This window comes from Gasterosteus aculeatus, chromosome 10, assembly GCF_964276395.1.
Source record: "Gasterosteus aculeatus chromosome 10, fGasAcu3.hap1.1, whole genome shotgun sequence".
Classification (NCBI taxonomy): Eukaryota; Metazoa; Chordata; class Actinopteri; order Perciformes; family Gasterosteidae; genus Gasterosteus; species Gasterosteus aculeatus.
Window position 1 is genome coordinate 10,427,837 of NC_135697.1, and position 234,243 is coordinate 10,662,079.

Here is a 234,243-nt window from a genome sequence, read left to right on the forward strand (position 1 = left end):
TCCATTAAAATACAGAACAACCCCAAAGAAAATACGGAACGGCACCTTTTTTATTCTTTTGCTTTTGCTTATGGTCTTTCTTTTATCCCCCCCCACCTCCTTTGCCCGCCCTACAGCCCATAGCTCTTGAAGTGAAATGCCAGTATTAAACGGGGCAGCTTCTCTTTGTAACATCAATAAAACGCCACCGCAATCTGCTCCCGGACCGCAGTGCTTCAAAGTGTGATGGCGATCGAACTCGATGTAACGGTCAAAGTGACGGGTGTGATGGATTGCCTGTGCCGAGGAGATCCTCCTGTCGTGTATTTTCACTCCGTAGCCACGCGAACGGAAACAAACGGCTGCCTTGGAGGGCGCTTTGTTGTCTGGTGTGCTTTGGGAAGTGGTTGGCAGTAATGTTGAGATAGAAACCAGCGAGCACTGTTAGTTAGCTGTGAAGCTTCGGCGCGTAGATCACCGGGATTGTGTCTCGTCTAGTGATCTAGTTTAGCTCGTAGAGGAAAGAATAAACCGTAGATGCAGTCTGCTGCACTACCAACGGCCCCCCGCCCCCATCCCCAAAGCCTCCTCCCCCCCCCCCACCCCCCACCCACCCAGAAGCAAAGGTGGTGTCACAAATAAAGCAGAGCGGACATTTAAAATCTACGGGAACGGTACTCCTTTTTTGATTGGTCTATCGAGGCTTCATCATTACCATGTTTTCTGTGTCACAGGCTTTTATTGGTGGGGGGGAGGAGGGGGGGAGAATTAATTGAAGTTTTCAAATTGTCTACACTTGAGCGCAGGTCGTCGGTTGTGTTTGTGTGTCGGTCGCTGGCTGGCTAACCTCTGCTGTGTGTCTGTATGTAGACGAGGCTTGAACCCATCATAGAGGATGCGGGTGACCACGAGCTGAAAAAGTCCAGCAAGCGGACACTTCCCGCTGACTGTGGCGACTCCTTGGCCAAGAGAGGCAGTGTAAGCACCCTGCTCCCCTCTCCTCCCCATCACTCCATCCACAGTCCGCAACCCCTCCACCCACCCCCCCTCTCCTGTAGACACCTGGCTGCAGCCTGAAGCTTGTAGACCCTCAGCTGCTGCAAAGGAGGCCATTATATTTTTTCAATGCCATGTATTTGACATTCGGTGGGATGGAGACGGGGCAAAGCTAAATTCCCAAATCCCAGCTTGACTTTTTAAGCCTTTTTCTGTCGGGGAGTGGGCCTGCAATGTTTATTAGCCCAGTGAGTGTGATTAATTGTGTATTTATATATCTGTGCGTCCCCGCAGTGCTCGCCGTGGCCAGACGCCTACGTCAGCCCCAACCAGGCAGCTACTCCCTCCTTTGCCTCCACCCCCCTGTCCACCTACACAACATCCTCCATACCGGACAGGTGTGTGTTCATTTGTTTGTGTGTGAGTGAGTTGATTTTGATTTTGCTTAACTCAATTACAATGTTTTGGTTTCTAGTGAGTCGTCCTCACCCAATCACCAGGCAGACCCTGTCAGCCTCGGCAACTCGGAGGTCAGCCTCCACGCTTCTCTCCTGTATGACTTGGTGGAAAGGGTAAATAATTTAATGTTTTTTCGGGGGTTTTTTTTAGACCGGTGGTAGATTATTGAATCGCTCGTGACCAAGTGAATCCTTAGATCAGACGGCGGCTCAGACGTATCGCTAGTTCAGCCCTAGTTGCGTCAAACATTGAAAAACTGTTCAGTGTGCACGATTCCACCACGAGAATGCACTCGCACCCCGGCGTGAAAGTGTGTTGACACCAAGTGCGTCGCTTGTCCCTCTCTGCAGCAGCTGAGCCCCACGGCCACCATACAGGACGCACAGAAGTGGCTGCTGAAGAATCGCTTCAACTCCTACGCGCGGCTGTTCTCTCACTTCTCAGGTAGACACAAATGACCACACACCTGTTGTACTCACTAAAACACGGATGTGGCGTCGTGACCGCTACAGTAGTGATTTCTCCGTCTTGTTGCCCAGGTTCTGATTTGTTGAAACTAACCCGGGATGACCTGGTCCAGATTTGTGGGCCGGCAGATGGGATCAGACTCTTCAATGCACTTAAATCCAGGTGTGTGTGTGTGTGTGTGTGTGCGCCTCTCTTTGTGGGTGTACACACCTGTACAGGCATAAACGCCAACGTGTGTTTTGCATTCATCCTTACGTTTGTGTGCAGGTCAGTGCGTCCCAGGTTGACGGTGTACGTCTGTCAGGAGTCCCCCCAGGAGAGTCCCCTGCTGGAGAGACACGCCACCAGTGAAAACGGAGAACACAGCATTCCCTCTAGTTTACACGGTAAACCAGCGCAGTGTAACCCTGGTGTGAGTCCACGGAGGAGTGCGTGCGTGAAAATATTAACGCCTCTTTCGCCCCGGCTTTTGCGCAGTGTATCATGCTCTGTACCTGGAGGACCTCACAGCTGCAGAACTGATCCGCAAGATGGCGTGTGTGTGCAACCTTCCACTGGGGACGATCAACCAGGTGTACAGGCAGGGTCCGACGGGCATACACATCATGCTCAGTGACCAGGTACTCCCCTCCTATACGAAACCTGGATTATCACAGTCTAGTCCAGTGTATTGGGACGGATGTTTCGATTAAAAAAACGATGAACTCCGGGAGGCATTCAAAACGCTCCTTTTTTAAGCAGGAAAACCCATCACCATGGATCCCTAAAGAGCCTTTGATTTTTTTAGCTATTGAGATTATTGGTGATTAATAATTAACCATCTGCAAAACTGTGAATATTGTCTTAATCCTCCTTTACATGCTGCAATCCAATGAATGGAAGTTGTTTAGCATCTCTGTCTCTCCAATATTGATTTGGCAAAGTCTTCGTATCAGTTCAGGGACAATAGTAAAAGGCAAGACTGTGTCTGCGGCTCATTCACTCTGTGATTATGAGACCACAAACAACTCCTCTGTCCCTTATTTGCATGGGATTTACATCTGTGCCGTACCGCATCGCTCGTTTTCGGTTACATCTGATGAAAAGCACATTTCACGTTTTGTTTTGTTGTTTCTAGATGGTTTACAACTTGCCCGACGAGAGCTGTTTTTTGATCAGCACTGTCAAAGGTGAGCTCATAACGCCCCCCGCAGAGTGTCCTACCATCCGATTTGGCTCGGCAGAGTGTAACGTTCCTCCTCTTTCCCATCCAGATGAACTGGGCGAAGGACTCCATCTGATCCTGAAGTAGCGCGGAGGACAGATGGCATCACTAATACTCCACCCTCCCCTTTGGAGCAGAAGCCTCCCTCTGTCCCTCTCTCCGCCTGCCTCGACTCGTTCCTCTTGCTTCCTCTCGCTCTCCCAACGATCGCTCCACGGGAAGCAGTCAGACTGCGCTAAAGCCATGTAAATGTTAGAATCTGACATGGGTGTGTCCACTGTTTCATATTGAAAACACTATAATGGAGGAGTTTAGTTATAAGGGGAGAGGCAGGGGGAGGGCGTGTGATGTCAGGGGCAAGATGTATGTATGTGTTTTGATTTTATTATTTGTCCTTTGTATGGTTTCCACGGGGATAAGGCGTGAGAAGGACAGAAAGCAGAGTTTCCTTATCGCTCGTTTTCCGCTCAACCAGCACGAGGCCAGTATTTTGATAACCTGTACTGCTGCACAGCATGCGATCTCGACGTACTAACCCGCTTCAGCGAGAACCCCGCAATTTACTCTGCTTGTGTAACGTTGTGGGTCAGCTTAATGAACCATTTGTTAATAAGCTGAGCCTGGTGACCCCCGGAAAAACATCCAGGCTAAATCTAGGGAAGTGGCGCCGTTGGTGTGTTTTGACACCAACATTAATTTCTTTGTTTTCCTTCGACAGACGGACTGATTACAGTAACTATTGTCACATAGTTGTGTTATTTTAGAATTCCTGCCCTGTCTCTCGGTCTGTTGTCGTGACACTCGGCTCAAACCCCTTCGCGTTCGTCCTGTTCGGCTTTTACCGTTTATTTTCATTTTTTAGTTGCCGCTTTGTTTGAGGATCGGCTGTTTCTATGGCTCTGGTTGAACTCGTTGCTGGTGCCATTTCGTCTTTTTAGCCTGATCTCTTACTCACAAACACAGTGCACGTGCACCTCACCTTTGGCTCCTGTGCTGACTTTGAAACACTGGTTTAGAGGAGTGCGGTTTACTCCTTCTGGTACTTTCGCGATAAACGCGAAGAAACGGAGGAACAAAACCGTTGTAGAAAACTGACATGCAGAGCATTAACGCCTACCCAAAATACCTATAATGTGGACCAAACAGGTTTTGGATGGATAGTCTTTTATTTATTTTCTTTTGAGGAAAAGCCTCATTGGTTCTACACATCTTGGTCTTCTAGAATCATTAATAGAACTGATCCGATGCAAAGTGTAACCCTCTCTTGTGCGCCGCACCACCCGTCATACGGTGGTAGCCTGGTTTTTAAGAGTCTTGTCCCGTAGACTAGAAAATTCATGGCAGCTCCATCTTCATAAAACCTGTTTTTTAAACGTAACTGAACACAGGAAGTGCAGCTCACGTGTTCTCGGGTGCCGTTTGGAAAGGGACAGGAAATCTCACACAGGTCCCCGTTGGTTTATTTGACCCCCTTTTTTTTAAAGTTCGATACACAATGTCTGGCAGTGTTTCAAGTGCATACAGTTTGCACGCTTCTAAGTGTCAGAATGTGTGTGCATGTGTATCAAACCTTTAGTTCTTGCAAAGAAAACTTAACTATGTCAGTAGTTGGTATGATGAAACTGTTTAGCTTGCTGTTTAGTAAAGAGCATGTGGAAGATGGGGGGGGAAAGGAGGGATAAATTTGGTTCACTATAACACTTCTTGTTTTTCCTTGTTAGAGACCAAGTCTGCACTGAGAAATCACAAAACTCAAGCTCAGTGTGTGGTCAGTAGTCCTACAGCCGCACCCTTTTCTTACCCGCCTATAAGGAAAACAAAAAAAAAAAAGCATCCGTGTTCTGTCTCCCCGTGCGCCAGAGCCAGGACTGTAGCTCTTGTGGTTTTTACAAGGACCGTGTGCCACAGCACATTAAGTGTGTTCAGTAACGGAACGGATGTGACACCAAGTCAGGCTAACTCTGGTGAGCAGTTTTAGTCCCCTGAAAGCCTGACCAACCATCTCGTCTGTCCGTGTGACCGAGTGTGTGTGTGTTTGAGAGAGATTGTGTGCAGGAGAGGTGACCACTGTTCATGTACAGCATAATGTCAATGATGATGCTTCTCATGTGCACAGTATCGTATGCTGGAGATGTACACAATGTGCTGGGAATAAATGATTTCATAACTTTCTCTGGTGTCCTGCTCTGCTTTTTAGTAGTGTTGCATAGTTTTTAGTTGACTGAGAGAAAAGAGATTGCTGTCCAAGCTCTTATGGGATATGTATTTAGTTCTGGACCAACATGAAATGTAAATAATTGTTATGGTCCTGTCTTCCACCAGTTGAAATTTGAAAACTTCACACCTTTTCAATGCACACAAAATAAGCTTGTTTCTTTCAAGTTGTGTCTACGCTCTGTTAGTGTTGTGGGATATCAAGATGCTCATTTAACCGTTTAGTGATTAGACCGCTGTGCTGACATATAAAGGCCAATTTAAAATGTAGTTTCATCTGGAAGACCAGACACAGTTTACATGACTATAAAGAGACAACCAATGGGGTGTTCTAAGGGGAGGTGTGGGCTGGACTGGGCTGCATTCAAATGACCACCAATAACCAGTGCTTGCTCCTGTGTCATAATGATGCTGGTAAATCAGCATCCAAATATGCCCCACCTGTGCCTATCAGGGGGATTGATTATCTCACTAAAGAAAAAATACTCGACTACATGTGTCACATCAAATTTGAGCAATACAATGGGGGAAAGATGGGAGCAAAAAAAGAGTTGCATATATTTTTGTTTAAAGTTGGGCGTTTACATTAGATCATCCAAATTCTCAATGCCAATGTCTTTTAAACTGATTGCCCTGCTTTTTAGACAACTGATAACGTCATCTGGATTATTTCCACAGACTTTGAAAGCTCTATCAAACCCATACAGCGACATACAACAGCCTCCACTGGCAAAATCTTAATTTTGAAAGAAAATCTTTTTAGGCAGTTATGAATCTAAACCTATTTTTGTCTTAATTCATAACAGCGTTCATTGGCAATGCAGGAAAGTTATATTCAGATTTCAACCCCTGTTGTGGTATTGCATGACATCACAGATGACAGAGTGAACCGTGGCCTTTTGTTGTATTATAAAGGAAATATAGGGCGGCGGCTAATATTGTTCGTTGAGCACAAAGCAGCTGCCAAAGATCTCTCCCAAAATAGATTTTTAGGATCCAGAATCATGTTCACCCCCCACCGGTAATTGTATCAAAGGCTAATATACATTTGCATCCTACAGTGGACTGTAAACAGCCGGTAGAGGACACCTGGGGCATGTGTTGCTTTTTTGTACGGCCTTTTTACTTTCCCATCATTACATTAATTGTATTTTGGGCTGATAGGGTGTTGCTCCATCCCACAAAGTTGGAAGCACTCTGGGACTAGAATTCCCTGGTTCACCATGTAGCTTGATCGTAGTAATAAGGGAATATGTTCTGTTATGGCACAGTATAAACCAACATTATGAGACTTTACGGTTGGGTTATTTAATACTAAAGTTTATACATTTATAGGAATAGTTCACATTTAAAATGAGGCAGTATTAAATGAATGAGCATACAAACACACTCAGTATTAAATATGTTGGTGTTGCTTTAGGCTCGAGGGAAAAATAGTTAACCACTTCACCCACTGTTTTCCTGTTTTATCGCTTTAAAACCGAATTCTAATGAATTAAATATTTTTTTCGACAGTCATTGCAGACACAGGTGGTACTTACTAATTCAACTGTAGTTGAATGACCCACAATAAAGATGATCAAGATATGCTGGCATGTCTTTGTAGTAAGCACATTTAAAATGATTAAACAATCAACAACAATTAAGTGAATATTGTATTGCTGTATCATGTATTTCGTTTATACTCCAAGAAACATACAAAACTCCCGGTCTTGCCCCGCGCTGATTCTGCGCAGTGCGCCGGTCCCGTCCCTATGACGTAATTGGACGTAGCCTGTCAGAAACCAGGAAGTGGGGTCGCTCGCTCTTGTTTGTGTTCGCTGGTCGGTTATCGCCCGTTTTTCCGATTTAATACATCGTTTTCGCGGGGCCGAAATGGCGACGTTTATTTCAGTGCCGTTGAAAAAGTCCTCCGAGGTGGAGCTGGTGAAGCCGCTTTCTAAATTCATAACCGCTACGTACCCAGCGGGCGAGGAGCAGGGGGAGTACATCCGTGCCGTGGAGGAGTTGAACAAGCTCCGTAAGAACGCGCTGGGAAGGCCGCTGGACAAACACGAGAGCTCCCTGGAGATCGTGCTCAGGTAGAAAGTCCCGCTTTAATAACGTGCCTGAGTTGGTGACCGTATTATATCGATAGTCAGAGCAAGATTCTTACCTGTTGCGGTGAGTTAGCACAGTCATTGCCGCACCCTGACGTGTTAGCTTTTAGTTGCTAACCTGGGAGCTAAATATAGTCAAGCTAATCTGCTATGGATCTTTTCCCACCATAATACTAATGTGACCAATGTGATATTCACGCCAGGTTTCCGACACGGTCTTGTCATGTTGGCGTCTTCGACTGACCGGTCAGACACCTATAAAATGAAATTAGCCCTGTTGGCGTTAAGTTTTGCCTTTATAATTGACTTTAACTAAAGTGACTTCAGAAAGTCAAACTCTCCTTGTTTTAACCTGACATTACCTTTATTCCTTAATAATACAATTTCACCGTTCAACATGAACTTCATGAGAATCAAACATAAGAAAAAAAACTCGAAACATAACAACTAATTTAACATTTTTTTTAGGTTAAAACCAAACCAACACAAAAGCGCACATGAAACCGTACCATCAGTACAGCCTTCATCATTCAACATAATAATCACACAACCATCTTCACCTGTCAGTTCTTATGTGGATGACAGGTCTTCAGCTGGCTCACATTGTTCCCGAGGTTGATGTAGCAAAGGTGAGAGCTTCTAATATTAACTTGGAAATTCACCAGAAGATTCCCCAGCCAACAAATCCATTCATACACTGGCGGATTGAAACTCATTTGATGCATTTATAGTAGCTATGTATCCACACAGCCAGATCTCCTGTCACTTCTCATAATTCGATTTACATATAGAACAGCGGAGGCCTTCGGTCCACTGGTAACCACGCGATGGCTGGGGAAGAGAAGTACAGCTTTTCATATCAGTAAACAAGGAAGAATATAATAAAGCATAACAACTGTGTCGTTGAGACGCAGAAGCAACATAAAACATGGAAACATGAGATACAGTAGAGGCCTGTTAATGGAATTGTTTTTAAAAGGCTGTACATTTATACATGTGTACATACATAGGATATATATATGTTTGTAAATGGCAAAAAAAGAGTCACATTGCCAACTACTTCGCAGAGGGGAACTGGACCCATGTAGGTTTTGTGTCTGTTAATCAGTTACTCTGTCTCCCATTCTTCGTTTACCATGCATGGGTGTTGTTGACGATTGTCTTGCTCTTATTCAATCACCGGATTTTTAGACCTAAATTATTATGCACCAATCCAGAATCCCGCTGAGGGACTAATCCCACTAAATTAACCTGCTTCTTATACTTGATATCATGTATGGAAATGAATTAACTGCTGCGCTGTGACTGCATTCAAAAGTGACATACAGATGGAAACTGTGACTCATTAGTTATTAATGCTGAGGGGTTGCCCAGATTACGCCAGCCAGGTATGCGCTTTCTTCTCATGTTACACTTGCATTATGATGATCTCTATACACATCTACGTTATGGGAAAAGATATAACTAATGGCACATCTATTGAACGTTTGTATTTAGAGACAAGTTGTTGAAAAAAAATCCCTGATTAATGTCTAAAGAAAATGTCTGATCAGTGCCGCTTGAAAGGGAAGATTTCTCAAAGGATGTGATGGCATTTAGACCCACTAACTGGAAACTGTATGGTCAGTAAATAAATGATGCATGATGGATGCGCGACATTGGCCAACTAGCAGCAGGATTGACGCTAGCATGTCTGTCCATTGCTGCATTGCCACATCTTGTCTTTCTGCACGCCGTCTGTCAGCCACTTGCCAGGTAGCCGGGCGACGGCGCTATCCTTTTCAAAGCTGCCCTGACACACAGCTATTTAGTTGCCATGGTAACGATTGTTCTGTGCAGGCTTTTTTTTTTTTTTCTTTACTCAACCAGTAGGACCACCTCGTCTTAGATTTCGCATGTGTGTATCTGAATGAGAAACACTAGAATGACAAACTATATGGTTTTGTTTCCATATAGAAAGCCAAATGTTGCATTCCAACCTTTGCCGTCACTGAAAGTCAGAGTGGATGAACTGGTAACAGGGGATTCCCTAACTGGCCCTTCTGCATGTTGTCATCTCTATTAACAGACTATTTACATTTCACTGACACCGACACACAGGGTGTGTGTTATTGTGTGCGTCTGCGTGCACAGTGCAGTGCATTTGTCTCTCCAGATATTTTCTTCTGACTCATTGTCAAATGTCTCTGAAATGGCAAAGCTTGCTCAGACCTCAGTGCTGCGGTTATGTCATAATAATTACTACACTTTAAACTTGTTTCCCAGTTGTGATTTATTGTTCATATTTACTGTTAATGTCCTTTTTTTCCCCCAAAACTTGACTAACCAAACGTGAAGTCCAATGATAATTATAAAAAAGGCGTCTCTGCAGAAACCAATCAGAGCAGGAATCTTTGGGTATAGATCGTGTACAAGAACCTGGTTTCAATTCTCCCATGTCTTTCTCTCTCCAGATACTACGACCAACTGTGTGCAGTCGAGCCCAAGTTTCCCTTCTCTGAAAACCAGGTAAGTGATCGAACAGCACACCTGGGCTACACTTAGCCCCCGTACGGAAGAACTTGAACACAACGCGTCTCTGTTTCCACAGCTCTGCTTAACCTTCACCTGGAAGGACGCCTTCGATAAAGGATCTCTGTTTGGTGGCTCAGTCAAGCTCGGTACGTGCAACCCCGATTGCCTTGGTGGACATGTGGTGGAGAAATTCTTACAGCGCTGCATCTTAAAAATAGTTAGCGCCAATGTAGGACTTTGCCTTCAATGGTACATGTCTTTCATTCTATCTCTCATAGTCTCTATGTTACAATCCTTCGCTTTGTGTGTCTGTCTCCGTCTCTCGCGACCACAGAAAACCAATAACAATCAACGCTTTCTCAAATAAATAGATTTTTGGCGTAATCTTTTGTTTGTCCTCTTTAGTGAATTGTGGGACAACGGGATTTTCTCTGTGTAATCTGGGCAAGAAAGATATAGAAGTATTGGCCAAAGAAAATGCCAACCCCGCACAAAAAGCAAGCAGTCAATAACAGACACTGTACTCAAGGGATGAAATATGACCCCCCCCCCCCCCCCATGTCACCACTTTTTAGCTCTTAGCTGGGAACACAACCAAAAATGTCTTTAATTGGAAACCGGCCAGTACCCCATCGACGCACTTTTATTCTGAAGGATGCATTTATTTAACATGCAGTTGAAGGTGACGACAAAGAGGCCCTTTCATGAAGAATTCGTGTCTGTATTCGTGTGTTGCAGCTTTGGCCAGTTTGGGCTACGAGAAGACTTGTGTGTTGTTCAATGCAGCCGCATTGGCCAGTCAGATCGCCGCCGAGCAGAACCTGGATAACGATGAGGGACTGAAGAATGCAGCCAAATTCTATCAGGTGGGCAGACGCACACAGATATGTAACTGGGGGAAAACTGATCTGTGAACTGTGACTGTTGCCCTGGTTTGTTATGGCTACGCAGATAAACTCTGGTTCTGATGGTAAGTGGAAGCAACATTAAGAGTCCTAGTAATTCATATTTGTCTCAGACCGAGACATGACTGAACATCGTGTCACTTGACTTGTACTCTACACTCCCACAGAGGTTTTTCTCCACTGCTTCAACAAAGGCTGTCTAGACCTTTTGAGCCTTTTCTGCTATTTATCGTTTATGTCTGACTGGAACCAATCCAGATTTTGTGGCTGGATATTCTAAACCTTTGAACAGTCAAGTTTAATAAATACATTACGGTATAATACATTAGCATTCATTTTAGGTAAAATATCTGTAATCTATTCATTAGTTTGGTAAATTATTTCAAGTGCCTTTGACAGCCCAGAGATTTCTCCAAATATTTCGTTGAACATGCAAATTCATTCCTCTTGTGTAAATTTAGGCATATTTTACCCATCAAAACAAGCTTCGTCCTTGTAACCCAGGGCCTGAGCATGCGAGAGGTTTTCCAGTTTCATCTGCTTTTTCCACAAACACAGTCAGTCTTGGCAGTAGTGCCTCACCTTTCTCTGCCTCCCTCCAACTCCAGCTGGCCAGCGGGGCGTTCGGTCACATCAAGGACACCGTGCTGACGGCGCTCAACAGGGAGCCCACCATGGACATCTCTCCCGAGACGGTGGGAACCCTGAAGCTCATCATGCTGGCCCAGGCCCAGGAGGTCTTCTTCCTCAAAGCCACCTCAGGTACCAAAGGACGGACCCCGCAAGGGTCCGAATGCGCACACTCAAAGGCTTTTCCAGCCTTCCCAGTGAATCGTCGCACTTTATCGTTTCTTATAGAAACTGGTACCACTAATCTGACTCTTTGTATTGATAGTATCTTTATTAATGCACGTTTTGCACATATTTCTTAAGGTTTATTTCAAACAATGGCAGAAGGCAGTTTTAATCCAGCACCGCCTCTGTCCCAGTTCTGTCTACGGAGTATGTTTTTAAGTACAGTTTTGGAGTTCCATCACAAATTAAATGACCTACATGTCTTGTTGTGTTTTATGTTGAGCAGTTTTCAAACTTCTAATTGAAAGAAATTTCATCAGGGCTCTATAGAAACTTCAGAAAGTCCTGAATGTTTGATCAAATATCAGCCAGCAGACCAGATGTTGTAATTTGTTTGACGTGCACCATTAAAAGTGACGTGTTCACCCCACAGACAGGATGAAAGACGCTGTCATCGCCAAGCTGGCCAATCAGGCAGCCGATTTCTACGGCGAAGCCTGCAAGCAGTGCCAGTACAAAGACAACCTTCCCAAGGTATGTGAGGGTCACCTAGGATCCAGCCGTGTGGTCAGTGTGCTGGAGAGACACAGAGAGTTTGGATTCTGGTTGGTTTGGCGTGTGTTTATTGTCTGATTGTGCTTTTTGTTTTGAATGTGTGTGTTTCTGATAAATACTATTGAGGACTGTCTAAATTGCAACTTCTCTCCGTTCTCATTGGTCCATTTCCATCCTTTTATTTATTTTTTTACTCTCGATTGGTTGGTTACTACTAATCCGCAGTTTTCATTCTGATGGTGGTTTCTTACGATCTTATCCAGGGCACAACTGGCACACACATAAACCCCCACTACCTCAAGTTCCCTCGACAGATTTACCAGTATAAGGTTAATCAGATTTAAGTGGAAGGCAGGAAATAAATAATTGGCACACACACTTATTACAGAATGAACCCATTTATAACAACAAGTCCAAAAACGTCTAAAAAAAAAAAGTAAGTTGAGGTAAGTTAAGTTTTCTTAAAAACAAAAGAACTGCGGCGTTGCTCACATTGGACGTCTATCCATTTTTGGAAGAATATAAAGCAGCCTCTGTGTTTTCAAGAGGACAAAATCCAATCCACCCAAGCACTGTCAAAGTGTCGAAGACACACACATGGCTGTGGAACGTTTTATGAAGGTGTAGCAGCTTTTGATGAAAGATGAAACACTCATGGCCTGTTTCTGTTTTCTCTCTTGTTGTCTTCCTTTCTTTCTGCATCCCTCGTGGTGTCGGTGTCGACGTTGGTTGTATGCGTGTGTCTGTATGTGCATGTGCGCTCGTACTGCATTTGCATACGTTGGCTGCTTTGGCCTGTTTGTGGTTGGCTTTCGTGACGCCATTTGTGACTTTACCCCTTTGCTGTGCGTCTGCCATGTTGTGGTTTGCATTGCCGTTGTGCGTGTATCTGTTTGCGTGTTGCTCTGTGGTTGCCTCTCCCTGGTCAGTATTTTTATTTTCAGGAAGTGCTGTCGGTGCTGGCGGCCAAGCACACCATCATGCAAGCCAACGCTGAGCTGCACCAGAGCGTCGTGTCCAAGCAGAAGAAGCACTTCGGGGAGGAGATCGCTCGCCTGCAGGTGCGCAGCCTTCACATAGATTCCTAATTCTTTTAATGCAACCGTCCAAAACTGGAGTTTCAACATCGGAAAACCCCGAAACTTATCAATGTCCGTCCCTCTAGCGCTCCGCGGAGCTGGTGAAGACAGTGGCGTCCGGTTACGACGAGTACGTGAGCGTCAAGGATCTGAGCGAGAAGATCAACCGAGCCCTCACCGCGGCCAAAAAAGACAACGACTTCATCTACCACGACCGCGTGCCTGAGGTCAAGGATCTGGAACAAATCGGCAAGGCAGCGCTCGTCAAGGCCACCACCATCACGCCTCCACTCAGCCAGAAATTCGCAGGTGAGATAGACGAGACATTTGACGCGGTTTGGAGAATAACCGGTAAAACCGGTCTTTATGCTTAGCTAAGGTAGCAGCTGCATTTTCAACGGCCAGATTCAAGTAGTTTTTTTATCCCCATCTTACTCGGAATGACATAAATGATTGTGTATCCCAACATATTAAACCTTGTATCTTTTAATGTTGGATCTCTGATCATTTGTCAACAACTATTCAGCTTTGTCAGAGCTCATCAACTTTTACATAATAAAGGGCGTTGCTGAGAATTCTGAAGCAAATTCTCATACAAATACATTACGTGTCTGACGGCAGCATTGTACGCCATTGTTAATCGCTGCACCTCTTTGTTTCAGCTTGAGCTCATCTAAAATGTATGTAATGTGATCCTGATCTTATTGCATTGGGACGGGAGGTCTCCAGGCTATAACGCTCACGCCGTCGTTTCCTATTTCTCAATCGGTTGTTTATATTGTTCGTATCTCTCCAGACTTGTTTGAGAAGATGGTGCCCATGGTGGTGCAGCAGTCCATGAGCATTTACTCCCAGAGGAAGGCTGAGACTGTAAACAGACTGGTGGGAACAATGAGGGAGGCGACCAATCTCTGCAACGGGTACGCTCTCCCGTGTCTCTGTGGACATATGTTAACATGCGAGTGCACGTCAGGGACGATGCAGGGGAAATTGTCTTCCTGTAGACACGAGTGCATGGGTCTCCATGCATGGCTGTAATTATCAAATAACTGCATAACATAACGGTATATGCGCCACCTTAATAGCAGCACTTGTATCAGTGTTCGATGGCACATGCTCACCAGTTTGAGCTTTTTTTTCGAAAAAGAGTAACGTGCACGAGTTGATGTCTGCAGGAAGACTTTAATACAGATTCTTTGAAACCTCCCATCAGGGTGTTGGCGTCCCTCAACCTGCCGGCCGCTCTGGAGGACCTGTCAGGAGATTCTATCCCACAATCCATTGCTGAGAAGGCCCGGGCCGTCGTGCAGCTGGGTGGACTGCAGAGCATTGAGCAGCTGATCAGAGACCTGCCTGAGCTCCTGACCCGCAACCGAGAGATCCTGGATGAGGTCAGACACGTAAACACACTGAATTATAGATAAAGATGTATCACTTTGCAGATCCTATAACTGTAACCACCCATTTAACAACACACACACCCCCTGACCACACCGTTATTATTTAGGTTTTGGGCCATGTCTTAAGTATTTATTTAAGCATATTTGCTTGTGGTTTTATATATATATATATATATATATATATAAATGTGTGTATTATACTTTTCAGTGCGGGATTTTACTGACTTATCAATGAATCATGTTGTCTATAATATTTCAATAAATACAAAAACACACAACTTTAGAGCGTAGAAATGTCTTCTTAAATTGTTCATCATTTGTTGACCATTTCCTGTGTTTGTTCAGTAGTCTTTCAATCACGTGATTGATGAATTATTCACAGCAGTGATTAACAAAGTCTACGTTTTGGCCAGCACATCTATACTTCATGGTAATGTCCCTTTGTCAAAACAACAGACAACTTTTTGGGGGGAGAATTAAGACATTATGGGTTTAGACTTTATAACTCTGCCAACACACTTGGAAGCAGTTTGTGTGTTTTGTGTTTTTACTCCCGTCTGTTTATCCGTTTGTCAGCAAGATGTCTTCAAAAATAATAAAGTGTTTGGCTGAAGCTGGTGGACAGACCGTCCTTGGCCCAGAGATCAGTGGATTACATTTCACTGGCAATACTAATTTGGGATTTGTGCCTTTGGGGACAAATTGGATTTCTTTCTCCAGCATTCATGTTCTCTCCTGGTAGTGGTGGTAGGAAAGCTATTGAACAGCATTACATTCATATGCCTCTTTGTCAGGAAAGCAAAGCCATGTGACAAACAAGCTGTTACTAAAGCTGTAGTTCTGAAAGTTTACTTTTCAAGGCCCTACTTATGATCGTGTGTTGCGTTCGTCTTCAGTCTCTGAAGATGCTGGACGACGAAGAGACGACGGACAACGAGCTGAGAACCAAGTTCAACCAGCGTTGGAACAGAACCCCCTCTGGAGACCTCTACAAGTCCCTGCGCACAGGTACACACACACACACACACACACACACACACACACAGAAGTTTGTCTCCGTGTCCTCCACTCTTCAATCGCAGTACACTCCTCCTCTTTCCACCCGCCGTCTTCTCACCTCTAACCGTACCTTTCCTCCGTCCCTTCCTACCAGAGGGAGCTAAATATGGCGGCGTCCTGGACCAGGCCGTTCAAGCGGACCAGGTGGTGAGGGACCGCTACACCACCCACTGTGACATGATCGCCCTGCTGTGTAAACCGGAGAACGAGCTCAACGCCGCCATCCCCTCCGCCAACCCGACCAAGACCCTGCAGGGCAGCGAGGTCTGTCAGCCCGCTCTGATGTCTTGATGTTTGTTTGCTTAAGTCAGGTGACGTCGAGCTTTTTGGCGGCGTGGTTCGTTCTAGAGCTTAGGAAGTTCATGTTTAGTCCCTTTTTAACGTGCGCATAGAAACACCCGCTTGCATTAATGGCCCTGTCCCTCCTCCCCACAGTAGCTCCATTTTTCATGTTATTTGCTGACTCTGCATTGTGTGCCACTGGGGAACTCCTAAATATCTAAGCAAGCAGATCTGGGAAAGTGCAAAGTGCTAGAAGCTACACTATATTCAGGCCACAGTGGTGAGACCACAGTCCCATTTCAGTCGTCACAAGGACGAGAGGTCAGGCGTCACCGAACGGACCTCCAGGTGTCCGAGCCACAACTTCAGTGTCCCCGTCTTCTCCCAGGTGGTGAACGTGCTGCGCTCCCAGCTCGCCCAGCTGGACGCGATGAAGAAGGAAAGGGAGACGGTGGAGGAAGAGGTCAAGGCCGTGACCTTCGACATGTCTACCAGCTTTCTGACGGCGCTCTCCCAGGATGGAGCCATCAATGAGGAGCAGCTGTCACTCTCCAAGCTCGACCAGTTGTACGGCGCCTACAACCAGCGGGTACAGGCCACCCTGCGCACGCAGGAGGAGCTGCTGGGACAAGTCCAGGTAAACATTTACACACACACACACACACACACACACACACACACACACACACAGTCTCTGAAGATTTGTAATGGGGGGGAAATAAGTGATGGTCCTCTGTTCTTAAATATACGTTAGTTCCATAAGGTCTGTGATCCCCTTCCAGACGTCCCACCAGGAGTTCAGCAGTCTGAAGCAGTCCAACACAGAAGCCAACCAGAGGGAGGAGGTCCTGAAGAAGCTGGCTTCAGCCCACGACAGCTACGTCGAGATCAGCAACAACCTGCGCGAAGGCACCAAGGTACTCGCTCAGCACGGCGGACCAGTGCCTCTGCGGAAACGTTCATTTTTTTTTCTTTTTTTCGAGCTGGTTTGCAAGCCGGGTGATTTATGTTCATGTCCTCTTCTGTTCCCCCTCCACAGTTCTACAACGACTTGACGGAAATCTTGCTCAAGTTCCAGAACAAATGCAGCGACATTGTTTTTGCTCGCAAAACCGAGCGGGATGAACTACTTAAGTGTGTACTTGTCTCTTTTTTTTGTGTATTTGATTGATGTGTGTGGCAGTTATATCAGCCAGCTGGGAGTCACGGTTGGCCATTCGGGTTTTGTATATACTTGTTTTCTAGTCTGATTTGAGATGCTAGCCTGAATATGGAACGAAACATTGTAGCGTAAAAACGTTTTGTGACCCTGGATTTCTTTTCTCAGGGACCTGCAGCAGAGCATCGCCCGGGAGCCCAGCGCTCCATCCTTCAACGTTCCTGCCTATCAGAGCACCCCTGCTGCTCCTGCCGGGGTCCCAACCCCCGCACCCAGGACCGTCTTTGTAAGCAGCAACTCACACCAACAAGCACAGAGCCCACTGCTTGTACCGTCGATGGTTGAATATTGATCCGTTCTTTCTGTTTGCTGGACCCAGCAACCTCAACAGCCCCAGGCCAAGACCCAGCCCCCAGCCAGGCCTCCTCCCCCGAGCGTCACCCCTCAAGCGGCCTCCACCCCACCCGTCAATGCGCCAATAACCGGCCCTCCCAACAGCAACCCACCACCTGTGGCCCCGCCAACCCAGGCCCAGGGCCCGCCTTACCCCAGCTACCAGGGCTATCCAGGGTGAGTTTACCATCACAGCATCCTGATTTCTGAGAACAAATCGACCCTTCTAACTATGTTAATGTCAGGGGGACGAGCAAATCAACATTGTTTTGCTTTAATGGGGAGTTGTGTGTTGTAACTATGGCAACCAGTTGATTTTGTTTTATTTAAGCAAACAAGATACACTGTTAATTAGTGAACTTGATAGATTGCTGGTAGGTAGATTTTTCTTTTTTTTTTCGCCATTGATCTTTTTTTTCTTTCTTACTAAGCGTATCTGCCAGAACGTTACACTATTTGAATAATGAATACTATCTTGCTGAGCATCGCTCTGACGTGTTTTTCTTTCTCTGTTGTGGTTCCCATGCAGGTACTTCCAGATGCCTGGCTACAATCCCTATGCCTACGGACAGTACAACATGCCCAACATGCCCAACATGCCCAACATGCCCAGCATGCCCAACATGCCCAGCATGCCCAACATGCCCAGCATGCCAAACATGCCCAATATGCCCAACATGCCCTACATACCCTATCAGCAGACTCCAGGACAGGGAGGCTACCCAGCAGCCCCTCCTCCCGGACAGCCGTACCATGGTTACCCCCAGCAACCCCCTCAGCAGCAGCCCTACTATCCTCAGCAATAAATCCCCTCTCCATCCTCTCACTCCTTATCTCACCAGTTAACACCAAATAAAAAATAACCCTCAGCAATAACACTTGATGTCCGTTCGCTCCTGTCATGTTTCATTTTTTCAATAACAGCAGCTATAGAAAACCTAGTGAGTCGACCTCAGAGCTGCTTTGCACTTCTCTAAAAACCCTTAATTGGCCACTTTCTCATTATGACCCCACCTCTTTTTTCTATCTATAACTCATGTTTTCTGGATTCCAACTGCACTTTTCCTAAACACCTTAACATTTATTGATGCACTAACCCCCTTTTTTTCCCGTAGACTTATTTTATTTACTTTTTTTTCGAATGTTTTTTTCTTTATTGTTTAATTTAAATCCTGACTGGTTTCCATTGTCTGCTGTACAACACGCATGGAGTCGCACAGCATCCTAGGATGGCTCTTCGGTTCCTGGTTTTGGTGCGTGTGTGTTGCGTGGGCGGATGGGGGGGGGGTCATTGCTAGTCATGCCACATCATCACTCCCTCAGCCCCCCACCCCACCCACTCAATCAACCCCCAGTAATTCTATATCAACTATATTCCTATTTTTGTAATGAATACTGATGCCTCGCTGATGTATAAACCTATAAAAACGAATGGCCTGTAGGTTTTCTAATGTAGACGACTGTTGAGAGCACTGCTCTTTTTTTCTTCTTCTTTCGCTCTTTTCGCTCTCACCCAGGGAATGTTGATATATTTCTGTGTTACAATCAGACGCTATAGACATGGGAGAAATGGCTCTATGATATAAATATATGTATAAATAAGAATCTGTACGTGGTTAACTGAAACACTCTGTGCTGCACTCATGCTCTTTGTGTTTATTTTTATTCCTCAGCTCTAATGGGATTAAAAACATCAACCGCCAGCTATGATTTGTCAATCTTTACATGCCGGATGTCTTGAATGCGCGTTTTTATGAAACTGGAGATCTGTAAGGCCGCCAGGAGAGGGCAGTCCTGCCGCTCACAGAGAGCTGAGCAGCTGAGCGTCGTTCACCTGCCATTGTCTCTCCTTTCACCCAATTGAGGAGTGAGTTGTGCCATCCGACGAATGGGACGCCTTTTGACCTCCCGAGCATTGGGATCAGATCCCATTTAGATGACATGCAAATTACGTTGCACTAAGGTTGTGATCTCATCCAATCATATTTCCCCGCAGGTGATTTCTCCTCAGATTTCATCCGGAGATATTTATTCAGTGTTGGGAGATGCTAATGCTCACATAGCTCCTCTGTGTGTGAGGTTTTGTGTGTGTGTGTGTGTGTGGCAGGAAGGCAGATGGCAGCACAGTGTGATGTCTGGAAGGATGCATGGAGATGTTGGCAGAGAGCTGCTGGTCCCCTGCCTGCATCCATCACTCCACCTCTCACCATTTTCCCCTCTATTCTTTCCGTCTAATCTTTCTTCTCGGGCTCCTATCTTCTCACAACCCCCCCCCCCCCCCCCCCCCCGCCATATTTCACTTCACTTTCCCCCAGCGCTTTGGTTTCCTTCCTATCCGACTCTTCATGATATGTTCCTTTGCTCTTAAGCCTTTTCCTGCATACCACCTGTTTTTGTTTTACATCCTCAGCTGCCTTCTCCTCAATTTGTTCTCTTTCTCTCTGCTCGCGTGTCGTTGCTTACCGATACTCTGTCCTCGTCGTCCAAGCCACAAATTGTTTGCAGTGACTTGTCTTCACTGGTCAGTATCTCTTGACTCATAAACGTCTCATAACATCACGTCGTGTGTGTGTGAGAGAGAGAGCGTGAGAATGACTCACAAGGAAGGAAACTTACTTTTAATCAGATCTAAGAGTCCACATCTCCTACCGGAGGTGACAACAACGATATCTACACAGCATGCCGTTGCTGACAAAGCCAATTGCAGCTCTGGATGTGTTTATCAAAAGTGTCTCTGCTCTCAGGCGCTTAATTTTAACGAGACGCTCTCCGCGAGAGGAGTGTCACATTTTAATTGGTCTGAAACCGAATAAAGGCAGCGAACAGAGCACTACGGTGACAGGTATTAATTACCTTCTGCCTAATGGCTCCCAAACTCGGCGCACGCTATTCTTACTCCCCCACTCTTCCCGCTCGTCGCCGGTCTCTCCTCCTCGCCGTGTGTTATCGCAATAGAGCCGAATGGAGGTTTTCTTTGGCCGAGAGGTCGATAATTACACAGACGTACTCTTGTTGGAGAAGCATATTATGAAACGCCTCGTGAGGTTCGTCAATAGCGCAGGTGCTACTTCTACGTGTGCCAGGCGCCAACTGGAAAGGTTGGGAAGCAAGTTGGCTCAATTGATTTAAACATGGGTTATGTTGTAAATATCTTTTGCAACAGCGGTTCCTAAACCTTTTCTGTCGAGCCGCTCTTATGATACAAGAACATGAAGGCCGTCTTTGTTTTTAATTATTTTAATTATAATAATATATAATTAAACTTTACTGAAAAAGGTAAATTGACTGCGTTTAACATTGGATTCTCTATTTAAGTGAGAATAATGAAATTGTGTTTGGTATTTAGTGTATGGAGACTCAGAAGCTGGCAAATCCATACCAAGACTACAGATCTTTTGTACGAAACAGAATTCAAACAATCCACTTTGAGAATGTTGATTGTTAGAGATTGTAAATGGACTGAAATGAATTCATTCTAAACCTAGAAACGGGTATTGTCAAAGATGGGGCACTTTATTTCATCTGTCCGAGCTGATCGGGTAGACAAAGAAATTGTCATCACTGCTCTGATACACCAGTTTGAAACGGTGATCACTTCATCGTTCTCTGGTGCGGCGGTGTGCTCATGCTCAGGCTCCCTCGCTGCGTATCACCGTCCTCAAAGTGCACCGTGAAGTTAACAGATGTTTGAATCTTAAAAAAAAAAAAAAAAACTAGGAATGACATGGCGTTAAAATCTCATCATCTCATTTATGGTGTTAATTTGATCAGTCTATCGGTTTACAAGTTGCCAGTATCCGTGCATGTGTGTCGGCTGATGATTTTTTGCAGCAACAGAGCGTCTCGCTGGCCCTGTTATGCGAGTTTTTCTATTTTTTTTTTCTTCATAGAAGCGAGATGCCTGAAATAGCTCTGATTGACAGGTATAGAGACTCAGTTACTATAACAACTACCTCCTGGCTCTCATGAGCACTTCTCTCTCCCCCCCCCCCCCCTTTTCTCTTTTCATTTTCCTTTACCAGCGCTCCTTTTTTTACCCTCATCTCCCTCTCACCCGCTCACTATGTGCATGTGTGGGAGTAGAGGGAAGAGATTATGAAAAAGAACTCCACTGCAATATTCCTTCACACAGGGGTGTTTGTGTTACAGGATACGGTCCTGGCACTAGCTATTGGATCTAACCTGTGTGGGTGAGGGTGGGCGAGAGTGGGAAGATGAAACAAGCTTATACAACACGGCCAAATAAGCCTTTTATATTCTTTTTGTGTTTCCTTTTTGGTGCTTGTTCCTCTGTCAGGTTGAGCTGCTCTGCTTGTATAATCAACTCGGTCCAGACCGCGTTGTGTGTGTGTTTGCGTGTGCGTGCGCGTGGGTGTCTTTGCATGCGTGTACGCACTTGTGTCAGCATGCTGCACAGAGTTGCCACCCGATATGATGAGTGAATTTCAAGCACGATAGAATCTAGTGGGACTGACACCAGATAGCACAGAATGGCAGAGAGAAAGTGTGTGACTTTGTTTGTGTGTGTGTGTGCGCACGCGGGCTGCTGGGAAGACGAACGTCATTGCTGCCACCTGCTTTAGTGGGACGAAGGCCAGACGCACGCACACGCACGCAGACCCCTGCACATGCAGACATGCGAACAGAGGTCAAAGCAATCTCTTAACATAGCATTAATGACATGATTTACTTAACCTTCGTCATGCTGAAATCATCTCAGGCCTCCGTCTCCTTTCATCAGGGTGCACTTCTTCTCCTCCCCCCTTGTCCCTGCCTCCACTTTCATCTCCCCGTCTCCGAGTCATCAAGCAGGGTGAGAGGTCTGAGGGAAAACAAGCTGCCAGAGTTGGACATGCCATAACAATGCCGCACCTGTCAGGGTGTGTGTTTGCGTGTGTGTACCTGTGTGAGTCCATGTGCATGCAGCTGTCTCGGAGCGTCTGTCATTAGGAGAAAGGAAGGAACATTGCCAAGTCTTACTGTAGATACAACGACACAGAGACCATCCATCCATATATATATATATATATATATATATATATATATATATATATACACACACACACACATGTGTTTTGCTGGAAGTTGCTCTGCCGCTTTATTGATTGGTTGTCTCGCTCCGTGGCAGGAAATGGGACGACGGGTCTCAACACCTGTGTGACCCAGACGCAGGGAGCTCCTCTAATGATCTGAGCTCGGTTGTCTGGGTCTCGGGCTGAGTGTCTGTTTCTGATCAAACAATGAGAGCACGTGTTGTGGTCATTGCTCCATTCTGCTTGTTGCAGAAATTGTCCATTTAAGAAATTGAGCTGTATGTCAGATTGCGTCCCAAAACACTTCCTGCAAACTGACCACTTGGTCCTGCAAATTGACCACTGCACCTCTTATCTGTGTTTTGGGGGGGTAGAATAGTAGTGATGCTGTCGCCTTGCCGGCGATTTGAGGGCATTTCTTTACAGTTTCGCACAGAGAGAGCTGATAATTCAGAATTAATTAGGCTACGATACACAGGGGAAAGCACAGCCCATAATACGACATTTAAAACAGGATGGGATCTGGTATCCAAGCGCAGGGTATCCATAGAGACCGTTGCTATGGCGTAGAGAAATCTCGCCTCATTAGGAACAAATATAAATAGCCTTGCGACTCAGCTTATGGTCACGATGCCCACGGCTGAGCGAACAGGCTCAGAGGCGTCCAGGTCAACAATACAGAACGACAGTAAGGATGCAGAGAAATGGGGAGTGATAAATGTAGGAAATGACTGGAGATCATTTGTAGGACGGAAGAAATAAAGGTTTGGACGGAAGACTGGAAAGAATTGAGATCGCAGGGAAGAAGGAGGGTGAATGTTTGGGAAAGGGAGGAGAAGAAGATGGATGAGGGAGATATTCAATGTTGTCTGATTGAATTCCCTGAAAATGTCAACCTGTTTGTTTTAATGCTTGAATTGAATGTGAATCGGGAGCCTTATGACCCCAACTGTTGTTGTAACACGTCGAATTGTATGCAGTGTTCTCCACAATTAAATCAGATCAGCATCCAGGCAACATAAAAGAAAGCTGAAGATAAAATCCCAAAAACGGAAGTGTGTGTGGGGGGGCATGATAATGACGAGGTATAATGAGATGGTGCGAATGACTTGAGGAATACGGGCTGCTTTCTTTTTATTCGCCTCTCCAAGAACCGACTTTTGCACGACCGGCATTTTCTTTTCCCCAGCGACGTACATAATGAGCGAGGAGGGGACGGCAGGATTCGTGGGAGGAAAGATGGGAGGTTGTGGGGGAAGGAGGAGAGGAGGAGGAGGGAGGTTTGTGAGAGCGGTTGACAGCCAGGCGGAGAGGAGACAGATGGGAGCGAAGAGAAAACTTGAGATATCCACCAGTGATTGCATCAACAGGTCTGAGCCCCTCCAGGTATGCTGCAGTGCATTGTGGGTTACCACAGTGTTGACTCACCCCATGTTGACGTCCCGAGGCGTCCTGCATGGACCCCACCTGTCTCACTTCCGGTGTTTTACTTTCTCTTTCACTTTGGGTTAATAGTCAGTAATCATGACCATTAGACCACCACAGCAACTCTCTCTTCTCTCCTTTCCTCCTTAATTGCCTTTAACAAACTGAACTGTAGCCCCTGTTTAAAATATGAGCTTATATTTACTCGGATAACACAGTCAGAGACCCATTTGCGGATTGAGCGCCCTCACATCGATGGCCCGCGCGTGGCCTTTGCAAATTTTCCTGGCAAAACTGGTCAATTAAAGCCGAAAGAGCCAAGAGAGACTCCGTCTTCTCAATGCAAATACACCTTTTTAAAAGCTCTCTGCGTCCTTCTGTTCTTCAAAGCTAAATGGCGCTTTTTTCTTTTCTCCCCCCTCCTTTCTTCTTCTTCTTCGTTTGTTGTGAACAGTGTGTTTTCAACTCGGGAACAAAGGTGTCTGCGACTGAAAGACGGAAACCCGCGGCGGCCGATGGAGCCGGTTTGTGTGGGCTGTCTAATTGATTCCTCTCTCTGCCTCTCTGCGCTTCTCCGCTCTGCAAAACCTGTCAAACTCGCAATCGGCGCAAAAAAAAAAAAGACAACATGCATAGAAGCTCTGGATGAGCGAGAGGGAAGAACAAAAAAAACAAACGAGTGGAGATGGAAAGACAGCGTTTTGGAAGAAAGAAAAGGAGAGAGTTTTTTATTTTTTACGCCCACCTCCTAAAGAGATGAGGAGACAGGCAGAGGAGGGGGGAGAGTGTGTGGAGGAAGCAGTGTGCGAGCGCCAGAGCTCATCAGCCTGTCAAACATCCGTTATAGACCACAAACCCACACAGCCATCGCTCTGCTGAGGTCTATCACTTAACAGGTGCACTTCTTTGACCTTCACAGACACTTCTCTTCTTCACTCTACTCTATATACATGTGTGAGTGTGAGTGTGTGTGTGTGTGTAGGTGGCCACACACATGCACAGTTTTAGCCTCGTCCTGCAGAGCACCAACCCGTCCTGGATGATGATTCCCATGCAGTGAGTCACTGTCATTGATCAGAAAATAAACAGTCAGGAGGATTCTTCATAGCGATGCTTCCTTCACTCCTCGAGTCCACACTGTTTAGCTCGGCCCTCCCGGCCCGTCCCACGTCTGAACCCGTTTTGTTCTGTGCTCGTAAGTTTTGTAATTCTGACGGCTGACGCACTGCATCCAAATTCATCATCCACTTTCCGGGGGGGGGGGGGTGTTACATCATCACCTAATGTACCTCCAAATACGGGTACAGTTTAGACCTCAGGAGCCCAGCAAATCAGGTTATTTGTTTCTATTGTAGCTCTAATTAGGAAACTCAATCCTCATAAAGTGTGTGAATTTAATCCTGCTCAATGTGTTCCTGGACCCTACGTTGTGATCGCTGCTGTATTTCAATTTTAGCAGTTTTAAATTCATTTAGGAGAAAAGGTTTCATTTATGATGCAAAACGGCAGTGACATCTGCGCAGATCCAACCAATAAGAGCGGCGATGTCTGTGTTACTAATGTAAACACTGTTGTGATGCAGAGTTGTGACTCGGGGAAGATTATGCACTATTTTCGGATCCTTTTTAGAGGATATTTCTCAAACGGTGTGGCGTATGAATGAGCTTCTGTAGGAATATTACTGATAGTGATAGTACTCTGAAATCCATTAGATGTAAATTGCCCTGATTTTGTATTACTTATTGAATCATTATAGAGTAATAGGTTTTCTCACATAAGCACTAATGATGCTTTATCATAGGGATGCAAATTTCCTTTCATAAATAATATATAATGAAATATCTTTTACATAATAATAATGTGATTATGTTAGATTGAGCATGTAGTCTTCGGACACAGTGGGCTTCATGCAGGAAGTGAAAGATGGAAAAGCTTCTGTTGTCTTTTGTTCATAACCACGTTTTGTTCTCACACGTATTTCTGAGATTCACCAATGGACCAACTTTCAGAGAACACTCAATATGATGACCAAAACCTTTTTACAGTCCACAAAATGTACAACACGAGGAAACAAGTGTTACATTTGAGGAACATAAAAATGCATAAATATCCTAAAATATCATTTAGATGATTACAGACTAAATGTAATGATTAGATTATTAAATGTGTGGGTGAAGGAAGCCCTAATGGTCCGGTGATACTTATTGTGAGCTCCTGAATGGCCTGGATCCTGCCTTGAGATGCTCTTTGATTGTCCTGTAATGACATTACTGTCACTCTGGAACACATGTTTACCTTCTTTAGGTTCCTTCGCCTGAACCACATCCTCACGACTGCTGAAGTTCTTCTCCTTCGTTCTCCTTTGCCTTGTTGGGGACATCGCTCCATGTTCTTGTAGGTGTGATGACTATTTTCGCAAAGCACCACATTGGCCGATGTATATATATAGTGGTTTGGGGGTGTCTGCTATGCCACTAATAAAAGACCCGTCCACACGCCTAAATTCATGATCTGGTTGGATTTATCATTCACATAGTTGGTTAAGGATGTTTGGTGTGTCCGGAGTGGACTTTGCTTCTATTCTCTCATGAACATTCAGTGGACTGTTGGTACATGAGGCCGAATAAATACCTGTACAACAAAATGCAGGTTGGCATCTAATAACACTATATTCAAACGGCACCGTACTAATGATACGAGATGATATTTCAATGATGTAACTATAACATGTAAATGGACAGAAATGGGTAAATAGTATTAACTGCAATAGGAGTCTAAGTGATACAACAGTGTAAAAAGCAAGATGTGTGTAAGTTGTACAGTGAGGTTGAATACAGCCATGTAAATGTTGTTTAAATATAAACATATAACTTAAAAGACGTGTAAATGAAGATGGAAATGTGGATATCTGTATTAGAACCACATCGTAAGATTCGGACAGTGTGCAGCACTTGAATTAAGAGGCCTCCTCTGGTAGTCTGTTGCAACGCATCATGAAGACCATTATTCTTATCCCGAGCCACAGTTCACATGAAAACAAAATCAGGAAAATTATGTATTCTTAATTAGAATTAATGTAGCCTAAAAGAAAGACTGCGCTGCTGCGTCTCACTCAGGTTACCAAGCAAAGGAGGAGGTCTATTTATCTGTTTCTTGTCTGTGGCTGTCTAGTCACCCGGCCACATGCTCCATCATGGTTTAAATATTCATAGGCCAACCTCTGAATATGCATGAGGCTCACATTAATATTTATGAGCTTCACTTGTTGAAGGTGTCACTCGATCTTTTGTACACACTTGCAGACACAGACATTTGCACACGCTGATCAAAGGCGATAGCCGTGTCCACGCGGGCAGATTCATAAGCGGTGGCGCCGGGTTCTTCGGAGCTGTGATGTCATGGTAATTAATAATAATAACACAACATAATTTTAATTCACGTGGGCTCCTCTTATCAATCAAGCAACGTACATACAACTAGTGACTAAGTGGTGACTAATTGGAGTTTATTACGACGTTAGAAGTCCGTACAGGCCGCTACCGGAACAAAAGATTGATCCTCTTCCTGTTCAAGTTATAGCAATAATAAATAATCATAATGTATTTTGTTCACGACGCACTCTTCATCAATCTCAAAGTGCCACAGAGCCAGCAAAAAACAAGTTAAAACATACGTTAAGCATACTTAAAACAAAGTAAAAACTATTAAAAACACACTAAACAACAGTGCCCTCATTATTCCAAAGCTGTTACAATGTACAATTAACATGGACTTCCCTGAGTCAAAGCCTGACATGTCTAGTGCCCGTGTACGTTTATTTAAGTCCACACAGCAGTTTAACACTGGCAGTGTAGTGTTAAGAATAATGCGTTGGTAGAAAAGGATTCGATAGCATGTGGATTTAATTCCTGCGTGTGCCAGAAGAGACCCTGAGTTCACCCTTCCTGGCCTGGACGAGGGACGCTCCACTCCCAGTTCCAGTAAGACATCGCTTACTCTCAGTGAGGCTCTGGGACGGATGTAAATGCATGACAAACACACACACGCACACACACCCCTACACGCACACAAACAGAGTCAGCTGTGCTCTTTCTAATGAGTTGTCTTTATGTAACAAGCCACAACAGTAGCGGTATTACTGTGCATTCGCAACGGGAAGTGAGCTGAGCGCCACAGAGTCTCTGTCCTTTGAACACACATGCCAACCATAGTGCTAGAAACCAGCAGACAGCAGGTGTGTGTGTGTGTGTGTGTGTGTGTGTGTGTGTGTGTGTGTGTGCGCCATTCTGCAGGACAGATTTGAGATTATATCCACACCAGTTGTCTGTGGATGATTCCAAATTAATTTAGCTGCATTTGTTCCTTTTAAGTAAATGGATGATCATCCGAACACGACAAACGTGTGTGTGTGTGTGTGTGTGTGCGCGTGTTTGTGTGTACACAGCACGTCTGCTTGCTTTTGGATGACGCACATCCTGAGGCATGCTCAGTCGTCTCTGTAGTTTGTATAATATTGAGTGTCTTATCTTCACCACATGTGGCTAAAGTACATGTGTGCAGCAGCATCACCAAACCAGAACAGATGTAATACTGTGTTATTTACTTTTTGTTTTGATTTCAATAAAGTAAATTGAAATAAACTACTAGGTAAAATCAAAGTAGTACTAATTTAAAAATCACAATAAATGCAGTCATATGGGCCCAGGAGCAATGAACAATACATTTGATAAAACTCTTATATATATATACTATATACTTAGTATATTTACCTTTAATAATGATTAAGCAATATGAGAGAATATTTTAGTTCCAAGAGTTGAAATCAGCGGTGATATTCCCAGAAATATTTAAAGAGCCTCTGGTTCAAGCTATTAACTACTTCAGAAAGTACAGAGCTGTAATTTCCTATCTTGGGACGAGAGGTGAAGCTGTGGAGTCGGTCCGCCTCATCCAGGCTGCATTCATCACAAATCGGAGAGATCTCGAGCGCAATTTTGTCTTTGAATAATGGAGTCTGAATGACTTTGAAATGAATGAGACGAAGAATTAATGGAACTGGAAGGAATCGGCTCCGGACTCGATGCTCCGATCTCCCCATAGATCAGTGATTTCAGTTTATCCTGCCATTAGGTCTTCTCACGTAGAAAAGCACCGCCTTTACGCGGCCTGTTTATGAGGCGGGAAGATCGGTGTAATCGAGGCTGCAGCTATCACTTCGCTTTAACACATGGCCTCGGTATTTTTATTAATGGAATGGAACTGGCTGTGATGCGGATATAAAGTTTTGTGACGTTCAACCAGATGCCGTCCACGGAAAGAGATATCTTATGACTTGTGTCTGCTGTGGTGAAACCAAAGATAGAAGACTCGGTGGCTTCAGCCTCAGACGGGCCCCATGGTGTTACACATGTTGTTTCTCCAGCAGAATTCTGGTCACATTTAGATGTACGATCTTAAATCCTGACTTGTTTATTCACCCGTTAGCAACACTGATGAAATGTATGTAAATATCCTACAGCAGACTATGCATTAATACAGCTTTGAAGTACTGGAATTCCAGTACCAGTAAAATAAATGCAAATTCCATAGTTAAAACCTCTGGTTGAATATACATTTTTACAATTAGATGTACGTAATGCGTTCCAATGCATTTTGAGATTCATTGAGGTATGGACAGGCAGGTGATAAAATGACCAGTCAGTTTGGCATCACGCCTGCACACAGCGTGGTAAAATCTCCTCCTCCACTGCAGCCTTTAAGGAAGGCGTACAAATGGAAGCTATACTTACACAGCACAGAACGTCTATGCGATTGATGTACATATGTGCTACATCCTAACATGAGCCGAGAGATTCGATGTTTTTGACTCTGCATCTTCATACGTCATACTTCATTTGACAAATCCTGCATTAAAAATAGCCCTTAGGTAAAAATACATTCATTATTAGAAAAATACACTTAAAGCATCGAACAGAAATCAATAATAGCACACTGGATGCTTTTAATCTTAAGCTTTTAAACTTTGAATGATCTCACAGGCCTACTGTTGGTGGTCTAATCTCACACCCTGCAGCTTCTGCGTGGCTAATTGTAACGAGTTATGGACTGAAAAACCATCAAATAAATGATGGGGAAGTGAAATGTAGCCTGCGTTGTGAATGGCACCAATGTAACAGAGCAGGAAGTAGACCCAAGTTACATGCGAGTTTACCGGCGGAAGCCCACGGTCACAATGCGCGTACCGACTCAGACCTCTGAGACCGTATTTGGCGTCGTGTCCCCTCCGCTGCTGCATTCGGTTTATTGCAGTAATGTTTCGGTGGTAAAAAAAAGGAAATTGAATTGAGTTGAAGTGGAACAGAAACCGAGAGGGAGAGACGGGGACAGCGCGCGAGATGAGTGGGCCGTTGGAGGCTTTTGCTCTCGTGCATTCCTCGGGCGCGCGCGCACCCGCGCGCGTGTGTGTGTGAACGTGTGGGCGCGCGGCTCCGGGTTCAGAGTGTTGGTCCTCCTCCTCCTCCTCCTCCTCCTCCTCCTCCTCCTCCACCTTCCCTACTCCTCCTCCCTCTCCTCCGACAGAGACCGGCAAAAGGCAAAGGAGGCGCAACGTGCGTCGCAGTCTGAAGATACCGGCAGTCGGTCGGTCGGCTCCACCGGAGGAAGACGTCACTTTACGGTAAGCTAACGGACGTCTGCGCGACCAACGGCCGATCCGCCGGGTGACGCTTTCTGCCCGTCGCTTTTCTTCTACTTTTGCGAAATGAAACCCGTATCCAGGTGAAGAGCGACGGCGATAAACGACCGAGACAAATATTTATAATTTAGCCGAAACTGTTGCTACGGTGACGGTTTCCAGGTGAAGAACGACGAGCGACGGCGATAAACGAACGAGAAAAATATTTATAATTTAGCCGAAACTGTTGCTACGGTGAGTCGCGTTTCCCCTCCGGATCCGTGATGTTAGCGACACCGCTGAATGAATAATAAACGGCCATGACTTTATATAACTAACGTCAATTAACTATATATTACCTATATGTCTTTTTAGCTGACCGAGTGTACCGTCACTTAAATGTTTAGTTCTAACCAGCTGTCCGTATTGCGACTCGTGTTTGGTGGTGCGATCGAGAGTTTTTAAGGCGATCCACACACACACACACACACACACACGCACACACACACACACACACACACACACACACACACACACACACACACACACACACACACACACACACACACACAGCCTTTTCACCCAGTGCTTGTGTCGGATTTAAAGTCCCTTCGTGTCCGGTAGCTCTTGAGTTCACGTCGCGTGTCCTTGTCCCCCCCCCCACGCCGCGCCGCGCCGCGCCGTCCTCCCCTCGCGCAGCTGACAGCGCGGTGAAGTCCTGGAGCAGGAGGTCCACTCTCTGGCGCGGGGGTGTAAAAATAGCCCGGTGTGTGCCAGCTTAGCCCGGGTCACTGTAATGCGACACACACAAACACGCACGGCTCCCCTTCGCTTCTCGGCATGGGTCAGAGGGAAAGTCCCGTCCCGGGGGCCCCTCGGTCGTGTTGTCCCGTGTACGTGGGGCCGAACGGACGCCGCGGAAGTCGTGTGTCAACGCGACACCTGTTTGGTCGTCGCCGCCTCGCCGCCTCCTCCGCGTGCGTTCGACGCCGTCGGTTGAAGGCTGAAGCTCCCGCGGGCCCCTTTTAACACCCTGAAAGTACACACCTGGCTCCGTGGTGTTGTGTGTGTACACACGCACACACACATGCCGCTTCTTTCCCCGCATCTTTGAGGTTTGCGTTCACAGCTGTCGCGCCCTCAAGTCCCCTCCGGTGATAAAGCAGCCCAGGTGCAGATGCCTTCAAAAGAAGATGTAACCTACATTTGTTCTTCTGAGTAACCTACTTTATTTCCTTCTCCGCTGTTCGGGGCTAAATAGCGGAGGCCCTTTTATTTAAATTCTCGGCCGTGCGCTGAAAGAAGATAAATCAATCAATCAAATATTTCATTAGCAAGTTAAAAAAAAAAGTAGTTTTAAAAATTTAAAATATTTATATGAATACGTGTATATATATTTAAAGAATTGTTGTGAAAACTACAGAACTAATAGGAAAAGGCAAACCTGTGCAGATTATGAAGTAGAATGCTTTGAGTTTGCCTCGAAGTTTTCCCATCATTATTTTAAACCAAAGAGACAGACTCTCTGAATAATTTTCTAATGACTCTGAGCTATGGGAGAAAACATAAAAAAACCTTCTAAATTCAGCTTCAACCTCGGAGACAAAACACAATCAGATCTGTGGCCCCAGGGTGCAAAGATTTTCTGTTTTTCCTTATGGTTTTCAAGTAGTGGTAGGGTGAAAAATCAGAGCAGAACGTCCTTAGGCATAAAAAAAAATTATGCTTCCAATGGCAGGATAATAAAGCACACATGGTACAATAGTAGGCAGTTAATGGGATTGAGTGCCGCTGATAATTACAGTGCTTGTAATCCAAGATAGATTTTTCATTGTTCTTAATTACAAACAGAAATAAATTGGGCACTTCATGTAACTAGGTTGAGCTGACAATGGCCATCTAAAGCAGCTTTGGGATATTTTCCCTCTGCCCTGCCTGTGTGTCAGTGTAGATGAGCCAGGCAGCTTTTGGCTGCAGAAAAAAGGTGTCCTGGTGAGTCGGTGGCTCTGAGGCTGCGGGCTTCGGGTGGAGCAGCAGATGGATGATGATGTAGCGGTATACTGGCGCTCCCTGCCTCCCGCCGCCATCCGTCACGCGCTAATGATCGTGTCACACCTTCTCCCCGGGCGGGCGGCCGCTTCTGCAGCGCTCAGCTCAAAAACCGGGGGCTCCGCTCAAACCCCCCCACCACCCCTGTCCACGGCCGTCGGCTGAAAAGCCTGGGGAGACAGACTGTGCCGCAAGCCTCTCCATCACTAATTCTTCTCTTTCCTCTTCCTCCATCGTCGTCGCTCACCCCCTCTTCACCTCTGGAGTCCCCGCAGACTAGTTCCTCGTCTCTCCTCATCCTCTGCTTCCCTCGCCTCCCATTCGTCTTGTTTGCTCCGTAGTGCATTTGCTCCACATCGTTCTCTTCCCTCTCTGTCCTGCTTACTCCACGTTCCCGCTCTCAGGCGTTGCTCTCGACTCACAGCTGTAGTGCGGCTCAATACCAGCTGGCTTTGTCTTATTTTATACACACGTCGTTCTTTGGTTGTTCTGATTAAAGGAGATGTGCCGTCAGTGTTTTCCTTGCCTCTCCCTTCCGTGTTGTCTGAGGTCAGGGTCGGTTTACACATTGTTTTGGCTAAAGGACAGCGCAGCAGGATCTCTGCCACAGCGCATATGGGAGTCTCCCAGGTTATTATGTCCTATGGATTGTTTATATATCTTTAGCTGTCAAATGCGCGTAAATAAAAAATAAAAAAAGATTTCAAACTTAATATACTGTTACGTTATCTTACTTATGTGGAGTATATCTTAAACCAACTGCACCATTATTGGAGTCAAGAATCACATATCAACGTGAGCATATTTTCATTATTAAACACTCAAAGAGATTTCAGGCGCCTCTGTGCCAAACTAAGGATATTTCTGCTGGGTAGAATCACTGCTGTTATGTATTGTGTTTCATTACTGCAGCGTGGAAAGTAAACACCACATTGGTCGCACATGGACTGACAGATCTTTTTTTTTAAGTGCTATTATCTCCTGCCGGGTGTTAAATAACTTTATTATGGGACTCGGTATCCTCTGAGGTTGTTATTCTGTCCCAGGTGTTACAGGAATAAGTGTCCCCCTGAGCGCTTAGTTACAGCGGTATGTGTCCCCACTGAATGCCTTTGGTCCTTTGGAGAAGATGGTGGAATGCCACTTCCTCTCTATGTGTGTATGTGTGTATGTGTGTGTGTGTGTGTGTGTGTGTGTGTGTGTGTGTGTGTGTGTCTGTCCGTCTCTGTGGTCTCGGGCGATATTCTCCCCACTATAGGATCAGAGACTCAGCTTGGCATTGTGGGAATATCATTGCTGGTGGATCGCATGATCCTCTCCACAGCTGCTGCTTCTAAGAAAAGCTGGAGGACACACTTGTGTGCACACACATGTAAATACACAAGCCAACACCAAGTCTGAGCAGTACTGTGTGTGTTACCGGCACACATTTACAGTAAAGAAATTAAAGCAGCAATTAACTGTTGAGCCAGGAGATTATTCTGGAAGACTAGATGGAGGTTAACACACGCGCACACAGACACACAAGCACACACGCAAGCTTAGCTACTTGATGTCATTCCCAGGAGCTCGGCTTCGGCAGCTGTTTGATACGAGTGTGTGAGTGTTTGTGTGAAACAGTGTTGCAGCGTTTCTGTTGTACAATGACCGCTCACACTGTTTTGTCTCCTGTGCTTTTCGATCTCTTCAGGCTATTTTTGCATTGACCAGTAAAGAGGCGGCTGAGAGAGAAACAGCAGAGAAGGCAAGCACGGGCGGAGAGGATAATTGCATTTCTGACTGCCCTGTGGGAACATGGGATATATGACCTCATCATTCACCTGTGAGGCTCTCCAGTAAACAACTCCAAGTAGGTGGGAAAAGCACACACACACACACATTAACTCATGCAAATGCCCTAAAAGGTATTTTTAAAAAGCAGTTACATACAAAATTGTAGAAGTTCTGTTTGTAGACCCCCACAGCATCACATGTTTGTGTTTTGCGTGGTTTAGGAGGATGACTGAAGCCGCCGTAGAAAGTACCGATGTCCTCCTAAATTCCTGTGACGTGACACCGTGTGATGTCATCAGCTGCTCCACCCCTCCGCCATGTCCGTCCCCAAATCCCCCCAATGGGACGGAGGTCCAGTGTTACCATGCCTGTAAAAAGCTTGAGCAACAGGTGGGCGATAAAAATAAAGTGTACAACATTAATGAAAAACCACAATATATCCTCACTCCCTCCCTCACCCCTCTGACCTCTTAACATTCCCACTTTATAACAAATTGCGTCCTCACTTGCAGAAAAACTGTGACCAGGTGCAACCAATGAAAAAAGTCAAGGTAAGCTAAAACAATTCTGCCTCGTATTAATCATTCTTACATCTTTTCCATTGTACTGTGGATCTGTAAAACTGCTTGCTTGTGTTTGCATTTTAGGCAAAAGGAAAGTTAGTGCGGAGTATGGCTGTCTGCGAGGAGTCCTCACCTTTTGAAGAAAAACAGGTAACACACACAAACCCACAAACAAACATACCCAGATCCTCATCCACCTCGTAATCATCTACATCACCGCCTCACTCAAATGTTGTAATTAGTCTTCCATTTTTTAATATTCTTTCCATTAAGGCATCTCCAGACACAAACATTGCATCTAGCTGCCATGACAACGAGATAACTTCCTGTAACGAGGAAGAACAGGAGAACAGCACGGATCCAAAGAAAAATTCACTGTCCAAAGGTGTGTATTTGTGTGTGTGTGTGTGTGTGTGTGTGTGTGTGTGATTGATATCTCATAAAAGAGAGATGAGAGAAAGCAAATACAATGTAATAAAATTGAATTCAGTTCTTCAATTTGGATTTCTCCTGGGTGTTTTCAATATTGCAATGTGTTTTTGTTTTTTATTTTCGTTGACTTATAATACGTCCTGCTTGCCTGTGTCGCTCTCAGAGTCCAGCGTAGAGTACACCGACTCCACCGGCATAGACCTGCACCGGTTTATCGTCGACACTCTCAACAGCAACCCCAGAGACCGCATGATGCTGCTTAAACTGGAGCAGGACATGATGGACTTCATCACCAGCAATAGGTGTGTGTGTATGCGCGTGTGGGTGAGGAGGGGCGGGGGGGTGTTTGTAGGTGGGTGTGAAGGAGAGTACATAACCTTGGGTCCTCATTGAGCGTTCTACCTGTTTAAACAGGCTGAAATCAAACCCGTAGGCCTGCTGAATCCTATTAAAGACTGAATGTGGTTTTATGCTGATGTAAAATGTGTTTCTAGCTTATATATTATAATTCTGTCCATACAGCTCATTTTGTGTACTGATCAATATATTGAGGCAGTTATGTTGGTGTGGGTGTGTTTGAGCCACTGGGGATTAAATTGAACATGGGCCAAAAAATGCGACCAGTCTCAATCTACCTCCTTCTATTGCCTTCTTTGCAATCCTTCTCCTTCTCTCTCTTTCTCTCTCTCTCCTTCCCCCTTTTCCTTTGTTCCTGCCTCATTCTTTCTTTGGCTTCTTCTGTTTCTCCTTTTTCCTTCCCAATTTTTTTTACATTCTGCAATCCTTCCCGCACCTCAGTCCCTTCAAGAAGTTCCCTCACATGTCGTCCTACCATCGTATGATGGTCCATCGAGTGGCGGCCTACTTTGGCATGGATCACAACGTAGACCAGACGGGCAAGTCTGTCATCATCAACAGGACCAGCAGCACCCGGATGTAAGCTGGCAAATTGCTCCGCGGGCATGTATATCCTCCTCTTTTAGCGTTTACAATGAAGTAATGGCGGCTGTTCTTCTTGGGGGGGTTTTCAGACCGGAGCAGCGTTTTCTGGACCAGGTGCATAAGGACAAGAAAGAAGAGATCCACCGGTGGAAAATGATCCTGAAGAGAGACAACAGCTCAGACGAACAGGTCTGTCCTATTCTATAGCTCCTCTATAGCTGACGGTCTCCGTGGAATATCCTTTATAATTGACATTGATCGTTTTCTATCAGCGTTTTTGACCTGCTCTCCCTTTTTCTCCCCACAGAGCCGACTTCACCCTTTACGGGAGAAGCAAAGCAAGTCAATGGAGGAGAGAGAGGAGGAGTACCAACGAGCACGAGACAGAATCTTCAACCAAGAGGTGAGACAGGGAGAGGGAGAAAGGCAGACAGGCAGATATGACATGGAGACATATAAGAGACTCACTCATTTCTGCGCTGTACTCTTACAGCCTGTCTGCTCCCAGGAGAGCGCCCATGCAGAAACCAGGTAACCTTGCCTACAGTACATTCTCTCCAAGTGCCGTTTCAGCTTTTTATATTTAGATGAGGACATTAATATATGTCTGCGTGTGTGTGTTCTGTGTGCAGGGCTGTGGAGGAGCACAATCCATCTGCTGAGACCCAGAGGAAAAGGCAGCTCTTCAGGTAGAGCCCAGTCTGCACAGATGCGTACTCATTTATCATCTTAATCCGGTCAGCTCAGCTGCAACAGGGCTTTTCAGAATCTGCAGCGGAAACAAAATGAAGACCTATATTTTCTTTTTTTTTAAGATGTTAAGATTTGATTTTTGGAAAACTCGCACACACTGAAGATAACTGAAGGGATGTTTTCACAGACTTTTACATGTCAGTCATTGTGAGTGGCATGCCAGCACGTGGGGAAAACACTTGTGTCCCCCACCCACATAAAGGTTCTGCCATAATAAGGTTGTAGGATAATTCTGGATGTGTCTCGCAGAGGGAGCCGTGACAGCTCAGGCTCCAGCTGGACAGGGAGCAGCAGGCAAAGTAGCACTGAGACTGACTGTCGCTGTAGCAACGACCCCCGACCTTGGAGCAGCACGGACTCTGATTCCTCCTACCAATGGACAGGTCCCGCAGCGAAACCCCGCCAAGCTGTCAACCATGGCTGGGACGCACGTGGTTCAGGTGCTTCTTTATTTTAATTTGCAGAGACTTTTCGTCTCTTCTCTGTCGCACCTCAAAGGTGTAAATTCAGTCGATCGAGGCAGAGACACTTCACTCCCCTCTATCTTTGTGCGAGTAAACTTATTAGCAGGTTTCATCAGCACACCACACTTGGGAATGACGCCGTGTATAAATGATGTCTGTTCCTTATCTAGCATCATCTAATTAACAAAAAGCAAGTTCTTCTGGTGTGAAAATCTCAATCCACGAGCCTTCACACCAGAGCTGTAAATCTTCACGCAACACCTCCGTTCTTATTTGCATATTCACGAAGAAGAATACATAATTACTAAGGTGCTGTTGACAGTATGTCTGAAGTCTATTTTCATACACATTAAAAACTTGTTTCCTGCATCCCTTAAAATTGATAGAACGATTAATAAGAAGCAACAACAATAAGACAAAATGCCCTGTAGACGTAGGGAGGGAAGGAGGACGCGGTGGCTGGTGTGCTCCACAGTAATCATCTGGCTTTGGCAACGGCAGTAATGTTCCCATGATTTTTAACTGTCCTCCTGTCAGCTTCTAGCACATGTGGGGGTAGAATGTTTAGTTTCTTTTAATCGGATTACGACGTTGAAATCTTTGTTTTGTACCGTTATAATAAAACTATTCCCCTGCTCGTCCTCTTTGTTTACTAATCCTTAATTCTCTGTTATTCTCTCTCTCTCTCTCTCTCTCTCTCTCTCTCTCTCTCTCTCTCTCTCTCTCTCTCTCTCTCTCTCAGGCGCCATCTCACTTTTCAGACTGCCCCCCACTTGCCCCCTCTCCGCCTCTCCGCCCATCATAGAGGAGCCGGCTCCTAACTCCACCTACATCATGGTAAACGGGATCCCGCCGGGAAGCATACTAGTGAACCCACATACTGGTACGTAACACAAACACACACACGCACTCCCAAGATTACATACACAACTCATACACACTCGTCACACCTTTTGCCCTCTGACCTTTTAGGGCAGCCTTTCCTGAACCCTGACGGCACGCCTGCTGTGTACAACCCTCCTGACAGTCAGCAGCAAATCAGGAGCCAGACTCAGCTGCAAGGATCTCTGCCTCAGCACCAACCACAGCAGGTAGCGCACACACATACACTCATTTTGACATGTCACACACGACCAGACCGATGCCTATGGCTTGTGTCCTTATCTTTGTCCCCATGTGTGTGTCTCTCACAGGTGGTGCAGTACTCATCTGTCTCTTACACGGCTCCACAGATGCTGCCTGTCGCTCCATCACAGCCGTACACGACAGTATGTATCGCTGCACAACCGACACCTTCGGCACACACATGCGTGGTTACGTTGTGTGTGTGTGCAATGACCCCCTTTCTCTTGACCGACAGATTGAAGATCTCTCCTCGCAGTTCGCTCATGTAAGCTGTCAGTCGGCTGGTGAAGCCCCGCCCATCTACCCGCCCAGTCAGGGTTACATCTATGCAGCTCCTCCTCCTCCCAACCCCCCCAGCTACTGCCAGCCCTCACCCGCAGTACGGATACACATGCACTTTATATATTTTATCTTATGGTCATTTAAGATGCATCAAATATACTGTGTAAAAAAAAAATATATATATACATATATATTCTGCATCGAGCTTAAATTCTGGTTGGAAATTAATTTTTGACTAAAACTAGTATTTTTGATATCGTTTTTCTATAGTTGCCTGTGTATTATTACGGTCAGTACCCTACCTCAGCTCAGCACCCATGTAGGCCCGTCTCACCGAGCCAGCACATCCACAGCCAAGCAGCACAACCACCAGGTATTTCCCACCTCTGTTAGTTGAGTGTGTGTGTGTGTGTGTGTGTGTGTGTGTGTGTGTGTGTGTGTGTGTGTGTGTGTGTGTGTGTGTGAGTAGCGGACAGAGGTAGGCCGTGGCAGTAGAGGAGGGGGCCGTTACACTGTCAGAGATGTAGTCTGAGGGTCTCACAGTGAACCGGTCTCTTTTCCTGCTGCTTCTATTCGACCGTGACAAAAGACTCAAAGGAGGTGTTTTGAATTTAAAGCATGCTAATGAGTGAAAGTATTTGAACCCAGCTGGAGACAATCTGTTGACAGCTTCCAGACGTCGGTGTCCGTTAACTAAATAACTAAAATGACTGTCTATAATTAGACTTGACTCATAGCGGGCAACATTGGAGATGCAGATGATCACTGCAAGAATAATGGACATTAATTGTTTGTATTACCCAAATTGTGTTTTTTGCTGTTATTAATTAATGTTGCCAAAAATTACATTAAATAATAAACTGAACAATTTAAATGTAGCTGAGAAAATCTACTATTACTATTGTATATCTCAAATATGATTCTTTTCTTGAAGTTTTTTTAATGTTGAATAAAAATAGACATTTCTTTAACTGAATGATTTGTTAATTCTGTATTCAGTCTTCCTCACAATTTCTTCTAAAACAACTTCCTTCCTCTACAAACTTTTTAATAATCAAATTGCAGGGATGAAATATGTTGTGAGTAAACTCTTGTGTAACTGTTGCGTTTTTGTGTTTGCAGCAGGTTACGCTGTGGGGGTGCAGCAGTCCTCCCACCCCCAGGCCCAGGCAGCGCTGGGCACCTACTCACCGATGGCCTCTAATCAGCGTAGCATAGTTCAGGTAAACACAGAACCCAAAGGTCCAATAACTCGACACCCTAAAGATGCTTTCTGTAGCAAATTCCTCACTCCGACTTTACTTTCTCTTTGGTCTGCAGGGAGGTGTTTCGGTGTCCTATCCCCAAAGTAAAGTTGTGACCGGGGTGGGTGGGGAGGCGGGTTACTGCTGTGTGATGCCCCCACCCTCCTCCCACCACGGCAGCTGCCACCCTTCCAGCTGCACCAACCTCAGTGCCCAGGCCTGGAGCGCGCAGTACTGACGATGCCTCGACGGTTAGAGAGATGAGATCCAAGTTCCTGCGTGAGCTCACGCGCATAACATCACACACACTTTTTACATAAACACCTTTTTTTTTTTTCACCCCTCCTCATCTACACCCGCCTTCCTTCTGATGATGCCCGAAGGGTATGCCGTTCACCCTCATTACAAGCATGTGTGCACACACACACACACACACACACACACACACACACAACATACACCCGCTCACAGACAGAAATGTACCACTGTACCAAAGCTTAATAGTATTTATCTGCGCTGCTGTATTGAATGCATAATTTATATACACAAATGGAGTTTTATATTGATATTAAATTATATATTGTGTTCCGAGGAAATGCACTGTGTGAATAGAATAAAGTACTGTGTCTGGATTGACGATGTCACATTTTTATATAATCCTGGCTGTTGGTTTCCGATGATGTTGATGATGCTCAGGCGTGGCGAGAAACACACACCACCAAAGAAGATTTAAGGAGGACTTTCTGTTTCGCAAAAGTATCACATGATAATCAAAATGACGTGCACGCTGCTGGAAAGCAGAGACACGGGTTGTTAACCTACCACTCATTAATGAGAGATGAATGTCATTAAATGCCTTAATGTCGGAATAACTAACAAGCAAATGAAAAATGTTGCATGAACGTGGTTGATCATTAAGGGCCTTCAGTGTCAGCTTCTCTGGATATTATTGGGAGACTAAGAGGCTCACCCGGTGGGAGTTCTCATGCACTCGAACAAACCAATAAAAGCACTGATGGGATTCTCACCAAGGCTTTAGCACCCCCTCCGCTGGAGGACTCATAACCTCATGGCCGGTTACTTAACCACTTGCTGGTTTGCTCGTCAGTAGGCACAGATGGAGGGATGCAACTAAAAATGGTGCATTCCAGCTTCATCTGCGGAATATTCCTCTAATAACGGCTTTGCAGATTTAGCAAGAAATTACGTTTGAAACTGGTAAGAATTTGGAAATGTTTGCAATAAAAAACTGAATTGGTTATTAAAAGTAATGTCATGTTATTTCTACCCGTGGTATGGACTTGTGATCTGGGCCTTTTCTCCCGGCATCACGTGTACATGTCGCAGCAGGGACAGCACAGGTGTTGCTGATAACGTTAACAATGGCTGTGCTGCACCGGCGTGTCCCAGTTAACCATGAGGTTCGACCGCCGACACCTCGATAACGGAAGCAGCGAAATGAAACTCAGCTGGGGTTCGTTTTGTCATTTTCACCTGTGCTTTTTCCTTCTGGGCCTCTGAAAACGCCATTGATTCACATCCAACTAAATAGCATTGCATTATATAAAAGGCTCAATCTTTGAACTCCTCCAGCATAGATCTTTTACACGACTCCAGAACACAAACTAGCAGTAGCTGATAAGTCAATGTGTGTCATTGTATAGAGGCTGTGTAACTCATTTTGTACAGATTGATTCATATTCCCCGCAACAAATTCACTGGAACGCACTATCCATCATCCGCACGAGGCTTTAAAACTAAATGTAGGTTTCATACCCGTGGCATTGAGTGCAATATTCACAGAAACAAAGCCGGCTCTATTTTAGGTTTATCGTCTAAATTCAGACACATAAAGAAGCGGCGCTGCAGGTTTCATGATCTTTAATAAAAGGCACATGTACAGCCATAGTGAGATGAGTGAGTCCACTGGCATAGAGACGAAGCATTAAAACACAGAAATACAGGAAGTAGAGGTCAGGAGGAGAGAGATGTATCCGCTTAACAGTAGAATCTACTTAAGTTATATCTTCTCGTTGTCGTTCAAATGAACACTTATGTCATCGTGGTGAGGTAAAAAAAAAAAAAAAAACGGAAAACATCCCCCCTGTCTCAAACACACAGACACACACACACCATCCATCACCACCCAAACTCTGATATCCAGAGACGTCTCCAGAGGGCCGTCGAGCTCAGAACAGACGAAGAAGTCCAGATGGTCCCAAGACACTTCGGGTTGTCGACTCGTCCTTCGAGTCCATCCATCTAGTGCACACATCTCACACTGCTGATGGCATCCTTATTTCATATATTTCACAAATGCATCCGAGCAGTACCGCTGGACTGGGAAACCCTGGTTTTCTGTAGGTCAGTTAGTTTGTGGTCATTTAATTTTTTTACATTGATTTCTGATATTTTTAACATTTTGATTCTATTTAAAAGAAAAGGATTCTGCAGTCTTACTCTCATGTTAGCGATAAAATACATGTTTAGGGATACAACTACTGTAGCAAGACTCGATCTTTGGAATCGATAAACAGGTATTTTTAAATATGAATATTATTTTACAAATACATATAAAAAAATCCCGTCTCACTGCAGATCCGTTCGATTTTTCTTTTAAAGCCTTGTCACACACACACACAGCGGGACATTTTCTTTCAGAAGAAACGTTTCAGTGCTCTCTGCTGGGCAAACTGTACCACTGACAGTTTCTGAATAATCTCCAACATATTTCTGTATTTCTGTACTTTCTGTACTGTATTGTTAGTTATTGACCCACATATACACAGATACTGATATAGATGCACTAAGTTGACCTGGCTAATTTATGAATCCAGCTTTAATGACTGAGAACGTCGTGCTCTATACTGAAATAATAACGGTGCAGGGTCTCTAGTCATGCAGGACCCAGCTGTTTTGAGTGAAATCATTAAATGCCCAAAAAGCAGCTGACGCAAAGTGAACCTGGGTTTTTTTGGGGGGGGGGGGGGGGGGGGGGGGGTGACATTCTGCTGCTAATCCAGCCGTGACTTTAAAAGATTGTTTTGTTTCTGACTGTTTACACACTCACACAGGCAGCCAGTCACCCGTTAAAACACAAAATAAAATAAAAAGTTCACAGGTACTTAAATATTAAGGGTTAAGAGAAATAAAAATGGTATTAGTGTTGCAGGTTAAATATAACCTCTGCTGGAGGAAGAAGTCGAAGAACTAAAATATGCATGCAGCCAGGCCATCTCTCCTCTTGTTGAAAGGTAAAAGGGGGTCGCCGGGGTAACGCTTTCTTTCCTCTGTTTGGGCAAAGCTTCGAGACACAAACTGAACACTTTTGTTTGAACAGAAAGAGAATGTTGATCTGAATCAGGCATAAAGTGGGCAGAGGTAAGGGGCAAACACACACACACACGCACACGCTTTACATCCGCTCACATGTCCAAAGATCAGCTTACTCCGTTTTCACATTATCGCATCTTTGGGGCATTTCAACATGAGATTGGGACGCACTCCAGAGTCAGTCACAACTCTCTCTCTCGCGCTCTCTCTCACACACACACACATTTACCCAACACGTGCACCCGGAACATCCTGCTTAGTTTGGTGTGTGTGCTACCTTTGGCTGCCGGTGTCAGGGGGTGAAAGGTCAGACTCGACCCGGCCTCAAGAGAGCCTGCGCAGGTACACACCAACCGTCCCAGAACCACATTCCTTTACCTCAAACCGGCTTTGCAGGTTCAACTTCACCCCTCAACCCCGTAGCAATGCCCACCCATCTCCATAGCAACTCACAGCTCCCCGGGCAAGGGGTCTCACAAGGAGGTAAGTGTAATTAGTGGTGTGTGTGTGTGTGTGTGTTCTTTAGGCGTGTGTACCCTCCGTGAATGTGTGCGTGAGTATATTTGTGTATTTGAGTGAGTGTGTGTGCGTGTGTGTGTGTGTGTGTGTGTACGGGTTAAGAGGTATCAGTGGTTCAGTGGTGTCTCTCTTTAATCTGAAATCCCTCCACTCTCTCAGCCCCTCGCCCTCCATCACCCTTCTTCTTCCTTGTCCATTCCATCTTCCTCCTCCTCCTCGTTCCCTCTTTATTTTTGGACTTGGAAGATGAACAGGCGCAGGTTGATGTTTTTGGCGGCCAGCAGTTTGTTGCACTCCACCGAATCGGAGATGGGCAGCGGCACGTAGTCGGTCTCGTTGGCGTCGTTGCAGAAAGAGTGGTGGTGGATGACCGGCTTGATCCGCACGTCGTCGTACGGCCCCTTCAGCAGCAGGAAGGAGCACTCCAGGGCCGAGTTTACCTGCAGAAACACACCCAACGGCTGCTGACTACAGGTGCACAAAATATGCTGTTATTGATTGTTTTACATGTTTGATGGGAATCCCAAAGGAAGAAAGTGGTTAGTGGTCTATTGGGAGCCGATGCTGATGTAATAATCACGCTGCACAGCCATTGAAAATGTTTCATCATCAGTAACCAAAATAATCTTACCCTGAAAACTCAAGATATGTCTGTGACATGAATAAGACACCAATACCGGCGTTTGGACAGACATACACAAGAGCAGTATGTGGAACTTCAGTGATTGGTCAACTTGGTGTAGATGGATGTGTAAAAAAATCACGGGCCGCTTGGATTTCAGCCAAAAACTAGCTCCTCAATTCTTAGTTAACTGGTCATAATTGGTCTGTAACAACATCCATTGCTGAAAGCCACTACAGCCTAACCAACACGGACAGGCAGTGTGTGTGTACCTTGCTTTTAAGGATGAGCTGGAAGGAGAGCGTGCGCTTGCAGGACAGGTTGGGGTTGCGCTCCGAGTCGTTAACACGGGCCTTCAGCACCCACGTCTGGTTGAGGACGGTGAAGCGCGGGGTTTCGTAGTACAGACGGGTGATGAAGTCATCGGTGCGGTACGGCCTGAACTGCACCTCTGGATGCACGAATAAGTGGAGGCCAGGATTTGAAACGGGGAAATGGCTGTTACTTGTCAGGGATCCACTGGAATGTTATGCTCAAGTTAAAGTAACCCAGGGGTTCCCAAACTTATTCTGCTAGGGCCGCCCTTTGAGGATACAGCAACATTGTAAGACACCCCGCCCCCTGCACGCTTTACACAATAACTATTTGTCTGATTTGTCCCTTTTTTTGTTTTGCATGTACCTGTAAACCCGATCTTTTCGTAGCAGAGCAGGCTGAAGATGCTGTTATAGAGCTGCATGTCTCTGCGGTGGTTCTGGTCCATCTCTCCCAGTATTCCCATCAGCTCTGTACCAGTCTTAGTGGGATGGGAGCACTCACTCTCATGTGCTGGCAGCTCGTGGAACGGCCCCTGCCATGGGCAGCCAATTCTCTTGTACTTACACTGTGTCACCCTGGCAACATAATGGTGAGTGTGAGTTAAAAAGACCACAAAGGAAAGAAATGGTTTTAAATAAATGGGATCTTTACAGAGGCGCTTTTTGATGAGTACATGTACTCTACTGCAGTGAGCGTAGGGTACTAATAATATGAATAGGTCCTTTTTAACCTAGGCTGATTAATACCATACTAATGTTACACATGCATTTTAATGAATACCTGATCCTTTCTCAACAATTGAAGTAAGGTTAGAATAATTTGAAAGGTACTTGTTAGCCTCTGCAGTGAACCGAGGATTAATTACACCACTCTCACTTTATGTTCATCGCAAAGCTTTGTCTTTTATGTATAGTACATAATATACATTCCATCTTTATGTAAGAGGCCGTCCGATCCGCAGAGACTCGCGGTCCCACTGAACCGAAAGATTGGTGACTGACTTGGTCGTTGTCATGGTGACATTCACACAGGCAAAGCTGTCCTAAGCAGGGTCACTTGTTGCTATGGCAACAACCCCATAGAATCTCTGTGAGAAGAATTTGATTTTGAAATTAGGGTCTATACTGGATTGAGGGTATAGAGAACACCCTCAGTGTCATGGAATATCCTCACAAAGATGAGAATATGTATGTGTGGGGGGGGGAGTGCAGCGTATACCTGTCTTGGCACTCCTCTTTCTGGTGTCTCTCTAAGCTGGAGCGGGGGAACTGTTTTAGGCAGAAGGTGCATTCTGTCGGCAGCTCACTGACAGCTTTCTCCACCGCCAGGTTCCTGCAGCAGAGGTTCTTGCTGATCTCACACCTACACATACGCATCGGGCCACATGTCACACGTCAACGTTGTGGTGACACTTGTGCTATTTGAAGAATGTTCACTCAAGTTTGTGAACAATGCAAATTATGCTTATCTGAATTGTTGTGGTGCTTTCAACTCACTTAAGTACAGTATGTGAAAACATTCCAATCAACACTCCCTGTACCAATATATCAGTAAGTGATGTTATGTTGTACATAACAAAAGGTGGCATCTTAGTCAGCCCTGCAATTTTATCCTGCTTTTTCAAATCTTACTGATCCTGCCTTAGCTTAAAATCAATGTGGGTTTTGATGCTCGAAATGTTGTTAACCAGCATCACTTAGCCGCTTACTCAGAAATAGCAGAAAACAAAACAATATATTTTCCCCCATTTTGTTGCATCAGTGTAAGTAGGAAAATGTGTCTGACGTATAAAGTGCATTCAGTGTCTCAGGTCTCAGACAATCATCGACTAAAGTAACCGAGTAGTTAGTTTGTATGCCTGTGTGCACGCGTCAGTAAGTGCGGATGTCACAGGGAACTTGGTGTACCTGCAGTTGGGACACGTGGCCTGTTCCTCTTTGAGACGAGAATCCGCCAGGAGATGGATGAAACAGCCAGCACACATCAGGTGTCCATTTGTACACTGTCGTGGGAGAAAACAAAGTGCATGAGGAAAGTTATTATTGTGAATACTAACTGGAAGGGAACAAGTCGGAAAGCACTGGAAAAATGGAATGAACGTTTCTCCCGTCAAATTCAATGACAAAAATGTGAACATATCTATGGTACTTGGGACCATAGATACTATGGGACAAATGGTTTGCTTAAAAGCAGTACATTTAGTGTTTAAATTAGATCATTGCGGAAAATACTATAGAATACCGATATTTATATAATTGGTAAGTTATATTCAAACCAAAACAGAATTTAGACTTGTTTGGCAAAGTTATAAAAAAATGGATTGGCGAAAACCTCTCAAAAATAGAAAAAAGTGTTATACATAAAGTATACATAAACGTGAGAGTTCTCTCATTGTACATGAATAAGTTCTGTGATACATATCGACTAACAGGCATGGTGTTATTTGCTTGTCGTGCTTCTCGCAATGTTTTTTAATCTACATATCTGGTAATATTGTGTATGGAAAGAATGTACTAGTGCTTACACAGTATTTTTGATAAATGTCAAATGTTTAAAACCGACTGAACAATTATTAATTGCAAATATGTTCACTTGACATTGAAGTGAGCGACTCGAGGGACGGATGAAGGTGAAGGGCGAAAGATTACTCAAATGTAGGTTCTGGTTGAGTTTGCCTGTTGGAGTCGGGGATGTGGCTTTTGCTTAAGGTTATTTGAGGATATTTCACAGGACAATATTAGAAACTTGAGAGGCCCATCCGGCCACTCGGCCTGGGCGTGTCCGCTCTGTCTCATGGCAGCTCGCAGACACTTGGGGCCTAAAAATAAATGGAGCTGGCCATCATATTCAACAGGTTGGCTCTAGGGTTCAGCGGTTGGGAAATGTGGGGAGTTTCTAGTAGGATGTCCAGCTGCTGCTGCTGTCGTTGTTGTTGTTGTTGTTGGTGTTGGTGGGGGGGTTTAGGGTTGGTGGGGGAGGGGGGGGGGTTGTGATTGGCACCACGTTTACCTGGTATACAGACGCCTTGGGTAAGTCTAGGCACACGGTGCAGCACAGCACTGAGTACAGTCTCTCCTCCAGCTTTCCTGACTCTCCCTCGGGCACCCTCGCCCTCTTCTTGGGTGGTGGCTCGTCCGGGTCCGGCTCGGGCCCTTCTCGCCGGATTCCGACCTCCTCCTGCATGGCCGCGACCCCGGCGATAGCCTCCACCGCTGCCCCCACGGCCCCGGCCCCCATGCCGGCCGAGGAGGAGCCAGGGGCGGCCACACCGCCCACGTCTCTCTCTTCCAGTGAAGACATGGCGACCACCGTCTAGAAATCTGTGAGATGTACCCGCCGCGAGCAGCCCGAACCGGAGTATTAGCAGGTTAGCTCGGGGGCTAGCATACGAGCTGTCAAGCTAACGGTCAGCTGACAGCTAGCTAGCGTTAGCTAGGCTAACGCTACAGCAGCAGGCTGTCACAACTGATGCAGGCTTACGGTAACTTACGAACTACACCAACTTAACAAGCAAACGATTGCGTAATAACGAAAAAAAAACGTTATTATGACTTAATTAAACGTTTAACTAGTTGTTGTTGTTGACTCACAGTGAGGCTAGCGGACTACGCGGCTAGCTACGTTGACAAAAACACAGCGGTCCTCTCCCTCTGCCGAGGCAGAACAAAAACAACTCAGGCGTCTCTCAGCTGTTGTTGTGCTCTCGACGCCGTTATTCGCAATGACAGCAGATCGCGACGATGCCCGGCGGCGGCCCAGCTCGGCTGCTCATCTAACCTCCCTGCTCCGGTACCGGGCGACCGTCCGCGGGACCCGCGGGAGCTGTCGGTGATTAAAGTCCACGGCTGGAGACAGTTCTGCTGGGACTCGTCTCTCTGGCTACACAGCCATCTTTGTTTTGTTTTTTTGTTTTTTTTGTTGTTGTTTTTTTTTCCTGTCCGTCTCCCCCGACTTTACCCTGCACGGACTCCGGGTCAGATGCGTTATTACCCGGGCAGGTTCCCTTTCGCGGCTGATGACATAAGTAGCGTCAGCGTTTTTTTTAAAGTAGGTCTTTTGCGTGTGTCTGCGAGGGCCTCTGTGGTCCAGCGGCTACTTCAGTACAGCCGGTGTACTGGCTGACAGCGGAATGTTTTATTGTGGCAGATGACTTGGGGTATTTAAAGAGTTTTTAAAGGCGCATGCGCAGTCCGCACCTGCGGGTCACTGTGCGTCTCGGGCATTGAAAGGTGACCAAAACCTGATATGCGACATTTTTAAACTCAGCAGAGGACACGTCATTTAGCTTATGTTTTTGCACCACACGCAACAACATATCAATAACACCGTCACTAATCTGTGACATCTAAAAGTTTTGACAAAACTTCATAAACAAAACCCCTTTGTCAGCAATCCGTCAAAGCGGCTCAACCTGTTGTAAGAGGCCCTGTAATTACGCGTGTTATGGTTGCATGAATAATTCTGTGAGAAAAGGGTGATCGAATAAAGCCCATCTTTGAAGTGAAATGAACTTGAATTTGTGCGAACAAATTGTCAACCACTGGCCGCTGATCCTTGGTCAAATACATTTCTAAGCATATTAAGGGGGGGGGCAGGACTGGGGGCAGTTGTGTACACATGGGGGGCTGATTGTGTGTCCCCTGGATTAGGTGGGGCGGAATGTTTGAGTCAGCTGTCTGCAATTGGGAGGGACACGACTAACCACTCCCATTGGACCGATAGATGGGCCTTATTTGGACCGTGTGGAATGGCACGAGAGCCATACCACTCTCAGCTATGCAAACACTCAGCCAGTAACTGTACGTGGGCAAACACTGTACTCTGAATGCTGGAGGAGTCTCACTATAGCCTCTGGATCCGACGACACTTTTAATTTGTCCAAATATTGCCACTGATTGTAAATTCACTGATTTATAATCATCCCAAATTTTCCCCGCCAGGATTGTTAAATCCAATCTAAAATTTCTTTCCAAACAAAACCAATACAAAATACTTACAGCAGCATATTTTTAGAAAAATGGCATTCAAGAGATGAAAGTACTTGGAAGATATTTTTAGTTTATGAAGTTATAGTAAACAACCTTCTTAGCACAGCCTTCTAGGAATTGACTTAAAGGGGAAGCGGTACAAACAAGGAGGATGTTTTGGCTGGACACAAGCAATCCAATATCGTTACCAGATATCAAAATTAAACATGGCCTGCTGGAACCCCCCCACCCCAAAAAACACTTCAGTAATGTGGTACAAAATTTTTTTTTTATGTTTACCCCACAACATTATAAACAATAACAGTAACAGCAAATATGTTTACATCCAAATTAAGACCTACTTACTCTATTGAATTAATTTCAACGTAGTGCTTCTCATCCTATTAATCTATATATTATATCTAGATATATCTATATCTAGATATTCTAGTATTTGCTAAAACACTGACAGCGATAACCCTGTTCTAATCACGCGGTTAAACCGGAGATTGACAGCGGGGTGCAGACTGGGCGGGTGGCTGGGTGGCGGCGGTGCAAAAGTTGGGCTCCCGTTGTTGGGTTGGATGGTTTGCGGCGTCGGCTGTGACGGGGTCGAGAAGGGCAGACGTGAGGTTTTGCTGATGGAGCGGGTGAGATAAAGAAGCTGCTTGGTTGGAGGACGGGTGGTGTTGCGTGGAGCGGCCCACCGTGATTCTGATTCGGCGGAGGGTTTTGAAAATGGAGGCGATTGTCCGTTTTGTTTTGATTGCGTCTTAATGTGGGATTGAAGCTCGCTTTGGGTTTAGGGGGCAGCGGGCTGATCGAGTTTGACACTGAGGCTGGCTGTGATCCTAGCAGGCGGGTCTGTGGGCCCTGGTTCTTTTATTTCTGGCCTTCTAGATTCCCTGCTGGGTGAGCCAGAGTCTTTTGAGGTGCACTCTAATTTCTGTTGACCCGGTTCGGCCTCTGAAGCTGTGTCCACTTTGAGCTGTGGAGATATGATGTTCACTGCGCTTGTCTCTATTGCAGGTTGCCATGGCGGACTGTCTTCATCTCGTCTTCTTCCTGTGCTTGTCTCAGGCTCTGTCTCATCGTGCCTGCTGAACTCTCTCTGTGTGACCTCTACCTCGCTGCTGGTTCCCCCTGGTGTTCCTTGTGGCCCTCTTTTGGCCGCATTGGTCTGAGCAGGTCTCTGGACCAGTCCGGGCTTGTCTGGTTCTGCTCCAGTGTCTGCTTTGTCCCTCCAAGTTTTTTCTGCGAGCGCCCTCTGCCTGCAAATTGAAGCCTTCACCCAGGGATGAGTCATGGTTTGCTCTGCTGTCAGCCTCACCGCGGGATCCGGCTCAAGCAGAGCTCTGACGAGGCCTGTGGCGTCTGCAGACATACACAGCAACAAGGCACGGGTTCTTAACTTGTGTGTGTGTGTGTGTGTGTGTGTGTGTGTGTGTGTGTGTATGTATAGGCATTTGTGGGAACACACGTTATGTTTCTGTACTTTTCACCTTCTGAGACGGCGTCCCAGTAGGGGGACAAGAAGTGGAGTTGACCCTGTTTTATTAGCTGGAACAACTCCTCCTGGTCCCGATCCTGACTGCGAAATGGGGCAAATCCACACAGCAGGATGTAGAGAATAATACCCAGAGCCCAAACATCCACCGCAACACCGTAACCTGTTGGGTCAAACCACAAGTATTGTCCAAATAGGAAAAACACACATTTATTGAAATACAGATTTAATAGTAGAACATAATGTAAAGCATTGATTAATGCAACAAACGGTACTAACCTGTCTCACGGAGAATCTCCGGGGCCACATACGTGGGTGTGCCACATATGGTCAAGACTGGTTCAGTCACAACCATGGCGAGACCAAAGTCCCCCAGCTTCAGCCTACTGATGCTGGGAGCCACGTGTTCTATCTGAGAGAGAAGACGAAAAGCAAGACAGACAGAAATAGAGTCAAGCATGGAGGCGTTGGGACTATATTTTAAAATTCAAACGTCTCCAAGGGCAACCACATCAGGCTATATGTATTTTTCTGGCTTCATTTTTTTTGTGCCAAATCTAATGACTAGATATTAATTCGGACACTCACCAGCAGGTTTTCCGGTTTGAGGTCTCGGTGGACGATGCTTTTGCAGTGCATGTAGTTCAGAGCTTCGCTTACATCTGACACCATCAGTCCCGACTCTGCCTCAGGAAACGTCCCCCTCTCACTGATGGCCTCAAACAGATCCCCCCCGCCCACCAGTTCCATCACCAGGTATGAGTGAGTGTGCGTGTGGTGGTGCGAAAACAGCCGCACTATGCGTGGGTGACAGAGGCTACCCAGAAGGCTCAGCTCGTTCTGCATCATGTGCTCCCGACCGATCAGCTTGGAGCGTTCGACAATCTTCACGGCGAGGGTCTGTCCGTCGTCGCGGCGGCGACACTTCCGCACTACCGCAAAGTTGCCGTCTCCGACCACGTGTCCTATTTCATAGAAATGCTCGATTTCCGCCAGGGTGACATCACTTCCGTTTGAAGGAAGGTTAAAGGTGGTCCTCTGCCGAATGTCCTTGTGTGCTTCACCCACTTTTGGAAGTGGGTTTGAAATAAATTGGGCCACACTCTTCTCCTCGTGTCTACTGATTGGCCGAGGAAGGGGGGGGCTGATGCGGCCCTCGAATTCTTGTACTTCTGGTTCTGTGTCTGGTTCTTTTTGCTTCCTGGACACAGGAGGAAGTGCGGCCCTCCCTGACAGTGGATTGAGCCACTCCGGTACCTGACGCTTAACTCTTCTTGCTAAGCAGTCTTCACACAGTGTAGGAGGGGCTACGTCTCCTTCTCTAAGACTTTCCCCGTATTTAAATGGGTCAACGTCAAAATCATGGCGCCCTCTGGCCCCGCCCCTCACACGCAGTCTCTGCAGGTGGTTGGGCAGGTGAGCAGGTTTTCTATAGGAATTCTTTTTATGACACTTTGGTACATCCGAGTTGTTATGTTCGGACTGGTGCGTGTGCACACAGTGAGGCGGCTGTGTATTTGTGGCCGGGTGAGTCTCTTGGTCCGTGTGTGTCTTGTTGCTCTCCGTCCCCTCACTGTACCCACTGTCAGCCTTCGCCGCTTTATCTGCCGCCGGACGGAGTCTCTTCTCCCAGGCCTGCAGTGCGTCAGCCCGGTAATGAGATTGTTCCGGGAACAGCTCCTCCAGGGCCTCCTGCACATCGCTCAGCTCCGGACGAACCTTCCCCAAGGCCAGAAAGGCCACCTCGCCGCGAAAGAAATCACACACGCCTTTAACCTACGAAAAGATGGAGAGGAAGGGACCATTTAAGACAAGCCAGGGGCCCACATCCATATCTTATTTTTCACAAGGCCCTTGGTTAGACTCAGCAGATGGGTGTCAACTGAAAATCTGTGCATACGGTGTGCAGACAAAGACCAACAACCAAGAACGACGATGCCCTGGGGCCACACAACTCCGGGTGTGCGGTGTGTCAACTTGTTAGAGCTGTTTTGCATAAAAAGTGTTATAAAAAGATGTGGGCTGTTCTAGTGTCCCAGTACCTTTCAGCACACCAGGTAGAACCAGTTACAGGAGTAGTTAATAGTGACAATCGGCGTGTTTTTGCCTCTTGGGGTAGGGGGGCCGTGGCTGAGCCTCACCTCTCGTGCGTGGGTCGTGTACAAGCGTGTGACTCTGGCTCTGTGCCAGCGAGGAAAGCCCAGCGCCTCAGAGATATCCAGCAGCAGTTGCTCGAAGGACACCACACCTCTGCGGTTCAACAGGACCGTCACCTTGACAGCAGAGGGAGGGACAATATTACAGTTTATTATGAAATCCTTTTCCATGTTGATTACTCTCTATACTGATTTTAAAGTGCTACTGAAAATGATAAATATGGAGTTGACCTTGCGTAGTGCACTTTGACTTTGAGGGCGGATGATGGTGACCAGATGCGGCCTCTCTGCGCTCTCTTCTGCATGCCGCGTATGGAAGAGAGGGAGCTGAGGAGGAGGAGGAGGAGGTAAGTGGGATCTCTGGACCAGTCGCATCGGGTGGGGGTGAAGGGGCCGGGGCTGAGGTGGTCCGCCAGCGCGCTTTAACAACAGGACTGGAGGAGCTGAAGCAGCAACAAAAGGAGAAAGAACGGCAAACACAGGATGCAAGGGTTTGATTATTTAAAGTCTAACACTGATGACATCGAGTTGTTTCTTTCAGCCGTGACTACAAAAGGAAACTCATGAGTAACACAACACCAGAGTCAGTGTGTGAGTGTGTGTGAAAACAAATCCGGCCGATCAGATTTGAGTGTTTTCCATCACATGGAGTGAAAGGGCCATTTGAGATTCTTCAAGCACCTTGCCCCACTCGCTGAATAATTTAGGCTTCCTTAGGACATGCAAACCCAACACAAAAAACACCACACACACACACACACACACACACACTACTTAACAAAAGCTTGCTTGACCTGGTTAGAGCTCAACTGAATCTGCATGATTAATGAGCCTTTGGAGACACACAGCATCTTTGACGTTTCACTTTTTTTTGGCACTGTGGGAGAGAAAGACACTTTCCATCGAGTCAGTCCATAGAGGGGGGGGCGTCTGTGTCCCGATGCACAACAACTGACAGACTCTTTGACCTCTTTACATGATGACCAGCGCCTTTCTTTTAAATGAGACACCACTGCCCCCCAGAGACTGAGCATCAGTCCACACAGATAAATCCATGGCCATAAGCTTGAACGTCTCCTTCTCACCTCGTTATATTTATAAAAAGTCACGTAACAACATTTAACTTCGCAACATTTTTCGTCACAATCTTTGAGAAAGAAAGTTAGAATGCATTGGTTAACGCACAAACAATGTGGTCGTTACGGAGTGTTGTGTGTCACGAAAAGTCTTGACTTTAACAATCGGTAAAGTTTTTTTTATCCTTCAAATCAGGCCATCGACTCACCTGCCATTCTCCATTTAGTGTCGCGCGCCGCTTCGCCTCCATATCGAGTCCTCTGCGAGGACGTCATGACTCTCCCAAACAACAAAACAACACGGGAGCTAACAACATTCCAGGGTTTTCGCTTTTATTTGTCCATAAGGCGCTGCTTTCATTTCTTCGGCTGTTATCTTTCACTCAAGGTAACAGGATGCGCCGCGCAGTGACCGGACCTGCTGTAGCCACGGTGGTTACCATGGATACACATCAAGTTAAACAGCTGGAGACGCGGAGATACCGGAAGCAGAGCAAATTGACCGAAATAAGGTATTTTTAATAACTAAATATTGGTTTATGGTGGCTATATCAAAATAGCATATTAGTTTAAAGATAAAAAACGTAGTTGTAATTCATTCTAAAACACCATTGAAGTGAAGTACTTGATCAATCAAAGTTAATTCAAGAGGTTTTATTTTGAAGGTTTTGACCGGAACTCCTTTTTTTGTACTATGATAAGACCAATGATCCACTGTATCACCGACCACGATCAGTTGCAGCCGAAACGTTTTGTAAATTAATTTAACTATTTAATTATGCAGATGTTGTGCTTATGGGCTGGCTCAAACAAACCTACACGTGTCAGGTATATACAAATGATGTCAATTAATGTAATTTAATTAACTACATGTTTAATTGCTTTAAAAAAATAACTAAAACCTTTTCATTTAGATCTAAAACTACATTAAAAAAAGCCACAATGATGGCAAGGCTAAGGAGATGGGCATGTATTACAACCTTTGGGTCAGGACCCCCCTGCTGATATTTTAATATCACATTCTGGCAACCATTGACAAAGGCACACAAGTATCATTCTTTAATTATATGGGGTCCCAAGAGTTTGGTAAGACCCTAGCGTTAAAGGCTTTTGCTGGCCACTCAACCCTTTTTCCACTCCTACTCTTTTATCCCTGTAACTAGATAACAGTGACACATCTAAAGTATCTAGAAGCAGAAATTTCCCAAATTCTGGAAAAAAATAAACTGTAAAAGCCCACAATTCAGCCTGTGTTCATTTGCATGACGTGAATTCCTCACAGCCTCCAAAATCATAGAAACAACAAAGGACCCAGCTTCTCAAAGTCATGGTGTAAAATCACACAGACAGAGGGGGTAAAGGAGCGGCCAGTCATAGGCTCAGTAACCATAGTTTCACTGATGGAATCCAATACTCAACATCACTCACACACACACACACACACACACACACACACACACACACACACACATGCACACACAGTATCCGGTTGATCTTTCAATGCACTGCTCCCCATGGCTCTGTCTCTAAGTAACAGCTATTATTGGATCAGGGGAAAACAAGTCTTATTTCGGCTTCTCATCCTGGACTGTGCTGTCTATGAGGTGCCTCAAAAGTGCTTTAAAGTGTTCATTCTTAATCTTTTATGTATATATTGCTTATAATTTTAGGTATTGTGATTGTGAATGTTTTTAAGTGTGTTCTCTGGCAGTTTCTACACCTTTGTTTAAGAGTAGAAGCAAATGAAAAACAGTTATAAAGAAGGGTGATGACATAGCTCTAACTTGGTAGTCATGGAAGCACTGATTCTTTTTTTGGTTGGAATCCTGTAAAAACAATATTTTATAAGTGGAGTTCATTTTACGGTTACATTATCTTACCCAGAAATGCCAAGTCAGAAAGGGCCCTGTTAGACTGGAGGCAGCGTGCTCACGATGCGCTGCTGGAACCCGACCAGCAGAGGAGGCAAGTGTAGCGGCAGGAGAAAGGGATTCCCTGGAAGAACTGCTTACCCATGAATACAAGTCAATTCATCGTTTCATCACATTTGGTTTCTATTAAATTATGTTGTAAAATCCCTTAGTGGCCTGCAGATACAGATTTGATCCTGAAAACCTTATGTGCACCAGAGAAAATCCCAAAAAGTGGGAAGGAAATCAGACAGGCCAACCAATGTGTCGTCCCTGAATGACGCTATTCATCTGTTTTTTTACTTGGTTTCACCAGAAGCCTTACAGAACAAGTCATGGAATGTAAAATCGTATGTCCTGCAGAGGCTTCACAAAACACATGCACATAAACGCCGCACTGCAGTTATTCGGTGTGTGCGTGCCAACAAGCAACCGCTGTCACAATAAACGGTACCACTTGTCATGAGGTTTAAGGGTGTATAAGCTGTAAATGCCCCTAGTTAGCAAGCCGCTCCATTCATGTAATTCCCTTTCTGACTTGTCTCTCAAGCTCCCGTTTGGATAAGGGAGTGATATTTTCCGCAGCCAAGAGAAACATGGGAGTGTTTGCGGAACGGGTAATTGAACAGATAAGTGTGTGTTACAAAAGGGAGTGACATGTCCAGATGATTATCTGGTTATAATATTCCCGCCTTCACAGAAATGCAAAGGAAAGCTGTAAGCGCTACCAACGGTCCTCGCTTCATGGCGCTCCGACCCCTTCCTTTGGCTGCTCGAGGATTCAACCCAGCTCTCCTCCCGCAGCTTTCTGCTGACGTCAGCTCGATGTATGTTTTGCCTCGAAGACGCCGAGTTTCTGTCACAGACGCCTGCTCGGATAAAGGAGTGCGTGTGTAGGCCAAACACTAAAATGGCGCAAGTCAACCATTTCACCAGCAGTTCAGCCACTTACAGACAGATAGTGTTTCATAAGATCGATGAGAAAAGTGGAACTCAAGAAGGTTGCGCAAAGACGGGACAATGACGCCGCTAAGGTGACAAACGTGACCATCACTCGGCCAATGCGTTGTGCTTGCGCGGCATTAGAGTCCGTGGTTATTTCCAGCTGAGATGAAGCTTTCACCATGCGCGTGTTACAAGCCTTCAGTAAGCAGGGGGTCACTTAAAATCAAATTGCGGCGACTAAAAATCCAACTCGATGCCAGTTACGACCACTGAGGCCTCACAGGAGCAATTTCTTGCAGGGTTGCGTAACACGCACATGTGTTTGAACTCTGCCACAGTGGTGGAATGTATTTAAGGCCGGAGCTAAAACATTTCGACCTTTATTCCCACTCCTGTCTCACACCTGTCCATGTCAAATGTCCGACACATGCATGCCACAGATTTGTCACACACACACACACACACACACACACGCAACGACACATGTGTCAGTTTAGACACGGCAATAGACCAGAGAGAAGGGTGGCAACTGGAGGCATAAGGGCAGTGGGACGGGGTGCGTGAAGCTGTGGGAGCTGATGAAACAGTACTCGCCATTGACTCATTTTGCCCTCAAAGCACGTGTGTGTGTGTGTGTGTCTGCTTGTTGGGACAGGGTTTTGGTTTTGTGTGCTTGCTATTACACAACTTTCAGATCATCAGACTATGTGCAGATGTAGGGATCTCATCAGAAACATGGACGACGAGGGCACATTTGTACTTCAATCGATGCTGCTGCGTGTGTGTGTGTGTGTGTGTGTGTGTGTGTGTGTGTGTGTGTGTGTGTGTGTGTGTGTGTGTGTGTGTGTGTGTGTGTGTGTGTGTGTGTGTGTGTGTGTGTGTGAGAGAGAGAGAGAGAGTGCAAAATAGCCACTGTAGTAATGGACCAACCTTCCAACACCCTTATCTTGACTCTCATGATTATGGCCCACTCTGCCATCACGTGACAGTGTGACTGTGTTTACCCAACACACACACACACACACACACACACACACACACACACACACACACACACACTTTACTGGTCACTCTGCACTCTGGCGGGCAAGACGGAGGTCAGTAAAAGGCAAACAAGAACAAAAGCAGGTGGTAAACTCGAGGAACAGGAGTCCCAAAGTAGTGAAGCTCGTAGAAGGCGCAGTAGAGGACTTTCATGATGTTCTTTTCAACCTTAACAGGAATCAATCCCCCCCCATGACCTGAGGCTCAATCTGTCTTTCTGTCGCTCACAGTGGGGGCTTGTTCATCAACCCCTCTATTAACCCTGGGTGACCTCATGGTGGACATGTTGCCCTCACTGACCCCCCCCCTCTCTTATGCTTGTTTAAAAATGACCATTTTGTTGTTGGCACGGCAATAAAAAATACAGCGTTGTGCAACACGTATAACACAGAATGCACTTAGAACGCAGGGAACCACTGCATTCCAGTTCTGCTGTAGAACCCCACTATCGTACCATAGTCAGCTGCACATTTCCCCAAACGCACTATTGGCATTAAGCGAAAACAAGGAGATCCCACAATGACTCCCTCTTTGTCTCCATCCCCCCCGCGACTCCCTCACCACCACCCCCCCCCCCCCCCCCTCCGGGCTCGCGTCCACAGCGTGCTGACGTCACGAACAGCCGGTATAAATCCAGCCAGTAGGATCGCAGCACTGCTCGCGGTGCTGTCTCGCTCTCCTCCCCCTCTCCTCTCACTCTCCGCCCGCCTCCCTCTCGCCGCTCGCGCTCTCACAACCTCACTCGTCAACATGGCTGCAGATAAGGTCAACGCTTTCGTGGGCAAATGGGAACTCAAAGAGAGCGTGAAATTTGATGATTACATGAAAAAACTGGGTAAGCTTTTTTTTCTTTCTTCCTGTGGGTGAAAGTGTGTATGTGTGTGTGTGTGTGTGCGTGCTTGCGTGTGCGCATGCGCCGCACAGAGAAGAGGATGAAGAGCTGCATGTGAGCACATGTGGCCGGGTAGGAGGGAGGGGGGGGGGCATTGAGGGTTTGTGTTTAACCTGTTTAAACAGGTGCTAATGCTTTGCTGTGGGAAAAGTAAAGAAGATGAGGGGAGACAATGGAGGGTTGAAAAGGGAGAAAGCAAGATGGAGAACAGAGTGATTGGAGGGAGGAAAAAAAGAGGATGGGAGCCAGAGGGGGAGGAAAGAGGGAGAGAGAGGGTGTACCGCATGGCCTCAGTGCTGGAAATGAGGGAGGGGTGATTTTTTTTCTAGTGGGGAAAATCCTCCACTTTGAGAAACTCTGAATGGCGACAAGCTGGCGTTCACACACTGGAGCATAATGTGGGTGACCTTCGCAGAAGGCTGTCCATTGTCCAGAGGCCATGGGGGAGGAGTGCAAAGAAGGTCCCCAAGCAGAGGAGCTAACAGGGAGAGAATGTATGGGCTTCAAAGTATCTCACATGCACACATAGCTTAGTGTGTGTGTGTGTGATGGGGGCAGGTGCTCAGACTTTTACAACCATGAAGAATGACCCCTAGAGTGTGAGAGCCGACCGCGCTGTCTGCGCTGGTCACCAGAGAGACCCTCCAACTTCTAACCCCGGCCCCCTTGATCGATGAGGCACAGACACACAAAGGGACGTTTTGTCGTAGTGATTGTGGTGAAGCAGCTGATTCAACTCTTACATATGAGCCGAATCCTCAGCACCCCCCCCCCCCCCCCACCTCTCCCTAAAAAAACAGATTTCCTTTGATACGGGTGTGTCCCTGTTTCTCAAACCTATTCACACACACACACACACACGTCCAGACAGGCAGGTCAGCGGGACGATGTAGTGTTTGAGCAACATGCCGAACATCTGGGCAGCAGACAAGTAGAGATTAGAACCAAAGGACGCGTGCAGGGCTACTTTTTATTTACAAAATATATCCCCTAAATATTCTCACTCTGCATGTATTAAGTATAATCAAATTATAAGACAATATCAAGTATTAATTTTAGCAAATATACATTTATTGATACATTTATTTTTGACTTTTTGATGAAGAGACTAAAAATGATTGGATGAATTGCCAAAAATTGGCTACAAACATTTGTTTTTCCCAATACAAAGGTTTTGTACATTTTATCTCTCGCCACTAGTAGTTTGTTTGGTTTGATCTCATTGGTTGAGCTTGATCTTGTTTTTAATATAAATATATATATATGTATATATACATATATATTTTATGCATGAAGGCAGTAATAACCTTTTTTTTTTCTACAGGTGTGGGCTTTGCGACGCGTCAGATGGGAAACCTGACCAAGCCCACCACCATCATCTCAGTGGAGGGCGACGTGGTGACGGTGAAGACCCAAAGCTCCCTCAAGAACACGGAGCTCTCCTTCAAGCTGGATGAGGAGTTCGACGAGACCACCGCCGACGAAAGGAAAGTCAAGGTGAGACGCCAAGAACATCTACCTTCATGGCTTTGACCGGGAATAGGGGGAAGAATGGGTCATAGAGGTCAGAGGTCAGAGGGGAAGAAAACATATACTGGTCAGAATTTACAACCGTGAAATGAGGCCTAATGTTCGGCAACCACACAGTATTATAACTCGCAACGCCTGCAGTTTTTCAACTATTTGTCTAGAGCAGATTTTCTGATTTGAGGTTCTGGGAAGAATATTATTTGTAGCTTATTCGGATTCAAATGACTTCTTCATAAGAACTCGAAAGACACAAAACCGGCAGAGAAACCAGCAGGAATTACTTTAAGAAGACACTTTGCTGTTATGAGAGTGAATGTACCAATGTAAATGTTAGATTATGTAGCTTATGTAAGCTATTAGCTCATTATTACAGGCCCATAACTAATGGAAAATATACATTGAAATTAAAAAGTGTATTTGAATATATTTGGTGTTATAACAAACATGGCGTAAATGTAATATGTATTTTATGTACATTTTATAGTGACTATCCCATTGTAATGATGCTGTAGCAGCCCTGACCCTTCGAGGGAACCATATCACAGCAACACATGCTAATAACGTGAAGCACAGCCAAAAACAACACACACATACAAATACAAGAACCCTTCCTTCACGATTCCTCTGTTTGTCCGCAGTCCTTCGTGAAAGTGAGCGACGATGGGAAGTTGGTGCACGTGCAGAAGTGGGACGGCAAAGAGACCAGTCTGGTCCGGTCCGTCGAAGGCAACGCCCTCACGCTGGTCAGCGCGCTCACCGCACCCGTGTGCACTGTGCGATACGTGCGTTGTTCCTATTGTGCATTAACGGCCCTTTTCTCTCTCTTTCTCTCCACCGCAGACACTTACAATGGACGATGTTGTCTCCACACGTCACTACGTGAAAGCGGAGTGAAACCCGCCCGCTGCCCCCCAAAACCTCCTTTAACACCACCTGAACTGAGCCCAGCTGACCTCTCAGCTGCCCTCTACGTCCTTCACACTGTACGCTCAGTATTAACTTTACGGCTGACTGGGAGCTGCCCTTTGTTTTTCTCGTTGTGCTGTTTGCGCTTCTGCAAGAGATACTGAATAAATTCCAATGATTTGTTGTTGTTTATTTTTTTTCTCTTTAAGAATCCAGCCCAGCATTGTTCTGTTTTTTTTAATGCGTTGTGCACGGTATCTACGATAAAACCTGGTACAGCGTTTGGATTTGAAAACTTCCCTGACTGAGGCCTGAAAAAAATGAAATAAAAATTTCTGCAATCTTGATCCAATTGGTAAGACAATATAAAATGATTGGGGGTCTCGAGGTTTGGAGTTTTACAACTCGGCGGTTTAAGTTTACTAAACTGGGATTAGCACACATCTGAGGAAACGTCCCGTTATGATCAATTATTCAATAATAGAATCAATAAAGTAATGTAACTTAGGCAGAGATCAGTAGATAATAATGTAACGTTCCAGTCAGGGATCTTTCAAAGTTATGAGCCGCTGTCTCAGTGGGGAGGAACTGAAAGTATTCCCGTCCGACGTCTGCCTCAAGAGAAATAAAGAGTTCAGTATTCACAGTGCAACTAGAAGTATGTCCGAAGAATTTCACCAGAGTTTCCATCCCAACTGCTTTTGGAGGGACTCGGTTAATTATAGCCCCCCAACATGTTGTGTGTGTGTGTGTGTGCGCATGCACACCTTGAAGTGTGCATCTTGTCCTGGCATGGTGTGGGGAAAGTTTAATCAAGCTGGTAGGTGTGCGGGTAATGTTGTATTTTGTACTGGTACATTTAGTGTTTGCGTGTGCTTTCTAAATTCGGATCATTCCCTTCCCTAGTGGATTGATGTCATCATGTGTTCGCGACTGACTGCCAACTGGAGCCAAGGTGAAAGGGATGGAATATGCACAATGTCTTAAACTCTTGTCTCAAACTCCGTGGTCACAGGAAAGGAAATCTGTGCACATTGTATAAAACAAGATTTGAGTACAGCCTTCTTTATTTTAAATATATATGTACACATATTTGTGTTTAGGAAGAAAGACAAACTGAAAGTGAGCTGATGACATTTAAAATATATATATATTTATGGAATAATCTTGTTATAAGAAAGGTAACGCGAGACGTCTGCAAATCGTCAATTTGCTGCGTGCAGTAACGCGTCGCATCCACCAGGTGGAGACACAGATCGGCTGATTGCGTCATAATCTTATTTACAGACACGTGGAACTTTTGATCGCCACAAACAAAGGTAAGACATTATTTATGGTTATCGCAAGCTGCTGGTTCGTGGAGTGACTAAAAAGCTGTGCGGGTCCGTTGAGTCTCAGTTGTCGTGTTGACATGTGGTTTATATAGCTAGCATTAGCATGAAGTAGCAACATAGCATATCATTAAGATACATGCACCGATCAGCCATGTGCATGTCAGTGCTGTTAGGAGAGAGGAGGAATATGTGTCTCGATGTTCTTATTGGACGGTTAATAAATGAAAACATTCAGGGGATGAGGAAGTGGGGCATTAAAATCACCAACAATACATTAAATACAATTTAAAGTTGTGATTTAATAAGCCAGATTAACAATTAACTACAATGTCTTTAATTTCCAACTGATATAATGTAAAATAAGATTTTACAAGATAAATGAGTTAATCCCTCATGGAAGCAGAACTGTGTCAGAACTCAGGGACATCATGAGGAAAAGAACGTTCCAGCCCTCCCAAAATCAAACATTGTGACAGAAGCTGGACAAATATGTAGAAACATGGAATTCTCAACTGTTTGTGTCAACTGATTGTTCCAGTTATATTGAAATGATGTTCAATGTTCTTGAGAGTAACTAATGTGCTGTTGTACCTGCCAACAGATTTGCACCGAGACACATCACTGCAGCTGGAAAACATCTCTGCACAATCCTACATGTCGGAGCTTCGGGGTCAGAACAGGTCAAAAGAGGCAGATTCCTCAACATTCCTTTGTGTTCTCTTACTTGACGAGGGGAAAACCATTTGAAAAGATCTGAAAAACGCTACTCTTTGACCTCATGGGACATAAAGGTGTTGTGTAAATACCTCAGCTTAGTTCTATTCTGGCACACGTTACTGTTATCTAACTGCAGGGCTGGACCAAACCCAAACACACACACACGTATCTTTTGTGTTCTCAAATAATAATAAAAAACATTCCTTTAATGGATTTAACAGCTGACAGGCAGGAAGGAAGGTTGTGTGTAATGCACAGTCACCGGGCGGCAAAGATACACAAACTCACATGTTGATCTACACACACACGAACAATAAGAAGCATCCGACCTCAGGATGTCATCGCCACCCACGCTTCCTATCGGGCTCACTTGTGCTGCACTTACACGTCCTGTTTGTCCCGACTACTTCCTGTGAGTGTGTGTGTAGCTTTTTTTAATGTGGGTTGTTGGAAGATTCAGGTTCGTCATCTTCTTAATGAAACCTGATAGCTGTAAACAATATCTGGATTCCCGGAGCGGTTCCACTTGCTTCCATAAGGGTGACATATATGTGACCTACCTCTGAGCGGGAGACACTCTTTGCTCTCGACATATTTTGACAGGAGGCCTGAGTGTGCTTCCAGCGACATGAAGAAAACAGGTGGTGAGAACTTCCCTTCACTCAAATCAATTAAGTTTTTTTTTTTTCTAAACAAGCTATTGTTGGGAAAGTTTAAGTAAAGGATTCACAGCGGGAAGTCTGTCCCTCCGTCTGTTGCTACCCACTTCCTCTTTATTCGCGTCGGTCGTGTGACTGGCGACGTGGGTTTCAGTTGAGTGTCTGTCTCAGCTGTGTTTGTGCGATTTGTGTTTCTTGTGTTTCTTTTTCTTTTTGTCCTCTTTGTCGTGAGTGTGCTCGCGGCGCCTCTTCTTGGTTTTGCACTCGCCGCCGTCGCTGCTGCTGCTGCTGCCGCTCTCCGACTCCTTTCTCTCCCTCTTCTTCTTGGTTTTCTTCTCCTGGAACAGAACGTACCAGACGGACATTTATTTTGTGAAACTGAAAAAGGGACGTGACAATGCAGGAACACAACGTAGGAGGCAGAGATTTTATACCTGAAAACACAATGCTTTCCACAGTTCTCACAGAGCCGCGTTCATTCTCACAATGTGAGCAACCGCACGTGTGCATTTCCATTAACAGACATGTGGTTTCAGACGACTCATGAAACCAGACTGACAAAAAAGGAAGCAATAGCCACTCGAAACAGTAACTGTAACATAGTGACCTTCTTCTTCTTCTTCTTTTTGCCTGACTCCAGCTGTGGTGCAACCGAGGACGGCTGCCGAGGCAGCGGGAGCTGCTGCTGCCGCCGCCGCGGCTCTTCGTCGTCCTCGTCGGGTAACAGAGCGTACTGCAAGCCCGGAGCGGAGAAACAGTCCTTTGTAAAGTGACCTGAAAGGGGGCAGAGGGACTTTGAGCTAATTTCCCTGGAGACATTTGCTGGAAACAGTTACACACTCTGTGTATTTTTGTCTTTCGAGGTGAAACGTTTTGTCGTCGTACCCTTGCAACCGCACTTTGAGCACGTGGTGTTGAGGACGGCCTCCAGTGTGATCCTGTTGCCTGTGTGGTCTCGGAATTGTCTGCGTCGCCTTGCGTCCTGCCTGCAAATCACACGCAGGGAATAAATCACACGCACGCGGACAAACAGAGTGCACAACAACATTAATCCATATGTACTCACTCTCCCATGACGTTGTTTGGGTCCAAGTCCTGTCCAGTTCCCTGATTGACAGCTTTCATTGAAAAGGACAACTTCACCTTGTCATCTCGCATCTGAGTGACAGGAAAAAGAGCTGCAGTCATGCTGCTTACTTCACTGACACAGCTTGTTGCGTGTATGTGTGTGTGTTGTTGTTACCTCTCTCCCAATGACTTTAATCCACACCTTTTCCCCCATATCCACAATTTCTGAGGCGTTTTCAACGCGCGAGGCTGACATTTCACTCACATGCACCAGACCTGTACGTGTAGAGTAGAGGAAAAAACGTTTACTTATACACACAACAAGATATACGATGCTGAGCAGAGTGCTTTAAAAAGGTTTGGGATATGGACAATTAGAAATTGCTTGGATAAAAAAAACACGCTGTTTTTCCCAGAATTCCCATCACAGTTCCAACTTCCCCAAAAAAATGCTTTCATCTAAAACCCTGTCCTTCAAACGTGAAATGTCGAAAAAAACATAGATAACTTTCTTGGAATATAAATAACATGGCTCAAATCCTGATTTCAACCCTTGTAAACTTTGCTTAGCTCGCCCCCTAGTGGTGAAAATGAGCAGCTGTTGTTCAGTTTGACATGCAGGTCAAGGACAAATGTGCAACAACAAATCAATATCCAAAAAGTATCACAGGTGTTAATATAGATAATATAGTTGACGCCCCCACTGTTACATTTCCTAATAACGATTAGGAATAGCCTACCTCAAACAATTACTGAAAACCTTTACTAGAAAGTCACAAAACTCGGGTGATTGTACTGACTTTTAAAAAAATAGGTCAACATACTTCAAATATAAACCTGCACTGTACATTTGGTTATGTTGTGTCAGATTCACTGATTGTAGGTTGCTGGCTGCTTTACAAAATTGATAATCAAACATCTTCTTGCAAACGGAGAAGGAATTCTGTTGTAATGTGAAAATCCTGCTGTAGTTGTATTGTGTGGAGCAGATGACAGGCGGTTTCTCCTCAACCTTGCTGACGCAGCACTGTGATACCCTGATACAGACACCATGCACTATGGTTCCTGCATCATTGGCACTCAGTCTGCATTTGCTTTTGGCTCAGGTCAAAGTCCCACATCTGACGCAGTGGTTCTAACCGGCAGCGGATGCAGATTTCGACTAAGCATCTTTCTGCCGCTGTATACGTTTTATTATACTTTACGTCTGTGTTACTGTAGTTTATTGTTCTTATTTTGTTATCTATCTGCTATTTACCTGTTTGTGCTGTTCTCTGCCTTCTTTTAATAAATGTATTTATATAAGTGTGATTAATTTGCCTTTATGTGTATGTATGCTTGTTTCATCTCTCTGGCTTCTGGAAATGCTTGCAAAAACATTGCACAAAAAACAAATGAACTTTTTTCCAACCTTCCTTCTTGTATCCTGGCAGTCTGACAAAGGCTCCATAGGTCTGCACAGAGACCACCTCTCCCTTGGAAATGCTGTGCATTGGTGGCAGACCATCCAGTCCAGTTGGCTCCTGTGCAATGCCATCACTGTCCGACATGGTCCCAGTGGACCACAGGTATCAATCAGTGGATCTAGAAGAATGACATATTTTATCATTTTAGTATCATAAACAAAGTAGAGAACTTTCTTTTGGGGGGTTTAAAGGTTTTTTTTAAGGCAATGCTGAAGATGAAAAAAAAAGAGTTTGAATTTCCAATTGAAATCTTTGAACAGCTTAGCCTACATGTTTACAGGATAGGATCTTATGCGAAAAATGTTTAACTATGTTTATTTTAATGCATCTGTCTGACTAGTCCATCCGTCTGATTTAACCGTATAACCTGTACTATTAATACATTACATAGCAAGGCCTCGCAGACATTTTCGAAGGGGTCTCAACAACCGGAAGAATAATTAGAATATTTAAAATATTCAAATTGTTTTAATAGCTCCTTGACATTTTTCATTAAAAAATACTTTACAGATTCAAATTATGCACCTTTCCATGTCACTTTTCATTTCTTTCAGGGATGTCATATGCTCGAGTAATATGCGATTCGGAAGATAAAAATATGTGCAACGGAACCTTAGATGAAAACGTTTGCAGGCACTTTACATCTACTGTAACAGAGCGGCATAATTTAAATAGTCACATTTTAGCTAACGTTAGCTAGCTAAGCTAAACTAGCTAACGGAAGACCCAGGCAGTCTTCAGCTAACGTTAGCTAATCTGGTTAGCCAAACCCTCACAAAAGCCAACGGGGAAAATGTTCATTAATTAATCACCCTGGCTGTAGTACATTAAGTATAAATGCGACGCGATCAAATGTTAATATAAAAATACGAGTGTGTGTGCGTTACCTTTCGTATTAGTGAAGCTGTTATAGTTTTACATCCGGTTCAGTTAAGTTGAACAACAAGCTGCCTGCACCAATCAGCGCCGTCGGTGCAGAACTCGACCCATCAGCGCCGTCAGTGCAGACCTCGACCAATCACAAGCCGCATAGCCAGCGGAAGTATATTTATGCTCTTCCTCTTAACTCCGTTGTTCGACGTCCTTCCACGAAAGACATCCATTCATTTTTTTCTTTAAATTTTTCTCTTAAATTCAACTGTGTTCCGGATTCTTGTCGACTAAAGCAGGATGATTGAACCCAAGAAGAGAGCGGCGGACATGGCGGTGGTTCCGGCCGCCGTGAAGCGACCCCGCACGGAGCTGGTGGCCGCGGCTCAGTCGCAACAACTCGTGGCGATGGTACGTAGAGCAACGTTGCTATAACTCTGTGACTCTATAAGCTCTCCTAGCATCTCTTCAACGGTGATCAAAGCACATAAAACCCCACCGGTTACCATAATCCTACCCAATTTGCCCGTAAGTGCGCTACTTAGCTGTTTAAATGGTCTTATGGTGCCGTGTCGCTAGCTTAACGTCATATAACGTTGTACACAAACAACGAAGGAAGTGCTATCATTTGGCTTTTTAACATCCAGTCAGCTAAGAAGAGGCACTATTTAAAGTCATTATTCATTGTTGTAGATGTCTCTCACATTATGTATCACGTCTCTTAACTTTTTTCTTAAAATTCTCTCAAATGTGTTATCAGTCCACTGGCGAACGACTGGAGGAGATACCTTGTTTTGTGTGACACACTAAAGGTGTTGGGAGAAGAACAAGTCGTTATTATAATGTACACTACATTTTATTAGCTAACGTTACCACTAACGTAAGTTCATTCAGTCAAATAGAATACTCTTTAAATAAATCCTTAATTTGTAAAGATTATAACATACATTTTAGTTAAACTTACTTTAGAATTGTTGTGATTTGGAGGCTCTGCCTTCAGCTTTTACATGACACATATGCACAAAGCTCCATGTCTGCAGTTCTTTAAAATGCTGGTTGGCCCCCGTTGACCTCTTATTATCGTGCAGTCCACTGGGATGAACAGCAACCTGGGATGTTTCCTAAATAGTTTTTTGGTTTTTTTTGCCCGAAAGCCACTATGTTTGAGCTTCCATGTGTGTCCCGTAGGGCCCCCCACGGAGCTCCAGCCTGCAGGCTCCCATCATGCTGATGTCGGGCCATGAGGGGGAGGTCTACTGCTGCAAGTTTCACCCCAACGGAGCCACGCTGGCCTCCTCAGGATTTGACCGGCTCATATGTAAGATGTTAACAAGATAATAATGGAGTTCGCACAAACGTTGTCGGCATCTTCCCAGTTACTTTGAATAACTTGTGCCACGTTTCTTTTCTGCAGTGATGTGGAATGTATATGGGGATTGTGACAACTATGCCACTATGAAGGGCCACAGTGGAGCAGTGATGGAGCTCCACTACAACACAGACGGCAGGTATGAAGACAACGTCACAGGGTTACCCTGATACACCCAACCGTATTCAGATATGATGAGCTTTGTTAACCAAATCAATAGCATCACATTGAGACATGCGAGTGAATAGATCAAAGGAAGAATGATTCCTGGTAGGTATGATTTACATTTTTGGGATAGCAATCTGCTTTTGTCTGGTTCATACTTTCTTTAACACCTGCAACGTGATTTGAGTTATTGCGATTCTCTCAATAAGGCCGGCGCATGCTTCTGCGTTTGCGTCGACGCACTCGTTTCAATCCATGGTTCTAAAAGGCTTGCGCGTGTTGCAGAGCAATTCACCGCCAGAACAATAGGTGGAGTAACGTGTTTTTGTTGAAAAAAACATCTTTGTGTGTGGAAGTCGTTGGTTTGTTTATTTATTTAGCATAGACTTTATTGCCCCGTGCATCGCCACTGTTGCTTTTCATCGCGGACACATTTGTCCCGTATTTTCCTCCACAACTTTGTACACTTATCGACCGGCAAACCGACGTTTGCGGCGATCTCCCTCCCTCCATGAATTTACGCATTTCCTCCGCCAAAAGTTCTTAAATCTGATCCGTTCTCTCGTAAACATTCTTCATTTTAATAATGGCGGTATCGGCTATGAAAGCGGAAATGTGAGACTCCGTAAAGGATGTAGTTATCAGACCAATCACAGGCTGGTGCGCTGCAGGAGGCTTGCGTCACTTGTGTCGAAAGCGACGCAAGCCTAGAAAAATGGCTCGACACACGCAAGGACGCAAGGAGGTGTGAAAGGACACGCAAGGGGGTCTTGCGTCTGTGTCGCTCTGAAAACGCATGAACTAGGCTTTAGTAGGAATCCGTAACTTCTGTTGGTTCTGTTGGTATCTTTGGTCCTGCAGGAGTCCAAACCTTTATCATTTTGGTGCCATAGTTTTACCAGTGAGTCCATGGTGGACTACCAGTGGTGTTAAGCTGTTTACCTTTGGTTAACTTATATATTTATTTGACATTACAAAGTTTATCTTTCTGTTAATTGGATGCAACAATTATTTGTAGGGTTAGTACAGGGTTAGTATTGTTTTTTTTAGGGGGGGGGATTTCAATGGAATTTGATATTCATCACTTATGTTAGTCCAAACCAAGCTACCAAGCAAATGGGACTGTTAAATCAAGTTTCTGTAATATATGTAGGGCAACATATTTTTGGTTTCTTCAAATTAACTAGCCGGCTGCGATTACGACCAACAGAAGTGTCAAAAACGTATTTCATGAGTCAATCGTGCAGGCTGAAAAGTGTTTGTGAAGGGTCGACCCACTGTGTTTCCCTCTTGTGTGTTTCAGCATGCTGTTTTCCGCGAGCACGGACAAGACTGTAGGCGTGTGGGACAGTGAAACCGGCGAGAGGATCAAGCGTCTGAAGGGCCACACCTCCTTCGTTAATACCTGCTACCCTGCTCGCCGAGGGCCCCAGCTCGTCTGCACCGGCAGCGATGACGGGACGGTCAAAGTGAGATTTTTAGCTTCAGATTGGTTTAGATACAATGGTCCGTGTAAATGCTGAATTCGAATTTCCGCCCTATTTAGACTCAGACCTATATTGACTCGTAATATTTTTTGACATGTAGATTAATAGTGCCATTGCCACAAAATGGATCTCAAGTAAAGCAGTGGAGTGGCTCCTGTTTATCTTTACATGTGTGTTTTTGGTCACCTTTGCAGCTGTGGGACATTCGTAAGAAAGGCGCAATCCACACTTTCCAGAACACCTACCAGGTGCTCGCCGCCACATTCAATGACACCAGTGATCAGATCCTCTCTGGAGGCATCGACAACGACATCAAGGTACTTGGCTCCAGCACACTGAGAACCAGCGAATTACACTCAGAAAAATTAACGTCCTGCATAATAAGTTCATTTCACAGACTGCGTAAAAGTCTTAAGACATCAATGCATATGGATGTAAGCAAAATTGGGAAAAGCCATATAAGATAATATCTATAATCTGTCTCAGTGGAGAAGTTCTGGAAATGCATTTGGTTGTAGAGACTGCAGCACATTTCCAAAAATGCATGGCGCAAGAATTGACAACGCTTTTACTTTTGATAAAAGACATTAACCTCAGTGATAACAGCCGGCATAAAGGATTATTGTTTTGGATGAAATTGGTGTAGACGGCCCTGTTTGAAGGCAAGAATAGCTTCTGTTCTGTTACCTTCAACTCCCGCAGCGGGCCGCAGTGTGATTTTTAGAGGTATTGTTTTTCATTCTGTTCATATGTTGTCAGAAGATGGACACTGTCGACAGCTGTATTTTTTGGGGTTGTGTAGGTGTGGGACTTGAGGCAGAACAAGCTGATCTATAACATGCACGGTCACGGTGACTCAGTGACCGGACTCAGCCTGAGCTCTGAGGGATCGTACCTTCTCTCAAACTCCATGGACAACACAGGTAGGATGTTTGTGTGTGTGTGTGTGTGTGTGTGTGTGTTTACAGCATAAGAAATACCCGTTCCTTTCTCATTGCACTGAAGCTTCCCCTGCTTAATCCTTCTGTTGTCTGTAGTGCGTATCTGGGATGTCCGGCCATTTGCACCCAAGGAGCGGTGCGTGAAGATTTTCCAGGGCAACGTTCACAACTTTGAGAAGGTAACACAAATAACTCTCTGACCCAGAGTGTGATCTACTTGAATTTACACGGCCGATACGTCTCCCAACTATAAATACCATCAAGGATGAGGGATTATACATTCTTTCAGCTCGCTTGTTCGTCGGATGTGTCGTGTCGCTAATTCGGTTTCTAACGTCTGTTCCCGTCTTTCAGAACCTGCTGAGGTGCTCCTGGTCTACTGACGGCAGTAAGATCGCTGCCGGCTCCGCTGACAGGTGAGAGACAAGCCCACGCACACATCGGCCTCGGTGATGTACGCTATTGTCTTTGATGGCTTCTTGTTTTAAGAAGACTAATGTATACATGGATTTGGAAATTGTGCACAGAAATATGAAAAATTGGACTATGGTCTAAAAAATACAATATATGCATATATAAGAGGTTGTGCCTCTACTGCTCTTCAAAATAAGACGTAAATATGTATTAAACCCACCCAATTTGTTTCCACACTTGTAATAGTTTATAATAACTACAATATTACAAAGGTTTATCTACTAGATAAGCATCTGAAGTTGGAAGATGGATGTAATGTGTAGTCCTTTTAGTCTCTTATGTCCCCACTGTCTCGCATCAAGAGTCATTCCAGCCGTCTGCTTCTGTGTGTTCATAGATTCGTGTACATCTGGGACACCACATCACGTAGAATCCTCTACAAGCTGCCGGGCCACGCCGGCTCGGTTAATGAGGTGGCCTTTCACCCAGAGGAGCCTATAGGTGAGTCACACTGCTGCTTCCGTCTCCGGTTACACCCCGTAGTGCTCGCTGGAACGATGGCATCGAGACACTTGAGGCCGTTATCTTGAGTAGAAGGACAAATTATCTGGAGGGATTCTCATTTTCAACAATGTCTAACCATAAACCTTTTTTCCTTGTCCCTCTATGTAGTGCTGTCTGGCGCCAGTGACAAAAGGCTCTACATGGGAGAAATTCAGTAGTGTTAGTGTGTGAGCGTGTGTGTGAAGATGTGTGTGTGTGTGAGTCCTGCCTCAGAAGTGGATGGGTGGTGTTTGTCAGTGGGTGAGGAGTCTCTGTAGTTTCATGAGCTTCAGCTTGTCTCAGAACAACCTCAGGACGTGTGTTTGAAGTTTTATTATCAGTCACAAACCGCTCCGCCAAGACCCTTTTTTTTTTTTTTTTTCTTTTAAAAAAAAATTGGATTTGTTTCTTTATAATAAACTTGAATATTCTTTCAAAACGCATTTGTGAGATTCATTTGTCATTGTGACTCTTTCCGGTGCTTTATGTCCAACTTACTGATGAAGTCACTGAACAAAAGTGAGTATCCCAATGTTCTTCTCACAAGTTAACATATTATTACTGACAAGAAGTGGGCCTTTGATATGAACACTGAGGCAATATGAAAGGAAGGACAAGACACGTCCTCTTGTTTTATGACCACATCTTATTCTGTGCAGAGACATTGACCCTTTTCAGCTGTGTTGTCTCCTCTTTTTAGCTGTATGTACAGTATATTTCTGTTCCTGTACCTCGAGAAGCAAAACGCCACAGTGAAACTTTGTTTACTTTGCCACAACAACTGACTCTTCATGGTGGTACAATTGGGGTAAACAGGAATCAATTGAGCACAAAAGTCTGAGTGGGCAGTAAAATTGCTGATGAGAAGCAGACAAACCATTTTTAGATGACAAGTTGAAAAACGGCAACAATCAAACTCCCCTAATGTGGAGCCTCCTGGCTGGTCGGAGATACAGGACTCTATGGGGAAATTAGGTGGCAATTCTGTACCTTATTTATATTCTTTGTTACAGTTTCTACTATGAACCTAGTGTAGTTAACATGCGTTTAATATATTTTTTTATTATTCATTTATTGTATTTTTTGAAAGATGAGCTTAACTTAAAAGACAAAAATTGCAATCCATTACATTTATTTTTATTTTTAGATTTTATTCATAGTCTTTTTTTTCCAATCTACTAGTACGATTTCTTCCTAGTTTCCTCTGAGGACAAGTCATATTTGCCTTTCAAACCGGAAGTGCTTCACCAAAGATGGATAATAAAAAAAATACAAGTTAAAAAGGAAAAAAGACCCACGGACGCACAAACTCACGAGGGTCTGCAGAATCAGTGCAGCTCCTCCTCGAGGGGGTCGCGGTGACTGAGCGCCCCCCCCCCCTCTCCCCTCCCCCTCGCTCCCTCTCTCTCTCCACCCCCCCTTGGGCTCCTCTTGAGCCCGCCCCGGCACCGATTGTTGACAAAAGACGCTGCGAGAAGGAGCCCGGAGCCCGGTACTGGTGAGCGCACCGTTAACCTGATTCTCCACCGGCCACTGGGAAGAAGACCGGGACGGGGGTGGGTTTAGGGGGGGGAGGAGGAGGGAGTCGGGGACACGAGGACTCTTCCGTCTCTTGAAAAACCGTGAGTCACAACGGGTTGCTTTGTGTCCGGGGCAGATCGCATGGAGCCCACTCGATAGCCGTAGTAACGACCCCCTCCTCTTCCTCCTCCTCCTCCTCCTCCTCCGCGTGTGATCCGGTATCATATGATGCTCGTTTCTGTCTGTGGCCCCGGGGCAGATTAAGACAGCTTTCCGTCTCTCTTTGTGTCTTTGTGTGTCCCCTCTCCGGAAGGTGTGGCCGAGGTGATTCGGTTGTCGGTGGTGGTCGGACCGCAGCAGGCCGGTGTGAAGTGGACCCCCCCCCCCCCCGCTTCCTCTCCCCCCCCCCCCCCACTCACACTTCCCCCCCTCCTCGCTATTGGTATTTACCGACTAAAAACCAACAGCCGGGATGGGTCACTCGCTGTGAGTTTGACGGGGTCGGACCAGCGTTACGGGACGAGGTGGCCGCCTCGGGCAGGTCTATTCGGCCGGGAATGGTGTGAGCTGAGACGGCCAGGCAGTCTGGATCTGACCGGGGACCCGTCGTTCCCCCGGAGCCTCCGCGGCTCCAAGCCGCGTCCCGAGCCTTCCAAGATGGGGAAGTGCGACGGAAGATGCACGCTGCTAGTGATATGTTCACTGCAGTTGGTGAGTGTGTGTTTTTGTGTGGTCTCTCAGTGTGTGTGTGTGTGTGTGTGTTGTGTGCACGGTCCAAACTGGCTCTTCTCACTCAACATGATGATAGAATTAGAGCAGCGGCTTCAGACAGACACACACACAATGTAATCACTTTTAGTCCAGTCTTTCTCCTCAGTCACACTAAAAAAAGCTTTGAGCTGCAGCTGCTTGGAGGGACTACTACAGTACATTACAGGCCAGGGTGTGTGCGAGTGTTTGTGTGTCTTTGAAGGGCAAGGAGGGGGGGGGGGGGGGGTGCTTTGGTGTCCTGTCTGTAGGGAGAGGGATGGGTGATACCCCCCAATCTGGTAAAACCCATGTGAACGTTAAGCACAATGAGGGGACAATGAGGCCCTGTTCACCATCTGGTCTCCATTCTGTAGTTAAAGTTAACTGCTCATTGTGCCTACAAATAGCTTGAGACTATCCCTAAATGTAATAAGTGTGTAATATGAGACGTTATGAGCTATTCCTGTAATGAGGGTGAAGCAGGCATGGACCACAGCCGTGGGAGGGTTGGTTATCCCGGCTATTGTTTGCACGCCTGATGAGTTGTTGTGTGTGTCCCGGGGATTCGGCCCATAGATTCTCATTATTTTGGGGGAGCTTTTAGGGGGTGCTCCTCTTTTACAGTCGCTGGACTGGCTGGTGCTCCAGGCAGTTACCATGGAAACAGCTGCGGCAGACCTATGCATGTATCCCTGCCACTGTCTCTGCGTGTATTTATTGGTGTGTGTGTGGGGGGGGGGGGACCATAATTACTTGTGTGCATTGTGTTACTAACGTGGTATTTGTCCTTGGATGTGTGTTTATGTTTTTGTTTTTTTTACTCTAATGTGTATGACCCCTCTCACCGTCTTCTAGGTGGCAGCCCTTCAGAGGCAGGTGTTTGATTTTCTGGGCTACCAATGGGCTCCCATCCTGGCCAACTTCCTGCACATTATGGCCGTCATCCTCGGCATGTTTGGCACCGTGCAGTTTCGTTTCAGATACCTTATCTTTGTGAGTATATCCCTCGCTCGCTCTGGTGATGCACAGCTCCTGTTTACTTTAAATTGATACGGCGTCGGTGTGCAGTTGCTCTCGTGGAGAAACTGACCTGTTTCCCTGTTTGGCAGTATGCAGTATGGCTGGTCCTTTGGGTGGGTTGGAACTCGTTCATCATCTGTTTCTACCTGGAAGTTGGAAACCTGTCTCAGGTGGGTTCTGCCCCAAGAGTAATTGTTACTACTACAATTGTTTCTTTTGAATACTTTATGTAAATCTTATTCACCTAGTTGTTGAAAACAACCACAAAACACCCATTTTGTGTCGCATAAATGTGTTTTTTTTCTCTGCTTTCTTCTTGCATCGTGTCTCCCGGCATTTTCTCTGTGACCCCTTAACAGGGACCTGATTTAAATCATGTATCATCATGAAATATTTAACGATCTTTGGTTCCAGCTTCTTAAATCATAAGATTAGCAGCCTCTTCTGTTTTATATCAGTGTAGATTAGGCTCTGGTACATTGGGATATTTTTCACTGTACACTGGCATTTTGAGATTTGATTAAAAAAAACATCCACCGTGAGAATAATGGTACGACTGTTTGTGGTTTTAGGACAGAGACTTTCTTATGACGTTCAACACGTCCCTTCATCGTTCGTGGTGGATGGAGCATGGTCCTGGTTGCCTGGTAACGGCAGTGCTCGACTCTCGCATGGCCCCTGACGACCACCATGTCATCACCGTCTCTGGGTGTCTCCTTGACTACCAGTACATAGAGGTGTTAAGTTCGGCCATTCAGGTCCTGTTGGCTGTACGTATCTAACGCAGACACACACACACACACACACACACACAGATTATGATACAACGCTTTGTTTTACACCCACACATAAAGTAAAATGTTCTACATTGTTAAAAATTATTATCTGTATTCTTATTTTGCTGACCCTCAGCCTTGACTGCTCAGCGACACTCATCATTTTCAACATCTCCTCTATTACAGCTTTTTGGCTTTGTATACGCCTGCTACGTGAGTAAAGTCTTCCAGGATGACGAGGACAGCTGTGAGTGCTTTTCTCTTCTCCTGGAATCCCGCTGATCTTATTCCAGCACTTTGTTCAGCGGATCCGGTTTACTTGTGTCATACTGTTGAGAGGGCTTTTTGAGTAAGCGATCCGCATCTTCGTACGTTGGGTCCTGTTAGCTTATTACCTCATTCCTCCCGCCTGAGCAATATGTCGAGCAATATCACCGCAGAGGATTCCCCCCGGGTGATCTGGGGGCTTTATTAGAGGGGTCTGCCAGAAGGTTCCCTCTGTCAGGAGTGTCGTGCTGCTGCTTGTCTGTGGGCTTGGGTGGGCCGTCCCCAAGCATTTCCCCGTCACTTAAAAGGTATAATTAAGTATTTTAGTTAGAATAGGGCGTCATGAGCTTGATTTTCTGTAACCGTAGGTATCACGCTGTGACGTCTTAATTTATACTTTGGCAAGTATCTTTGACTATATTGATAATTATTTCATTCGAGTGAAATATGGTGTATTAAGCAATTGTCATCAACACCAGATATACCAGTTTAGATTCTGCATTAAGTCCCATGATGTCATTCACATTAAATGCAAGAATATAACCCCACAGGAGTAATTCTATTAGGATGTCAGATCTTGCGTCTGAGATGACATAAGTTTGTTCTTCTGAATCGATTGAGAGAGTTTAGGATGATGTATCAGTGACATATAAGCAGCGAGAGAGATGATGTATCAGTTTTCTCATGCAGATCCGTTACAGTGTAATAAAGGCCCACTGTAAGCGTTATGGTACCTCTCATGTCAACAACAAATCTGATCTTGGAAAAAACACTTGGTTTAAAAATAAACAAACATGTATTTAAGGAAAAGGGGCATGATGTCATCCCTTCTCTGTCTTTCTCCTTTTGAAGTTGATTTCATCGGTGGCTTTGACTCGTATGGTTACCAGCCTCCTCAGAAGTCCTCCCATCTGCAACTCCAGCCTCTTTACACGTGAGTAATAAATATAACAATATCCGCTTTTCCTCTACTTGATTTTATTGGTGACCATTTTTATTGTAAGGACTACTCCTGTGATTTAGCAGTTTATTCCAAGAAAGACTTGTAATCCCAGTGTGCAACTCCGATCACCTCATCCTCAATGAACTTTTCTTTAAGACCCCTCATCTCCGGTTTGTAGTGCAAATTCTCAAACACACGCCGAAAAACTCCAATGACACTATCGGGTTAATGTTTTTTCAAGCAGCCTCCGGAGCCACGGACAACATAATGTGTCCCGCATGACGGGTAAACCGGACTCGATGTGTGAAATCAACGGAGGGCCTCTTTCATGCCCAAAGCACACTGTAACAGTGATGTCTGTCTTTGCCAACTCCCCCGATCTCTTCCTCTCTGCAACACAGGGCTGGTTAGCTGTCGGCCAGTGCCATCTTCAGGAATAACCCTGACGGTGCCGCGGCGGAGGGAGAGCGGCGGCTGCCTCGATCACACTCACCCTGCGTGTCACAGTTTACCGGAGACATGGACTTACCCCCACCCAGAGGAGGGGGAGGGGGACCCGTGTGCGTGTGTGCATGTGTGCTTGTGTCTGAGAAAGAGAAAATGAAGCCCTGATTAGAATGTATGCTCAGGGATGAACCAGCATGCCGGGTGGTGTGGTACGATGAAGGAGGAGGAGGGGAGATGCAGAGAACCTGAGCTGGGGACACCTCTGTCGATTCACAGAAGACACATCTTCACTAAACTGCCAGCTCTCAACACTTACTCAAGTGTGTGTGTGCGTCTGTGTGTCTGCAATACCACGATTAGGTGGTGGCCCCCTGGACTCTTACCACTCACCGTCCCTGTGGATATTTCTTTTTGGGTGCTTGTGCGCTCGTGTGTGTGTGTGTGTTTGTTTCGGTGTGTGGGGGGGTGACATAATAAATGGAGGCACGGTTCGTACCTGTTGTCGTTTTAGAATGTGGTGATGTCAAACTAGAGCAGTCTTACGATTCCCATTCCCAGAGCCATCTGTCCTTCTTCCCATGAGGTTAAAACCACTGTTTAAAATCAAGCTTTTTACATTATTTTATCATTCACCAAAACCAACAATGCGTTTATGCGTGGCTGAAAACTTCACCATATTTACCAGCTCGTTTGTCTCAAGCCCAAACCAATTCATGAACCGAAAATCTTTTTAAAAAGCTGTCGCAGAAATGTATGTTTATTTCAGAGAAATGTGGAAAGAATTGGGCACTGTGAATTTGAGCAAAAGTCACTAAAACAGTAGTAAATGTTGCTTTTGTTATTATTTTCCATAAGCTGCACTAGTGCTTAGAGAGGAACGTGTATGTGGGATCATCTCAAAATAAACTACAGGGCCATGCTTCATTGGCGTGAGGGAACACATCAGCCAACAACAGAGTGGCTCATAGATGAGGTTTCTTTATTTTTTACTTTGGACAGTAATTCATTTTACTGAGGAATGTGACTGGCTATGGCTTCACAAACACTAATTGTTAGTAGGATTACCACAATAATTTCACGTGATTTGGTGAAAATAATAAAAATGTAGAATACCACCAGACACCCTTAAAGTGTCTGGTGAAATGTTAAAAAATTAAGTTCAATGTGTTTTGCAGGATATTTTGTTTTCAGGAAATAAAGTTCATCCTACCGGTCCTGTATTGCTGTTCACTATGGATGAAGATGGCTTTGGGATCAGGTGTTAGTGTGTCTGTGGGGGTTGAGGGGGATACTGTGCATGTAAATAACCAGCCAATGATTGTTTTGTTGGTTCCACTTAGAAAAGAAGGGGATGCATTAGGAGGGTGGGGGGTTTAGACATAAAAGGTTTTCTTCTTACCTGTTTCTCTTTCTATCTTCTGACCCATCTACAGCTAACTCTCCATCATCTTTCACAAAAACTACATTCACCTTATAGCAGCTCACGTCGATCAAGGGGACCTGAGAGGAACTCCATGTCATGAACAGTAGTTTTTGTCAATGTAATTGGAGAGGGAGAAGGGAGTTAGGTATGAGGTGAATACCTTTCTGGATGTAAGAAAAAGTTTGAAATAAAAAAAATACACTTTCTACGTTAACTATTATTTCGGTTGCCATCTGTAGACACATTTGCCTCACTGGGCTTTTGTAAGTTTTAATAAAATGAATGCTTTCATTTCTAAATTGCATTACATTATATTAATATCTGTATTATGGAGCATAGAATAACATTTTGGTCAGATTAGTTTGTAAGATTGTATGAAAACATGAATCTGTGGAGTTTGTCATAACAATATGATGAATTGATATAAAAAGACAGCCCAATATTACAAAAAGAATTATACTAAATGGACTTATATTATGTGTGGAGTGCCAAGCGCAAGCTCACTGTAACCTTTCCATCATGATCCCTTTAATGGTATTAAATTGTTACGGTTAACAAAATCATTTCCTAGAATGGTCATCAACCATGAGAAATTAGGACTGCGGGAATCAATGTTACAGAAAAAGGGTTTACTGACTAAAAATCATCATATAATTAGCTATAACTAAATTGTGGCCTAACCCTTACACAAAAAAACACTTGTGGTTGGTGACCTTTCATTTCAGACATAGCAACTGTGGTTGAGACGCAACAAAAGCACGCCCTGTTTATTATTATTAACTTTGACTTCATATGCATACTGTATACGTTATACTTTGGACGTTTTAATCCAATATGACAGAATCACACGCTTTTTAAGGAGCCTGTCCTTAAAAAAACATGTGATTACCTTGAGGCCTGCCACACTCTCGATGCATTACGTCATCCTCACACCGGACTGGGGGGTCGCCAATCAAAAGGTTTTTTTTTGGTTATTTGGGCGACACGCTGCTATTTGCACACCGTCCTCTTACATACCCGAGGAGTAACGGAGCGTGCAGCAGCAGCCGCACACTTGCTGACCGTGTGGCGCAGCACGTTGCCATGGCTGCCACGCACCTCGTTACCGTAGAGACCCCGGTACATTGTGCACGGTCAACCCCCCTTGTATATTGGGTATGCATATAACCCCCGCTATATGCATACCCAATATACAAGTATACAACTTCAATGTATTTCCACAGTGTGTTCTACTGCAAGTACCACCAACGTCATATTAAAATATATAAACATTTATGCATATATTGCCATTTAGTTTATATTGTAGGTTTGCGCAGTTTATTTCGTGGACGTCGACACTACGGCTGTGCAGCGAATGCTATTTTTTTTACTCCATTGACAAATAATGTGAATAAAAACTGCACCCCACAATGAAAATAGACAAACACAACAAAGAGATCGGTCCAGTGTGACCCCCCCCCCCCATTCCCCTCCCCTCCCCTCCCCTCCCGGTTGGCGCAATGAACCGCACGCTCTCTCTCATGCCTTCCCAGCATGCAGCGCTCTCGCCTGCTCCTCCGTTGAGCCGCCATGTTGTTGGAGTGAAAGGCTGGGGTGTCAAAGAGAAACCGGGGCTGAAATCCGCGTCCATCCTCCCTCTCCGCCGGTGAGTATCACGGCTTCCCGGTTTCGGGAGCGCCGCGCCGTCCTTATCGACGCGTCGGTGCGGGTATCGTAACAATGGCGGCACTGAGAGGGGCTAAACGGCAGTCTTATGAGCCGCAGAGGCGGCTACCTCTGTTCGCTGTCTGCCTCCTTCCTCCCGTTGTGTCGGTCTTCCGCTCCAGACGGCTCTCGGGGCCTTTGTTTAGCATCCCCGCCCCGTCACGGGAACCTGTGGGGCCGCAGGCCCGGCTGACAGGTGGACACCCCGGTGTACTCCTCAATAAGAGGGCGTTGACGTCAGGGCACCATCGTCCCCGTTAAAAACATTACGCGGAGCCCGTGTTTGTCCGCCGGCTCGCCCGGTCTGAGCTTGCGTCGGGAGGCCGTGTTATTGTCGGTAGACACCGGCAGGGAACCCCGTCACAATATCTCGCAGACCGCCGTCTGGTGAACGCAGACTCGTGGGCATAAAACAGCCAGTAGACCGGCGGCGACCTCGTTCACCGAGCTTCCGTTTTGTTGTGTCATGTCTGTCGGGAGGGGGGGAACTGTTCGCTCTGCCTTAAGACACCTAACGTTATCTCCTGCTGGCCGCAGGTCGCCTGCTCGTCTTGTCACACCCCTGCCTGCGCCCGGTATGCGGTGGTTTGATCCCCCGGTATTGAATACCGATCGACCCGGAGACACGGCGCCCGTTGTCGTGTCTCCGGGTTCAAACCTGTAGCCGAACCGTGCCGTGTGCGTTTCGCTCCGGGGAATGGCCACAGTGATGTGGATTTCCGGGTGTTTCTCTACCTGATCTGGAGATGAAGCGGAGGAAATGAGCTATTATCTCCTCCGCGTTGCTCAACGAGGAGCGGAGCAGGAAAAAAACCCGCACGCATGTGGACGATCCCGTCGCAAGCTGGTTTGTTTTTGTCCCGTTCAGCCGGTCAGCGTGTATTTTTTGTATTTTTATGGCTGTGATGTGTTGAACGTGGGTTTATACATACTTCAGTGAAAGCTGCCAAACGTGTGAGGATTCACTATGTCAGACAGACACTGTTCATTCTAACAGAGGGATTAGAGCTGGCTGGAGAAGGTCAGGTTGTAAAATACAAATGATAACCCTCTGGGACTCTTAGACCACTCAAGGTTTTTTTGGCCATGACCACAGGCGATTGTGTCCTGTGCACATTGCACGTTTCTCTGGTTTATGAGCGCTCACATGTCACTCTGCCCACCACCCTTTCATCCAGGTTATATGGCAGGTGCCTTCAGATCGCTAGTTTGTCCTAATCATCTTGGCAAATATAGTCGTTATCCTGCGGTGTGCAAATCCACTGCTACTTTTTAATAATTCCCCTTTACACAAAACAATTAGTTTGAAGTTCAACAGGAATATGTTCTTTAATGTACTGCTGTCGCTTACAGGTAATATTTCTGTACTGATTATTCAAGATCGTGGTCATTTTGAGGACGTAGCTTGCGGTGCTGTTGAATATTATTGTGTTTAACTTACAAGTGATTTTTAATTTGAGTCTACTCTTGCTTATATTTGAGACCCCTCTCAGTAAAACACACAACAAAGCACCACTAAATGTTGTTGTATGTATGTTTTCTTGTTGTGGTATGACATATCAGCTATGACAGTGTGAACTTCTACAATGAGGGGTGATCTGCAACCACCTAACACCCAAAGCTGTGCCTTTACAAGTTTTTGTACCAACCACGTTGCTTTGAAAAGAACATCTTGAACCCGAGAAGTGTAACACATTTGTGACTAACGTGCAGATCTCTGGGGCAAATGGCCAAACTATGTTTAATATATACACTCTCCAAAATGGTCAAAGACGTGCCGGGCGGCAGCAGTAAAAGGATTAGCAGTTGATGAATGTGGTGGTTACTTTCTTTTGATCGCAATGGAAACGTTAACCGAGAACGGGTTGTGTGAGTTTTATTTTGGTTGTCAAGTTGGAAGGGACTACGTTTTCCAGCCATCAGCGAGTCAAAATCACTGTTGTCTGACTGGCGTCTGATGGCTTTGAGGAGAGAATACGAAATGTCTTGCGCTGTATAAAACAACAACAAAAAAAACACCGTACGTTTGCAAACTCCTGTTTATTAGATTTAACTTAATTCACTTCAATGCAAATAGCTTCAGAAGACCGTGTTCCATCACTGCTGGAATGAGAAAGAGTGGATAAGTAACAAACTACTGCAGAATTGTTAGTCATTTTTTTCCATTGGGAAATGAGCTATAGACTTTATATATTAATATACGGTGAAACTTTAATCTCTGTGGTCCAGTTAGATATGTTTGGGTGACGCCTCAGAGCGGTAGTGTAAAGTTGACTGCTGGGCAGGTTTTGAGTTGAAACGCCGGCCTGCTCGCTTGGCTTGTGACGGGATCCTGTTCATATCTGTAGCTTCCAGATCTCTCTTCTCTTCCTTCTGATTATTTTCAATTGGGTAGTTTTAATGGTAGAAAGCCACCCATTTTGCACCTAGAATGCCGGATATATTATGCGATTAATTTCTAGTTTAATGTAGCTGCATCATACAAAATTCAGTACATTTAGTATCACATTAGACTATTTATGTTCCCTTTGATAGGTGCCATTTGTGTTCCATTTGTATTGATTCTGCAAAGTGTTTTTGCAGAATCAATATAGTATTTAGTTTTGAAATATTCAGTCTACCATTACTGATGAGCAGGGAGGAAAAACTCTATTTTTTCTACTCTCTAAAAGGCTATTTGACCTTACTATGATGTGCTTACTTGCTTTATTCCTGTTGGACTGATGTATTCATAGTCGTAGAACAGCAGCACTGGACTCTGATCAGAAACCATTTTTGGATTACGCTCCCTACTTGTTTTACTACATATTTTGTCTTTTGTCAGACTGCCACCACAGTTGTTTTTTGTGCGTTTGTAGCACATGCTTCATAGCTCGTCTTTGTTAGTTATTACAGTAGGAGCTGACATAAGGACTTCAAAAAAGTACATGTGTAATTGCTGAAGAGTTACAAAGATTATTCCGATAACATTAATCTAATTAGTGATTCAGCTATCACAACAGGTTTGCGTGCTAAAACCACACTCACATGCCAGTTTATTAGGTACACAAATACAGTTAATAAAACAGCTCTGCAACAGATTTGTTTGCAATTGTTTATTATTTATTTTTTAGTGCAACGCTAACTTTTGGTCGCTGTGTCAAACTGGTCCGAGCTGATCAAAAAATGTTTGTTAGCTCAATGTATGTTGTCTGTGCTTGCCTGACAGATGTGTTTCCCTCTGCACAGGCTGTGGTGGAATGAGCAGTGTGTGTGTGTTGAAGAGTAAAGCAGTGCTCTGGCAGGATTCATTCAGCCCCCACCATAGAAGTACATCCCCCAGCATGCCCGTGGTGCTGAGCAGCGGAGGACATGCCCCTCCAACAGGGCAGACCCCTCAGGCCGTGCCCCCCAGCCAGCAGGTAAAGCCCACCGCCATAATATCTTAACTTATTTTATTCATTAATTGACAAACATATCTTTTATGTTTGGCTGCACAGTCTGTACTTTTGCAGCCATTTAAGTGTCATGTATATTGATGTAGTTATTCGGATTCTCCTTCTCTCAAACCGTCTCACAATCTCTCCGTTCATTAGTTCACATCACTTGGCCGAGCTTCTCAGGCCAAGATCCTTATCGTTGGGAAAGAAAAAGTTTCCATTCAGTTCAAAACTACCAAATCAGTCTGTAGGAGTCGGAAAATGTAGACATCTTACTTTACTAAGTAACTATTAGCAACATTGATTGTCATTTTCTGCTGATCATTAAAACAGATAATTACATAAACATAATAGTAGTGAGTTGTTTTCAGCCCACTAATTGGTGTCAATTCTACGGAAACTGCTTATTATGAGGTAGAAAAAATTATAACAACACAGGATGAAGAGCAGTAATTCAGGTGTAACTGTTCACTTTATTTAAAGCAGATCTAATTTGTTGCAGCTGATTTATTTATTTTTTGATGCTGGTCTCTTATGATGGTAATTTTTGATTTATTAGTGAAAGAACTTTTAAGTAAAGATAATTGCCTAAGAATTTCTAAAATGTTTCTTCTTGAAAAATACGTTTTAAAACATGAATTCTTCGGTCGTGGTGTATTGTGGAGAACGTAACTTAAGAGAGGAAGTCAACCGTCTATCAATGAAAAAATTCTGCATCCTTTGAGTTTTGGAAAGAGGATGTAGCCTAAATAGTTCAAGCAATGGTGCTGTTTTGGCGATTTGCGGTTCAGTCTGGAAACTCCCATAACAAATCTTTCCTCCAACATGTGGTCCGATTGTTTCCACTGGTCCTTTCTTTTCTTCATCATGTCAAGTAGATTGATTATAATAACAAACCAGTTTCGTCCCATGTTCTAAACCTAGAGACTAATGAATTGTGCATTTTTCATTGGAGCACAGAGACTTTGAAATACTCTTGCTGAGAACATTAGATAATCATATTTTAGTTTTACTATACACAAAACATGTAATAGGCATTGCAGTCAGACTATACATGGTGGTATTTTCTATATTATATTTGAATTCATTCATTTGTGTTTTTGTAAATAATCAACACTATAAAAGATGGGTAGATAAATATTTCAAATCCAGCCTATATCTGCAAGTCACCAACTGTCTGCCTGTTACAGTTGTTAGTAATTACAGGATAACGTGTGTCTGTTTCTAAGGGTGTGGCGGGTGCTGGACGCTCCCAGGACGATGCCATGGTGGACTATTTCTTCCAGCGGCAGCACGGTGAACAACCTGGCAAACATCGCTGGCCCACTGGAGACAACATCCATGACAGCCAGGTGTGTGTCTGTGCGTATGCGTGTGTTGTACAAGTTGGGACACTGATGTTGTAAGTGTTTTTGCTGATTATACTGTGTGCTGGTACAAAGTCACAGAGACATTACTACACCGAAAACGTTATGTAACCATGAAATGCAGCCATTTTCACAAAATACTGTGACTTCTGTCAGGTTAAGTGCAGGGTGAGGGTGAAAAAAATCAGTTTCAAGTCTCAAAGACTATATAATTTTGATGTCAATCTTTTAATTACTGGAAAAATGTCTGTTTCAGTGTAATCAACTGTTGTCTCTGAAGGCACTTACGAATGAGCCTGATTTAAACTGGCCTTATGTCTGTGCATTAAAGTTTGAGTCACATGACTGGTACTCTCTGTCAGCAGGTGCGATCCATGGACGAGCTGAACCATGACTTTCAGGCTCTGGCTCTGGAGGGACGCGCCATGGGAGAGGTGAGACGTCCTGTTTAGCATTGCGGGTTGTCTATGGTCTGGAAGGCGATTTCCGAGACCATGTAACCTGATAATGGAGCATTATGGGACGTGTTTCTCGCGGCATTCAAGCACAGGTTTTACATTGAAACTGGCTGGATTATACGGCGTAAAATGAGATTCATGTCAACATGTGGGTGTTTTGTGACTTGGGCACACGGCTGAACAAACGCATTCATGCTGTTGAGCTGGATTAATCCCAGAGTCCAAACTGGAATTACAGGAAATAGGAAATCAGTGGCCTACTTGAAGGCCTTTCCCCAATACGTGGAGTACAATAGTGGGGCATTGTTCTTAAGTAAAAGCTCTGAAAGATGAGAGGCAAGCAGGTTTTTTTTTATTTACACTGGCTGTTGGTGTGAACTCAATCTACACTCTGTAATTCTGATCATGTTGCACCATTGCCGACAAATAGTTTTGGCTCGTTGATCTCTTTATTTCAATTTTTTTTCTCTCGTATTTGGTGAACATTGTTTGGCTGCGATGGACTGAAATAGATCTGTGATGGGATGTAGTAACATCTTGGAAAAATAATCTCCAAATGGCAGATGAATGACCATGCAACAAAGCGTTTCCTGTTGCCAGAAGGTACTGGTCACATGTTCTGAACAGCCAGTCGAAGTTGGGAAGATGCTGACTAATAGAAAGTGAAGCGGGTGATTGAGAGAAACTCAAGTTAACTGCTGCTTAGTTGCTTGAGTCTCTGAGTCCAAACACTTCAAAAACCGATGATAAAAGCCTTTTTAATAACCGGCCCTAACTATTTTTTAATGGTTAATATTAGACACTGGCTTAAATTGTTTTTCAATCAGTGTTCATTTTTATAAATCCAATGTTGGACAAGTTTACTTTTATTCAATTTCACTCAATTGTAAACACGAGGGAAATGGCCAGATGACTGAAGACGAGACAAAAAAATATTTTTTTATTACAGTGAATGCAGCGCTGGAAACTAGACATGAAAGCAAAAGACATTCTGATGGTTATCCTGTTGGTGAGATTTGGTAGCCATTCTGTTCACGTGGCCAGATATACAACCTCGTCGTTTTTTTGCTGCATTTGTTTGTTTGTATTCTGTTGCATGTGCAACCATTTTCACCTTGTTTCCTATGGGTTTGCAGCAGATGCTACCTGGTAAGAAGTTCTGGGAGACGGACGACTCTGGGAAGGACGGACCTAAAGGGATCTTTCTAGACCAGTGGAGGGACAGTGCATGGGGGGCCTCTGGTATGTACCATTCGGTCTTCGGTTGTTAATAGACACAATAGTTTGGTTTCACTAGCACGTCGTGAAACCGACAGAACAATCACTGTGTGGTCTTGAACATTTAGATTCTTCTCAAAATCAAAAGATGATTTAAAAACATCCCTCGTTTTTTCTCACAGATTCATGTTGTGTCATATTAACAAAATGCAGCTAGAAGCAGTTTGCAACCTCAATTGTACTTACGTTTTTAGCTGTAGAGCAAGGCAGGGAATACAAAACTGTGTTTTCATAAAACTAAAAGGCTGCGTTCTTCCTCGTTGCTTATGGTGAATGTCTTACTATTACTTCACGTGAAATGAACTGACTGGCCGATTGTCCAAGGAGACAAAGAAAAACACCTGGGCTCATAAGGTGGTAACATTTTTAGGAAACCTCCAATAAAGGCAATTTAGCTGATCCCAATGCAGCTGTAGGCCAAAGAGTTTATTAATGGGATTATAATTAGACTGACAAAATTGAAACGGGTTTGGTAAAATAAAGCTCCAATACTACATGAATGGAGACGCCTACTGTCGGGTCACGATCCGAAATTACTGTAAAGGAGACCGCTCCTTGCTTTCTAGACCAGCCGGAGCCCAGCGCATTCATATTTATGGTTGATTATGAGGATGTTAGGGGCATACGCAACAGTCAGGCGTTTTCAGAATGTCCAGTCTCACTTGCATAAAATATGCAACAATGCAAAAGGGAAATGGGAAGTTTTGACCAAATTTAAAATATGATCACGTTAATTGTTGTTCTGTGTTGGAAGATATCCGTTTCATGCCTGAAGTTTTCTGCTGTGCATGAATGCTGTCCAACGTCCCTCTTTCTGTCATGTTAGATCACTCCGTGTCTCAGCCAATCATGGTGTCCCGTCGGCCGGGGCAAGGTTTCCATGGCGGTGGGGAAGTCGGGGTGGGCTCGGTGATGTCACCGCGCTCTGAGAGTGGAGGGCTGGGAGTGAGCATGGTGGAGTATGTCCTCTCCTCCTCGCCGGCTGAAAAACTAGATTCCTGCCTCAGAAAAGGACCTTATGTAAGTTCCTCATCACTTTTATTATCCTCAGGTCACTATTTTGATTTGGTTATTGTTCACTGCTTGTCCTCTTTCAGCCTGTGATGGTCAAAAGGGGACATGTCATTCACCTCGTCCATGTCAGTTTGTCCTTCCCCACTCTGTGTGTTTTGCCATCGATCACATATTCTGCGCCTCTATATTTCCGCTTTTCACTGACACTGCTATCTGTCTTTTCTCTCCGTTGCACAGGGACAGCGGGATGGAGAGGTGGAGGAGGAGAAGCGGGAGAAGCCTAAGGCAACATTTGAAGGGGAGAAACTGAAAGAGTTGACCGAGGTTGAAGCTGATGTAATCAACGACGTCATCAACCCCAACGGGCTGCCTGTGCAGAACGGCCTCGACGTCGATGTCAAAGAGTTTGGGTAAGACTCGGCGGGAACGAGACGCACTCGCTTGAAATGCTCCTGGTTTTAAATGTAGACTTTGAGATGTAAACTGAACTCCTCCTCCCACTCTCCTCTCTTTAGTCGCCCCCCAGGCAATATGCCGGTCCCTGGTCCTGAGGGGGACCTGCTTGGAGGTCCCGGGGGCGTAGGGGCTGATGGCATGACACCCATGGGTGGAGGCCCCAAACCTCCCGAAGACTTCTCTGGCGTGGAACAAGGTGGCGTCGCCATGGACCCGATGGAGTCAGTGATGGAGCCGCTGCAGTTTGACTACAACTCCCAGATGCCCATGGACAACGCCCCCACCGTGGGTCTATTTGATTACGCCAACCAGCAGCAGGTGAGAGCAACAGGCGATGACTTGTGTATAAAGATTCGTCATTTGCTCTTCATTAGACCTGGATGTAGGGGAGAAAATCACAGGAAATTACATCCTTTACCTGTAAACGCAGCCTCAGGAACCGGGAAAAGACATCATCGTGTCCATATTGCAATATTTAGTCTCGTACCTCGATGCCAATGTGATCATCTGCATGATATTCAAGGGTTATTCACCTGCCGTTCTTGCCTTTGCAGCTGTTCCAGAGAAACAACGCACTAGCAGTGCAGCAGTTAACGGCTGCCCAGCAGCAGCAGTACGCCTTGGCAGCAGCACAGCAGTCTCACATTGGTAAGCGAGTGCTTGTGTCACGGTCATATGTTAAAGTGCATGCTCACAGTGGGTCACTGCGGGCGGTCACAGGACCGATCAGCTCTCACGAGACGGGAGTTCAGAGACAACCGGATTGGTGAACACTAGTCGGCGTGCAAACGGAAACCGGAACGCTGCCGATACCCAAGTCCTGTCCCGTTGCATATAAATGCGGAATTTGTTAGTGGCGATCCCAATATATGCTAATTAAGGGTTCGGCGTCCTTTTTAATGTTATCAGGTCTCGAAGCTCCCCTCTCATCCTGTGGACTTTAGCCCTCAGACCTTTGCCAGCAGGTGAGTGGGGACTCAGTTGAAAGTTGGCAAAGTTTATCTTAAACTGACACAAATTAAATGAAAGGGGGTTTTGAAAAATATGTCTTATTTTTGTTTCTATTATTCTCACTGATGTAAGACCTTTCAGGCAGGGGTTTAGTAATGGTGGGAATGCAATAGGCCAATACATACACCTTTTATCACTACAGGAGGCTTCAAAACTGAATGGAAAGTGCAACCACATGATTTTATCTGTAACCGTTTATTTACCGGAGATGTCAGACCAAAAGTATAATTATCCAGGAAAAGTATCTGGAAAGTATTCACAAAGCTTCACTTTTTCAACATGATACAGCCTTGTTCCAAAATGGACTACACAACACCCCATAATGACAAAGTGTACATGTACGTAATTATTCACAGCCTTTGCCATGACACTCAAAACTGAGCCCACGTGCATCCTGTTTCCTGAGTGTCCTTGAGATGTTTCTACAACTTGATTGGAGTCCCCCCCTGCTATATGCTGTTGATTGGACGATTTAGAGAGGGACACACCGGTCTATATCACGTCCCACAATTCACTGTGCATGTCAGAGCACAAACCAAGCCATCATGTTCAAGGAATTGTCTGAAGACCTCAGACAGAATTGTATCAAAGCACCGATCTTGCAAAGAGTACAAAAAGTTTCTTCATCGTTGAAGATCTCCGTGAACACAGTGGCCTCCATCATCTGGAAATGGAAGACTTATGGAATCACCAGGACTCTTCCTAGAGTTGGCCGTCGAGCCAAACTGCGCGATCAGGAGAGAAGGACCTTAGTCGGGGAGGTGACTAAGAACCCGATGGTCACTGACAGAGCTTGAGGTAAAGATGACTGCAGCAATGCACAGAGACCTCCTCGATGAAAACCTGCGCCAGAGCGCTCTGGCCTTTAGACTGAGGCGACAATTCATCTTTGGGACAGATCTGTCAATGGGTTGCCCTGACTTGAGCCCGATTGAACATCTCTGAAGCGATCTGAAAATGGCTGTGCACCTACGCTCCCCATCCAACCCGATGGAACTATAGCGGTTCTGCAAAGAAGAATGGGAGAAACTGCCCAGGAACAGGTGTGCCAAGCTTGCTTGCTACTCGGCTATAATTGCTGCCAAAGGTGCTTCAACAAAGTACTGAGCAAAGTCTGTGAATACATATGTACATAATATTTCCGTTCTTTATTTTTAATAAATTTGAAGAAAAAAAGATGGATCAAGCTTTTTTTAATTTTGTTGTTGTTGTGTGTGTAATTTTGAATTGAATCCATTTTGGAATAAGGCTGTGACATAACAAAATGTGGGAAAAGTGAAGCATTGTGAATTCTTTCCAGATGCACTTTCATATTTACAGGAAGTTATTGCGTTGTAAATCCGTGCTGGTGACTCAACCACAGCGACTCATTAGGTGCCGCAGTCTTAACTTTCCATTTTGGACCAAAAAAACAGACATTGCTAAAAAACGCCACGTGGACTCAAATTTTTAGAAATGCTGGGTTAATATTTCTTAGGTCTACTCAAAGATAAACTAACACAAAGAATATTTCCAAATGTAAACCTCAACAGATTAACTTTAATTAGAATCTCAGTAAGATGTTAGCGGTTCTCCTGAGGCGTTTATGATGTGTTAGAACTTAATGCTGTGAGCTTTCTATAAATTCATTTTCTGTCTTCTCAGGTCTGGCGCAAGCATTTGTACCCAATCCTTACATCATCAGTGCTGCTCCACCAGGGACGGACCCCTACGCAGCCGGCTTGGCGGCAGCAGCTACACTCGGTGAGGCCCAGATTCTGAAATGGCCATTTGGCTCCGTAACTCATTGTCCCACAGTAAGGGGACACACAGTCGTCCTGGCTCATGTTATATGTTTTGTTCCAGGTCCGGCAGTGATGCCTCCCCAGTACTACGGCGTGACCCCCTGGGGGGTCTACCCTGCCAACCTTTTCCAGCAGCAGGCTGCTGCAGCCAACAGCTCTGCCAATCAGCAGGCGGCAAACCAGAACCAGCAGAACCAACAGCAGGTCAGATGGCTGGTGCCAAAATGCTGTCATGCTTATTCTCCTTGTCTTCAGTTGTTCTGTCACTTTTTATCTTGTAAAATAAAATTTGTATATTGGCGACTATTCAAATGCCTTTCTTTTCATTAAGGTAATGCGTGCTGGTGGCAACCAACGACCTTTGACCCCCAGCCAAGGTCAACAGAATCAGCAGAATGACCAGCTGGTTGCAGCAGCAGCAGTCAACTCAGCCCTTGCCTTCGGGCAAGGCTTAGCAGCAGGAGTCCCCGGTGGGTATTTTGCTCTGCAAAACTCAACACAAATCCAGTTGTGTTTGCAGATACGACAGATATGAAGATATCCCAATTATGAAACTGTTCAGTCGGCGACAGCCAAACACACCCGTTACTACATGAAGGAAAGAACGTGTTAAACTCTATTTAGGTGCATAATCATTTGTTGCTTTCTCTTTCTCAGGCTACCCTGTCCTGGCCCCTGCAGCCTACTATGACCAGACAGGGGCCCTCGTGGTCAACACTGGAGGTCGAAGTGGCCCTGTCCGCCTCATGGGCCCCGCCTCCGTCATCATATCTCCTTCTGCAGCACAAGCAGGTATGATGGCAATGCACGTAGAGCCAGGTTTTCATTTACTTTTCTTTTCTTTTTCTTATTTTTCTTTTTTTTTTAAATACAGAAATGAGAAAAGCTGAAATGAATTGGAAAAAATAGCTACATATTTTTGGGCGAAAGTATACGTCTGTTGAATCCCACGGCCACCACAACATCTCTTATCATTTGATCCAAGAATGAAGCACGAAGAGTGAAAATTGTGGCAATGCGGGGGAAATAGAAATATTTTTGAACCAGATTCTGAAGCTGTTCGCCACTCTAGGTTTTCAGGCTCCAGTGTAGAGAAAAAAAAGTTTGTTTGTTTTTCCAACATTTTATAGTTTAGATGGTGGCTGTAGCTGAAAGATTGAAGTAGAAGCAGACCTTAAAGTTGATTTGAAAAAAAAACCTTGGAAACCATGTCATGGTTATGTTCAAATATGTTTGGAAGAAATATAAAAATAATTTGAATAAAGCATCGAACGTAGAACTTTATTGTTGGAATGCTTAAAAGCACTCAAACAACAACAATAAGTTTGAATAAAGTTTGAATTAATTATTATTAATTATTAATTAATTATTATTATTATTATTAATAATAATAAGTTTGAATAACTGTTTGGAATGCTGAAGCAGCATTTACTCAGAGTTGTTGTAAACGACCGAAGGCCAACCTGTTTAACTTCTTCCGCCTCCAGTCGCAGCAGCAGCAGCCTCCGCGGGTGGTGCCAACGGTGGTCTAGGCGGTGGGGCCAACGGCCCGTTTCGTGCCATGACGTCCCAGCAGCCTCAGCAGCAGGGTGGCCCCGGTGGCGCTCTGGGAGGGAGCTCCTTCTACGGATCCTCCTCCCTGAACTCATCCTCCCAGAGCTCCTCACTCTTCTCACAAGGCTCAGGCCAGCCGGGACCAGGTTCTGCCTCCTTGGGCTTCAGCCAGCAGGCCTCCTCCTCCCTCGGTGCCACACTGGGGGCCACGCTCGGAGGCTTCGGCACTGCAGGTAGGACTACACCTTTCCCACGGAGTCTACTGCTGGAGTCTTATCAAAGCGGTCAGTTGTTTGGCATTTCTTTTTTCATAGTGTTTTCTATAAGTGATTTGCATGAATTCTGTTGATGATTGATTAAGCAAAGAGGAAATCAGTCGACTAATGTTTCGTTGGTCTGTTGTACCTCTGTCTCCATCTAGTGGCCAACTCAAGTGGTGGCAGCGGTTCCAGGCGGGACTCACTGACGGGCAACAGTGAGCTGTACAAACGCACGCCCTCCAGCCTCACCCCGATCGGCCATGGAGGCTTCTACAACGGCACCTTGGGCTTCAGTCCATCCCCTGGCCCCGTGGGAATGCCCCTGCCCAACCAGGGCCCCTCCCATTCCCTCACACCACCGCCTTCCTTATCCAATCACAGCTCCTCCTCCAACCTCAATCTTGGTAAGTGTCTTTGATTCAATTGTTGAGATTAACAATGTAATTGGTTGTGTTGTTTCAACATCATGCCTCTGGAAATGTAACGCTCACTTGTGATGAAACCGCAATCAAACAAACTGACCATAATGAACAGAATGAACAGGGGGGGGGGGGTTCTGTGCTGCATAGCTTTAACAAAAATTTTATTATCTCAAAATGTTGGTTCGGCAGTGTCATAAATTAAAAGAGTCCATGTTAACCCATTCAAGTAATCCTTGCAGCAATTCATTCCTCGCCTGCTGTTACCAAACCAAGGAAATACTTTTTTTGCCTGTAATGTATGCAATTACCACCCTCTTAAGATATTTCTGTGTATTTATAGCAAGGAAATGATTGGCATTCAGTTTTGCTCAATATTTTGCATGCCATTGAAATTTTGGTTCAGGCCTATTATTATTATTATTATTATTATAACATTTTCTCCAGTCTGACCACTATTGGACTCCCGAGTTTTAATAACGCCCCTTCTGACGACCACCTCCCTATCCTGTCTCACTCAACAGGAGGCCTGACCAATGGCAGTGGCCGTTTCATCTCTGCAGCTCCAGGAGCAGAAGCCAAGTACCGCAGCGCCACCAGCTCAGGCTCCTCCCTCTTTTCACCCAGCAGTCAGTTGTTCCCGTCGTCACGGCTACGCTACGGCATGTCGGACGTGATGCCGTCCGGCCGCAGCCGCCTACTGGAGGACTTCAGGAACAACCGCTACCCCAACCTGCAGCTCAGAGACATTGCCGGTCACATCATGGAGTTCAGCCAGGACCAGCACGGCAGCAGGTACACACGCGCAAATAATACCTCAGCCGAAAAAAGACACATAGAAGCCACTTTGGTAAAACACAGGCCACCCTTAATGCACCGGTTTCCTGCAAGTAGATCCCAAAATCTCACTGTATTGGTAAATTAGTTTTGGAAAACAAGCTTGATTAAAGTTCACAATTGAGTGTTTGATCAAGGTTCAACACTTACTGAACTTATCTTATCTTATGGCTTTGGTCATATTTTTATAGTTGTCGTCCTCCGCCTCTTCATGTGACTATAGTGGCACCTTTTGAGGTTTGTACTCCGTACAGAGTCCTTTAAATTTGTGCCTCTGAAAAGAAATAAGGATTCAAGGCACGAATTTAGCCTGCTCTCTCTGGGGGACCCTGGATCTCCTGCCAGAGAGAGAATGTAAGTTTGGATCGCGCACAATTTTTTGACTGATAATAGACAGCTCATCGATACTTTGAAGGAGGTTGTCATTTTGAACCCCTATCATTTTCATAGCCGTGTGTATTAGTGATTCGAACTATTACTGTTGCCATACTAGGCTGTATGGGAAAATAGTCCCATGAACTTCTGCTCAACTGAGTCTACACAAATAATGCTTCTGCAGCCGTCAACGGGGCTTTTTTTAAACAAAGGTTCACTAGAAGGAAGACTGAACTCTGACCCGAATCTAAAAATGATAGATGATTGAGATGATAGATGTTTGAGATTATCCAAACATCTATTATATCTATTATCTATTATAACCGGCGCCGTTTTACCCAGACTTTGCAGCACTTTACCCTCCGGGAAACGTACCATCCAATTGATTGCGTTGTAAATCGCATCACGTGATGGAACTCGACAATGAAACGTGTCTATTGTGACGAGCTTCACGACTGAGAAAGATTTACCGTTCTCAGCCAGTGTGCCTCGAGACCGTGAAGGTTATCAAAGATAGCAATGTGAAGCGCCGCTCTTGTTCCCAATCGTACCCACACGCAAACAAAATTAGGGCACAGAAAATAAACAATGTAATCGCCCAATACCATCAGAAAGCTACGTCATGAATTTACTGTCTGAGAGTGACGTAAACTGAGTGAATAGAGCTGCAAAGGGTTGTTTAATAAACACAGATAAAAAGTTAATCCATGAATACAAATTGAATCTTTTAAAGAGGTAGGAAATATAATATTAATATCGTGCCCTTTTTGTTGACTTCACTTAGAACCTAAATAAACTTATATTAAAGTTGCAGTGCTGGCAATTTAGTAATTTTTACATTTATGTAAGGATATTTTTAAAACTTGAATTCCTTTTCTTAGATTATTCATAATTTACCCAGGTAAATATAAAAACTCCCCTTAAATATTGTTTAGATTTTATTCTTTTTTTTTTTTTTTTTTTGATAACTGAGTTGATGACATGCGGACGTTAATACAACTGTATTGCACTTGTATATGGAATCAAAGCACAAGTTACTGTGATGTCCCGGATCTTGCGTGAGGAAATCGTCTCTAAATGGACCTCATTGAATTTTAATTGACTACCACTGTGTAATTGAATACCACTGGGCAGCACTTTGGCGTTCTGGTTTCTGTGTCTGCCTGGGTTGAGCCCGCCGCGCCTCAGATGCACTTTTCCACCGAAATGATCTATTAATACACCATGACGTTCGGTCTGCACATTCCAGACGTTTTTATTCTAGAGTCTCTTCAACATCACTTCTTTTTATCTTTGCTTTTTGTCTGGCATCCATCACTTCACCTCACAGGCTACTTGTTTTCTTCTTGTCTTTTTCATTTCCTTTTGTCTTACTGTTCCCTCGGGTTAAAGATTTAGAGGAGTCTCTCTCTGTCTTTGCACATCTGTTTCACATTATTGTTCTGTTACTGTCGGCTGTTTTTATTAGTCTTTGTCTTCAGGTCCGTCCAAACTTTGGGAATGCACTTTATTTTCTAAGTAGGCTTTGTCCTGAGGCCTTTTGTAAACATGCAAAAGCCAAGAAATGTTATTAAATAACAACCAAACAAGAGGCATCTGTGGTTGTTTATAATGTTCATCCTTTCCGTTTCTTAACAGGTTTATCCAGTTGAAATTGGAGCGAGCCAGTTCAGCAGAGCGCCAGCTCGTCTTCAGTGAGATCCTGCAGGCGGCCTACCAGCTGATGGTGGACGTCTTTGGAAATTACGTCATCCAGAAGTTTTTTGAGGTGTGTGTGTGTGAGTCTGATAATCCAAGTCGCCAAGATAGTTTCATTAGGACGTTTGAGTCGTTGATTCTCTGGAGCTGCACCTGCTTTTATGTCCTTCTGTGGACTGTGTTGCTTTGTAATATACACTGTATTGAGGCGTGTTTCATCAAATGGATTAGAGGGTTTACAAGCCCTTATTTTGTGTGTTTTTGTTTGTTTCAGTTTGGCAGCCTGGACCAGAAGCTGGCTCTGGCAGAGAGGATCCGAGGTCATGTGCTGTCTCTGGCTCTGCAGATGTACGGCTGCAGGGTCATTCAGAAAGCTCTGGAGTTCATCCCCTCTGATCAGCAGGTCATCGTAAGTACACCAGCTCTCGTTGTAGTCTATGAAAGTATTAACAATGGCAACAGATTGTACCTTTTGTGGTACAGAGACGGTAGTTGAACCTTTTCTGCCATGACCCTGCTATGATTTTAGCTTGTCACTACGAGGGGGGGAAAAGAAGATTACTAACTATTGTTTGAAATGTAAAGAAGTTCACTACATCACTACTACTGTCCATCTGCTCATAATTCACAGCTCATGGATCACTAATTCCTGTTTATATAGCAAAATGCTTGATAAACCAGCGAGTACGCTGATATGCACATTTCTACATTATGGGTTTTATGTTTGAGCTTCCTTGTGTAGCAGCAGGTACCTCTCAGGCACTCTGTCATCAACGATGAATGAGGCTATTGATACCACGGTTCAAATGCAAATGTTGAACTGCAGGTGTAAAGACAAGTGTAGCTGAAAATCAACGGGAAACATTGAGTTGTTTCAAGGTAAAAGTGTTTGTCTGTGTGGGAGCGAGAGAAAGGGATCCATCTCCCCTTAATGGACCTCAATAAAATCTCTAGTGCAACTGCTCAATCCCACTTTTATTTGTTGGGCCCTGAGACAATGAAAAATGGAGGATTTGGAAAATGCTTTCCAGCAATATTTGATTTCTCACAAACCATTACATCTCTTGCTTCCCGCTCTCCCTTCCCCCGCGCTGCTCTCCCCCCTTCCCCCCGTCTGTCCTTCCCCGCAGAGTGAGATGGTGCGGGAGCTGGACGGCCACGTGTTGAAGTGTGTGAAGGACCAGAACGGTAACCACGTGGTCCAGAAGTGCATCGAGTGCGTCCAGCCTCACGCGCTGCACTTCATCATAGACGCCTTCAAGGGACAGGTGGGTGACCTCTGCCAGCGTGCACCCCCGAAAAGTGTTGGCGCGGTTCTCGGCTGACATCCGCACGCTCGCTTGTCTGCGCGCATACACCGACGCTGCCCCAAGGCAGCAAGCATATTGTCGCGGCCACAGTGCATAGGCGCGTTCACTCGGTCCCCTCCAGGGACAGGGTACGTTGCCATGGCAACTGAAAACCTAAACCCTGTGGCAACAGCCATCTTCTATCTGCCAGCTAAATGTTACATTAGCATAAATTGTTTGAATGATGTTGTACACGCAGTCGCCTTTTATACGACGCTAATGAAAGGTTTTGAATTTTAAAAGAAGCTCTGGTTCCTGTGTGAGTAAATCCCAGTTCTTTGCTTCTCACACATTTGGATTTCTTTCTACACGATGACTGGGATTAGTACGTGTAGGGGCCGGCACATAAGGAACTTGCCTTCACCCTCCCTGCAGGGGTGGGCAGGGTGCGTGAAAGAATGCCCATGATCATTTGGTGCTATAATCCCAGAGACTTTCTGTGCCTCTAGGACAGCAATTTGACCAATGCTAAATGAGTGCCGTGTTCAACCTCACCGCTCGACGCTCCAGGACCGCTGTCTGTAAGTCATAAATAAGTAACGTGTAATTGTGTTTATCTTTCAGGTCTTCGCCCTCTCCACTCACCCTTATGGCTGCCGAGTCATTCAGCGCATTCTCGAACACTGCCTTCCTGAACAGACGCTGCCTATACTGGAGGAGCTGCATCAACACACAGAGCAGCTGGTGCAGGTACAACACACAACGTACTGTAGCTCTCACTGCTGTCTCTCTTCCTCCACCAGTTATGCTTTTCAGCACAGAGACCAGAGGGGCTTTAAATAAAACTTCTCTAAATCTAGATTTGTGAAGTTGGCTATGTATTTCATGTTACGTCAGAAGCACCAGCTGGTGTCCTCACGTTTCAGTGAATGTGTCTGTGTGGTGTGTTTTATTTAGGACCAGTACGGCAACTATGTGATCCAGCACGTTTTGGAGCACGGCCGAGCTGAAGATAAGAGCAAGATAGTGGCGGAAATTCGAGGCAATGTACTGGGACTGAGCCAGCACAAGTTTGCCAGGTAAATTCCAGGACCAACGCATGGTTTTGATTTTATCTTTGAAACCGGTTTCTTTTTGTTTCTGCGCCATCGCTGCCAGATTTTTTTTTTCCGTCTCTTCTTTTCACTGCACCGTGACACCTACCCCTCCCCTCCTGCTTTCAGTAATGTGGTGGAGAAATGTGTGACCCACGCCTCTCGGGCCGAACGGGCCGTGCTGATCGATGAGGTGTGCAGCCTGACGGAGGGCCCCCACAGTGCCTTATACACCATGATGAAGGACCAGTACGCCAACTACGTGGTGCAGAAGATGATTGACGTGGCCGAGCCGTCCCAGCGCAAGATCGTAATGCACAAGGTGGGTGGAAAGAACATCGTCTTTGTATGCGAATAACAATGCTGTCTTATTAGCGGTTGTTTCGCTAAAAAGTTTTCTTTGCGTGGTATTTCATCTGAAATCTTTAGCATTAGACCGATGTATTGACATCATCAGCTTGGCGCTCAGCGTTGCCTCTCGTCCTCACACAATCGCAGCCTTTCACTTACCTGGATGTCAATAAAGCTTAACGAGGTCACTGCATTCAGTGGTTTCCTAGGCAACGGCAGAGAAGCTGCGATAAGCACCAGTGATCATTGATTTCCAAATATGTGTTGGTTGATGGGTGATTTGCTGTTGTGACAGACCAAAATGCAGGGGGGGAAGGGGGAGTAAGCCTGTGTTGGAAGTGCACACTGCCCATATCCAATCTGGACACCTGCAACATGTGTGTTATTGTCTTTGTATAGATCCGGCCTCACGTTACCACCCTGAGGAAGTACACGTATGGAAAACACATCCTGGCCAAGCTGGAGAAATACTACATGAAGAACGGCGTTGACCTGGGTCCTCTCTGCGGCCCTCCCAACGGCATCATGTAAACCGATTTCCCCTCCCTTTCCAGCCGCGAAATCCTCCACCACCACCTGATGTCTGACCCTTCAAAGGGCATCAGGACCCCCCCCCCCCCCCCACAAATCCTGCTCACTGAGGACATTGAGTACCCCCTCAACCTTGTTTCTATGACAACCTTTTGGGAGGAGCCTGTTGCTACAGACAGCCTTAGTTTTTGTCAGATATGGTTGCCCCTCCCCCACCTGCGCCCAGGCCCATTGATCTGACGGAGTGAGGGAAGGAGAGCAGGGAGTGGGAAGAGATGGGACCTGTTCTGCTCATCGCTCCGCTCCCTCCTTTTTTTCTTTTTTTGTTTCCATTCATGTCCTTTGGTAAAACTCAAATCATTTCACTTTTTGCTACTGCCGCACACACAATCCTAGCGTCCCCTTCTCCTCCCATCCAATTCACCGCTACGAGATGGAATGAGTATTTAATTTGTCAGACGTCACGGAATCACAGACAACACCCGCACTCACACACTTCATCGGCTAACCAGCAGACAGATCATTTAGCATGGGAGATTCGTTTTCTGGTCTTGCTTCTATAAATATAACGTGTATACTTGGTGTAGACCTTTGCATATATATATAAATATATATATATAAAACTTTGTAGTTTTTCTGGTTTTTGATGTTGAATCTGTATCTATAATGTATCCTAGTAGTGACCACATACTTCTGACTGTATAATTGTACATTTGTAAACCCTTGTAATGTAAAAGTGCTTTACCACCCTTTTTGGTATGAGAAGGAAAAGAAAAATGTTCACTGAGAAAAATCTTAGAAAAAAAACCCTGTGCATTTCAGTGTATATTCTCACCTCCTTGGTTGTGACATATGAGTTGTTGTATATTGTAAATTGTAATATCAAATTTTTGTTTTGAAAAGCCCTTTCTATACAGCGTAGTACTTGTACAAAGATTCGCCACGCTTGGTTTTATCTTTATCTTGTCACTGCTTAACTTAAGACGTCGACCTCCCACTGACTCCCAATTGGACATGTTCTGTTAGACCTGGTGGTGTCTTCTGGTTTATGTTGAAGGTTTTTGTTTTGTTTTTGACCTTTTTTTAAGATCTTTTTATAGGAATGCTTTACCCCACGAAATGTCGTGTGTATGGGTACGCTGGCCGGGTGGGATAAATACCTTTTACTCATTTACCCCTCCCCTCCTCTCCCCCCGCCCCTCCCACGCCCTTCTATTATTCATGACTGTTTTCAGAGGGGTAAATTGTACAGAGAAGATTCTTGTGTTTTTTGGCATTTCTCTAGTGCTGTAAGTGCTGTATCATACTGTCCATGTCCTTTTGGGTGAGAGAGGCAGCCCGCCACAGCGCGGTGTACATTTGGAGCAGCCTTGTGTATATTTACTACGAGCACACCTGTAACCATATGTGTATAGTTAACAGAACCTGTGTATGCTTATTGCCTGGGCAACTATTTTTTGTAACTCCTGTTGTAGATTGTCTCTAAACAATTGTGTGATCTTTATTTTGAAACCAAACCGAAAAAAACTTTGAAAATTTAACTGTCTCAGCTGTGCTTCATTGCGTGTCTGAGGCAAAGCGGGAAGTGTGCGCTGGTGTTTCTGTTGTCGTTATCTTAAGTGTAGATTATAAAAGGTGAGCAGTATCTGTGCCGTAGTTTCTATTCTAGCCATCTGAATGAAAGACCGAGTCAGTGTGTTGTGGAGTTTGCTTTAATTGATCCATAAAAGTAACTATATTTATTGGGCCTTTCATTGTACTACAGACTTTCTACATGAGTAATGGACCCGCGGTTTTTAACCAGCGATCATCCGGCTATGACTAAAGGTGATGTATCAAAAAGTCAATTGTAGGCGACCAAACACTCCGGCCTATCTTGAATCAGACGGGTTGGGTCACAGGATGTTTGCAGTAGATTATAAACCTTTTGAAGTTCAGGTGTGTACCTAAAAGGTTTTGTATATCTCAGCCGGTCATAAAAGTACGATGTAAGAACTTCGACTAACACTATGACTCACCGATCTTTAAACACTTCAAAAAGTTTCTCCACAAAGTATCAACAAAGACACACCATTAAATCTTACTGTCAACTTTTCTTCTAGATGAGCCCTGTGTAAAAAGGTATGAAATATATAAGAAGCAACCCAGCAAAGATAAACTTTTAATGGAAATTTCAGATCTCAAGCAACTGGCTATTTGTGGTTTGGTAGAATTAGCAGTGTTCCGTCAGGACCTATTAATAGTGATAATCAGATAATCAATTAAATGATTACATGCTCTCGTCCTTGAGCAGTGCCGTTTAGCTAATACGCGTCGTTGCCAGGCGACACAAGTAGGTTACCGTACCGAGTCGAGCATAAATGCATTAATGCTCGTTACGTAGACTCAGGTGTGACCGTGCGCTCCAGCGACGTGGTCGAGGCTCAGCCAATCACGGCGAGGCACCGCCGGCGACCCAGCCGATCGTGACGTGCAGCCGATCGCAACCACCTGAGACGCCAAAAGCAAACCGAGCCACGACCCGTCAAACGGTACACGGCTGCAGCGGGGGCGCACACGTTGCGTGTGTGTGTGTTTGTGTGTGTGTGTGTGTGTGTGTGTGTGTGTGTGTGTGTGTGTGTGTGTGTGTGTGTGTGTGTTTATGCCCGGTTTAAGGGCTGCGCGAGACTAAACGAACTGCAGGGGGCATCCTCGCCCTTCTTCGCGGAGATCACAACCACTTATCCGAGTCTCGTATGCATTGCGAACACACACACACACACACGCGCGCGCACACGCACCCCTCCTTCTGCCAGACTCCCAGGCCAAGCAGCGTCGCCATACGGAACATCCTGCCCTCATCGGAGAGAGGGGGAGGAGAGAGGGAGCCCGAGAGTAGAGAGAGAGAGAGAGAGAGGGAGAGAGAGAGGGAGGTCTGGCGTCTCGCGGTAGTAAATCTATCAGAAGCTCAAGTGAAGGAGACAGAGGACAGAAGAGACCTGAAACCGGCAGCAGCTCGAGAAGCCTTGGATTAATAAACGCTCCACTAGAAGGACGGACGGCGGCGGGGACGCGCCGCGCGCACTGAAGTTGGGACACGCTACCGAGACAACGACAGCAGCCGGAGCAGCTTCTGTGCCCTCCCGCCACCTCTCCCTCTCCCCGACCCCCCCTTCCTCCCTCCCTCCCTCCCTGATCCCCGTGGAGGCACCGGGACGCCGTGCCCGCGCACCCCTGACCATGAAGCTGCCTTGGCTATGGGCGCTCGCGGCGCTGCTCGCCCACACGGCCACGGTAAGCGCGAGCCTCTAGTGTCCTTTTGTTAACCGGAGAGCGGTGCGCACAGCCGCGCGGGGCATTCAGGCTCCATGCGTCTGCGTGCATGAGCGCGCGCGTGTATGTGTGTGTCTGTGTGCGTGCGTGCATTGCAGTAGAATATCATCAATGAGACAGTGACGCCCGGGGGTCGAACCTACTTATCATCCCTCATTGGACGACCGTAACTCCCCGCGAGGGGGGCCGGCGACTCCCGTGCACCCCCCACCTCCGGTTGTACGCACACACACACACACACACACACACACACACACACACACACACACACGAAGACACACACCAGCCTTTGTGTCTCAGTGTCGGGGTTTATTGAGCCCCCCCGCCCCCCTTCCCAAACCCCTCTCCGAGTCAAGAGGTGCGTGCATGTGTGTGTCTGTAATTAGCGGGTAATCTCTAATTGAGCTTAATTACAGGTCTTTGTGCGGAGCCTCGTAGACGAGCCCGCTCCACTTATACCGCGGCTTCAACGACTTTATAGCCGAGTGGTCGCGCTGCAGGACGTGTGTGTGTGTGTGTGTGTGTGTGTGTGTGTGTGTGTGTGTGTGTGTGTGTGTGTGTGTGTGTGTGTGTGTGTGTGTGTGTGTGTGTGTGAGAGAGAGAGAGACGGAGGTGGGGTTGTTCCAACCTGGAAGGTGCGCACACTCCCGTAACTAACAGATAACGGCGGCCTCACTGTCCGGACGCCTGAATCCAACCGGGGGCTTCCTCCCGTTGTGACCAGTGGTGTGTGTGTGTGTGTGTGTGCGCGCGTGTGCGTGTCTGTTAAAAGTGGGTGGGGTAACGAGCACGTTACCGGCGATGCGGTGCGCGAATGGAGGCGCGGATGGAATGATGTCATCGGGATTCGCGCGAGGGGAGGCTGGTTTAGGAGTACGCGAAGCTCCCACCTCCCTCTCCAGACACCTCATCTCCGGAACCATCCGCACCCCCCCCCCCCCCCCCCCAATAGCACGCCCACACCTTCCGTTACCGACGAGTCCGAATTTGTCCTGTGAGGAGGAGGAGGAGGTGGAAGAGGAGGATGGGAGCGCGTTGAATCATTGAGAGAAAAGGAAGCGTGCTTAAAAATAGCCCGAATCTATTTTGGAATGTAAATGAACAGGAAAACAAGCCGATAGAAGCTTTCTGGTCTGTGTTACTACTACGTGGAGTTTACTGTTCACGGGACTGCGTTATGTTACATTCATCACCCTCGTCCTTGCTAGAATGATAACTTAAGGTCTTTTCGTTCTCCTGCGCCAAAATCTAAAAAGTGTTGAAAAAGTACCGCCATTTATACTGAATTGGCTAAAACTGCAAAAACTCAAATTTCAATGGTCCCAAAAAAATTCTAATAATTACGGGCATTGACATGCAGTGAACACCTGAGGCTTTGAAGGCCCCCTCAGGGTCTGCGGCCCAGGGGCAGGCGGTTACCTTCCCTAATTACCAGGCGGGGCAGTGAGTGGATGGCATCGTTTTCACTTTGTGAGTCTGTGTGTGTGCGAGTACTTTTCAGTACTTTGTCAGTCCCAACATTTTACAGGCAGTTGAGGGCGCCGGAATTGGCGTCTCGACCGGTGTGATCCGGCTCATTGTCTTTGCTTGGGCCAAATATTTGTATTGTCAACATATTGGAGTTCCTTTGTGCTGCTTCAGCTTTGATGCTTCACTGGTTTTAACAGAGATTTTCAACACAAAGCGCGCACACACACACACACACACACACACACGCAGATTATTACCGGGTCAGGTTGTTCTTTGTCGAAGATCCTTGGCATCCAGTTGACCTAATCTGTCTCTAAGTGCACGGATGGAGACAGGTGTGACACATATAGAAACATGCACACACTTAAGTGAACCTTGGGTTTGGAGCGCACAGACTGGTACCACACACACACACACACACTCACATGGACACACACTAAAACATCCACTAACACACACTCACACACGTCAACGGTCAAATAATTGCAAGACTCACCTCAAGCAGCCCAAGCCTTGATCGCACACATGACCTCACGGTCAGCTGCATCTGCTGACGGCCTTTCTTTAGAGGCCTCTTGGCTTGAAACCAACTGACTCTTTGTGTGTGTGTGTGTGTGTGTGTGTGTGTGTGTGTGTGTGTGCGTGTGTGTGTTTCCTCTGACGAGTGATGCCTGGTGTCATGTCTCCGGGGGTATTTCCTGTTATCGGTCTTGTGACATAATTTCCGGTGACTATATTTTACATGGGAGACCGATTTTCCCACAGACATCTGTTGTAAACCAAAGCCTTTGTGTGTGTGTGTGTGTGTGTGTGTGTGTGTGTGTGTGTGTGTGTGTGTGTGTGCGCGCCTGCATCCATCTGCCTTCTCGAGAGCGCTGACTGCCCATCTGTCTGTGTGGGCTCAAAACTAGTGAATCTTCACTGCCACAAACTTGTTCTCGCCCTCGCTCCTTGAAAAGTGTGTGTGTGTGTGAGAGAGTGTATTTTTGGCGTAAAAGTGCTGTGTTCTTGTGGATCATGTTTAACTCACAGAATGAATCAGTGTTTTGTACCTCCGATAGCTGACAAAGCCCCCCATAGAGAGGCAGAGAAGGAGCAAGAAAGAGGAAATAATAGCCGGAGCGCGTCGTATCGGGGGAGAGTGTGGAATGTGAGAGGCGATTTGACACAGGAAGTGGGTACTTCTCACTCTCCTGGAGGACAATCTCCCCTCACACACACACACACACATGCAAACTGCCAGGTAAAAACCAGCCGTGTTGTGGGAGAGGCATTTCAGGTGTGTGTGTGTGATAGGATGCGTGTGTGTCACCTTCTGGAGAGGAAATTAAAAAGGATCCAAGTTCATTTCCGGCGCTGCATTCAAAAGGCCGCCGTCTGGCAGTGAGCGCGGACCGAGGGAGAGAATAATGAGGGCCTTCCCAGCCTTTCCTCTCCTCCCTCTTGGCTATTTATGTGCATGTGTGTGTGTGTGTGTGTGCGCGTGCGTGTGTGTACACATGCTGCTCACTCATATCTGAAAGCAATTTCTCATCACATGGCAGATGCGCCGCATCCGACTAGAATGAGCTCTTCTTTCTCACGGAGTGAAGAAAGTTTCAGAGCGGCTTTCAGCTCGGAGGGAATGAAATTCCCCATTAGCTGTTGGGCTGATAGCGGCGTGGGGAGACGGACGGAGGCCGTCTTCCACAATACCGGCTATTTCCGTGCGTAACGGGAGCTCAGGAATTGCACTAAATGCTCAGCACCCGAAGAGAAGGTTACACATCAACATGAGTGATGATAAATCGCAGGCCGTCATTATTGTCCCTGAGGGAGATCAAAGGACATTCTAAACTAAGGCTAGACCTTTTTTTAATCTCCAAAGCGTGCTCATGAGTGAACCCATATTTGTACATATCACATTACAGTATTTCTTATATTCCCGATATTCCCGCCGAGCTGCAGTGTGTTTGCAGAAGGTTCCAAAGGTTCACGTCCGTCTGCCAGCGGAGGCGCGGTTTTCACCTCGTCACTCCGGCGCAGGCATCCCTCCATCGGCTACCAGGGACGCTCAAAAGTCAACATTATATCTTAGTCAATATTTGTCAGGTTGACGTAGACGTGCCGGCCCCCATAAAGGGTTGGAAGAAGTCCCCCCTCGCTGAAGAGTTTGAAGGAGAACTTATAGTGTAAAAATTGAGTACCTATGAACTTCCTACCCTCATTTCCTCATTAATCATTTGGATTTAGATGCCCAACCCCAAAGTAGTTAAATATAGCTCCAATTCAACCGGCTTAAACAGCAAAATGCTGCAGATATATTGTTGCTTAATGATGTATTAGTCACAGGGGACCATTCCTGCAGAATTCGAACGATTATTTTTTACAGTTTATGTCAATTTAGGGAATAATAATTATCCCACTTAAGGCTTTCAAAGGCAGTTTCTTTTACGTGAAAACAATGTAATTTTACATTGTTGTGTCGGTATTTTTCGCTGAAATAAAGGATCTTAATGCATTTTACCTACGGATACTGAGTCAGTGTTAATGTCTCCGTTCACACTGACAGTCGCATATTAGAAAGTACCTGTTTTCTTCAATCATTTGGCTTCACAACATTGTGCAACACTGAGCCTCCCCTGTGGAATGTGTTCACGTCAACCCTCGAATTAGAAAGAACGCAGTTACAGCCGGAATTCGTCCCACTGGAAACGTTTGGCTCCTCTCGTCGCGACCAGTAACGCACGCGTACACACACGCACACACACACACACACACTCAAGTGTGGGCATGCATTGCTCTCATATACGCACCAATTAACAGTAACTAAATTCCTGATTATCTTACATGCACGCACACACACACACACACACACACACACACACACACACACACACACACACACACAGTGACGGTACTACTAAATTGTTGCGGTGCTGTGCTGCATTTTTGTTGATTCAGTGAGTCAGAGGGAGACGGAGAATGCTGGAGGTGTTTTAGGTAGGTCAAAACAGGCTAGAAACACAGCGTAGTGTAGATGCTAAACACACACACACACACACACAGTCTCCCTTGCAGTAATTGGGCAGCGCTGTGCAGACATACTCGCATACATATTCTCTGGAGAGGGGGGGGGGTTAGATGAATATAGAGAGAAGAAGACGGAGGGGAGTGTGTGTGTGGGGGGGGAGGGGGAGATGGAAAAAAAGGGAGGTGTACAAACCACTGGATAATGAGAAGGAAGGAAAGAGTGGAGGAAATGAGTCGGAGAGAGCTAAGGATGGAAAAAGAGTTGGGGATAATGGCGAGATGAAGCTAGAGGGTTGAGCGGGAAGGAGAGAAAGAAGGGAAAACGATTGAGCGGTAGGGAGAGGACGGGAGATGGAAGGGGGGGTATAGATGGGCGATGGGGATGGACAGAGGAATACGGAGCCGGGGGTGGGAGGATGGAGGGTTGTCGAGTGAGTGGGGGGAGGGAGGCGTGCATGCGCCGCTCGCTCCCAGGAGACCGTGCTCTACCTGCTCTCAGCGCCCGTTGCCATGACAACCAGCATGGCTGCCGGTGTCACGGCTTCATTCGTTACTTTTCCCCGCTCCGTCCGCTCCGTCACCCCTTTCTCCCTTTTTTAATTCTGTTTCTCATCATCTCTGTTGCCTCTCTCATATCACATTCTCTATTTTTATACTCTTTTCCTTCTTCTTTCTTGCTTCTACTCCCTCCTTTCCTCCTCTCCCAGTCCTCGGTCCCACTACATTAAATTAAAAAGTACGGTGTGTGTGTTTGTACTATTACAGGACTCTAAATTAGAGAGCATAAACGCAGTATCGGCTTCCCAAAACCACCAAGCATCTGGAGATTTCTGTGTGTCTGAGCTTTCGCTGTGAACGAAAACCTCAGGAACAGGGCGACTCTTTTTCACTAACAAACCTGTGTGTGTGTGTGTGTGTGTGTGTGTGTGTGTGTGCGTGTGGGTGGACAGAATGAGAATCCTGGATGCCGCCATCCAGGATACGCCGCTGAGACAATGTTATAATCTTTCGCTCGTTTTATTCATATAGATATTGTTTCTCGTCCCATGAGTGACTCTCTCCTTCCTTTGCACGTTCCTGTAACGACGGGGTCAATTAGTTCAACAAAGGGCCGGACGGGGCAGGGTCATGCAGAACCGAAACCCAACGCGGCCCAATGGGACAGCTGGAATGTGCATTTCCTGGCAGGCGACTGATAAGAGCGGTCCAAGGCTGCGATGCGTCCCAATTAGACCCACAGCGTCTCCATGTCACCTCCAACACACAACACAAGCTTGTTGATGGTCATTCTGTCAGCAACTTTACTCCGTTTTTGTCGCTGGAGCTACTCTAGCCTCGAATGATGGTGCAGTTAAATGTGATAACTGTGTCCATTAGTGGAACATTAGGCGTGATTGTTCATCCTTGACCTTGGGAATAGCGGATTGACCAAGGCCCACTTACTAGCTTCTCCTGGAGCATCCAGCCATTTCAAATGGTCTTCATCGGCTTTTGGAGTTGTCAAAGAGATGGATCCATGATGAGTAGACAAATATTTAGTCAAACCCCTTGATTGTTTTGTCAAAGGATTTAAACTGCTAACAATTCTCATCGTCAATTGTTTGTCACAAATTTAGAAAAACGTCCGAGCATTTGGGGTCCTCTAAAGGCTTTTGTGATGCTGACCATCACAAAGGCAGCAAACCACTTTGTTTCCAGGTTTCCAAATTTCTCTCACTGTCAATAATTGTGCAAAAATCCTTTCCTTCTCCTTTGCTTTTTTGGTGGGTACCGTGCACATGAATAAAACAGTTCTGTAAAGGCAAGTTAGCCAAAATGCTATTTATAATCTGTAGTCCCTGGACAAATGAAGCCACCTTAACATCACAATATAAGATTAAAAAGAAAAAAAAAGTGATGCATTATAACTTGGTTGGTTATCTTCTATGATCTCTTCAAGCGGTCACTTTGGGGAACTCCTTTAACTCTCGGGTCCAGTCGGCCATTAGCGACCCCAGATCTTCCCCCGCTTTTGAAGCTCTGGTTGAGGAACCCGTTTCCTTGGCTGCATGTCATTGGAGGAGACATTTTTCACTTCCTCTGGCTTGCAAATGCCATCGCTGTTCCTCTGGAAGCCCATCTCAGAAAATGGCCTCTTTGGTCACTCAAAGCCCGCTAAGTCTTTTTGCACCTTAATGGCGGCAGCGGGAGTGCTCGTAAAACGGGGACACGGGGGAAGAAAGAGCGTGCGTCGCCCCGGGGGAAGGCCTGTAGGGTGCTGCAGGCAGAGGTAAAGATCAAGTAAAACCGGAAAAACGTTGAGACAAATCTAGATGGAAAGGATTTTATACGGCCGTGTTTGTGAAAGTCCTTCACTTTCCCCAAGAGCTCTCATGTCTCACGGTCCAAGTGCTATGAATCACAGATAGATTTTAGGAGAAGCATGCAATAATACGATTAGATATATAAATGTTTTGACGTCCAATTTGTCATCGTTTCATCTCTGATCTTGTCAGCATCAGTGTCCGTTTTCAAAAACAATCTTCATGTCATCTTTTTCTCTGATATCGAAGAGATCTTGTTAGTTGTGATTTACAGATCTCCATTTCTGATGAATACATTTCATCAAAGCTGAAATAAAATGGATTTCAGTTTTACTTTTGATATGTGCCGGTCTTATCTGTGGGCAGCGGCATTTCATCATGATTTTATCAAGACTCACACTGTGATGGAGATCTACTCGGTTGCATACTGATGTAGACAATCTCCGTGTGTGTGTGTGTGTGTGTGCGTGTTTGTGCACTTAAGTGGTCACTGGTTGATCATCTGATTTTAGGACGGACACAGGAAATGAGTATTTATAGATCCGGCCTTCAAGCTTTAAGTCCGGAGGGATCTTCTTGTGTTGCACAAAGGGGGACTTTTATACATACGGAGGCAGAGAAGTCGGAGAAGGAGACCGAGGAGGCTGCTTGTGCGAACGAGAAGTACTGTGTGCGGAGAGCATGTGACTGTATGTGTGCGTTTTAATTATTTAGCCCGGCGTCCCGACAGAGGAGGGAACGAGGTCAGGAGCTCATTGCTGCAACGTTTTTCCTCTCTCCATCAATCCATCTCTTCACCCTCCACCCACCAGCCCTCCTCCTTCCCCCTCTTCCTCCTCTTCCTCCTCCTCCTTCTCCGTAGCTGAGCTCCGTAGAGCTCCTCTTTTTATCTGCCTGTTTTAATAAACAGGAACTTAGTAACAAAAGGCTTCCCACATGTTACTCATGTCCCCTCAATTATGGGCAAGTCATGAGGGAAGAACATCGATCCAATTAAATGCAGACGCTGAAACCCGCTGTGCGCGCGCCTGTGTGTGTGTGTGTGCGTGTGTGTGTGTGTGTGTGTGTGTGTGTGTGTGTGTGTGTGTGCGTGAGAGAGTTTGTGTCTTTGTGTGGAGTCTCTGAAGTAAACCTTTGAACCCCGGTACTTTAAGGGGCTCTTTCAAAGGCGTTTGCAGTTTGAACGAGCCAGCTAAGCTAATGAGCTGTGTGTGTGTGTGTGTGTTTGTGTGTATGAGTGGGTGTGGAGGGGAAGAGAGGATAAGAAGTGTGTGTGTGTGTGTGGTTGGGAGGGAAGGGGTTCTGTAATATTGCCTGGTGGTTACAGCAAATTCTCTTTCCCATAGGGCCTTTCTATAAATGCCTCCACACAAACACACACACACACACACGTTGCGGCAGCAGGTGATTCATTCCTAATCTTTCCTTCCAACAGTTCAGGATTAGCCCTAATCTTAGCCAGCAGAGACCCAGGTCTGAAAGGCTGACTGACATTGACAGTGTGTGTGTGTGTGTGTGTGTGTGTGTATTAAGCCGTATGTGTTTCATGATAATTGCCGTCCCATGTTGGACTGAGTGGGTATGATACTGAGGTAACGTTAGATATACACGTGACAGATTGACAGGTCACACGCTATTGAAACATTAGGACGAGGAGGCGCTGAGGAGGTGCATGACTTCTTTTTGGCTTTGATTCCTTTTCTAAAAATAAAAAAATTAGGTCACTCACTGCGGTTTTATTTAGTTGGGTTAAAGTTTTAAGCCGGTGACTTAACAATTACTTTCATCAATCTGTCGATCCATCGAAAGCAATGCAAAATGTTCAGCATTGACCAAGATGAAAGCATTTGAAATAATTTGGGGCAGGAAAAAGATACACAGACATATAAAGCAAATGTCTGTCTTTGCACATAATTATGCTCCTGTATGAATAATAAGCTTAATATTAATATTGTAATAATGTTTCAATAAGCAGACTTTGAGTGTTGAAATTGCATTTCTGCTCCACAAAGGTTTACTTCACCAGAATGTGTCTTTACTATTAGAATCTGAGAAGTTTTTCCTCTCTCCTTCTATACTTTGCTGCTGCACACCAATTTCCATCGGGACCAAAATAGTTTTGAGGTTCAAGCCTCATGGCAGCCTGGTGGTTAGGAGCCATTCCAAAACCATGATTACAAGGTCACCAGTTTGATTCCATTTTTCTATTTTTACTTTTTTTGTTGTTGCGTTTTCTATCCCCTCATTTCCTGTAATGCCCAACCCTGAGGCCAAAGCCTAATTTCAACCAGACATATTTGGCGTAGTGATCACCGAACATGAATTATAATCTCAACAACCTGATCGAAGCAGAAAAGGCGGGTTAGAAAAAGTGATTTGAGATGGAGTGAGAGAAGATTTGAAGAGAATGAAAGGGGAATGAGGTCAGAGGCAATCACAGACAAAAGTGAAAATGAAGGAGAGGTGGAGACAAAGGTGCAGCACACCAATATAAAACAAGAGAGAAGCAGATTGGATAGGAGAACCAAAAGTAGCAGATGTGGAGAGGCAAGGAGACCAGAGACAGATTATAATTTGTTAATAAGAGAGAGAGAGAGAGAGAGAGAGACATGCACTCTGTGGTGGTTTAGCAGACCTGTAAAGAGCTTAGAGCAGCTGAGACAGATTGAATGGGGAGAACAACCTGGACGGGATTACACGAAGCAGAAGAGACGGGAGGGCTGTAAGAGGAAGAGGGTATCGTCGCCCATATATCTCCCCGTCTTCCAGTTACACGTCTCCACTGGCTTTACTCCCAACTCTGACCTCACCGCCACTCGGAGGGCTCCAAAAAAACCCCACTCTTTAATTAAAGCGAGTCCTCGGTATCGAGGAATTAACGATCACCGGTTGTTATAACAAGTACTGCGGAGCTAATCTACGTGTTAGACAACCATTCTCAAGCCATTAGTTTCTTAAATCCGCCTCTTAATTAATTAGTCAGTGAGGAATGTTGCCTGCAGAAGGACGAAGCTTTCTCCCTACTGCTGAAGAACAATCAGAGATGGATTAACACACTCCCACCTGAAGCTCAGCATTATATTTATTCTTCAGCTGAGGTGATTCAGTGCAGGCTGAAGGAAGATAACGTTGCCTGAATTGCAACAGGGAACTCCTGTTCCGCACATTTCACCCATACATCCTCATTATCTGCTTGCTTACACCAACCTGCTTAATGCATTTGTAAAGCTGACAATTGGTGATTTGAGGGGGTCGCTACGTGTTGCCGTTGTTTATTGATGAAGCACTACGCCGACGCCACAGCAGGCGTGGCCAGATACGGTCCGTAAGCACAGGTTTTTATTCTAAAAACAGGCGTGATGACAATTTTCCTCATGTTGTTCACCAAGAAAGCAAATAATCTTCTGTAGCTCCGTACGTCCATTAGCTGCAAAGCAGCGCAACCAAAGAGTGACTTTCTCTGCTCGAATAATTCATTTGAACATTTTAAGAGGCCTGAAGATGAAAAAGTGTCACATATTTTACAAGAGAAAGCCTGGTTTCATCAATAATTCAGGTTCCACGAGAAAAGAAGTCTTAAAAATATAGTGTCTCTTGGGGGAGTGGGAGGGTTAAACATCTTGTGATCCCTTTGGTGGCTCCTGATGACAGGCCCACAGCCTCTTATACAATCATACCGCATGACGCAAACTACAAAACTACATCCGCCGAGACAACACACCAGCCATTTATTGAAACGGATCTGGACAAAGCAGATGTCTCACTGCCTGATGCCTCACAGGCTCATGATTCGTTAGAGTCTTCTGACAGTGATTCATGTGGGACAATCAGTGTCCCGCGATAAACATCCGATCGGGTCACGAGCAATAAGTCTGCGTGGCCCATTAGGACCGAGGGCATGCGCTGCTCTCGCCTTATCACAAACCGGCCCGATTGGTGTTCCACATCAAGAGCCGTCGTGATGCACCAAGAGTCTATCGACTCTCTCTGGGTGGCGCTCGCTGTCCCTCGGCGCACGCAGTCATTGGCTAAATAGACATCAGCGAGAGTCAGTCGAACCAATGGGAAGGAGCCAAAAGAGCATCGCAAGGTCAGCTGCTCAGGGTGCCCCTGGAGCAGCAATTTGTTTACCTCCTGTCTGTCTGTGTGTGTGTGTGTGTGTGTGTGTGTGAGAGAGAAATAGTGGCACGGCATGATAATGATATGCATCATGCCCTCTGCACACACACGCAGTCGCAAAGGTGCGTCTTTCCATTCCAGATTGAATTACACAGGGCTGATTGGATTTTTCTCCTCTGCATCGGAGACAAAAGCACTTCTCTCCTGCACCCGCCCTCCCGCCCGGCCCCACTTGCCTCTGGGTCCATCCACCCCATCCTCACGCCTTGCTTCTTCCTCTTGAGGATTCTCCATTTGCACCTTTTACTCTCTGAAGCCTTTCGTGCATCGATTCCTCCCCCGTCTCTTTGCTCAAAGCTTTTTTTTGGGGGGTTTAACAAGTCGCATGACCGTCATTACCCTGATTACACGAGCTGTAATTATGTGATGCCGCCTTGTGATTCTCATCAATGTTTGTGTGCAGAAAATGTGATTGCCATTTCCTGTGTACGTGTGTGTGTGTGTGTGTGTGTGTGTGCAATTTGCTTATAAGTGCGCTTTAAGGTTTTCGATTCGGGGCTGAGAAGGGACCATTGATTACCGTTCCTGAGTGTACTCTGAGTGGCCCTCTCTCTCGCTCGAGGCTACACAAAGGCATCATGGTCCGCCGGGCGCTCGCTCTCTCACACGCAGCCACATTTCTGAGCCCCTTTTGAAAAGTTCCATAGAAACACGAGAAAAGTTCCAGCCACAGGCGCCACGCCCTCCCACTGGCACCGCAGAAATGGGCCCATTGAGCTGGGCTGTAATCACACGCAAACACACACATGCACATAATTCGGCATTCAGCCTCCTTCCTTCTGCTCGCTCTCCGGCACTTCATAGAAGCTGCCACAAAAACACAGCCATGACCCACCAGCGCACCAGCAGCGTCCGCTGCAACATGCACACACACACACACACACACACACACACACACACACACACACACACACACACTTGCCCTCCCTCTGCACCATGGACAAATCTTGTAATACACACCGCATAAGCACACAAAGACACGGTGGCGTACTGTGGAGTGTGGGAGCAGCAGTTGTGTCAGAATCTCAAGGCATTTCTGGCAACAGGACAGTGACACACACACACACACACATTCACAGTCTCTACCTCTCTCTCTCTCTCTCACTCTCTCTCTCACTTGGAGATGCATGTTTCATAAGGTCATATTTAATGGAGGAGGATTCCATGCAGAGAGGCCTTGTGTGTGTGTGTGTGTGTGTGTGTGTGAGAGACAGTTAGCATTGAGATGGGGTCTTTAATCCTGTTGGATTGTCAGATTAGTGTAACAGCTGGGTCCCACATACAGATATACGTCTCTCCCTCTGTATCACCCCTCCTCCCCTATATACAACCAAGAGATGAGTCGATCTGCAGCTTTAGTGTGTCTGTCTGTGTGTGTGTGTGGGGCGGTCTCACAGCTCCAGTCCATTACACGGTTTGGGGCCGGCGGATGTGTCACTACACAGTCATGTGATATCCATTGAGTCTGCGGCGAGTTTCTGTGTCAGCTGCTCGTTCTGGAAGAGATTGTGGGACATTACAGGTTAAGCACACAGTATTCATTCATACTAATTACTGCTGAGATCCTTGTGATTCTGGATGTGGCTTATTGGGCATCACCTGTGGTTACCGTGGTAATGGTCAGCGTTGTTAAATACTACAACAAACACTCCTCGAGCAGCTACTTAACCAGAAATACAACAGAAGAGCAGCCGGCGTATCCGTTTACAGTGCAGCCAAACAAACGCAATTTGTTTTGAATGAATCATTCGTTAACTAAACATTTCAATCGCGACCTCATTCCACACTGCTCACGGCCACAGAAAAATCCCCCGAATTACGCTTTCATCATGAACCATGCCAGTGTGCCCCGACCCCTGAAACCTAAACTTTGGCTTTCCCATGACTCCTTCACAATAAAGGCGCTCCTTGAAAACTGCATTAGCTGCATTCTGATATTACTGCAGACGAGTGGGGCTGATATCGATCGGATGAGATTACATAACACAGGTGTGCATGCGCTGTTTCCCGTGATTCCAGAGTGCGTGTAGGCTAACCATCCTGTGCAAATGCACATATTGTTAGCAAGAGGTCAAAATATCAGCTTGTCAGGGAAAAACGATTCCCTACAAAATCAATGAAGATTCTATTTGATCAGGTGATTTATTTCAAGTGAACCTTAGTGTCTCAATTTTAGGTTGCATCATGAGCTCCATGATCAATTCTATAAAAGAGGGAGGGCTAACGATGAAGCAGATGCAAAAGCCTTTGACTGATTTAAATGAATGCTAAGCTACGCTTGAAGGTACACCGAACATTGCAATGAAGGCATTTGAGTCTAGTGTTTTGTGCAGACACATATAGATAAAGATCGAAAGCCTTTCTGCATGAAAAATGACTTAATCTGCATGAAAACTGACTCAAATGGCCTTCCACTGATCCAGCTGCATGCCTCCATTCTGCACCTGTTCTCTCCATGCAGTTCTCTGACCGAGCCATTCACTGTACCGTATACCATATTTAGCATTTCCATTGGGTCGTTCATCACTTACATCTTCTTTGTCCTCCATAACTCAGGGGAGAAAGATCATATTCGGTGGGGTAATATTAGAGCTTGGATGCTTTTCAGGTTTGGTTTGGTGCTGCACCGAGACAGCTTTAGGGCCGCAGCGAGCTGGAATAATAAACTAGAGCCCATGTAATGACACCCTCCCACAGGTTTTGTTTCTGGAAGTGATATGGCCGGCGTGGCCGCGATGTGGATCAGCCACAGAAATGCTATCAGGAATTTGATCGTCGGAAAAAGACTAAAAATAGTGGAGGGACGAAAGTGGGGGTTTCGCTCATTTCCTGGCTGTTGTACATGCAAATGTTTGCAGGTTTTCACATTCATTGGTCGCAGGGATCACTCTTGTGTGAAAAACTGGGACAAACATGCCGGAGAAGAGCAGAATGTGTTTTAGCAGAGGGCTAAATTGCAGTTTCTTCTTTCCCACTCAGTGCTCCTGGAAGCAGCACGTCCACAGGCCTCTTTTTACTGTTTAATTCAAGTCTTAGATTAAAAAACAACGTAGGCACAAATAAATAGCGCACTTTTATTTTGTATAATACCCCAAAATAGGCAAACACTGACACAAAAGAATATTTTGTAATAATCCCCATGCAGTCTCAGTTAATACAAGACACCCATAACGTCTTCTTTTAAACAGCTAATCAGTGAGAAATTGCTCAGTGGGTTCCTTCATGCAAACAAAAAGGGATGCTGCAGCTGTTACAGAAGAGCATCTCTTAACACTCAATGGTTATTTAACTTAGAAATCTGGAGCTGTTTTTACAGGGTTTACGGCTGCAATACTCCCAATTTCACAGACATTAAGACTATGGCAGTAAATTTATGCATTAGGAATAGAGGTGGAAAATCACTCTGATGGATGCTCGGTGGTTTTGACCCACAGGGCGAGGATTGTTATAAATCATTTATTGGATGCAGTCTTCTTGTTTAAAGGCGCAATCCATGATTTTTTTTGCGTCACTGCTGATAGTTGAGATTAAAATCCCGCTGTGTGGAAATTCCAAACCCTGTCAGAGCGTCTTTGTGTGTTGTGTGTGAGGGCTCATTGACACACTCAGTGTTTCTGTCCTTTCTGTGCTAATCTCTGCTGAAGGTGGCAGGTGTCTTAACCAGGCCATCACCTGGTAACCTACTCACACGCTCCAAACACACACGCACACACATTGCCTGCCCTGCATCTCGCTCACATCTCCTTGTCTGCTGGCCATCTGACTGTGAGTGTGTTAGCGTCGTGGCTGGCCGCCATCCAACATCCCCAGCTGGTAGGAGACGAGGAGCAGGACGGGGAGAGAGAGAGAGAGAGAGAGACGAGGTGGAAAAGCAAAAGACGGAGGGAGATTAGAGGTCACCACTGACAGGCGCGGGATTCCACTCCGTGAAGAAAGATGGGTCTGGAACAGAAAACAACCGGCTGCAAGTGTGCGAGTAGCCGGAGGTCATGTGCCGCGCAGTCCGACCGATTCCGGATGAACAGAGAATTATCAAAGGCCCGTCGCTCTGCCCCCGTTATCAGTGTGGCTCTTCTCTGGAGGGAAGCAGACACATAAACGGCCGTCAATCAGCAGCTGCTCCATGAAGCGACCTGAGCCGCAGGGAGGGTTGGAACGTGGCCCCTGAAGATGCATTTTACCCGCGTCGTACGGCTCATTGTGGGTCTCACATTTCCGCCGGATGATTACTGTTTTGTAGCCAGAGTCCTCTTGATGTGTTGAAGTGCACGGTTGATGTGCACTTTAGCTCTTTAGCTCAGTCAGGACACCCACATCGAAGTTGAAGCCATTTGTTGCAACAATAACACACGTTTCGTTTGCGGATCCGGCTCTTCTCTTGTGAAGAGACGGTTATGAGCCAGACAGGGAATTGAATGTACGACTGCCTGACTGAACTTCGAGAGGTTGTCAGCCCGACATCTGAAGAACTGCTCGGATGCTTTATTCATTTGGAAAAGAAAAACAAATAGTGTTTTTCACACCGGTTATATTTATTGTTTCTGAACTCTCTTTTTATCTAGCTTTTTTTCATGTGACTGTGGTTTGCTGAGGTTTAGAGTTGGATTACCTTTTTTTTTAAGGCCATAATTTCGGTAATGCCACGTGAGAAAACCGTGTCGTTGATTTAATGCTTCCTGAATGGTGCAATGGTAACGGACGTCCCTCTGCTCCTTCGCCCGTGTGGATGCAGTCAGTGATGGCTGGTTAAAGGAGCGCTACTCATAGAAAGACTGTGCCAGAAAGCAGAGGCAGTATTCAAAATGATTCTTCACAGTTTGCGGAGCTCAGAAACGCTGCAGCAGTCGAGAACATTTACTCCGATAAAATCTCACATATTAAAAAACACAATTAACGATTATTTCTGTAAAGTGGGGCGGCATTGCGGCTACTGTATCAGGAGCTTAAGATGGTCGTGTGTGTGTGTGTGTGTTTGTGTGCGCGCGCCAGGCATTGTGCAGGAGCAGCAGCTTCTCGGGTTACTGAGGAATGCATTTGAAGTCAATCACAATGAAGCTCTCTATCTGCCCAGCTAGCCCTGAAGGGGATATCTGAGCTGAATCAGACCAGTCAGAAAATCAACCCAAAAAGAAAACCATCTTTGGGTTACAGACATCAAGCGTTCCTGTATGTGTGTGTGTGTGTGTGTGTGTGTGTGTGTGTGTGTGTGTGTGTGTGTGAAACCTGGTCTGGTGAATTGGTGTGTCTATTAACGACCTTTGCCTCCTTTTGTTACTAGACTTCCTGCATCTTAGTATTAGCTGAGCTCCATGCCCCCTTTGTTAAAACACACCTGGTTCTTTATTTCTCCCACACGCAGGCTGCTAATTGTTACGTAATCACACACACACTCACACACACACTCCGACAGGTTACCAGTCTAATGTCAAACACTCCACACTCGCATATCTTCACTCTGGTCTTAAATTTAAATCTGCCACGATCCAGAGTGGCAAGTTACTATTTGCGAAAACCGCAGCCTCGTCAGCACTGGTGTGAGTTCCATCGTGCACAGGACGAAATGAATAGTGCAACGCACGTCAGCTTCAGATCAAGTTTCTACCTGGGTCACCGCTGAAGTTGCAACCCCCATCAGAGGACGCACCTGTGCTGACTTTGTCACAACACGCCAATACTTAACAAACACAGATTCTATTTCTGCCGCCTTTTTTACCGTCCTTGAATTTGATGTTTCTCCATCTCGTTTAAAAGAAGTATACATAATTATATGTGTGTATATATATATATACACACAGCCCAACGCTCCCAGATTGTTTTAAAATGACTCCAACTGGCACCACATGTCTTACAATGCTTTGCTTCATATGCTGCCAAAACCCAGGATTGCATTCAATCTGCAGATCCAGTAGAGTACGGCTGTCATCTTACGCTTTCCTTTTATAACAAACGGGAACAAAATGCAGCGGAGTAAGGAAATTGGGGGCAACATACAGGCGTTTTTTGGCCCCGGGTTAAGTGTGCGGTGGGAAGGAGCTTGTTCTGTTTCGTTGTGGTTTGTTAGCTGTGTGGATTGAGACAAAATGCAGAGCTGGCCCTATTCGAATCACTCGAAACACACACACACACACAGGTCTAAGGGGCACCACAAACACAAAACCTGTGATTATATCCATTCCGACACACACACTCTAACTACACGCAGTGACGCACACTTTGCCCACCATTGCGTGAATTGACACGTAGAACATCATCTCATGAATGAAAAATGTGGAGACACAGAGGCTGTTACATATTACTGGTTAAGGTTGGGGTAAACAGTGCAGGGGACTCGTAAAGGGGCCCCCGGTGAGGGCTCGGGTGTGTGTGTGTGTGGGGGGGGGGTCACACCGAGCTATGGGTGCTTGCCTCTAGATAGGAAATGTGAATTTAAGATTAAAAGAAACCAGGGCAAGGACGGGGATACACTGGCACAGGGTTTGTGGATGCAGAGGGGAGACGGAGAGAGGCCGAGTGGGAGGGACAGATAGAGAGAGGGGAGCTGGAGGAGTAGACTGTTTTGATGTTGGTTTTTAGGATTGTTTATTTGACGTTACATAACACCCATCCTTCTGCAGCTGGAGCTCTTGTATGCATGCGAGAGGGTGTGTGCCGATGTGCGCGTGTGTGTGTGTGTGTGTGTGTCTGGTAGCTTCTCGTGGGAAGATGGGATTCTCTGTGAAAGGCAAAGGTTGCCAATAGCAACGGCATTCATTGTGAAACTGATCCTTGGAATACAACACACACACACACACGCACACACAGATTGGCACCATGCTTGCACCGAAGCGTCTTTTCAGTACTTCTTCAGTACTTCCTAGGTCATGATCACCAGGCCTTCACACACACACACACATACTCACTGTTTCACATACACATTTATTCCCAAAGCGTGATGCACGCACACTTTCATCCTTCCGCTTTGTGAGGCCCATATCCTCCAAACAACTTCAAGTCAATACCATTTTCATGAGGTACATACAGCGTTTCAACTCCACCTCACGCTGAGATGTGATGGACGGAGGTTCTCGGGTTTCTAGATTCCATTATGCTTTTATTGGCTTTTAAAGGCATCGGGTTTCCTGTGTCTGGAGCCGAGGAGGAGCCTCTGCCTATGTGTGTGCACAATTAGCATCACAGTGGCCAGTAAAGACACATCCCTGCAGGGCCCCAGGGTAGCTTAAGATTGCTGAGGAGATAAGGTTGTTTTTTGTTAAATTTGCAGCAGTGCACTGACTGTTTTCCAACACCTGGGGAAAAAGCGAGCTTGTTGTTCTCGGCATTGCGACATTGTACTACTTAGCTCTTTAGTGATCTGAATCTGACCACAGAATTCAGTGATGTATCTTCCGCAGGTAAAACCATACTTGGAAATGTAACTGAGAAGCAGATAAATATACTGAAATAGTCAAATTAAATGGCAATATACAAACAAGTGAAAATCATAGAGGACACTGGTTTAACTTGAGTGAATGTCAATGACATTCACATTTAACATCGCGAAAGACATCTAAGCAGAGACAACCAGCATCCAAAAAGAATTTATTTGCTTGCAAATAACTTAAAATGGACCGTTTTCAGCAGGAGCAGTACTCGTGTCCTGTGGAATGCACTGTGGTGTGAACCCTATCTTTGTGCAGCAGCACGGGCGGTCCCTCTTGATAGCAGTGTTAATTGACCCCTTTGTGATGGGAGAGAGAAAGATGAAGGAGGTGAGTGAAGAGGAAGGAGGGAGCCCGCCTCAAACTGACCAGAGGCCGAGGTCACTCACTTCAACGACTCGTCTCTCTTACGTGAGCCTGACCGCCGCTGCGCTTTCCTCTCACAGTTGTACATGAAAATATGTCTGGATTAAGGTGCAGCGATGAGCAATGATCCGTGAGAGACAGTTTGGCGTTGCAGCTGTGAAGATGTGCAGGAGGAGCTTTTCAAAAGGAGCTTGGTCACGGAGCATTTAAGTCCTTTCTCTCGGGTCACAACGGTTGCGTAAAAATGAGATGAGGACAGTCACACTGCTACCATCACTTTGGACTTGTAGTCTTCTTCACTGTTTCTCTGACATTTAACAATTTAGTGCAAATAGTTGATGTACTGGCTGAACATTTGGTGCCTTTCTCTTTTTTATACGAGCAGAAAATTCAAGTCTTTTGGTTTCATACTGTTGGTTGGACCAAATAAGACATTTCGCTTTGGGATTATCAAATGAGAAATCTTCACTATTTACTAACATTTATAGTCAAACAATAAATTGATGAAACAACTAACTGATTTATGAAATGGAATTGCGAGCACATGAGCCTCAGTTCAAACGCTGTTTCCCCATCTCCTACTTTGCAGGCTGAGCATCACTGTAAGCAGCGACTGAATGAACCCCCTCTTTCCTTAAAAGCTTTGATGTTCCTCTGCCAAAATCCCAGTTTTAGATGAACTCATTAAATATGCTCCTCTATGGAGCCTCGGACGGACAGATGTTGCCCTGTCCTCCATAAAGCTCCCTTCACCACCCGCGCGTGTGTCTGCGTGTGCGTGTAATCTGCCAAAGTGGTTTCTCTATTCAAATCAAGTAACCAACGGCCCAGTTTTTCATGACAAATAACTCTAATCTCTGTCGTCTGTGTCCCTCCCAGGGACAGACCCCGCCTATCGACGACGAGGGCTCAACGAGAGACGAGTTCTTCGACGATGAGGACCTCTACTCGGGTTCCGGCTCTGGCTGTAAGTGTGCGTGTGCGTGTGCGTGTGTGTGTGTGTGTTGCACACTCACACCCTGCTTTATTCAAACCCGACAGCTGCTGGGTTTCAATCTGCTGACCCCAAAGTCCCAACCCCCCACACCCGCTCCGTGTCTGTGAGTTATGGCCGCTCATGTCGCCCCCCCCCCCCCCCACTGGCCGCGCACACATTCGCCCAACGGATTTATTGCACCTTTTAAACACAGACACAACCTCACAAACGAACCGCGACCCGGGCAGAAGTTCCCCTACATCTTATTTGCTCTAATAAGATTACAGTCCACACAGATTAGGCCGTTGTGTGCACCTATTTGCGGGCGCATGTCTGCGTTTGAGTGAGCTGCCTCGCCGCGTGTGTAGGAATTACCTACTTAAGCGTAAATCTCGTTGGTGTAGCTCAGCCTGATTTTATGATCTGGCGGTTGAATCCCCCCCCCAGCATGGCACTTCTTATTGAGCATTATTCGGTTAAGGCTAGCGGCGAGCGCGCTCGAAATAAACCAGAAAAATGCAATCAGTTGAGTGCAGATCTATGGCAGCTGCGTCTTCAACCACTGCTGTAACGTTTGAGTGAATGAACCAAAAGCCCGATTACCCCCGGAGAGACCTTTGGGTTGTGACCTATGTTTTTCACTCACGATAGTTTAATCCATGCACTGGCTCTGTGTGGCTAAAAGGCAGTTTTGTAAAGGTTTTTTAGCTGAATTAGCCCTGTTAGCTATGTTAGCCTCACACACCGAAGGACAAACTGGTTCACTTTGTCCCTTTGCCAAGAATCATAAATAAATACATACATACGTGCATGAAATTGTTTTACCTATGCCAATGGAGAGAAGATCAATTCCTAATCCTTAGAGGAACAGCCCCACCAGCAGGTTAAGAAGGAGCCACGAGTTAGTCAATAAAGGTATAAAACCCGAGAAGATTTTCAGAGAGTGTGAATCACTGAACTATGACACGCCTAATAGAGAATACAGTAATAAAGAAACACAACACATATTAGGCTGACGGCTCGGGGAGTGTTTGCAAAATTATCCTTGGACGGACAGGCACACACACAAAAACACACACACACACACACACACACACTAAAGCACCCACGCGCAAACAAAATCTCCTGAAGAAAATAATAATTACAATTCAGAGCAGGAGAGTGCAGCAGAAGCACCCAGCAAGGTAGAAGCTGCTCTGCAAATTGCTTTATCTCGAAAGCTAATTTACAACAGACAGATGCATATTTTGTGTCTCCGCTGCGTCAGAGCGATGCATGTTGAGGCGCCTGATAAGTTCAACAGAAGCTACATTGTTCGAGTTCATTTTTCGATATCCTTTCCTACTCCTCTGTCAGCCTTCATGTCTTTGTGCCTGTAAATTCAATTTGTTTCTCTTTCAACCCCAAAGAGCTTCCCTGCTATAACAAAATGAAAGGCGGTATAATGCTATTATAAGATTTAAGGAGAAAAAGGATTAGTCTGCACCGTCGTGAATACCTCCTCTCCTCTTCTCTTTTCTCCTCTCCTCTCGTCCAGAGTATCACGTGCATCAACTTCACCTTTTTCAGAAACCAGTATTCTATTCCCATCTTCAGTCGGCGCTTTAACATAAATCTGGTGACGACAGTCCTGTCTCAGATGGTGAAACCTTCGTTCTGCGATACATGTTTGATTACGTTTAATATAGTGTTTGTCGATTACATATTGTGGTCAGGTGGCCAAACGAGCAGAAAAAAGCGGTCTGCTTGCAACAGCGTGTGATGGGGTGTATTGAATTTAAGATGAGAGGAGCCACTGCATTGATTTTACACAAAGAGTGTGTTTTGTATCATTTCTTCTGTAGAGCCTCATGAAACGAAATAGTAACACAGACCTCAAAAGAATGCTACGTTGGACATTACCAGCGTTGAGAAGGGACTCGCCCGGGGAGCTCGAGCGTTGCACGACTGGAAATGTAGTTTCCAGCCTTTTTGTTAAGCTTGGCCTCTTTACATATTTTTTTGTGGCTGTGCATTGTGGGTCCCACAACTTGCAGAAGGCCCTTTTGACAGCAGCCATTTGGACACAGCAGGGTAAACACACGTGTATTTCCTCATATGAGGGTGACATTCCAAAAGCTTTCCCCCCAGTGAAAGGAAACACAAAATGCCCGCAGTGCACCGCGCATGTTATAGATCCCAAGAATATCACCCAACACTACACCTGTTATTGATAACACAAGTGTCTGAAATGTTATTTTACACACCAGTAGAGAGTAAATGAGTGAGTGTTTGTTATATAGGGAGTAATGAGCTAATGAGTGTTTGATACACTGCTTGTGCGAGTGTGTAGACGCGTTGTGTGATAAAGGGGATGTGCGAATGAGAGAGACGTCTAAATGGTTTTTTACTCCCCAGCTGGTTGTGTTTTTTAATGAAGTCATTTCAAATCGTCTCTTCTTCTCTCCAGTTCCCGGGATCGGTTCTAAGCCGACATCGGCAGGTGTGTCCTTCACTACGGAAGAGCCCCTCCTCCTCTCCACCACGCAGGCCACCGGCCCCGCCCCCTCCGCCTCACCTGCAGCCGAGCCGAGCCCCAGCCCGGACGACCCCGCCGCCACCCTGCTGCCCCCCGAGGCCGACGGAGAGAGTGGTGTATTCTGGGAAAGGGAGATGGAGAAGGAGAAGGAGCGAGAGAGGGAGATGGAGCGACAGAGAGAGTTAGAGAAGGAGAGACAGAGAGAGCAAGAGAGGGAGAGGGAGAAGCAGTTGGAGAGGGAGAGAGAGAGGGAGCGCGTCCGAGAGATGGAGAGAGAGAAAGAGCGAGAGCGAGAGAGGGAGCGTGAGAGAGAAAGAGAGAGAGAGAGAGAGCGACAGAGAGAACGCGAACTGGAAAGAGAGAGAGAGCTGGAGCGAATCAGGGCCGCCGCCCAGACCACCCCCGCCCCACGGCCCCCCGCGGTGACCACCGTCCCGCCGACCAGCCCTGCAGAGGCCGCGCTGCCCACTGCCGGTTGGGACGACTTGAGCACCACAGAAGAAGAAGAGGACGTCTACCTGCCACCTGAACCCTCACCCTTTTCCCCCGGCTCAGACATGGAAACCACCACAGAGGAAGACATGTCCGCCACAACAGAGACCACCCCCGAGCCCACGACAACCGCGCCATCCACCACCGCCGCCACTGTCAAGACCAGGTGGCCCTTCAGGCCCAGGGTTCCCACGACAACAGCCACTTCGGCGGTGAAAACAGAGCGAACGACGCGTCCACAGCAGCCGACGGTTACACAGGTGAGAGTGACACGCAGCCGTCCCGCCGCAAGAAAAAAACTCAAAGTCAACGCCAGGAGGTAGAGAGTAAACAAATCCAAACCATAAGTGAGCTTCATACATTTACTACTGATGATTGATCTGACCCCGGACACCGGTCGGTACCAATCCACTGTTCAGCTCAATTATTCACAGACCAGAGCCGATTCAGCGAATGCCGTGTTTCTGTTCATTCGCAGTCGTCCCCAAGGGATGATGCTCGATGTCTTTGCGCTCGTCTGGTTTTCCACTTTATAATTAAGCTGCCAGATTTCATGAAGTGTGTTTACCGCTTTGGACATCATGAAACTTTCCGCCGAGCCGAGCATACAGAGGCTCATTGTTTCACCGGAGGAACATGTGCCATGGAAAGGCTCTGCGTTTGAGTTGGTTTGGATACGTTTCAGAGTAGTAGCTCCGCGGAACAAATGTGATTACATCAAATGTAGGTTTCCACTCTTTACTCTCCCTTTTCCTTCCCTTTTACCAGGAGGGTAACAATGAGGCGGGAGCCGCCGAGCCAAGCGGAGACTTCGAGGTCCGCGATGATCGGCGAAATGATCTCGGTCGAGGTGGGAGGCCAGCGGATCCCGATCTGACCGGCAACACGGTGGACGGAGGAAGCTCCGCCGCCCAGCTGCCGCAGAAGAACATCCTGGAGAGGAAGGAGGTCCTGATAGGTGAGAACATCGCTCACTTCCAGAGATGTTTTTTGTTTTCGTCCAAATATTCTATCACGCGGTTCTGCGTCTGTCAGATAAACCACTTGGTAGCCACCTCTTAGATCAACAGATTAGGCTCCCCCGTTGCCTCCTGTGGTCGATCCCTGCCTTCTGGGAGCTGCTGAGATAAACTGGCGTCACCTCGCTTCTCACGTTGTGCAGATTCATCACGATAACCGAATGTGCTACTTGGCCCAGTTTGACCCGTTGAGAACCAGCAATCCTCTTCTTGCCTTATCCAGCTCTTCCTTTTTCCCCATCATTTTCCCTCTGGGTGAATCCAATTTCTTTTCAAGTGGCCCCGTCTCCTCTTCCCAAAGAGCTCGTGTGAGGGACCAGCCAACTTGCTTGACCTGACTGGCTCTCTGTTTCTCCTTCAGCTATTCTGATTGGTGGACTGCTGGCGGTGGTTTTTGCTGATTTCCTGGTCATCGGTAAAGAGCAGGAGGCAACGGGCTTTAGACTAGACTGTGTGTGGGATAGAACCGTGTCATGACTCGTACATCCATGTATAGTGCTGTACATGTGTAGACACTGTATATATCTCTGATATATATATATATCTATATCTTTATCTGTGAAAGTAACACCGCAACAAATACAAGATGAACAGGGACGGGCAGGTACATTTACTCAATCTACTTTCTGTCAAGGTTTGGCAGATCATGAAGGTAAAATAGAAGTCAAGCATTGATTTTAATGCAAGAAATAGTAGGAAAAGACAAGAGTAGGGAATGCTTTGTTACATTATTTCAAATAGTCCAGCCTGTGGATTCAGATATTGGCATGGATGAAATAAGTAAACACCTCCCACACAATAACAAAGCATTCCTCAATCATTTTGGAAACAGGAACAGTTTGTTCTCCTTTTTGGCCTCAAAACTGATTAGTTTAACACAGAATAAAAAAAAAAATAAAAAATCTCATTTGATGACCGCACAAGCCGTTGCACGCAGCGGTCAAATGCAGCTGCTACAGATCGGGTACAGCAGCCCCACATTGGGCGAAAGCGCCATGTAGCGCTGCAGGAGCGGCATTTAACACCAAGCAGTTGGCAACTCGGGGTGTATGTTGGCACATTCAGGCTCATCAGTCTTCACTTAGCAGCTAGGTGATAGGGAGGCGGTGGTAGTTCCGCTCCGCCTTCAGTCTGGGGGTGTTTGATGCAGTGGTGTTGTAGTCTGCAGCAGGCCGTGTCTCCAATGACGCTTTTTTGTGTTTGTTTGAGTGTTTTTTTTAGGATTTGTAATGTTCTGGAAGTTTTTTTTTTTCTAAGACCTCCACCCTCTCTTTCAGCGGTCATAGTGGGTGGAGTGGTGGGCGCCTTGTTCGCGGCCTTCCTGGTGATGTTGCTGGTGTACCGGATGAAGAAGAAGGATGAGGGAAGCTACACACTGGAGGAACCCAAACAGGCCACCGTCACCTACCAGAAACCGGACAAGCAGGAGGAGTTTTACGCGTAACGCTCCCGAGAGACTGCCAGAGAGACACGCCGCCCGCCGAGGGAGAGAGAAAGAGCGAGAGAGAGAGAGAAAAGAGAAAGATACTCTAAGCCCGCTATACCTCGCCCTCCTCATCCTCCTTTTTTTCTTCGTCGTTGTCTCCTCCTCTTCTGCTCGCCCCTCCTTCTCCTCCTCCTCCCTCTCTCCTCTCGTCTGCGAAACAGTCGAGAGCGCCTCTCTCTCTGCGGACTTGGAACTTTCTTTTCAATGAAAACGAAAAAGAGGGAGAAAAAAAAAATAATCCAAATATATTCTGAAAAAATAACACATACACATGAGATGTTTTTAAAGTGTTGTTATTAATATTCTACAGATTATCTTGTTGTGTATGTGATGATATGATTATTTTGTAAGAAAAACAAAACAAAACACAAGCTCTTGACTGTGTTTTCTGGTACAAAAAAATAGTTCCTCTTCCATTTTTTATGGAGCGATTGAAAAGGCTAAAGCGAGAAGAGAGAGGAGAGGAGAGGGGCGAGCAGAGCGGGACACAAAAGAAAAAATAGAGCGATGGGCTCGACTCTGCACCCCCCTCTCCACCCCAAAAGACACACACAGAGCGTCTGGTTGGCCGCACAGAGCCAGAGGTCAAAGGTGAGAGGAAAGGTCTCTTTTGTGCCTTCCATCCCTCTGGTGCTCAAAGACTCATACGCACATCCACACGGCCACACGAACACATGCGCATGCATACACACACTCTCGCATCTGCTTGAAGGTGGACCGCTCTCTCTGTGCTCGGCCAATCAGAAAGCAGCGCTCGACCCTTGCTGCGTTTCACAATGTCGAGGTTAAAGTTGTGTTTAAGCGGCCAATCTGCTCCTCCAAGCTGTACAAAGACTAATTTCCGGATAGTAATAACAACCAATAATATATCAATGTTTTGGGCTGGATGGTGAACAATAATAATGATACCGTAATAATAATAATAATAATAATGATAATAATACTTAACCAGGAGGATGTGTATCTAGCAGGTTAAAAAAAAAGTTTATATGTAAATATCAGCATATCCTTTCTGGCGTCACTAATCATCTGCATGATCATGAAGACTTTTTATTCATCACTTCCGTCATCACCTTAGATGAGCTGTGCTCTCGTCAGCCACATGTACACACACACACTCGCACGCACCCATACACACACTCGCACACCCTCACACGTGCAACTTGTTGTGCATTTAGATACACCACACAGACTTTCAGTGTACTGTTAATCATGTCATTAAAAGACATATCAAGCCCACCATCATCATCATCATCATCGTCGTCATTGTGTTATGAACAAGATCAGGTGGTTTCAATACGTTATTGATTAGTTATCGGTCAGTTGCCGGTTGGTTTCGAGTTTGGTCTGTTTGTGTAAAAGCACAACTTCATGTCCAGTCATCACGTCGTCCGACAAACCCTTCCACCACACCCCTCCACGCACCTTCAGCATGCCTCACTTTCTTTTTCTTCCACCATAGGCTCTCTGTTTGGGGATGGGAGGGGCCTCTGGGAAGCACAGGGGGTGTTAATGAAATACCAGGAAGTGTAAATCCTCACAGAAAGTTGCACACAGATCTGCTAATTCAGTCCAAATCTTTCCTCAGCAAAGCATTGGTTGTGAGAAGCAGAGGACTTTGAATTAGGGCTCATCGGGTCAACTTTAACCTGCTCATTTGGGGAAGGGGACTTTGGGGGACTTTGGGGGGACAGGGGTTCGGTTTTTGGAAGGGGGAATGTCAGGAGGGCTGTGCTTCTATCTAAAAGATTGTAACAATAACCACACCAGTGTGACTGGGCTAGTAGCGTCTATTATACTCAGTACTGTAGAATATAAATGCATGGGAGTCAAAAATATACTAGTCTGGGTGTGTGTGGATGCTCGCGCGTGTTTTTGTGCGATTGAATGCAAAGAGGGGACGAGTTAACGTTGGAATGTACTGTGGTTGAGTGTGTGTTTACCGACTCCAGCAGTTCTCACGCTCTTCCACAGACAGGTAACACACCTCCTCCACTCCTGTGTGTGTGTGTGTGTGTGTGTGTGTGTGTGTGTGTGTGTGTGTGTCGCCAGTGTGAGAATATACATGTATGTGTGTGCGTTTGTACGTGTGTGTCTACACTTCCATCTAAACACGCCACCTGTGTGTGTGTGTGTGTGTGTGTGTGTGTGCGCGTCTAAGCTTTTCACCTTGGTATTTCACAGCAGACCCGTGTGTACACTGAGCGGCCCGTCGACGTGCTCCTGAGTGTGTCTGCGAGTGTTTCCGTCAGCTCACCGCCGAGCGAGGGACAGCTGGTCCTCGCGGTGGCTTTCACACACACACACTGACTGTGTCTTTTCACTGTCCGACTGTCTGCCTGTCTGTCTCCCTGCCGCAGCGCAGACGGGCAGACGACACGCCACTTTCTTCACAGGCAGGAATGATCTTAACACGTACTGTCTTTTTTAAAGTGACCGTCAAAGTAAACATGTGTGTTTGTACCCATTTAAGCCTGCGTAGCCAAATAAGATGTGTGTGTGTGTATTAGAAAGAGGGTGAATTTGTACGTATGCGTGTGTGTGTGTGTGTGTGTGTGTGTGTGTGAAGCCCAACGGAGGCTACACTACTCTATGTTTGCTGTTCCCATTCCTGTTTTTATACATTTGCATTTTTTTAAGGCTGAGTTTCTGTCATTGGCTGAGTGAGCGAGAGGAGGAGGATCCTCCACGCCACCGCCCTGTCACTAATCTGCCACTCTGTTCCAAATAAAAAACCTGGTTGGGTAAATCTCTCCTCTTCTGTCTTCTTTTTAATCCAGGTGGGTTCATAAAGACCTGTTAGTTGGACTCTGTTACGTTTGGAAAGAGCCATGTTAGCAGTTTCCAGTCTAAATGCTGAGTTGCGGCTGGTATCGACCTCTTACTTTTATTCCCGGCCTTCTGCAGAATGTCAGACTGTCACATTAAGTGCGGTGCACTCACGAGTCGACCCATTACGGCTTTGTTATTTTCCCAAAGACAAAGTTACCAACCAGTACCTCTGTCTTGGAAAAACATGTTCCCAGATTTTCTAGTTGTCAGTTTGGGCGATTTGATTTGACTTCAATTAGGAACTTGCACCACTGTGAGCTCAATTTAAACTCAAATAGACTGCCGGCTCCTGCGACCGTGCAAAAAGATGAGCGTCTGCAGATAATGGGTGAAACGCACATACATAATACATAGTACATTACATAATTAATCACAACAATTTTACAAAGAAGATGATGTCAGAAAAAGCTTTTCTGTATAATATAAAGTGTGCCTATGAATGAAGTTAGTTGCCCTGTAGGGCCTTATTGTTATCCTCACGTGTACCTGTAGTTTCCAGAAGACCTGCTTGTGTATTTTTTTACGCTTTGACTTCGTCTCCTCTCTTCAGGCCCTAATTAAAGCTGCAGTTTTTAAAAAGTCCCTGACTTCAACATGTTTCCTCACCAAACCTCTTTTGGCCATTTCAGAAATAGCAACTGTCCTGGATACCAGTACTTAGATTCCCGTCAAAACTGTTGCCAGCGTGGTCTTTGGAGGAAACCATAGCAACCAGGAGTTTTTGGAGAGACACGTCGCAAGCATTGCAAATGGAATTCCTTTTGTTCTCACTTTTTTTTCCTTCACCCCAGCAGAAGAAAAAAAATCCCCGGGACGGAGATCTCAAAGGATATGAGCGAGAAAAAAAAACACAAGACACCAGCATGTGGGTTACCTTTGTGTGGGCTGACGCTTTGGAGTCTCAGGCCACCGTGGCTTTGACTTATCTTCTTCCTAGTGTTGAGCTGAACTCAAACATGGAGTCTGCTACGTGTTCGTCACTCAGATTTTAAAAGAGGCTGGTCGGAATGGCAATATATTCTAGCAGCGTACATTCTAGGGAACTTGCATGCGGACATGAACTCCCGCTTGGGTGTTATCACACACCAGCAGCTTGGCCCTCATACCGTTTCTGACCCAGTAATACTACACGCTCTCTGGCCAAGCTACCGTGTATATATATATATATATATATATATATATATATATATATATATATATATATATATATATATATATACACATTTGTGTGTGTGTGCTTAGTTATATGTGTGATTACAGCCTCTTAACAGCCTATTTGCACTGGCTGACCTCAGTAGGCCCTCATGGGAGAAACAGCCAGAGATTCTTCTTGAGCCATTGCATAAAAATACACTTATGAAGTGATCAGATAAACTGTCTGTGGGGATTCAAGAGCACACGGAAAAAGGAAAATATTCTAAATGGGGCTTCAGTTTATATTATCTGCATCAAAACCAGATGAAAACCAAGGTCACCTGGTGCGGAGGAGGACCAGGGAGTCTGCCCACAACCTTTCCCCGGATGCCGAGAAGATAACGAGCCGTTCTGCTGTTGAGTCGTTTGCTGAAATGGAAACATGCCGCTCACAGGGGAGGATGGGGGCGGATGGGGGGGTTTATGTGAGCAGTTTCTGCTTGGGAGGGAGGAGTCGAACAGCAGAGTTGGGGTAGACAGAAGAAGATTCAGGTGCCTGGGGTCCAGTCAGTACCCCATCTGGTGGGTAACTGCGGAACAACCTGGTTTTAACCTGAATAACCAATGCTGAGTATCTGCAAAGCATATGTGATAAACGGTTTAGTCAACCTGCACTGCTCAAAACACATCATAGTACGAATTAAAGTTAGTTAATAACCAGAATCATTTTATAGTGATGTGATTAATGTGGCATTATTATTTTTAATGGCAGGCTTCATTGATTTTTCATTTTTATTGGGCTACCCAGTCTTACAGAAAATAGCTGTGATAATAACAGTCAGCTTCATTGAGATGCTCCACACACGTCCCAGCAGGATTAACATAATTATGGCACATTAAAGTGATACAATGGAAGCTATCGAGAAACCAGGGTAGCTTTCCCTTTTTAAGTTACGCTACAATCTTCTCACACATTGGCCTCGTAAATATCAATTCCACAATGTAAAAGAGTCCATTACAAGATGTAAGTATCAAATGTAAAAGAAGTCCTGCAAAATAAGTGGCACTGTGCAAAAAATATAATCCTGTTATATTAGATTTGTTATACTGATACTAATATCAATGCACAAGCTGTATTGGATTGTATTGCTGTTCAGGATGAAGCAATCGTCTTAAATTGTACAACTTCAAATGGAGTTTAATATTTTATGCAATGGTTGTAGGTCAGCTATGGCCCGAAGTTTGGACTCCAGCCCCCCCGTGTGCAGGATAAGCAGTTTGCAGATGGATGGATGGTTGTAGGTCAGGACACCTTCATGCAGTCACAATCAAATCTGGTGGATTGTGAGATGATTAATGGGATAAAATAAACTTGATGAAACACTGAACTTTTCTTCAATCTTTGCTGTTTTGTTAAACATGTTAAATGAGATCAGACTGCTTTACCTTTTTTGTCCTTTCACTGTTGTTTAAATGAAAGCATATGGTTTAGTGAGCAAGTTATGGACATCTGTCTTCTCATAGATTTTCATTTTTGATAACGTCTTGTATTCCATACATTTATTAAATGTATATAAATATGTATAAATATATAAAAGCTTAATCTGATAACTATTGACCCATTCTTTTCACTATTTCAACACAATTTTTAAACAAATTGACATTGTGGAGTCGACATGGGTACAACAATCCAATAAAGATTATAGGTGACAGCTTTGTAAAGATTACTGGTGCTTTATATTTTAATAGATTTTTTGTTGCTAAATTGAATGAATTGCTGGTTTGATTATCAACTAAGTGCATTTATAAATATTCATTGATTCACTGAAAGTAACAATTACATTAATTTAGTAAATAACAACATTCAGCTCTTCTTAAATAATGTAAACTGGGGGTAAAGGGTGACCGTCTGTATTGACACATTGTATCAGACTGTATCAACAGATCCGGGTCGGAGCGGTTCTGGTCGCTGATTGGCTGTTTCCGGTTCAACCTTCACGCGATAATTCTGCGTCACACACCGCTGAGGGAGGCTAATCAATCAATCAGCCTCATTAGCCTCCTGCCCAGCAGCAAATCGCCTCGTGGCCGTGCACCGCTTAATTGATTATTAGTACAAGTTTATTGGTTTTGACTGTCGCAATGGAGAGGGACTGTGGCGTGGCTGAAGATTTTGGTAAGGCCAGTCCAGCTGCCTTTTAATGGTTTTATTGGTTTATTGGCTCGCTCCGGCCATTTCCCCCCATCTGTCGACTCAAGACTTTTGTTGTGAAACTTCTGTGTCATTTTGCGAACATTTAAAGACTTTTAAAAACGTCCCGGGTGCATTTAAGGCTGCTAATCTGTCCTGTTAGGTGCAGCTCTCTGCTCCACTGAGACAATTTAAGAATTAAAAACTCTGCTATTAACATTCTCGACCCTGTGTCGGTAGATGGGGGCAGGTTAGCCGCTTTAGCTGCTGCTAGCCGCCCTGAGTTAATTAACGTCAGCGGGCAGGTGAGGTGGCTCGCGCGACTGCACAGCTGGGAAACTAATTAAGTCACTGCAGGATGACGTTCCTCGTGCTTATTAAATCTGCAGGTCGTCGCATGACTCATGCAATATGAAAGATACCACTCACGACATTTTCAGTATTTTTGTAAGTGTAGGCACTTTTTCAAGTTTCTTTTTAAGTGGTTGTCTGTGGCCCCCAAAATCCAGAAAGACATTACTGTGTTGGCTGTTAAAGTCATTGATTGGAATATATCTGTCAAATGGGCCTGCACCAAAATGATTTTATTGGGCCCATAACGACTATAACTATCGACACTTGACTCCAAACCTCTCAGCGCTATATTTACAGAATATATCATATTATATAACGTTGCGCTGAGGAAAACTGTAATGTCCTTTCACATGAAGATTAAGTAGGGAACAAAGAAGATAGAAAATAAATATACCAATAAAATAAAAACAATGCAATAAAGGGAAAGCTGTTGCTATTTCTATATAAGGATATAACGCACTCCATTAAAAAGGAAACTGAACAATATATTTTTTGAGGCTGCTTTTAAAAGTAATTGGGAGTCCTCAGGGAGGCTTATTCAGCAACTGGGAGCATTACAACTATAGACCGCCTCACAAAGTTTTGAATTGATTCTTCAGTAAGGATAAAAGAGACCGTGGGGAGGTTTGTTTGGTTCTTTTAACGTGATATTACTTATTCTGCAGCAAATCAGCCGATCAGTAAACCCTAAAGTCAGTACCAGAAGCGGATTTTGTGATTTAACTGCTTGTCTAATGTGTTTTTATTTTTTTCTCTTAATTCATATTAGAAATCTGGCAGCTGCATTCCGGTTGTACGATTGCAATGAATGTTCTTTAGGTCATTTTTCATTAAAGCAAAGTATTTTCGAGGCAAATGAGAGATAACCAACCCCGTGTTATCTAAATGAAAATGACAACTCTCACTTCACTCCATTGCAGACTGTTCACGCCTTCTGTGTGAGGAACTGGAGGATTTGGAAACAAAGATTTACCAGAGGAGGAGGACAAGGAGGTGGCAGAGGGACGGAGGGGAAGAGGAGGAAGTGTTTAATCAGAGAAAGGATGAAGAGGCAAGAGTGGAGGAAGGCCGAGAACAGGGGGGTGAGGAAACCGAAAAAGTTGTTGTGTCAGAAAAGCAGCGGATGGCGGCGGAGGGAGAAGAGGAGGAGGCGGAGGAGGAATACACTTATGTGGCTGAGGAGACCCAGGAGGTTCAGGTGGAACACAAGGTTGAGAACATCAAGGAAACAGTCGCTCAAGAGCCAGAAGACAAAGATACAAGAAGTCCAGAGAAGAGCACCGAAAAGAAAAAGAGTAGGAAGCGGCGAGGGAGGAAGCCAAATGAGCGGGTGAGGAACAGGAGAAGTTTGAAAGATGTCAGCGAGCGGTTCGTGGAGGAGAAGGAGAGTCGGACACAGGAGGCGTCAGCTGTGAATTCAGAGGAGAGGTTGTCTCCGTCGGAGCCTCCCGTTGGACTGATTGGCAGCTGTGACCTCTCGGACCCAGTCGACCTGGCCTATGAGGGGACGGGGCCGCATTTCCCTCTTCCCCCGCCGTACTCCTCCCAGCCGCCAGCCTCCATCCAACCTGCACCTCCTCAGCCCGACGGGACAAAAAGGCCACACAGCCCTCTCCCACCTGTCCGTGTCCACCAGCAGGGCCTACAGCCGCTCGAGGTGAGAATAGAGGGACATGGTTCATCAATCGCTGGGAGCTAACGGGGAACCGTGTTGTACCGAACCTCAATGTAATGATTGCAGTCCAAACGCGAGCACCATCAACTGTAGATGTAGACTGTGGCTAAAGCACGCCACCCGGCTTTATGGTCTATTTTACTCTAAATAAACCATCATTTAAAAAATGAACATCAAGCTGTGTTGGAGAAGACTTAAACGAGAGATTTACACTATAAACTTGTGTTAATAATGCCTACTGAGGGTAATAAGTAAGATGAGAAGAAGAGTCATTACTACTTTTTGCATCCGCAGGAGTCTCCTCCTGCTAGCCGGTAGAGATAATGCAGGTTTAAGAAACTTCCTCATTGAGCAGATGCTGTATCATCTGTGAATGATACAGCATTTTCTTAATAAAGAACATATGAATTACGTTCTCTAAGGTGTGAAGGGATTTATGGATCATTTTTGAGGATTAACAAAAAAAGAAGACATTTTACTATTAATGTTCCGTTGAGACCGGCCCACTCGGTAATATGTCATCACACTTACATTTATCCCGCATGGACCCGTAGTGTCTCTGTGCTGGTGCGGTTCTCTAACTTGCCCAATAAAATGACTTTGGGAGAATTATTTTCAGACATGTTGGCAAATTCTCCAGATTTGTTTATAATTACTGTGAAATGTGTATTTATCATGCATTCCTACAACCTTAATGCAATATTAATGACGCAGCTGCGGAAATGGCAGACTAGATCTATAAATATATGTATGTATGTATATACTCACACATGGATAACACTTTGCATAACAACAAGGAATTTCATTTACCCAGATTTAAAAGCTCAACTTCACTCTACAAAAAATAATTAAAGACAAAAGCAAACTTGAATCTTGAACGGGCATCTTGTTGCATTAGATGTAAGTAAAGTGGGGCTGAAACAATTGTTGATTGACTGCAAAAGAATCATCTTTTGTTGAAGCCTTTTCCAACCAAAACTTTTCTCCTTCCCTGTTTTCCAAAATGTTGAGGATTACTTTTACAAGGTTTTGCCAGTGTCACATATGAGCGGTACACGGACGCAACCGGAAATTAATTAGGTATTTTTTGACTTTCAGAAAATCCCTGTTGCTTTTCATTTTGTGGGATAAAACTTAACGCTGGATTTATCCTCAGAGAACCTGTGTTGTTTTGTCTAGTTGGTGTTTGAAATCCTCACTGTGCTCAGCTCTAAATGTATTTGGTAAATAACTGTCAGAGAAGAAAAATCTTATTTTTCAGAAAATATGCAATAAATCAACTATTTTCCTTTTTGAATTTGACTGAGCTAAGAAAAGCTTTATCTGGTTCATGGCAGATGGAGATAACGCAGGTCTACTCCACCCGACGCTCCATCCGCTACAGCAGCAGGGGACAAGGCCGCGCTCTAAGCGTCCCTCTGCTGCCGGGATTAGAAACTGTGGACAGCTGCATGCTTCCCCCTGCACCGAAGAAGAAAACTCGAACGCTCTACAGTACCGGTAACCCTACTGACCGCTTGGCCAGGTGTGCTCAGATTTAACTATGCAAATAGTTTACCTTCACTTTGTGCATGTGGGTTTTTTGTGCATATGCGTGCAGATCAGTTAGACCACTTAGAGGCCTTGTTCCAGGGGGACCACTATCCTGACGCAGAGAAGAGGAAAGTCATCGCGGCTTCAGTTGGTGTCACACCTCAAAGGATTATGGTTAGACTCTTTGACGTTTACGTGCCTCCTAGAAGAAAGTAAAATGAGCAAACAGGGAGTGATGTTTCCCGCCCCTCCGTTCCGACATCCCGTTTCCTTCAATTTTCCTGCACCATCCTCTGTCGTTTTCACTAAAAGCCCTTTTGTTGTCTCTCTCTGCAACATTCTGTGAACCAGGTCTGGTTCCAGAACCGCCGGGCAAAGTGGAGGAAGGCGGAGCGCTCCAACACTGCAAGGGTTGAACACCGACAGAGCAAAGCTGGATGCAGCAGCAGCCCCACACGTCACCACATCAATCCCACCCTGCCCTCACTGGCCCCCAACAGGTCTCATGCCCTTAAATGGTGCAAATTACATGTATTTAAACATGTTGATGTGTAGTAAGCCATGTCTTTTCCTCTTCTCCAGTAAGGGACCTTGTTTTTCCAGTCACTGTGCCACTAGGCTGCCCCAACCCGCCCCAGCAGCACCTGTTTTCCCCAACCTGACCAACCAGACTCCACCCCCCTACAGCAACCTTCTGGCAAGCCTCAACAGCCCAGGTGTTGAAATCCACTAGCAGTTACGCAATTATTTTCGCAAATGTACTGCTCATAATGAGGTCATTGTGCTCCACAGTTACTATTAAAAATGATTTGAGTTTCCGAGGAACTGTCCTTTGGCACAAACGTCACAGACGTCAAGTCTTCCCGTTCTGAACCACCAGCAGGTGTATTTCTAAGGGAAGCAATCGCTCTGTGCCGTGAGAGTTCGGCTTTGAACTCCGTGGACCTTCCCCCTGCATGTTGAGATTGTACAATTCCCAAGAAAGCAGACCAATGTTTTATCTCTTGTGTTCTCTCCAAGGTCAACTCAGAGGGAGGGACGTTGGCCAGCTTGCCCCTCAGGGGGGGTTGGCAGAGTACCACCCCATGCCGAGCCCTCCCCCCTTGCGTCGAGCCAGTCTCCCTATTTTCCCAACGGCTTACAACCCTGCAAACCCAACTCCTCCTCCTCCGCCACCACCTCATCTCCTTAAAACACGGGCTCACACCCCACCTCTGTTTCTGGACGCTCTGGAGGGGGGCTCCGCATTGCCACACCGCGACGCCCAGTCGCTGCAGACCGACACCTGGTCAGTTCCACTCACAGCCGACTGCGACATGAGTACTAGCGCATGATTTGATTTGAGCGGGGACCTGGGGTGCACGCGATGACAGAGGCTGTGGAACAGGAGCAGAGAGCCTGTGAAATGCTGAGATAATGATTCCTTAGACAGCCGCTGCAATAGAGGGGAGTCTGTTTCAGCCGGTGTTGAATATTTGTGAAATCATGAGAGACAGAATGTGTTTGTTTGACTACAATGATGAATCACAGCACTAAAAAAGATCCCTCCCAATGCAAGACGAGACGAGACAAATAACAAACCATGAATGCTAAGGGACTTAAAAGCTCAGTTCTCCCAAATGAAAAATCGCCCTTGTAACTACTCCACAAAGATTTTTTGATTGCTTGACAGTCCTGTTCTCTAGAGAAATGTAATGTATCACCTTTGGAGGACAGTCAGGTAAAGATGAAGGGAAGTACCTCTAGTAACAGACTATATATTTATAGGTGTGTGTGTTTGTGACCAGGCTCCTCCTTTGTTTTGTCCTCAGTTCTCTCTTTGAGTTTGGGGAGAAGTTTGACTTCTTGACCTCAGGCCAGCAGAACAACCCCCTCTCCTACCAGCTGCAGACCTCATACTCCTCCACCCAGCACCAACCTCAAGCATCTCTGCCCTGCATGACCTACCTCACCCCCTCCCCCTACCTCCCCCCCAACCCTCCAGAAACCAACCCGACCTCGTACCTGACCTTTGGCCCCGGAGGGAACTCCACTGGGATGGTGACCTACTCGACCGGAGGCCACGCGTACTTTCAGTCGCAGAGCACCGGACAAATACTTCTGCAGTCGGCCGGTCATCACGGTAAGTCTCCTTTTTTTCTTTTTTTTTTTTACAGCACCATAAAACAATCCAATAAAAGGGGTTTGTTTTTTCTTTTTTTACTCTGTTGATTTAAACTGGACGAGAGTCATATCCATCCTTGGAGGTGCTCAGCGTCTAGTCGTAGTCTGCTCCGAAAAGGAGCAATACTTTTTAGCTCTATAATAAATAAATAATATAAATCTGAATAATATCAATTGTATTTATTTAAGCATTTTCACTTTTTTGCTTCATAAAAATGAAAAGCTGCCGTTATGCAGTATTCATCCTAGGCGCTGGGACGCCCCGGTAAAAGTGTTTATTGAATATTACACTTATGGGCAGAGATTGGCACATGAGAATGGAGGCTTACGCAGGATGCGAACGGCTTTGGGGTGAGACACAATAGCTGCTAGGCTCTGGAGACGCCTTGGGGATCAATGATAGAGCAAAATGGGGGAGTCTCAGAGAGGCACAGAAAAAACGGGTATGGTGGCAAGCAGAGATTTTAAAAAGTATGACAGGAAGTGGTGTGTTTGAGGCGTGGTCCTGCTCCTGAGCTGTATTACCTCTAATCCAGCTCAGTTTTATCATCCCTGTGTGGTTTTTTTGCAGGGGGGATCGCCGCGTACCAGTCGTACCCGTGGGGCAGCATGTACAGTCAACCAGCCCTCCACCAGCGGACTCCGTGCCCTCCAATTTACCCCGGCAGCTTGGAAGGTGCTCGAGATCACCAGCCCTCCTCCACCACCCTGCTTCCGCCTTCCTTCTTCGCCCAGGGGGATCAGGGCTCCTCGCATGCAAACCCTGAATGCTCATCTCACAACCATACGCACAACTCCACCACCAGCAGCACCAGCAGCAGCACCATCCTCCCCCCAGTGTCCTCCCTGCGGCCTTCTCGCCTCCGAGCAGAGATCACTCCGGCCAAAGCTGCCTCCCTGCTGTCTTCTCAGGTCAGCCCTGCCTCTCCAGACAGCTCTCCGGGGCCCCCTGGTGCCAAAATGGAGTATGACAGCCCTCGAGAGATTCCCAGCCACTTCCACTGCGAATTCTCCCCCATACACTTTTGAATACATGCATGTTTGTGTGAGAGAGTGTGATCAAGGTATTGGTGTTGATATATCCTGTGTAAATGGGAGTATTTCTGTATTTGTATTACTGTTAGGATGTCGTTAGTAGAAATATTATAAGTTGCCTGGGCTGCATTTAGCTCGGCTGCAATAAATGCACATTGTTCTGTCGATATTTTTTTACTTTTGCGTTAAACTCTCTTGATTTAAATCAGCAGTCTCCATCATATTATTATTCAACATATCATTGCACCAGGGAACAGTGCTTTTATTGAGTCAATTTAGTTACCAGCCCGACCGAGGGGCGTGGGAGGTGGGTTAATAGGCGAGTGTAATTGTTTTCCTCATCCCCATCAGTATATCCACTTGTGTTCACAAATCATAAACATTTTTAATTAAGTTTTTTTAATCCAGTCACACCCATGAGCCTTGATTACAGAAAAGAGTCTGCACAATTATGCAGACGTTACAGAAGTTTTACATTATATAACTTTATTAAATCAACTAAATGTCAATAAGAAGAAAAATAACTCACTGAAGTTGAAAGGTTAATTTAGAAGCTTTGCTTTCAACAGCCCCGTAGTTAATACCCTTTTTGTACATGATGAAAAAGTTCTGTATAGTTACTACACAGATGTATACAGGCGTTTAATATATTACACTAAATTATGAACTATAGTTTTCTTCAAATGTTACCATTGAGTCTTGTTTGCTTAACAGTCCACGGCCCCGAGGCGGCTCACCGCTGACATGCTGCTCATTTGTCTTCAGGCCACTTGAGAGCGCTGTTTCGTCACGACAGACGGCCGCCTGCCGGGAGCTATTTTGACAGCATGTCAGGTTCTCGGACGCGTGCAACAGTCACTGATCCGGTGGAGGGGCGAGCGGGCCGAGTCCTCTCCAGAATGGAGGTATCAATCGCTGATACAACCCAAGTCCTTAATCGCTGTTGCCATTTGCGGCGTCCTCTTGTTTATTCTCCTCCTCTTTAACGAGCAGAAGGCATCTTTCTCTGAAACAAGCAGAGACGACGGAGACCATCGTGGCATTTCCCCTCTCAGTAGTGCAAGGAAAACCCCAAACGTTCCTGATTTACCTCTAGTTAGTATTCCTGTTTCGCACCGCTGCTTTGTGTAAAGATTGAAGTAAAGCTTGGATGACGATGATGTGGGAGGAAGAGAAGGAACTCTGGAGGAGGCAGGGACCAGGGGAGCAGATGAAGGGGGGAGTGAGGAGGGAGGGGGGGGTTCAGTGTGTCTCTGGGAACAAGGGAGGAGAGCCGAGATGAGCTGTTGCTATGGCAGGAGGAGAGGATGATGGTTGGGCTCTGCCAGCAGGCGTGGGAGGGGAGCAGAAGATGGGGATGAGGGAAGAGTGCTTGTAGCACGGGGGGGTTTTGGGAGGAACAGGACTGCTGGTTATGTAACTGCTGTATTTGGGTTTTTAATGAACCGCTCTCTCTCTCTGCTCACTGCCTACTGAGCTGTTACTGTTGGCAGGAGACATGCAGCATAAACACACACACACACACACACATAAAAAAATCATTTCTCAAAGTCTGTTCCATAAAGAAACACACCACACATTCATTTCAGGAATGAAACCCGAGTGTGAGAGCTCTTTTCAAACCTGCTGGAACAGAACGTCTGCGCTGGATTTGGGGTTCTGTCCTTGTTGACGTGACGCTGTGTGTATCCGTCCCTTGTGTCCCTCGGCACGTTTCCATCTTTCTCCCTTTCTCCCAGCTTGCACGTGTGACTGAGGCGGGTTTCATGTACGTTTAACTCTGCAATTAATTTTTCCAGGACTTGCATGTCGTGAACAGAGAGTGCTCAGATCACAGCCGTAAGAACATACACACGTGTGTGTGTGTGTGTGTGTGTGTGTGTGTGTGTGTGTGTGTGTGTGTGTGTGTGAGAGAGAGAGAGAGAGAGAGAGAGTGGGTAAGCACACGTATGGGATGCTTCAGTCCAGCCCGATTCCACGTGTCAATATTTACTCGGTATTCTGAGATTTGAAGAAAGGGAACTTGTTTCAATATTTATGGATGTGGTCAAACACAAAGTCATCACAGTATGTCCAAACCCTGGGACACACACACACACTCTGCTTTGATACAGTCCAGTGATGGAGTTTGTTGACATTAATGGATCAAGTTGATTGATTTAAGTGATTGAAAGTAATACTAGTAAGTTAGTTGCAAATAATAACAATAGCAATAGTAATAATGTCTTTTTGGTTCCTTGGTTCTCTGGTTCTGGAGGCATCAGGCGGACGAGCTTTAGTTTGTTTTGTAAAGATACAACAAACAGACTTGGGTTTGGAGGAACAGGAGCCACGAGGGAGAGTGAGCAACAACAAATTACTGGATGAAATGAACAGACTTGAGGCTGTGTGATATCTCACCTCATTATATGTTGATGGAAAGAGTTTTTTCTGAGGGTTGTTATTTTGGAGTGGCCTCGTGTAAAGATGCCTAATGGTATGCAGTGTGGGAGTGATGGAGGGATGTGTTTGTCCTAGACCGTTTCCACTCACACTATGGGATGGCAGTGCCGTTGTGATGGATCGCCTCTAAATCGAGCTCCCCGCGATGGTTTGCCTGTTGGCAGTAAAAGGCGTCTTACGGGAACATTTCCTTTTTCAGTAAAAAGCAAATATGCTCGTTTTTATATTAGATTTGATGGTTTGCTGGAATTGAAAAAGTAGAAAATATCTGGTGCTGGGCTTGTAGTACATTTGCTGAAGTTGTTTTGTGTCAGTGTCAGACCAGTATATTGGTTCTAAAAATTATGGCAATAATCAACACAGGACCAACCTCAAGCATTGACAATCGAGGGCTTCAATAGATGCTTTTTAAATTATCGATTAATATGCAAATTACTTTCTCCACTGATGATTGTTTCAAATTTCCCTAAAAAATCTAATCTTCTGACTGTTGGTTGGACAAACAACGATTTCTTGTTGTTATTATAATTATAAATGATAAAAAATTATCCCAATATTTTCAGACAAATGGAGGACTAAAGGGTTCATTGAAACCTCATAATGTAAGAAATTTTCAGTCAGGCCTGCTCGTAAATTTAAAATAGACCACTAACAACAAAACCGGGGGATTCACACACAGCGCATTGATATTTGGATCAGTTAGTGACGACGTCTCATCACCTCGTTGCCTGAACATTTGCACGTGTACGTAGTCAAGAAGTCCATTATCAGAGAAGAAACGCTGTCCAGGAACAACATCTTGAATCTTTCATGTCAAACCAATCACCATTATAACATGCGCACACACACGCATGCACACACTCGGTTCACTAGGGAACCTGTCTGGCCCGTTACTGTACAGCCTGAGCCCCAACTCCTTTTTCCCCGCCAGACTAGTCCCCTCAATTGCGGCTTGTTCAGGTTGTGTGTGTGTGTGTGTGTGTGGATGTGTGTGTGGAGGAGAAGGAGGAAAGGGAGGTGCAGAGGAATGCAGGCTTTGGTCGGGTGGAGCGGCATGTCGGAGTGAAAAGAGGGGTCTCTGTTTTGTGTGTATGTGGAGTCTATAGAGAAATGATGGACGTGTATGCGAGTATTGATGAAGTTGTGTGTTTTCCTTCTGTGTTTACTCTGCTGGGGCCCGCCGCCCACCCGACAGCGGAGAGGAGAGTAAGTTAAATGCTCCTGGAGGCTAAATGTGTAAATCTTACAAAATATGAAAGCCACTGCTTTCCAAATCATAGGAAGAAAGACGAGTGATGGAGAAACACAGAATGTTGTGAAGGGTTCAAGGAGCTGAACTGAGCTGAACTTAAGTAAACAGGAATCGGGGTGTAGACTTCAGGTTATAGTGAAATGCATGCTTATGCAAAAGAATGCACACACGCTTCCCAACGTGCGGGAACACTGCGGCCTGTGTACGGCGGCTCTCCTTCACTTCCGCACCATAAATGTGTGTTTGCTATACGAGGGGAACGCGGGGAGAAAAGAGGAATTCATGTCGGTGTTTATTTGAGCTTTGGCCAAATCCAACCTGGGGCTGCGTTGGCGGGCAGTTTGCCTCAAACCCCAGCCGCTCCTGTACCTCCAGCTACACACACAGATACTGTACACCGCCAGGTACTCTCTCTCACACACACACACAAACTTGTTCATCATAGCCATATCAAGGTGTGTTTGTCTTTCCTTGCCCACCTTTTTGGCTCCTCCTAGAGCAGGTATTTCCCTCTCTTACCCACGTGCACACACACACACACACACACACACACACACACACACACACATCCACTGCGGCTACAGAGGATGGCAGGGTGGATGGTTGGGGGGGGGGTTCTGTGGGCTGAGTGTGTGAAGCACTTGCATTGATAACCTGCGACTCAGAGTCACTCAGTCTCACTTTGTGGACGTCCCCTTCGCCTGGAAGTCCCTTCGCTCTGCTCCGTCTCCCCGTCTGCCTCCTTACTCTCGGCCTGTCGGCAGACCCGCTCGGACTCCTGTTGCCATGACGCCCACCCCGCCGTTGTTCCTGCTGCTGCTCTGCCTCATTGGGGCTCAGGCCACCGTGGACCTCCGCACGGCCGCCGCCATGGGTAAGAATGACGACCTTTAACTTTAGATGACTTTCAATGCGAGTTGATGGGGACATTTGACATTTGACGCTTTGGTTTTCACTCCTCATTCTGAAAAAATATGTATCTTCAGTGGACGGTAACCTTAAGGATTAAAATATATGCGTTTTAAGTACATACTTCACTGTATACAAAGGTGATGGCGTTTTAGAAAAATATCTATCTGGTCTGAGCTCCTTTGTGTCCATGAAACCGATGTGTGTTAACCTGCGGAATGGTTTACATTTCCAGGGGTTCCAGGGAATTAAACAAGTATTTATTTCATTGTTTTAAATTGAGATTTACAAACAAATATAATTCCCTTTCACTGTCTCTAGGCATTTATTGATTTAAAGTGAGTGACTTGTAGTCAGTCAGTATTAAAGACATCATTTAAAATAATTTTTAAGTGTCTTTTTGTGTTGTTGAAGTTTGGATGAAGTTTGGAAGTGCTGAATGTGTGTGTCTGTGTGTGTGAAAAAAGTTGGCGGGGGAGAGAAGGGAGGGAGAGAGGTGAAGGGTGAGAAGGGAGATTAGAACACTGGACGTTTTAGCCACTAATTTACTGAGGCCTCAAATGCAACACATCCTCCCTGGTTCAAATTGTTTTATTATTATTATTATTATAACCACAAATGATCACAAAAAAGTCTTTTGACTTTGAAAATGTCTTTTGACACACCCTACACATTTGGTGTTTGCACTGAACCGCAATAAGGTTTTTCCTGCAAAGATGCATCACTCTAATGAATGAGAAGTATTTTGCTTACTATAAATAATGACCATTTGTTTCGATTAATATTATTATCTAAGGTCTAAAGCAGACCACTTGTCATTTGCTATTTCTCTGCCTTTCATCATTGTTTTTTTGGTCCAATCTTTCTCCACCCCTGTAGCCTTTCTACATCCTGATTTTCTGTGTCCTTCTACGTTCTCACCATCTTTGACCCTCCCTTCTCCCCTCGACGCCTCTGTTCTCCCCGTGGGCCTTTTCTGAATAATTTGTGAATAATCTGTTCCCCACTTGTCTTCACGCACAGCGGCCGGTTTGTGCAAAACCCGTCCCACAGACATCGTGTTTATTGTCGACAGCAGTCGGAGCGTTCGCCCTTCAGAGTTTGAGCAGGTCAAGGTCTTCCTGGCTAAAGTCATCGAGGGACTGAATGTCGGACCCAACGCTACTCGCGTGGGAGTCGTCAACTACGCCAGCCGCGTCAAGAACGAGGTACGGGCCTCCGCCAGCCGCCACCGCCGCCGAATGGTTCTTTTATTAGTTTGTCAAAGTATTTGATGTTACCGACCTCGCTGTCGTGCAACCGCAGGTGTCTCTGAAGACACACCGCACCAAAGCCGGACTGATTAAGGCGGTGACCAAGATCGAGCCCCTGTCCACTGGAACAATGACGGGTCTGTCCATCCAGTTTGCCATGAATGTGGCCTTCAGTGAGAGCGAGGGCGCTCGTGTCAAATCTCCTGACATCAGCAAGGTCAGACACACACACTTACATGCATTCACACCAAGTCATCCGAGGTATTTTTTTTTAATCTAACTTCTCTCCCCATCCTTTGCAGGTCGCCATAATTGTGACAGACGGGCGTCCCCAGGACAACGTGAAGGAAGTGGCCCAACGTGCACGGGACGCCGGCATTGAGCTTTTTGCCATCGGCGTGGGTCGCGTGGACATGAGCACCCTGAAGCAGATGGCCAGCGATCCTCTGGACGACCACGTGGACTACGTGGAGAGCTACAGCAGCATCGAGAAGCTCACCAAGAAGTTCCAGGAGGCCTTCTGTGGTAAGAGGGGAGGAGGATGAGGGAAGAGGAGGAGGGAGAGGAAGCATGAAGGATAAAGGGTTTGTTGTTAAAGTGAGAGCGACAGGTGCAGTAAACTGTGATCAGTCTTTAGTGATGGAAATAGGCAGAGATGGTGGAGAACAATCCCTGCTGGGGTGGGGTCATCATCATGATCCTTCATCCCGGTGGAGAGAACTGAGGGTAAGGTGTCAGAGCTGGCGTCTTTTCATTCCTACATGCTGCTTCTCTGCTCTCCCTCAACAAGGCGACAGTTCCTTCATCCAACCCTCCAAACTCATTAAACACTCCGAGGTCACATGTCACACGGGGCAGGAACAACCTGTAGGAACGAAGTTCGCTCCTGTTCTTCAGTCAACGCTAACATAACCGAGAGGCGAGGCTGATCTCTTTGTAATTTACCGATCCATTAGTGACAATCATCAAACGTTTAACGAGCATCGCCCCGTCGGCTCTCCCGCTCTGCGTGCCGCTCACTTTGCAGATCGCTGCAGATGTTTTATCCAAGGGCAGCGCTGCATGATCACAGTGCTGGGCTGTTATTGGACGAGCCTGTGCCTCTCATCTTGTTTATTTAGGGCTGGTCCAATCTTCTCCACCTGTTTGTTTTAAGGATCCACTGGAGTCACACTTCGTCCACACGAACATTCAAAACTGTTGGCCGCAGGTCACAGTGGATCATTAAAAATAGTTTTTTTTTTCAAACTGACATAGTTTCATTTTCTCCTCCTAACCCCAAAACCCCCCACCCCCCCCCACCCTCCCTGTGTGTGTGTGTGTGTGTGTGTGTGTGTACCTCAACATATATTTGACTGTGTGTACGTGTGTTATGCACGCACACACACACACGCACGCACACAGACACAGTGTCAGACCTGTGTGCCACTGGGGATCATGACTGTGAGCAGGTATGCATCAGCTCCCCTGGATCATACAAGTGTGCCTGCAAAGATGGCTTTACCCTCATGGACAATGGTCGCAGCTGCAGTGGTGAGTGTGTGTTTGTTTGTTAGTGTATGTGTGTATGTGCGTGTGTAAAGGCTTTCATCCAAGCACAGCAATTGCGCTGCCAGAGTAACGTGCCCTTTTGTGTGTCTGACGTCGTCAGCCTGCAGCAACTCAGCGACTGATGTGGTGTTCCTGATCGATGGCTCCAAGAGCGTGCGTCCGGAGAACTTTGAGCTGGTCAAGAAGTGGATCAACCAGATCATTGACAAACTGGACGTTTCTGAAAGCAAGGCTCACGTTGGACTGGTCCAGTACTCCAGCTCAGTCAGACAGGCACGTGTCCACCATTTCAGTGTCCACCCAATACCGCCCCCCCCCCCCCCCCCCCTTCCCTCTCGTACTGCCGTGAAAGTCACGCTTCCGTATCCCTCCCGCAGGAGTTCCCCCTCAGCCGCTTCAACAACAAGAAGGACCTGAAGGAGGCCGTGAAGAAGATGGCCTACATGGAGAGGGGAACCATGACAGGTCAGGCTCTGCGCTACCTGACGGACAACAGCTTTGCCGCCGGTCAGGGCGCTCGGCCTGGAGTCGCCAAGGTGGGCATCGTCTTCACTGACGGACGCAGCCAGGACTACATTGGAGATGCCGCCAAGAAGGCCAAGGAGCACGGTGAGGAAGGAAGGATCACTTCCTTCACACGCGTGTGTAGTGTAAGTAGATACAATCCAAGCCCTACTTTTACATGTCTCTATGTTGCAGGTTTCAAAATGTACGCCGTCGGAGTTGGCAACGCGGTGGAGGCTGAGCTGAAAGAGATCGCCTCTGAGCCGACTGGAGAGCACTATTTCTACACCGCTGACTTCAAAGCTATGACCCAGATTGCCAAGAAGCTGCAGATTAACATCTGTCAAGGTCACACAGGAGGATTAAATACAAACATACACTTACAAACACGTCTCACACACTTGTATGATAACCCAGAACTGCTTTGTGTTCCTACAGAGGACGACCCTTGTGAATGTGACTCCCTCGTAAAGTTCCAAAAGAAAGTAGAAGACGCCCTACAGGCACTGACAAAAAAATATATCCTTTACAATGGATGAGATGGCGAGAAAGGAATGTTTGGAGGGGGGTATTATGTTATAATTTGTGTCCTCAGTGTTGCTGTCCTTGACAAAATCTTACTAGACAGTATGTCGAAGAGAATCGCCTTGCTGGAGAACAAAATTGTTTGAGGACTCACATCCCTCTTCTTCCTACACGTGCACAACCCCCCCACGTACACACAAACACACAGACAAACACCTTTTACTTCCTGTAAAATACAGAGCAGGAACCCGGGTGAGTGCGGACCCTAACCTGCGCTTCTATCCCGAGCTCTCCCACACCACCTCTACCCCCACCTCTCCGTGTTACCTCTTCCCCCCTCGGTTCTCCTGGGACACGAAGCGCCGGTCGCCATGGGGACCACGCCTTTGTGTGTGCTCCGGAGGTCATGCTCCATAACCAGCCTGTGTGTTTGTTAATAAAAGTCTTCCCTCATAGGGAAACGGTGACGGTACACTGAAGGGTTTTTCTTTTTATCTGCCCCAATGTTTTCCCAAACTGCATTGAGTCTGTGTGTTTTCATGTCCAACGGAGCAGCGTATCACCCTCCCCTGTTTGTCTGTCTCTATCTTTTCTCCCAGCCCCTCACACATCTCACATCATATATGGTATATTATATATATATATATATATATATATATATATATATATATATATATATATATATATATATATATATATATACATACAGGTAAATTAATATAAGAAATGGCTGTTTTTTATTTTCCTAAATAAAGGTGATTCAGGAAGTACATAATATAAGTTGTGAAACTAGTGTATGGAATTCTTACTTTTAAACAGTCTTAGTTGTTTCAATATGAATAAGTATAAAGATATTTTATACAAAATATTTTATAAAAATATTTTATACTTATTCATAAGTAAAAAATATGTTTGACTCCAAGGGGATCATGGGTATTCCTAGCAAATTGATGGATTGTTTAAAATTAACAATCAAAGATTTTCATAACAGCAGTCCTTTTTTCTTATAACTTTATTGTGATTATGAAGTCTTTTGGGAGCATTCAAATTATTCCCAGATGGCAGTGATCAGGACCAAATCAAGTGGGGTCCAAACACAAGAGGGGATTTGTGGGGTTTCCAGTCAATAAAACGCAAACAGCAAATGTTGCTGCTTTTCACAATTTAATTTTATAAAATGAAGGATAGAACAAATGTATCGCTCTGGTAAGTGTGATGATTTTGGCTCGTCACCTGTGTTGACATGTTAGAGACTGTACAGTTAATTGATTCATAAATCGATGAATCGATGGCCAATACTACAGTTTTTGCTTCAGTAAGTCTTTTTTGGATGTGAACGCTCAATATGTTTTATATTTTATTAGTATTTGATCATATATACTATTTAAAAATGTTAGAAGTTTAATGGAAAGTTAGTGACTGAGACGTATTTCTGCACCCTGAGGTGCAGCGAATGGTTTTCCCGACGTCACAATGACGTCACACAAACGAAGACAAACTCTACAACTCCGAACAGCTGAACGAAACTAACGAGTGAAACCCGCAGTTGTTGTTTTCTTAATGTGTTTCATGACAGCTTATTTTTTGGAATCTTCGGGAGTCAAGTCCAAAAAATAAAATAAAAAAAGATCTAACTAATTAGACGTGCTGTTATCAGTTTGACAGCCCGCAGCATCTGCTAACAGCAGCTAGGCTAACCGGCGAGCTAACAGCGGCAGACCGTTGGGACGGTCAGGTGAGCCGGGTTGGAGCGAAAGGATTCTGCCTCTTATGGGGGAGCTCTGAAGAAGGCCGGGCGACTTTAAATAATTAGGGCGGAACAGATGATTGCCCTAACGACGGACACATAGAGTATCCGGCATTTAAGGGACTTTCCGTCAAGCTAACGTCAACTGCGCGGTCGGCTCACACTTCAGCTAACTGCAACTAGCAGCAGCTCAGCCTCGGCTCGTCAAAGGACCACTTTAGAGGTGTTTTTTTGGGGGGGTGCGGTGTGTGGGGGGACCAACGGATGCCAAGCAGTCCCGTGGCGAGCCGTACCTGCCCGGCTAACGAAGACAACGCACCGGCTCGAGCGTTCGGCTCCGCCATGTCACGTCGACACCGGTACGAGTCGGAGTCCGACGTCGGCCCGACCGTTAAAAGCTTAGCGCTGTGCAGCCGGGACGAGGCGGAGCGAGCGGCGTCCCTGGAGGAGCTCAGCCGGCGGGTTCTGGCTTGTTTGGGAGCGGGCCGGCCCGGTTCGATGCAGCTGAGTAAACCGACGCTCTTACATCTGCTTCTGCTGTCTCGGTCGTGTCCACTGGAGGAGGTCCGAGAGAGAGCGACCGAGCTGCTGCGCACCGCACAGGTAACGCTGGGTCAGTGTGTCACGGTGCTTCTTCCTAACGCCAACTAGTTTATATTCTTAGAACCAATCGGTCATAACATTTACAGAATATGCGAGTGATTGATTGACTGACAGAGGCGATAACGTCGAAGTTATCGGCTGCTGACCGCTTTCTAGCAGATTGCTTAGGGTTTCATCAGACGTTGGACCGTGCGAGGTGATGACGCAAGACTTTGCTTCGCTGCGCACAAACAAGCAGGCCGGACACGCCTCCTCCGGCCCCTCGGGCCCCGAAAAACGAGCGCACCCTCACGAGCCTTTCCACAGATCAGCGCTCGTTTTAGGAAAAACAGTCCAGCTGCGTTGAGCGCGTTTTCAGTTCATGTGTCGCCTCGAGGGGGAGATAACAAGCGGTGACTGTTTTTTCTTTCTTTCTTCTGATTGTGAGTTGAATAAGTGGTTTTGTTAAATACATAGGCTGTGATCTTTGAAACGGGATCCAGTTACAGCACAGCTGCTGCAGCGTAAGGAAGGTCTAGTCCAGGTTAAATAGCATGTTTTAAAAGTTGTAAATGAACCGGTTTCCTTACGGTTTCTTTTTTTTCGGTTGTTTCTTTCATTGCTTGCCTTAAAACGTAAATAAAAAATGTATTGTATAACATTTTAATGTGTAAAGCTCAAACCAGCAATCAACACACAATGAAACATGTTCAGATAATTGACTTCTTGTGAGTCCGTTTTATCGAGCAGGAAATCCATAATTCCAGTTTCTCAATCAAGAAATGTTGCGTTTCTTTGTCTTGCGTCATTGTGAACTCTATCTTTACGTCTTGGACTCTTTCATCAGACAACCTATATTTGGATGACGTTGTCCAACAGGCATTCTGTTCTATTGCCAGTTATTATTTTACTGTGTCACTCACCTGCGCGTCTTCCTCCGTAGGAACAAGGAGTCGAAGTACCTCGGGCGCTGTCATCAGGCCCAAGTGTCTTTATTCCTGCAAAGGAGGTGTGTACGTCCCATTGTTAAATATGTTGGCTTTTCTTTTCTGTGAACACTTTCTAAAAGGCTGTGATGTCACAAGCAATTGCAATGTTCTTTCCAACAGTAAATCCAATGAGGAATGGGGTAGTTTATAATGTTGATCCCCATTTTCTCTTTTATTAGCCAAATCATTTTCATTGATTATGTATTTTCGCCACTCGATGTCAGGGTGGCGCCTGCTACCAGCCCAGTTAAAGACAATGGAGGCCTTTAACTGGACTGGTAGCAGGCTGCCATCGTGACCATAATGAACAGTCAAATCAGTTTGAGAATAAGAAGTGCAGATGGTGACTCTGCCTCAGCTCCTGTTGCTTCATGTCCTCAAGTGAAGCAATACTACACATATGTAAGAGAAGTTGATTACACATTGAAATTTATTTTGTGAGTCATTGAAAGCTTTCCGCTGGGGAAAGTGGAAATGTTTCATCAGCTTTTTAACTCACTGTTTTGTTTACAGCTGTAAGAGAATCATTTAAAAATAGATCCGTGCCGATTTTGTCCTCAAGCATTTTTTGAATATGAAGTGAGTTTAGCTGTCAGGGAATTTTGAACACAATATGTTGTCTTTCTCTTTCAGATGTTGAAAGAAGTTGCCGACCAGGACGTCCTCACTGAGTCTTTCCTTTCAACGGGCCGCGTGGACCACATCACCATGGTGATGGCAATGCACCCTGCCTACCTGAGCTGCTTCCTCAGGACCCAACATGCTTTGTTGGAGATGGACGGCCCCTTGCCCCATGACTGGAGACATTACATCGCTGTTATGGTGAGAGAAGGTCGTTTTTTCTCTCTGAAGACATTAGGGAGGACCTTCCTGTATGTTTCTTCCAAACGGGTGGAACGCCATAGCCCAGTGTGTAGTGTCGTTCAGTCAGTAAACTGTTTTAATTTGCCGTAGATTAGACATTAATGGACCAGGTAAATGCAAATAAATTCAAACTTAAAGCGGATGATATCAAAGTACCTTATTTTCTTTTTGAGACCACCTCATGTGTACCAAATTGTTTTTATGATTAAATTATTTTATGTCGGTTAAACGCATATACACTAAATCCATGTCCAGATAAACCATTTCAGTGAAGTAATATTACCACACTTCCAACAGAACCTGTCCAATGACATGGTAGAAACAGCCGCAGCTAATAATATTAATGGAGTTATTTTTTTGCGTTGTGTCAGCCAGTCACCGTAGCAACAGTCTGACTCACAGGATGTGGACCGGGTACGTTTTTCTCCTTCTGTAGCATGTTAATGTGTGCAGCGGCCCTACGGCAGCAAACACTTGACAAAAATATTCATTATTTCTACCTGTAATCCTTGATGAACCATAACCAAACATCTGCACCTATTGTTGGTTATCAGCGAAAATAACGTTTAAAGAGTAAAAATGTACAAAATGTTTCACAACTTGAACCAGATGTTTAAATGTGATGTCATTTTGATGCTTAACTGTGTCACAGGTTACGGCCTTGTTTAAGTGAACTGTTACACAAAAAAGCAAAGCTTGAAAGCAACATAAACATAAAAATGATTTTCTGAATCTACACATGTGGATAAATTAAATGATCTTTTCTGAAAAACGGAGTTCACTCCCTGCTTGAGGGTTTTTTCCGCTACTGTATCTTCGGGAGTCCCTAAAAGGGTTTGCCAAAGACCGATCCTCTCATAAACATTTAATGATGCTCATCGCTCAGATATTCATCACATTAGCTGGCCTCTCACTTCAGAAATGCTGCGTTGTTGAACTCAAAATGATCTATTTGTAGAGAAATGTAGCTGTGTTGCTTTAACCTCTGAGGCCTTCCAATTTCTGAACAGTTATTATGCGTCATGAAGTTGGTACGGACAGAGCAGGGATTCAGCTCTGCTTTTTAATGGATGGGCCGATTATGCTTCACAGGCCGCGGCTCGGCATCACTGCTCGTACCTGGTGCAGCAGCACAGCGCCGGCTTCCTGGACGCCGGGGGGGAGGAGAGCTGGCTGAGTGGCCTCCAGCACGCCCCCACCAAACTGCGCAGCCTGCAGACACTCAACAAGCTGCTGGCACACAGACCCTGGCTCATCACGCAGCAGCACATCCAGGTCGGAGAGGACACCCACTCGAGCACTCACAAGTTCAATGCTTCTTTATTTCCATGGACATTTCGCAGGCAGGATTCACACAAAACACACAGAATCCTGAAAAGGAGGTAGTTTGCTAAGTGATTCAGTTCAGTGTTTTTTAAATTTTTTATATAGTACTTGTAATCAAAGCAATCTGTGCATGAGCGATCCGTTTAATAAAACAGCCGTTTATTGTGTGAATGTTACCAGGAACGATGGAAATGTTTTATCACTCATGGCAAGCAACAATACGGACCATTAAGACTAATTCAATGAAACCGTTGTTATACGATAGTAATTTGAGCTAATACATTTGATTTCAGACTGAAATGACTCATTCACTTACTAAAGACATGTGTAATATATCTGAGTATAATGCCACTTTTGGGGCCTTTTCATGCAGATTTCCTTTGTATTTCTTCCCTTTACTTTTGTGTTCATTTTGTTTGAGCAGCCTTGTATTCGGTGTTCATAACTTGATAACGGCAAGAGTCACTCGATGTCACAAAATGTATATGTACGTCGAAACACAAAAATCGTTTGTAAATGCAACTCGTGTCTTTCTGTGGGAAGTCGTGTGTCATCCACTAGTTTCAAGGGGCATCATGTCTAAACTCTCTGTACGGAGATTGGGATGGTTTGATCCAACGCATGAGTGCTTGACATTACCAACGAACCCCTTTTATAGATTACCTCACTAACTCAACATCTGCCTGTCTCCCCTGCAGGAGCTGGTGTGTCCCGGAGCCGAGTCTCGCTGGTCACTGGCTGAACTCATACACGCTGTGATCCTCATGGCTCACGCTCACTCTCTCTGCTCGTTCGGGTGGGGATGCGGCTTAAACCCTGAGCCCGACCACATCGGAGGTTATACTTTCCAACTTCCGTCGCCCAGTCACCTACCTCGAAGCCCGCACAGCCCCCTGGCTCACGAGGATGGAAGGCAAGAGGTGAGCTAAACTGTCGTCTTCTACCACAGGTCTGAGCGCTCTACACTCAACAAGTGATGTTTGATGTTTTTTTTAACAGTAGAAAATTCCGTGACTATTATTAATAGCAGTATCATCTCTTATCCAGTTGGGTGAAGGAGCAATGGAGGTGGAGGTGTTGATGCAGAAGATGGTGGAGCTGCAGCAGCAGGAGGAAGAGTGCACACAGGAGGAGATGGTGACTCGCTTTGAGAGGGAGAGGAGCGAGAGCATACCGACCAGTAAGTAAATACACGCGCCGTTCCTCGCTCACGTTGTTTGACATTTGTTCGCTCACCTCGTCTTCTCCGTTGCTGTTTGTGTAGCTGTCGTGCGAGAAGCACCGCCCGATCTGCTGCTGCGTCTGGTGGAGGATCCAGAGTTCAGATACGAGGACTTTGCCCCCAAAGGAGAGCAGTCCCCTCCCACCATGCGAGCTCAGGTAGTGTGTCTAGGCTTCGGTCTCCATGCGTTCAGGTTCTTAACAGGGGGGAGCACCTTCTTGATAGTTTGTGCTAAGTTCCAGCGACCTGTGTTTGTTGGTGTCTGATGTGTGCAGGACTATTCGTGGGAGGACCACGGCTTCTCTCTGGTCAACAGACTACTGCCAGACATGGGCCAGCTCCTGGATGAAAAATTCCAGGTACCTTTTAACCTTTTGTAGTAATACACTAAAAACACATAAAATAGTATTTGTCACAATCGGCGTTCATTTCACAGAAAAATGGCTCTGCTGTAGACTAAAGTAATTACATTGCATCGTTGCTTTCTACTGTTCGACCGGGTTTTGTGCCACATGAGGAAAGAAAACCAAAAGGCTCCTATCAGACAGAGGCGCTTCGTGACTCTCAAGTGGGGAGCACAACCTAAATAAACTGGAATGTACTGGTTCTTTAGCAATTGGATATGGTTTGATCGCTTACTTTTATTTAAAAAAAAATAGGTTTAAGAGCGTGATGCACAATGTGAAGAAGCTGAAACCAGGAGCTGGAGAAGCCTACATCTTCGCTACTGATTTTTTTCTGTAAAACATTACATGTAATTTAGCTGACGCTTTTATCCAAAGCGACTTACAATAAGTGTATTTCTACCATAAGGATACAAACTCAAAAGAAACAAGAAAGTGCAATTTCATTAAATAAGCCGAAACAGTCATCTTTCAAGATTACTCTATAATTTCTTAGAAAATGTAGCAGATACAAAGTTGTCTACACCTTTAATAAACTTTATTAAATAAAGTTTAATAAAGTAGAATTTGGTGAAAAACCCTGAGAAGATTGAGGTTGGCGTCCGGGCGACCACATGATGAATTTGGCTGCAGGATGCTGTAGAGTGAGCATCATCAAATGGGCCCAGTGACCGGACTGGACATAAAGAATAAATATCTTATAGTCTTTACAGAGCAGTCTTGACTTAAGACCATGGGTACAGCTTATCCCGTTACCACGGCAACAGTTTCACACAAAAGAGCCACGTGTGCAACAATGGCACCAAGTCCACCAAGTCAGTAAGAGGAAAGAGATCAACAAACGTCTGCTCAAAGTCCTGTCGGGACCTTTTATCTTTTCATTGACTTTAGTCCATACAGCCTGGTTTTGTATTCATTGATGTGTATGTCTTCACTTCAAAAGTCTCATTTTATTTATTTCCCATGGCTTGTTTTCATGCAAATTCATGAAATTATTGAGTGCATGTCTGTTAAAAAGATTTCAGGGTGTTTTTTTTTGTGATTGTTCGTGAAACGATAGCGATCAATTCCTTGTTAAAATTGGGTTTGTCAACTATGAATTTCTTATACAATTTAGATATTATGAGGCTTTTTGGTGAGGTTTTAATGAACTGGACCTCTGAATTGAATACCCATGCTGCATACATTCACTGATCAGATAGCTTGAGCTTATTGTATTGATATTTTAGCTACTTCTTTGCAGGTAGTGAGCAACTTGACCTACCACAGGATGGCGATGCACGAAGGTGTGGACACTCACACTCTGAGAAAAGCTCTCTGGAACTACATCCACTGTCTGTACGGGATACGGTCAGTGCTCTCAGGAATCATGTGCTCAGTTTGAAAGTCAGCTGGTCTCTGCGGTGTCGGTAACTAAGCTTCGTACTTCCGCAGCTACGACGATTATGACTACGGCAGCGTGAACGTGCTGTTGGAGCGCTCTCTGAAGGTCTTTGTTAAAACCATGGCCTGTCATCCCGAGCAGACCACGGCTCGCGTTTACCACGCATTCTGGAGACACTTCAGGCACTCCGAAAAGGTACGAACTCTTTCAAACGCGCACCTGACGCGGCCTCCTCGGCCGCAATCCGTGGATCGTTTGACCTTTTAGCACATCTTCTCTCTTTGATACCTTACTTAGCGAAGAATGAATCGTCTGACTTTTCAAGGTTTCCTCTTTTCTTCCTTTTTTTTGTTTTTGTTTTTAAATGTCATGTTATGAGAGAAGTTGAATCACAGACGGAACTTAAAATTGTGTCATTTAGTAACACAAAGGTAATTGTTTGTGTTGTTGTTTTGTCTGGCAGGTCCATGCGAACCTGATAGTGATGGAAGCTCGGCTACAGGCAGCCCTTCTTTATACTTTACGAGCCATCACGCACTACATGAGATGAGCCCACTCGCCTGCACACGTTTTTGCAAATGCTGAGCCCGCTGAGACGTACCGCAACCCAATGCTGAACACACACTGTACACTACAGCGAATAGTGTTAATGTTTTGATGCTGCTTTGCACTGGACTGTCTGATATTCAAAACTTGTTACGTATTTGCACTGAAATGAATCAGGTTGTTTCCCCCAGTTGAGCCTCAAGTGTTGATGAGAATATCTTGCACATGTTTCTGTCAACACACACACACACACACACACCTCTCATCGTGATCGAAGTGTTTATTTTACTTGAGATCAATAATCGCCCACAGATACCAGCTGTTCACCACACATTGACTACTTGTGCCTCATTCCTCTGTTTGTAGCATGCAGAGGCTGACATGAAAAAATATAAAATAACGTATTTTTATAAATAATAAAAAGTTACTTTATCAAAATTGAAGCTGTGTCTGCCTCATGTTCTTGCCCCCCCCCCCCCCTATCAGTCTATTATTTTTGATTTTAAGACAAACAGTTAAACGTACACACACCCACACACACACACACACACACACTAGGCTCTGGAGGTGTGGCAGCGGGAGTTACAACGACTCGCCACAAGAGGGAGACAAACGCCCAAAGAAATGTGTAATGACGCCACAGTCGCCCCCTAACGCGACGTGTTGTAGCGTGACATTACACAGCTGTCCTCTTTCTGGCGTTGTCCTGATAGCGATCGAAAGTAAAAATAACACCAGAGGAACAAACACGCTTGCGGATGTCGCACGTTTCATGTCTTCCCCGTGTAGTTATACACCACATGCGCGAGAGCCGCATCTCGCCATGACAGTGAAAAAGCGCCCAGTTCTGCATCAGCACCAGCTGCTTGTCGGTGTTTATCGTTGTATTTGTGCGGCAAACCGCTCTAATATTACTCCGCTCTTTATTCAGTGTGCTTACAGCTACAGCGTCAAAAGTCAATTGCAAACTGTAAAGTAAGTCCTAATCAACTTTCTCAATCAATGAAGCCTGTCACTTGGTGGACATTCCATCGTTTTTGTGGAGTGGGGTTTTCTTTCTAAGCGGTGTCCCTACACTTTAGACTCCCATCGTGTGCATATTGAACCCGCGCCTTGAAGTGTCCACATGACGCGCGCGCCTCCGTTCCCAGAGGCTTCCGGACGCGCTGCGCGTTCACGTCCCTTCAGTCGCTCGGCGCAGCAGGTCGCGGCTTTCTGTCCGCGCGCGCGCTCTCCTCTGGGCACAAGGATTCCTGCCGGGATAACGACGCAATTCGTGTGTCCGGTACGTCTTCTCCGTGTATGCTATACCTATACCCATGAAACGCACGCGCACCGGTTTTTGGACTTCTGCGGTTAAAGAACCAGTGGTTTTGCTCCGAGGAGACACCGACTGGTACCCTGCGTTTCAAGTGAACTTATGCTTTTTAACTTTTTCACAGTTGTGTCCTCTATGCGCGGAGGGAGTCACCTCAGGGAGAGAGAAAGTCTACTGTAAATGTACCCAAGGTAGGTAAGAAGACGCAAACAGACCCTCTGTCCCTTTTAAAAGTACATCATTCTGTTGGTTTCGGTGCTTTTTGAAATTGGGTAACTTCAGAGTGTTCGTTGTTCCATACAAGGAAGTTTGGCTGATTTGCCTGCGAGAAGTCAATGAAGCAGCACTAGTTTTACTGGACGGCTACCACAATGATTTAGAAATCAAACAGCCGACATTGCACTAATGGAAGGGTGGAAGTTACCAGAGTTTAGTCACAGGTGCTTCAAAGTGGGATCCTTGCTGTCAGAAACCTGAGGCGTTGGTAGTTGTATATTTCTAATGGTCAAGAATCAACCGGTAACTTATCGTAGGCTCTGGATTTGTGTCTGACTTCAACTAGGAGGCTCAACTGGATGTTTTATGGAAGTGTCCTACTCTATTTGGGGGGGGGTTCTTAAAGTAACTCAGGCCAGAGGTCTTTCGTCCTGACAGTTTATGTAAATCTTGCTCCACAGGCAGAATGTTCCTTAAGAAAATGTGATTTATCTGGCAACCTGTCTGCAGGAACCCCCCCCCCCCCCTCCTCATCCCCCCCACCCCTGGAGGAAAAGGCAGGGCTGTGTTTCCTCAGCACATCCATCTCTCTGAGGTGTTTCTGCGGCTTGTGATGGTTGTCTCTCCATCACGAGAAACAGACCGCCATCCTTTCAGTAATCAGTCGTTGTGTCACCTCTGGTTCTCAGGTGGTTTGTGTGTCTTCGCCAAGGACCGTGCCCTTGCGATTTTGTGGGTCGGTCAGGGGGAAAGAAGCGACGAGGCCCCGGGCCTCTTCGCTTCCTGTTTCTCTACGAGGTCAGTTCCTGCCTTTAGCCTCTAGGCCGTGGCAGGAAGGAGGGTGGGTGGGGGTGGGGGGGGGGGGGGGGGGGGGGCGTGGATATGTTCTTTTCGGCTGGCGGGGGTTGGGAAATGGACGTCGGCCTCGTCACAGGTCTGCCGGCGAGCAGCTGAGCGCTGTGCGCGACGGAGATGAGCCTTACAGACTGATGTTACACATCTGGACGGAGGCTTCCCGCTGCATCTGTCAACGCGGGGGGAGGGCGGGGCAGTTTTCTACCTGAGAGAGACTGCTGTCCGCGTTGCCCCCCTAGTGAGCGGACCCTAAACCGCTTGAAAGGCAGCATTGGGCTGTCAAGCCTAAATATCTTCCCTCCCTCACGCATGCCTTCGGACCAGTGACCTCGACCCCCTGCGTTCGGAGGATATGATGACTTCATGTGAAAACAGGACGTCCTGAGGACCAGGACACCTTATTTTTCCATTGCCCCCCCCCCCCGCCCTTTCCAGTTGTCCTCCAGTTCCTTTCTGAGTGTGTGTTTGGACCCTGTTTGAGTGTGCGCTGTGCGTGAGAGGTTCTGTGACAGCTTGCGTCCCATTGTCTTATCATTCCTGCTCCACTCACCCTCTGCATCCTGCAGGGCTTCCTGCGGGTGAGGAGGGAAGGGGAGGGGAGGGGGGGAGATTCAGAAAGAAAAGAGAAAGAAAGGTAAGAAAAAGGATGGAGAAACCAGAACAGGGGAGGATTGGAGAAAGTCTGGAAAGAGCTGACGTAGAAGTACAAAAACTCGACAGGTCTGAACAATTGTGTGTGTGTGTGTGTGTGTGTGTGTGTGTGTGTGTGTGTGTTTCTCTGTGTTCCCGCGCAGAATTCCCCGCTGGGAGCAGCTTATCTGCTCTCCACCGTGCAGGAAAGGGTGTGTCACTTGGATTTCGATGTTTGACGATGGAGGGTGACGCTATTGTGATTTTATAAGAACGCTGGACAAACCTTTGATAAGAGTTGAAGCTCATCATCTAGTGAAATGGAAGTATCAACCCGTGCTGATGTGCACGCATACTTTTATTCAACAATCAATACCAAACTACTAAAGCTGCTTTTGTATTCTTATTGTTTCTTCTTACCAGCTGCTGTGAAAGTAAGCGACCAACCAGTGAAGTAGGTGAAGATTTCACAAACGGCAAACAGAGGAAATGCTTTTATCTCTGTGGGAACGAATGTGATTGACAGCTGCTGTGTTTTGGGGCTGTATTGTAGCAAGAGGCATCAATGACATGATGCATGATGGGTAAAGTCTAAAGGCTAAACATGTTTGAGGTCGGTTGGAATGCAACGTGCACACGGCGGAAGAGCCTTTTTAATCCAACATTGCGTTCTGTTTGTTAATTTTGTTGTTTATGCACACGCAGATAACAATACAGCTCTACATTTAATTCAAGTAAGTCTTCCAAAACTGCGGTGTGCGAGTGTTCGCCTTGCACGCCTTATCCCATTTACATTATTTAGTTTCAAGAGGCGAAGGCACTCCTGATTTACTCTGCTGCAATGAAGCAGACTCTCACGCACACGCCAAAAAAACGCATACGTAAAAGTGTAGTATGCCACCTTCAATGTGAAACTCAAACATGACATCCATCCCCACCACACGCTCACACCCACACACCCCCACTCACTGCTCTAAGTACCTCTGATGTTTGATTAGACAAATAGACAAATACATGTTGGTCTGTGTTTAATTCCCCTCCATTGATGGTCACATGTCAGTGCACAGGTGCATGTTTTGGCCTCACATTGTTCGGTGTGCTCTGCTGCGCGTGTGACTTTAGCGTTGTTGGTTCCCCCGATGTGTAAACCCCTCAGGTCAACTGAATTATCAGGTGCTGGAGCAGCTTCTGTATGTAGAGGGGAAGACATAAATGGTATCAACAGGAAACCAACAGAGAACAATGACTGTACGCAGTGTGTGTGTGTGTGTGCGCGTGTAACTATATGTTATTGTGCTGCTGATCCTGTTTTTGATCGTCTGGGAGATGATGGACAAGTGGACAAGGAGCAGAAGAGGTGAGGTGAAGGTGAGGAAGGAGGCCTCTCCCCTGTCACTCCTCCTTCCTAAAGTCCGTCACAGGGAAAGTGAGCGGCTTGGGTCCAGTAGAAGGCTGGATGGGGAAAGTATGAAAGGTCAGGGTTGGAGGGGTGCGGGCATAGAGAGGAAGATGTGTGCGTGTGTGTGTGTGCGTGCGTGTGTGCGTGTGTGTGTGTGTGTGTGTGTGGCTGTGTGTGTGTGTGTGTGTGTGTGTGTGTGTGGATGGACTGTGTCCTCAGTTTCCAGGAAAAGGGGGGAGGGATCAGAAGGGTGGACAGGAAACTCTAACAGGGCTAACTTCCTGTAGCTCTCCTGATGGGCCGACCTGATACAGTGAATGAGTGTGTGGATGTGCATGGAGGTGTGTGTGTGTGTGCGTGCATATTTTGGACATAACCCATAATAGCCTCTGTTGCTTCAAAGATCGAGAGGAATTTTGTGGGAATTCGTGTTTTGGGCGAGAAGAACCTGATGCTGTTCACCGGGGGGGTGATGTTTTTTCATAATGAAAATGAATTACTTTTGTTTTTCCCAAACCTGTATTGTTTTTCCTGTGTGTGTGACTTCCCTCACATTCCTCAGGAGGTGGGGAGGCGGCAGCCTGCAGTTTGGTTACTTTGAAAGATTGCCAGTTTGAATCCACAGGCCCGTTTGTTGGGTCGCCGTACAGTCGCTGACACTGAGGCCGTTTAATTCAACAGCAGCAAATCTCGACCCAATGTCACATTTAGTTGAAACTTTGCTGAATTGGATTGTCAACAGCAATAAATGTAAAAAACAGCTTTCAAAATGAACAGAAAGTTAGAAGCTAGCGCAGCAATTGGTCACTGTTTTTTAAAATGTATTTAATATATATATATTCTAAAGCTTTTCTTTCTTTCCTAAGCTAACTTATCGCTTCCTGTAGTTTAGACAATACTGTGTTTCAGTGGTTATTTCCTCTTGATGCCGGCTCAGCAGAGCTCAGTTGATGCAATGTGGTTTGCTCAAAACTGGAAGTTGGGATTGCATATATATATGTGGACATCTATTTTACTCAATAATCTTTGTAAAAAGCCTTTCACATGGTCTGTAACAGACTACATTTGTCATTTTCAGCCCCCCCCCCCCCCGATCCCCACTCACACACCACAGCTTTTGACCAGAGAGACTGTCTGAGTAACCCTTCTCAAAACTGCAAAAGCAGAAAGGGAAGTGGCTAACCTTACATGTATCTGTGTTTCTCTATCTGAAGCTGTCTCCTTTTTTTTTAATTTAAACTTCTCTCGCTCCTCGTGTCTCCCTTCAAGCGTCACTTTATTCACGCTTTAACGCTCTCCGGCCTTTCTCTCGCATCCTTTGCAGCCTTTCTCCTCTACGTGGGCTCTGCCCCTCGTCCTCTGCTGGCCCGATCTCTCATTCCGCTGCTTGTCACTTTATTTTTTATTTCTTTTAGTGGCGATGCTGATTGACAGATGATCTGAGAGGAAGACATCAGGTGAGAAAAAGTGAACTTCTCCTTCTGACCTCATTCAAACTCCACTTCCTCTTCCTCTTTTATTTTAAAATTGTTAACTTTTCTCTGAAAAGTTCTCTTGTCTACTTGAGTGACCCTCTGCATGCTGCTTTCACTTTCTGTAAGCCTGTTTTTGAAGTCTAAATGTTCTAAAAGTACTTATTGATTAAGTCGAGTCTTCCGTTTCTTTTATTTTGAACATAAGCAGCGATACTGTGTGTTTAATTCAAGGGGCACTGCGCCTGCTGTACATGCATGAGTTCAGTTTCAGTACAGCTCAGCCTCTGAGGACACTTCAAAAATAGTCCTGCAAAATAACCAATGATGTCTTAGTGATCTTGTTTATCGGTTTATCGCAGCCTCGACAAACACCACGACAAATAAAGCACCATTGTTTTTTATGGAAGTTAAATCTACATCTCCCATTTATATCCCATTAAACACTTTTATTGATTTCTTGATTTCACAGACCTCGTCGCCGTGCTGGTTATTATGGGGTGCGCCTGTTGCAAGCAGAAGAAGTCCGCCAAAGCAGCAATAACATCGGCAGAAGTAGACGCTGCAAATCTGTCTCTCGGCAACGCAGATGGAGGGCTGTCCGCCGCCTTGACCCAGGGACGTTACTGTCCTGACCCCACACAGACCATCCCGGACTACAACAAGGGCTTCTCCACCATCACCAACTTCCCCAACACCAACACACACCAGCGGCCTGGAGGCGTAACAAGTAGGACGTTGTGTCTGTGTGTCCGTAAAATATTGCGATGCAGTGAAGAGATAACATTATAAAGAAGACGGTTGTCTCTGCGTTGACTTTGTAAGATTTGTAACTCAGACTCCTGAAGCCTCATATAAGCTTCTACCTAACTACTGAATGCATCACTGCATATAAAGAGGAATATCATGTTATCCATTATTATTACGTTGGTATTGTGCTCCCTTCACAACCACAAGTTTTTAAAATATGTATTAACCTAATCATTTAAAACAGTACAGCCGTTCAGAGGTTGAAACCGGTGTGTATAGCTGGAAACGATAACTCCTATGTCTCTATTTTGTGTGTGTCTGTGTGTGTGCGCGAACGCGTATGCAGGTGGTGGCGTCACTCTCTTCATAGCTCTGTATGAGTACGACGCCCGCACCGAAGATGACCTCACTTTTCAGAAAGGAGAGAAATTCCAGATCATCAACAACACGTGAGCACAAACACAGCGGTATTTTTTTTTTAAATGGGAAAACAACCCTAATTTAGGATAACAATACAGTAATACAACAATATTGTCATTCAAATATTTGACAAAATCGATCAGGAGTTGATAAATTGCTGCTAACTATATGTTTGAAATCTCCAGAAGACTAATTCATTACATGCCGCATATGTTGAATGTCAGCCGTTGACACTGTAGAGTGTCAGAAGAGTCTCACTCAGGAAATCTAAAATGAGATTGTTCAAATGTGTAGTTGTTTATAGTATTTGTTCACACATTTTCTCCTCGGCTTCTTTTTCATCTAAACACCCGTTTCTCTTTATTTTAATGTAGACTGAGCATTTTGCATTTTAACCCTTTTCGTACATTAGTTTAGTCATTTGTTCCTTTAATTTAGAACCTTTTAAAAGGTGTCCTAACACTGTTATTGCGTAACAAACCACAATGAGGTGTCTGTAACCTTTTCTCACTGTATTTTGTCTAAACTGACTTTTAGTGTGTTTTTTTTTTGCAGAGAGGGTGACTGGTGGGAGGCTCGCTCTTTGGACACAGGCCACTCCGGTTACATCCCCTCCAACTACGTAGCTCCTGTCGACTCTATACAGGCCGAAGAGTGAGGACACACACACACACACACACACACACAAACAGCCCATCTGCTGCAGATAAACTACAGTTTACATCAAAAGATTTCTCAATGTAGTCCGAGGGGCAGAGGTCATGGGGTGCTTGCGGTTGTTGCAGTTGTCTGTGTGTTGTTGTCATGGTGATAGGTGGTATTTTGGGAAGATGGGGAGGAAGGATGCAGAGAGGCAGCTGCTGGGCCAAGGCAACCAGAGGGGAACTTTCCTCATACGAGAGAGTGAGACCACCAAAGGTAAAGAGGCCGCACACGCGCAACCACACACACACACACACACACACAGACATTACTTTAAGAGAACTATACTATAACTTTCAACTAGTTTCTCTTTCTATCTCTCCCCTCACTCCCACAACGTGCTTCTTCGTCCAAACCTCCCATCCTCCCTTCCCCTTTTGGTCTCCTTCCCTCTTTCTCCCTCCTTCCTCCTTTCAGGTGCTTACTCCCTCTCGATCCGCGACTGGGACGACAACAAGGGGGACCACGTCAAACATTATAAGATCCGCAAACTAGACAATGGTGGCTACTACATCACAACCAGATCCCAGTTCGACACGGTGCAGCAGCTGGTGGAGCACTACACAGGTAACGCACGCACACACGGACAGGAATTCATTTGCGTTATTTAGCTTCTTCTTCAATGGGAATTTTTTGTTTTCGTGTTGCCGTTTTCGGACAGACCTTCATGCTTCGAGCTCTTGCTTTCATAATTTGCCTCTTTGCCCAATCATTCCCTCTCGCTCTATAATAGTTATCACTCCTATAAAGGTTTGTGATTTATACTTTTACCGAAGAAGAATTTTTTGTGCAGAACTTTCATTTGTAATGTACATACTTTTACTTTAGTAAAGGATTTGACTACTTCTTCCGCTCTCTTCTTAGGGTTTAAACTTGATGTAACAAGCAGTTTACACCCATCACTCTCTCACGGCACTTCTGCCCCCTGGTGGAAAGCATTTGAAACAGCAAAAACTCAATTGTGACCGTCACAAGATATACTTACTAAAATATATATTTTTCTCACGATCTGCATATTTCTTTTTGTATCTTTACGTGATGTTGCTCTGAATGTGTGTGTGTGTGTCTGTGTTGCCCTGAGCATTTGTGCTTCTAAGTGCATAAGCAACCTGTCTTGTTCCGTGTTTTTATGTCTGCATTTGCTGCTCTTCCCCTCTATCTTCTCTCGCTATGTTCCCTTTTCTTCGCCTGCTTGTTTGTCTCTCCTCTCTCTCTCTCTCTCAGAGAGAGCGGCAGGACTTTGCTGCCGTTTGATTGGCAGCTGCAAGCGGGGCATGCCTAAGCTGGCCGATTTGTCAGTGAAGACCAAGGATATGTGGGAGATTCCCCGCGAATCCCTCCAGCTGATTAAAAAACTGGGCAATGGCCAGTTCGGAGAAGTCTGGATGGGTAGGAATGGTGGAACTGTGTTGCAGTGGGGGGAAGGTGACAGCCGGAGCACACCTGGATAAAATAAACTATTAAAACACGAGCAGGTACATGTAATACATTTAAGTCTTGGTTGTGTTTAGTTGACAGACCTTCGGGGACACTTCTGGTGTGAAGACACCCGTTCTCTCACAAACATACAATTTAAAGCCCCGTTTATCTGCCTGTGTTGTTCAGAGTGTCTACCTGCAAGAAATATACACATGGGTTGGACCACAAAAGCTACACACACACACACACACACACACAGAGTTGTAAAATGTAGTCTGGAATAGTTCTTTAAACTGCAGCAGTGGGAAAGAAAACCTAATGAATCCTTGTGTGTGATGACATTTGCAGAGGCAGCCGTTAATGAATAGAAACGTGGCTTTGTTTTAAATCCAGGTGTGCACAGTTGTTCCCCTCCCCCCCTGTTGGTGCATGTGCATGTCTTCCATCTCACCTCACCTATTTGTCCCCCACCCCCCCTCCCCATCTCCCTTTCCATTTCCCATTCATCACATCAACCTTTTATGCCGTTCTCCGACACACTTCCACTCTTCCCTTTCCCTACATCTCCACCCTGCTCGACTCCATCCTTCTTCCCCGTGATAGGCAGTAATGATGGGCTGTGTTATTACCTGACGATGCCCTGTGTCAACTCCATCCCACTCACCATGGGCCTTGGGCGTGACGCCTGGGAGGTGCAAAGGGAATCTCTGGCCATGCAAAGGAAGCTGGGACAGGGCTGCTTCGGGGACGTTTGGATGGGTGAGACTGACACCACCGACCTTTGACGCCCTCTGCAGGCTCAGATGGAGAACTGTCTGCCCAGCGTTGTCGACCGTAGTGTCTGTTACTGATGCTTCGTGTAATTTATTTCTCTGTATGCTACTGAAGTTTAAATTTTTTTTTACAGAATCGCTTGGTATTCCCTTGTGATTTTCTCCAAATTAAATGTCCTACCAGTTTGTCGTACAGTTTCTCTGACTAAATGCGAGTGCGTCAGATTTTCTGCAAAGCTTCTCCCTGAAGGTATTCATGTAAGACTAGAAAGATCCCCATCCCTAACATCACTCTGTCTCATGTAACGCATGCTCTCAAAAACAGCATTTGCATGTGTTTACATCTAAATTCATATACATCAGTGTGCCAGAAGATGTGTGTTCATGTCTGAGTTGTACGTATTTGTGTGTTTCCATGTGCTACGTGTGCATTAACATCTCCTTGTCTCTGTGCCAGGCATGTGGAATGGTACCACCAAGGTAGCGGTGAAGACTCTGAAGCCCGGGACCATGTCCCCCGAGGCCTTCCTGGAGGAGGCTCAGATCATGAAGAGACTGCGCCATGACAAGCTGGTGCAGCTCTACGCCGTCGTATCGGAGGAGCCCATCTACATTATTACCGAGTTCATGAGTCAAGGTATCGGGCTGAGTAAACTGTCATGCCTGTGATGTAGTTGGTTGGAAACTCACTGCCACTGAAAAAGGAGCTCTCCGAGAGAGAAAACTAAATCAGATATGCCCACGTCCTAACTTTCGACCAGTTTGAGATACAGTGTTGAATATTTCATAGACATATTTGGTAGATATTTGTAATTTACAGTGTAGAATTCAAGCCACCACGCCTCCTTGCTGGGAAAAACATTACTTTAGTATTCACTAAAAAGGGAAAGAGATATACGTTTGCATTAAGATATATAAGGATGCAAAATGTGTGCAAGTAGCAGATATGAGTTAACTACATGAGACAATGGGACTGGCCAGTCGTGACCCAACCATCTTTGTTTTTCAGGAAGTCTGTTGGACTTCTTAAAAGATGGGGAGGGGCAGAATCTGAAGCTGCCTCAACTGGTGGACATGGCTGCACAGGTGAGTTAAACTATGACACACTTCAAGGAAACGCCTAATCTCGCGATGTGCCTGAGCTCTGTCTTGGTCCCTTTGTGATTTTAGATCGCGTCTGGAATGGCGTACATTGAGAGGATGAACTACATCCACCGTGATCTGCGAGCGGCTAACATACTTGTTGGAGACAACCTGGTGTGCAAGATCGCTGACTTTGGCCTGGCCAGGCTCATCGAGGACAACGAGTACACCGCCAGACAAGGTAACAGCACCAAATATTAAGTGAGCGGGTATGAGAGAGCCGGATGGGGACAGCAAGGATTGCACAAAGTGATGATTAACAGTGTCTGCCTCCGCGTCTTTATTTTTATATATAACCTGTCCTAATTATACGATTATGTATCTCCACTGTGTTGCCATGGTTTCAGGGGCGAAGTTCCCCATCAAGTGGACTGCTCCGGAAGCTGCATTGTATGGCCGCTTTACCATCAAGTCAGATGTCTGGAGCTTTGGCATCCTACTAACCGAGCTCATCACGAAGGGACGTGTGCCGTACCCAGGTACCGGTTAAAAACTGCGGGTTCAGTGTTTCCTCATCCGTGAAAGGTTCCTCCTCAGTAGTGAGAATTCTGCAGGATTAGTCCTTTTTCAACTCTTCACTGTCAAAACTGAGAGAAGATCAAATTGTATAGCAGCAGGCTGATCAGGTTTGGAGAGAGTACTGAGATTTTCAACCAGACCAAACTTCGTCATAGCATTCAGTGAGTTTAGGGCCTCAGGGGCTTGCTCAGAAGCGCTTCTATAGAAGAAAAGGGAAACCCTCTTTTTAAGCACCGGCCACTCTGATCCTGATCTTCATCGTGTCTCGAGGTCCTTTGTGTGATTTTCATAACTGCTGTCGTGAGGTTATCCATCCCCTCTCTCTCCTAACCCTCTCATGCATGCACCGCCCCATCCCGCCCTCTCCCCGTCCTTTAGGTATGAACAACCGGGAGGTGCTGGAGCAGGTGGAGAGGGGATACAGGATGCCCTGTGCCCAGGACTGCCCCGCCTCGCTCCATGAACTGATGCTGCAGTGCTGGAGGCGAGAGGCCGATGAGAGGCACACCTTTGAGTACCTGCAGTCCTTCTTGGAGGACTACTTCACGGCCACAGAGCCGCAGTACCAGCCTGGAGAAAACCTGTGACCCAACACGTGTAGGACAGATGTGGGGCAATAAATGGACAGACATTAAACGGATGACAGAAAGGCAGACGCGGATGTAAACACGCAGACACACCGATATGCCTTCATTGTATTTGTATCCCTATTGTGCAGACGCACGCTCTCTCACTCACACACACACACACACACACACACACACACACACACACGTTAAGATGCATATTATTGCTGTGTTTTATTATTTGAGGACAGCTCCCTCCTTCTGGTTATTGATCACTGCAGTGCGGCCCATTCATGACAGATCAGTCAACCCCGTTGAAGAGCGTAGTCGGATCTCTGCTGATCAGGCCTTGCAGTAATGTTGCTTTACTCTGTAACCATGACAACTAGGAACTGAAAGAAGATGTAGATGGTTGTGTCGAGGTGGGGGGGAAGTCCGGTTGGTACATGATTTGTTCAGCCGCCGCGAATGTCCGGGTCCTTTTGATTTCTGCCTCTGCGAGGAGCAGCGTCGAAACAAAACTGAGAAAACCCCCCCTGAGAAAATGATGTTGATGGAGAAATTATAGACGGTGCAACAGGTTTCAGACAGCATTAAATAACCCTTGTGAGCTTGTGAGATCATGTATACGCAGACACTGGATGGTAAAATAGGAGTTGTCCTCTTACAATGATCAAAAAAGGCTGTCGAACTAACCCATGTCAATCACCTGAATGGGGGAGCTGATTTCAAACACGCATGCAACATGTGCCTTAAAGAAGTCAAGTTAAAGGCGGTTTTTCGATTTAAGTACCTTCCATACACTGTTAGTAGAACCCGAGAGGAGAGATGGTAAGGAATGCTCTTTGTTTGTCTTGAATAACAATTTGGTATGAACTGTCTCTTTTGCTGTTTTAACTTAACTAAGATATATCTGTGCAACACAAGGACGTTGGTATTAACATGTATGCAGTTTCCCATCCATTCAGTGTTAGGCAGGGTGAGATATTAAACATAAAGAGGAACGATGTGGAATGTCAGTGAGCTTTGAAGGCAAAGTGTTTAAATTCTGTATTGTTTGACTATCGAATGTAACCTTAAAGTGATTTTATGAGATTCCCTGTTATGTTATTATAATAAAAATCGTTTCCGGTTTAAGACGTCTCTCATTTTATTTATATTTAGACACCTTTTGTAAAGACAGCATTGTAACAAAATTGAATTAACGAATGAACCTCATCAGCATTTGCTTTAGTTTTCCTCCTTAATTTGTAGCTTTAGCTCTTTGCTATTTTAACAGGTTATAAAATATGATAGTATTATTAGGACTTTTGCAATCATCGGCACAGGAAACTATTAGCAGCCCTTCGAAATCCCACCCACTCCCACTCCTGTCTGGCTCTCCCTCTCCTCACTGACACCCCCACCCCCACCCCTCCTCCCTTCGTGCTCGCTCGTCAGTGAACTACTCTTCCCACAATTCCACCGGTGCAGAGCGAGGCCAGCTACGGATGCCCGGATGGGTTTTGACAGCCAGGCACGTTGGAGACGCACAGCGGAGACAGTGGGGCGCACGAGAGACGGAGAGCTGGAATTGCAGAGGCAGAGACGCACGAGCTCCTCGGTCAATTTTTCCAACGTTCCCTGCACACCTTTTTTTTGATGAAAAGCTTCTTTTTTTGTTCCCCTCCTATCGTGTTCCTGCTCGCCCATCCTTTCCTCGCTGGTTGCAGATGTTGACGTGAGCCAGAGGAGCGGGGTTTTTTTTCTTCTTTTTTTTCCTCCCGTTGTAGCCGCGCGGCGGGAGGAGACAGCGTTCGCGTTTTGATGTGGGAGGGCTATCTCCATCCGACGCGGGGAGCCCAAATGACGGGGACATGCTGCTCTCCCAAGGCTCCTTGACCCGGGAGAGGGGAGGAGAGGAGCACCGTCACCCACAGCCCCGTCACCCACAGCCCGGCAGCGGCTCCGCCAGCGAGAGCCCTTAGACTCCCCCTCTCCCCCACGGTGAGTGTGCGTGCAGCGTCTTGTGTACACAACACCAACAATTGCATCGCGTCCTCTCAGCCAGTTGTGCTGCGCACCTCTGGCTACGCTTTTTTTTTTTTTTTAATTTAAATGTATTTTCTTTACATTAACCTCATCGATGCCGCCAACAGACGGAGCTCCTTCATTCGCGCTGCTCGTGCTGCTGGGTCATCTGGGCTTTACTGTTGGCACGCAGCGTCTATGATGGTGCGCACGCACACGCACGCGCGAACACGCACGCAATACGTACGCACACGTAATCTGGTTAAATGTGCGCGCAATGAAGCCTGTGAGTATTTACGATATCCTCACGCATTACCTTTATTATTGCTGAATTTACATACGGTGTAGGCAGGGCAGCGTGATGCCTCCCCAGGTAGTGACACACACACACACACACACACACACACACACACACACACACACACACACACACACACCACACACACACACTTGTCTTGTTTCCATAGACTGTACCTTTGTGGTTTGACTTTTCTAATACTGCATTTACATACCAGTGACACATACCAGAGGTGTGACTGACTCCAGCGCCCGATGATGGACAGGTGTTTTCTCTACATGTAAACAGGAGACACCAAGGTTACCGGTGAGCATCCGTCCGGTGCCGCGGTTTCCATCCCGGCAGCACCCTGAGTTGTCAGGGCACTTAGGCAGGACACAGCAGCAGCACATCCTGCAGTGGCAACGGGGCCAACGTGCCGGAGAGACGAGGCGTGCTCATGGTGGTGATTATTAGCTCTCGTCTGTAAGGTGGGGGGGGGGGGGACAAAGGAAGAGAGAGTGCGTGGAGAGGGAGAGAGAGTGCGAGGGAGAGAGAAGTCAATGTCGACGTCTGGGCAGTGACAGTTCGTTATTTAAGGGCCCCCCCAGAGACGTGCACAGGCTACCCTAATGCGTGTGCCGTTAGTATGCAGAGTGATGCTCAGTCCGTGTGTCGGTCTGTGTGTCACTCAGCCAGTCTCACTCTCTCATTTCGCTGGTTAAAGAGTGACTTTTCTTACTGGCACGTCCACTTGGACATAATAACTTCAGCCCCCTGAATGCCTGGAATGAAAAGGAAATGGCCTTACCTTGGCACGCAGCCTCTGTCTGTCAGTCTTGTCTTGAGTGCATGGCCCTGTGTGTGTGTGTGTGTGTGTGTGTGCGAGAGAAGGAACCAGAGAAACTGAAACTGAACATATAACAGCTTAGGCCTATTGTGCTTCCTACCTGTGAGCGGGCCTAGTTGTCATAGCAACGGCCTTGTAGCTCCGTTGATGTTCCTCCTGTCCTCATTGGCAGGGTCAGTGCACCTAACACTCCACAGCTCGTCTCAAAGCTGTGTGTGTGTGTGTTTGAGTGTGCGCACACTATGGAAGTACCTTTTGTTTGCGCCTTGCTGCAGTTCGTAGGCGTGTGGGTTGATGACAGTGACAAGCCGGTGTGTGTGTGTGTGTGTGTGTGTGTGTGTGTTGCCGTGTCACAAAGATACACCCTGCTGAGATGACAACCGACAGCTCAACCAATCACCTGTTTTCTCTCTCTGCCTATCAGCATGTGAGGTTGCTGTAGTCAGATGTCCCCTTGATACGGAGGTCGCCATGGAGATGAAGACGACAGAGTGGACACAACTGATGTCCTTTTTGTTTTGGGAAGTTTTCAGGGATGCTGAGGATGGTGCAACCTGTTGAATGGAGGTTTATGACTCAATCAGTTATTAAAGGTCTTTGCGGTCTTATAAGACCACACAAACCTGTCAGCAGACTTGAATCATAAAGGATGACAGTCACAGGCTTCCCCTTACAACTACAAAGCATCTCATTTTGGGAATTTGGCTTCTAGCTGTTTGCAAGATTTTGTCAAATGCAACAAAGAGCTTCTTTGGGGGGGAGTTACAGATGTTAGGTGAAAGTCAGCTGAGCATCATTGTGGCACCCTCTCATTGAACTCCTCCCTGTAGATGTATTACTATCATTTAAGAAAAGGGAATTTACACCCGCATGCTGAACGTGTCAGTCCATTATTACTCAGCACATGAAATGCCTCCCGAAGTACGCATGAAATTGATTTTAGGTCACAGATTGATATAAACAATCTATTCATAGAGACAAAATGTGGCTCTATCCCGATGGCTCAGAGCTGTCTGAAGATGGCTTTAAGCGTAATATTCGAATGCAATTTATAGAAACGTTTCCAAATCACAGATGTTTCCATTTTCTTCTCTTAAAGAACATCTTTATATCCAATAAGTCGTCTTATTTTCAATATCGAGTAGTTGGACGTTTCAGGGTTATTCTAAAACTTTTAACATTTTCCCGCGATGCAACGAGCTTCTGTCAGTCAACACTTTGTCCTTGAAGTGAAGGGTCCTGTCTTTTATGACTCCTATTAATCTAATCGTCACCTCAAGTGAAATAGCTTTCTCCACAGGCAGGTAAACGTGGTTCACCTCCCACACACACACATCTATAGACACACAGTTTCACCCCCCCCACACACACACACACCAACCATTTAGCATTTGTGTAAGCAGTGTTTGTATGCTCCATTCTGTCACCTCCCACACGATACATTCATAAAACGGCTCCTCCTCGTCAAAGGCACTGACTCAATAGAAGAAAGCTCCCCTTCTCTTTTCTCTTTCCTCCTTCCCTCTTTATAACCCCCGTCCTCCATTAAGTCCCCTCTTCTTTTTCCACTCCCTCTCTCCTGCACCTTAATGTCTCTCATCACCAACCTCCTTATTCTCCTCCTCTCACCCCCCCCCCCCCCCCCCCCCTCCTCCCCCACCCTTCCACTGGGCTGGTTGCAGCCGGTTTGAGTCTGACAGTGTAGAGAGGAAGCTCCGACCTCTCACCTCCAGAGGATGGAGAGAGGGAGACAAGAGGAGAGGGATGATGGAGGGCAGCGGGGTGGAGGGGGGAGGATGGGGGAGGATGGGGGGGGGGGGGTGAAACTGCGAGAGGCGAGGGAGAGGTCAAAGAACAGGAGGGATTTGCAAAGAAAGAGAGAGAGGAGAGCTGGGGGGAAGGGACCGAGAGTAGGAGGCGAGGAAGGGAGAGGACGGAGGGGTCAGGAAAGAAAAGGAGTGATGAATGAAGGGAGAGCGGCAAGATGGAGGGATGAGAGCGGAGGGATGGAGGGATGGAGCGAGCGAGAGGATGAGAAGGAGAGAAAGAGGGAGTGTGAAGCTGCTGTGTACCTCCCTAACAAGCTGGACAGAATCAGCTCAATTATTAAAGAGGAGCGAGAGACGGCGAAAACACGCAGACACACATAAGAACACACACGCGCACACACAAAAGTATATCACTCGGCGTCTGGCACATATCACACACACAAACACACACACACACACATAACACACACACACACAGACACACACATCTATCTTCAGATCAACATACTTACACATGTACTGTGTGTCTGATTCCTTGTGCTTGAGCGTAAGAGTTGTCTTTGTTTTTAGCGGCGCGTGAGTGCGTACACATGTGCCAGTGTGTGTGTGTGTGTGTTAAAACAGTGAGTCAGAGGATAAGCAGAGACTTGTTAGTGATTCTCCTCAACACCCCCTTTACCCCCCCCCCAACCACAGACACGCACACACACACACACACACACACACTCAATTTGGCTTCAGCACCATCTCAACGCGCCATCAGCGTGGCTTCAATGTCGTCCCATCAATATGAACAGATAATCAGAGCACTCAGGGGTCCGTCTATAAATCCCCGCTGTGAATATAGTTTGCGCCGTCCTCCCTTTCCTATCCTCCTCGCCTCCCTTCCTCTCCTTCTTCTCCTCCCTGCTCCTCTTCCTCCCTGTACCCGCTGTACTCGTATATTCTTTTTTTGTTCCCTTTTTTCTTTCCCCATTCCCTCTTTCTCTGAGGAAGTGCATGCCCCCAAGGGAGGAAAAGATTCGCTACCTTCCAGGAGAGAAAGAGACTGTGTGTGTGTGTGCTTCTCTCCGTCTGTGTGAACGTGTGTCCTCCACATGTGTGTGTGTGTGTGTGTGGGAACACACACTTCCTGAGACAGAGAGAGAGAGAGGCAGGGATGAGCAAGTGGAGAGAGAGTGAGCGAGTGAAAGCAGGGAGGCTGTGGAGGGGGGAGGAGAGAGAGAAAGAGATAAGAGAAAAAGACAGAGTAGTCGGGGAGAAAGGGGGAAGATGGATGAATGTACTGCGCACTGAGTGTGTGAGATTGTGTGTGTGTGTGTGTGTGTGTGTGTGAGAGAGAGAGAGAGATGGTCGAGAGATGCAGGTAGACAGAGAGGGAAAGAAGGGTTTCTTATCCTCACAGCAGAAGTCATTATTTCTTAGCGTGCACAGATGTGGGTGTTTTTTTTTGTGCGTGCCTGATTGTGAGAGGGTTGCGTTCAGGCGTGAGTCCAAGAATCCAAGAGGTACAGTGGCGTGGCGTCGGTGTGTGCGCCGCGTGTGTCGAGGCTGTGGCTGATGGGCCGTCAGTACCTACAGTTGGAATGTTCACAAGGCCGCCATTGTTGTTCAAACAGCCAGCCGCCTTCTCCTTGGCAACGGGAGCTGCAGCAGCGTCTCCCACAGCAACTGTGGAACAGGAGTACGGAGGGAGGAGGAGGAGGAGGAGGAGTCAGGAAGTCAGGGCCGCAGCACAGAGGCCCCTCTCCAAAACACTGGCCTCAAGGTCTGAGCGTGTGTCGGGGTCCAAGCATCTGGTTTGTGTGTCCTCTGTGTGCGAGGTGTACATGCGTGACTGTGTGTGAGGGTTTTTTTTTTGTGAGTTCTCGCCAGTGTGACTACGTAGAGTGTGCGTCAGTGTGAGCGTGCAGCTTCGCCTGTGTGTTGGTCACGTTTTGTTAGTACATGGCAGCTCAGTTTGTTTGTGTGTGTGTGTGTGTGTGTACGTGTGTGCACCTGTGTGTGAACTGTCAGCGGGAGTTTTTATTTGGGTTTGCACCTAAGTGGTTTCGTCTTCCTGTATTTGCATGTATTTGTGTGTTTCTGGTCGTATCCGTGTTTGTGCGTAGTCCCCTATGTGTTTTTGAGTGCGCACATGTGCACACTTCTAGCTGTTCCCAGCTGGCGCGGTTAGTCACATGACCCGACGGAGGGGCGGCCATCAGCAGCGCCAGGAAACTGCCTGCAGGAGGGAGAGATAGAGGAGAGAGAGTCAGGCTGAGCCGGGTTCGGAGCGTGTGTTGTGGGAGAGAAACTGGGGGCGGTAGGTGTGTGCGTGTTTGTGTGTCTGTGTGTGTGTGTGTGTTTATGTGTGGGGGGTGGGGGTGTTGCTAGAGAGATGCGAGAGGGAGCAGTGAGGAGGAGAAAAAGGGGAGGTGGGGGTGAATGAAGAAGAGGATGGGGGTAACACAGTCCTCCTCATCTTAAAATAACTACAGCATGTAGGTTTCCGCGGAAACAACAGGAGGGAGACAGACAGCGAGACAGTCAGATGGGGGGTGCGGGAGGAGGGGGGGGGGGTCCTGTTTTTTTGTTGACTAGTGTTTCAAGCTACTTCTCCAGTCCCCCGCGTGCATCCTTGGCTTAGCGGCCACTGGTTCTGGTCTGTGTGAAGTCTGTTTACGTTAGATGTGTGTCTGTCTGCCCGAGCGTCCGTCTGCTTTTTTTGTTTGTCCGCGCATACGGTTTATGTGTTGCACTCCCGCTCATTTATATGCTACGTGTGTGCGCGTTTGTTGTGCGTGCACACGCCCGCTCTTGGCAGGGGATACAGCACGCACGCTGATGATGGAGATCATTAGGAATTTCCTGCAGCTGGGGAGGTGGGAGTGGAGGTTTTCTTTGGGAATGGTGGAGGAGAGGTCAGTGAAGGAGAGTGTGAGTCGGGTGGGGGTCCGAGGGTCCGTGGGTGAGTGTTCGTTGGACCGTCTGTGTGTTTTCTGTGCGTGGAGCTGCGGCCCAGCAAAGCCCAGATATCAGCCTGTGTTTTTTAAGGATGCTGTTGGTAATGTGTGTGCAAGCACGGCGGCCCCAGTAGTGCGGTATGTGTGTATAACATTCCTCGCCCCCTCTGGCGCACTAACACACACCCCAGGAAGCCCCGGGTCTGTTGGAGTGTGGATGTGCTTAAATTCTAGCTGTTCAGGGGTGCAACCTGTTGGGCTGCAACGCACCGCGCACAGCGAGTATCTTCAACTTTGCTATTTTTTTTTGGTTTTGTTATTTGAGTTGGATTAAAACTTTTTAACGTTTGGCTGCATATTGTGCATCCTGCTTCAAATGCAACAAAAGAAAAATTGATGCATTTCTAATATCTTTTACAATTGTTGGCTGTCACTGCTGCTCTTCACACCCACTCTAACAAAGGGAACGCGGGAGACAAGAGATGGGGGAGACGTCATCGCAAAGACGATATTTGAAAAACAGCATCCAAAAGAAAATTCACATCTGTAAATGAAAGTCTGCAATGTATAGTAGTAGTAGTATATTGAAAGGAAAATTAAGTGCAAAGTACGCAGTCTGCCTTCATAAACAAAACTCTCTTTTTAATGTTATTGTCTGGTCCTGGTCTCGGACCTTAAAGTCTTGTCCTGTCCTGTCTCCATCCTCATAAGCTCTGGTCTTGGTTTGGGTGGTCTTGACTACAACAAAGATGTCAAGGTACGTCACGTCTTGAGTTCATCAGTATCATCTGTCATGCTGCTGCGGTTTGAAGTTGTTTTTTCATCCTCAAACGAGTATTTTAATTGTCTTTCCGCGTATATATAAGTAGAAAAAAAGTAGAATTCCTAGTAAAGTGTGATGGTAAAGTCCAACGGACATTACCTGCAATACAACATGACACGCGGGTTCCTGCTGAAAGCTCTTCGCTGAGGACTTGAGGACAGTTTGTCATCAAGCTGTCAAACCGTTTTGTTGATTTCTAAAAACATTTTCCTCTTGAGGATTTTCTTTCGGAAGAAGAAGTTGTGCCTTGCCGTGTGCTACGTGGTGGTTTGAGGCTGTCGTGGCTGCAGGTTGAGAGGCGTGATGGTAGTTAGGTTTCTGCACAGTGTCACTCAGTCTCTGTGGACCCCCCCCTCCCCCCCGCCCCTCCTCTTCTCTCTTGGCCTCACATACACTTTCCCCATCTCTCTCCGTTTTATCCCCTCTTCTTCTTATCTGTCTAAACCTCTCTGTGGAGCTCCCCTCTCTCTCCCTCTCTCTCTCTCTCCCTCTCCCCGCCATGTCCCCCCTCCCTTACACCCCCCAAACCCCCCACGCTTGTTTCGGTGCTGCTGCCTGTCTCTTAGCAACAACTGCACACCCGTTAGAGCTCGGTGAGTGCTTTTTACAAACACACCCAGGAAGACACACTCACACACGTGCACTCGCAGAGACACACGCACACACGCGTGTGAGCACATACACGTATCCACTCTTGCTGTTCCTCACGGAGGGTGGCTGCTGGCAGGCCTGCGAGTCTGCAAGCCTTCATGGCAGTGAGATAGATTGGGAGGGGGGGTAGATATGCTGTACAGCTACCATGTACAGAGCGATTGTTCCTCTCGACCTGTGCGCCGCAGAGCAACTGCCCGAACTGTTCCCAGCTCTGATTTCCCACCGGCGTGCGCGCACACACGCCCCGTGGTACATTAAACAGCTGCGAAAACTTTAACGTGCAGCTAAGAAACGTACAAGATCCAGACAGCTGCTCTTTGCGAAACCGATTCAACAGATCGTCGTGCGGGAGCAGCGCTCGCCGTCGCTCTGTTCTCTCGGGGCGACGCTACGCCGCAAAATGCACCAAAACGCACCGGCTACGTATGAGGAGGGAAACGACAGGATGGCGGCTGATGGGTGCCAGGAGTGTTTGATTAAACAATGAATCATTGTGGGAGCGTTTGATTGGCTGGTATCTAAGCTTTTTCACAATACCCCCCGCCGAGCACAGTAGCAAGATATTTGCATGTGTGTCTTTGTTTTGTGCGTAAATGTGTGTGTGGGGGGGGCATGTATGTGTTTATGTGCAAATCTGATGTGCGGGTGCGTGGGAGGATGAAGCTGTGGGGGCAAATTTGCATGTGTCTTTGTGTATCTGTGAGTGACAGGGCGTGCATGTATGTGCAAGCACGTGTGCAGCAATGTTTAATTAAAGCGCGCGGTTCTTCTCCCTCTCTCATACGTCGGTCAGATGGAGCCTTAATTAAGGAATGCTGTTAATTAGACGAGCGAGAGAGTGAGAAAGAGAAACGGGAGAGCAGGGGAGATTGCACGGGGCACGAGAGGGAGTGGGTGAGTGGGTTAAAGAAAGTATGGGTGGTGTGTGTGTGTGTGTGTGTGTGTGTGTGTGTGTGTGAGTGTGTGTGTTCATCTCCATGCGTGTTTGTCCTACTTGTGTCATTCCTCTGAGCAGCAGAATGTTGAGGTTGGTCTGCTCCATGTGTGCAGCCCGAAACTCCGCTACAGCAAAACTCTTCCACTCCTCCTTCTCCTCCTCTACTGTTTTTTCTCCTTTAACTTTTCCTCCGTCCTTTTGTTTTTCTTAAATCTGTCTGCCCAGCGCACCCTCCTTTCCTTTCCTCCGCTGCGTCCTTTCCCTCTCTGCTCGTCTGCTGTCTCCCGCCCTCTTTCTTACTTTCTCCCCCAGACTTCCACTTATTCCCCCGGCCCCCCCCCCCCCCCCTCACCCCTAGTCCCCCCCCCCCCCCCCCCCCGGATCCCTCCCTCTCTTTCTGCCCCCCCCCCCCCCCCCCCCCTCCCTCCCTCGCTCTCCCTTCCTCCCTGTCTCTCTCCCTTCTAATCGGGACCATATGTTGAAGAGGGATGTAGAGTGATCACGGTAGTTGTGTGTGTGCAGAGTGTGGTTCAGGGTTGTGGGGCAGCCGTGCGTGTACGCGCGTGCAAGCACACTTGCTTGAATGTGCGGGCGCGCGCGCGCATGCAGTCATGTGTGAGTCCGTAAGCAGATTTTGTAAGACTTTTTTTTGTGTTCTGGCGGTTTGTTCTTCCATTTCCCCCCTGGTCTGGGTTTCCATAATCCCTCTATAGTTCCTGCCTTTCTGTCACCTTCATCTCTCCATCCTCTCAACACCTCTATTCATCACCTCTCTGCTTCCCCCTGGTGGCTGCGAGTACTCACACATTCATGTTGCACCCTCCAAATCTTTTGCTTTGTAATGTATTTCAGCGGTTTGGGCGAAATGTGGCACGCTGTGTGAGTATGTGTCCCTTTCACCACTACTCAACTGCATATTGCAATTTTTTTTTTTTTTTACAATATCTACTCAAACACTAATGGTGAAATTGAAATAAAAGCAGCACAACTCACTGAATACAGGATCCTGTGAGCATGGTCTTCGTCGTGTAGTGATGATTATCAGTGTTTGCGATGGAGCATATTAAAACTCCTACAGAGCAGCTGAAGGGCCACTGGTTTGCACTTTCTATCTGCTGGAACGTGGAAATTAATTACTAGTTGTAAAGTAGTTGAAAAAATGTGTACTGCAAGTCATCCTCTAAAATACAAGCGTTCGATGCGAGATGGCGGAGCCCTCACCAAAATACTGATTATAGTCTGGTCTGATGATGCATGTTGTGACATCATGCACTAATCTCGCTTTCCCTTTCTGCTCCTCCCTCCTCCGCCTCACTCCTCACTTTCTTTCCCGCTCGCCATTTCTCGCACTTAAAAAAAAAAAAAAAATCTACACACTCTCCCTTCCTCTGTGTGGTTCTGTCTCTCACTCAGCAACCATGGGCAAAAGACAGGAGCAGATGGGTGAGAGAGACGTATTTGAGCACTCCACTGCAGTATTGATGACCCAATGATCCCCTGCAGAACAGAGCCAGTCAGGCAGACAGAGTGAGCCTCAACTCAACTCAGAATCAAAATCAGAATCAGCGCCCTATCCATTCGGTAAAAGCAACCAATTGAGCATGGTATGAATGGTAAATGTAACTTAATGTTGTAATGCTGCTGTGTGGGTGGCACAGTTAATAGAATAGAGTGCGTTTCGAATTAGCTGTATGGCCCATTGCCGAAACATCCCAGTCACAATTTTGTCTGTGCTGCAAATGTTTGATTTATTTTTTTGTGCAGTATTTGATGACCGACGTATTTAGCAGCAGAGAGTCTCGATGAAACGAAAAAAGGAGACGTTAACACATTTGTGTGCTTCTCATCCAGTTGATTATATAGTTATTATAATATACTACCATATAATAATTGTTTGGCTATGGTTTCCCTTTTCTGTCCTCAGATCACTGAATCTCCTGTCCTATTGCTAGAGGAGGACACCTACAAAGAAGAAACAGACATTTTCATAGCTCAGAAAACATCCCTCTTTTCTTACTCAGCACCAGCAAGACCACCCATTGAATGAGTGGCTGGCCAGATCCTCTATATTCAGGCCAAACTGGGGCTCCAGTTGGCTGTGGTGGGACTCAAGGAGAGGAAGAAGCGTGTGTGGGGGAGCTGGAGCGGCCGACAGGGCCCGAGCTCTGGACCAGGGAACTCGGGCTCCAGGAGGGGTCCCAGGATCCCTCTGAAAATGGACTGGCACCAGTGACCTCCGACCTCTTTCCCTTCTGTCCTCCAGCCCTGGCCAAAGGCCTCCATCAACAAAGAAGGCTGGGGCACAGCACCTGCCCGCGCAGGCAGACGGAGACTCCCACTACCGGTGAGAAACACGCATTTGCAGAGACAATTAGGGACATGCAGACACACGTTGACCCAGATGTGCACGCACAGGCGGTTTTGCAAGCACATTTGGATAATTGTGGACAGATGGAAATCAACCCTCCTACGGGTTCTGTAGGACCTGAACGCTCCAGGACTATCTCACCAGAGGCTGTACACACCACCTCACCTCAACCTGCCAATGATCTTGCCTCCACAAATCAGCGGGTTGCACCAGTCCTCACTGCAGAGACAGACAGCCCCTCAACCTTTTGTCCGGTCCCAATTGGTCCAAACCCAAACATGGGCTGTTCTCCCCCTCCTGTTGAGGCAGAGAAGAAATACGCGCTCCGCAGTTCTGGACGTCCCCGCTTTCCCTGTCACCTTCGCAAATCCTCCCGCCTCCGCCGAAGCTTAGAGGATGGGGAGAAGAGAGCCGGACGGGACAGGGGAGTAGAGGAGGAAGATGACATTTTGGAGGAGCGGATCTGGAGGGTTAAAGAGGAGGAGGTTGCCGTTGGAGAGAAAGAGGAGCATTCCTCTGTGGAGGCCGTTCTCCCCGTTGCTACTTGCCCTACAGAGATCGCTCTGGCTCTAACTGTACCCAAACCTACACCTAAATATATGCCTAAACCTGGGCCCAGGCTTGGGCATAAACCTGGACCCAAATCCAGGTCCAGGCCTGCACCTAAAGCTGTCCATAAAGCAGCTCCTAAAAGTGTGAAACAGCGTCAGGCAGCACGGTCTATGGCTCATTGTGCAACCCCTCAGCTCCCTTTTGCAAACACGACGACCATCACTGCACCTTTAACTTCGAAACAGGAGCCTGTTGCTGAGGGGTCATCCCCTTCCAAAAACCGGCGACGTGGACGTTTTGTTGGTGTAAGTTAAGTTATATATACTTAACATCTTTCTTAATCTTTCTTAATACTTAACATACGTCTCATGCTTTTTTCTGCTTTACAGGTGAGGAAAATTGTCGTCAAAGTGGCTCGCATTCCTGTCAGCCTCAGCCGGCGACAGAAAAGCTACAAAATTTCTAATTTGGAGACAGTTACAGGGACAGACAAAGGCAATGATGGTGGGATGGAGAGCTCGGAGGTCGCTCGAGAGCCAACGGCGCTTCTTCGAATGAAGAACAACGGAAAGAGTGTAATGGTGATGTTCCCTCCTGGAGAACTACCGGTTATTCTCAAACGCAGGCGGGGACGACCACCCAAACAGGCTTTGCCAGGTATACAGGGAGAGCTTCCAAATGCAGCAAATGCTGGTGGCAATGGAGACCAGCCCAAGAAGCCACAAAGGCGGCGGCGTGCTAAACTCCCTTGCCCTTATCCGTCATATGTCAATGATACTAATGATGTGAAAACAGAGTACGGGGATGTTCTGTCCAAATTGGCCTTTTTAAACCGCCAACCTCCGGCCACCGGCCGTTGCTCTCCCCCTCGCTGCTGGACACCCAGTGAGCCTGAAAGCTTTCATACCCCGTTGGAAAACCCTGGAATATCCACCCTGCTCCACCGGCTCACTGGGTATCGACGCCCTCGGGGTGGGAGAGGAGGGGGCGCTGGAAGAGGGGGAGCAGGAGCAGGGGGGATTGGGGGCAATGAGCGCAATAAGAGCACATTCAGTGACTTCTTTGAATCCATTGGCAAGAAGCAGAAACCGAGCCCCTTGACGGAGCATGGATTACCCCGGAAAAGGGGAAAGGGTGCGGGTGGTAGGGGAGGGGGAGTCGTTGGGACTGAGCCTGGGGGTGAGAAAATAGTCAAGAAGAGACGTGTCAGAAAAAATGGTGCATTGAAAGGGATGGGGATTTCCATCGGTCAGGAGTGGCCCAACGGGGCAGGTGGCTGGGGGGAGGGGGGTATAGACAAGGAGAAAGGTTTGGCTGGCTATCAGCTCTGTGGATCTTCAAGAGGAGGCTTTTCCTCCTGCGAAGTTGGAAGGGGAGGTGCGTACAGCAGTTCACGGGGGAGCAGAGGGGCTGGGCCAGCCGGGGAGGACTCACAAGGCCTGTTTGCCGGATATTTCCGGTCACTCCTCGACTCAGATGATTCATCAGACCTGATGGACATTGGCTCCTCGCAGTCAGACCCCCAAAAAGCTTCATCCACGCCCGGTTATGAGCCATCCAGTCCAGCTGCAGGTCACGGCTGGTCCACTGCGTTCTCCAAGTGGAGTTCCAAGGGTGCGAGTTCTGGGGGAGAGGGTTCATCCCAGACACATTGCTCCTCAGCCAGGCCTCCATTCAGCTATAGCAGCCTGGCCCAAACATCCCCCACCACTTCTACTTATCCCAAATCCACTCCTCCAGCTCTCTCACACTCTCCTAGCTCCCCACATCCCGCCTCCTTTGGCCATTACTCATCAGGCTACTGCTCATCGTCTCCTGCAGTGCCACAGCGATCCTCAGATTGCAGCTTTGCATATGGATCCGGACACAGCAGTGGCAAGGCCCCCACTGTTGGTCAAATAGGTTATTCTAGCTACCAGTCAGCAGCTAGGCGAGGCTATAGTGGATATCCTGCTGCAGCTCATTCCTCCATGCTGCGGGGGGAGTCAACAGGACCCACGTCCCCAGGAGGAGGATACATGTCTGTGGCCAAAAGTAGCCCCTTCAGCTCCTCTCCAGAAGGTTACAAACAGTACAACACCAATCAGTGGAGCAACAGGTAAATCCCTTGTGCATCCCGACATGTTAAAGAAGAAATCTCCAAGTGGCCTATTCACACATATTTCAACTTGACATAGTTTTTATTAAATAAGGGATTCTGAGTTTTCTTAGTATTACATTTTAGGATTTTAGGACACATTAGGATCAAAGATGTGTGTATTACTCAATATAAATGTTTCACTCATGCATATATTATTTTCAATTCAAAGTCCACCATATAAGCATATTATAGTCAAAACCTGACACTGGAGAACTCAGAACTAAAACATACTCTGTGTTTATCCAGCTATTAATCTCTTGTCAGAACATACATCAACAGTTTCCTCTTTATGTTACCTCTTTCCTCTCTGATGAAACTGAAACAAAGAGCAGTGGAAATCTAAATATCTGCACACATACTCACATTTTCCTCAAGTGCATTTCATAATTTCTATTGCTATATTTCTATTTATTTTTTCAGACAAGGCTACGGGGGCTGGTCGATGGACAGCTTTGGGCCTCCATATCACGGCTACAGTGAGTATGGCTCCCATGAGTCCAAAGACATCTTGGATATCTCAAACTACACCCCCCAAAAGGCCAAGCGTCAACCTTTTCCTGAAAGTCTATCAGAATCCTCCTCTGACTCCTCACACCTCGGCTCTGCAGCCACTGGTAGTGGACCTAGTTCAACATGTGGCACATACAAACTGAGCGAGGTTGCTTCCATTAGCGGAGAGGGGGGTCAATCAAGTCTGTCCAGCCTGGAGAAGCTGATGATGGATTGGCACGAGAGTGCTTCTGGCCCCTCGTATAACTGGAGCCAGAACGTCCTCTTCCAGGGCGGGGGAACCAGCAAACCCGGTCGGGGTCGAAGGAAACGGACTGAGCCACAAGTGGAAAAAGAAGGAGGTTCTACTTTATACTCTGACTCCCCATCCAGTCCCTCACCGACGCCTGCTCCTGGACCTAAGCGGGGAGGCGTTGGAGGACGGGGCAGAGGGTCAAGAGGAGGCAGAGGGGGTTTGTCTCCGTGTCAAAGAGAGCGCCCTTCAGGGGCCAAAGGCAGGAGCAAGGCTCCCTCTACATCTGGAGCAGTGACTGCTGGAGGTCCAGAGGGGTCTGGGCTTTTCCAAGAGGGGCTGGACTATTACAGTGGCGACAGTAGTAGCCTCTCTCCCCTGGCCACTCCCAATCCTGCACCACCTTCCAGCTACCTCCAGGACCCCTGCGAGTACCCCTCCCCTTATTCTGCCCACCCCTCCACACCTTCCTCTGAGGAGCGATATCCAGCCTTATACCCTGGAGAATCCTCCTCCTCCCTCTCACCCAGTGTCTCATCTCCCCCATACCCTCCGAAGCCCACCCCTCCTCCACCCCAGTCTTACCACCCAGTCCCCTCCAGGACATTCTCCCCATCCTGCTCTCCCTCACCACGGATAACACCCCTCTGCGCCACAGCACTGAGTCCCTCCCATCGCCCCCCTCTGAAAGACCCACAGTTCTCACAGTATGACTCTCCCAGCTACTGCAGCTCCCCCTATTGGTACGGACAGACATCGCACAGCGGCAGCCCCAGCCCGCACACGCACAACACACACTCAAACACAGGCGCGCACACACACAGCAATCCGCACGCAAGTCCTCATGGAAACACGCACGGAAATCAGCTCGCCAGTCCAAATGTGAATGCACACGCACACATGATATCGACCCTACACGACGCACACCATCACAACACGCAGTCCCACGGCAACACCCACCCCACCTCACTGCTCCAGAGCAACCCGCTCTCCCACTCCAGCCCCCACACCAACAATCAGCCCCACAGCGGCAACCACGCACACGGCAACCCCAACTCTCACCTGGCCACCCACGCGCACAGCAACCCCAGTACCAGCCTCCACTCCCACTCAACGCCTGCGCTTTATGAGGAGTGCAGCCCTCCGTCGACCTTGCCCCCCCACAAGCGGGATCTGACCCCCCACGCCATGAGCACAGGCCACCGCCAAGGCCTCTTGCCTCACTCCCCATTCCCCAAACCACCCCTAGACTCCTCGCCCCATAAGGAGGACCCCGGCGGCTACTCCCTGTCCCACCAATCCTACCAGGGCATTGGACACCGCTACCCCTCCCAAGCGGGTCAGGGGGGCGGGGTGCTGTGCCAGCTCCTGGACACGGCCAATGACGACAGCTTCAGCGTCACCAGCCTGTAACAGCAGGTGAGTTTATTTCACTTTGCCAAAAACAGTTAGGCCATCCCAGATCTAGATTACGAACCCATTAGACTTCTTGTAGAAATGTTAAGAGGAGGGTCTGATTACTGCGGAAGACCATACTTTTGTTTTTAAAAACAGTTCAAGGATTCATTAATGATTAAGGATACTAACCATTATTATAAATGTTTGAAATGTTGTTCTTTTTTTGATGTTGTAGATGGATGAGTTTTTATTTATATTCAAGTCATAATACAAATATATGACTCAATAAAAAAGTTCAGCTGCACCATCACGACAGTGCAAAGCAAACATTTGAACAAATGGCTTCACTTAAAGTCAAGAATAATTTGAGAGACTAGTTTCAATTCATTGAATGCTTTTTGACAACTGTAATAAAGATTATGTGTAATGTCCCTTCACCTCTTTCTCTCTCCCTCTGTTTGTTTCTTTCAGGTGCACTCAATCCAAGCTTTTACAGCCTTTCCTTGTTTTGTTAAGGAGACTTCTTTGTGTAGAGTTTGTGAAATGAAGGGTGAGAATTTAGCTGCCAGCTTTGGATAGTAAAGCTTTAATTCTCCAGCATTGACAATCAATATCAACCGCAATCTAAACACCCAAGCATGCACACACCAACACGCACACACACATACACACACGCATGTGCAGATTAATGAACTACCTATACATGGACACCTAAAATCCTACATGTGAAAACTCACTCGCACTCTCTGCTGGAATGAGGGCATGGCCAAGAGGAGCTGGGAGATGAATACCAGACGCTGATGGACAGAAACAAAAACTATTTCCTCGCCCCTTCAAGTCCTGCTGTGATACATAAAGGACTCGGTTCCCCTGAAGTCTGTATGCCACCAAGTCCTTCTGCTCCTGTTCTGTACATCTGCAATATGGATGATCACACAACTCTCTTTCTATCTCTCTCTGTTTCTTTCATCTGTTTGCTGTTAACCTCCCCTCCTCTGCTAAACCAGCAACTGTGTTCTGCACTCGTCCTTCACTAACCCTGCATTTCTGTCTTGTACTCCAAACGTGAACCGCATCTGACCCCCGAACCGACTTTTTAAAACCCATGAGCCTAGCAAATGTCCCCGCTCTGTGCGCTCCTTGTGTTGTGTCCCATAAGAGAGAAAAGTGGACTGAACCAGTTTCTGTTCTTGAAATACCAGCATCTGTACATATGATCAGCTCCAATCCAGAGCCCCCCCCCCCCCTTCATTTTGAGGGTCCGTCATCGACATGCTCTCCTCAGCGTTCTGCCGTGGTTTCTCTGCTCTTGGGGGAGAGCGGACTGCGGCACGGAGACCCGACATCCTGTGTTTTAATGTTTTAACTACAAGGGAAAGAGACATTGAAGTCACACAATGGCCCCAAAGAGACTCGTTTTCTGTGTGCGAATGTGACACAGAGGGGGACGTGTTTGCGTGACTGCAGTAATGCATGTGCTTGTGTGTACGTGTGCATTTATGTTTGCGTGAGCGTGTGTGTGTGCGTGTGCCTGTGGGGTCAAAAGGAGTGAAGCTCCCCAGACACCAAAGTCTTGGCGGGGTCTCATTCTTTCTCTCAGTCTCTCCCTTCTTTTTTCTGTGGTCTTGTGTTGTTTGGTGATTTTTGTGATGAAAAAAATTGTATATCTGTCTGTTACATATCATGTACGTATCTGAGGTGCAAAATATTTAAATACACATTCTGTTCTTGCCATTGGTAATTGGTCTATAGCATGCTGCTTCTTTAAGAGACTGTGGGAGGTGAGAGGGGGTGTGCGTGCGTGTGCATGTGTTTTATACAACCTCCCTGCGTATTGGGCTTTGCCCAGGATGTCTGGGAGTGTGAGCGAGAGAGTTCAGTCAAGGACACAATTCGACAGGGAGTGAAAGGGTGGGGAGGAGAGGCATGAACGGAGGGGAGGGGAGGACGTCTCGGAGGGGAAATAAAAGAAGCCAGACTGAGGAAATCAAAAAAATAGTGTCGGAGAGGTTCTAAAGCTACGGAAACAAAATATACAAACATGTACTATTTCATTAATGGTTCCAAATAAGGAAATGGCGTGAAACGCTGTTGGTTGCAGAGAGCCGACAGGATGTGATCCTGTACTTATTTTGGGTCCTCAGTGGGAAACGTTCTATAGTAGAGCAAATATTATACATCTGCAGCTTGTGTGATTGCATGTGCATACCAGACAGAGAGAGGGAGAGAGAGCGAAAGAAAGCAGATGGGGGAGTTTACTGGCTGCATATTGTGTACAGTTTGTCAACAGGCTGACTAAATAGACTTAGACATGGCCAGAGGAAATGTGTTTGCGCTGACATTCCACTGTATGGTGGATGGTAACACACAACGCTATAAGGAAGAAGGTGCAGTGCAACAGCTCTCTTTCCGACTTTTATTTTGTAGGATACTATACATAATAGCAGTATTTTATTAAAATCCATACCTAGAAAGTTATGTGCCTTCACATACTGTAATGTTATTTCTCAATCAGGGGTAAAACAATTCAGATCTTTGACTTTGCAAGTAAAAATCAACATGTAAGATAGGGATGCTCCACCAGTAAATCCTGCATTCAAAATATATTTCAATAAAACTATTATCAGCTAAATGTAGCTACTCAAAGCAGGCCTAAGAATGTTATTACAGCAAAAAACCCTCCATCCAGTTAGTTATGCATCAGAGGGAGCACATTTTCACAACTTCAGGGTCATAGTCTATAACCACGTACCTTATTTTGTAAAATATATATGCAAAATGTGAATCTCCTAATGAACAAATACGTCAAGCTGTGCAATATTTCACCACTGATACTGGTGAGAGTCATTTCGCTTATCAACAACATTCCCAATCTGAATCTACATTAGCATTTATTTACTTTAGCGTGTGGCCTTTCATTTCATGTGAGTTATGTGAACGTGTAACCCAGTAGGGTTTTTTTAACCAACATTTAGGTTAAATTGAAACTGTGGGTCAAAGAAAAGCTGCATTCACTGTGGCCAAAAGGCCACCTTTGACCGAGGAATGTGCTTCGTCATTGCAACTTTCCCCCTGAGGGCTGAGAAGAAAGGGAAGACTGAGAAGGAGGAGAATAAGGAGACTGGGAAACGGGGAGGAGGGGTGTTCTCAGCAGGGACTTTCCTCCATTCCCCTGCAGAAGAAGCTGGGAAACACCGGCCCGGAGACTCCCCCGGTGTCTGCACGCAGGAAGCATGCGGGGCTGTGCGCGGCGGTGCGGCCGCGGTAGTAGCGTCCCGCTCCCGGGGATCCTTCTCCTCGTCCCACCGTTTCTCCTCGCGCTCCAGCTGCTCGGCGTCGGACCGCGATCACCACGAGCCACGAGGGCGCAGGAGGAGCAGGAGGTGGAGGAGCAGGCGGTGGCCTTCTCCGTTATCAGCATCGAGCCGGAGAGGAGCCCACGTCAACGGGGGTTCCCGCCCCGCCGCCCGGGGTTAGAGGAGGAGGAGGAGGAGCGGGAGGAGGAGGAGGAGGAGGAGGAGGAGGGGGGAGAGGGAGAGAAGGAGGATGGGGAGAGAAGGAAGCTCGCACGCACGTATGAGGATGAGAACGAGATGCACTCGCGCCAGGTACAGCGCGAGAGATTACATTTCATTTCAATGTTTTACACTGCCACAGAACAGATATTGATATGAACAGACTTCTGGCTGGAAAATTAAAAAAAAACATTTAATATTGAATATTAGGTTAAACTACCACTTAATGTGATGCTATATTGCAAACATGAAAACAATAAGTGTAAATGGGAGGAAACTGTACATGTTCAGTTTATGAATACAGATCCCAAAAAAGTCTGCTGCTGTAGTTTCCGTTTATTCATTACGCTGGATCAGTTTGTGGCGCAGGTGAGAGCAGAGGTGAGCACAGCGCTGACCCCTGATCACAAAGAGGTGAAAGCTGTTCTGACCTTTTCCCTTCATCTGTGTGTGTGTGTGCATCTGTCCCCTCTTTCCCGCGTTTCCCTCACTCCTCACGCCCTCTCTCTTTTACTCTCTTTTTCTCGGTCTCTTTTTCTGCCCAAAGCTAAACTCTCTGACTCATTCTAGTGAATCATCCCCCCCGTCCACCACCCCATAAACACTCCCTACGCAGGTTGCCATGGTGACCACAGGGTTCAGTGTGAGGGGGGGAGGCTTTGTGTGTGTGTGTGTGTGTGTTTGTATGTTACAATGCCTCAGGCAAATGTGTTACCAGCCGGACTGAGGTCAGAGGTTATGACCTGCCTCCTCTGCATTTATACCTGGGGCAGGAGGGTGCAGGAAAAATGGACTCAAACACGCACACTAGTGTCATTCATATTCATGTATATTGATATAATAAATTGGTATGTATTCTGTGCATCTTCCCAGATGGGATCCAAAACACTGGAGGTGCAGCCGTGGGCGGCAGACGGACCGTCCTTCACAGCAGAACTCGATCGTATCATCGCGTATGTTACCAGGCCACAGGTGGGCTCCCCAGAACATCATCTAAACAACAATAGTGCTTTCAATGTGTGACATTCGTGAATGCACTTTAAAAGCCCACTAATATCATAAACACTATCTAAACTCAATTTAGACAAATCTAATTGTATTTGCTATATGCGGTGTATTTTTACTGTGTTAAACTTCGGCATTTTGTTCAAATGGAAGAGAGCCCCGACCACCAGGTAGGGAACCACTGGTCACAACCATTGAACCCTCTCTGTACTCGTTAAGAATACACTCTGGCCAGCTGCAGCTCTAATGTAGCCAAGAGTTAAAACCTGCCAAACTTTAAAAATAATCAATAAAATCTTCACTTTTCCAACTACTTCACTTCTTCAACTGCAGACTCCCAGTGCGGGGGTTAACATAGCAGTAATATGATCAGTCAGGCGCTGTCAACATCCTGCCAGCAGATTTCTGGAAAATCTGAAGCCAGTAAGGACTTTCAGTGCCACCCTTATGTAACACTGGATGCTATGGGACTGGGAAGAAAACCTATTAAACCAAGTACGCTGTGTTGATTATTCAATACCTGAAATAAATTGCGATTGCTCTCAAATTGACATAAATTACCAAAAAATAACTTCCATTACTTAATGCAAGGAGACCGCTCGCTCACTCTTTGAAATGTTCCTACAAATTTTACCAGGCAAGCGCTTACTCTGAACAGCTTATCTCATGTGACCCTCTCCTCTCTTTCTACATCTCCAGCTGAACTGCTCCAGGGTTTTGTCTCCAGGTGAGGCTCAGGCAGCCCAGGCCCCCGCTGATTCACCCCACTGGCTGCTGTGTGCTGAGGACTGGCTCCTTCCAGCAGCAGATACGCCGTGTGTTGCATACTCCTTTCGGTATGCTCATATGTCTGCAGAATATGTCCATGCGTCCGCACATGGGCTGTGATTATTATGCATTCATATTGCTGCCAGAATTGGAATAAACAGTGCAATGCATATTTAATCATGCATGCAATAATCTTCAAACCCCCTTTTTTCTCCCTTGCCACTCTGTCTATCTTCTTGTTGTTTTTCTTGCTTTCTCTATAGTATGGATGGGTTGGACGACGATTTTCTTAAGACTGTGTTAGGGCTGGGATGTGAAGTCCACAGTTTTGATCCCAGCAGCTCCCGTGCATCTGGTGGTTACCGTGGCAACAGTTTGGCCAGCAACCATGGTGATGGAGGCGTGGTCAGTGTCAGCCAGCACAAGATGTGGCTGGAGTGGCGAGCCCCAAGGAAGCGCAAGCCGGGGACAAGAAGCAACCTGGGTAGTGTTTCTCAAACACTGGCAGACATCATGGCATCTCTGGGACATCACACAGTAAGACACACACACACACAGACATATGGAAAAAGAGTGCCAAACGAACATACTTTAGAGTCTTTTCACCCCAATATGCCCAGAAAGCTGTCTTACTTGAATGTTCCCATAGCAACAGGGCTCTGCGCCATCCCTGGCTGCCATGGCAACAACTCAAGTAAGTGAATCACACATTGGCCCAATTACATCCTGCAGCCACAAGAGGGACCCACGTTCTTACAGTTTGAGTATTGTTTGACTATACAAAGTGGTTAAAGACTTTGATTAATGACATTTTCAAGTTTTTGGATTAACTGATTATGTCGTTGATTCCAAAGCAAGAAGGATGCAATGGAAAGCTGTTTCAATAACATTAAAAAATCACATGTTTCTGGGAGCTATTAATTTGGAGTTATTATTTAGTTATTTTTTCTTATGTGCTGTTATTAAGTATTAAGTATTCATAGTTTTGGTTAATTCGTTGGTTAATTGGATAACCAATTAATTGGGCAATACTGTGGGCACCTGGAGGTTATTTAAAGGATTAGCCTCATATGGAAAGTTAAAAACGAATTTGCAAGACACAATTTATCATGTTTATTTTGAATACATGTGTGTGCAGTGTTACAGAACAATATTTAATGTCTCGTTTTTTCCCTATGTTCTGTATCCTCTTTAGGTTCATTTCCTGTATGCAGACCTGCTAAGTGCTGAGTGGCGAATTTTCCAGAACTGGATCGAGTCGGGAACTCTGCAGAGCGTTCATCATCTGGTTGTCCGGATTCATCTGCAATGGGCAGGGTTCGAGGTGGGCGGAACCAATGAGGAAGTGCTGCGCTATTGGTTCAGTGTCCTGTGGGGTCTCCAAGCTTCTGGACTCAAGCTGGTCCACAGCTCTGCAGGAGAGGGGCACAACGTCCTCAAACAGACTGTAGCAAATACATACAGCTCCTACATACTCAGTTGGGTCAACACAGGGTGACGACACATGACTGAGCTCAAGTGTACACCCATGGTCAAACATTGTTTATGGCCTGAAACAAGAAGCAGAAGTTCTGCCTTTGTGTGACTCCACTTTAAGACGAAATACTGTTGTTTGAAAGATTGAAGAGCTGTCTGGCAGGTAGCAACACATTTTCAGGGTTTTTTATGACTTTATCAGTATAATATATTGCATCATACAATGGGGTCCTTTTTGGATTGATGTGATCCAGCTGAACTTTGAGTGTAGATTCAGCAGATTATTTAATGAATTGTGTATCTCTTATAGGCCTAAAATGCTCTAATGTGCAATCATTCTTTGGATTGAAGAGTGTATTTAATTAAAGTGAGCATATTAGTGCCTATGTGAAAGAAAAAAATAAACACAATGACACAATGAAACACATAATAAAGCCAGAAATCCTTCACTACCATTTTCTCTTTTCTCGGGGAATCCCGGTCAACCGTGGCAACAAAAGGTTGTAATTTCATAAAAATATGGGTAACATTTCCCAGTTTGGGGTCTTAATATAATATATACATTACAATGCCATTTGTGACTTCTGGCAGAAACAATGTTCTTCAATGTTGTAACATCTATGTTGATCAAAAGAAGTTTGATAAGCCAAGTATGTAATTTCCTCTCTCCATAGGCCGCGTACAAAACTGTGTCATTCCTACCATGAACCACGACTTCCCTTTTCTCGGATGATTGTTTAATCTTTACTGGTTTGCCACTTTGCCTCTGCCACCATAAATCGTATGTACTTCCAGTTTAGATGGGCTGAGTTGAGGTTGAAGGATGCACTTTACTCTGACCAAGGAAGGCTCACCGGGCCGCCATTTGTCTTCATAAGTGCTTTTCTCAACAGTGAGCTTTAATGCATGAAGCTCAATGCCAGTCATTTCTCGGACGCGTTCCAACTCGCTAGAGCGCACGCAAGAATGTGCTTCTGCCTCCACCCTACGTTACGCAAATAACGGACAGACGTCTGCCACTAGTCAGGGCGGAGCTGCGCTATTTGCGTTGAAACTTCCACATCCTGTTTTTGGCCAAATTAGGTGACAAGCGCAGTATCCAATCAGCTGCGAGGAAGTCAGCACGTCGACCAATCAGAAGTTCGCAATCCCGGGACGTGGTCAATCTGTTTGGCTTCTCTGTGTACTGTACCGCCGAACGTTTCTGGTGGAAAGCTTGACAGGAGATAACACCCAGACTGTACATGTAAGAGAGATACAACGGCTTTCAGTTTTTACGGTAAGTAAATAGACTTAGTCTGTGTTATATTCATAAAGTAAAGGGCGAAATTACACGTTCGTGTGTCTGTTCCTTCGATACTGGAGGCGCCGACAAGTTACTTCCTGCTCCGACAAGGCCGAGATCCCATGTCACATTTTAGCCCATTTGAGCTAAGCTGTATGTTAGCGTGTAGCGTTTCCCACTGTTGTGTACAGTTTTTTTGTGTGTGTAGCCCAGAGAGTTAGCTTATTAGCGAAACATAAACCATTCAGGGTGCCCGTGTGACAGAGAAGGGTTGACTGTACGTCACTGCTCATATCTCTTAACCACACACAGCGGAACTCGAGTCAACTGGGTTCAGCTGTTAGTTCTTCCCCCTTTCAATAAAATAAAAAAAAAAAACATTAGGCTCGTTGACATGTGAACTCAAAGAAAATGCAGAATTGAAAACCACCTAGTCATGACACTCGTACACGACCTCACCATTATGTTAAGCTCCAACGTTAACGTGAAAAAGCTTGTAATTAGACAATGCTGCCTGGAGGATGTGCAGTCACTGCATGTATGCAAGTTGTCATCTGCATATATACGTTACTTCACTATTATATGTTGAGTTTACTTTGTCACTATCTATCCAATTTGTTTTGGAAATATTCACATTTCTGTGAGCATAATTGTGCAAAAATCGTTACCTCTCGATTGTATTAGGCTCCATTGTTGCATCTTGACGTGGACAAACTTCCATCTACAGAAAAATAACCTTATATGGAGCATTCATGAGTGCGTCTCATGCGTTTTGTACAACAGTTAACCGGCAGAATTAACTAGTTTTTTTCAGAAGCCATTCTACTAAATATGTATATATTCTGGTCTTGCTTAAAAGGGATGGATGTAGATTGAAAGTCACACGTTTTAGTTTTGCTTCTGCTTTTGGCTGTCTGGTAGGGTTTATTTATACACGCGTGTCTTGATCACGTGACTCATTTGGTGTAACAAATGTTTTCGCATCAGATCGTTTGTTGACCAATGCGATGATTGTCTTATTCTTATAAACCCAAGGTTTAAAACTGTTAAATATTCTTATTGAATATTTGCCAGTAGGCTAATTGAAGACTCAACAGTTTCTGATTTTGATTTGTAAGTATCAAAGCTTCAGTGCTGCCTATTCAATCCCTTTTATGTTGCACGTCTTAAGCCTAATTCACCTTCTCTTCTTCATCAGGGTTGGGCACCTCTGCCCACAACGTCCCACCATGCCTCTGGTTACGAGGAACATAGAGCCACGGCATGTGTGTCGCCAGACCATCCCTGCCAACATTCGCAGTGAACTGGAATGTGTCACTAATATAACCCTGGCCAACATCATCCGTCAGCTCGGCAGCCTCAGTAAGTGTTTGTGTTGAGGTGTCATAACATGTGAGTTAAATGTTTTTTGACACGTGGCAAAAATTGTGCGTTCTTATGAAAGGTTTTATTGGAACGGATTTTTGAAGACGCACGGGACAAATGCGCTAATCTGGGAATGATGTGTGTGCGTAGGCAAATATGCAGAGGATGTATTTGGGGAGCTGTTCGTCCAGGCTAAAGCCTTTTCGCTGAGAGTTAATACACTGGGAGATCGAGTGGATCGCCTGCAGGTTAAAGTCACCCAGCTGGACCCAAAAGAAGAGGAGGGTAAGTACTCCTGAATGTTGCTGTTACTATCACTGAATGTGGCTAAATATAGCACATAGTGGAATATACCGATTTTTGCATTGACCCATTCAGCTTCCATATTAATATAACAGCCTTCTCTTCAGCGCAATGAATATTCAATAACATTCTCTCTATTTCATCGGCCTGTTTCTCTCTCAGTCTCCCTTCAGGCCATCACTACCCGTAAGGCTTTCCGCAGCAGTCTGACCCAGGACCAGCAGCTGTTCACCAGGCCATCTCTCCCAATGCCTGTACAGGACACCTACAAGACCTGCAATCCGCCACCGCCACTCAACTACCTCAGCCAATACCGGTAGGGCTTCAGCAGACTCACGCAGATACACCTCCATGGCTCGGCTTCATTTGTTGGAACATATAATGCATGGAATACTAAGAAGATGTTATATTAAATGTCATTACTATAGATTATTTAAATCCACCTGTATGGACCATATGGATCAATGAGTAGGTCTCAAAAGAAGGTGGACTATTACTATTATTTAGATATATATAATCTTCATTAGGTCTTCTAGAATAGATCTAGTCAACGTGTGAAAGGTACATTTATTTTGTTGATTTGAAGGACAATTTTGTCAAGCAAACAATTCATAAAAAACTGTCAAGTCAAGTTTGACTTGTTTTATATTAAATGTTAATACATCTGCTAAGCATACTACTAAGTAATATAAATCAAGAAAAACCCCACCATATGTGTCACAGTCCAACTGACACACATCTCGAGATCTTCAACATGAATTGTGCACTAGGCATTACATGTCATCGGAAGAAGGATTAATTAGAAACCAGAACGGAAGGGGGCTGTGGGTGAAGTCTACATAATCAGTAACCACAGCGGTGTCATCCGAGATAAGCAGAGTGAGGGTTTAAGTTTGTACAATTTTGTTACAAAGACCATCTGTGTGAGAGGTCTGAATGGGATCATTGTGTGGATTTGACATTTCTTTACAGCGTTTTTGTTCCCCTTTTGAATTCTGTCTTTTATTGGAATTATAAGGGGAAGTCTGATTATGGCTTGTTGGTTTACTGCCACAGAAGACACTAAGTGTAGCGGAGACTCAAATGTTCTTAAAACTGTTGATTACAGGGACGATGGGAAGGAGGCCCTGAAGTTTTACACTGATCCCTCCTACTTCTTTGATCTGTGGAAGGAGAAGATGCTGCAGGACACCAAGGACATCATGAAGGAGAGACGCAAGCACAGGGTAAAGCACATGAACATTCTCACGAGTAGCTTGTTGCGCAATGCCTTTTTAGTATTCATCTTCTCATGTTTGTCCTGCTTGTTTCTATCTTATTGTCTTGTTTTGATTCTGTCCTGCCGATGGTCACTGAAACGTTGCCGAAAGAGAATTTGGTTTAATAAAGTGTACACACACAAAACAAGTAACATGACAGCTGTTACAAGTGGACATTGTTAAATATAAGCTATTCCAACCCCATGTGACTCTTTTTTCTCTCTATCCTTTCTGAGTAGAAGGAGAAGAAAGACAATCTTAACCAACGGACACTCAATCCACGAAAGATCAAAACCCGGAAGGATGAATGGGAACGCCGAAAGATGGGGGAGGAGTTCGTGGACCCAAAGAATGATTTGATGTAAGTTGAGTCTGTGACGGGAGGGGGGAGGGGGGGGGGGTCTATGCTGTCCAGTAACAAGAAAAGGATGGTTTGATGTCGACACAGTTAAAGGCCCCCATGGAAAATTCCACTCTCTCCTGTCCTATCAAGTAATCTGTACACTGTGGTATGGTTGGTATGTCCTGTCTGAAGATGTTCTCAGGGGGTTGGGTGTGAAGTTGGCCTTCAATGGCAAATTGCAGTAAACAAACACACGAGTCACAGAAGGCCATAGGGTTTTTCTGCTGTGGGTTATTTATTTGTCTCCACGTTTTTATCAAATTAAAAGACAATAAACAACAATCTGTTTTTAAATGTATTGGTTAGAAGTATTGATCTAGATCGCTTGCTTCTCTTTTAACTCAATCACTGCTCAGACGTAATGAGTGAAACAATCTCCACACTTTGCCAGTGAAAGAGCTCTTTATTCGTAAACAAATGAGCAAAATGCACATGACCTACAACTGCTGTGTGGATCCCATTATCAACAACGTACTTCGGATGCCAAGGTTTCAGAGAATCAAGATGCAAACTCTTATTTTGGGCGGAAAGTGATGTTTTAAATTTGTTTTAAGGAATTCTTCTGAGGGCCTAAATGGCAGTATTGGATCTGGAGATGGCTTCACTTCCGAAGGCCTCGAGATGAGTACCGGCTCCTACGCTTATGAACCTGGCTCTCCTCTCTCTCCTCCTGGCCCCGATGACTTCCTGCCTCCTCCACCTCCAGACATTGCGTAAGTAGGATCTTGGATGCGAGCCGGCACATGCTGCCGCCCTCTGCTTCATGTGCTGAATGTACAATGCTCCGCAGTCCTAAACACCATCCTCTTAAGATTATCGGGTTCCACAGCAGCAAAATACGGTTATAGAACTATTCACTTTCAGTCTCTTAAACAGGCTTCTGATATTGCAGCTGCACAAACATTGGTTGCTTGGAGCAAATGAAGACTCCTAACTTCTCCTCAGCTCAATATTTAACTCTTTTTTAGGTATAGTGACGGAGGATACGGAGTTCCAACCCCAAAGAGTCCAAGCCACCCTCCTCCTGCTCCCCCCATGGCTTCTCCCCCTCCCAACTCTCGCCCCAACCTCGCCCCTCCCCCTGCACCTCCTCCCCCTCCCCCAGCCCCTGGCTTTGGGGTTCCACCGCCTCCTCCTTCCTTTGACACCCCACCTTCCCCTCCTCCGTTCTCCTCCTCCCCCTCTGCCTATCCCTCCCCACCTGCTCCCCCTCCTCCACCTACTATGTCCAATATTCCTCCTCCTCCACCACCACCTATGCCTGCAGGTTGTAGCGGGGGTGGTCCACCTCCTCCTCCACCTCCTCCACCTCCCCCTGGCCCACCTCCCTCATCCTTTGACCGCTCCGCCCAGCCTCCTCCCACCGTTACGGCGACCCAAGCTAGCTCTGCTCCAAAAGCTCAGCCAGAGTCAGCCGATGATCCTCGCAGTGACCTGCTGCAGGCCATCCGACAAGGTGAGACACCACCCGAAACACATGTGGAATTTACAGATGTGGAATGGATCTGTGGAGCTGTCAAAGTTACTTCTTACTACTTAATCATTCTCAGATGAGGATTTTTGAAAACCTTAATGATTTTGTTCAGTCGCTTCCTTGGTCTAACTTCTCAATGTTTCACAAACTTCCCCGTGCACGTTGGTCGTAATGTCCATAATCACCAAAATCCTATCTAAATGTAAACTTGATGATGATTCCGTAGATGCACAACCACGTCTCTTTATCAGCTTTTCCGTTGTATACATTTTGAAGCGTCGGCTCACAAGCTATGACGTAGTGAGTCTAAATGTAAAATGGTGAAATGAGGCACTAAATTTAGCAGCTTCAGCAAAGTTTGCTGACGGGGGGAGGTTCCTATCCACTTACAGCTACCCTTTTGTAAAGACCTCACTCCATGGTGTTGCCAATGGCTAGAAACTCAAGTACACTTTACTCATAGTTAGAATGTTTTGGTTAAGTAAAATTCTCAATGTAGAACCTTTGATTGTATTTACCGGCTGGTACCTTTTTCACCTAAATGTCACACGACATATTCTACCACTGCTTACGTATGAAATATACAGTACCTTCTGTCATGAAGTACAACACATACTCACTCACTCACTGTAACTGACGCCCTTTAGGTTTCAACCTGCGCAAAACGGAGGCCCAGCGGGAGCAGGAGAAGAGGGATCACATCGGCAATGATGTGGCCGCCATCCTGTCCCGTCGCATCGCTGTGGAGTGCAGCGACAGCGAGGACGACTCCTCCGAGTTTGGCGAGGAAGAGTGGTCTGATTAATGGTTCTTCCCTTTTCAGCTTGACAACCACCTCTGTACTTTTCCTCTGCCTTTAACAACAGCGTTGTGTTTCCATTCCAATCCCCTCAAGTACCAGTGAAGCAAAGGTCCCCGCTCTCTGTGTGTCAGAGTGCAAGTGACCTGTTACTAATCACATTCCCTGAACCATTTGTTTTTATTTATCCAACATTATTTCGATAACGTCCAAATTGGAGTGTGAGTGTGCCTGGCTGTATCCCCATTTCCCCCCATTGAATGACACAGCGCTGTAATTTGGTTGTTGTCTAGATTTCTGATTTGATCGGCTTTAGTATTTTCTGGCGAAAGATAAAAGAGATACAGTACACCTGAATGTGCTCAATAGGAAGACACAAAGCGTTGACGTCAAAACATTCCCACTCCGATTATGTGATGAATTAAATGTAAATTTTATGTAACATTGAATCATATCTAAAGATAATTATGCAATCCTTTCATATCCCTTTTTAAAGCACCACTTTGTTAATTACTTCTCCTTTCTTCACTCTGGTATTCTTTCTTTCTGTGGTTGTCATGAGAACAATTCACACGGGATGGAACGTGTTTGTAGTTCAGAAACCTTCATGTATTAATTATTCAGCGTAACGGGGGGAGCGATGGCTCATGGCAAACACCTGGGGTGTTCGACGCGATCACCATCCTCAACGCATGTAGACATGTGACACAAACGTGATTAATTTTGTCTTGTCGTTGACCTTCGTTACGCAATTCCTTTTCTGCAGATTTTCTTTTGAAGTTTTTGTGGGGATCAAATCTTTGTTTACTTTTCTGTGGAGACGGAGGCAGCGTTTCTCCTGCTGCCCAATTAGTGCCTTTTTTAATACTGCATTTAGCTGTCAATGATGGTTTATTTTGGGCATCCACACTGGCAACGGATCAGCTTCTTCCAAAAATATCACCAGTCAAATGTGGAACTGACTGATGTTTAGTGTGGACTTCATATTTCTTAAGTGCCTTTTTTATTTTAAATGTGCCTGTGTTAAAGCACAAACACACAGCATGTCTTGCCAAAGCTTCTCCTGCCTTAAATTTGCATATGATTATTGTTATTCCAATAAAGAGAGGGAATTACGGAGTAATTGTTTAGATTTCTTTCTGGTGAGAATGAATGTTGTGATGTATTGAATAACAAGGATCCTGAGAATTTAAAGCCTTGGCAAAAGACTCCTCAGTTTACCCGTGAGTCATGATACGAAGAGTATCAGTGGTGGAACGCTGCCAACTGTGTAGGGAGTGAGAAAATGAATCAATTGGATTAAAGTCGAGAAATTGAGTAGGCAATGAGAAAAACCGTTTACATAATCAAGTTATCCTCACAGGAAGACTTCTTTGTGGGTTTTAAAAGAACGTGGTGGATGCAGGGTGATGGTAACACACCAAATAATTTAGGATACAGGAATAGAAATCAGGAAAGCAGCGGCCTGTGCCTAATCCAGTTAGAGACCGAGAGATAAAGGCAAACGTACTAAAAGCCTCAGCAGCAAGAAGAAGAGTGCTGACGTCGGCCAGTAGAGAAAAAAAAGCATATTTATTATTCATCAATATAAAATATTCATTCATTTCAAAAAGGCTGTGCAAACTGAACCTATGGTCAGTACCTTCAAACGGCCTTCAACAGCATGTGCAAAATAGAATCTCAAAAATCTAGAACATTGTGGTTTTGCCATTCAAGTAAATACAATTGGGCTTTGGATCACAATTCATTACACTCTGATAAGCTTACATTTAAAGCCCGTCCTTTCCTCTCCTCAATAAAGTGCCAATGGTGATTGAATCCACTTTCTCTGAGTGGGGCTGTATAGAGCATCCCTGTGATTGTTTCAGTCCGGGGATCCAGTGGAGCTACAATTGACTGATAATGAGGCACAAAGTACACACAAGACAGTACATTTAGTCCCAAAATGGCTACTTGCCAGGACAGTGCAGAACATTCTGATTAGCAGACGGACTTCATCTCCCGCAGAAGAGCTTCTTGCATGTGTGGGAGACTTCATGTTCTGGATCTGGATGATAGTCAATGCAGCGGTGTGTTTATCTTGGCACACAAACAGTGATATGTCTGGCATAGATCTATGTGGTGGTTTGAGTCTGGCGAGGTTTGGCAGTCTACACGTCAACAGGGTAGTGTATTTGTGGGTTTTGAGAGCATCTATGCGGGCAACAGGCCTGGAGCAGGACCTTACGAATGTCTTTGTTTCTCAGACTGTAGAGTATCGGGTTCAGCAGCGAGCTGCCTGCCGCCGGCAACAAGGTGGCGTAGGTGTACAGGGGAGGGCTGGATGCATCTCCTAGCAGCCCCCACAGGGAGAAAGGCATCCAGCACCCCACAAACACACTGAGAATCACGATCAGCCGCGAGAAGCCCCTCCCACTGCTGTGTTTGCTTGCATATGAGTGGTTGGTGGGCAGGAAGTGTCTTTGGGTAGCGATGGCGTGGGCGTGCCGCCTTGCCACTCGACAGATCCCAGCGTACAACTGCAGGGTTACCATGACAACTACCAGGAAGCCACCACACAGCAACGATAGGTAAGTCCGGGTCAGAGGTCGCGCCACAGAACAGGTGTTTGGCTGTCCTAGGCAGTGCCATCCCATTGCAGGTCCCGCCCCGATGAAACATGCGCCCAACCAGACCAGCAGCAGGAGGATAGCGGCTCGGTGACGAGATTCGCTGGAGCCGTAGGTGAGGGCGTGACTTAGCGACAGGTAGCGGTCCAAAGCGACACCCATCAGGCTACAGAGCGAGGCAGTCAGCGATGTCACCAGCAGTCCTGAGGTCAGCAATTCTGACCAATCACTGGGCTCAACACAGAACAGGAAGAGGAAGTGCAAGATCAGAGCAACACCTGCCAGCAGATCTGCCAATCCGAGGCTGGCAAGCAGCAGGAAAACGGGCGCACGTAGAGACGGGGTAGCCAAGATGGTGGTGACCACGACTGCGTTTTCTGTGGCAATGAGAGTTCCTGACACACACAGGGCCACGCCCCACACCGTGAGGGGCGGGACTTCATAAGTAGATGAGCTGTCCAGTTGGTCCAGAGGGGAGAAGGGGTCTGCACCCGAGGACTCATCCCAGCCTAAGTCAGAGGCATTCAGGATCATGGCTTTTCAGCAGTCACACAGACAACCTAAGAGAGGAAAAAAAAGATTGTTGGCATCAACTCTAACGGATCAGTATCTTCCTCATTTGTCATTTAAACAGCCTTTCCTCGACCAGAAGCTGTGGTGTATGTCTGTGGAGCTACTGGAGGCCGGCAGAGCAGAAGAGGGTTTAATGGGGTATTGAAGAGTTTAAGATGTCACACTCTTGTAATCTAAAGCAGTTGAGCTTTATAGAAATCGATTATCAAACCATTAAAGAGTATAAGATTTCCCTGCACTGAAATATCTTGCCCTTAGTTATTTTGTCTTGTTTGTTTTATAAATTATCATACAGAGCGATTTAAAAAAATACATCTAATATGCTCCATATTTTTCTATTTCCGATTTCTAGCCCAAACCCATCTTGTCCCTGGTTGCGTTTTAATTATGAGTGGGATAATAATAATAATAATAATAATAGCTATCCTTTACACTGTAATTCAAAATATGCACTTACAGAACACAATCAGATTATCAGCATCATTATAATGAACCATCTGTACTTCATTTTTTTTCTTAACTTTTGCCAGTAAAAATGCTCATGTTTCTCATAATCTCATATACAGCATCTTATAGCCTTCTCGCTCCTGACATGTCATTGACGTCACGGAAATCACATGAATCAATATGAAGGATGATCTGAACGTTCCCGAAACATGAACGCATGACTGCTATTAATCATTTTCTTGTTTGTTTTTTAATTTACTCTGGATCCGAGTTACTGGCATCCAAATTTAACTTTTTTTACACTTTCCAGAAGCATCAAACATCTTAAATATCTTTTCATGATGTTATGATGGGTCAAATTGAATCTGTAAACAGACTTTCAGATGCAGTTAGCGAGGCTGCACTCTAATGTGCAAACATGATGTTCAACTACAGGCATGTGCAAACCTCGGACAGATTCTATGCATGCTTCATTATTGAGAGCGCTCGTGCTGTTCATTGGGCTATTTAAAGAATCTCGGTTACAGATTAAGACGCCCGTGCTCTCTGGTATGGTATCTGCTTGTTCTTTAGCACATGTCGATCTGTACTGTACGCCAGCTGAAAGGAAATTCCACAGGATAACTAAAGGATAAATTATATTTTAAGATCATTTATTTTGGATTGTTAAAAGATTGTATTTTTTAAAGCTATTCGGGGTCTTCCGTCCAGAGGCGCAGGAGGAAAATCCCAATCCCCCGTGCGGAAGACCATGTTGTATAATACACTTGCAGGTTCATTGCGCCACAGAGGATGTCCCCCGCACATGCACACATATCGCATGGACACGTGCTATAGGCTATATGATAGATCATGCATCTTACCTTGCAACAGATTCGCTCTCTCCTCTTTCAAGATCCAAGCCAAATGATGGAGATGTGGTGATGCCGTCGTGGTGATGCTCGGTGCCAGTCTAATTAAGACGAGAGTCCTTTTGTGCGGCACGCGCTCCTGTCTTCATCAAAGTAACCCCAAATTCTCACTTGGCGTCTCTTGCATCTCCTTTTCTTCAGTCCCTCCGAAGCGCTCATGGGAGGCAGAATGGGTGCTCCTGCGCGCGGACTCATCCACAAGAGAGCCTGTCTGACGTCATCGACTGGTGCGGTCGACCAATGAGCCATCGGCATCGAGGACGCGCGGAGAGTGGAGGGAGGGGGTGCACGGGGAGTAATTTCATTCAGAAAAATGCGGCAACTCTGTGGCCCCTCCCACTGCGGTTTACTCTCGCTCTCATTTCTTGTAAATGACCACCGACAAACCGCTTCCCCTCCACCCCACACAGACACACACATACGGTCTCAATTAAGACCCGGGCGCCCGGTTGATTGAGACGATGGTGTTTTGGTTAGTTGGGGTTGGGCGGGGCTCAGAGGGGTGGAGCCGCGGGGCTCAGGGCCGGCGCTGTCCACGGTGCTGAAGCGCATCAGAATGAGTCACGGGGGGAGCAACAATATTCTGTGGTTTGACTCCACGACCTGAATGAAAGGACAAGGACAGAAGTGTGCCGGCATCGCTAAAACAGAGATACGGCATTCACGTTAGTTAGTTTATCATTATTTGTATTCTTGTCATTTGTGTTGATGCCTCAAAATTCATCTTAGACTTGAGTATACGTGTTGTTAAAGAAAACAAACACACACACACACAAAAGGTGAATACCATTTAAATGATGAGGTTGATTAAATAATAACCCTAAACTATTTTAGAATGTGAGTCATGAGCATACGCATGTGTTAAGCTTTAAATGGTGAGAATGAACAAAATCAAGATAGCAATAATCGTGCTTGTTTTCTATTGTATTGATTTCTTTTTGATTTGAGCTTCCTAACACGTCGGCCTGCCTGCACTGTGTTCAGCAGGAGATTCAAGTCTTCCCCGGCTTCATAGTGAGCGTGGGTGCTGCAGGGTGGGCTGAGCGGTTGTCTGCGTGGTCGCGCATATTAATGCACTTACAGGGGGAATCTCGTCCTTCTCGAGCCATATAAGGAAGCACTTCCTGCCAACACACAGCCCGCCTACGTCATCCAAAGGATCCGAGACGCAACGTTTGTCACCTTCACAATTTTGAGCAACTCCAAATTTCTCTGAAATCACAGTTGCTTTTCTTACCTGAAGACTTTCTTTACTGCATGTCCAAATTTTCCATGCCATATTTGATCATAACATACGTCACCGGACTAAGTAGGGATATTTTTTTGTGTCCTTGATATTCAGGTATATGAAATAGGTGGATTATATTTTCTTACCCTTGCATATCTTCTTTCCCTAATACTAACATAATATATGCCACCGTTAGCTTAGAATTGCAGAATTATTCACTATTTTGAGTGTGTTGCATCGATGGGAGCATCAGTGAAGGAGGGGGTCGTGTTCGACAGGGATGTGGAAAATCCCTGTGTTTTTTAGCACGGCGACACACAAAACAGCCACCCCGTAGAGCTGCACAGATGTACCCATGCGTGAGGGAGCATGTGGGATGTGGGAGTGCATGAGCTACAGTGTGACTGGAGGAAGCGGTGATGGTGGAATCCATTTCATAAAGCTGAAGAAAGGTGTCGTGACTCGCTGCACATGATTCTGAAGACTGGCTGTGACTGGCTGTGAGAGTGGGCGTACGACACAAAGCAACACTCGCACTTTTTTGTGCTGCTGCTTTTGCATATTAGGATCATAGCTCTGAGTTATTGAGCTTATAAGCCAGTCGAGAATCAGACATCAATCAATGATAACAACAGCCCAGATCAGACCTTCTCTCTGACAAATGCTGTATATTCTGATCATGTCTTCATTTTTGTGACTGCATTGATTTTTGATCCAACTGATTGTGACCTTGACTGATTTTTCACATTTGCTAGTGTCTCAGTTATAGGAACAATATTGCTGTAATGATTTGGTGCGTTGTCTGTATTGGTTGTTAATTTAATTATTGATGACTTGACAGGTGCTAGGGCATCACTACACACAGTCCATGACACATTGGAGCTAATGACGCACATGCTGCCTGTAGTCACATTCTAACGTCAGTTGGGGTTTCAAAAGCACTCGCGCCGCAGTATAAATGTACCTATTGTAACTAATTACTCAAGACACATGAACTATTGTATCAGACGAATCCCTGATTTATTAAAGGTAGTGCTGATATTCTAACTTAGCCAGACATTTTTCAGCATGTGCCTATTTATGAAATAGTTTGAGAGTTCACAGGAAAAACGGAGCCAAATGGAAGCCTGTCACATTTACTTGGCTTGCATGTTGAAATTAAGTACTTTGTTTTTGGGGGGATGTTTCCTTCTGTGTTTGCTACACTGAAAGGATCTGTAGAGGACTTGATGTTGGAAAGGATACTGTTTAAAAAAAAAAGAAAAATAGGTCCAGATGGAAATATCTTATATCTTTGGTTCCTACAGTCATTGGTTCTAGGAAGATGAACATGATTTGAACCTTGATCCATACACGTCTCTCATTTTTTCTATAAGTGATCTTCTGACTGCTAGGTTTGGACCCACTGTCTTACAACATCCGGTGTAACAACATAAGTCGTCTGAAAGGAAAATACTTAGTAATGGTAAAGATACCCCTGAGGGTCAGGTTAATTGAGTGCAGTGCGTATGTGCGTGCGTGCGTGCGTGCGTGCGTGCATGCGTGCGTGCGTGTGTGTGTGTGTGTGTGCGTGTGCATGTGCGTGTACCAAAGCAAACAGCTGTCACTCCTTCCTAACAGGTGTGTATTTCAGGAGGGTTGAGGTGGGCCAATTGGTTGCTGGGGAAACCAGGTCTGGGTGCTCATATTACACAGATCTCCGTGTCTCCTGTCTTTCTCTCTGTGTAGCAGCCAGGAGGCATATCTCTATCTGAAACTATTGGACACCTTTTACGAGGGACTTGCAGGGGATATTTTATTTTTCGCAACTTTTTTTGTTGACACGAGTTTCACTCTAAGCACCAAAAGTCTTCAGCTGTCAGTTGCAGGTGTTGGTGATCTGTGGCTGCGAGGATGCAACAGTTGGCTTTAAAGGTCCTGGTCTCAACACTGCTGCTTCTAGCAGTGGTTCCCTCTGTGTACTCACAGTCAGGTATGGAGGCATCCACATGCCACATGTTTTCTTTGTTACCGTGTGATCATCTCAGTGCATTTACTCTTGTTGGAGACATCCGATGTCTTAACTGGCATTTTGCCATCATTTCATCTCTTTCGAGACTTTATCTCTGGTGACATTTCCTCTCATTAACTGTGATGATGGCTCATTCTCCAGTATTTCTCTCAAGCTGACAATGACTAAAAATACGAATAACGTGAATGAGGATTTGCAATGTTTCATCTGGCATTTTGCCCACTTGCTTTTGTTTATTGGGACATTGTCCAGGCTGGCATAGAACTGGTCTAAAGTCTCTGTGGGAAGACCAGGATGCATCCGCGACCCAACTCTCAATTTGAATGCCAGTTTTGTCCCTCCTACAGATTGTTCTCAAGCCGAGTCATGTGACCTGTGCGTTGGTGACTCCATGCTCAACCTGACCGGCTGTGTCTGGAGGCTTTGCCCAAATGGTGACTCACACACACACACACACACACATACTCAGGTACACACAGGTACAGAAACCCACTCCACATACAGACGCACGCACCCCTGACCTCTGATGGAAATTCAATCATCAAAGCTGCTGAAACGTAAGCTACCCTGGTTTGTACAAGATGACTGAATTATTTAGAATGCCAGGAACGCACACATGATACATGCACGTGCACACAGACACAGACACACACGCACACACACACACTAAAACAATGCTTGTTCTCTTCTCGCTCAGGTAATGATACAGGCATGTGTGTGACTGATGATGGAAACCCGGCAGACATCGGCAGGAACTGTAGCTGGACGAAAGTGCCCGAATTGTGCTCAGGTAAGCAAACAATACACTCCGGAATCAACACAACCTCTTGATCTGCATCCTCAGTAACTTTCATTACATTTCCTCTCTTTTATTTCCCAGTTGTAGAGACTGTCGCTGAGGGAAGAGGTGAAAGTAAGAGCTGAGCAAAATGTTGTCCCCAGAAAATAAGATCAAGAAGTTGACATTCTTGTTATTCTCCACCACAGACGGCTTTAACGTAGTCTCACCGACTGTAAAGCCTCTTCCATTTCTCTCTCCCTCCAGGTGACGGAAGTGACACCGACGCACCCTCAGAGTTCTCCCAGGCCAAGTTTGACATGAGCAGTTTCGTCGGAGGCATCATACTCGTGCTGTGTGTGCAGGCCGGCGGCTTCTTCGCCATGCGCTTCCTCAAATCCAAAGAGCAGAGCACTTACGACCCCATGTGAGTTTCTCCACGCAGGTGTTGGAGAACAGAGAATTTAGCGTGACTGTGTCAGTTTGAGAATGTGCATGTCTCCCCGAGTTAAGTGACAGTCCGCTGGTGCAGCAGCAGCAGCCTCTGGTGGCAGGAGTTATCATCAGCATCCGATGCACAGCGGGATTCCCCTTTGACATCAGTCTAGATTTGTGTTTTGATCCTGATCACAAACCCCATTTGTCCAAATCAAAATCATTCCTATCTTCATACAGAGAGCAGCCACAATGAGGACAAGACGTATGAAGGGCAGGCGGGCGAGGCTGGAGGACAGCAGAGCGTGACGCGTCAAGATCGAACAACAAGAGTGTGTCTCCCTCGTCCTCTCCTGAGGGCCGGTCGTTTAATTGTTTGGTCCCCACGTGTCACTTGGGTGAACGGGTGTGTTCAGAAGTTCATATGTGTAACGAGTGTCTCTTCATGTGTTCACTGTGTTTTTATAGCATATATATTCTAAAGATATTTTGGCAGAATTCATTCAATAAGCAAAATGACAAATGCTTCTCAGCAAATCACCGTTTTGACAAAAATGACTGTCGATTTTCAACAAAAGAACCTGTTAAGTATTTTTCATCTCAGAAACAACAAGCAAGCTTTAGCCAGTGAGCCGTTTCACTAGTGTAAATAGCACGGTGCGGTTGTGGGAAAGACTGATTTAATCCCACTGTACACGTAGTATGAGAAAAGGTCATAACAGTCACTTAGACTTAGACTAAAAAGAAAATCCTAAAATAGACCGAAAAGAGAATCTGAATGACTTTGTTCATCATCCCAGAAGACATCTGTGTTTCATGTGGAGCTGCATAACCTTCTTGTGTTGTATTGGAATCAAACATTTTAATATTTGTATACATATTATACATTTCATTTATTTACTTGCAGTGACTCAAGTAATTTAGTTGGGGAGCTTAAGGAAACATCTCTTTAAAGGCCCAAGATCCCGTGTTTGGGAACATTTAATTCTCAGAGCAGTAGTAGATTGAGCACCTCTCTGCTGATTTGTGCGTATCCATAGTGAATATTCTTTTTATTTAAATGTTTTTATAAAAATTCAGTTCAGAGAAGATTTCTGTTTCAACTGCTCATATTTGTATCTTATAAAAAAGCAGCTTTAAAACGTTTAATAACACTTTAAAGAGATGTCATGTGACCCTGTTTACTTATATGGTGATGCTGGTTAAGTTTAAAAGTAACTACGTGGTTTGTGTGTGATACCACTGCATAGAAATGCTTTAAAACGCTGGCCTCCTCAATAAACTAAGAGGAAATACCTGTTTCTTTGAGTGTCTGCTTGCTTGCATTCAAATGAGGAGTTGCTATTCTATTTAAGAGATTGTATGCTGGATGCATGTTTACTCACACAGCCACAGAGTGAACGGATTCTGCAGGAATCTGGGCGCAATAAGATTCAACCTATTAAACCTCACATATACGAGTGCCAGTGATGGAGGCCTTTAGGGGAGCAGCAGGGTGGCTGGTGCACCGAGGACATGGGCAGGCTTCAATAAGCTTGGACAAAACCCCCCAAAAAACTTTCCCAACCGGGCAGTGCGTGGCTGTCATCCAAGTTTAGTGACAAAAGGATCGGCCTGAAAACAGGTCTTTTGCACTCCCAATGCACCCTCCCCCAACACAGGAAAAAAACACATTTCCAATGAGCGAAGGGGAAGACAAACACACACACACACACACACACACACACACACACACACACACACACACACACACACACACACACACACACACATTACCAGACTGAAGTGGAAGCAGGCCCAAAGTGCTGCTGGCTGTACTCACTTCCAAACAAGCACATATCCGTGTGTTTAGTGCGTACGTGTGTCAGGTAGGCTGCAGAGAAGTCAGCCTGTAGGTGCAGCAGCAGCAGCCTCGGTGTGTTAAGCAGGTGTGGACTGCTACAAGGAGGACAACGACTTCCCACATCCACCCTTGGTAAAACATCCGTGTGTGTGTGTGTGTGTGTGTGTGTGTGTGTGTGTGTGTGTGTGCGCGCGCGTGAGTCATATCTAACAAACACACCGCGTCAATCTAAAACACACACCCGAGCTCCCAGTGAGATACGGTGTGTTGGTGTGTTCGCTGCGGGGAGTCTGCACACACGCACCGCGACGCGCAGCGACCTCGGGACGACTTCTCTCTCCACTTGCCCCATATGGAAGTCTGCGAGGCTCTCCGGTGAGGTAAAACGGGCTTCCGCTCTTTGTGTTTCGCTGTGCGGATTTGCTGAAAGTGGGGACGGGAGAGCGGGACCTTTGTTTGCGAAAGGGGGGGAAAGTGGCGACAGGTGTTTTCTCGCTCGCGCTGTTCGTGATGAGGAAACTGCTTTTTTTCCTGAGAGTTCGTGTAAAACCGACCGCGAAACCTCGATTATATAGAATTATCACAGACACTAATTAATATGATACACATAAACTAATATTATGAGAGACGTTCATCTGATGCCATCAACTAAACACTCTATGATATATTTTATATCGCGTGACAGCTGTGTTGCACAAACTTTAAAGGCGGATCGCTTCGCGCATGCGTTGATAATTTCGAGGTAACGCGCACACGCACAGAGAAAAAATGATTACATTGTTGTTTCTTTTGTAGTTTTAATATTTTAGAAGGTCTACAGTAGAGAGCATTTAGAACAAGAACAGAAGTGTTCATGCTTTCAACGCGTGTTAAATGGTTTAATTGCGTGGAGGCAGAAGATAAAGCATTTATGTGCTCCATTAAATAAGGTATTTTCTTTCTGACATTTCCTCTCTTGTGAGAAATGGAACACTTTTACCTCTTCAGGCCTCAATAATTATTTAAATTCAACAATGTAACAATGTTGAAAAGGTTGTGTGATAAACTATTATAAACTGTCTTCTGAGATATATAAGCCAATATTCACTGAGGTACATCACACTAGACATATAATATAAAGCATAATTAACTGTATTTAGAGATGAATGTCTGTTTGTCTAATGTTTTTTTTGCGGTTTGGTCTCTCACTCAGGGATGATGGAGGAGAAACGTGCTGACTCTTCTCTTGACTTGAGCCACCTGACCGAAGAGGAGCAGTCCACCATCCTGCAGGTCTTAGAGCGTGACTTGGACTTGCGTCATCTCGATGAAGGACGCGTAAGGTCAGAGGTGACTGTTTATCCATTTTAGGGGCCAGTTTTGTCCATTGCTTAATGTACAGACAGGAGATGAATCAAAAGAAAAAAATACTTAAAATGTAGTGAACACATAGTGAAAGCAGCTTCTACATCTGTGGTTTTATTGATCACTTATCACTAGCACATGACAGTGGCGCATGGACTAGAGAGGGTGCGCCGGGAACCGCAGGGTTGGCTGTTTGAATCCCGGCTGCTCCGTACGCCCAACCCCTAACTGCTCCCCGGGGGCCTTTACGGCATCCCACTGCTCCCGCTGTGTGGGATGGGTTAAACGCAGAGAGCAATTTCCTGTTAAATACTAAAAAATGGCTGCTTCTCATTCTTCGTCAAGGAGCCCTATGTCTCTGGTTAAGCAGTTCTATGTCTCTAAGGTTATTAATACGGTAATATTGAGCATTGTTTAGTCAAATCATAATTTCTATTTCTATCTGTTCAAAAATATTGAACAGAAAGTGGGGAAAGCGTAGCATTTTTGCTTAATTGACTCAAATCAGTTACATTTTCAATTTTCAGAAAAATTGTTCAATTAACTAATTGCACTTCTATGAAACTTCTAAGAAAATGAAACTGACAACTTTCAAGTTGAGTGTATTTCATCAGCAGGATGGTGAAGCTCTTTGTCTCTCTGTGCATTGAGTAAAGTTGAGCGACAGAACCGACGCCAACAGCTGTTTTTTGTCGTCGGCCGTCGGCTACTGACTTTTGCATCTATTGTTTTGTACTTGTTTTTACGGTTTGGCACCTCTTCCACGCTGCAGGGTCCTCGAGGAGACCGAGAGAGATCCAGCCCGTTTGCGCATCCTGTCAGGAGCCTGGTTCAGCGAGGAGTACAGCAAACGCCATCGCGACCGGACGTCGGGCTCCACGCTCGTCCACGCCAGCATACGCCACAGGAAGACCAAGAACAGAGGTTCTGTTTTCACCTCATGCAATATCGCTGATACAGGCCTGTGGCGCCGTTTCATTGCTACCACAGGGACATCCCGGTGATGGTTCTTTGTGTGTTGTCATAGTAACCGACGTACCGCTGCCTGGTCTATTTATTGGGGAGAGAGCGGAATCCCTTCACAGCAGTTCAGATTCTCCTGAGGTAGAGAGAAGACTGAAGGACAGCAAAGAAGAAGAGAGTGGAGGGTCAGTGAGGTCGTCCGTCACAGAAAGATCGTCTCACTTGCGTAACATTCGCGTGGAGATGCCTTTTCCCATGTTGTTGTTTGTGTTTTTCAGGAGTGAAGGAAGTTTTAAGCCTGTCCCCACACCCAGAACTCACAGTTCTGGTGCACAGGTCTGTGTACATGTACACGTTACCTTGATCAAAACAGGAAATACACATCATCTAATTCTGAATAATCGACTTTAATTCCAGGGTCTCCAGCATGAAAATGGCCTCTCATCATCCAAAGGTATAGAGGTTTGTCTCTGTCTCTTTTTCTGTCTCCCTCTGTGTTATTATTTAGTTGTTTTCAATACATTTCTCTCATAGAGAGCGACAGAAGAAGTAACTCAGAGGAACCTGAGGTGAATATTTTTAATTTCTAAAGCAATTACAAATTTTGTCCCTTTTTAATGAGCAATCAAATGATCATTAGTCACGCTGTCTCTGAGAATGAGTGTGTGTGTGTTTATAGGAAGACTTTGGCAGTCGCAACGGGGACACGGAGTCTCTGAGCAGCGGGCAGACCGAGCAGGAACCAGCCTCTCTGAAATCCAGCAGCTCCACCGGCAGCCTTCATTCGGCATACACGGTGCGCACACACACACACACACACACACACACACACACACACACACAGGCTTTGGTGCCTGCACACCCAAGCAAATTTGATGAATTGGCCATCCAGCGGCGCAGGATGACTCAGCTGCAGACGTGTGGAAGGAGCTAATCTCTGTTCTGCGTGTGTTTATAGCTCAGTGGAAGCATGATGAGTCTGTTCAGCTCAGGCGATTTCGGAATGGTGGAGGTTAGGGGCCGTATCCAATTCTCATTGGTTTACGACACCCAGAAGGAGGAGCTGCAAGTGAAAGTGTATCGCTGCGAGGAAATCGCCTCGGCACGCAAGGATCGCTCCGACCCGTGAGTGACGTGCGAAGGTGTGTTCTGCACCAAAAAGTGTCACGTACGGGATCACGATAAAATATGTGTGCGCTTTTTTTAACAGATACGTGAAAACCTATCTCTTACCGGACAAGTCAAGTCGCAGCAAGAAGAAAACGTCAGTGAAGAAGAAGACACTAAACCCAGTCTACGATCAGACGCTGCGAGTGAGATACTCTCTCATTCAAACATTAAGTTACAGCCTTCACAGAAATCCCCGCCTGTCCCTCGGCTTCGTCCAACATGTCCAGCAACCTGTACAGCAGTCGTTTATTTCTCACACAACGACCAGATTTGAAGTCTACATCTTTTATGGTGGCAGGGGACATGTTAAGTTCTGACCGGCCGCTTCCCTCCTTTCATGTACTGCGTGTGGGATTCCGGCTCTTGTTTTGTAGTATAAGGTGCGGATTGGAGAGCTGCGGAGTCGGACCTTGAACCTGTCGGTGTGGCACGCCGACCCCCTTGGCAGAAACGTGTTCCTGGGTGAGGTGGAGGTGTCTCTGGGCCTCTGGGACTGGACGTGCTCTCAGCCGCTGTGGCAGGACCTGCAGCCCCGGGTAGGGAGGCGCAGTGGTGAACGATTTGAAATTCACATGGATTAGTATGCGAGCGTTAAAATCTTCCCTACCAATATACGTTATCTATAATATCGAATCTATGTTTGTTTAGTAGTGTGTGAGTTTAGTGTCACGGCCGTTGGGCGGCTTTGTTGGACACAGTAAAAAAAGAGTCTCTTTGTGTCTGAGAGAGCTGAAGGGAGAGGAAGACACGCCGTGAATTTCAACTAAGGTTTTATGCAACCTTAATCTTCTCCTGCTTCCACACGTCTGCCTCCCTCTCCCTCGCTTTTTCTTTCTCTCGCTCCATGTGTCTCGTTCCCTTTTTCTCACCCCACATCGCAGATTAATTTGAATCCAGACTCCATTAGCAGCCGTGGGCTCATCTTGCTTTCTATTAAGTTCGTCCCAGACGGATTTGAGGGTGAGCAGAGCACACGCATAATAGATGGAAGTTGTGTCCCACGGTAATCGCGTGTGTCTCATACATTGTGTGTGTGTGTGTGTGTGTGTGTGTGTTCTAAGGCGGTGGACTGCCTTTGACGGGAGAGCTTCACATTTGGCTTCGGGAGGCTCAAGGCCTTCTGGCCAACAGAGGGGGAGCAATGGACTCCTTTGTCAGAAGGTGTGTCAACTCTGCAACGTGTTTCCTGATATTTTGCTGCCAGTTATCTAGAAAAAATATTGGAAGAGGACATGTATGATCCTTCAGTTGAATTCTCCACCGTCACATGCATATTTCTGACTATTTATTTACTGTGTACATTGAAGGTTTTTAACACATACTGTCCGGCGTACTACAGAAACATAGACAACTGTGTACATGCATATATATATATATATATATATATATATATTATATAATATGAATATTAACACATAACTGAATCCTGGCTCGAATCTGACTGTAATTGTCCCATAATCCTAATCTACGCCCGAAAGCTACATACTCCCAGACGCCAGTCGGCAGAGCGGTCAGAAGACGCGGCTGGTGAAGCGTTCCATCAGCCCGACCTTCAACCACACCATGGTCTATGACGGCTTCCACTCCAGCGACCTGAGAGAGGCGTGCGCCGAGCTGACCGTCTGGCACCGCGAAGGGTTAAAGCCGCACGTCCTGGGCGGGATTCGTCTGAGCTGTGGAACTGGTGCGTTTCTCTGCACTAAATTAGTACACATTGATTAACACTTTAAATGACACCGATGTTTTTGCTCGTGGGTGTTTTTCGGCGGTTTCAGTGTGAGCACAGAAAAGGGAACATTTTGACAGATGGGTCATTTGTAAGGGGCACCTTTTCAGTTTAAGGGAAGGGTTCTGTGACGAATGACATGACGGAGATGTGGGAACAACGCCCCTGTATTTACTTTGTCGTCAAATTATTTGTGATTAGGGACAGGGTTTGTTCTCCTGCTGGAGCCCAGTAATCTTATCTCATCTCTCGGTTTTGGCCGTTGTGGGTGCTGTGCTTTATAAGTTAACTCACTCATGTTTATCTTGGGCTGTCATCTATAAGTCAATACGTGACAGCAGACTCCGTATGAATTGAGGTTTGAAAGGGGATGAGGAAAGTTTGAGCATCTTCTGAGCTGTGATTAGAGATTCAATGCTATCTAAGGGTTCCCGTTGCATTTCCGATGGACGGCGACATGGTTTCACTGAAAGCTTTGCAAATTTTCCCTTCCAGCATCTTGTGCTTCATGCTCCATGGGTTTCAGACTGGTGTGGTCGGGACAGTATCCCCATCCAGTGCTCTGCGTTGCATTTGAGTCCAGTTGGCCTTTCAGGCATTTCCGATGGTCTTGTCATCAGAGCGGGGTCATTTCTAAGTTACCAGCGGTGCTTGTGTATTGCGAAATATTGTCATACTGCTTGACATAGTATAGCCGCACCATTCCTTTGGTGTGTGGATTGAGGTGATGATTTCTGTGTTAACTTATGCAAGGTGACTATTGAACACTGCTCTTTTAATGGCAGGTCAGAGTTATGGGGAGCCGGTCAGCTGGATGGACTCTACAGAAGAGGAAGTTGCTGTGTGGACTTCCATGATCGAAAACCCAAACAACTGGGTGGACGCAACGCTGTCAATCAGAACTAACCTTGCACAGCGTTTTGAGTGACGCAGGCGCACCGTGCACATAAGAACACTCGTTAAAATAATCGTTGGACTGAAAAGCGCACCCTCAGATCGTGAGCACTTTAACTTCTCTGTCACAACTTCTGTCTTTTACAGACACAATGCACACACAGACACACAAACAGGAGGAGGTAGAGGTGCAGTATTGTGAGTTAATGCCCTTGATCAGAAATGTTAAGATTTTATTTGTTTTTGATTCAGTGTATTTTATCTGACGAGGTCGTAATCCATTGTATTTTATGAATTAAATATTAAACTTACGTTCTTCACTTAATAAATTCAAATATAACATCAAGAACATGCATCATTTAAAGAAATTGGTAAACATCTATATACGTTTTTTTACCCGCAGCCCTCTTAACCTCTTTGGATGCCAGAAAAAAATACTTCTTAAGATTATTCCAATAGTTGTAATTTTCCGATGTTTAGGTGTCATGTATTTATTTTTCCCCTTTTGAATGGATTACCTACCACCTTGTGGTGAGACGTTACAAGTACATTACAATTACTTATCATCCAAATTCCAGAAGATAAAATGAAGAAAAGAAAATATTTCAGATGTCTTGAAATTTGACATCGCTTTTTAACATAAAAAACAACAGTTCTACATATGCATCCTACCCTCCATCACAAGCAGTGGAGTACTGAATTTACTTGGTGACACACACGGTGATCTTAACGTTTTTCAAGATGGAATAAGACCGGAAGTGGATCCCTATGAAAATAAAGTGCTTTGGGTGTGTCGTTTTAAGGCTTTAATCCGTTGCAGTTTATGCATCTCTTTCAAACCCAGAGCCGACGTGGGGCTTATTCGGGAAATTATTAATTACTATTGTTAATTAATTTTAATATTAAGTAATTATGAATTACCTTTTTGGTTAGCGATGAATCACTTTGCATTGATAATAGTCAAAGAATCAGGGACTCTTGACAGTCTTCAGCCGGACGCCATTACCGGCGGTTGCCATAGCGACCGCACGCAAACGTCGCCTTCGCTCGCGTCCGATCTTAAAACATGTCGAACATGTCCGCCATGAAGAAAAGGTTGATCAAAACTCTCGCCGAGTCGATATCAGGACAAGTGGAGCTCTGTGAGTATTTGCCTCGAACTCGGAAACTTAAACAAAGTCATATTTAATTCTGTAAAGACTTCCGTCAGTAACGAGCGGGCGCGGTTTGTGGCAGCGGATCCGGCTTTAAGCCTTTATGACAACACGTTACGGTCCTTGAGAGTACGACGCGACTGTAACAAAACAAATGACAGCACACCGCGTGTAGGAAACAGGGTGTTACGTGTCGGCTGCTGTCTGAATGAATCGTTCCAGTCAATACAGCAGAGGTGGAGTGTCTGATCCGCGACTACAACGAGCGTCTGGGTGAGCCGACTTCCCCCGGAAAAGGAGCCCCGGGCCTGGACAGAGTCAAGTTCAGAAGCATCCTGCAGAACACCTTTGGGATAAGCGACGATATTATGATGGATAGAGGTACCGTCGGTCCCTCTACATTAATATCTATGCTGTGTGTATGTCACAAGTGTAGGAACGACACATTTTATATTTGGATAACCTCCAGTCGTTTGGATGTAATTGGGATTGATAACCTGGAACTTTTCTGAGTGTTTCTGAATATGTTTCCCAGTGTTCAGGAAATTTGACAAAGACAACGATAGCTCGGTCAGTACAAAAGAATGGATTGAAGGGCTGTCCATTTTCCTTCGCGGGAGCTTGGATGACAAAATAAAATGCAAGTTCTCTAACTCGGTGCGCCGAGTGGCATAAAAATAATTGAGCTAGAAGCTTTTATTCGGGTGATAACTCTTTTCTTTTTGGACGGCTCAGTCTGCTTCCGCGTATACGACTTGAACGACGATACCTTAGTCTCCATGGAGGAGATGTATCACATGCTAAAGAACTGCCTCCCCGGACTGCCCACAAAGGAGGAACGTGACGAAGGAGTCAAAGACCTAGTGGAGATCACATTCAAGAAGATGGTAAGGGGACGAAAGCACTGTTGGTTTACACCTTTAAACCCCTTCAAATGTCCTCTGAGCAAAAAGCAAATCTCATATGCGGATATCTCACCAATATATCTACACAACTGACTACAAGCACATTTTATAATTTTGCAGGACCGTGACCACGATGGCAGACTGTCCTTTTCTGACTTTGAACAGTCAGTTAAAGAAGAGAATCTTTTACTTGAAGCTTTTGGAACTTGCCTCCCTAACTTCAAGGTAAAAACAAATCAAATACTTTGAAAAACAAGAATATCTTCTTAATTCTTGCTTCAGTAATTCTTGATCTTGAACCCTTTTTACTTGTTTTCAGAGAGTCGAGGCATTTGAGCAGCGTGTATTTCGAGAACTGCAAAAGTGAAGGGATGTCTCATGTATTTTAGAAACATTCTTTAATAAACATGTATTGCAACATTTGTAAATAAAAACCCTCTGCCAAAGGAAACACTTTGAAGGGTCATTTTTCAACGAAATGCCAGCAATCTACGCAGAAATTCCAGCAATAAGGAACCGTATTACTGTAGATCAAATCCGACGACGGGGTTTCAGCTTTTTTTCTACTGGTTTGGGGACAGGAACGGATTCCACCTGAGAACCATGAGAACAAAGAGTTTACTGACACAAATCAATGAACTACAGCTACAATGAAGAACTAAATCTTTATTGTGTTTAATTACAATGATCTGATTATGGGATACCTGTTTCATCGTGCTCCTGATCAGGCTTACAGTTGTGTTTAGTGACTCATCCTCCATGTCCACTTTGGGAGGTTCTGGTAGCTTTGGACCAATGAGCGTCTCATTGTTTCTAGCAGCATATGTCGGTGAGTGCACTGCTGCATCTGTCAACTTGCGTTTCCGAGTCTCCAAGTGTGTGGTTCTAGGGACGAATCGGACAACAGCAGACGGCTGACTTGAGGTCAGTCTGCATTCTGTGTCACTGCCTAGTAAGCTTTGGCTGGAGCTTGAACTGTGCCCTTTCTGCTGGTTTTTGTCAATGATGGCATTATGCAATGTCCCCATTTTGTCTTCTGTTGGTACAGTCTCATGGTGACTTTTATGCAGGAAGTAATTATATTCCCGGGGAGGTAACGGCAGTGGAGGAAAGTCTGTACAGTGGCTGATGTTTGAAGTCTTCTCTGCATTGTCGTTGTCAGACGTTTTATGACGTCTGGGAATGACCGTCTCTGACGTGGGGCCTGTGTTTGATGTAGTCTCCTCATTCACGGCCTCCCTCTGCTTCTTTTCTCTTGCTTTGAAACAAAATAAGAGAAAAAATATATATCGTTGAGGTTCATGTTCATTTGTCATTCCAACTATAAACAAAAAAAACATTTCATTAAAAGTAGAAAATGACAGTAAATATAAAATCAGGTTATTGGTGTTAAACTGAGGTGCAAGTCTATATATGATGTTTAGTTGTACCTTTACTCTGAACAGCCCTGACGACGTATCTCCTCCGGTCTTGAAGCTTCAGCCTCGTGTCTTCCACGGTCTCATACTCGGGGACGTAGCACACATGCAGCACGCCGCCGTAAAAACTCTTCTCATCCATTCTCCGCTTGGCAGCTCTGAAACAGAAAGTTTGAAGCCAACGTTTATAGCTCTTCTATTCAACTTTGCATATGCAGTAGAACAACCGTTAGTGTGCGTTAGTGACGCCGTGTACCTGGCGCTGGTGAGTTTCTGGAACTTGACGAGGTAGACCTCCGTGAAGTCCTCCGCGGGGTACTCATCCAGCGGCCGGTATTCCTCCACAGCGCCGTACAGGGCACACAGTTGGACCAGCTCTGGCATCACCCCAATGGCCGGGACCCCTTGGACCATCACGTAACGAGACTCCAAATTGATGGTATACACCTGATGATGCACAAGACAATTATGACAGACACACACACACACACACACACTCACTCTGGAATGAGCCACACTACAATGTGTTTTTATTGTCCAACGACGTAAAGTATCAACGGTACATCGCAGTGTGTCTCCTAGCTTCATATGAGCTGTGCTCTGTACTACTTCTATTTAGCAAATTCTTACCTTAACAGCTTTATCTTTTCTTCCATCTCTATATTTAGGTCTAGAAATGCATATCTTCTGCTGTTCGTGGTGTTTATAAACATCTGGGACATCCCAACAGCTCGAACTGTTTCTGGCAGATGCCGCCATGTTTATGGAAATACGTTTCCGGTTGACACACTTCAAAATAATAGCTCCTCGCTCCAATACTAACGCCGTGGACTGTGTGGCCGCGTATAATATCTTATTTTGAAACGTGCTCGGTGTTGGCTGCTTTGGTCTGGCGTTAGCAAGGCACAAGGAGCACATCGATCGGCTCTGTTCGCTGCGCATTTAACCTTAGCAAAGTGACCAGTTTTACATCGATACAGCTTGTCAAGCTATGTGAAGATAATGTTTAGTAATCATGGCATTCAATCCGTAACTGTTGTTTTTAACAACGCAAAAAACTGCTTCCTCCATCTCTCCTCCAAGCTGATATCACATCTTTCCCTGAGCGAAGTAAGTTAGTTAGCTGTCAGTTTCAGGCAGCTAGCAAGCTAGCAGTAACGTTACAGGATGTTTCGTTTGTTGGGACGTTGTTCAAGCAAAACAAACATGAGTGAACGCGTGCCCGTTATTTCGGACCAATATATATTCATTTGATGTTACTGAATTCATGATACCGAAGCTTACCGTTAGGTTACTTTAATAATGAATCGAAGCTAAGTTAATTAAAGCCACAGGCTCACGTGCATAAAGCTTTTTAGTGACACATGAAATGTTCTGGCGAAGACATCTTCTGAGACATATTTCAGAGATTGAATATATAAATACATGCGTATTAGATAGTTGTGTCAGACAGAAGAATTTAGTAGCCAGTAGTTTCCTTGCATTCTCACTTGGTGGTGACAAAACCTTTTCAATGGAGAGTGGCTAAATACGGTTATAAGTTCCTGCATAGTTTTATATCCTGTTTCCAGTTTCACTGGGCTCAATTTACAGCTGACAAAATCCATAAAACTTTCAGACGATGTTGCTGCGGGTATATAAGAGAGTTTGCATGATCAATGCACAGGCCTTACTACTTTTTTGTTTGGCTGGGTGGTTACTTCTATACACTAGAATCAAAAAAATATAACAGCAAAAACGTTGTGCGTCTGTGTTCAGAACCAGGCTTTGGAGTTGTCCTGGGGTGATGGATCTCCAGTGTTCCTCAGCTGGACTCAAAACAGAAGCTCCTGCAGCCTGGACGGCCATGACGTGGAGCTCTGTCGACAGATGGGCGAAAAGCTTGGCCTTAGAGACGGAGAGCAGGTGCAGCTTGACATTGTTTCCCACTGGAATTTGACCGTAATCGCTGCATGACATGTGCTGGCCGTCTTTCTTTGTGGTGGTTTGTGACCGAGTTGTGGTTTCATTTTACTTAGGGCTTCCTGAGACCACATCACCAGGTCTCATCAGTGCATCGAGTGTTTGTGGAGCCACTGTCATCTGATGACTGGGAAATCTTGGTGGGTTGACATATTGACTTAATCAGTAACATTCATGTCATCGTGGGGAGAATTTCGCTGTATTTGTAAATGGTTTAAACCATAAATCCATATTACATTCTCTGGTTTTTGTGACTGACATCCCCAGGAGCTCCACAGTGCTGCTCTGGAGCAGCAGCTATTGGATCAGATCAGAGTTGTTTTTCAAGATGCCGTGTTTCCTGTCTGGGTGGACGGCCACACTGCAATCTACATCCAAATAGGTCAGAGTTAATCAAATAATTACAATTTTTTGTTAGTAAATAATTCAAACATGACGTGGTTTCAACTAGTTAAGCCTACTTCTTAAAGTTTTTTAAATTTTTTTCAGCTCCTCTTGTTTACATTTCATATATTGCTCGTTACTGGTGATTAGAATTCATAACCCATTATGATCTGTTCTTAACTTGCAGCATCACTTTCCCCCTCTGTACCGTATGGTCGCTTGGAGCAGTTCACAGAACTAGTTGTCTCTCCGAAGAGCCGCACTAGAATCGGCCCCCTCAGTGGTTCTCCAGTGCGAAACAGCAAGAAACAGCAAAATACGGATCTTTCGAACTCCTCAGGACCATCATTGGAAAATACCACTCCTGTCCCTCAAATCCACCAATGGGGGGGTATAGCTGACCTGAAGAGCATGCTACGTTATTTGATAAAAGGTTCTTATGATCCAGTGAACAGGCTACCACCTCTACCTGACATCCCTTTCCTCTTCAATGACTCTATTTACAGAGTGTGCGGTGCACCTCCAGACTCCCGCTGCACTATAAGCCAAATCTCAACCGCTGTTATTCATTTGTTTCCTTGGAGCCATGAGCCGAGGGTTGGACCAACCGGAGACCAGTCACCAGTGACTTATGGTCTGCTCTCCAAAGTTGTCTCTCCTAAAGAATCAAGGGACAGAGCCAAGCTGGCTATGGAGAAAAAGAAGAATGCAGGTCTGGATAAAGTTGCTGCAGGAGAGGAGGTGAAAGAAGAGGAAGCTACAGTGGTCAGGGTGGTGTGCCATGACAGTGAGAAGCTGACGTGCAAGAAAAGCAGCCACAGCAGGGGAGAGATCCACAGTGGAAGAGTATGGGTAAGTTTGGTCACTGTTCATCTGTCCACATCAACCAACGATGAGCTGTAGCTCCGTCCTGTGCTTCTTTGTACTGTCGTATGTGATGTAGTTATTGTGATTTTCAGATCCCACAGCCCCTGGCCATGAGGTTGAATATCATCCAACATTCAATGGTTCGAATTAAGCCTGTCATATCAACGATCAAAGTGGCCTCCGCTATTTGTCTGCAGCCTCTTACACCACTGGTGAGTGCTGATGTAACCATATGAGATTACAGTATGGAATTAGATTTCATTTTTCATTTGATCTATTAAACTATTGGTCCTTAAAAAGTCATATAATCCAATCTACTTCTCTCCCTTCTGTTCATGTGATATTTGACTATTTCTCTCCAGCTTGAGGAGGACGACGACGAGATCAAGACAGCTTTCCTCGGTTGGCTACACACTCAGAGCCATGAACCATTAGCCTGTCTGACTGCGCGGTCTGGCACCATTCTGCTACATGGAACGGATGGTGATTTGTTCTCTTCTTATACAACTTATTGTAAATCCACCAAAGGCACTTTTGTATAAAGATCTACTTAGTCTAAAACTCAATACAATGCACACATTCAAATGAAAATACAAATAGCTGCATTCACTATTTTCCCATCTTTATTTTTTATTTATAGCAATGTTAGAGTTTGCCTTAACTATACTTAAACCGGAACCAAAGAGTGATCCTCCAGACCAGCTGTTTTCACTCGCATCAGCGGTTATCCTGAAGGAAAACATACAGGTACAAGCATCAATCTTAATTGTTTATGTTCTGTAATAAAAACAGATTTCTGCATGCAGTTTTAGTTCTGTATAGTTTCATGCCGGTGAAAAACGTGATGCCTCAAAACTTCTGGGTTCATAAACTCACACTGTGCGTCACCTACAGGTTGACAGAGAGCCAGCGACATTCCCAGCTGGGAATTCTACAACTCTAACTCCCAAACCGGAACTTCCCTCACTTGATATTCTAGGGTAAGCAGGTAGCGTTTTGTGAGTGCATGGGTGGTTTAAACAAGGATCTTTTTCAGATTTCCCTTTTCTCTTCATCTCATCAATCCTCAGTGGGATTGATGAGCTTAGTAGGACTGGATTTGACTTCATCTCCCACAGCCTGCTGGGTAGTCCCCTCTCAAGGGAGCTTGGTACAACTGGACGGGGACTCCAGGGAGGAGCTCTTCTCATCACTGGTGCTAAGGTATCTGTTAATTTAACCATCACGGTGAAATTTATATTTCTACAGTTTACAGAGAGCAAATTAAAATATTTAATAATTTTGAAGTGTTGATGCAGGTTGTTGAATTAATCAGACACAGCACACGTTATTTACTATGTCTACCCCTAACTATTGTTTTATATAACATATACTATGTTATTTTATATGCCCACAGGGGAGTGGAAAGAGCACTCTATCCCAAGCCCTCTGTAGAAAAGCTAGAGAGGATCTGGATGCGCATGTTGAGCTGCTGGACTGCAAAAAACTACAAGGTTGATATTTTATACATTTATGTGTACATTCTGTGTATCAAAGAAATGTAGTTGAATATATCCTAGAAATTGTGTGTGTGTGTGTGTGTGTCTTTTTTTTCTTCTTCCTTCTCAGGCAAAAGGGCAGAGACAGTGAGACAGACGCTGCAGGATATTTTTGAACAGGCCGAGTGGAAGCAGCCGTCCGTTGTCCTACTTGATGACCTGGACCATTTGTCCGGGGGACCGACCTCACCAGAGCATGAGCATGGTGCTGAGGCGCTGCTGCAACAGCACATTGCGCAGAGTAAATCATTCATTCTTAATGTTTATTTGTGCGGGCGGGGCGCCTATGGTCATGTGTTTTCACAGGTAGGTCTCGTAATTATTCCAGGCCTAGCTGATTCGCTGTCGTCTGTTTGTGGCTGCAGGTCTGATGGATGCTGTGGATGAGGTGCTGGTTCACGGCAGTCTGGTGTGTCTGATCATCACCAGCCAGAGCGAGCATTCCCTCCACCCCTCCCTGACCGAGATGCAGGGGTCCCATTTCATCCAGGGCTTTGTACACATCCAGCCATCAGACCAGGTCAACACACAAATACAAGCACAAATATCCACACACACACAAAACAAAAAGTGACGGCTTCTTGTTTGTTGTTGTTTATAGGCTCAGAGAGCTGAAATCCTGCACCGGCTGATACTTAGAAAAAAAAGCACATTTGGTGAGACCTTACAGACTCTAAACCTGGCAGATGTTGCCAAAGAGACAGAGGGATACACGCCACAAGACCTATTACTACTGTTGGAGCGCGCCATCCATGCCAATACTGTACAAGCAGGACACAGTGACCAGGGTACCAAAGATTTTGGTTACTCTCAAATCATACAACTCATTCCATGTTTATTTGAAGTTGATTTCCAGTCCTTTGCCTAATGTCTCTAATGTAACTAATGGTAGTTCATTTTGCAACTCTCCCATCATCGGTTTGTGCTCTCAGGTGTGTGTCTGTCGCAGAGGGACTTTGTGCAGGCACTGAAGGGATTCACGCCCCCCTCGCTGTGGGGCGTAGACCTCCACACCCCAAGTGGAGTTGGTCTGGAGAGGGTGGGGGGGCTGAGAGAAGTGCGACAGCAGCTAATGGACACCATACTGCTCCCTGCTAAGGTCGGTGTCAGCATGACAAATCACAGACATAAGCGGGGGGGGGTTCAGTCAGATGGAAGCACCGCTGTGTCGTACAGAAGGGAAATAGAATATAACAAGTAAACGATGCTTTCATCATTTATTACCAATTATAATACATCTAATTTCATCTTCATTTATTCTTATTCAATTTAAAGCTTTTATCCATACCATTTTGTTGTATTCAGAACAATAAATGCAAAAACTGTTTCCTTTAATTACAATATTTCCGATGGAAAGGGGTGATAAATGATTTAATTTCCATTTTACGTACATTAATAAAAAAAAACAACTCTCACAATTATACAATTATAAAACTCACAATTTGATGTTTTTTATTTGATCAGCTCTCATAGTCTTCAGACTTAGTAGCAGGTCATGGAAATTGAGGCCTTCAGGCTAGAAACACTTTTATGTACGAGTCTTAATACGAGTTATGACCGTCTTAAGTGTAGTAAGTATAAATCACAGAACGTGTAAATCCAGTCGTTTATTGTGAGTCCTTGGTGTGTTGCAGTATCCAATCCTGTTCTCCAATCTTCCAATTCGCCATCGCTCAGGAATATTGCTGTATGGAGCTCCTGGCACAGGGAAGACCCTGCTGGCCAGAGCCGTGGCCAAAGACAGTGGAATGAACTTTATCAGCATCAAGGTAGACTGGGCTTCGGCTCCAGTCTTTCTTAATCAGAGCCACTTGAATTTCCACTGACACGGGATATGAACCTCTCTCTAGGGACCTGAACTCCTCAGCAAGTACATTGGAGCTAGTGAGCAGGGAGTCCGTGACGTCTTCCAGAGGTTAGTCAACATGGTCCCTATCGTCACAAATCCAGCAATTAGCTAATTACAACATGAAAGTTAAAATAATTTTAAGCTCCGCTAACAGTGATTCACATATTTTCCTCTCTTTTCTCCAGGGCGCAAGCTGCCAAGCCATGCATTCTTTTCTTCGATGAGTTTGATTCTCTGGCTCCACGAAGGGGCCACGACAGCACAGGTGTAACAGACCGCGTGGTGAACCAGCTCCTCACCCAGCTGGACGGGGTGGAGGGACTGCAGGGTCGGTGACTTCTGTCTGTATGACAATCCACTTAAAAGTGCCAAGGAAACCGATTCTAATGGCATAGTTTACTGATCAGTGCTGCACTCATGAGATTTTCGTCAATTGTGCTTTCTTATAGTTAAGATCGAGTTAGATAAGAAGATCGATACCACTCATAGCTGCCCACGGGGGGCTTTGGAGAGGTCCGTGGGCTGATTAGGCTGGTTTTGGGTAGCGCTGTTTCTGGTCTTTATGCTAAAATAAGCATCTCAGGCCTGCAGCTTCATAGTTATCAAACAGATATGAGAGTGATATCTGTCATCTCATCCAACTCTTGGCAAGAAAATCTACTTGTTCAGTAGGGGGTCACATTATTACATTTGCACTATTATTGTGGCCCAAAAAAAATGTAGATGACCGTAACTGCAGTATTTACACAATATGCATATAATTACCACGATGTACAATACATTTCCCTCACTTCGGTTATAGAGTAAAATTGTTTCTCAAAATGACAAACTATTGCTTTGAGTTGAATCGATAATATTCCAACATGTTTGCACTTGTAGGTGTGTATGTGCTTGCAGCAACAAGCCGTCCAGATCTGATTGACCCGGCGCTGCTGAGGCCTGGACGCCTGGACAAGTCCCTGTACTGCCCCCCTCCTGACCTGGTCTGTGTAATGAAGTCAACCCCCTATAATCAATCGTTTTGTAACAAAATACCAGTAGAATTGAGGCGGGATAACTGGTAAGAAATGTAGCGATCATTCAAGGTGTGACCTCGTCGGTAAATCCAACCGTTCCATTTCCAGGAAGCTCGTGCAGAGATCCTGAAGGCTCTGAGCGCCGGCGTGGCCCTGGCCGCCGACGTGGACCTTGAGCAGCTGGCAGCGGCGACGGAGCAGTTCACCGGGGCAGACCTGAAGGCCCTGCTGTACAATGCACAGCTAGAAGCCGTCCACAACAGCATGCACACTGGCACGACACATGTAGGTGACGAGTCATGGTGGTTCACCATGGTTGGTGAAGCAGCCATGTTTTGTTTTTGTTTCTCAAAGCAAATGAAATGAGTAGCAGATCTACTTATGGCTGGTCCATAAGTCTTTGAGAACAAAGCCTTGTGTACTTTTAAATCTTAACACGTTTCCTTCTGATAATCAGGAGCTGACCTCCGGCTCTGACAGCGACATGAGCCTGTCCTCCATGATCTTCCCAAACAACAGCAGCGGCTCAGATGATTCAGTTGGGGAGGGGGACCCAGGTGTGGGGCTGGACCAGTCAATGATTCTCCTGGAGCCCAGTGATCTCCAAGCAGAAGACGGACCACATTATGGGAATGTTTGGAGAATCTACTTCGGAAGCTCATTCGAGTCAGAGAGTTTACCGACTTCAGGGCCGGTGAGTGCCGGTGAACATTTAATGATTCAATAAAAGTTTCACACATTTTATTGTGGAATATGTTTGCCAAGCTGAGACTTATGGAATAGTACAACATTTTGGGGAAATACGCTCATTTACTTTCCATCCTACAGAGATGAAACAATATCTGTATCTGGTAAACCTGCTACAGGTTAGGAACACACAATTCATGCAGCTCTAAATATTTTGCAAGGGAAAAAAAACATAAAAATAAGTGTGATAGAAAAAGGTTAGCTGAAACAAATGTCATAATACCGTACAGAAATATAAATAATAAACATTAGAAGGACACTTTGTAGAAGTGTTTGGGTTGTAATGATGCAAATTAAACTGTCACACATCTGGTTGAAGTAGTGAACATCACACTCAGTTATGCCAAATGGTGCAGTGCTTTTCAGCGGTTCCCTTTTCTCTCCTCTCCAATGACAGAACTCTCGTTGCGTCTCTGGACCGAACTCCTTGACCCACGACTTAACAAGGGCATCGGCCCGGGAGGCTGGACGCTCGCTCACCCCTGCCTACATGTCCTCCCTTCAGAGCGGGTACAACGAGCTCGGCCCGGAGCAGCTGGATCGCCTACAACAAGACGTTAACAGCATCAAAAACAACTACAGGAGAGCCAACGTAGGTGACGACATGAAGTATCTGTTGGTTGTGCAAGCTAAAGGCTTTAAGTCTTTGCTGCTCAGTTACACACACCTACATCTAGTTCCCTCTATACTTCTCTGCTCATGGCAGTTGTATTGAGCAGCGTTGTCAGATTGCTACCGGGTGCATGATTACTCGTGTTCTTTGCCTACAGGAGGCCCGTGTGCGCCTGCTTTCGGTCTCCAGCCAGCCGGGCCTGCTGCTGCGTCGGGCTCACGTCAACTCCGCTTTGGCTGTGACGAGACCGTCTCTCAGTAAGGCCGACTGCAGCAGATACACAAAACTGTGAGTGTGAGGATACCAGGTCTATTTTATGATAAACATACCATGAGTTAACTGTCAAATTCATCTTTTGTATTTATTTATTTTTTAGGTATGAAGCCTTCGACCGTGTAGAAGATGGAAAATCTCTTAATTCATCCACATTTAAAGCTGGACAACGTGTGACTTTAGCCTGATCAGACGGGCTTGCACACACACTCATTTTTAGTTAGTGGAATCAGGGACGATAATTAAACAATGTAGTTTAATAGCTATAGAGCTTAAAGATAATGTACATGAATGTAGTATTGCCTACCGACTTCATTATACTTATAATGTAATCTGTATATATGTACAATACCAGGGGATAAATTATGTAATTGTCAAAATAAAATCTTTCTCACAAATCTTGCCAGCATTACTTGCTTTACCACTGATTTTGAATCATTTTTTAATGACAAGTCAATATATAGGCTATTAAACAATCAAAATAAAACGGTCTTGAACAAAGTTATAGTATACGAATACAAAAGTATATTTTTCTTTCTATTAAACTGGCATATAAAGAGACAGTATCCACCCATCATCTTTCCGGGTCGGGTTGTGGAGCCAACAGGCCTACGAGGGCATTCCAGGCTGCCCCGTCTCCTTCCGGGAACCCTAGATGTCTTTGATTGGTGATCATGTTTTTCTTATGTAGCAAAAATGGTACAGCTGCTTTTAACTGGGAAATCTAATCAATTTAAATACCAAATATACCAAATGATTGTGGAGTTTTACAACTTGATTTGTTTTTCACTCATTTATCTAGTGGATTTATCTAGTCAGACTAGTCGATTAGTCAAGGTGGGCTTGTAGAACTGTTGTAAACGCTGACTGACGGCAGCAGTCTCTTCAATCACCACTCAACCACCAGCGAAAATGAGACTTTTAGATCCATTACTGAGATAGCTAATGATAAATATTTGAACTTTTTCCTTCTAACATTTAGAATATTAGCTAGTTTAGGATTTGTACAGTACAGCAAAAGTACTTGATAGCCAATTTCCATTTGTGTGGTAGAAAATTGGAATATGAGCCAAATACCGAAATAATGACTAATAAAATTCAGGTTACCTGCTTCACCAGGGCTCCGTTGGTGCAGTCCGATCAATCAACAGTGGCCTTGACAATAGCAAACAAACCCTAAACAGAATCAGCCAGCA

The 234,243-nt window shown here is 45.8% G+C and overlaps 24 protein-coding genes across 54 annotated transcripts in view; 19 read left to right on the forward strand and 5 right to left on the reverse strand.

Annotated features, from left to right (window-relative positions):
* Nucleotides 1–5,278, forward strand: part of ubp1 (upstream binding protein 1) — a gene marked incomplete in the record, with an annotated part of 10,190 nt that extends 4,912 nt beyond the window's left edge. The window contains 9 exon segments of the mRNA XM_078081653.1: nt 850–957; nt 1,270–1,373; nt 1,451–1,547; nt 1,785–1,878; nt 1,974–2,064; nt 2,170–2,288; nt 2,380–2,522; nt 3,020–3,071; nt 3,156–5,278. Coding sequence (XP_077937779.1) covers nt 850–957; nt 1,270–1,373; nt 1,451–1,547; nt 1,785–1,878; nt 1,974–2,064; nt 2,170–2,288; nt 2,380–2,522; nt 3,020–3,071; nt 3,156–3,193 — 846 coding nt within the window.
* Nucleotides 5,279–7,078: 1,800 nt separating this feature from the next.
* On the forward strand, nt 7,079–19,263 carry pdcd6ip (programmed cell death 6 interacting protein). Of its 2 annotated transcripts, none has more exons than XM_040187831.2 (18): nt 7,079–7,401; nt 9,873–9,927; nt 10,010–10,079; nt 10,672–10,799; nt 11,447–11,600; nt 12,067–12,167; nt 13,118–13,249; nt 13,354–13,576; nt 14,064–14,187; nt 14,481–14,658; nt 15,564–15,675; nt 15,821–15,990; nt 16,397–16,645; nt 16,791–16,925; nt 17,048–17,142; nt 17,336–17,453; nt 17,547–17,737; nt 18,090–19,263. In XM_040187831.2, the coding sequence occupies exons 1-18, from the start codon at nt 7,196–7,198 to the stop codon at nt 18,364–18,366; spliced, it is 2,718 nt and encodes a 905-aa protein (XP_040043765.2). In that variant the 5' UTR covers nt 7,079–7,195; the 3' UTR covers nt 18,367–19,263. The 2 variants fall into 2 exon arrangements, with proteins under 2 accessions (XP_040043765.2, XP_040043766.2); XM_040187832.2 differs by having other exon boundaries at nt 7,080–7,401; nt 13,133–13,249.
* Nucleotides 19,264–30,342: 11,079 nt separating this feature from the next.
* arpp21 (cAMP-regulated phosphoprotein, 21) lies at nt 30,343–40,950 on the forward strand. 4 transcript variants are annotated; one of them, XM_040187833.2, is made up of 20 exons: nt 30,343–30,694; nt 34,431–34,589; nt 34,735–34,903; nt 35,026–35,064; nt 35,161–35,226; nt 35,350–35,461; nt 35,672–35,810; nt 36,307–36,444; nt 36,540–36,639; nt 36,758–36,853; nt 36,944–36,981; nt 37,083–37,139; nt 37,453–37,643; nt 38,410–38,550; nt 38,640–38,758; nt 38,861–38,935; nt 39,028–39,171; nt 39,345–39,447; nt 40,197–40,297; nt 40,395–40,950. In XM_040187833.2, exons 3-20 carry the CDS (start codon nt 34,739–34,741, stop codon nt 40,554–40,556), a joined length of 1,986 nt encoding a protein of 661 aa, XP_040043767.2. In that variant the 5' UTR covers nt 30,343–30,694; nt 34,431–34,589; nt 34,735–34,738; the 3' UTR covers nt 40,557–40,950. The 4 variants fall into 4 exon arrangements, with proteins under 4 accessions (XP_040043767.2, XP_040043768.2, XP_077937782.1 ...); XM_040187834.2 differs by having other exon boundaries at nt 30,415–30,694; nt 34,431–34,593; XM_078081656.1 differs by having other exon boundaries at nt 30,416–30,694; nt 34,431–34,593; nt 38,640–38,935.
* Nucleotides 40,951–42,182: 1,232 nt separating this feature from the next.
* On the reverse strand, nt 42,183–49,092 carry zftraf1 (zinc finger TRAF-type containing 1). Its single transcript, XM_078081657.1, has 7 exons — nt 48,701–49,092; nt 48,120–48,430; nt 47,018–47,112; nt 46,329–46,472; nt 45,474–45,685; nt 45,065–45,243; nt 42,183–44,610 (listed from the first exon to the last, which is right to left on the reverse strand). Exons 2-7 carry the CDS (start codon nt 48,408–48,410, stop codon nt 44,398–44,400), a joined length of 1,134 nt encoding a protein of 377 aa, XP_077937783.1. The 5' UTR covers nt 48,411–48,430; nt 48,701–49,092; the 3' UTR covers nt 42,183–44,397.
* A 1,056-nt stretch (nt 49,093–50,148) lies between these two features.
* Nucleotides 50,149–55,434, reverse strand: dclk3 (doublecortin-like kinase 3). The gene is made up of 7 exons (XM_040189483.2): nt 55,026–55,434; nt 53,972–54,183; nt 53,726–53,857; nt 52,173–53,360; nt 51,864–51,996; nt 51,580–51,747; nt 50,149–51,451 (listed from the first exon to the last, which is right to left on the reverse strand). Exons 1-7 carry the CDS (start codon nt 55,090–55,092, stop codon nt 50,880–50,882), a joined length of 2,472 nt encoding a protein of 823 aa, XP_040045417.2. The 5' UTR covers nt 55,093–55,434; the 3' UTR covers nt 50,149–50,879.
* A 3,728-nt stretch (nt 55,435–59,162) lies between these two features.
* fabp3 (fatty acid binding protein 3, muscle and heart) lies at nt 59,163–62,390 on the forward strand. Its single transcript, XM_040189508.2, has 4 exons — nt 59,163–59,550; nt 60,932–61,104; nt 61,776–61,880; nt 61,978–62,390. Exons 1-4 carry the CDS (start codon nt 59,235–59,237, stop codon nt 62,029–62,031), a joined length of 648 nt encoding a protein of 215 aa, XP_040045442.2. The 5' UTR covers nt 59,163–59,234; the 3' UTR covers nt 62,032–62,390.
* A 1,874-nt stretch (nt 62,391–64,264) lies between these two features.
* zcchc17 (zinc finger, CCHC domain containing 17) lies at nt 64,265–67,405 on the reverse strand. The gene is made up of 6 exons (XM_040189506.2): nt 67,233–67,405; nt 65,997–66,097; nt 65,820–65,911; nt 65,639–65,739; nt 65,361–65,527; nt 64,265–65,091 (listed from the first exon to the last, which is right to left on the reverse strand). The coding sequence occupies exons 1-6, from the start codon at nt 67,369–67,371 to the stop codon at nt 64,921–64,923; spliced, it is 771 nt and encodes a 256-aa protein (XP_040045440.2). The 5' UTR covers nt 67,372–67,405; the 3' UTR covers nt 64,265–64,920.
* snrnp40 (small nuclear ribonucleoprotein 40 (U5)) lies at nt 67,401–73,515 on the forward strand. Its single transcript, XM_040189505.2, has 10 exons — nt 67,401–68,568; nt 69,346–69,475; nt 69,572–69,665; nt 70,995–71,160; nt 71,373–71,495; nt 71,981–72,101; nt 72,216–72,298; nt 72,474–72,535; nt 72,931–73,034; nt 73,206–73,515. The coding sequence occupies exons 1-10, from the start codon at nt 68,458–68,460 to the stop codon at nt 73,253–73,255; spliced, it is 1,044 nt and encodes a 347-aa protein (XP_040045439.1). The 5' UTR covers nt 67,401–68,457; the 3' UTR covers nt 73,256–73,515.
* A 930-nt stretch (nt 73,516–74,445) lies between these two features.
* Nucleotides 74,446–80,437, forward strand: nkain1 (sodium/potassium transporting ATPase interacting 1). Of its 2 annotated transcripts, none has more exons than XM_078081661.1 (8): nt 74,446–74,698; nt 74,911–75,308; nt 76,203–76,340; nt 76,457–76,537; nt 76,940–77,137; nt 77,330–77,390; nt 78,263–78,344; nt 78,755–80,437. In XM_078081661.1, exons 2-8 carry the CDS (start codon nt 75,255–75,257, stop codon nt 78,762–78,764), a joined length of 624 nt encoding a protein of 207 aa, XP_077937787.1. In that variant the 5' UTR covers nt 74,446–74,698; nt 74,911–75,254; the 3' UTR covers nt 78,765–80,437. The 2 variants fall into 2 exon arrangements, with proteins under 2 accessions (XP_077937787.1, XP_077937788.1); XM_078081662.1 differs by having other exon boundaries at nt 74,465–74,574.
* Nucleotides 80,438–81,703: 1,266 nt separating this feature from the next.
* On the forward strand, nt 81,704–102,663 carry pum1 (pumilio RNA-binding family member 1). 8 transcript variants are annotated; one of them, XM_040189512.2, is made up of 23 exons: nt 81,704–81,868; nt 85,156–85,328; nt 86,576–86,698; nt 87,079–87,147; nt 88,308–88,413; nt 89,276–89,469; nt 89,701–89,873; nt 89,979–90,237; nt 90,474–90,567; nt 92,575–92,673; nt 92,776–92,918; nt 93,046–93,184; nt 93,372–93,506; nt 94,202–94,552; nt 94,690–94,932; nt 95,472–95,742; nt 97,798–97,927; nt 98,132–98,266; nt 98,988–99,125; nt 99,771–99,896; nt 100,104–100,225; nt 100,370–100,562; nt 100,991–102,663. In XM_040189512.2, the coding sequence occupies exons 2-23, from the start codon at nt 85,167–85,169 to the stop codon at nt 101,120–101,122; spliced, it is 3,537 nt and encodes a 1,178-aa protein (XP_040045446.2). In that variant the 5' UTR covers nt 81,704–81,868; nt 85,156–85,166; the 3' UTR covers nt 101,123–102,663. The 8 variants fall into 8 exon arrangements, with proteins under 8 accessions (XP_040045446.2, XP_040045450.2, XP_040045445.2 ...); XM_040189516.2 differs by having other exon boundaries at nt 94,202–94,501; XM_040189511.2 differs by having other exon boundaries at nt 81,707–81,868; nt 87,076–87,147.
* A 1,210-nt stretch (nt 102,664–103,873) lies between these two features.
* On the forward strand, nt 103,874–132,422 carry sdc3 (syndecan 3). The gene is made up of 5 exons (XM_040188725.2): nt 103,874–104,395; nt 124,062–124,149; nt 126,608–127,428; nt 127,937–128,126; nt 129,465–132,422. Exons 1-5 carry the CDS (start codon nt 104,342–104,344, stop codon nt 129,629–129,631), a joined length of 1,320 nt encoding a protein of 439 aa, XP_040044659.2. The 5' UTR covers nt 103,874–104,341; the 3' UTR covers nt 129,632–132,422.
* Nucleotides 132,423–135,658: 3,236 nt separating this feature from the next.
* nobox (NOBOX oogenesis homeobox) lies at nt 135,659–142,795 on the forward strand. The gene is made up of 9 exons (XM_040188000.2): nt 135,659–135,815; nt 137,105–137,841; nt 139,197–139,359; nt 139,460–139,566; nt 139,744–139,892; nt 139,975–140,108; nt 140,413–140,680; nt 141,204–141,514; nt 142,127–142,795. The coding sequence occupies exons 1-9, from the start codon at nt 135,782–135,784 to the stop codon at nt 142,582–142,584; spliced, it is 2,361 nt and encodes a 786-aa protein (XP_040043934.2). The 5' UTR covers nt 135,659–135,781; the 3' UTR covers nt 142,585–142,795.
* Nucleotides 142,796–146,845: 4,050 nt separating this feature from the next.
* matn1 (matrilin 1) lies at nt 146,846–151,094 on the forward strand. Of its 2 annotated transcripts, XM_040188027.2 has the most exons (9): nt 146,846–147,158; nt 148,217–148,401; nt 148,499–148,663; nt 148,749–148,971; nt 149,851–149,979; nt 150,098–150,270; nt 150,375–150,606; nt 150,697–150,849; nt 150,940–151,094. In XM_040188027.2, exons 1-9 carry the CDS (start codon nt 147,071–147,073, stop codon nt 151,038–151,040), a joined length of 1,449 nt encoding a protein of 482 aa, XP_040043961.2. In that variant the 5' UTR covers nt 146,846–147,070; the 3' UTR covers nt 151,041–151,094. The 2 variants fall into 2 exon arrangements, with proteins under 2 accessions (XP_040043961.2, XP_040043962.2); XM_040188028.2 differs by lacking the exon at nt 149,851–149,979.
* Nucleotides 151,095–152,490: 1,396 nt separating this feature from the next.
* sesn2 (sestrin 2) lies at nt 152,491–160,533 on the forward strand. Its single transcript, XM_040188020.2, has 11 exons — nt 152,491–153,376; nt 154,299–154,364; nt 154,978–155,166; nt 156,301–156,483; nt 157,233–157,454; nt 157,582–157,714; nt 157,799–157,914; nt 158,032–158,115; nt 159,404–159,510; nt 159,595–159,739; nt 160,008–160,533. The coding sequence occupies exons 1-11, from the start codon at nt 153,038–153,040 to the stop codon at nt 160,092–160,094; spliced, it is 1,671 nt and encodes a 556-aa protein (XP_040043954.2). The 5' UTR covers nt 152,491–153,037; the 3' UTR covers nt 160,095–160,533.
* Nucleotides 160,534–161,201: 668 nt separating this feature from the next.
* Nucleotides 161,202–173,409, forward strand: yrk (Yes-related kinase). 9 transcript variants are annotated; one of them, XM_078081666.1, is made up of 15 exons: nt 161,215–161,375; nt 161,533–161,599; nt 165,924–165,965; nt 166,453–166,710; nt 167,077–167,179; nt 167,706–167,804; nt 167,965–168,068; nt 168,270–168,419; nt 169,077–169,241; nt 169,875–170,030; nt 170,502–170,681; nt 171,054–171,130; nt 171,215–171,368; nt 171,535–171,666; nt 172,085–173,409. In XM_078081666.1, exons 4-15 carry the CDS (start codon nt 166,476–166,478, stop codon nt 172,291–172,293), a joined length of 1,764 nt encoding a protein of 587 aa, XP_077937792.1. In that variant the 5' UTR covers nt 161,215–161,375; nt 161,533–161,599; nt 165,924–165,965; nt 166,453–166,475; the 3' UTR covers nt 172,294–173,409. The 9 variants fall into 9 exon arrangements, with proteins under 9 accessions (XP_040043952.1, XP_040043947.1, XP_040043948.1 ...); XM_078081667.1 differs by having other exon boundaries at nt 161,267–161,375; nt 161,533–161,603; XM_040188018.2 differs by lacking the exon at nt 165,924–165,965 and having other exon boundaries at nt 161,202–161,375.
* A 380-nt stretch (nt 173,410–173,789) lies between these two features.
* ahdc1 (AT hook, DNA binding motif, containing 1) lies at nt 173,790–191,478 on the forward strand. Of its 3 annotated transcripts, none has more exons than XM_040187998.2 (5): nt 173,790–174,258; nt 184,462–185,762; nt 185,847–187,555; nt 188,018–189,758; nt 190,209–191,478. In XM_040187998.2, the coding sequence occupies exons 2-4, from the start codon at nt 184,581–184,583 to the stop codon at nt 189,750–189,752; spliced, it is 4,626 nt and encodes a 1,541-aa protein (XP_040043932.2). In that variant the 5' UTR covers nt 173,790–174,258; nt 184,462–184,580; the 3' UTR covers nt 189,753–189,758; nt 190,209–191,478. The 3 variants fall into 3 exon arrangements, with proteins under 3 accessions (XP_040043932.2, XP_077937790.1, XP_077937789.1); XM_078081664.1 differs by lacking the exon at nt 173,790–174,258 and adding an exon at nt 180,752–180,880; XM_078081663.1 differs by lacking the exon at nt 173,790–174,258 and adding an exon at nt 183,979–184,118.
* A 1,361-nt stretch (nt 191,479–192,839) lies between these two features.
* LOC120826078 (putative methyltransferase-like protein 24) lies at nt 192,840–196,953 on the forward strand. 2 transcript variants are annotated; one of them, XM_078081671.1, is made up of 6 exons: nt 192,840–193,345; nt 194,126–194,224; nt 194,957–195,093; nt 195,289–195,562; nt 195,675–195,719; nt 196,221–196,953. In XM_078081671.1, the coding sequence occupies exons 1-6, from the start codon at nt 192,971–192,973 to the stop codon at nt 196,521–196,523; spliced, it is 1,233 nt and encodes a 410-aa protein (XP_077937797.1). In that variant the 5' UTR covers nt 192,840–192,970; the 3' UTR covers nt 196,524–196,953. The 2 variants fall into 2 exon arrangements, with proteins under 2 accessions (XP_077937797.1, XP_040043964.2); XM_040188030.2 differs by lacking the exon at nt 195,675–195,719 and having other exon boundaries at nt 192,843–193,345.
* Nucleotides 196,954–197,582: 629 nt separating this feature from the next.
* wasf2 (WASP family member 2) lies at nt 197,583–204,512 on the forward strand. 2 transcript variants are annotated; one of them, XM_078081670.1, is made up of 10 exons: nt 197,646–197,780; nt 198,822–198,899; nt 198,985–199,148; nt 199,302–199,436; nt 199,617–199,770; nt 200,563–200,680; nt 200,953–201,074; nt 201,671–201,829; nt 202,085–202,572; nt 203,238–204,512. In XM_078081670.1, the coding sequence occupies exons 3-10, from the start codon at nt 199,016–199,018 to the stop codon at nt 203,393–203,395; spliced, it is 1,467 nt and encodes a 488-aa protein (XP_077937796.1). In that variant the 5' UTR covers nt 197,646–197,780; nt 198,822–198,899; nt 198,985–199,015; the 3' UTR covers nt 203,396–204,512. The 2 variants fall into 2 exon arrangements, with proteins under 2 accessions (XP_040043963.2, XP_077937796.1); XM_040188029.2 differs by lacking the exon at nt 198,822–198,899 and having other exon boundaries at nt 197,583–197,780.
* Nucleotides 204,513–204,942: 430 nt separating this feature from the next.
* Nucleotides 204,943–208,139, reverse strand: gpr3 (G protein-coupled receptor 3). Its single transcript, XM_040188033.2, has 2 exons — nt 207,882–208,139; nt 204,943–206,558 (listed from the first exon to the last, which is right to left on the reverse strand). Exon 2 carries the CDS (start codon nt 206,530–206,532, stop codon nt 205,540–205,542), a length of 993 nt encoding a protein of 330 aa, XP_040043967.1. The 5' UTR covers nt 206,533–206,558; nt 207,882–208,139; the 3' UTR covers nt 204,943–205,539.
* Nucleotides 208,140–210,780: 2,641 nt separating this feature from the next.
* Nucleotides 210,781–213,130, forward strand: cd164l2 (CD164 sialomucin-like 2). Of its 2 annotated transcripts, none has more exons than XM_078081672.1 (6): nt 210,781–211,129; nt 211,516–211,602; nt 211,866–211,958; nt 212,049–212,075; nt 212,214–212,373; nt 212,622–213,130. In XM_078081672.1, the coding sequence occupies exons 1-6, from the start codon at nt 211,051–211,053 to the stop codon at nt 212,635–212,637; spliced, it is 462 nt and encodes a 153-aa protein (XP_077937798.1). In that variant the 5' UTR covers nt 210,781–211,050; the 3' UTR covers nt 212,638–213,130. The 2 variants fall into 2 exon arrangements, with proteins under 2 accessions (XP_077937798.1, XP_040043970.1); XM_040188036.2 differs by having other exon boundaries at nt 210,805–211,129; nt 212,049–212,081.
* Nucleotides 213,131–214,150: 1,020 nt separating this feature from the next.
* Nucleotides 214,151–220,664, forward strand: sytl1 (synaptotagmin-like 1). Of its 5 annotated transcripts, none has more exons than XM_040188023.2 (15): nt 214,151–214,356; nt 215,417–215,546; nt 216,341–216,492; nt 216,596–216,716; nt 216,810–216,867; nt 216,949–216,985; nt 217,066–217,100; nt 217,211–217,327; nt 217,490–217,656; nt 217,742–217,844; nt 218,076–218,237; nt 218,583–218,661; nt 218,763–218,862; nt 219,180–219,385; nt 220,213–220,664. In XM_040188023.2, the coding sequence occupies exons 2-15, from the start codon at nt 215,419–215,421 to the stop codon at nt 220,353–220,355; spliced, it is 1,608 nt and encodes a 535-aa protein (XP_040043957.2). In that variant the 5' UTR covers nt 214,151–214,356; nt 215,417–215,418; the 3' UTR covers nt 220,356–220,664. The 5 variants fall into 5 exon arrangements, with proteins under 5 accessions (XP_040043957.2, XP_040043956.2, XP_040043958.2 ...); XM_040188022.2 differs by having other exon boundaries at nt 214,259–214,604; XM_040188024.2 differs by lacking the exon at nt 214,151–214,356 and adding an exon at nt 214,464–214,599.
* A 425-nt stretch (nt 220,665–221,089) lies between these two features.
* clxn (calaxin) lies at nt 221,090–222,831 on the forward strand. Its single transcript, XM_040188034.2, has 6 exons — nt 221,090–221,463; nt 221,698–221,856; nt 222,011–222,115; nt 222,211–222,362; nt 222,501–222,605; nt 222,700–222,831. Exons 1-6 carry the CDS (start codon nt 221,388–221,390, stop codon nt 222,745–222,747), a joined length of 645 nt encoding a protein of 214 aa, XP_040043968.1. The 5' UTR covers nt 221,090–221,387; the 3' UTR covers nt 222,748–222,831.
* Nucleotides 222,762–224,630, reverse strand: rbm48 (RNA binding motif protein 48). Its single transcript, XM_040188032.2, has 5 exons — nt 224,429–224,630; nt 224,055–224,245; nt 223,811–223,956; nt 223,085–223,638; nt 222,762–222,974 (listed from the first exon to the last, which is right to left on the reverse strand). The coding sequence occupies exons 1-5, from the start codon at nt 224,555–224,557 to the stop codon at nt 222,912–222,914; spliced, it is 1,083 nt and encodes a 360-aa protein (XP_040043966.1). The 5' UTR covers nt 224,558–224,630; the 3' UTR covers nt 222,762–222,911.
* Nucleotides 224,631–224,676: 46 nt separating this feature from the next.
* On the forward strand, nt 224,677–233,445 carry pex1 (peroxisomal biogenesis factor 1). The gene is made up of 24 exons (XM_040187999.2): nt 224,677–224,908; nt 225,557–225,703; nt 225,817–225,900; nt 226,028–226,142; nt 226,332–226,996; nt 227,104–227,223; nt 227,374–227,494; nt 227,652–227,758; nt 227,906–227,991; nt 228,082–228,214; nt 228,408–228,504; nt 228,620–228,790; nt 228,915–229,069; nt 229,151–229,337; nt 229,482–229,648; nt 230,184–230,318; nt 230,400–230,464; nt 230,584–230,726; nt 231,278–231,381; nt 231,523–231,699; nt 231,872–232,108; nt 232,559–232,753; nt 232,932–233,062; nt 233,151–233,445. Exons 1-24 carry the CDS (start codon nt 224,801–224,803, stop codon nt 233,233–233,235), a joined length of 3,735 nt encoding a protein of 1,244 aa, XP_040043933.2. The 5' UTR covers nt 224,677–224,800; the 3' UTR covers nt 233,236–233,445.
* The last annotated feature ends 798 nt before the right edge of the window (nt 233,446–234,243 follow it).

Bases quoted from the DNA above. Each gene is read 5' to 3' on its own strand.
- pdcd6ip (XM_040187831.2), top strand. From the start codon at position 7,196: ATGGCGACGTTTATTTCAGTGCCGTTGAAAAAGTCCTCCGAGGTGGAG. The intron at 15,991-16,396 runs GTCTGTCAGCCC...GTCTTCTCCCAG, and splicing joins AGACCCTGCAGGGCAGCGAG to GTGGTGAACGTGCTGCGCTC. The intron at 16,646-16,790 runs GTAAACATTTAC...ATCCCCTTCCAG, and splicing joins AGCTGCTGGGACAAGTCCAG to ACGTCCCACCAGGAGTTCAG.
- arpp21 (XM_078081656.1), top strand. From the start codon at position 34,739: ATGACTGAAGCCGCCGTAGAAAGTACCGATGTCCTCCTAAATTCCTGT. The intron at 38,936-39,027 runs GTATGTATCGCT...CTTGACCGACAG, and splicing joins CATCACAGCCGTACACGACA to ATTGAAGATCTCTCCTCGCA. The intron at 39,172-39,344 runs GTACGGATACAC...GTTTTTCTATAG, and splicing joins ACTGCCAGCCCTCACCCGCA to TTGCCTGTGTATTATTACGG.
- zftraf1 (XM_078081657.1), bottom strand. From the start codon at position 48,410: ATGTCTTCACTGGAAGAGAGAGACGTGGGCGGTGTGGCCGCCCCTGGC. The intron at 46,473-47,017 runs GTACACCAAGTT...GCGTATGTGTAG, and splicing joins GCCACGTGTCCCAACTGCAG to GTGTGAGATCAGCAAGAACC. The intron at 44,611-45,064 runs GTACACACACAC...GTGTTTCTGCAG, and splicing joins AGCTCATCCTTAAAAGCAAG to GTAAACTCGGCCCTGGAGTG.
- dclk3 (XM_040189483.2), bottom strand. From the start codon at position 55,092: ATGACGTCCTCGCAGAGGACTCGATATGGAGGCGAAGCGGCGCGCGAC. The intron at 53,858-53,971 runs GTCAACTCCATA...TCTGCTGTCAAG, and splicing joins GTCAAAGTGCACTACGCAAG to GTGACGGTCCTGTTGAACCG. The intron at 51,452-51,579 runs GTGAAAAGTACA...GTATGTCTGCAG, and splicing joins CTGGGACGCCGTCTCAGAAG to ACGCCACAGGCCTCGTCAGA.
- fabp3 (XM_040189508.2), top strand. From the start codon at position 59,235: ATGACTCCCTCTTTGTCTCCATCCCCCCCGCGACTCCCTCACCACCAC. The intron at 59,551-60,931 runs GTAAGCTTTTTT...TTTTTTCTACAG, and splicing joins TGATTACATGAAAAAACTGG to GTGTGGGCTTTGCGACGCGT. The intron at 61,881-61,977 runs GTCAGCGCGCTC...TCTCCACCGCAG, and splicing joins AAGGCAACGCCCTCACGCTG to ACACTTACAATGGACGATGT.
- zcchc17 (XM_040189506.2), bottom strand. From the start codon at position 67,371: ATGTCGGACAGTGATGGCATTGCACAGGAGCCAACTGGACTGGATGGT. The intron at 65,912-65,996 runs GTAACAACAACA...CCTGTCACTCAG, and splicing joins TTAAAGTCATTGGGAGAGAG to ATGCGAGATGACAAGGTGAA. The intron at 65,092-65,360 runs GTCACTATGTTA...GTTCTGTTCCAG, and splicing joins AAAAGAAGAAGAAGAAGAAG to GAGAAGAAAACCAAGAAGAA.
- snrnp40 (XM_040189505.2), top strand. From the start codon at position 68,458: ATGATTGAACCCAAGAAGAGAGCGGCGGACATGGCGGTGGTTCCGGCC. The intron at 68,569-69,345 runs GTACGTAGAGCA...TGTGTCCCGTAG, and splicing joins CGCAACAACTCGTGGCGATG to GGCCCCCCACGGAGCTCCAG. The intron at 73,035-73,205 runs GTGAGTCACACT...CCCTCTATGTAG, and splicing joins TCACCCAGAGGAGCCTATAG to TGCTGTCTGGCGCCAGTGAC.
- nkain1 (XM_078081661.1), top strand. From the start codon at position 75,255: ATGGGGAAGTGCGACGGAAGATGCACGCTGCTAGTGATATGTTCACTG. The intron at 76,538-76,939 runs GTGGGTTCTGCC...TTGTGGTTTTAG, and splicing joins AAGTTGGAAACCTGTCTCAG to GACAGAGACTTTCTTATGAC. The intron at 77,391-78,262 runs GTGAGTGCTTTT...CTCCTTTTGAAG, and splicing joins CCAGGATGACGAGGACAGCT to TTGATTTCATCGGTGGCTTT.
- pum1 (XM_040189511.2), top strand. From the start codon at position 85,167: ATGAGCAGTGTGTGTGTGTTGAAGAGTAAAGCAGTGCTCTGGCAGGAT. The intron at 92,919-93,045 runs GTCAGATGGCTG...CTTTTCATTAAG, and splicing joins ACCAGCAGAACCAACAGCAG to GTAATGCGTGCTGGTGGCAA. The intron at 94,933-95,471 runs GTAAGTGTCTTT...CTCACTCAACAG, and splicing joins CTCCTCCAACCTCAATCTTG to GAGGCCTGACCAATGGCAGT.
- sdc3 (XM_040188725.2), top strand. From the start codon at position 104,342: ATGAAGCTGCCTTGGCTATGGGCGCTCGCGGCGCTGCTCGCCCACACG. The intron at 104,396-124,061 runs GTAAGCGCGAGC...TGTCCCTCCCAG, and splicing joins TGCTCGCCCACACGGCCACG to GGACAGACCCCGCCTATCGA. The intron at 127,429-127,936 runs GTGAGAGTGACA...CCCTTTTACCAG, and splicing joins AGCAGCCGACGGTTACACAG to GAGGGTAACAATGAGGCGGG.
- nobox (XM_040188000.2), top strand. From the start codon at position 135,782: ATGGAGAGGGACTGTGGCGTGGCTGAAGATTTTG. The intron at 140,109-140,412 runs GTGTTGAAATCC...GTTCTCTCCAAG, and splicing joins GGCAAGCCTCAACAGCCCAG to GTCAACTCAGAGGGAGGGAC. The intron at 141,515-142,126 runs GTAAGTCTCCTT...GTTTTTTTGCAG, and splicing joins GCAGTCGGCCGGTCATCACG to GGGGGATCGCCGCGTACCAG.
- matn1 (XM_040188027.2), top strand. From the start codon at position 147,071: ATGACGCCCACCCCGCCGTTGTTCCTGCTGCTGCTCTGCCTCATTGGG. The intron at 148,664-148,748 runs GTCAGACACACA...CATCCTTTGCAG, and splicing joins AATCTCCTGACATCAGCAAG to GTCGCCATAATTGTGACAGA. The intron at 148,972-149,850 runs GTAAGAGGGGAG...GCACGCACACAG, and splicing joins GTTCCAGGAGGCCTTCTGTG to ACACAGTGTCAGACCTGTGT.
- sesn2 (XM_040188020.2), top strand. From the start codon at position 153,038: ATGCCAAGCAGTCCCGTGGCGAGCCGTACCTGCCCGGCTAACGAAGAC. The intron at 158,116-159,403 runs GTACCTTTTAAC...ACTTCTTTGCAG, and splicing joins TCCTGGATGAAAAATTCCAG to GTAGTGAGCAACTTGACCTA. The intron at 159,511-159,594 runs GTCAGTGCTCTC...GTACTTCCGCAG, and splicing joins CACTGTCTGTACGGGATACG to CTACGACGATTATGACTACG.
- yrk (XM_040188018.2), top strand. From the start codon at position 161,217: ATGACGCGCGCGCCTCCGTTCCCAGAGGCTTCCGGACGCGCTGCGCGT. The intron at 170,682-171,053 runs GTATCGGGCTGA...TTTGTTTTTCAG, and splicing joins TACCGAGTTCATGAGTCAAG to GAAGTCTGTTGGACTTCTTA. The intron at 171,667-172,084 runs GTACCGGTTAAA...CCCGTCCTTTAG, and splicing joins GGGACGTGTGCCGTACCCAG to GTATGAACAACCGGGAGGTG.
- ahdc1 (XM_040187998.2), top strand. From the start codon at position 184,581: ATGAGTGGCTGGCCAGATCCTCTATATTCAGGCCAAACTGGGGCTCCA. The intron at 185,763-185,846 runs GTAAGTTAAGTT...TCTGCTTTACAG, and splicing joins GACGTGGACGTTTTGTTGGT to GTGAGGAAAATTGTCGTCAA. The intron at 187,556-188,017 runs GTAAATCCCTTG...TTATTTTTTCAG, and splicing joins ACCAATCAGTGGAGCAACAG to ACAAGGCTACGGGGGCTGGT.
- LOC120826078 (XM_078081671.1), top strand. From the start codon at position 192,971: ATGCGGGGCTGTGCGCGGCGGTGCGGCCGCGGTAGTAGCGTCCCGCTC. The intron at 195,094-195,288 runs GTATGCTCATAT...CTTTCTCTATAG, and splicing joins TGTGTTGCATACTCCTTTCG to TATGGATGGGTTGGACGACG. The intron at 195,563-195,674 runs GTAAGACACACA...ATGTTCCCATAG, and splicing joins CATCTCTGGGACATCACACA to CAACAGGGCTCTGCGCCATC.
- wasf2 (XM_040188029.2), top strand. From the start codon at position 199,016: ATGCCTCTGGTTACGAGGAACATAGAGCCACGGCATGTGTGTCGCCAG. The intron at 199,771-200,562 runs GTAGGGCTTCAG...TGTTGATTACAG, and splicing joins AACTACCTCAGCCAATACCG to GGACGATGGGAAGGAGGCCC. The intron at 201,075-201,670 runs GTAAGTTGAGTC...ATTTGTTTTAAG, and splicing joins GACCCAAAGAATGATTTGAT to GAATTCTTCTGAGGGCCTAA.
- gpr3 (XM_040188033.2), bottom strand. From the start codon at position 206,532: ATGATCCTGAATGCCTCTGACTTAGGCTGGGATGAGTCCTCGGGTGCA.
- cd164l2 (XM_040188036.2), top strand. From the start codon at position 211,051: ATGCAACAGTTGGCTTTAAAGGTCCTGGTCTCAACACTGCTGCTTCTA. The intron at 211,130-211,515 runs GTATGGAGGCAT...TCCCTCCTACAG, and splicing joins CTCTGTGTACTCACAGTCAG to ATTGTTCTCAAGCCGAGTCA. The intron at 211,959-212,048 runs GTAAGCAAACAA...TTTATTTCCCAG, and splicing joins AGTGCCCGAATTGTGCTCAG to TTGTAGAGACTGTCGCTGAG.
- sytl1 (XM_040188023.2), top strand. From the start codon at position 215,419: ATGATGGAGGAGAAACGTGCTGACTCTTCTCTTGACTTGAGCCACCTG. The intron at 217,328-217,489 runs GTGCGCACACAC...GTGTGTTTATAG, and splicing joins GCCTTCATTCGGCATACACG to CTCAGTGGAAGCATGATGAG. The intron at 218,662-218,762 runs GTGAGCAGAGCA...GTGTGTTCTAAG, and splicing joins CGTCCCAGACGGATTTGAGG to GCGGTGGACTGCCTTTGACG.
- clxn (XM_040188034.2), top strand. From the start codon at position 221,388: ATGTCGAACATGTCCGCCATGAAGAAAAGGTTGATCAAAACTCTCGCC. The intron at 221,464-221,697 runs GTGAGTATTTGC...GAATCGTTCCAG, and splicing joins ATCAGGACAAGTGGAGCTCT to TCAATACAGCAGAGGTGGAG. The intron at 222,606-222,699 runs GTAAAAACAAAT...ACTTGTTTTCAG, and splicing joins CTTGCCTCCCTAACTTCAAG to AGAGTCGAGGCATTTGAGCA.
- rbm48 (XM_040188032.2), bottom strand. From the start codon at position 224,557: ATGGCGGCATCTGCCAGAAACAGTTCGAGCTGTTGGGATGTCCCAGAT. The intron at 223,957-224,054 runs GTACACGGCGTC...TTTCTGTTTCAG, and splicing joins CAGAAACTCACCAGCGCCAG to AGCTGCCAAGCGGAGAATGG. The intron at 222,975-223,084 runs GTATCCCATAAT...CATGGTTCTCAG, and splicing joins TCAGGAGCACGATGAAACAG to GTGGAATCCGTTCCTGTCCC.
- pex1 (XM_040187999.2), top strand. From the start codon at position 224,801: ATGTTTAGTAATCATGGCATTCAATCCGTAACTGTTGTTTTTAACAAC. The intron at 228,791-228,914 runs GTAAATCATTCA...TTGTGGCTGCAG, and splicing joins GCAACAGCACATTGCGCAGA to GTCTGATGGATGCTGTGGAT. The intron at 230,465-230,583 runs GTTAGTCAACAT...TCTTTTCTCCAG, and splicing joins GTCCGTGACGTCTTCCAGAG to GGCGCAAGCTGCCAAGCCAT.